General features: G+C 36.0%; 4 protein-coding genes, 1 long non-coding RNA gene, 1 other non-coding gene and 2 pseudogenes across 18 annotated transcripts; 3 read left to right on the plus strand and 5 right to left on the minus strand.

Annotated features, from left to right (window-relative positions):
• Window positions 1–934: 934 nt before the first annotated feature.
• Armc1 (armadillo repeat containing 1) lies at window positions 935–27,425 on the minus strand. Of its 3 annotated transcripts, XM_078017096.1 has the most exons (8): window positions 27,212–27,425; window positions 26,625–26,675; window positions 24,331–24,551; window positions 18,177–18,268; window positions 8,138–8,327; window positions 4,022–4,138; window positions 3,862–3,936; window positions 935–3,134 (listed from the first exon to the last, which is right to left on the minus strand). In XM_078017096.1, the coding sequence occupies exons 3-8, from the start codon at window positions 24,511–24,513 to the stop codon at window positions 2,943–2,945; spliced, it is 849 nt and encodes a 282-aa protein (XP_077873222.1). In that variant the 5' UTR covers window positions 24,514–24,551; window positions 26,625–26,675; window positions 27,212–27,425; the 3' UTR covers window positions 935–2,942. The 3 variants fall into 3 exon arrangements, with proteins under 3 accessions (XP_077873222.1, XP_005323018.1, XP_013213007.1); XM_005322961.5 differs by lacking the exon at window positions 26,625–26,675 and having other exon boundaries at window positions 27,212–27,424; XM_013357553.4 differs by lacking the exons at window positions 8,138–8,327; window positions 26,625–26,675; window positions 27,212–27,425 and having other exon boundaries at window positions 24,331–24,532.
• A 6,439-nt stretch (window positions 27,426–33,864) lies between these two features.
• On the minus strand, window positions 33,865–39,396 carry LOC110597888 (uncharacterized). Its single transcript, XM_040268102.2, has 4 exons — window positions 39,334–39,396; window positions 37,505–38,282; window positions 35,657–35,713; window positions 33,865–35,064 (listed from the first exon to the last, which is right to left on the minus strand). The coding sequence occupies exons 1-4, from the start codon at window positions 39,394–39,396 to the stop codon at window positions 34,835–34,837; spliced, it is 1,128 nt and encodes a 375-aa protein (XP_040124036.2). The 3' UTR covers window positions 33,865–34,834.
• Window positions 37,672–90,123, plus strand: Mtfr1 (mitochondrial fission regulator 1). Of its 3 annotated transcripts, none has more exons than XM_021724909.3 (8): window positions 37,672–37,828; window positions 54,840–54,983; window positions 60,904–61,002; window positions 78,335–78,450; window positions 83,792–84,027; window positions 85,949–86,231; window positions 86,880–87,048; window positions 87,976–90,123. In XM_021724909.3, exons 2-8 carry the CDS (start codon window positions 54,918–54,920, stop codon window positions 88,042–88,044), a joined length of 1,038 nt encoding a protein of 345 aa, XP_021580584.2. In that variant the 5' UTR covers window positions 37,672–37,828; window positions 54,840–54,917; the 3' UTR covers window positions 88,045–90,123. The 3 variants fall into 3 exon arrangements, with proteins under 3 accessions (XP_021580584.2, XP_077873220.1, XP_077873221.1); XM_078017094.1 differs by having other exon boundaries at window positions 37,673–37,828; window positions 85,985–86,231; XM_078017095.1 differs by lacking the exons at window positions 37,672–37,828; window positions 54,840–54,983; window positions 60,904–61,002 and adding exons at window positions 67,450–67,645; window positions 68,282–68,306.
• On the minus strand, window positions 73,338–78,115 carry LOC101978669 (nuclear RNA export factor 2 pseudogene; annotated as a pseudogene).
• Window positions 90,124–93,653: 3,530 nt separating the features above from the next.
• Window positions 93,654–197,834, minus strand: Pde7a (phosphodiesterase 7A). Of its 7 annotated transcripts, none has more exons than XR_002483689.3 (14): window positions 197,697–197,834; window positions 140,246–140,306; window positions 137,270–137,353; window positions 115,595–115,746; window positions 113,104–113,167; window positions 108,413–108,508; window positions 107,825–107,925; window positions 105,477–105,608; window positions 105,190–105,281; window positions 103,099–103,243; window positions 102,073–102,169; window positions 101,221–101,301; window positions 97,770–98,039; window positions 93,654–95,183 (listed from the first exon to the last, which is right to left on the minus strand). XR_002483689.3 is itself a non-coding variant. In XM_078017093.1 (13 exons), exons 1-13 carry the CDS (start codon window positions 197,832–197,834, stop codon window positions 95,170–95,172), a joined length of 1,257 nt encoding a protein of 418 aa, XP_077873219.1. In that variant the 3' UTR covers window positions 93,654–95,169. The 7 variants fall into 7 exon arrangements, 5 of the variants coding, with proteins under 5 accessions (XP_077873219.1, XP_077873218.1, XP_021580580.2 ...); XR_002483688.3 differs by having other exon boundaries at window positions 96,844–98,039; XM_078017093.1 differs by lacking the exon at window positions 97,770–98,039.
• LOC120883783 (U6 spliceosomal RNA) lies at window positions 114,155–114,262 on the minus strand. The gene has a single exon (XR_005725982.1). It is a non-coding gene; the product is annotated as a U6 spliceosomal RNA (small nuclear RNA).
• A 462-nt stretch (window positions 197,835–198,296) lies between the features above and the next one.
• LOC120892982 (uncharacterized) lies at window positions 198,297–216,907 on the plus strand. 3 transcript variants are annotated; one of them, XR_013423985.1, is made up of 4 exons: window positions 198,297–199,212; window positions 202,986–203,181; window positions 208,209–208,838; window positions 215,120–216,907. It is a non-coding gene; the product is annotated as an uncharacterized LOC120892982 (long non-coding RNA). The 3 variants fall into 3 exon arrangements; XR_013423983.1 differs by lacking the exon at window positions 215,120–216,907 and having other exon boundaries at window positions 208,209–209,209; XR_013423984.1 differs by lacking the exon at window positions 215,120–216,907 and having other exon boundaries at window positions 198,297–198,943; window positions 208,209–209,209.
• Window positions 216,908–220,414: 3,507 nt separating this feature from the next.
• LOC120892733 (M-phase phosphoprotein 6 pseudogene) lies at window positions 220,415–223,551 on the plus strand (annotated as a pseudogene).
• Window positions 223,552–288,358: the final 64,807 nt, after the last annotated feature.

Genomic DNA, 288,358 nt, shown 5'->3' on the forward strand with positions numbered 1-288,358 from the left:
ATCTGTAAAATGATGACTTAATAATACAATTACCTATCCTTGGTTAAGGGCCGAATGAGTAAATATGTGGAAACCATTTACTGTAGTGCCTGGTACAAAATTAGCTTTTGTTAAATTTATTGCATGCTTACGATAAGCTTGGTTTTAGTAGGAATAAAAATTCAGACTTTACACTTGATAGGTACAACAAAATAAAAGAGAGCTGTCAAAGGTGACAGTAGAGATATACAAGTTATCTACACAAAGGTAATTAAAACCGTGTCAACAGATGAATTCTTCAAGGGAGAAATTTTAGATAAAAAAAAAAAAAATCAAAGAGTAGAGGACTAAGCTTCAAAAAAAAAAATAAATAAATAAACAAAACAAAACAAAACCTGCAAATGGATGTAGAAAGCTGAGTCAGACAAAGTGTGATTAGAAAGTGTAAGGAATAAGGACAAGAAGAAACTGTGTCAAACAACTACTAGCAATACTTCTATTGTACACTGGTAAAATTTTTAGTTTTCAAAGCATGATCTTACTGGATCCTAATAATGATCCAATGTAGTAGAATTATTATCTTCATTTTACTAATGAAGAAAAGTTCTGAAATTACTGTATAAGATCGTACACACAGACAGACAGACAGACAGACACACACACACACACTTTTATTCTCTCGTAACAATTCTGTAAGAATTAGGATGCATTAAACTTAACTTCATTCAGTGGAGCAAGTATTAAGCCCCCTTCCCACATTTTTTTTTTTAATAAAAACGAAATAAAAAAATAAATGAAGGAATCTGCTAAATAGTAGTAAACAAATCACAAATTAAATTAACTGTAGGGGTAGCTCAGTAATAGAGCCCCTATGCAGCACTCATGAGTTCCTGGGGTCTGTCACCAGCACCACACAAAGAGTAATCAATAATGCATATACCATAGGAAGGCAATATACAGTTTTAATTATGTTACCTTTTATTATTTTACAATATACTTCAAAAATGCCATTACAGTTGCCTTAACTGCTCTATAAGACCTGGAATTAAAGAACACTTATAATTAGAACACACAAACATTAAGCTGAAATATCTACTTGTACTGAACCATTAATACCAAAGGGTTGTAGTTTTTTAAATAAGCAGATGTGTGGCAATGAATAATAAAATAAAAACTTGTTAAAACAGAAAGTAAACTTTGCTTTAATGGCTACAGAAAGGAGGTGGTTTTTTGTTTCCTTTTTCAACACATCTGGTTCTGGCAGCAAGTAGTAGTATGCATTTAAAGCAATGTGCCCTGAAAGCTTATATCTTCTGTTTGTGCGTATCACTTTAATCAGACACCAGAAACATGAAAAAAATATTGTTCTTGATACCCTCAATATCTCTCCTTCCCTAAGGTCACAATACTAGTGAACTCAAAACTCACTGGCGATGACACTTTACAATTATTTTTCTCCAGTAATACTGGATGCTTTTAATTTTCTCTAAAAGACAAGTGCTGAAAACACCAAGAAATCCTCCAGGGTCGAATTGTCGCTTCACATTCTCTAAGTAGTAAAATAGCAGCTCTACATGGTGATGAAAATGAATTTCCATTTCTTTGTATTAGTTTTTAATCATGTTAACATTTAAACATATCTGAATATCGATGGATTTCCAAAAAGAAAATCTTAGTTGACAAATATTTTAGAGCTTTAATAAAGCATCACATACATGTAATTAGCTATTACTTACCAAAACAAAACAAAACAAATTAAAAAGCCACCATATGTATGTATATATATTTACTTATCTTACCTTCACTGAAGTTTTTTTCTGGCTGGACATGAGAAACAAGATTAAGTGCCAATGCTGGCTTTATTTTTTTATAAACAATAATTTGGGTCTTTTTCATTCAATGTGACTGCAGCATTTTCATAATAAACTCACAAAGGCAATACAAAGAAATACCTACTGAACAGGTTTCTGCCAGGCAATTCATGTTTTAAAGTTAAGACTCTACCAAAGTGGCACTACGGCATTATAGGCATTCAATTTTTGTTTTCTTTTTTCAAGTTTGTCAGTTCTTCACTATTATTATTTTTTCCCCTAGCAGGAGATAATGTGTAATCAGAAAGTAAGGTTGAGAGACCATTTACAGTTTCTTGCAGTCTCATGGTGGATTTATCTGAAGAGCTGATATAAGCCAAAGTGAACACTAGTCAACTAGAACCACATTTGGTCACATTCAAACAGTTCCAAAAGCACTTTGCTACTATATATGTTTCCTTCTTAACTGATTCCATGTTAATTTTATTAAAATTATAACAAATAAAATTGCAAAGTTTTTGTAGAATTGTATTTTTAGGGACCTACTATATTCAAATTAAAATATTTCAATTTGTAAAATGTCATTAGTAATATCGTTTCTAAAAACATGGTTGGCAAAATAAAAAGGCACAAAAGGGGATAAGAAGAAATATTTTCAACTTTCAGTGAAGAGTACCAAAGCATGTATCTTTCATGAAGAAAAGTAGAGAAAAATGTTCAGTAATTCATGCACAACTTGAGCTATGAAAAAACTTCTCTTCTGATAGATCCTGAGGCTTGAGGAGAAAACAAGTTTTCCTAATCACATGCTTCATGTAAAATAAAATGTAAAGCTGCACATACATACACGTTTGGTTTTAACAGTGGACCCATTTTGTTGTTTTTTTTTTTTTAAAAAAGTGAGGCAATTAAACAAAGAAAAGCAAAACCAAAATACCTTCATAAACAAATTTCAACTGTAGCCTCTGTCCTTTTTACCACTCAGTAGGGTAAAATGTCCAATAAAATGTAAAATGCAGCATACACAATCATGTAATCTAAAAACTTTTCATGATAACTTATTGCAAATTGCACTTGACAGTTCACCACAACAATGGAAAACTGGCCCCTTGTTGGTTTGCACAGTCCTTGAGCCCCAAATTGAAGTTGAAGTCACCAATAAAATGATCTGGATAAAAAGTTTGCAGCTGTGCTCAACCAGCTAGCTCCACCCTCTGGGTGTGAGCCCACCCGGGAAACTGCTTTGTCCTGCTCTTTAGTGGGACTCTCATCCTCAGGCAAGTAGTCAGGCAATTCTGTGTTCTCTTCTACTTCCACAGGAGTATCTTGGAATGGGACCAGCATCTGACAGAGAATGTGTTAAGAGCTAATTACAAAATCAAATTCATATACATATACATGTCCTAAGTTAAAGGTCAACTTTATTCCTCATTCTAAGTACCATATTTATTCTCCAAGGCTCTATTTCTTCTAAAATTTCCTCTTACATGATAGAAGGCTCAAATGCTGACCACTGCATCAACGCAGAAAGGAATAACTACAAATAAGAATTCAGATGTTTATCTGCTGAGGCCGTAGGAATAAATAAGCAACCTTTGTCTATATAAAGACAACTAAAGCAAGTATCTGGCTACTCTGGATTCCTAGAGACTCACTGAATCCAAATGAGCTCAAGGCATTAGAGGTTCATTTTCTTTATCACAAAAATTATTAGAAGGGGTAGCAATGGACAAGAATTTTCATCACACACTAGCCCAATGACTGCACTTTTATTTTCAGCATTGGCAAGACCAGTGAAGGTTAGGAAGAAAGTATTTTTAATAATCAATACATGAAAACCATGTATCTTCCATATAAAATCAACAAGATATCTGCACTGAGATTTTTTTTTAAAAAAGCTTTCTTTATAAGTACAGACTATAAAATATACAAAAGATCTCTCTGTATTTCTAAAAAAAATTATTAACCAAGAAACACCATATTCTTATATTTGTTAACTATTTATCTAGGAATACAGTAGTCATCAAAAATAATTGAGAGTCTGAGTCAGGTATAAAAATAAAACTGTTACCTCTTCCCCACTTTCACTTTTCACAACTTGCTGAGCTTTCATAACCTTGGTTGATGCTATTGCTGATGCCAAAGCCTGGGTCAGGACAAAAAGGAACAATTTTGAACACTGATTTGTTTATCTATAACCTCAAGCATATTTAGTTACTGAAAATACTAACCTCTGCTTTCAAATCTGAACGAATTCGTACCACACATCTTTGAACAGCCATTTGAAAAGTGAAGCTAATAACGCCTTTAATTTTTAACAAAGCCTCTTCACATAGATTTCTTCGAGACTGAAAAAATAAAAGCAAACTGTTGTTAAAACAGGTAAAATATTAAAAGGGAATAAATCAACTTAAGCAACACTAAAGTAGTCATTAGAGTCATATGTCACTTAACAAAAGGATATGTTCTAAAAAAATCATTGTTAGGAGATTTTGTTATATGAACATCTTAGAGCATATTTAAACAATTAGATGCACAGCCTACTACAGACCCAGGCTATGTATAGCCTATACTCCTTACTGGACTGAGTATTGTAGGCAACTGTACACAATAAGTACTCCTGTATCTAAATGTATCTAACATAGAAAAAATAAAGTAAAAATATTAGGTGATAGGAATTTTTCAGCTCCATTAAATCTTATGGGACCATGATTCAATATGTTGTTCACTGTTGACTGAACATGATCATGTAGTACATGAGTATGTTTTGAAAGGAAGGGAAGAAAATATATCTATTTTACTTCTACTGTTTCACACTTCAGGGCAGAGAGTGGGGTGCTAAGTCAAGTTAATTAAATTTTATAAGATGAACAGAATAATAATTTCTGCTAGATTTTTAAATATTCAATATTAATATATAGTTTTAATAATTTTTATCAAAAAGAAGGTAGCCTTGGGGCTGGGGTTATGGCTCAGCGGTAGAGTGCTTGCCTCGCATGTGCAAGGCCCTGGGTTCGATCCTCAGCACCACATAAAAATAAATAAAAAGTTATTGTGTACAACTATTAAAAAATTAATATTTTTAAAAAAGAAGGTAGCCAATTTAATTTGCATCTTAAGTCAAAAAAGCAAATGAATAATATGTGAAAATGTGCTCTAAAGCAGAGAATCAGAGGCCAAAGGTATTTATTCTCTGGTCCTATTAAAAAAAAAAAAAAAAAAAAAAAGCCAACAACAACAACAAAAACTTACTAGTCTCTGCTCTAGCTTAAAAATCTCCAGGATAAATTTTAAGACTGAAGTTAGAATTAGCAGGCACTGGGCATTTGAGTCACTATTACTTAAACATTGTTCCGTGGTTATTTGTAAATATTACTATATCTTACAATTATGGCATTCTCTATGGCTACTGTTTTGGTCTCAATGACCATCAAAAACCTTTGTGGTGGAGCTGGGGTTGTGGCTCAGTGATAGAGCACTTGTCTTACATGTGATCCTCAGCACCACAGAAAAATAAATAAATAAAGATATTGTGTCCATCTACAACTAAATATTTATATTTATACTTATATTACCTTTGTAGTTCTCATTTCCCTCCAATGGTATACATAGCATAATATACCACAGCTTTCAAGCAAGATCTTGCACTTATGCCACTGATTATTCCAACTCTGTCTCATCTTACTTCCAAGGTCTAGTGCCTATAATTAAGTAACTTATTTTGTCTTTTGATCCTCAAAATTTTTAACTGTCTATTCTTATCACTTCACCATCACTAACTCCAATAGGACTTTTTAATTTTTATTTTTCTATCAGACATATCTACTTGGATATCAAGTCATCACCTCAAACGATGATCCAAAGTAGAAATGAATTAAAAAGTAGCTGAATTATATCTCCAGTCCACACACAAAATCACTACCTTAAAAATTCTCTTGTATCTGCAGTGAGCCCAAATTCTGACCCAAAATTTCAAAGGGCATGAGTCTGCACTTGACCAAGATCTAGACCACACCCAGTTTTCAAACTCTTTTCTACCTCCTTTTAAACAACTCATGGTTACTGCTTATTCCTTTCTTCAGCATTTTAACACTACTCAGGGAGACATCTGGGTTACAAGTCTGTGGCAGAGTGCAGGCCCACAGTGAGCTCACCTGGTGCACAGTCTATTGAATCTATTCTGCCAAGACCTGACTTCTGTGAAGCCCTTTTAGGGGTGTGGTACAGAACAGGGCATGTTTCTCTCTTTCATGGATTTAATACCAGGTAAACTTAAAAAACTATGCACAGGACATATATCATGAGATTTAAGATTTTATAAATATAATTCTTTATTTTAAATGTGAGGAAAGTGAAAAACAGAAAAGTATCCTTCCTATTATACATATTCTAAAACCAAATTCCAACCACATGAGACAGAGAGAAACAAGATTCATAAAGTCATCTCATTTTTAACTGTCTGTCTCCCCTAATGAAATTACACCAATTTTGGTTATTGCTATCTCCCTGGTACCCAAAATGATGCCTAACACTAGGTGTTCCTTTCTAGTACAAAAGTTAGTACAGGATGACTATTTCTAATTTAAAGAAGTATTAACAATATATTGTCGGATTCATATGACAAGCAGAAGTAAAAGATATGAAAAAAGTGTAAGTATACTGTAAAAGTATCTTATACTATACATGAAATTATACAATATTAGTTGAAGCTAGACTGTAAGTCAAAGATTAGAAAATAAATCATAAACCGAGGAATGAATGAGTAAAAGAAAGAACTATTGCTAATTAGTTAATAAAGGCATAAAATAGAATCTCAAAAGTAATCCACCTAGTTCAAAAGAAGGCAGAGGAAAAAAGGAAACAAAGAACCAGCAGGACAAATAGAAAGGAATCAGCATTAAAAAAAAAAAAAAAAAAAAGAAAAAATCAACTGTTCAAAAAGTTCTATTAAAAAGGCAGAAAAGTTTAGACTGGATAAAAAAGCAAGACCTAAATACATGATACCTGGGAGAAATTCACTTGAAATACGCCCAACTTGTTGAGAGCAAACCCAAAAAACTAATACTAAAAGCAGACAAAGTAGAATGAGTTCAGAAGGATCCACATGTTATAGAGAACTACAATTGTATTTCTATAATACTGCAGAAGAATTTGTATAATTAATATTATTTCTACCTTAAATGTTACCAATGAGGCATCTAGGCCTGAAGTTTTCTTTAAGGGAAGGTTTTTAACTACAAATTCAACTTAATAGATATAGAGCTAATTAAGTTATCTATGCCCTCTTGAATGAGATTAATCAGTGTCAAGTCATTTAAGTATTTACATATTATGCTTTCAATGTCTACAGGATGTATGTTTGTGTCCTCTTTTATTTCTGATATTGATAATTTGTGACTTCTCTTTTTTCTTAATCAGTTTGGCTATGGGTTTATCAATTTTATTGATCAAGTCAACAAATTTGATTTCACTGATTTTTCTCTATTGTTTTCATTTACTAATTTCTACTATTTCTTCTCTTCTATTTACTTTGGCTTTAATTTGTTCTTCACTTTCCATTTTCTTTAGCTTTAATTTGTTCTTCACGTTTTATTTTCTTAAGGTAGAAGCCTAAGTCAACAACCTGATGTCTTTTATCTTTTGTATATAAATATTTAGGCATGTGCTAATGAATTTCTATTCTAGACACTATTTTGGCTGCTTTCAACAAATTTTGATATTATACTTTCATTTCTATGAAATTTAAAATGTTTTCTAGTTTTTATTAATTTATTCATTGACCCATAGTTTATTTTAGAAATGTGTCGGTTTCTCAAATTTTGGAGGGATTTTCTAAATACCTTTATGTTACTAATTTCTAATTTGCTTTCTTTGTGTTAAGAGGACATAGACTCGTCTTATAAACCAAAATATAATCTCTTAGTAAGTGTTTCCTGGGCACACAAAAGAATGAATATATTCTATAGCTGGGTATGGTAAAATAATAGTAAATATTAGGTTAAGGTGATCAATAGTAATATTTTTTTGAGTCTTCTGTAGCATCACTGGTTTTACTGTAGTCTTATTCTACTAATTGAGAAAGTGTCATCGAAATCTCTAGCTCTAACTATGAATTTTGTCTGTTTCTCCTTGCATATCTTTCAGTTTTTGCTTCATATATTTTGATGATCTATTACTAGGTGCATAAAAGCCATTATGTCTTCTAGCACATAATATCCCTTTTCACAGACATAAAATACTGATATTGAGACTTCCTCTTACGACTATTAACAAATAACATGAAACAGTTTTAGTTAACATGATTTCTTCTTCCTCTTTTATGAACCACATGTTGAAAAAACACTTACCGTATCATCAAGACCATCTATGTGCAAAACCACTGTTTTGGCACGTTTGTTTGTAGTCCCCAGAAAAAACTGCGCTTTCCTTCGACGTGAATTCACTTCATTAAAACTATCACCATCTGCCATATTGGAGGACTGAAGAATGTCATAGATTTCAGAGGCCAGAAGCTTTGTTTCTCCTGGAGTTGTAGTCCTTGTAAAGACACATTTAAATTAATATACAGTTACTTCTACTGATTCTGCAATTTTATTTCTCAACTTTCAAGAGCCTTGTTTCCTTCATCCTGATGCCTTGCTCAATTCAAATGCCATAATGTAGAAAGCATTTTAAATTTAAAAACAATAATGCAAAAAATCCAATCAATATAGTGGTACAAAACCACATTGAAATTATTAAATAGAAAACCAACTAATAAGATCAGGTTATACAACATATTCCTGGATCATCACTAACACTTAATTCTTAATTTGAAAGTAAATGAACTTCAAAAAAGTATAATGTTAAAAAAAAACACAAAAGGAGGAAATAAACCATGCTGTTATTCATATTATCAGATAATTCTAGGATGAGATCTTAGAACATTCAAATTAATTCTATTTTTTTTAATTTATAATTTTGCATTTCTTTTACAAACCATGTATGTATCATAAAACCACAACTTAAAAGTTTTCATTCTTAAAACTTTAAAAAATCCTCATTATACCTACAAATGAGCTCAATTAAATTTAAACCTTTCAACACACATTGGAGGTCTTAAAGTCTGTCCCCATTCAGCTATCTAAATCAGCTCCTTTTATCCTTTTATAATTCTTCAGGTTAGTCCATTATGATACTAGAAGATATCTTCTAGAAAGACCTTGCATTTTCACACATTCCTCTTTGCTGTTCTTTGTCCTGTAATGCTTTCCGTATTTTCTTCAGCCAGAAGTTCTTTACCCAGACCACAGGTTTTCTAACCTAACTTCCACCCTTAAAGTCTGTTTCATCACTGCCTTCAATGAACACCCCATAAGAGTCCATTTCTCACACCAGAAAGTACTGTTTGTATTGACCTTAATTTTCTACTTCTTTTACAAGTATATAAAAGCCTTACTAGGATGTGTGTTCTCTTTATACCTTCCAGAGAGCCTAAAAAAAATCTGTATATCAAGTAATACTTCAATTTATAATATTCATATCTAGCCTAGACATGTCAGATTTTCTATTACCCCTGGAACTAAAGCTCCATATAGCTAGAAATGTACAGTGCCAGGCACTCAATCACATGAGGTGATTTTCTTGGCCAGTTAACTACAAAGATAAGTTACTTTAGCTCTGGGTTGCAGGAAATTATCAAAAAACCTATTTTGGGGGTTGGGATGTAGCTCTCAGTGATACAGCACTCACCTAGGATATGTGAGGACCTGGGATTGATTCCCAATATAGCAAAAACAAAATAAAACAAAACCTTTAAAGCCTATTTTTCATTTTTAAGGAGATGTCTCAGCATGTTTCACAATAGTTGTTTAACAGATTATTAAAAAGGTGACTGTAGTTCTTAGATATTTTAATTATTAGCCAAATATAAGCTATAGAGTGTGAAGATACAATGGTTAGAAGTACCCAGAAATTTAAGAGGAAAAAGAAAAAGCTGGTATGTTTGTTACAGCTTTCCACCTTCAGTAATCTTCAGGTGTTTGTATCAAAAAAAAAAAAAGAATTATCTTGCTGGGCAAGGTGGTAAGGCTTGTAATCCCAGTTACTCAGGAAGCTGAGGCAGAAGGATCCCAAGTTTAAGGCCAGCCTGGGCAACTTAGCAAGACCCTGTCTCAAAATAAAAAGAGTTGGGGGTGTAGCCGGGTGAAAGTGAGTTTGTCTAGCATGCGCAAAAGCCCTGAGTTCAATCTCCAGTACAAAATAAATAAATAAAAACTAATGACCTTCATATATAATTATTTTTAAAACACACTATTCCAAAACCTTTTGAGAGAGAGAGAGAGAGAGAGAGAGAGAGAGAGAGAGAGAGAGAGAGAGAGAGAGAGAAAGAGAGAGATAGATATGTGCTGAGGATCGAACCCAGCGCCCGCACATGCCAGGCGAGTGCACTACCATTTGAACTTTTTATATATTTTATATATTTTATTAAAACTTTTTATATATTTTATAATGACCCAATAGTTATTTGAGAACCTGATATAAATTTAGAGACCATTTAATAGGGAAAGTGAAAGTAAATTTTTTTCCTAAATCAATTTTGCTCAGTCTGGCTTTGAACTTGCTATCTTCGTATCTCAGCCTCCTGAGCTGATGGAACTACAGGCGTGCACCACCACACCAGGTTTTCTAAATCAATTTTAATGATATTATGTCCCCACCTAAACCCATCTACTTTCTGTTCTATCAACTTTTAAGACAGATGGTTTAAATTGATTTGACATTGATTTTGAATTAGAGCCTCAAAGTAGGGATACTAGCCAATGTTTGAAAAAGTTCATAAGATGGAAATTACTGATACATATTACTAATACCACTTAAAATTTTTTAATAGTGATAAAGACACAAAGATATATACATCTTTGAGTAATTCTTCCAGTTATAATCGTTAAGAAAACATCCCATGATATAAAACTAATATAAAATAGCCCTATATGCAGTTAGGTAAACAAGTTTGAGAACTTCTCCTGTCCATCAGAACTTTCTGATGATAAAAATACTTTCTTTAGCCAGATGACCACTGAATACTTCATTTTTGCATAGGTGGAGATTGACTCAGGGCCTCCAGCATGTTAGCCAAGTATTCTACCTGAGCTACACCCCTAGTCTCCTAGAAATTTATTTTTAAATTTAATTTTAATTAATTAAAACAATTGCTAATGGCTACTATATGGGAACAGTTTTAGGAAAAATGAAGGTCACTAATAATAATAATAATAATAATAATAATAATACAAGGTTCTTTTGTTATCAGTTTCCTTAAACCAGCCTTTCTTTTCTTGGTTAATTATTGTTCTCATGCCTCTGACTAACCATTTCTCTAGCACCCTTACTGAACTGTGGTTCTACAAAAGAATTTAGCTCCACAAAAACAAAACAAAACAAAACAAAAAACCCCAAAACCCAACAACTCTCTATTTTCTCAATTCTCCTAAGGAGAACTGTGCTAGAATCAAGCCATATATATCAGAGAAAAGATAATCCATTTCCATCTAAACAGTTCCTTAAAGCTTCAGGGTTTAATTCTTTCATAAACCTATTCTACTAGTCCCCACATTAGCAGCCAACAGAGCAAGGGAGGAAATGGCCATTTATTCATACAAACAATTTGCAGAAGTGTACATGTACAGTTAAGACAGTGTATCATAGCTTCAGGAGGTTGCTCACACTACTTTTATTAGAAAGTTACAAAACTTCATAGTCACATGTATGTACTTAGATTAGCAAGAATAGTCATATGAAATATTAACTACTCCCACCAGAATCATTATAAATTTCTATTCCATAGTTTAACACGCTTACCACTTTCTAAAAGACCTTTTTCCCCCCCTTTTTGGTGAAAAGCATGAAAGATTCTTAATGTCATTAATACTCCTTTTCTCCTTGTAGTGCTAGATATTGAACCCAGGGCTTCATATATGCTAGGTAAGCACTCTACCACTGAGCTACAGAACCAGCCCCAATTTCTCCTTAAAATGGAAAAATTTTGAAAGGATATCAAATCAATATGATGGTCTCACTGTTGGTGTACCTCACACGACTCATTTTATTGCTAACTTTTTTTTTTTTAGTTGTGGATGGACACAATATCTTTACTTTTATTCACTTATTTTTATGTTGTTCTGAGGATTGAACCCAGGGCCTCATGCATGCGAGGCAAGCACTCTACCACTAAGCTACAACCCCAGCCTCCTAGTGCTAACTTTTGAAGGTGTTTACCAATATCAACAACCACTTCTCCAATTCTCTATACACCAGCTGGGTATTCTACAATTCAACTTTAACACTGACTATTTAGAGTTGGTGTAAGTTTTTACAGGTTTAAGGTCTCACTTCTAGAAACTTTCCCTCATTTCAGATGCCAGTCACAAATACTGGGGCCCAAGGTTAACTATATTTCTGTCCAACTTGATTATAAATATGGTGAAGGTTCCCACAAATTCCCTTTGCAGGTTCTTAACTTTGCTGAACTCAGGAAGGCAATATACTTATGTTTACTTGCCTATTATATAAGGATATAACTCAGGAACTGCCAGATGAAAGAGACAATATAAGGTAAAACAAAGGGTAGGTGGCGGGGTACAAGGAGCTCTCATGCTACACCTGGCATGCCACATTTCCAACACCTTGAATGCTGACCAACCCAGAAACTTTCCAAATCTCTTGCATTTTAAAGAGCTTACTCTTTAGACCTCTCCATCTTCCTAGAGGGCTAAAAGTTACAACCTTCTAGCCACTCAGTTTTCTGGTGACTATGTCTGTCCTGAAGCTATTTAGGGCCCTACACTAAGTCATTAGTATACTCTCATGTGTGACTCAAAAAGGGTTCAACATGAATTTAAAAAAAGACACTGGCTGGGGTTTGTAGCTCAATGACGATGCTCTTGCTTCTCATGTGTGAAGCACCCGGTTCAATACTCAGCACCACATAAAAATAAAGATACTGCGTCCATCTACAACTAAAAAAAAAAGACTGTCATTACTCAGAAAATTCTAAGAGTTATAGAAGCTCTGTTGGGAATCAGGAACAAAGATCAAATACATTTTTGTATTATATCATACTTTGGAAATACCACTAATTAGCTGTCTATATTGAAGTTTCAAAATGTTATTTTTTAAAATTTGTGCTAATTAGTTATACATGACAGCAGAATGCATTTTGATACACTGTACACAAATAGAGCACAACTTCTCATTCTCCTGGCTATACATGGTGCAGAAAACACCAGTTTTGCAATCATACATGTACATACGATAATAATGTCCCTCTCATTTCACCATCCTTCCTGCCCCCACACTTGCCTCTGCCCAATCCAAAGTTCCTCCATTCCACCATTCTTCCTGCCCCAACATCCTCCACCCCTCCCCCTCATTATGGATCAGCATCCACTAATCAGAGAAAACATTCAGCCTTTGGTTTTTTGGGTTTGGCTTATTTTACTTAGCATACTCTCCAGTTCCATCCATTTACCTGTAAATGCCATAATTTCATTCTTCTTTAAGGATGAGTAATATTCCATTGTGTACATATATAATTTCTTTATCCATTCATCTGTTGAAGGGCATTCTAAGTTGGTTCCATAGTTTAGTTACTGTGAATTGAGCTGCTATAAACATTGATGTGGCTGTGTCACTGTAGTACACTGATTCAAATGTTACTTTTTAAATACAACTGAAAAGTGAACTCTGACTTTTATTATGTATCAAAAATTATTTTCAGCCAGGTGCAGTGGCTCCCCAGTTCCTAGGGAGGCTGAGGCTGGAGGATCACTTGAGCCCAGGAGTTCAAGACCAGCCTAAGGCACAAAGTAAGACCCCCATCTCAGATAATAATAATAACAATAATAATTTTTATTGGTGTTTGTTGTGTGTGGTCCTGGGGATTGAACCCAAGCAAGTACTCTATCACTGGGCTACACTTCAGCCTCTAATTCTTAATCCTGCAACACAAAAACCACCTTAACTTTAAAATGGTTCTAAGAAGAAAGGCAACTGCTCTTGTTTTAGTAAGAATGAAGTCAGAAGTAAGTACTTTCTGCCCCTTGGGTCAAAACCTGTTTGCTTATCCTATTGCCTGTGCCTGTTTTCACCCACAAGGGCAGAGCTGAGTAGTTAAAATAGAGATCACATTTCACAAAACCTAAAATAGTTATAATTTGAGTTTGTACAGAAAAAAAAATCCAATGAACCGTTTTAAGCAATCACAAAAAAAGACACGTTGAAATATTGCAGGGGGGGGAACAAAGGATGTACACTATAACTGTAGCCATTAAGAATGACATGACAGGAGGATGGATCTACAGAAGAATGCTCCTTATGTGTTGTTAAACTACTACTACTATACTATCTTTATCTGTTGTAAGACAAAATAGCACCAGAGTTCTTGAAGACATCATATAAATCAAAGCAAAATGGGGCAACAATTTCAAGAATCTCAAGAAAACAAAAGGTGAACCAAGGATCCAGTCTACTTGTCCTTCAAGTCTCAAGGTAACAGAAAGTTTTAAACATAAAAGAAGTTAAATAGTTGAGTTTTTCTTGAGCAATCTATTAGAGATTGAGCTTCAACAAATCAAGACCTTACTGGGAAAACTTCAGCAAAAGGACTAATAATGAGCAGTTTATGCATTTAACTGCAGTGTAAAACTAAAATAAAGGCGGGAAAGAGAATGGAAGAATATATAAATGCTCTGATAAGGGAGAAATAACTTAAATGAGAGAGGGGGGGAGGGAGAAAGAGAAAGGGAGGGGAGGAAGGGAAGGAGGGAGGGAGAAGGAAAGTAGAAAAAGTTAAAAGACCTAATAGGTGGAAATCAAAAGAAACCATTAACTAACAAGTGGCAGTAAATGCCTGTAATCCTAGTTATTAAACACTGTCTCAAAATAAAAAGGGCTAGGGATGTAGCTCTGTGGTAGAGCGCCCTGGGTTCAATCCCATTACCACACATGACAGACCACCATTTATCATGGCACTATTTCAAAATTGACAATTCTGGTAAGTTCCCCAGATGAAATTAGACATTTTAAAGTTAGGATGCCACATTTTATTAAAGTGGCTTTTCTCTATAGTTCACATCATGTTAGACAGCCATAATGCTCCAGAAAATACATCGTCTATCAGAAGTATTACTCTTAAAATACTAGTTAACAAGTGCTTTAAATTGAATTTAGACGTTCTTCCAAATTGACATTTTAAATATTCTCCTTGCAAAGGAATTCAGGCCTAAAATTACAATATAAAAGATTCAAATCTCAAATAAAAAGTTTTTATTTATAGAACAGATTAAAATTAGAATATAATGTTAGATTCATTCTGAGTGACAGAAACTGAAAATTCTTTCAATTAAAGAATCAGAAGTGACAGTGACTTTGAAATCTATCTAATTGTCAATCTTGTAAATGTCAATATGACCTCAACCTAAACTTTGTTGCTGAATACATGTTAACAATCTCAGCAACATTCTCCAGCAAAGCATAATACAGAGACTAAAGTATACAGATTCTGTATACTGTATACAGAATACAGTAAAGTATTCTGTATACAGTACACAGAATTTTCCCTATTTTATAAATATTCTTCTCTGCTTCCCAAGTGAAGAATAATCTCCATTCTCTCTCCCTAGTTCCTTTTTTTATTTTTATTTTTTCTGGTTTCCCTTGATAACTGCCAGCTATGTTTCTCGATAGCTCTTTAGTTAGTAAGAAAATACCCCTTCACGACAAATTTTCTGGGTCGTTCTGGAGTACAGGAATATTACTCCTCTGGTACCTTCTTAGGTACATAGTTCATAACAGCATGATGAACTCTTTCCCTAACTCAGTACTCCCAAACAGAGAGATGCTAATCTAAAAGTGTGCTTCTAATCCCGTACTGATCAGCTTGTTTTTATGGAACAATCATATCAAAGAAAGCAACTTCAGTATACAATATAGATCCACTGTATTCTACAGTTTTCAAGGTGATTACATAAAAATAGAATGCCAATTAGTTTATACCAGTTAAAAATAATGATACATCAGTCATCTGTATCTAGTAACACAGATGTCAAAATGCAAAATAAGTTAGGCAAGGTGCTGCATGCCTATAATCCCATCTACGCAGGTGGCTGAGGTAGGAGGAGTGCAGGTTTGCTCCAGCCTGAACAACTTGGCAAAACTTTGTCTCAAAATAAAAAATAAAAAAGGGCTAAGGATGTAGTTCAGTGGTAGAGTGCCCCTGGGTTCAATGTCCAGAATCAGAAAAACAAGAAAAAGGAAAAGAAAATGCAAAATAATATTTAAAGAATAGACATTTACAGTGTCACTACTATTATACAAATACATACAGAAGTATCCAAAACAAGCCAAGTAGCTAGGCAGAGTAGCACAGGCCCGTAATCCCAGTGGTCTAGAAAGATGAGGTAATAGCAACTTAATGAGACCCTGTCTAAAAATAAAAAATAAAAAGGGCTGGGAATCTAGCTTAATGGTAGAGTGCCTCAATCTCCAGTACTACATAAGAGAAAGAAGAAAAGAGGAATTATAATAAAAATACCAGAGCAATTTAATTTATTTAAAAATAGAATATCATGCCAAGTCATGAGGAAGTTCACAATACAATATTAAATATGCTGAATCAAAACTTGATTCTAACACTTCATAATTTTGATATTTACAAGCTACAACAGTTCATTAACCTTCTGATAACCACACTAACATAGAATCCAAATACATTAATAAACTTCTAAGATGGTAATACTGGTAAACAAAGATAACTTTTAAAAATCTTTAAAGTCAACCTTCAAATCTGGGATATCCAACAGCCAAATGAACTGCAAAATGTATATTAAAATTATTACAGGGCTGGGGATGTGGCTCAAGCGGTAAGGCGCTCGCCTGGCATGCTTGGGGCCTGGGTTCAATCCTCAGCACCACATACAAAGATGTTGTGTCTGCCAAAAACTAAAAAATAAATATTAAAATTCTCTCTCTCCCCACCCCTTTAAAAAAATTATTACATTATATCCCCACTTTTAAAAGGGCTATAAAACCAAATTATAATGAAGTATTAATGAATATGTATCTCTTACTATCAGAGGAGTAAACAATGCTCACATTTTGCTCTAAAAATATATAGTTCACATATGAATTTAAAAAATAAGCCACTTGCAGAAGCCATGTAGATACACTGGATAGATCTCCCTTCAAGAAATTCTTTGCTCTTCTGCTACAGTCACAGAATAACCAACAATAGCGGCTTTCAGATCCATTACAAACCCAAGGAGATGTTCTTCCCAAATATTCTCCAGCCAATGACTGACTAATGAGGGTACAAAAATCTGGCTATTTCTGCTCAACGTAGGACTCCTCTAAAGGGCAATCTTTGCTTAGAACTGCCCACTGAATTGGCTGTCAGACCTGTATTGTAATATGCAAGTCTCCTTGTCCAATTCAGCTTCCTTTCTTCTTTCAAAGATGTCAAATTTGCATTGTGGTCTAGAGACTTTCTCTGCCTAATTTTGCTTCATCTCTCTTTAACTTTATACTTTATCCCACAATACAACTCATTTATTCCTACTTCCATTTTAGTATGATGACTGCCAAGATAAAGACTTGTACTGACACCATTTCTCTTACATACATAAAAGCACTTTCCCTACTATTTTACTAACATTTTTCTCATTTTTCATACATACAACCACATCATTGAGTCAACCAAGGTAAGGAAGTTTTATTGGCTAATCAATGGCATCTCTAAATTTACTCTAAATTTGTGAAGTTTAAATATAAAGTATATATTAATATTTCAACATTATTTTTAACCTAAGTTTCCACATCTATTTATTTGTACCACATATTTCCAATATCAGTAACTATACCTGTTAAAGATATACACAAACTACTCATTCAAAACCAAGTCTCTAAGTCTCCAAGAAATCTCTCAATGAGGTTCATGAAAATTTCACCCAAAGTACTTTTATTACTATGATCCTAATGAAAGTTCTTTTGAGTAAAACCAAGATGAAGTAACAAAGAATACTGTACCATACTACATATCATCAAATGTTGCTTTCCTGGCAAATCAATTTATATATACCTAATATAGGATTTTTTTCTTCTTAAAAAATTCATAAGTAGGGTTGTCACATTTTAAATAAAATCAAACATTTTCATATGGATTATTGTTACTATCAATGTTTATCAAAACCATAAAATTAACCATCAAAATATGTTTGGACATAGGACCTAAAAAAATACACCTTTTAAAATTTCAAATAAAATAAATGAATAAAAATAGAAAATAATGTCAGTGAATTATAACAAGACCCACTTTTCTACTACATGAGGGACACTATATATTGTACTTACTTCTGTATAACATTTTGCAAGCTTAACATCATACCCAATTCTCCTTTCATCTTTTCTCTGTTGGCACGACATTCCGCCAAGTATCGAAGAGCCTAAAGCAGCAACAGGAATAGGTTATTCACATGTCCAGGATGTTTAAAATTAAAATCTCTATACTAATTGCAAGAAAAAAGAGAAAATAAGATTTCAATTTTTAGAATCAATTGGTTTTGGAGTGTTTCGAAATCTTAAATGTATGATACAGTCTCTGAAATGATCCTCTGATCTGTAGAGGCTAAATCTGTTCTTTGGAATAAAACTTCCTAGCTTATCTGCAAGGTCAAAATCAAGTTGTTCTGGTTTTACTTCATCTTGACAAGGACACAAGAAAATATATTCTACTTATCAGCCTCAAGTAGTAGTCCCAATAGCCATTAACTTTCTAGATGCTTTTTACATAGAAATTAAAACAAATTGCTGAGGGGGACAAAACATACAACCTTCTTTATATGAACGGATTCTAGTTTTATAACAATTCACATTTAAAGTGAAAAACAGAACATGAACTAAAGCTCACAAATTTTCTATTTTGTGAGTTCAATTAATTTTTCAAGGGTGTTTTTATTCTTAATATTTAAAGTACATTTTTACAAAAGTACTTCCTTCACATACTGCTTCTTTAAGCATCTCATTTAGGCTCTCTCCTTTATATATAAATATCGCTGTCATCTATAGGCTTTCTAATCACTCATCATTCACTGAAGACTCTGGTACCTAATTCTTTATGACTATGCTATCCAAAATTCTGCCATCTCTGCTCATTGACCTTTCACATTTACAATGGTCCTTTGCTTTCCATTTCCAAAGGGTTTGGTCTATAACAAAAAAATGTACCACCATCTATGAAATTAAAAACTTAACAACCTCTTTCCCTTCTGTAAAAACTCCTACTGTGACTTCAAACTCATCCCCAAAAAGTTTGATTGCAATGGGAACTGCCCTCTCTCCATTAAAAAAACAGGACCATTGTGTTCAGACACTGTTCAAGTCTGTAATCCCTAATAAAAGAGAAATAATGAGGTAGGTCCTACAATTGCTCCATTTTCCTGCTTTGGTGATAGTTTCTAGACTATAAAGAGGGGAAATCCAAATGGAGCCTAGTGGTCTTTCTAAGTTTGGAAGACAGAGATCCAACTTGAAGAGGTTGGAATAGCTAGAATTTCCAGAGCAGAATAACAGGTAGGAAGGATAAGGATCTGTACTCCAAGAAGAGTTATAGATATCTACAGGGGTGCCCAAGAATCTTCAATTTGATACTGATCTGCAAGTGCTTGGGATAAAAGGACACTTGGCCACCAGGAAGTAAGGAAAACAATTCTTGATCACAACTGGCTGGGAACAGTCTGGAATATTACTTATCTATGAAGTACAGAGACTTCACCATAGTCTGAGACATCAAGGAGAACCCTCAGAAGAGCTTCACCTAAGCAATGCAGTTACCACAGAATAAAGCTTACTTTACTCTAACAAAGCTCAAGGCAAATATTAAAAGAATCAAATAGTCCCAAGTAATTAAATGGCAACCCAGGACAATGTTAGAGAATATTTATAGGAATATCAAGAGAATCCAAAAATCCCAAACCATAAAATTTTTAATATCTAGCATTTGATTAGAAATTACCAGGCATGAAAAAATGGAGGAAAATATGACTCATAACCAGAGAGGAGAGAAAAAAAGGAATCAACAGAAACAAAACAAGATATAATAGAAATGCTGTGATTAGGAGATAAAGACATCAGAATAGTTGTTATCAATATGCTCTATATGTTCAAGGATGAGTAGAAAAACATGAACATGGTTAGGAGAGAGATAGAAGATATCAAGAGGATTCACATGAAACTTCTATAAGACAAAAACATTAAATATGAAAAGAATTTATGGGAAAGAAAAAAAATCAGTGAACTTTAAAATGTGGTAATAAAAGTACTCAAAATGAAGCACAGAGAGAAAGAAAGAAAAAAAAATACACATACATCCATACATATACATACATAATCATACATACTGTTGGAGTTTAAACATGTGTAAAGTCAAACGTGTAACAAAACCAGCATGAAGGATGGAAGAAAGACATGGAAATATATTGTCTTGTGATTCTACACTATACATAAAACGTGCTTTATTTAAAGGTAGACTGAGTCAGGCAAGGCAGCACACAGACTAGGGATGCTGAGGCAGAAGAATTGCAAGTTTGAGGTCAGTCTGGGCAACTCAGCAGATCCTGAGTCAAAACATGAAGGAGGACTGGGGACATAGCTCATTGGTAAAGGGAACCTGGGTTCAATCCTCAATACAACAAATATAAAATAAATAAAAACACATACTGTAAAACCTACAGTAACCTTTAAATAAACTAAAATAAAAACAAAAGGGTATAACAAAAATAAGCTGACTACTAGAATAAGAGAATTATGAAAACACCCCATCTATCTGTCAATGTAATTGGGAACTCTTGCCTACCAATCCCTGTTCTTTCTCCTTAGCTCTATCCCTGTACGACTTTACTTTCTAGCACCCAGTCTATCATTTCAACCACTCTGGTGCCAAGATTCTAAATTTCCTTGTATAGTCGTTTTGCTCAACTTACCCAGCCAAATCATGGACCAACTATTTGGTTCTTACTGCCTTTACCAGACCTGAAGCCATATAGAAAGAAGTTTTATAACCAAATCTTAAGCTTTATATCAATCCAATGCTACCAAACTAATCAGTACCAACACTGCTGAGCAATCTTACCATTGCTCTTTAGCAACCTTTCAAATTTTCTATAATTAGGAAATCCTTCTTCTCAAAATTTTCCTGCTCTAGCAGCCCCTGGCTTCTGAATTTAGATATATTCAAGGCTAGTCTAGTAAAACAAAGCAAAACAGTTGGACACAGTAGTGCACCCCTGCAATTCCACCAATTTGGAAGAATGATTGGAGAACTATAAATAAGTTCAAGGCCAGCCTGGGCAACTTGGTGAGACTAAGTCTCAAAATTAAAAATTAAAACAAACAAACAAAAAACTTCCTTCCTTCAGTCCCAAGTCCCTATCTAGAGACCACCACCCTCTCTCTTCTCATTCTTATTGTATTTCTTACTAAAATTGGACTCAAACTAGGAGCCATGGAATTTTTCTTATTTGTAACTACTGTTGATTTCTTATATTAATGTCAGTTTTGCCCATAAAATTTCATTCTGTGAAGGCAAATAGGAAACTCATATTATACAGTTTGATTTTCTAAAAGGAAAAGCATATTTTCTGGTACAATCTTGTGAAATTATATTAAATATGAACTTTACAATGGATCTTTAAGTAAAGAATGGTAAGCAAAATTTTTATTAATTTGCTTTTAAACATTTATGATAAACATTTTAGAGAACACAAAAGCAGAGAAAAGATAGGGTGGGAAAACCATGTCCAGCTTCAACAATTATCAACCATTTGACAATCTTATTTCATTTGTCTTCCCTGCTCATAATCATAATGGTGTATTTTATAACAAAAGGATAACACATCATCTCATTTGTAAAGATTTCAGTAGATCACTAAGAAATTTTTTTCAAAATTAACTTAATAATTTTAATGCCCTGCTGAGGTAATAATTTTTAACATCATGTGCTATTTGATCCCTATTCATTTCCAGCTATTTAAAACTTGTTTATGGTTGACTTTTTCAAAGTAGGATCCAAATCACATCCACATATTACACTTGGTTAACAAGTCTCTTTCGTGTTGTTTAATCTATAATTGTTACTAACATCCCTCTAGTGGCCTTTCTAATGCCAGTTACTGTTCAAGGAACTAGATGATCTGCCTTCAAGAAATTATCACATTCTGGGTATATACACACAATGGAATATTACTCAGCATAGCATTTGCAAGTAAAAGGATGGAGTTGGAGAATATCATGCTAAGCGAAATAAGCCAATCCCCAAACACCAAAGGCCAAATGTTCATTCTGATAACTGGATGCTGATCCATAATGGGAGGGCATGGAAAAATGAAGAAACTTTGATGGGGCAAAGGGAGGGGAGGGGAGGGGAGAGAGTATATGGGGGCAGGAAAGATGGTGGAATGCGATGGACATTATTACCCTAGGTATATGTATGACTGCACATATGGTGCGATGCTACATCATGTACAGAGAAATGAAAAGTTGTTTCGCAGTTGTGCACAATGAATCAAAATGCATTCTGCTGTCATATATATCTAATTAAAACAAATAGATAAATTTATTAAAAAAATAAATGATTACCATCAGATTTGTCTGACTGCATTGTCTTTTAAATGTTTTTCTAACCCCCATATTTTTCTTAAAATATGATGTTTTTTGCATTGTTGACTATGATCCTACATAATTTTCTCTTTTCTTTACCTTTCCTTCTCATATCAAAATAACAAGTGCCATGTCCATCAACTTATGAATGGATAAACAAAATATGACAAATTCATACAATGGACAAAGAGAAAGTACATTAGAGGTTTCCAAGGGATAACTCACCTCTCTGAGGTGAAAAAACACTTTAAAACTGACTGTGGTAATGGCTGCACAACTAGGTGAACATGCTAAAAGTCACTGAATTGTAGACTTTAAAAATGCAAACTGTATGATGGAATATGATTTATAGTCTATAAAGACATAAAATAAAAACAAAAGAGTAAATTCTTTCTTGGGCTTGTGGGTGATCTTGGTAAAGTATGTGATTAGCATGCCTAAGGCCCTGAATTCAATCCGTAGCACACTCCCCTCCTCAAAAAGTGATATTTTATTTTGAGCATCTACTTACAATAATATGATACAATTCTCAAGATTTCTTATTAACTAAATAAATTGCAAATACAGCTTAGTGGTACAGCACTTGCTTAGTATACACTGGGTTTGATACCCAACACTGCAAATAAGGAAACTGGTAATTGGCTCAACACAGTGGCACATGCCTAGAGTCTCAAATATTCTGGAGACAGAGGCAGGGGGGAAATCACTTGAACTCAGGAATTCCAGCCAGCCTCTGCTGAGAGCCATTGCCAAGTAGGAATGACGCATCGAAACTTCCTTGCTAGCGTACCCCATGTTGCTTAGAGGAAGGACCCCTGGAAATGGACTTGCCTTGGACATTTGCTATGACACTGCATGTATATTTGAGAAAGGTGACCCTGCTCAAGGACCAGGGTGGATCCGGGTTTAGGGAGGATCCTACTGGATTAGGGCGGATCAGGTTTTAGGGAGTATCCGGCTCCTTGAGTTTAGGGCGGTTCCAGGTTTAAGGTGTACCTTGCAGGGAATAGGGCGTATCCTGCTGATTAGAGCCTGGTGGAGGTGTGAATTTTGCAGCAGAATTTGGATTTCCCCAGAACGTGTTTGTAGAGGGCCGGTGTGAGTTCGGGAATAAAGAGTTGCTATTTGAATCCACAAAGCTGTGAGTGGCTCCTGATTCTGTGCCCAGCCAGACTGCGGCTGGGCCTCAGTAACACAGAGAGAGACCTATCTCAAAAACAAAAGAAAACAAGCCTGCTACTCTGCTACTCAGCAGGCTGAGGCAGGATGATCCCAAGTTCGAGGTCAGCCTCAAAAACACAGCTGAGTCTATCTTTAAAAAAAAAAAAAAAAAGAGGGCTGGGGCTGGGTACAGTGGCACATGCCTGTAATCCTAGTGGCTTAAAAGGCTGAGGAAGGAGGATCACAGGTTCAAAGCCAGCCTCAACAATTTAGCAAGATCCTGTCTCAAAAATCAAAAAATTAAAAAGGACTGTGGATGTGGCTCAGTGGTTAAGTGCCTGGGTTCTTTCCCTGGTACCAAAAAAAAAAAAAGGGCTGAAGACAGCTCAGTGGTTAAGCAGGGTTCAATCTCCAGTCTCATACACATACACACACACACACACACACACACACACACACACACACACACACACACAAAGACATCTTGTTAACTGAAAAATAGGAAGTTGTAGAACATTTCACATATGTAGTGCTGCCACTCGTGTTAAAAAAAATAAAAAATAAAAACCAACGTACCATTTGTGGAAAAGGGACTATTATTTGTCTTAGTTTCTTTTAATTTTTTACCATGTTCATCTGATACATTTTCAAATTCTCCTTATTTCCAAAATGAATACTAATGGCAACTTACAAGCAAAGCTGAGTGGACAACAGAGGGGTTTGGGTGGTCCATAAATAAAATAAGGCCAGGCAAACATCCCTGATCTTGAACAATGGCTCTTCTATTCAGTGGATCTGCTGCCAAATCTCGTAGCTGGTTAACTACTGATAGAGCATCAGGTTCTTCATTCATGGTGGAGGAGGAAGAATTCATCTTCTATGTCATATACATGAATAAAATCTTCATAAATTCTGTAGAAAAGGTTTGCAAAATTAATTCTAGGATGCTGAGGTATATTATCAAACTTATTAAATAACCAGGATAACAACATCTTTATAAAGAAACAGATGAATCTAAATCGCAAAAACATTAAATTAGCAATTCCAGTTTGAGAAAAATAAAATGAATATAAGGTGCAAAACGAAAGCATGTTAGTCACATGTACACAATATTTAAAGAACATATGTCACCCTCCATAGTCTAATAAATTCCTTTTTAGTAATACATACTTTAACTCTAAAGTTACAATAGACAATATACTTCAAGCTTGTAACCTTTGCTATACTTTCTTAAACTGTAACACTGCCAGTGCTTTTTTCCCCTTAGAGCATTTCTGAGCCTGAAACAAGTGCCTCAAGGAAAAGTGACCAGCGGATAGCTTTTATTTTTGTCCCCCCCCCCCATCTAAAACAAAAACCCTTCAGGTCTACAAAAGACAAGCTCCTCTGGGGAAAAAGAAAGGCTCAAAGAAGGCTGTAAATCAAGAAGCCCCAAAACCATCTTGCCTGTGCCCCAAGCCAGCAGAAATACTTGTCTTTAAAGGTTAGGGGAAAAACTTCAAAATAACTTTTAAATAACCTGACATGCTTATCTGAACAACATTATAGCAGCCAACGAACCATAAAACAAAAACTTTCCCTACCTTCTTCTACAATGAGTATTAGGCTCAAGAGCAAGTAAGTTTGTTTTCTATAGTTTTTTTTTTTAATCAAAAACACTAATGCCAAGAAGTGTGGACCTGAATGGCTTACATCAAAATATACTGAGATTATTGTTAATATGCAAATTCCTAGGCCCTACCCCAGACGTAAGTAGGAATCTATGGAGGTAGAACACAAAACACTTTTTTTTTTTGGTCTTCTTTTTATGTTTTTATTGGTGCATGTTAATTATACAAAATGGTGGGTTTCCTTGTGGCATATATAAAAATATAATTTGATCCATTTCACTTCCCAATCCAAGATTTATTTTAATAAACACACCAGTTGATTTCTGGCACAAACTTTACATTGGTCTATAAATGAATTTTTTTAAATGACGGCTATGAACATCTGAATAAAACCCTGACCATTAAAATCCTACAAGAGCCTTTCTTTAATTATTGATCAATATAAGATTATCAATAAGATTATTTGAGACTAGATATCAATTTTATCAGATAACTAAATGAATAAACTGGAAAAAAAAACAAGCAGAAGTAAATTTACCCCTTTCTTCCAAAGAAACTAATTGAAAGTTCTTAATACATCAAACACAATTTGAAGTGGGAGAGGGCAGATTATGGTGAGGAGCTAGACTGTGCACAGATTGTATGTGGATAAACAGAAGGTTCTTGAAATTTTAATTGTCAGAAGTAGTATTTAACATTTCTTATGTCTTAGTTTGCTTTTTACTTTTTAAAACCAGCACCTGATGTCTTACAGGATAGTTCTGAATCACAGTTTAAATATTCATGTCTATTTTAAGAGTTTTGGCTGCCAAGCTAAAATTGAGAATTCAGACATATTTTTAAAAATCATAGACTCATTACGAAATGATAAAAGTGTGAAAAAACTTTTTCCTTGTCTTTTTTACATTCCAGTTTTATCCACAAGAGACTATACTGTATTTCCTTTCTTTCTTTTTTTTCTTAGTTCAATTTGGACGAACCATTAGGGGACAATGAATGTTACCTAAACTTAAAATAGCACTCTGATCACCTAAGGGATCCTGTTTAAAAGCAAATTCCGATTCAGTAGGTGGAGCAGGACCTGAGATTCAGCATTTCCAGCATGCTTCCAGATGAGGCTCGGGCTACTTGTCAGGAGCCACACTTCCAGAAGCAAGGAGCAGGATACAATGTGAAACACCTGTAAACCAGCAGTGGCCTGCAATATTTTCTTTCCTTTCAGCCAAGATTCACTATTCAACTCAGAGAAATACTTCTCTCTCACATGCTGCAGAGGACACACAAACTAATTCCTTATTGAATTGAGCGGGATTAAGAAAATATATAACAAGCATTAAGATCAGATCTGGCTTTCTCCTTTCTAGCAAGGAGTTACCTTATTTGAGTTTCAACTTCCTCATATAACAATCTTGAATGGTACCAGGATCTAAGAAAATAAGAATGGCGATATGGTAAAATAGAATGCTAGCAATCACCAAACACGCACAACATTTGGTGCGGTGGCCCGTGAGCGTCGGGATAGATCACGAAAGGAGTTGCCAAGAGCACAAACAACCCCAAAGAACAGTTTTTAAAAATACACAGATGTGAATACTGGTCTCTCTTTAATTAGGTCAAACCCAAGCATGTCCTTCCGCTCTTTGGAGACATGCGGGTGCACAAACTCAGAGAAAAGTCACCTAAGAACAAATTGAAGAGATAAAGACGCGAGAAGACACCCATTACTAACAATGCTAGGATTGGTAAAAGTTGGATGTAGGGAGGACGGAAAGAAAGCTAATATCTTCATAAAGTACACGCGAGCACGGCATTTCAAGGCGCCTTCTTGGGACAACTACTGAATCCTGACTGGAAAGCAGGCTGACGCGCCCGCCAGGGTCGATTCCCCGCCTAAGGGCAGGGGCCGCTTTTCGCGGCCTTCCCACTCCAGGGCTTTGTCTGCCGCCCCTGGACCCTACATACCGCTCCAGAGCTTTAGGAAACCACAGCCTGCCGCACCATCAGGATCACAGCTACAGATGAGGTAGAGGTATCCAGGCAGAGCTGAGCGAAACTCTCGGTTCGCTGCCGAGACTTCAGTAATCGCAGTCAACCGGAACAACTCCAGGTGCCCAAGAGCGAAGGCGCTAGCGGGGAAGGCTCTGCAGACTCTCCCTCAGTGACCCTGTCACCTCCGCCGGCTCTGCCCTTCTATTGGCTGGTAATGAGTTCAACGCGAGGAAAAGTATCCAATCAGCGAAGGCCGTCTTACAGCTAATCGTTCATTGGCATATTAGGGAAATGCACTAAGTATTCAATAGACAGGTCCAATGAGGACACAGAACACTGAATTGGACCTAACGATTCTCCGTCCATTGAGCACTAACCCAAGAAATTTGATTCGGTCGAAAAGCCTTCTTACTATACCGACTACAACTCCCAGCGTTCCGGTGGTGGAAAGGCTTCTTTGCTTCTGTGGTCCGGGCCTCATTTTTTGGTATTTTATTTAGAGACAGGGTTTCGCTGTGTTGCTTAGCACCTCGCTGTTGCTGAGGCTGGCTTTGAACTCGGGAGCTTCCAGTCTCAGCCTCCCCAGCCACTGGGATTACAGCCTCTGCCAATGCGCCCTGCTGCTTCTGTGATTTTAATTCACAATCGTTAAATTTGTTTTTACTATGGACTTAAGCGTTCCTTGGACTCTTCGTTCATTTCATCTAGGTGTCCAGTGTTCCTGGCAAAGCCAAGGCTGCAAAGTACAGTTCTGTTTGTTTGAAATAGTGATTGCTTTTTGAAATGACTTTTTTTTTCCATTCTAAGAGACTCGTTCGAATTTTCTCTTTTGTCACGCAGTTCTTTTTTTAAAAATCATTATTTCCTTATATTTATCAAAGTAAAAGTTTATGTACTTGTTTTATTGATAGCAGTCACTAAAGATCTGGTTTTGTCAAGATATGGATTTTATTTTATTTTTTAAGTATTTCTCGAGGTAATCTAAATCCCACAGGCCAGTCATTGACAATAATGCGTCTATTGCACTCAAAAAACCACTGTGACACAGGAAAGTAGGGACCTGAAACTCCAAACCTCGGTTCTTGTGTTCTAAGGAAAGATTTAAAATCAGACATCAAGTCATACAAGAAAACTTTATTAGAAGTGAATGTGAGGCTTAGCAAGAAGCACTCTCAAGGGGGAAAGTGGGTCATCTCCAAGTAGAGGACTACAAATAAGACATTGTTGGCCCCAATTTCATTTATTACTCTTTGCTGTTTACCAAGAGAATTTGGGACCACCTTTTCTACTCTCTGCTAACCAAGTGTTCAACTCCTCCTTCATGTTGCAGTGCAGTTTTTGACCTTAGGTATTCCTCTTTGAAACTGTCATGGGGTCATCCTATTTGGGGAGGGGGGGGTTTGTAGGCTTCATCTACAAGTCAAACCCAAGTTAATGGGGGCACTGGGATCAGGTGCTGGTCAGGCCATTACCTTAGTGTAACTGCACTACTAAAGGAAACTTCCTTCCCAGACAATTGGAGACACTTCTGGCCATAATTCCTAGCTTTACATCAACATCAATGGACCCTGACAAGAGTTAGTCCAATTAATCCTTTCCTTGACACAATTTTCAACTAGTTCCCTTGCTTCTGTTTATTTTCTACAAATTAACTACCACCCTTTGCTTTCTTGTCTATTTTGGAAGTAATTTAAAGTAGGACCCTAAGATAATTTAAAGTATACTAGAGACCTTGCCTGTATTTCACTGCTTGTTGCTAGCTACTACCTAACAACAGGATATTGGATTCCCTCTTTTACAATTGATTCTGCTATGTAGCTCATATTTGAGAGGCCTCTTACGGGCTAATAATATCTTCTGTACTTTGTAAGGAAATTTAAAAACCAAATGGTTACTTGTGCCATGTGTTCCTTGTTTTTGATTATCCTCTTGTAATAAACGAAAGAAGAAAATAGGAGCAAAATAAAGCCATACTATTCTTTTTTCACAACATTTGACCTATAGCAAAACAAGCCTGGCCAGCCATGGTAGCGCTCTCCTGTAATCCCAGCCACTCTGGACGCTGAGGCAGGAGGATGGCAGTTCAAAGGCAGTCTCAGCAACTTAGTGAGACTCTGTCTCAAAAACTAAAAAAAAAAATCTGGGAATGTGATAAGCTGTTAAGCATCTCTGGATCACTGCCTACATGAAGGGGCGGTGGGGTAGGTGTCCGGCTTGGTTTCTTTTCCCCAAAGCCACAAGGGAGTTGGAGTGGTGGTGGGGAAGCACTGAGTCTAAATTATAAAGAAAAAAAGAGATGATGCAGAATGTCCAATGGTAGGAGTACTGGTTGTAACAATCAACTGCTAGAATTTATAAAAAAGAAATGGGGTGGGGTGTAAGTGCAGAAAATTGCAAAAAAAAAAAAAAAAAAGCAGCAGCAAATAATACTAAGTCCAAAGAGCATAGCCAGGTTAAACATAACCCATCTGGTTGAGTAAATGAAGTTTTGTACAGTATTGTTATAAAAATAACTCAATAATCTAGGAAATTAAACTTGCTATTTATAATAAGGTTAATTTTTGTATTAGGAAGGGAAAAGCCATATAGCATTTTCCCAACTATAATTAATGGCAGGAATTTTTTGACACTGTCCAGAATATATGTTCTACAGTCTTTGTCATTTGGTAGTTCCTACAGTCTAAAATATAATCATTCTTCTGCCATTAAGACCAATTCTTCCTGCAAACTGTCATGACAAAGAAATGATGACTAGCATTAAAAAGCACAAGATGCATCCACAAAAAGATAATTACCACTTTCCTAAGCACCTATGGATTACAAGCCTCAGGGAAATCTTTCAAGGTTTTAAGAACTCACATCCCATACTAAAAGTGTCTGAACTTGACACCAAGGAAGTTATATTACTTACCATTATAAATCTCACTTTTTCTTCACCTTGGGTATCTTACCACAGGACACAGCTGGAATGTCAGGTTTCCTAATAGCTGTGTTGCTTAAAATATATGATTCAGATAGTGGCTATTTTATTCACTCAATCATTTGACAGTCATTTTTTGAACATGTATATTGTGTTAGAAATAGTCTTAGCTATGGATTTAAAGATATGGAAGAACATAATCCTTGCCCTCTAAAAAGTTCAGAGTCTAAGGAGCCCAGGGAGTAATGTTTTCTGAAACTTTTTGATAAACAACCCTTCTCAGTTTAAAAACAACAAAAATAACAAATTTTTGAACACACACTTCTGACGTATATTTATTCATGAATTTTATACATGAACTATCAAATGTACATTTTAAAACATGATAAAGATAAAATTTAAAATAATAAATAATTATGAATGGAATCTTTTGCTATCCATCTGTATGAAAATGAAATTGGGCCTATATATTTCATCACTTACCAAAAGATTAATTCCAGATGTATTAAAACCTCAAATCTTAGAGACTACATATATAACCTAGATATACGGAGAAACTTAAACAAGACCAGAAACTAAGAAGTTAATAAAATAAAATATTTGACTTGTTTTGAAAAGCAATTTTGGAATCCAGGGATACAGCTCAGTGATAAAGTGCTTGCCTAGCAAGCTCAAGGCCCCAGGGTTCAAACCCTAACACTACCAAAGAAAAAGCAATTTTTAGTAGGATAAAAAATATAAAGTGATATTAATACACAATAAGTTTGGGGGTAAATGTGCAACCTAGTGAGCAGACAGAGGTTAATGAATAGCAGGGAATAAGCAATTCTATAGAAACTGGGCAAAGAACATAAATAGGCATTTAATAAAGAGAAAATCCATGTGGTCAATAAACTGAAAAAAAAACATGTAAACTCACTTGTAATAAGAGAATGCAGATTAACATAACAATGTGAATAATCGCTTAAACCTCATCAGGCTGGCAAAAATCAAAATGATACAATGTTACTGGTAGAAAATTCTTCATATATTTCTACAAAATGTAAATTATTCCAGCACTTTAGAGAACAACAAAACAAAACCTATTCTTATAAATAACCTTTTAACCCAATAATTGTGACCACAAGAATCTAAAGCAGTGTGGTGGAGTACACCTGTAATCCCAGCAATTTGGGAGACTGAGGTAGGGGGATTCCAAGTGCACGGCCAGCCTGGGCAACTTAGTGAGATCTGTCTCAAAATAAAATATAAAAAGGGCTGGGGATATGTTTCAGGGGTTCAGCACCTCTGGGTTTCAATCTCTAGTACCAAAACAAAAACAAAAAACAAAACAAAACTATGAGTTAGGTTATAAGGCAGAAGAGTGTTTAACAGTTCCATTGCAAGTCTCTTCCCCCTCCTCCTCCTTTTTTTTTTTTGTGGGGGGTGGGGGGGTAGGGGGAGGTGGGGTGTGTGTGTGGGGGGGGTGGGGGGGGCATGAGTCGTGGGGACAGAACCCAGGGGTACTTTACCAGTGGGCTACATCTCCAGCATTTTTCTTTATTTTGAGACAGGATCTTGGTAAGTTGTTTAAGGCCTCACTAAATTGCTGAGACTAGCCTTGAACTTGTAATCCTCCTACCTCAGTCTAACTGGTTGCTGGGATTACAGGCTTGTGCCACTGAGCCTGGCAGGTGTTTCTAAATAAACAAGCAGGAAGGAGAAACTGTAGATTGAAATAGATTCAAGAGACATACCCGCAAAAGTAACATGTGGCTCTTTTTGGATGTGGATTCAAATAAACCATCTAGATAAACTGTAAAAAACAAAAAAAGACATGAAGGTAAATTTGAACACTTATTTAATATCAGGAACTAATTAATGTTTTAGATGTAACAATGGTATTATAGTTATATTCTTAAAAAACTATTTATCATTTAGTGATATACAGTGAAATATTTATGAATGGAATGACCTGAGATGAGTTTCAAAAGAATAAGAGGAGCAACTAGGAGTGGTGGCACTCACTTGTAATTCCAGTGACTCAGGACGCTGAAGCCAGAAGATCACAAAGTTTGAGGCCAGCCTTGGCAATTTAATAAGAACCTTGTCTCAAAAAATAAAAAGGGTTGGATATGTAGGTTGGTGGTACTTTGTCTCTGTGTTCCATCCCAGAAAAAGGGAGGAAGGAAAGGAAAAATCAGAGGAGGGGAAAGCTTGTAGTTATATAAGATGTAGCTGTACACTAGCTGATGAATACAAGAGGATTCCTAGTACTATATTTTTGTGTATATGTGATATTTTCCATAACCACAAATTTCAAAACAAAACATAAAAAAGAGCCTTGTAAGTCAAATCAATCCCAAGGGCTGGATTTATTCATTCATGCACTTATTTATTTATTTATGGATACTGAGGATTGAACACAGGGGCACTTAATCACTGAGCCATATCCACAGTCTTTTTTTATTTTGAGACAGGATCTCACTAAGTTATTTAGGGCCTCCTAACTTGCTGAGGCTGGCCTCAAACTTCTGATCCTCCTGTCTCAGCCTCTCCAGTCTCTGGAATTACAGGCATGTGCTGCTGTGCCCAGATCAAGGGCTAGATTTATAACAAGGAATATCACAATTTCTGAAAGGTTGTGGTCTCTTGACACATTTGAATACGGAACTTTTCTGTCACTTCATATGACAATGAAGAGAAGAATATTCATTTTAGAATAACCAAAATTATATGACAAAATTAAAATTGCTTAACAACTTGTCACTAGGCACAGTAAAAATATTCTTTTAACTGAGCTTTACAAGACTAAAGAAGATTAAAATCTTATCACCTATCAAAAATTTCTGCCTATTATTGTGATTAAAGGAGCTTTGTAGTCAATGGGCACTGTCTATATCCCTGACTCTAATCTCCAGTGAGATAATGTTGGTTTTCACAATTGGCCTAGACTGGACTGGACAGTAGTTCAACCTCTCCCACACACATCCAACCTCAACTTGTCTTAAAACCTCTGTGGGCGTGTCATTACTTTACACAATGATATTTTGCTATCAAGGTTTTCCTGAATTCTAATGTAGGTACTCGAGCCCCATTTCAGTGCGTTATATTTTTACATAGAGGTATTCAAAGCTGGCGGGGGGGGGGGGTGAGGAATTAATCCAACCTCTTTTCATCAAATGAGGTTGCCATTAAACCCATTATGAAAAACAGTCTGTTGTGGACCTTTGACTGTTCCCTACTTTACTAACCAGTGGATCATAACTGGATGAATTGATTATATGTCCTCCATTGTGATTATAGTGACAAGCCTGGAATTATCTTTGGCATTTGACAAATGTTACACAAAAGGTTTTCAAGAATACTCTGAGAATGTTCACTGTGCAGGTTAGGAAAAGGAGACCCAGGGAGGCTGTCTTGGCCAAGGATACACACAGCTGATCAGTGGCATGGACATATTTTGAAATCGGTCTGACTCCAAAGTCCACATTCTTTCCACAACAAAATATAACATCTGTCTACCAATATGGATTAGAGGGATTAAATCTCTACATGGAAGGAAGCTCAGAGTTTGGTCACTTTCTATTGCATAATATACCTAAAAATGAATAAATCTCTTTCCCTAAAAATGGTATTACAATCTTATTTTTCTGGGAATCTGAAGATATAGAGAAATCAAGGAACTTTTTCAAGGCCACACAGTTAAGTTAGAGAGCTCTGGCACTTTTTCCTCTTATTCATTAATATTTATTTTTTTTAGTTTTTGGCGGACACAACATCTTTGTTGGTATGTGGTGCTGAGGATCGAACCCGGGCCGCACGCATGCCAGGCGAACGCGCTACCGCTTGAGCCACATCACCAGCCCTCCTCTTATTCATTAAATACTCCAAAGCAGATAAAGTTTTTGTTTTCTTGATTCTGTCGAGAAAGCTGAGTCATTAATCTGGGTCAAAAACTCCAGGATTAAATCCATTAAAAAGAAAACAAAAGTCCATTTTTTCTAATATTCTCAAATGGATTGCCCTGTATCTATCTGTATTTGTCTTCAAACTTAGCTATGCAGAACAATCACCTAAGATTCTAAGTAGAGACTTGGGCATATATATTTTAAATAGCTCCACTGATCTTGTGGAAGAGACCAAAATTGTATAGTTATCTATTGCTTCCTAACAAATTGCCACGCAACTTATCAGCTCAACACAATTTTCAATTATTTTCTCTCAGTTTCTGTGCATCAGAAGTTGATGTGCAGCTTAGCTGAATGTCTGCCTCTCTCACAAGGCTGCAATCAAGTTGCCAGCTCGGTTCCAGTCAATTCAAGACTCCAGAGAGAGAAGATCTCCTTCCAAGTTCAAGTTCCATGGCTTTTAGCAGGATTTAGTTTCCCACAAGCTGATGACTGGAGGTTCATTACTGGCCGTTGCCCACAGTCCTCCCTCAGTTTTTTGCCATGTGGGCCTCTCCTTAGTGAAGCTCATATATGTCATTGGTTTCCCTCAGAGGAAGAAAAGAAGAACCAAAAGCAAGCAAGCAAGATGGAAGCCACAGTCATTTTGTAACTTAATAAATGACTTCCTCTCATTCTTGCTATATTCAAGTCATTAGAAGCAAGTCAGTAGGTCCACTCTATGCTCAAAAGGAGGAAAACACACAAAAGTTTGACTACCAAGAGGTAAGGCTTAATGGGGACACCTTATAGGCTGCCTATCACAGAGTTGTAAATGAAGAATTTAAAGAAAAAAACATGGTGGTAACAATATTTACCAGCTCTAACAAAGGCTAGATTCAAAGATTCTCCAGTAGCAATAAGCATACTCAGTACGGAGATCTTAGTTTTAAAGACCATTCTAGGGCTCCTTGGAAAAATGGCTGATTCTAGGATGGGGACAGAAATACAGTATGAGCCTGGAGCATCCTGTAGATCTAGAAAAAAGGAGGTAATCAAAAGACAAAAAGGACACACAAGACAACCTAAAAGAGTTTCCAGTAGCCAAATCTGGAACAATTTGAGCAACAAATAAAAATCATAGTATAAATATAAAATGACATATAAATAAATGTATAAGAAGCTATAGTAAATGACTGAGTATAAATAAATGGGAAGAAGAGACAAATCTTCCTTATAGAGGAATTCCAAATAATGTATAGATATTGCCCTTCAGGAGTCGAAGCTTAATCCTATACTTCCTTGAAAGTGGGCAGGATTTAGTGACTTGCTGTCAAGGGCAAGAATATGGAAAGGGGAAAAAACGCAACTTTATAGTGGAGAAACTAGCAAACACGATGCTGATCAGATGATAAAAGTTAACATCATTATTAAATTATGCTGATATTATATGATGAAACAAGCATCTCACTATATTTTCCTCAAACCCTATAATCACAGTCCAATTATGTGCAAGTATCAGGCAACTCAAACCGTGGGACATTTTACAAAATACCTGAACAGATACCCAAACCTGTCATGGCTATATCAAGGTCATGAAAAACAAAAAAGTAAGAAATTTTCACAAACCAGAGGAGACTAAGGACACATGATGACTAAATGCAATGTGACATCTCGGATACGATCCTGAAAGAGAAAAAGGACATTAGTAGAATCTAAATAAAGTGTGCAGTCTAGTCCATAATAATGTACCAATGCTGGTTGTTTCATTTTATAAATGTATTCCAGTAATATAAGATGCTAACATTAAAGAAAATAGATGAGGGGTACAAAGGAATTTCATCCACTCTTTTTGCGATTTTTCTTCGAATCTAAAATAAGTTTACTAAAAACAAAAGGCAAAGTATCCTGTTTGTAACTTTAAGTGTGATGACTGGAAGATTTCCCCATACATTAGCTTCTAGCACAACACATTTCAAACCCTCTTTTTTCCTTCACTAGCCACATACTTCCAGTGTCAAACAACTATGACAGTCCATTTGTATCCCAGCATTGAGTGAGATGGTATACAGCTAGACTAGGAGAATTCCTAAAAGTCATTCCATTATTGGGAGAGACAGCAATAACTTATGGCGAAGTTGCCCAGATTCCAAAAATGTTCAGGGCCACTCCAAGGACACTTAAGACAAAGGGAAGCGTGAAAGAAGGGAAGCTGGAAAGGAAAAACAGGTGTTAACTGGACTTTATTTGGACACATTCTTTTTAAAGTACAAGACAAGCTGGTCATGGTGGTACATGCCTATAATCCCAGATTCAGGAGGCTGAGGTAGAAGAATCACAAATTTGAGGCCAGCCTCAGCAATTTAGCAAGGCCCTAAGCAGCTCTGTGAGACTCTGTCTCAAACAACAACAAAAAAGGACTGACGATGTGGCTCAGTGGTTAAGCGCCTCTGGGTTCAGTCCCCAGTACCAAAAAAAAAAAAGTAAAGACAACATATGATCATGTGAACTCGGTACCAAGGTCCTCCTTTGGGCCATGGAAAGAGCAAATGAAAGTCAGGGCCCTGAAGCACATGCATTAACTTAGCAGTAAATCCACCTTAGAAGTATCTCAGAAGAAACAAGTGTCCTTTGCCAGAAACCCGACTGTCTATTACACCCCCCCCCCCCTGTTCATTCAGCTCAGTTCTTGCTTTTTCAGTAAGCCTCAAATCAAGCACCCACTACTTCCCGAAATGTTCCTTAGCCACCAGTAGAGTCTCCTAGGACCCTTTGTACTTCCATCATAACAAGTGATCACATTTCTTAAATTTGTGTTTTTATCTCCAAATTACCCTGTAGCCTCACTCTAGGCGTGGTTCAAGGATTTTTGTTTTTTAAATATATTTGTACTGTCATAATAGACTCCCAATAAGCCCTTGTTGAGTAAATGTTTTAAAGTTCTTGCTGAAGGAGGGAATTCCTTGGGTAGGAAGACTTGAATCACTTAGGGCAAGAACTTCTGAGCTCAAGCACCTACCCAGTAACCTCCTGGATCAACTGCAATGGGAGGGTAAGAGAGACAGCCAATCAGCAACAGCCTCTTGAAAAGCCAAAAAGAAATACAGATAGTCGTCTTCTACATGTTAATGTTTTATCACTCCTAAACACATTTCCTTGCTGAATTTGGCTAATTATACATGCAAGGATCATATTATCAGGACAAGATTAGGTATCTAAGAAGCATGTACCCCAATGAGTCAGACTACAAAGACACTGGACCTGAAGGCAGTACTGTAAAAATCTTCATCCACTTTGAGCAAACCCCCTCTCCTACTCCTCCCAAACAGAAAGGCACCCCGGACGTGAGGTCCGCAGTATAAAGATCTGCTGGGTGAAACCAAGTCCCCACAGCATGAGACGAAAAGTGTTAGGATTAAGACTCACAGCATAATACACACTTGCGGTTGCCTTCAGAATGTGGGTCTTCCTACACACCTAGAGCATGACGTTTACAAACAAAAGTACTTCCCAGGACGGAGCAGTGAAGACACAAAGCCAAGGCCTGGCGAAAGCACACGCCCATCACGGACTCCCGCGCGTGCGCACACCGACGGGGAAAGGTGGCTGCCGGCGCTGGAGGTGGTAGCCACACCTTCCGCCCGCGGCTCCCTGAGCCCGCCTCCGAGCCGGAACAAACAGTTAATTGGTCAGCCTGATCCCGGCTCGGGGCGGGGATTGGCTGATTGACAGCAACGTCCCGGGACAGCCAATCTGGAAGCCCGAGTAGCAGGAGAAGGTGCTGGCTGCCGCGCGGCCGAGGTAAGTGAGTCTGGGGACTCGGAAAAACGGTTGGCAGGGGGGAAATGAGGCGGCCCAGGGATTGACGGCGGTGGGACGCCGCGGTAACAGGGCGGGAGCTGAAGTAACCCGGGTCTGGGAGGCCGGCGGGCTTCATAGGCCGGCCGGGCGTCTGCTCCAGGATCGAAAGGAGGCAGTGATGTGCTAGACAGCGGGCGGTTCCGAGAGCCTTGGTGGGCCGGGTGCTTCGGTGGGGCTGAGAGAAGTCGCCTCGCCCACCGCACTGGGACTCGCTCACCCACCCACCTATCCTACGTCTCCTGCCCCTCCCCCGTCTCCTGACGGTCTTGGGAACCCCAGTTTCCGTGCTGGCCGCCAGGCGGCGTTTCCCCTCGGTGTTGTGCCCTCTCCCGGGCCTCGTGGAGCCAGCCTCACGGACTCCAGGGGAGGAGCATACCCATACCCGGGGTTGTGCCTGGGAGGTTTAACCGGCTACACCTGGATTGCATTGCGCTGTCACTGTTTGTCTCCCAGGACTTCCCAATATGTATTTCCCTGACCATGCCCAGAATTTGCATGAAGCCCTAGAGAAGTAGGCCTTTGAGCGTTTTAAGAAATTATGAAAATCTTCAGACTATAAAGTTAAGCAAATAATATGAAGAACTCAATGTATGCCTCACCCATTTTCAGTAATTATTAATTTATGGCCACTCTTGTTCCCTCTCCGGGTTGTTTTGAAGTATGTATATGCCATATATCATTTCATCTCTTTTATGTATTCGCTTTTTTTCATGATCAATAGTTAAACTTTACCTCTAACCATTTGCTTTTTAGAGAAGTTGAGTAAAATAAGGCACACATTAAAAAGTATGAACACCGCTAATTTAGTTGTACTACAAGAATGTACTACAGGTTTCACAACCCTGTGTTCAGATTCTCAAAATCACCAGAAACAAAGGTACCAAATAATGTAGGCATTAATGTTACGCTTTGAGCAGTAATAATTATATTGCTAATTTCTGTTTATGGAACTCTTACTATGTATGAAGCCCTGTGCAATTGTTTCCACTAATTCGTATAATTTTTACAACAGTCTTATGAAGTAGGAGTTATCCTCATTTTACAGTTGAGGAGAAAAAGTTAATTTGCCTAAAAATTATGCTACTGAAAGGGGAGGGCTGGAATTCAGGAGGGCTACTCTTGGGCTTTCTCCTTGCAAAAATTTTGCTCTTTAACCTTAACCCAATATCCTAAGAGTTGAATAGGAAACTGATGTGTAAAATTATTTCTTCTGAGCTACAAATCTGTAATGGGGGGTGGGACAGTAACCTGGAAGTGTGAGTACAAAACAATATTGAGAGGTATTTTTGTTTTTTTTAAACAGTAAATGATTAATACAATTAACTTTGAGGTTATTAATAAAGTTCATAAACATAGTTTAACAAATACAAGTATTAAAATATTTTTATTCTTGCCATTAAAGGGGAAAGAAATAGGGGAAATGTACATAAATGCATAATCTCTACCATTTCTTTAGCACATGGCAAATACTGGATACTCATAGTGGTTATTTCATCTGTATCCCTCATCTTCCCAATATTACATTAGTTGAACATGGCTATAATGGAAGTAAATAGTATAAGAGGAATAAAGAACTACAAGAGACAGGTGGCTTATTCAGAGCACAGTAGAATAATCCTGTTAAATTGAAGTTTAGGCTGGGTGCATTGGTACTTGCTTATAATCCCACCAATTTGGGAGGCTGAAACAGGAAGAGTGCCAAGTTTGAGGCCCACTTCACCAACTTAGGGAGAACCTGTCTCAAAATAAAAAAAATAGAAAGGTCAGAGGAAATAGTGTGATCAGTGGTAAATAACTACTGGGGTTCAGTTCCCAGTGCAAAAATAAATAAAGTAATTAATTGAAGTTTAGGATTCCTACCATAAGAGAGTGATTCAGAATTCTCAGAGTAAGGTCAGATTGCTTGTGAAGGAAATTGAGTCCATGTCTAAGGAGTTTAACTTAATGAACATGGAAGTGTTCAAGGTTATTTCATTGGAAGCTATTGAGCTGGCACTGTCAAACATAACTTTACCTGAGATGTGAAAGAATTATTGGGCTGACGTGATTGATGAATATAAAAGAAGTAGATGTGGGTAACTGGTGAATTTATGAACATAAGGAAAGAAATGAACAAAGCAAATAGCCTGAAAAAGTGGGGCGGGGGGAGATAGCATAGTACAGTAGATACTGAAGTACTGATAAACTTCAGTTTCTACAGTTTGTTTTCTTGGGCAGTCTTGCTGTATCACTGCTGTTCAACATGTTGATTTCTATTCAGCACTCAGATATTTGATTTTTTATTTTGTTCTATTGATAGAAATCACAAAATTAAGAAAAGTAATTAAAAAAAATGACACTGTAATCCCATCTTCAAAAGATATCCATTGATGATGCTTTACTGTATATTCTAGACATGGGGTTGACTGCCCATAGCTTGAGGCCTAAAGTGGTCTGAGACCCATTTTGTATGAACTAGAGCCATGAGCATTTTTTTTTTCATTTGTAAGTGATTGAAAAAAAAATTCCTTTAAAGACTATTTTGTGACACATAGTAATTGTGTGAAATTCAAATTTTAGTGTTTTATCAGAATTGGTTACTCATGTTTATTTACATATTATCTATGGCTGCTTTCCCATTATAAGGATAATGGAGCAAGTTTGACAGACCATATCACCCACAAACCTAAAAGATTTATTTACTGATCTGTCACATAAAAAGATTTGTCAGCCTCTCTTCTTGACTGTGTGTGTGTGTGTGTGTGTGTGTGTGTGTGTGTGAGAGAGAGAGTGAGTTTGTTGGTTGCTGGAGATTGAACCTGGGGCTTCACACATGCTAGGCAAATGCTCAATCACTGAGCTATATTGCTATCCCTTGACCTAAATTAATATGTCTAAACACATTTATTTAGAAAAATGAGATTATATTCAGTGTTTTATGATACAGCTTACATATGGAGCATCTTTCATTTTCAAAACTAAAACTATCATTTATTTATTTTGCAGTACTGGGGATTGAACCCATGACCTCATGTATGCTAGGCAAATTCTCTATCACTGAACTATATTCCCAGCCCTATTTGTTTATATTTTATTTATTATTAGTATTTATTTTTTGTGGTGTGGGGATGGAACCTTGGCCTTGTGCATGCTAGGCCAGCATTCTGCCACTGCTGCAGTCTGGCTGGGCACAAAATAACCAAGCTACCACACAGCCTTGTAGGTTCAAACAGCAACCTTTATTCCCGAACTCTCACCGGTACAGGATCCACCCTAATCCCAGCAGGATCTGTCCTAATCCCAGCAGTATCTGCCCTAATCCCAGCAGGATCCGCCCTAATCCCAGAGCAGGGTCACCATTCAACCATTCCCTCTGGCAAAAATGCCAGGCATCATTCTGACTAAACTGTGGCTTTCAACATGCCACCATGCTATGCCTCAGCCCCTACATTATCTTTTTAATGTCTTTCAGGTATGGATGAGTTACTGTTGTGTATTTAACCAACCTTTTGTTAGATATTTTCTTTTCTACCAAACTACTCATATTCTCAAGAGAATAACTTTTTCAGTTCAGATTCAGAGTCGGATTATTTCTTTAGGATGACTTTGTAGACATGAAATTGCTGAGTATAAATGTGAAAGCACTGTTATGTGTACATACTGCTAGGGCATCCACCAGAAAGGTTATACTTTGCTCATGTTATTACCAATACTGAGGTGTCCCCATTTTCATCTTTGCTAGGTATCAAACCCAGGGTCTGTCTCATGCAAAGCACAGTCACATAACAGCCTCATCTTTGCCAATTTCACAAGGAAAAAGTTATAACAGTTTAACATTTATTTGATTATTAGTGATATCCTTAAACATTTTTTTACATTTTATTTTCCATTTGTGTTTCTACACATTTCCAGTTGTATTCTATGCCTACTGATGTCCTATGCCTTTTTTCCCATTGGGCTTCTAATATTTCACTTATTGATTTGCAAGCACGTGTTCATCAGTGATATTCATCATTTGTTATATTAAGTTGCACATATATGGCTCTGCCTCTGAAAAGCAGCATAATGGATAGTAAAATTGCTATATGAAGAGCTGTTTTAGGGACGAGTACATGCCACCTCTAGATCATTTCTTTCATTTATTCTTTTGAAGGTGTCAGGCAGTCAGGCTACAAGCCATTATTACCAAATAAATTGTATAAACATTTGATACTATTTAACAGATTAGCTTATGCATCTGGATTTGACTAGCATGAGTTGGTTGTGGTTACAATATAAAAACTCAGACAAATAGGAAAACTCTGAAAAAACACATACATGATATTGTATTTTAAATATATAAGTATTTTTATAAAGCAGTATAACTTTTTTAACCTTTAAGAAATTTTCTTTTTGAAATGAATTTTTTGTATACTCGTAAATACTGATTTGATATGTAATATGTACTGGCAGTAGAGTAGACTGGTTTCCTAAGAGATGATTTTAGATATAATAGGAATCAATTTTATATTCATTTTAGTCATGCTATCTCATTTAATCCCAGTCTATTTGGATTCAGGTTGGGAGTGCAAAATATAGTTAAGTACATACAGAACAGTGGTCTCATACAATTATAAATGCAGCTAGAAAGTTCTTATCTCTGGTGACATCGGATTCATCATGTCATATGGCAATGCATTATGTGTTTGTGGTTACACCAGTATAAACAAACCTGTGCTGACAGTTGTATAAGAGTACAGCGCACAAAATTATTGATGGTAGAGGATATTTAATAATGATGATAAATACTACTGGTTTATATACTTACTTTTCTATACTTCCTATCATTATTTTAAGGAGTACTACTTATTAAGAAAGAAGAGTTTATTGTAAAACAATATGCTATGTTGCTGTTGCAGCAGCTTGTACCTTACATCCTGTGTTTACTTTGTCTCTTGATTGCATCAAGGGGCCACATTGAGCGTTTAACCTTTACTATCTAGGTTTGTGTGAGTACATTCTCTGATGTTAGCATAATGATCTCAGAATGTATTTCCATCTTAAGCGATGCATGACTACATTTTAAAATGTATTTGGAAAAATACTTTGAACTATAAGCTTTGATTGCATAAATATTATTGCTTAGGATGAGGCTAAATTTATATAATTTTTTTAAAAGTGAGTTGATTTAGACTGAACTATTAAGAGTATTTGAATATGGCAAAAATCATAAAGGATGAATGTCTGAAATAGGAAAATAGGAATTTATAGCCTATGTGGTTTCCCCAAGTCTGTATATTGTTAATGTTTATTGTTTACTTATATAGTCCAAAGTTTGAATAATTTTTATGTCTTTACTTCTTAGATTTATTCACTTACTTAATCTTAAAAATGCTACTGGTCTTCAAAAAAATTACAAAAGTAGTGTATTCTGTTGAAAAAAAAAAACAGTAACAGAAGGGCAAGTGCAAAAAGGAAAAAATAAATGGCTGATCCTATTGACAAGCCTCAGATATAGTCAATGTTATGGTAGCTTTTCAAATCTTTTTTTCTTTGTGTTTAGACAAGATACCTATTGCACCACTATTTCTACTGTGTTTTAGGTGTTTGTGTGTTTGTTTGTTTTGTGGTACTAGGGATCTAACTCAAATCCAGAGCTTCACACATGCTAAGTGCTTATACTACCAAGAAGCTACATACCTAGCCCCTATTTTTTTAAAAATGAAATAATATATACTTGTTTGTTTGGAACTTTTTTTATTTAATATTTTATTATGCAAATATTTTCATGCATAGCTTTTTGAAAACCAGAATATTGAAGTTGTTTTCCTTAAAGATTTGTCATTTTTTTGTTTTCTTTTTTTAAAATGTCCACAAATTTACATTAGGTATGTTGAATTTAACTGTCTCCTTATTGATATGTGTTTACACTGCCTCTAGATTTTTTTTTCTTTTACAACTAATGCTTCAGTGAATAACTTTAAGATTTCAAAAACTAAACTACTTTATTTAAAAAGATATAGTTTGCTGAGTTTTCACAGTAGAGCAGTACATGTAACATGCAAGGGACTAATTATTATACAACTTGTCGGAATCACTTCTACAGTGAATTTTCATCATGTCTGTCCTTGGGCCAAGGGCAGCATTTTCAGTCAGAAAGTATTGTTGATTTCCAAGTAGTTTATTTGTACTTACTGATCACTGAAAGTATTTGAACTGTCTTTTCAAAGCACTGTTTTAAAATTAATGCCAAGCTATTTAATTCATTTGCCTGGGACTGCTTAAAATTACAAAAGTACTTCAAGAAGAAAATACTTGTCACTCAATGTGTGGTTATAGTCCAGAGATCCTCAAATGACAGATCGTTAAGTGGAAACAGAACCTCTCTTGCTGACTTTTTGTTTTTATGTATATATTTATTTATTTTTGTGATACTGGGGATTGAACCCAGGAGTACTCTACCACTGAGCCCCACCCCAGCCTCTCTTTTTAAAAAACTTTTGAGACAGCAGGGTTGAAGTTGCCCAAGCTGGCCTTGAACTTGCAAGCTTCTTGCCTCAGACTCCTGAGTAACTGGGGTTAGAGGCCTTGGTGCCTGGCTCTTATTGACATTTATCCTACAGAGAGACAAATAACTTTAAATATGTTCTTCAGAAGTTTAAATTCACCTTGAAGACCATTAACTTGAAAAAAACATTTTTTTGTCAAGTTTTAATTAGCTTGTGTTCATAGATATTCAGCCAATTTTACTTTTTTGTTGAGAGATGTAATACAGGGCTTAAGATTTATTCATTATGGATTGAGCAAAATGATACTATGTCAGATTCTATACTAGGTAGTGGGAAAATATATATGTGTGTATATATAAAAAATATATATATTAAATATATATATATTTCTACTTAGTTTTGCATGAGCATGTGGAATATTATTTTTAATTACTGCTAGTACATGGTACCCAGAGGTTAAATACTTTATCATTGTTTTATAGTTATGGTAAAGTATTCTGACATAAAGTCTAGACTAGCCTGATGTGAGGTATAGTAGTAGACACTGGACTTTAATTTCAAAGTTTAATTTCAAAAAAATAGTGTAAATACTGGGGAATGAAATTGACCAAATTATGTTTTGAGCTCATAGAATGTATCACAGTGAATAAAAAAATAATGCACAAATAAAAAAATAAAATCCTGACAAGTTCAAGTTGTTATAAGTGAGAACATTTTAAAAAATAAATATTTAGCCTGGCATGGTGGCACATGCCTGCAATCATAGCAACTCAGGAGGCTAAGGTAGGAGGACTGCAATTTCAAGGCAACTTAGGAACACCCTATCTCAGAATTTTTATAAAGTGCTAGGGGTATAGCTCAGTGACAGAGCACCTTTGAGTTCAATCCCAACTATTGAAAATTGAAAATCAAATAAAATTTATCTGTTCTTCTTGTACCCTAAAAGAATACAGGGACAAAATGAAGGAAGGACATATTCTCAAAGAACAGAAACTTTAAATTGAATAAAGTTGTTTGAACTTTTTACTTCATGGTTCTTATTTTTCTTTTGTATCATTGTCCCCTGCCAAACATTCCTACCTACAAAAAAGTATCTTATATAAACTGTCATTTGGGATACACTGATATGATTATCTAATTTTTTCATATTCTGAGAATATTTAAATAACATTTTTCTAATGATCTAGCCAACCAAATTATTAAGAAATGTTCTATTAATCTTTTTAGGCATTTTCTATAAAATGGGTCATCTCTCTAATTTGAAGATAATTGGCTGTTTCCTTGAGTGATTGTCATAGACCTTATAAAATTAAACCCCACCATATTTAAATTATAACTTAAAAATTTTAGACACTTAAAATTTAATGACAACCTTATCTTTATGACTAACAAGCTATGAAACTCCTGTAACTTTTGTTGTAGCAGTCTTAAAAACAGACATTGCATCAGTTCAAGTGGTGTTTTCTTGTCTTTGATTGGACTGCTATAAATTTTAGTATAGCTATATATCATTATATGTTTTCACCAAGTTTGGAAGGAAAAATAAAGTGCTTTTCAAGTTGTGTTTATTTCTTCATTTACTCTTCTATTACCCTGCCAAACAGTCCTCCCCATAAAAAAATAGTTTATATTTCTTATTGTCAGTATTACACTAGATTAGACTATAAGCCTGTAGTATCTTCATAAAATTTCTAAGGGTTTAATTGTATGTATTTATTAAACATAGAAAGTAATCTGAAGCCCGATTCTTAAACTATCTTTTTTAAAACCTTTTTTAAAAAAATGATTCTTTAACCATAAATTTGATTCATGTTTATAAATCTGCAGTGAATAAAAATGCATGCCAAATGTGCAGCTCTGAGTTCCTCAAGATATTAAAGAATTGAATGATGAACATTCAAGATTTTGCCTTAGGTTTAGGAACTTAATGTTTTAAAGAATTGTGCCTTATCATTTGTTATCTGAGCAACTGGCAATCAGAATTTTATATAAAAGTAACCAAATGAACAAGAATACCAGAAAATTTTTATCAACATTTCGCTTAGACAGACTACTCTAAGATTTCATCTTACTCCAGTCAGAATGGCAGTTATCAAGAATAAAAGCAACAATAAAAGTTGGTGAGGATGTGGGGGAAAAGATACACTCATACATTGCTGATGGGACTGCAAATTAGTACAGCCATTATGGAAAGTGGTGTGGAGATCCCTCAGAAAACTTGGAATGGAACCACCGTTTGACCCAGCTATCCCACTCCTTGGTTTATATCCAAAGGACTTAAAATCAACATACTACAGTGACACAGTCACATCAATGTTTATGGCAACTCTATAGTAGCTAAACCTATGTGTCCTTCAACAGATGAATGGATAAAGAAAATGTGGTATATATACACAATGGAATTTAATCATCCTTAAAGAAGAATGAAATTATAGCATTTGCCAGTAAATGGATGGAGCTGGAGAATATTATGCTAAGCAAAATAAGCCAATCCCCCAAACACAAAGGCTGAATATTTTCTCTGATATGTGGGTGCTAATTCACAATAAGGAGGTGGAGCTAGGGAAGAATGGAGTTCATTTGAATTAGGTAGTGGAGAGTTCAGGGAGGGGAAGCATTATGGGGGGATAGGAAGGATAGTAGGAATGAATCAGACATTGTTACCCTATGTACGTATATGGCAACATGACCAGTGTGATCTACATCATGTAAAACCAGAAGAATGAGAAATTATACCTATTTATGTATGATATGTCAAAAGTGCATTCTACTGTCATGTATAACTAATTAGAATAAAGTTTTAAAAAAAGGGTGATGGAGACTAAAAAAAAAGTAGAATAAAAAATCTTAGATGCGTGTAGTAATGCTGAAGTGGGAGGTCTCTTGAATATAGTTCACAAAGTTGCAAACTGAATTAAAACAAATGCTAAGAAACATTTTCGAACTTTGTAAATGATTTGTGTAAAGAAAGGTACTTCTGGTTTCAAGGTGCTTGATAACTAGAATTTACTTTTAAATTGAACTTGAATATATAGAAGAAGGTATTACTAACTTAACAGGACTGATTTAGATAAGACAATATGAAGAGTACATTGATTTGAGGCAGGTTTTTAAAAAAGAATTAAGATACATTAATTCCTATTTATAAAAGCCACCATTGTGGCTATAATTCCTATTGATAACAGCCACCCTTGTGATCATAGCAAAAATTTTAAGTTCCAATTATGTCTTTACATTTTTAAAATTAGGAATTATAACAGAAAAATGCACAAAAGATAAGTGTACAGCTTAATAAATTGTCACAAAGCAAACATCCATATAATAGCCCCCCAAGTTAAGAAATATTTGTTTACATTTTAAAAAAAACAACCCTTTGATGAATGCTTTCCAACTATTACCCAGTCCCATCCAAAGGTAATCACTACTGTGACTTCTTATACTGTGCCATGTTTTGGTTTTATAATTTTCTGAATGATTGTGGGATCTATAGTGATGTCCTGTTTTTTATTTTCATTTCTAATCTTGTTAGAGGTCTGTATCTTTATTAGTTTTTTCAAAGAATCATCTCTTAACTGCCTTGCTTACATTTCTGTGCCTTGTTAGTTCTCTGATGCTTTCAATAGTTGATTTATGTATTTTGTCCAGCTACTTTATTTGTCCTCATTGGGAGGAAGGTTTTTGTGAAATTACCTACCTTGCCTATAATAGAATCAAAACTCATTTCAGTAAATATCTGTTTACAGTTAAGAAGGCATGGAAAGGCACTGGCTTATGGCTTACATTCCATTCATTTGGTACTCAAGTATGAATTGCACAATTATTATATCCTATACCTGTGCTAAGTGCTGAGGCACTGTGATAAATAAGATAGTTTCTTCCCTTAAGTTGATGAAAGGCCAGTGGAGGAGGAAGTGGTTTATAGGTACATTTTTGTGCTACTATATGGGGGAATACACACAGGAGGGTTCTAATCCTAATTCTGAGAGAAATACTTTTTAGAAGAGGCATAGTTAAGCTAAATCAAAGATTAGTAGGAACCAGCTTAGTGTAGACATACAGTAGGGAGGTGGAATGATGAGTAGAGGAAAAGTCCAGAGATGAGAGCATGTTTAATTTCTGGAATTCCCTGTATGACTGGAACAAAACATAGTAAAGACAATGTTAAGGTTTGGATTTGTAATGTCCTTCAAAGTCTTCTGTATTCAGAGGTGGGGCTATTAAGAAATGATTGGATCATGAGGGCTTTGACCTTATCAGTGGATTAATCCTTTGATAATTGAATGGTGGCCTACTGGGAAGTGGGAGCTAGTTGGAGGAAATAGGTCATTGAAGGCCTGCCCAGAGAGTTTCTCTTCTCCCTGGCCCCTTCTCCCATTCTATCTTTCTGCTTCTTGGCTGCCATGAGCTGAGCCTCTCTCCTTCATCAAGACCTTCCACCATATTTTTCTGCCTCACCTCAAGTGTGGAGCCAGCCAGCCATGGACTGAAACATTAAAAATGTGAGGCAAAATAAATATTTACTCCTGTAAGTTGTTTGTCTCAGGTATTTATCATGGCAATGAAAAGCTGACCAGCACAGAGGATAATAAATAATAGAGACCAAATCATAAAGAATCTACTTTGATTTTCCATTCAGATGGAAAGGGGAGGGCAAGTGTGGGTCATAAATTAGTGGATTTTTACAATAACGAAGCCATAGAATAGCAGTAAGGACATTGGAGATGGGATCTGATATTTTTAGGAGGGAAAATAGAACTTGATTGATTATAGAATATGAAAGAGAAGGAATAACTGGCAATATGACTGCTATTTTCCTCAGAGAACACATGAACAACAGATTTGGGAGAAGTTGAATTTTGGATTAAATTCAGTTGGGAAAAACTAGGAAGGGCAAGTGTATTTGAAATTAATAAAGTAAAAGAGAGAATTGATGCAATGTAGGACATTTCTGATGTAAGACCTGTGAAGTGAGAGGATGGAATCCTGGGCATTTGTTTGGAAGGAGAGACTGGGGGAATAGATACAGGTGCAGATAAATGTGTGGCATGTGGAATGACAAGACACTGAGGGTTTTTTTCTCAGCTGACTTCTCTATTATCAAATGGTATGCTTGATTATCTGTTGGGAAATGATGAAGAAAGAGTTGAGTAAATTTGGTTAATGTCTTAGTCCATTTTCTTTCTTTTTTTATGGGGAAGATTCTGGGGATTAAGCTCAGGTGCTGTACCAATGAGCTACATCCCCAGCCCTTTTTTAATTTCTTGTTTTGATACAGGATCTCGCTAAATTCCTAAAGCTGACCTCAAACTTATTCACCTGCCTTAGTTTCCCAAGTCACTGGGATTACAGGTGTATACACAATGGCTGGCTCTTAGTCCATTTTCTGCTACTATACAATGAAATAACTGAGATTGGATAATTTATAAAGAACAGAAATTTATGTGTCTCATGTTTGTGGAGACTGGAAAGTTCAAGACCATGGCACCAGCATCTAGCAAAGGCCTTCATGCTGCATCTGTTGAAAGGTGAAGGAGCAAGATAGCACATAAGGGAAGAGAGCTCAAGAGGGGGCTTAATTTGTCCTTTATGTCAGAAACCCACTACGGCAATCCCATATTATTGACGTTAGTCCATTTACATGGGCAGAACCTTCATGACCTAATCACTTCTAAAGGCCACATCTCCCAACATTATTGCTTTGGGATTAGGTTTCAAACACAGGAACTTTGGGGATGACACATTAAGCCACAGCAGGTTACCTGGAGATAACCTGAAATAATTCCTCTAGAAAATACAAAAAGGGGAAAAGTAAGAAAATAAAACTTTCCTAGAATGCTGGGCAGCAATGAAGGCCCATGGTAAGATGCCCTGGGTTCCATCTCCAGCACCACCTACAATACATAAAAGGTTGAAGATTTTTGTTTTGTAAAAATGAAATTACATTTTTCATGTTACTCTTAAATATCAGGGATATACTTTCATATCAGTACTTAGACTATAATTTTCTTTAAATAGTTGCATAATATTTTATAATATACCATAATTTAGTTAACATTATTTTATTGATATGCATTTAAATTCCAATTTCATGAATATAAAACACTGCAGAAATTATATGTATGTATTTAGGTATTAATATTTTTATTTCTATGAGAAATTTATCAAAGTTATATAACTTAGCCAAAGGCTTTTTTGTGATTTTAAAATTTTTATTTGAAACATAACTTAGAGTCATGAAAAATATGTAAATGTGTATCTTGGTAAAAGTTTTCACAAAGTCAACATATTTGAGCATCTCTAACAAGAAACAGAACATTGGGCTCAGGATATAGCTCAGTTGGTAGGGTACTTGCTTTGGATGCAGAAGGCCCTGGGTTCAATTCCCAGCATCATCAAAAAATAAATAAATAAAAGAACATTGCCAGCATCCCAGAAGTTCCTTTCATGCCTTTTGTCAGTCAAAACTCCTGTCTCCAAATATAATAAAACATAAAGACAGCAACCTTAATCTATGATTAGCTTAGTTTTAGCTTTGACTGTTTTATAGCTTTCTAAAAATGGGCTTTTATACTACTCTGCTTGATATATCAGCTGTATGAATACCAAAATCACCCAGCACTGACAAGAATATAAGATATATTTATTGATTTACTAGTGCTAATCAAGTCAAAGTGCAGAATTCCTTTTAGGGAAGGACTTGGAGTGAAGGTTCAACAAAAATCTTAGCTGAATGATAATGAAAGACAAAGCACTCTTAAGTAACATCCACAATGAAGGGAACTTGGTATTAAAGCATCATCTCAAAGGAAAATTTTGTTTTTTTCCCCCATGGAGGTATAAATTGCATACAACAAAATTCACTGGTTTTGATGAACATTTCTATGATGAACACAGCCATGTAGTTACTATCCCACTCAAAGTAAAGACAAGACTGGCTTCATTTCTGAAAATGCCCATATGCTTCGTTTATCAAACTATCCCTCCACTGGCAGCCATGAGTGACTAACCATGGACCTGTTTTCTCTCTCTTTAATTTCTCTCCCTTAAATTTAATCCCTGCCTTTGAGGAAGGGATTATTAAAAGATGGGAGGCAAATAATTGATGACAAATAATCTTGACATAAAGTTTAAGGGAATACAAGCAGAAACCCTTTTGAGAAGGCTGTAGCTTAGGAGAGGCAGTATTCCAAAGGCAAGCCAAGTTTCAGTTAAAGGAAGTGGGCCAGGAGTGCTCAGTGGTGAGTGAATATGTTGATGATGTGGAGTTGGGGGGGGAGGTGTTTACCTCCAAATTGGGTTCCAGAGAGCACAGTGGAGAGGGTGGAAAGGGTGGCAATAAGAGTCCACCAAAATGACTTCCCTTCTGTGTTTAACAAGATCATTAACTTTCTTGAATTTCTTTTTTTTTCTTTTAGTGACAGTACAACTCTAATTTTTCTACTGATTCTTTTTCTCAGTGCTTTTTATTTTTTCTGTTTGTTCTACAGTATTTCCTAAGATTTCTACTGGCTTCTCTGTCCTTGTGAATTAATTCCTTTCATCTTATTTTTCTAAACAAGTGATCCCTAACCTTAATCTCTAGCCTAGATTTTAGGTATTACATTTCTTTCTAGCAAATAATAATTTTTTAAAAAAGAACTATCTGTGAATAGTTCATTTTATGTGACAGCTAGCTTCAGCTAAGGTATGCAGAAATTGCTGGTAAAACATTATTTCTGGGTGTGTTTGTGAGCGTGTTCTGGAAAAGATTTGTATTTGAATCTATTTACTAAGGGGTGTCATAAAATCCCTTGAGGGCTTTAATAGAACAAAAAGGCAAAGGAGGAGCAGATTTGCTCATTGCTTTAGTGGGAACATCCATCTCTTGCCTTAAAGAAGTCCCTTGTAGATCTGTAGAGGAAAAGGACCAGCCTTAGTTGCTGAGGCGCCATGTATTGTGTGCATGTATGAATATGTAACAGCAAATTCCATCAATATGCACAGCTATAGTGCACCAATAAAATGTAGGAAAAATTGTTAGGATATGATATAGGGGGAAGAAAAGATCCTTGTAAAGGCCTTCAGATTCAGAGTGGGATAATACCATGAGCAGACTTGTCCCTCAAACTTGCACATGGCATATTATGGGATTTCCCAGCTTCCATAATTGAGTGATCCAATCTCAAAATAAATCTCTTTGTAGGTATCAATATATGTTCTGTTGGTACTGGGATTGTGGCTCAGTGGTAGAGCGCTTGCCTAGCATGTGTGAGGCACTGGGTTCGATCCCCAGAGCCACATAAACAAATTAAACAAAATATAAAGGTATTGTGTCCGTCTACAACTTTTAAAAACTTAAAAAAATGTATATATGCTGTTGTTTCTGATTCTCTAAAGAACCCTAATGCAGTACTCATTTAATAAAACAAGCAAAATTTGTACATAGATATTTATAGCATTTTTATTTATAATTGTCAAAAACTCAGAAGCAAACAAGATGCCTATTGGCAGATGAATGAATAAACTGTGGTATATCCAGATAATGAAGTACTATTCAACAGTAAAAGGAAGTGAACTATGAAAACACAAAAAGACACGCAGGGACCTTCAAATACACCTTACTCAGTAAAAGAAACCAATCTGAAAAGGCTATATACTATTGAGATTCCAACTATATGACATTCTGGTAAAAGTAAAACTATGGAGACAACAAAATAGGAGGGTTTCACCCTCACTTAAAATCATTCTTTGACCTTGCCTAGTTTTTGGCCAACCATTTCTATTTTTTATGTCATTTTTGACTCTTTCCTCTTTTCATTTCATTCATTTTCATTGACTCTCAAGAGATGTGATTCATTTATTCAGTAATAGATCTTGGTGACATTAAAATGTCTCTTACTAATTCTGTCAGTGTGAAGGTAATTATTTTCTTCATAGTCACCAATTGGTAGGTGATATAAGGGTATATGCTCTAGAGTATAGGCTCTAGCTCAAAGCCTTAACACTTCACACATTTTTTTTTTTTTTTTGGTATTGGGAAATGAACCCAAGGGTGCTCTACCACTGAGCTACACTCCCAGTTCTTTTTATTCGTTACTCTGGGACAGGGTCTCACTAAGTTGCTGAGACTGGCCTTAAACTTGTGATCCTCTGGCCTCAGCCTGCCATATCAGTGGGATTATAGGCATGTGCCACTGAACCTTTTAATACTTAACTATTTTATATCATTACTTTAAGTATATAAACATATTGAAAGTTGAGTAGGATCATGTATGACAACATCGAAACAGAAAACACTCAAAATTTCAAATAATTTCCTCAAACTATTTTTCCCTGTAGGGAATAGTATGGTGTAGTAGATAAAAATCTAAATTTTGATCTAAATTTCTAGTTTGACTCCTACCTTTGCCCCTCTATAAATGATAATTTGGTACCTTCCAGTTAAATGTTTGTACTATTTCTTTTTATGGTTTTTCAAAGAATCAAGTTTAATTTAAATTTTGCCATATTTAACAAACTTTTTAAACTTACATATTGAGTCAAACTCTACTTTGTAGTTTCAAGATTTATTTAATCTGATCTTTGTTTCTTTTTCCTTTTTCTCCAGTATAGGCTCTTAGCTCAAGTTCTCATATAAACATGCATCCTGTACTCATTCTTGTTTTCCTGCCTTCCCCATTGCTGTTCATTTTTGCCCATAGTGCTCATTTTCTTTTCCACTCTTCTGTCATTTAGGGTATGGCTCCTCTTTTCAGTTAATTTGCATCCATTGCTGGCATATTTGTGGCACTTTACTTTTTTCTCCCATTCTCTGTAATTATAAAGTTCTCAAAGTATAGACCACAAACTGCTGTTGGTCCATGATGAGATAAGGAGCATTTACATTAAAATGTAAATTAACTATCTCAAAAACACATTGCTCTGTTCAGTTTTGTTTTTCTGGTTTTTGTTTTTGTTTTAATGCAACATTTTTTTTAATGAGGCAGCACTGCATTGATTTATATTCTGTTTAAACGCCATCTCATTTGTAAACTAATATTTTGAAATTACATGATGCAAGTTAATATTTGAGATCTCTGTAGTGTATAATAGGGCATAGGGGTGGTGAGTTGAAGGTGCTAGTGAGTATAAAAGGACTTTTGTCATTTTTGACCATGTTGCATTGGAATCCTGTTCCTGGAATTCCTTTCTTCCTAATTTTTTGGTGGCAAGAAAAACCTGTTTGTTATTGCAGGTACTTGCTTTTCTAGCCTCCTTTTTGTTAGGATACATGAGCTTTAGACTTGGCTAAGCAGATGCCACAGTATCTGGTGACACAGAAAAGGAGGAACTATATTGACTATTCTGTCAGTGGTGGCAGTAACAGGTGTAGTATGTTTTCCTAGAACTAATTTTGCTGCTACAAGTTTTAAAATGTCTTAGGCTTACTTTGTAAGACAAGTTGTACACAGTAGAGATTCTGAATAATAACAATTCATTTCAGTATCTGCGTTTAAAATTTTCAGTGTGCTTTAATGGACAATGTACTGCAATGTATGCCTGAAGTACTTGAAATGCAAATTTGGGACAACTTTACCATCTAAATGCTTGGCTGGATTAAGCGCCTGATGAGGATGGTTTTTCAACAAGTTGGAGTAAGCATGCAATCGGTGAGTGCTCAAAATTCATTTTTAAAATCTAGACATTTCGATCTTTTAAGAGTTTTTCTGAGAAAATTAGATAAGTTCTATATGTGATCAATATTTGAATTTAAATAATGTTTAATTTGCTCACTATTTATATAATAGAAAATCTCTTCCCAGCATCCTGAGTAAGAGAATAACTTTCTGGGGTAAGTGGAAAACTTAAATTACTGTATCATGTGACCATTAAAAGCAACGCATCTGTTACTAGTGAGGGAAGTCTTAAATATACAGAAAAATCATGTAATAAAATGTTTGACTCACAGTTGATAACTTAGTGTTGTAAAATTATTAATATTGAATTATGTTATAATGTCATTCATCAAAGTTAAAGGTAAGTCATGCCTCCTAAATATAAACTTTAACGAGGAAGAAAAAATTTAGTATATTATGATCATTCTATTCTACAGATGTTAGTTCTGTTCTTGACATTTTTTATAGGTATTTTATACGATACATAAATTTTATTCAGATCCTCTGTGAAGTTATGAGAGCAACTGTGCCCAGCACATTTTGTAGAATACTTGTTTCTCATTTTAAAATTCAGTGTCTTAGTGTCTGTGATATGGTATTCAGTTTTATTAAATATATAGTTAGATTACATCATTTGAATATGAGTATTCTAGTGTACTTCTCAGTTTGTAGTTTTTCCTTTGTGTCTGAACTTTGAATCTAATTCCCCAAGGCTACATCTATTTGGAGATATAAAAAGCAGAGGACCAATTAAAATTACATTTATTTATTTATTTATTTGTTTGTTTGTTTATCTATCTATTTATGTAGCTGCATGGTTTTGAAATTATTAGCTTGAAGATAAATAATAGGAAAATAAATTACTGATATTTTCATCTTTTTCAGATACATGTTCATATGTTTGGAACATCCTTTTATCACTTATATACCACCATTTGGCTACATATAGTAGATTAACATTTTAGTATTTATACCAAAAGAGTTTCTTTTCCTCTTGCTTCCAGAAAGAAGGAAAGCTTCTTTTATTTCAAATTCCCCAAAAAGTGAAGCATTTTTATTTCTATTTATTTGTTGTTTTAATGAGAAATACAGTTTAGTGGTAAGATTGTTGGCCCTGGATTTAAATAAACCTGGATCTGAAATTTGCCTCTGCTGGTTATTCTTTTAATCTTCAAAATAGGAATAAGAAGAATTGTGTGTAGCACAAGACCTTGTATATAGTGTAGTTGCATTCAATAGTAAAAAGCTTCCTGGTTTGGCTTTGTCCCCCACTTCCCCCACCTCATCAGGCTAATATGACTTGGGCTAATTTAGGCCACCAGGACACTTACAGAATTCTCTTAGGCACAAGTGACATTTTGTTTAGCTTTGTTTATTTTAAGTTGTAAAATGGATGTCTTTTGTCAGAGAATGGACTAATTCAAAATATTGTAATTAAAACAAAGGGCCCTTCCTATTAATAGAAGATGAGCAGGATTTTTTTTTTAATATGTTGAGACTAATACATAATTATCAGCTTTAATCAGTTTGCTGAAAATCTGTATAAACTCAACTTTTCTTCTGAAATAAAGCATTTTGATCTTTTGGAGATTTTTAATTTCTAAGATTTTTGGAGGGTAATGGCCTCCTGTTAAATAATCAAAATACAAAAATATAGCCTTTACTGTTGGACATCTGAAGAGAAACTTTCTTAGCTCCACTTTTGTCTGTCTGTTCCCCACCCCCTCCCGCAGCCCCACATTCATATACGTGTGTGTGTGTGTGTGTGTGTGTGTGTGTGTGTGTGTATCATGTGAACCCAGTCTGGTTCCAGATTCCTTCCTCTTTTTAGACTACTTTGCAACCTCTTACAATAGAAGGGTTGAAGAAGACTGTGAATGTTTATTAAAGACATTATAAATATGTTAACTCACTTAATACTCATGGACTCATGAAGCAGATATTGTTCCCATTTTATAGTTGAGAAAATGGAAAATCAATACAGTGATCAGCTTATATAGGCAGTAAATTAGTAGAGCCTGCCTTTAATGCCAGGTCTTTGTGCTGCCATGGCTTAGAATTCCTCTTCACTGTCTTCCATTTTGCCTCAACATTTGTTTGAATGCATCCAAACTTTTTTCTCAATTTATTATATTTATATGCCTAAACAAAAACATTATTAAACTAAAGAAGAAAGAATAGTATGAAGCTAATGTGATTCCTATTAACCTTAGTATTTTATGATAAAAAAAGATACTATGGCAAATATCTACTTTGTATTAGAAAAATAATAATATGTGAGAATTATACCTTTTTCTTTTGTTCTTTGGAGGACCAATATAAATGTGATTAGGAATTTAGAGCAGGAAAGAAGAGAACTGATAGAAGTTTAATCTTCAGTTAGGAATTTTGAAATTATCAAAAAGAATTTCTTTGCTCCATTCTTCTTCCCTCTCCCCAGTATACACTTTTTATATTTCCCTGGGTCCCTTGGAATGTAACAGTTTATACTTTGTTGGATAACAGACTCCTTAAAAATTTTATTGATGGCATAAACAGTTTTCCTAGAAAGATGTTACATACACATAGAAATTTTGTATATGTATACATGAATCAAATTATATCAGTTTATCTAAAAATCTGTATTTACTTAGAATTTATAGTTTCTTCTGTTAAATATTTTCTCTTGAGTAATAATATAAATTAGACTCGTTTATAACAAATGAATTGCCACATAAAACTTGATTGCAGTTATCACAGATGAGACAGATGATGCTTCAGATTCTAGCCTCACACATCAACACTTCTACAATAGCATTTCACAATGTTAAAAAGAACAAATTGCTTTCCTGTTGTCATCCTCCTCCTTTCTGTCATCACTTTCCAATACTGTTGCTAAATGTTATGGACTGTCATTACTAGATGCAGACATGCACACATACACACATACACAGACTCATTAGATTATTTATAAGCTGTTTTTATAGATAAAGCATAGTTTTTCTGTTTAGTGAGTTCTTAAGGGAATTGAATTCTTATTTCTCAGTGAGATCAAATTATCTAGCAATGACAGTTTTCTCCCTGACTTCTCTCTTAAATCTGAAGAAATATTAATGACAGTTTATCTTTAGAAGGAGCATACCCTTTTCCAAACCAGTATATTGACAAGACACAGTTTAGCCACAAGGTAAGGTAGGAGATGCACTTGGGTCATGCAGCCTCCTGGTGCACAGATGGTGACTTTTCAGTGCCATCTGTTCACTGTTTCTTCACAGCCATTTATAATTTCTCTCCTTCCATGAGTACTGAATAGAAAAAAAAAAATATTAAGACCTACTTTGGAGTTCTTGGAAGTCTTTTCCCTTAGTTTTTGTCTCCTCACTTTAGTCTGGTGGCTGTTCTTTCTATATATCTATTAACTTACATAGAGTCTTGCTTCATATTTCCCTGCGCTAAGTACTATGCATTTCACAAGTAACAAAAGAACATTGTTTTACTACTATGTATGCTTGAAAAAAATAATCACATAAAGCAATCTGTTCTTTTTCCTTCCTTTAATCTTTGTAGATGAAATAGTCTACATATTCCTTACAATTAATAGTTGAATCATTGGCTACTTTTCTAGAAGGCACCTGGTATTCTTTACTTCTGATATTAAACAGATGGAAAGATGATAATTGAAACTTAGCCCTGCAGCATGTATAATGATGACTGCTAAAAGCTGTCAGAAACAATCCTTCCTGACCTTGGCAAATCCTTTCAAAAAAATTTCTTTGTGAGCTTTTTGTCCTCTTCATCTCCAGGCAAGATCTTTTTTTCCTGGAGAGGAGGAAGATTCACTCTAGACTATGTAATTATTACATTGTGATGCATAAATAGCATTCCAATTCTCTTACATCATAAAAGAATTTTGACTTGTGACTAAATACAAGATTCAAAAAAAAAAAAAAAAAGAAATCACCAAATGGTGGTGTTACCATTGCTCTATGGATTTATTTTTAAAAGACCAAGAGCTATTGAAATGTATAAGGTAAAATGCTTGCTTAAATACTGTGTATTTTAGAATGACTTGCCCGTGTTCTGTTTTGGGGATAGCGGCTTTTATGTTGATTTTGTAGAACGGTGAGGCTTCCCATTTCCCTCTAGTCAGGTATTTTTCCATCTCTTAGTCATATCATCATCATCACTATTATTTTTTTTTTATACTGAGGATTGAACCCAGGGATGCTTAATTGCTGAGCAGTCTTTAAAATTATTCTTTATTTTGAGCTAGTGTCTCACTAAGTTGTGTAGGACCCCACTAAGTTGCTGAGGCTGACTTTGAACTTGTGATCCTCCTGTCTCAACCTGCTGAACTGCTGAGAAAACAGGCATGTCCCACAATGCCTGGCAGTCCTCACGTTATTAAAACTATTTATATAACAATCCTCTGTATAATTATTGTGAGTGATATTTTGCTCTAGACTTCAGAGTAACTTTACCTCTTAAATTCTTTGTAGTCATATTTTAATATCAGTATCTTCCTTTCTACTTACTAATTCTGATACATATCATCCTTTTTATTTATACTTCCAAAGAAAGAATCACAGTTTTTGTTGGTTATCATAGCCAGTAGATTCTAGTGTTTTCTGGAACTCTCCTGGGTAAGTTCATGAAACCTTGAATATATAAGATAAAAAATATATAATAGCTAAGGCAAATGCCAGGAGTATTATATGTACCCTCAAGACTCTCACTTTGACTCATATTAAATTGGATTTGGCTGCTAAAATTTAAGAAATCAGATTGCCTCTGTGCATATTTGGTAAGTTGTTCATGATGCTTTTATAATGGGCTGAGGTACAGTTTGGGTTGGGTGTTTTAGCCATCAGAGTTTTCCATGATCCGTTGCGTGGTCATACTGTTTATATTGGAGTAATTCCATTCTTTAACCTACTATAGTCATGGAATGATCTTAAAAGGGGGATGATGTTCATTATCCCCTTTATATCTAATTGTTCCTGTATTATTTATTCAGTCTTTAGAGTACAATTGTTAAGGTTTGAGAAATAAGTATAATAGTCATGTTATTCCCATTCTTTTCTTTTATGATTGCTTTTAATAGCATACTACCTTTCTTTACCTCTTCTATCCAGGCTTTCAGGTGTAGCACTCAAAACGGATAGTTTTTCTCTTTAAGGAAAGATCATATACTGGGGGAGAAGTTTTCAAGGTACAATTTGTAATGATTTAATATACTGTCTGTGTGTTATTTGTTTGCTTTTTGCTTTAGGGGTTTGTTTTTGGTTTTGCTTTAAGCATAGCATAATGTCCTAGGTACACTTTTTTTTTTTTTCCTTCAGAGAAATTCTGCTCATTATGGGTACCACTAGCTCATTTAGCACCTTTGTGCAAATTAAAGACAAGGACATGCTTAGGGAGTATTGTGACTACTCTTGGCAGCAAGTAACATGCATGGCATCCATTGACATTCTAAGCTTTGTACTAATTTGGATTTGTTTTGAAGAGTTCATCACAAGAAAAGTAACTCTCATATATTTTTTAAAATTTATTTACTAAAATTCTAAAAATAAAAATATAGCAGAAGAGGTAAAATAGTGTTTCTTTTGCAGAAAATTGAGTCTTTAATTCAAATATAGTATTATTTAAAAGTTAGTAGTCTGTATTTTTATATAATGCCTTGCATTAAACTTTATTGCCTTTAATAATAGCAAGATATATATATACACACACACACACACACATATATCTATGCACAAATATATATTTATATATTTTATTTATTTTGAATTGAGAAGTATGAGCTTATTTCCCATAACACTTAGAGCTTTCTGATGCCGTAAGTAATGTGTTAGCATGTCATGCATTTACAACTCCAGTATTAACAGTTGTAAAAATCTTATAATTAAACTTTTGGTTTTTCCTACTTCTACAGGTACTTTGGTCTGGAAAACCATATGGTTCATCTCGAAGTATCGTAAGGAAAATTGGTACTAACTTATCTCTGATTCAGTGTCCAAGAGTTCAATTTCAGGTACTATGTTTTACATATTTCATGTTTTACAAACTTTATATTACCCATTTACATATTTCATGTATTTCTAATTTGTACATTAGAAGTATAAATAGGTAAGATGGTTAAAAGTACTTTGTTGTGTTTGAACCTTTTCCCTATTGATATCAGTATTCTTAAAATAAGAGGATTAACAATCAAAGTAGTCTTTCTAATTTTAGTTCCTCTGTGAAATGATTATTCAAGATCTTTAAGACATTTATCCTTCTTAAAAATACTTGTGTGGGTTGGGTGCGGTGGCGCATGCCTGTAATCCCAGCAGCTCAGGAGGCTGAAGCAGGAGGATCTCAAGTGCAAAGCCAGCCTTAGCAACTTAGCAAGGCCCTAAGCAACTAAGTGAGACCCTGTCTCAAAATCTTCAGAAAAAGTGGGGCAGGGTTGGGGATGTAGTTCCATGGTTAAGTGCCCCTGGGTTCAGTCCCTGGTACCAAAAAACAGACAAACATATGTGAAGATTTAGAAGACTATGATAAGCTATCATTATATATTATTATTATATATTATCCTTAATCTATTATAGACTAATGATAAGCAATTGCCAGTTCCTAGGTGACTTAATATATAGGCATTCAGTTGCTTAAGTTACCATTATTATTTTCTTTATTGTTAATCTTTTTTCTTTAAACAGGGCAATCATTTAGTTTGTTTTTAGATGTCTCTGTGGATACCTTATAAGTTGCTTTCTTCATCATAGATTTCAAACTCAGCATTAAATATAGGATCCATTACCTTGGCAATGGCAGTATCAAAACAAAGAGATAACTATAGTTTTCTAAATGGAGTAGTAGGTCAAACCCTGAATTAGAAGTGCTCTTTCTTTTGTATTTGTAGTGACCAGGATTGAACCTGCTAGACCAGTGCTCTACCTCTGAGCTACATCCCCAGTCCTTTAGGAGTACTTTGAATGTTCAAATATTAGTATTTTCTTATAGTGCTAAATCAGGAACAACTCTACTCTTACTTGGAGATTTTACTGTTTCTTTCTGATAAGCATTTGTTCTTCATTGTTATTATTGTCAGATCAGGCTGGGCAGGCAGCAACCAAAGGAGGCAGATTTAAAAGGGCCGCTGAACAGGCTTTATTGAGATATCACTCCCAGGCGGAGATCGATCAGACCCACAGAGGGGACAGAGGAAGGGTCTGAGGAGAAACTGCTGGAAGCTCCACCGGACTAGACTTTTATGGGGCTTACAGGAAGGGAAGGGCTTGGGACAGGAAAAGGTGTCTCTAGCGTCCCTTGCCCCCTTGGAGTTGGTCAGGGGAATTGGCTGAACTCCAGGATTGGCCAGGGGGTCCTGCTGATTGACAGGCGTTTCAGCTGGCATCTGATTGATGTTCTTTTCCGTGAGGGCTGCTTTGTTCTAAGTTGCCACTAAGTCACCACCAAGTCACTGCCACCGACCTAACAATTATAGTGTTAGGCTTACATAGCTTAGCTTTGTTTGTATTTTTCAGTAATTCTGTATGACAGTAATATGACAAAGCATTTCAGTTCAACATATAATAACATGAAGTTTAACATCTCTAAAGCAGAAACATGTGGACATTTGAAAGATATTTAACTCATCATTCAAAAACCTTAAAATGCCCCCTTTATATATTCCTAAGTCAGTACTCGTGGTAGATGGAGGTGTGAATTTGTTTCTAAGTGGTAGCATTTAGTTTTTATTCAGATTGAATACAAGGTGGTTCAGTCCTTACAAATTGACTGGCTAAACATTTGTGTATCAGTCCCAAAACTGATGGATTGGAATTTAAAAGTATTTTTTATCAAACTCTAGACTTTTTAAAAAAATAATCAAAATGAAGAAATCTGTGGAATTAAATATCCCAGGTAATTTCTTAGAGTTCTGTACATTTAGACCCAAAAGTTCGCCTTATTTGCCAATTTCTTCAAGTAACTATTGTAATAACTAAAGCTTGTTAACTTTTTTCTGATTGCTCAATTCCATTAAAATTTTCTTTATGGATCCATTGGTATAACTTAGTGGTAAAATGCTTATCTAACATACTGTGTGATACTGGATTCCAAACCAGCACCACCAAGAAAAAAAAATCTGCCTGTTTATGTAAACAAATGCTTTTATGGAAAGCGCAGTCCTTGTCCCCAATGCCAGTCCAATAATGAGGATACAGTTTTGACAAAAAGGAAAAAAGAAGGTTTATTGATTTGCTAGCAAAGGAAAAACACAGGAGACTCCTGTCCCAAAGCCTGTGGTTCTGCCCATCAGCAGGAACAGGGGGTCTTTAAAGAGGTGATTCAAAGGCTATAAGCCATGCAGGAAAAACACAGGAGACTCCTGTCCCAAAGCCTGTGGTTCTGCCCATCAGCAGGAACAGGGGGGTCTTTAAAGAGGTGATTCAAAGGCTATAAGCCATGCGTTCTCTGTTGGAGTTGTAATTCACTTGTTAATTTGGTAGATAGTCATTTCTGAGATCTTCAGGTACAATCCTTAAAGTCTGGATTACCTTGTTCCTGTGGTGGGTTTGTACTCTAGGACAGATAAATCTGCCTAATTAGGTGAGAAAGGTAATCCTGTTTCCCCTGAAATTAGGTAAGGGGAGAGATTAGGGAGGAGCAGGAAGACAGGAAGAGAAAGAAGCATGTCCATTTTAAAAATAAGTTGCATTTCTAGTGTCTGATGTATTCTGCTGTCAGTTCTATTCTCTACTATCCCCCCTCCCCTCCCCTTCCCTCCCCTTTTCTCTCTCTACCCCTTCTACTGTAAATCATTTCTTCTATTTGTATTATCTTGTCTTACCCCTCCTTTCCTCTTATATATCATTTTGTAAACCCTGAGGATCGCCTTCCATTTCCATGCGATTTCCCTTCTCACTCCCTTTCCCTCCCACCTCTCATCCCTGTTTAATGTAAATCTTCTTCTCAAGCTCTTCGTCCCTACCCTGTCCTTGTTTACTCCCCTTATATCAAAGGGGTCATTTGGTATTTGTTTTTTAAAGATTGACTAGCTTCACTTAGCATAATCTGCTCTAATGCCATCCATTTCCCTCCAAATTCTATGATTTTGTCATTTTTTAATGCAGAGTAATACTCCATTGTGTATAAATGCCACATACATCAGACACTAGAAAGGCAATATGTCAATCAATGGAAGGGTAACTGATGTGATACAGCAATCTGTATACGGGGTAAAGTTGGGAGTTCATAACCCGCTTGAATCAAACTGTGAAATATGATGTATTAAGAACTATGTAATGTTTTGAACGACCAACAATAAAAATAAATAAATAAAAAATAAAAATAAAAATAAGTTGCAGTGGCAGAGCAGCAAGGACTACATTCAAAGCATTAAGTGGACCACTGTTACATAACCACCTAGTTGCAGAACTTGCTTTAGCATTTGTGTTCATGTAGCTGGAGACATATTAAAGGACTTGAGACATCAAATATTTTCTGTTGCAATTCAAATCTGCCTTGACAGTTAACCAAAGAGCTATAACCAGGTACTTGTATTGGGAGGATTCTTTTTCCCAGTATTATTATCAGTCACTTAAGAAGGCTATGGTTAGGAAAAAAAAAAGCTAGATTTAATTCAGGAATTCCATTTGAAAAGAGAGTAAATTAACATGAGAAGACTGAGTAAGGTAAGAGAAGCATCATTAGTGTCCTATTTTAAAATGTAGTGGAAGATACAAGTTATTTGTTTAATATCAATATTTAAAGTTTTTTTTAACCTGCTACTTCAATGTGTTAAGTCTGCTATTGTTCCTTTGTATCTGTTTTATCTTATGACTATCAAAATTCAAAAAAACATAGTTTTTTAAAATACAGATCAATTTAGAGTAATAAAATTGGCAATGCATTTTTGCTATTTCTCTGACTCATTAGGTGCTAATTGATAGGAATATATCTGGGTTATCTAGGAGTCTAACATGGGTAAATAGTAATATAGAAAGTCTGGAACTGAGGAACATAGTGATGGGATCCACAAGAGTACACTGCATTATAATAAAGCCATACTCAGGAGACAAAGTTGAATTAAACTGAGACTAGGACATTCACGTGGTCAGTTCAGAGACAGGAATTCGATTTTCAAAACCAGTCTGCGTATAATCCTGGGTGATTTTATTGTCTTTTGGAGGATCCATCTAAACTTATTTTTTTCCCACTCCTGCTGACTTTTATTTCCATTCCTTTCATAGTTTACCCACATTATCAGTAATAGCTCAACTCCATTATTCTCAAAAGAGTTTAACCTCTGAAATCTTAAACTTCAGTATAGTTCTTCTAGACCATAACATTCACTGTACCAGTTGATCCAGGTAAGACTCCTATATAAATATTAGGCAAGACAGGCATGTTAACTTTGTGTTGTTGTATTAGAGGATATAATACAGGAAAGCCATGCATTTAATAACTTGTAGATAGAGAGTGCTCAATAAAATTGCTGCTGGTGGTGATTTTGTTGGCATTATTATTATTGCCACTTTACAGTTACCTGATTTTACAGATTGGATTCTGCAAATTTATAGGTGACAAATCAGAACACAGACCAACAGATTTAGTTATATGTTCATCCAATTAATAAGTAAAGTGACTGTTGTGCTGGAAATAAAATGAGATAATAAATGTGAAAAGCATATAACTGGCATTCAATAAATGTTCTCTGCTGTTATTGGAAGACCTACAATCTTATAGGTTTAATTCACTTCTGTACTTCATTTAGTGAGTACTAGGAATTAGTTGACTATATTACACTCCAAAACCTGATCTCCAGACTCTTTGCATTTGCTTTAGTTTAGAAAAAATAATTTCCTTTATTCCTTGTATACTTTTCACATATGTGCATTTCAACTTTGGCTTGCAACTATTTACTTCTGCAATAAGCCTTTTATACATATTGTGGTATAGTGGTCCCTTGGAGGTAGAAACTCAGATAAAGACAAAATTAGAACAGGCCCTTCTTTGACTCTTTATTCTAGATTAATGACACCAAAAGAAACTTCAGATGTGGAGGGACCTGCAAAAGCAGTAAACTCTGGAGGAGGGCATGAATGGGGTGCAGAGGTTTTGATTTATAGTGAACTGGATGCATTAATTATCAAAAGCTTTAAAAAATAAATATCTATGCTTAGGCCTCAAATTCTAATGTGGTTCTACGTGCCCTTTCTACCTCCTTGCAGAAATTTTTAGGAAGCTCTTAAAACACATTGAAGGCTTACTAAATCTAAATTTCATACATGAATTTAAAAAAAAAAAAAACTATTCGGGAGTTTCTTAAACAGATAAGATTAAGGACCTGAGGCACATACCTTGCTAAAGAAAGGTTGTGTTTTGTTTGTTTTCAAAGTGCTGAGGATTGAACCCAGGGCTTTATCAATGTTGGTCATGCTACACTCCCAGCCCCTAAAGTTTTCTTTAAAGCAGTAACATAGTCCCTTTTGGTAGTTGTGAAAATCAGTCACTAAAGCCTTTTTGGCATGTTTTATGATTTTTAAAATGTATGAGTTAAAAAAAAACATGGAACGTAAATATAGTTTATTAGGGTTTTAAATACTGTACTAAAGAAAACAATTTAAAGCACACACAAAAAGTGACTGTGGGTACTAACAGAGATGTACTTTAGAATAACCTGAATGGAGATTTGTCAATGTGGTATAAGTAGGTTGAATCCCAACTCTGGAAGACCTCTGGGTAATTTAACTTCCGGACTACTTTTTCTTTAGTAGTCCTGCCCCAACCTATTGTATTTTGAGAAGTCATCGTTTGAATTGGTGGTGGAGGAGAATGTTCTGTAACCAAACAAATAATGAATGAAATTCCAGATTTCCAGTAAAGTCCCTATACCACAACTAAATCTGGAAGTTAAAATTATGGTAAGTGTACTGGAACAAATTTTATTTTTTAAACAAAAAGGGTTATGACTAGTCTGATCTTCATGAACCAGCACCTTGGGAAGTCATTATTCAGGTTTTTATTTTACTTTGTTTTTTTGTGGTACTCTCACATGCTAGGCAAGTGCTCTACCACTAAGCCATACTCTTAACCCCCAGGTTTTAATCTTATGATTTCTCTTACTTGTAACAGAACAACTCATCAAATACCATCTCTGCTAGGAGCATCTACAGAGTGTGGGGACCTTTCTACTGAAGGATCTGTATATAACCTGTTTACTATTAGACCATTTTTGCAGAAAATCCTAGTCTCTAGTACCAGTGTATTTATTTTAGAAAAAGTCATATAATGACAAAGTTATCTCTTCTAATATTTTTATACTAAGAATTTCATCTCTTGTACATTTTATTTTTTTTTTTACAAGTGATGTCATTTTAATTGTTACATTTACCACTGGAACTAGTAGAGGGAAGGGGAGGGGGTAGGGGCAGGGGCAGAGTGTGGGTTCTGGCTTCATGGGCCTAAGAATGCCAAGTCCTGCAGGTACAGCCTCAGGAGCAGCCATAAGAGGTGGCACCAGGCCAGGCTGCAGAGGCCACTCCAGATGTCAGGCTAGGATTGGGCCCTCCCTGGGAACCCCGCTTCCTCAGTTCAGTGTCCCCAGGCTCTGGGATGGTGTCCATCCGTGGAGGTGCAGTTCAGCAGGCCCAGCCTGGGGACTGGGTCCAGACCAACCAATTCTGCAGGTTAGCACGCAATTCCTTCCCATGCTGGTCAGATCACCACACAAAAATTCTGGGTAATCTGCCGCCAGATTACCATTTGTACAGTGAGCTATTGCTAACTATAATGGGTTCTGCATCAACCATAGGATGATCAAAGATATTTTTAAAAATTTCATCTGTACAGAACATGTACCTTTTTTTCTTAGTTTATACTGCATTATGTAGAAAATATTTATATAGCGTTTACATTGTATTAAATTACATAAGTAATCCAGAGATGATTTAAAGTATACGGGGAGGGGATGTTCTAGGTTATATGCAAATACTATATACCATTTTATACAAGGGACTCAAGCATTGTAGATTTTAGTATGGGTGGAGGGGAAAGTGTCCAGGAAACCAATCCCCCATGGATACTGAGGGATGATTTTATTTTGTTCTAAACATTCTATTAAATTAATTTATTTTCTTCATACATTATCAGAATATTTTAAATTAACTAAAGTTACCATAGTAAGATTCCTAAAATAGAATTGGATTTTGAATAATGAGTTTTTTCAAATGTTAAGGTGAAATTCTTAAAACCAGTAAAAATATAATGCTACTCTAAATTTTTCTTCACTTTTTCTTTCTTTTCTACTACCATGGCTATAATAGGACAGGACCTTGCTGGGAACCATCAGTAAGTTCTTTTCTTTTTCTGACTTCTCGGCAGTCATTCATGCATGTCAGTAATGGTATCTAACTTCCAAGAAATTTTTGCCTTCGTTCCTCCTTGCCAGTCCTCACTATCTTGTCTTGTACTTTACAAGTGGATTATCCTGAAAGTTGTCCTTTTCATTTCATTCTTATGTCACCAAAATGGCCTTTAAAAATTTTGGGTGCAGACAGTTTTGTCTTTTGAATGAGGCTGACTTAAATGACAAAACTATTTTGATGAAGGAAGGATGTCAAGTAGAAACGGTACAGACAGATCTTGACAGTATCATTACCCATTTTCATTTCATTGAGTGCATGTTATATATATGGTTTTATTTCTAAGCATGCTTAATGTTTAAATAAGACTGGAAAGTAAGTCCTTGGAATAGTTATTTTTTTCCAAGTTTATGCAAAAAATAATAGTTCTTGGTTAATGTATGGAGTACAGATATAAAGTTAAGAAGTAAATTTGATCTTTAATTATCATTTGAGATCATGAAAATGGGTTAACATATATCTTTGAATATGTATTCTTAAAGTATAAATTTAAAAAATTTATAACTATTTTGGAAGAAAGCAATTTAATACTTTACTGGGAAAGTAAGAAGTATACCAGGGCTGGGGTTGTAGCTCAATGGTAGAGTGCCTGTCTCGAAAAAGTGAAGCACTGGGCTCAATTCTCAGCACCCCATAAAGATAAATAAATAAAAATAAAGATACTGTGTCCAATTACAACTGAAGAAAAAAATTAAAAAAGAAAAGTCTCGGGCTGGGGATGTGGCTCAAGCGGTAGCGTGCTCGCCTGGCATGTGTGTGGCCCGGGTTCGATCCTCAGAACCACATACAAAAAAAGATGTTGGGTCTGCTGAAAACTAAAAAATAAATATTAAAAAAAAAGAAAGAAAAGTCTCCCAGTCAAAATGTCTTATCTTTCTACCATCTGGCAAGTATACTGAACAAATTTTATTTTCTAAACAAAACAAAGGATAATGATCAGTCTGATGTTCATGAACTCTAGCACCTTAGGAAGGCACCAAAAGATTTTAAAACTTTGTTTTAGTGCTGGAGTTCATACCTAGGTCCTCTCACAAGTGCTCTACCACTGAGCCACATCCCTAAGCCCCAAGTTTTAATCTTATAACTTTCTTCATTTGTATTAAAACAGTCTGTTAAATGCAGTCTTTTCTAGGATCTTCTGCAGAGTATGGGGACCTTCCTACTGAAGGATCTGCATATAACCCATTTGACACCCTTTTGTTTTAGGTAATAAAGAGTGGAACAGCTTGAATTGTGATGCACAGTTATGTTACTTAAGTTGTATAAGAAATTCTTATGCTGAATATCTGTTTAGTTATTAACTTGTTTGGATAAATTTCTGGAATACATGGGGAAAAGTATAAAAATCTTTTGGTCTCTGCTGATAAACCTTAAGAAATGTACTTACTGAATTTGATACTTTTTTCTTCTTTTGACAACAATTTATTGCCATTAATTGCAAGATATTAGTATTTTGAAACTTTTTCATCTTTATTCCATTTTTAACTGTTTTTGTTTTGTTTTATTTTTTTTTTGTGGCCAAGGTTAGATTCTTAATCTCAACTCTTAATATATAATATTATATATCTTCTTTCCTTTCGTCTACCTTTCTTCCCCAAAGACTGTAATTTAAAGCATTTTAGATGCTTGATGTTCTCAGTACATTACTGTTAAAATGCCAATTTTTAACAATATTAAGTTGATAATGTTAGGTAATAATGATATCAGAATAAATTCACATACCAACAGCTACTGTTTTCAAAAAATTTTATTCACAGTGGGGCATGGTGGCACATTTGTGGAATCTCAACTACTTGGGAGACTGAGATGGAGGATCACATGTTCAAGGCCAGCTTCTGCAACTTATCCCTACTCTAAAGAAAAAAAAAATAACAAAGGGCTAGGGATGTAGCTCAGTGTAATACATCCCTGGGATGTTCATTCCCCAGCACCCACTCCCCAAACAAGTTTATTCACAATTTAAAGACTTATTTTTGGTGTGTATGTGTGCCTGCACGTTTGTTTGGTACTGGGGATTGAACCCAAGGGCACTTAACTACATCCCCAGCCCTTTTTATTTTTTATTTTGAGACAAGGTCTCTATGAATGGCTTTGAACTTGGAGTTCTCCTGCTTCAGCCTCCCAGTCACTGGGATTACAGGTGTATGCCATTTTTCCTTTTAAACTTTTAATTACATTAATAGTAACTGTTTATATGGTATATTTGTATTTAAGGAAGAGGCATTAACTAATTATAACTTTCAGAAGTCTGATTTGGCAGTGATAACATTAGAAGGTCTTCAGTAGGGCTGAGAGTATATCCTGTGCTTATTTAGCATACACCCCGGTTTTTTAAAAACGTTTGAATAAAGCATGGATCCCAGTATAACCTTTCTGATAAATGTTAATTAGTAAATCTAGTAAACGTCTTTATATTTTTTTTTCTTGAGTTAAAAGTATAATGTTTATCCTGTAGGATGAAACATTCCTGTAAGTCTCAGCTAGAAGGCTGAGGCAAGAGGTCCTCAAGTCTGTTGGAGGCTAGCTTGTACAACTTTATGAGACCATATATCAAAATTAAATAAATAAATAAACAAAATAAATTAATAAATAAAATAAAGGGCTGAAGATGTAGCTTAATGGCCTACCATGCTTCTTCTTTCTTCTTTCTTTCTTTCTTTCTTTTGTTTTTTTTTTTTTATTACATAGCAGGGATTGAACCCAGGAACATTTAACCACTGAGCCACATCCCAGCCCTTTTTAATATTTTTAAAAAATATTTATTTTTTTCATTTTTTTTTTAGGTAGACACAATATCTTTATTTTACATTTATGTGGTGCTGAGAATCTAACCCAGTGCCTCACGCATGCTAGGCGAGCGCACTACCACTTGAACCACATTCCCAGCCGCCCCCCTTTTTAATGTTTTATTTAGAGAAAGGATCTTGCTGAGTTGCTTAGTGCCTTGCTGGCTTTGAACTTGAGATCCTCCTACCTCAGCTCCTGAGCCACTATGATTACAGGCTTGTGCCACTATTCTTGGCTTAAGTAAATTATCTTTATTAAATTAAATAAATTATCTTTTCATTTATTTTTCAAGATAAATTTCAGGATATGCATGCTTTTTAATATATTTGTTTCAAAATATTCTTTTCCTCATCCATATATTTTTGCTCTTTAATCCCAAGTTAAAAATCAAGAAATTTAAGGAGATGTAGGCTTGATGTGGCTCAAGCGGTAGTGCGCTCGCCTGGCACGTGTGCAGCCTGGGTTCTATCCTCAACACCACATACAAACAAAGATGTTGTGACCACCCAAAACTAATAAATATTAAAATTCTCTCTCTCTCTCTCTCTCTCTCTCTCTCTCTCTTAAAAAAAAAAAAAAAAAGAAATTTAAGGAGTTGTAACAGGGGTCCACTTCATTCTTTGAACATGACCCTACGTGCTCTTCCACTACAGTTTATTTTAAAACTTTCATGGATTTTTGTGGAGTTTTGTTGTTGTTGTTGTTGTTTTATTTTTGTTTTCCCTTTCTCTTCTCCCTCTTCCTTCCTAATCTTGAGGGAAGCAGGGTTATCCTTCTTCCCATTCTAGGCAGAATTATCTGTCCTTAAGCATATACACCACAGGAATGAATTTAGACTTCAGGACTGATGCCAGAAGACTTAAGAAAAAAGTATCTCTTAAGGCTACAAATGAGGGCTGGGGATGTGGCTCGAGCGGTAACGTGCTCGCTCACCTGGCATGCGTGCGGCCTGGGTTCGATTCTCAGCACCAGATACCAACAAAGATGTTGTGTCCGCCAAGAACTAAAAAAAATTAAATATTAAAAATTCTCTCTCTCTCTCTCTCTCTCTCTCTCTCTCTCTAAAAAAAAAAAAAAAGGCTACAAATGAATTGTTCCTGACAGGACACAACTGGAATGTAGCCTTTGAATCACCTCTTTAAATGCCCTCTGTTTCCCCTAACAGCCCCTCACTGCCTCTGGGAAGAGTTTCCTCTTTGTTCTTTGCTTGAAAAGCAATAAAACTTTTTCTTTTTCTCTAAACCTTGTCCTCATTATTGGATTGACATTGAGAACAGAATTGAGCTTTCAGTAACAGTTTTTTTTTTTAATTTTTTATTTGTTTTAATTAGCTGTACATGACAGTAGAATGTATTTACATACTTTGACATATCATACGTAGATGGGATATGATTTCTTATTTTTCTGAGTGTACATTTTGCAGAATCATATTGGTCATGTAGTCACATACATACATACAGTAATAATGTCTGTTTCAGCTATCTTTCTTATCCCCATTTCCCCTCCCATCTCTTCCCTCTATCTAATCTAAGGTAACATTATTCTTCCCTAGTGCCCCCCACCTTGCCTTATTGTGAATTAGCATCTGCATATTAGAGAAAACATTCAGCCTTTGATTTTGTAGGATTGACTTATTTTGCTTAGCATGATATTCTCCAACTCCAACCATTTACTGGCAAATGCCATAATTTTACTCTTTTTTAAAGCTGAGTAATATTCCATTGAGTATATATACCACATTTTCTTAATCCATTCATCTATTGGTTGGTTCCATAGTCTAGCTATTGTGAATTGAGCTGGTTTGGGGCATAAATATTTATAATTGTTATGTCCTGCTTATATATACTTCTCTTAAGGAGTATGAAATGCCCTTCTTTGTCTCTTTTGATTAACTTTGGTTTGAAATCTGCTTTATCTGAAATGAGAATGGAAACCCCTGCTTGTTTACATAATCCATAAGAGTGATAAGTTTTTCCCCATCCTTTCACCTTCAGCCTGTGGACATCTTTGCCCAGGTGAGTCTCTTAAAGACAGCATATTATTGGGTCTTGCTTTTTAATCAATCTGCCAGTCTATGTCTTTTTTTTTTTTTTTGCAACATGCAATTTCACTCTTTATTATGATAATAAACAGCCATCTTCAGTGGTGAAAAATAATCATAACAACTGGCTTTTTGGATAGTTGTATTACCCGACCTACAAGTTAACTTTGGCTTCTTGAACAGCAAGACTGTCAACCTCAGACATGGGCATGGTCATAAGTTAGTAAGAGAGACACAATAATGTGGATTAAAAGGAAAATGACATTCAAGGGTTCCTTTTAGGGCATCTGTTTGAGGCCTCCTGTGGATTCTTGACCTGGAACACAGTGAAGACCTGACCAACTCTGGTTAGTTCTCCTCCTTGTCTTCAAGGCACTTCTGAGAGCGCTCAAGGCTCTGCATGTCAGACTTGGTGGAGAAAGGCTGTGCTATTCCCTGCTGCTCCTGGTAGAGGTCAGGCACATAGTTGGAGGAGGGTGTAAGCATGGGGATGGAGAAGGCGCTCTCGGTTCTCTTTGGGGCTGGCATTCCTCACAATCATCTCATCATTCACGATGCACAGACTGGAATTGCTGCCAGAAGTTAAGATGAAGGTCCAGGTGAAGGCACAAACAGAACCCTGAGACTTTCCTTCCACTTCCTTGAACAATCCATTGACAGAAAAACAGAGCATCATTTCTGTCTGGACACATAGGTCTATCACATACGAGTTAAAATCATGCTGAGTTTTGGGCAATACACTGAGGCAGTTCACAATGTCACATTTTGTGTGCTTTAGCAGCTGCATCCGCAAAAAGGGGTCCTTGTGCTTCTTTATATTTCTATTATCCTTGAAATACTCTTCCAAGCTATTCGGGTCTGGGTCCTCAGGGTTGAAGGGAATGGTCAGGGAGAAGCAGGCCTCATCATGGTAAGCATCAATGAGACCCTGTCGATCTCCATAGTCATAAATGAGGTAATACTGAAGCAGGAATTGCAATACTAGACTCTTCAGATTATCATATCCTTTATAGCTTTCCTTACAAGGTTTTATTATTTCAGGTGTTTCATTGTCAATTCCAATTGATTCTGGTAACTCCTGGCCATCCAGGCGTAACAAATTGAGGAAACAATCCTGGATAGCACTTACATAAGCAGACTGCTCTGGGAAGTCACTGCACAAGGGGTTTCCTTCTAGCCATAGCTCTTCCAGCTTCATCCCTTTCAGCTTGACCAACTCCTTGGAGGTCCTCAGCTCATTTTTGGAGAGGTTCAGGATCTTGACTTGGGGGGCTTTCTCTACAATGTCAGATAGGCCATCCAGCCAGTATAGTTTGTTGTTACACAAGTTCAAGGACAACAGCTCAGGGAAATTCCTTTCAATGATCTGAAGGGTAGCAAACATACACTGTCTTCGGTTTAGGATCATGTCAATGTCATGCTCCATCAAGTCTGGGTCAAAGCGGAGCTTCTGGAGATCAAGGGCTTGCTGTGAGACATCATATCGTTTGTTCATCACTAGCATTAGCTTCTCCATTTTTTCTGGAGTGAATTTATTCTGCAAGGTATTCGGTTCAATACAGGGATTGACAAAGATCGATATCTTTTGATTTTCCTCATCACAAATTTGCAGTTGACATCTTTCAATGCAGAGGCAGTACTAGCATCCTGGACAAAAAATTGGGCCCGATTTTTGATATAGTGGAAATCAATTGGTGTAAAGGGGACACAGCAATGGCTCAGGATTGAATTCATTAGCCAAGTCTTATTATACTTCATCCCATAAGGAATTGTGATCTTGAACCTTCTCCCCACAGCTTCATCCTGTGTGCTCTTTTTCATTTCTTTTTCTGAAGGAATTTTATCTTGGCATTCCTTATTCCATTTTATATTCCCATTGTTGACTTGGAAGGTAGAGGAGTCATGTCTTACTTCAGGGTCCTCATGGACATCCACCATCTGGTTGTTTCCATCATCCTTCTGGAGGTTTGATGGTGGAAGCTCATTTTTATCATCTTCATAATGTACGTTTTCCTTGTCAGAATTCCCTTGGAAAGAATTCTCACCTTTATCTTTTTCTTGCAGAGAGCTTTCATCATTTTTTTGTGGGCCTGGGACGCAGGCTTCCAGGGACCGCGGCATTTCTTGCTGGCTGGTTGCAAGGCTAAGATCCAGTCTATGTCTTTTGATAAGTTTAGGCTGTTAACATTCAGGGTTATTTTTGAGATTTGATTTATATTCCCTGTCATTTTGGTTTATTGCTGGCTTTTGATTTGTCTTAATTTCTCATTTGGTTGAATGTCCCTTTAGTGTATATCCTCCCTTTGCTGGCTTTCACTTTTTTTTTTTTTTTAACTTCATCCTTATGGAATATTTTGCTGAGAATGCTTGGTAGTGTAGGCTTTCTAGTTGTGAATTCTTTTAAATTTTTTTTTTATCATGGAAGGTTTTAATTTCATCTTTAAATCTGAAACTTAATTTTTCTGGATATTAAATTCTCTTGGTTGGCATCCGTTTTCTTTCAGAGCTTGAAATATATTATTCTAGGACTTCCTAGCTTTGAGGGTCTGGACTGAGAAATCAGTTGAGATCCGAATTTGTTTCCCCTATACGTAATTTTATGTTTTTTTTCCTCACAGCCTTTAAGATTTCATCTTTATTCTCTGTGTTAGTCATTCTCATTATAATGTGTTTTGGTGTGAGTCTGCTATAATTTTGTACATTTGGGGTCCTGTAAGCCTCTTGTATTTGATTTTCCATCCCATTCTTTAGGTTTGGGAAATTTTCTTCTATTATATCATTGAAAAGATTGTGCATTCTTTTGGTTTGTATCTCTGCTCCTTCCTCTATTTCAGTAACTCTTAAATTTTGTCTTTTCTTGTTATCCCATAATTCTTGGATATTCTGTTCATGGTTTTTTTAGCATCTTCTCCCCATGTTCAATTCTACTTTCAAGGTTATATATGTTGTCTTCATTGTCTGAAGTTCTGTCTTCCAAGTGGTCTAAACTGTTGATGATGCTTTCTATTGAATTTATAATTTGGTTTACTGATTCCTTTATTTCCAGGATTTCTGCTTGTTGGTTTTTTTCCACTATCTCTAACTCTTTATTGAAATAATAGTCTTTAACTTCCTGTATTTTTTCTTTGATTTCACTCCTTATACTATCCTTTACTTCACATATCAGTTTAACTATATACAATCTGAACTCCTTGGGACATTTCTTCTACTGTGTTATCAGTGGCTTCTGTTGTTGAAACATCTTGGTTTGTTTGGGGTGCTTTATTCCCTTGTTTTTTCATGTGTTAGTGTTTTCCCATGTAAAAGTATGGATCTAAGGCAGGATAAATTCTACCCTGTAGACCTATAGTGTCCCTGAAGGTTTCCAGTGCTTCACCTTTACTGGTAAGACTAATATCAACAGCACCCAATGAACACCTAATAGCTCCCTCTAAGGCTTTCTCATATTAAATCAAAATGATGAGTTCAATAGCTATCTACAGTACAAAAAGAATATTTGTTAAAAAGATTTACAATTTCAGAGGTAGTATAGTATGCAATATTTACAAGGAAGGAAGAGAGAAGCTAGAAGTAAAAAATCACAGGAAGAGTTGGAGAGGAGCCAATGAGAGATTGGCTGTTGGTTGGAGAAAAGTTGGAAAGAAAATCCAAGAAAATAGACAAAGAGGAGAAAAAAATCAGACATAAGAATACAACAAAAATGCAAAACACCAATCATATATCATTGACTTCCACACTCTGATGCTAGAGATGATTAGTGAATCAAAAAATAAAATAAAATAACTTGCTGGAAAGTCAAACTGTCTCTGTCAGTGTTCAACAGTTTCTCAGCTCTGTCTCTGACATCTCTTGGGATCACCAAACCCAGATCAGCCCTCGAAAACCCAGTCTCTATCCCACCGATCTGGGCTTCAGATACCTCAGGATTGGCCATGGTGCAGTCTCAAGATCTCAGTGCAGCTCCTACTTGCAGAGAGACCACCAGGGATACACTCATGCAAAGGAGCAACCCTGAGATGCAGCAGCAAGACAATGGCCACCAGCACTCTCAGCAGGAAGACCCCAGACTCCTCCAAACCTGCAGGCACCCCCACACTGGGACCCCTGCAGGTCCCAGCTGGAGTCCCCAGACAGAGGCTCTTATTGTGATAAATTTGCTGGCACCCAGGCCCCGGGCCTTGGCTGGTGTCCCAAAAAGGGTACAAGCATGTGCAACCAAACCTGGGGACTCCCCTGAAGCAGTTCTCTAGGCAGCAGTGGTTGTTGGCAGTTGGCAGTGAGTTAGCAGTAGCAGTAGCTACAACTGCAGCTTGTGGAGGCAGAATCTCCAGGCGATCTCCAAGGGTCAGCATCCATATAGACTTCAGTTGCATCTAGGGCAGTGGTTTCTTCTGTAGCAGCAGCACCCAAAATAACACCTCTAGGGGATCTCAGGCTGGCAGCAGCAATGGCAGCAGCAGTGCAGGCTGCTGATGGACAGGAGACCTCCAGTTCAGGGGCATGACCACAGAGGAAGCGACGAAATTCTTGTCTGAGGTAAAGGAGGCCATGCCTAGAGAAGAGACCTCCAAGAACAGCAGTGGCTTCTGCAGCAGCCCACAAAGGTGACTTCAGGCTGACTGCAGCGGAATCAGAGGCAGCAATGTCGGTAGTAGTGCAGGCATCCAGTAACTGAGCTTTTAAAAATATATTTTCAACACTATCACATTAACAAAATACAGACAATATAGCATTATGACAGCACTGCTGTATGACAGTCATTTAAAAACATTCCTGCATTTAGCACAAATTGGTCACTTGTTTTTTTCTTAACTGTGTTCCCCTTCACTAAATTTCTTCAGAAGATAAGTGGTTTCTAATGCTTAGAATCTAAAAATGTTTTTTAACATGTTAGGATGAATCAAATTTTAAAAATTAAACTGTAAAATAAAAATTGGATGAAGTTAAATAGTTTGTCATACAGTGATGTAACTGTGATCCTTTTCATGAAGACCTGTAGTGGAAATGTTAGATATCACCCATGTGTTTTTAACACCAAAGGTGATTTTTTTTTTTTTTAAGGTAAGGAAAATAGTTTGATAACATTTTGTGTCTGGTGAAGGACTTTCTCTGTTTATAATTTACAGCTTACCAGCCATGCAACAGAATGGAGTCCCAACCACCTGGGAGAGGATGCAGTGGTATCTTTCGCTGATGTTGGATGGGTAGCCACAGAAGAAGGAGAGTGTTCAACAAGACTAAGGTTAGTTTGGAAGGCTGTCAGAGCTGAGATACAATGTCTGTTATTTAAAATAATATCCTTTAAAGATGATACATTTGAATACTGTCTTTTAGTCGCCCCATTTGATCTCTAGTAACTAACTCTACTCTTTTTCTTGAGCAGTCTTCATTTTTGTTCAGTTTTAATACTCATCTAGTATAAATTCTCAGAGACATATAATTGTATCCTAAATTCTTGTGAATCCCTGCATTTTAGAAGTTTATATTCTTGTATGAGAGGCCAGAAAGAACTATCATAAATTTGTTTACATAAGTACAGTAATTATAATGGTCTTATTGAGGCAGAGGGATCAGTATGGGCCATAGTAGAGAATTTGTATACTAAGAGAATGTTTCCTAAAAATTGTGAGTCAAGAAGAGTTGTGATTCAAAGGAAACAGTATATAAGAGTTAGAGAAGTGTGTGTTTATTTGAAAGAGCCTGAATTAAATATTGACTGTTTTTGGTGATGGGGATTTAACCCAGGGGCACTTTACCACTGAGCTACATCCTCAGCCCTTTTTATTTTTTAAATAGGATCTTGCTTAGCTGCTTGGGCCTCATTAAATTGCTGAGGCTGGCCTCAAACTTGTGATCCTCCTGCTTTCAGCCTCTCAAGTCACTGGGATTATACCCATGCACCATTCCATCTGGCCACATGCTCTTCACTTTTATTAGGCAGGCATCAGAAATAAGTCCTTGCATTCAAGGAATATTTGGTATGTTAGAGGAGATTAAGAAAAGAGTTCAATAATACTAATACTATAAAATGTACTAAGCAGTTACGGAAGGCAGCTGGACTGTAGGATGAGAGAGGTTTGGCAAGGCTTCTCAGAAGGGGATGCTAGAGACTAATGAGGAATTAGCAGGAGCCTTCCCAGTTGATTGATTTTATAAGTAACATTGACATTTTTTGGAAGAAACATTATGATTAATAATCTTGCCTAAGATAATTAATTTGTTCTGTATGATAGTATCTTAAGGAAAATGTGTAGTCTTTGGTTATATACACAATATAACATTTTTGAACTGAAAATAATAAAAAATTAAAGATTATAATCTGTGAGTCCTCAAGTAGAAATATTGTCATCAAGTATTTGATTGCTTTTGGAGTAGAACATTAAGAAATACTGAAATATTTCAAGTTTACTTCAGTTTGCTCATTCTGTAATAATAATTTATAATTATGTCTAATTCTTCAAACCCAATATTAAGTAATTTTTTTTTCTTGTAGTGCTGGGTATGAGCCCAAGGCCTTGTGTGCTAGGCATGTGTTCTACCACTGAGCTACACCCCCAACCAAAATGAAATTTTTTAAGATTCATAATGCTTAAAAGTATTGCAAGTAACTCTTCCTTACACCAGGATGCTTGTAATCTAATGAGGAAGATGAGCATATAGTTGGCCCTTGCCCTTCAGTATTCTAGGGCTATTCCTCTGCATTTCCAAAATCTATGGGTGTGTAATCCTTTGTGTAACATGGCATAGTATTTGCATATAACCTGTGCACATCCTCCTGATTATTTTAAATCTACATTACTTATAACACCTAATACAATGTAAATGCTATTTAGTACAGACATAATTAAAAGTGTACATATTTTTCATTTGTGTTTGCTGAATCCATAAATGTGGGACCTATGGATACAGAGGGCTAACTTATTTATAAAAATCTATAGTATAAAGATAGTGAATAATGTGAGACTGCAGACTTTACTAAAGCTCTTCAGTTTAATTTTTCAAATTTGAATAATAGCTGCAAATGAAATGTGCTATTTTTAAGAGAGTATCAGAAAAGACCCCAGCCTGATCCCAACTTCATAGAAGATGGCAAGGATTTAAAAGACTCTAAAGGAAGTGACCTGGGAAGCAGGCAGGCTGGCTCACTTTAGCTCTTAGGTGGAGAATAGACCAGGGCACTCAATGGATCAGAGTAAGACAATTTCCTACTCATAGCACATCAAGCAGCAGGTGTTACTTGTTTCCTTTCTAATCCTAATTATTTGATCTGAGACATTAACTGATAATTTATAGGCATAAGTGGAAGGAAAAAATCTGCATTTAGTGGCAAAATGTTATTCCCAATAAATACACTTTTCAGAAGATTTAACTTTTAAAATTAAAAAAAAAAAAAAACAACAGAAGGCTTGTGTTGAACAGAGCCTAGAGCAGCTAAATGTGGAAATTACCACTCATCTTCTGGTCTATAGCCTCTCAACACTCTGTCTCTACCCCTCTACTGTCCATCCTCTTGTGGATTACCTCCTGCTGTCAACTTGGCTAGTTGTCTTAATCCAGCCACTTGCCCACTTGAAAAGATTAGTCATTTTCTACCCAAGGAGAAGGAACTAAATTATTAATCAGCTTTTTTTTTTTCTCCCTGGATTCTAACACAATAATATATTTTTATACATTTCTTGATTGCTTTCTAACCTAAAAGATGAAGAAAGATCATTAAAAAACATTTTGGGAATACCACCTATTTAGGACACTGAGAAAATTTAAGACTATCTCTTATTTTGAATTTCCATCATTGTGAGATAAGGGAAAGGACCTATTAGGTTTAACCTAGACTTTTCTTTGCAATAATCAATGGAGTTAAAAAGACCTTTGTATTTATGTAAATTGTGCTCAAAAAGTGGCTTCTTTAGATACTAACATTGAAAAAACTAAGAGAATTCCGGTGCAGTGTAACTCTAAATAGAAGCCTGTGCTCTTCTACCTTTGAGCATTTTGGGAACCAAAATCAATTAAGCAAAAAAGATGGAAATCTCATCAGCAGAAGTTGGTATGGTGAAAATTGTTTAAAGAAACAAAAGAAACATCACCCTGGCTGATTATTTATTGCTGTGGAGACACCCACACTTGATGTCCCTTTTTGTTGTTTTTACATTTGTTTTTTGTTTCTTAAAATTTCAATAGACGGGAAAAACAAAACCATTAAATTTACTTGTAGTATTCATGGGGAGATGTAGAAACTTAACCCTTTTTTAAATATTGTAGTTTCTGCTCAGTATTTATTATCTTTTATAATTTATTTCTTCTAGAAGATAATTTAAAGAAAGTTAGCTCAAATATAACTTGCAGTTGATATCTTAATCCAGTATATCATATTATCTTGTTCTAATTCTAGATATTGAGAAATAAATCTTTGCAGAATTTGAAGTTTGGCTTACTTGAATGATACTATTTTAAAACGTGAGGATTTAATACTTTTGAATTTCTTAATTTCTAGGAGAATATTAGGTGGGGATATAATCTGCCAAAGTGACTATTAGTTTTTAGAATAAACAGTAAAATCATGTTTAGTTTACTAGTATTAAAGGTTCCAAAATTTATTTTCTGTATATAGGCTGTAGGAAATCTCTGCACTCTGTACTTGTTCATAATACAAAAACAAACCATCATCCTCTTTTCCATTCACAGACATAGGTATGAATATATTCATTCTTTCAGATAGGTTTTGGCAAACAAAGCAACCACTTTTGTGGAAATGGGAAGACAGTAGAGATAGAAATACATCTTTGTCCATGAGTTTTTTTCCTCTCTTCTTGGTTGCATTTCCTTCTGTTGTCCCTACCAGATGCTCCTCATGCCTTTTTGTCTTGAGGACACTGCTTCCAAACGCTTTCTCTAAAATCACTTTCAGTTTCTGGTGCCGTTTCCTTCCCTTCTTCCTCCACTACAGTTTTGAACAAGTGGGCTACTTTAATTCTTTGTTTATTTGAGATCTATAGTTTTTCAAGATCTTTTCATGAGGCTAGAATTCTTTTACTCCCACTTTTCTACCTACCAGCAATTTTCCCTAGTTCTTTGAAAAAAGTAATTTAAAAAATCATTATTGTTTTATTAAAAACAAAACATTATATGTTCTTAGTATAAAAAACTAAGTTTTTAATACGTAGGGCTGAATTAACACTTCAGTGTCTTTAATAGAAGAATAGCAATGTTGTTAGCCTGAGAATCTTCATAAACCTCAGCTCCAGTATTGATTCTTGATGCACTAGCTGAGTGATACTGATTCTTGTGTCCTTATCAAGCCTGTCTCAAGAAGCGCCTCCACCATAGCTCTAAAATAATATCTGATCCATGGACTTTAGATTAAATGTAGTGATAGAGAGGGAAGCTCTAGCCCTGTGTCTGATAGCAAAGGTTTCATTCAGTGTTAGTTTCCTCTGTCTCCCAATAACTTTCAAGCACAGGAAACTTTCCCCAGATGATACTGCACTAGGGCCTTGGCTTACTACTCTTTTGAGGTACCTGTGAACTATGATTACTATGTTCATATGAAGAATTTTGGCATTACAGAATTTCCAGAATGTCAAAAGATAGGATGCAGTTTTTTGAGCTGATAGGTTTTGCTGGGTGGATATAAACAAGAAGTTAGAGAAGGACTGTTTTTTGTTTTGTTTTGTTTTTTGTTGTTTGTTTGTTTGGGTTTGTTTTGGCTTGGTTTGGTTTTTTTAGTTATACATAGATATAATGTATTTTATTTTTATGGTGTGTTGAGGACACACCATAAAACTCAGTGCCTCACACATGTGAGGTGAGTGCTTTACCACTAAGCTAAAACCCCATCCCCTAGAACTATTTTCTTAAAGAGAAGGAATTTAAGACAGAAAAGGCCTTAAAGGGGAAATATATGTCAGGTATACCTAATTGTAGAAAACAGGAAGAAATGGATACTTTTGTATACTTTGACATTTGAGAAACCCCAAAAGACTTCCATTTGGAACTATTAGATTGAGTGCATTAAAATATTTTACACCCAAATGAAAATGAGACCATCCATATAGGTGATTCATAGATTCAATTATGATTCTTTTCTCTCCTTTTCAGTTTCTGTTTGCCATATTTCATCTATACTTTCACTGTATGTCTTGCAATTTGATGTGTTCATCCTACATAGGAAACACTAATATTGATATGAAGAAGCCAATACCCTGGGAAAAGGCTAATGGATTACTGATTTGATTTTGCAGTTAAATATAATAATTTTCCATTTTGAAGAACATTGAAACATCTCTTAGTTTAAGTAAAAACAAAACATGAATTAGTAAAACTTTGGTGGAATCCAATGCCTCTTGATAGTGTTAGTTTGTACATATTCTATAGAGATTAAGAAGAATGAATAAGAAATCTAGGCATGGCTATGTAAGATTGACAAGTGCTTTGCTGTTTTTAACACTTATGGAGGGGATTTATGTAAGATCAGTTTGAAGAGTTGTTTATCAGTGTTATGTCCTGATACTTTTGCTAATGGGTGGCAGTGGTTTTTCTTCCTCTTGAAAAGCCTGAGACAACCACTCCTATCTTGCTTGCAGGACAGAAGTCAGGTCAAATCCACCCCTTCAAGATGACCTTCCTTTCTTCGAGAAGCCCCCAAGCAGGCATATTTCCTTACCAAGCCTGTCTCAAGAAGCGCCTCCACCAAAGAATGCAGTTCTGGCCAATGAGGAAGCCCTGCAGAAGATCTGTGCACTTGAAAATGAACTTGCTACTCTCAGAGCTCAGATTGCCAAAATCGTGACCCTGCAAGAGCAACAGAATCTCACTGCAGGTCTGTAAGTCCTACATTTGTTTGTTTTACCTGGCAAATTGGAAATTTTGAATGCCACTAAATTTATGATTAGTATGTTTGAAAATCAAGTGTCAGTCCCCTGCCTTGCTTATTGCAGAACCAGGTTAAGTTTAGGTAGTTTTTTTTGTGTGTGTTTTGAACAATCTTGATGCTATCAGGGAGGATGACTAGGAAACCTATTTGGAAAACATTGAAATCCACGCAGTTGAATTACTACTGTTTGAATCCTTCCCTTATGGGAAACTTAGCTGTCTGTAATAGTAACACCACCTCTGTTGGACATGAGGTCATTCTGTGGATTTCTGTCCAGTGAAAGGAGCCTGGGTTTCTCTGCAGGACCTGGGTAGTCTAGGACTACTTTCACCTCCCTTTCATGCTTTAACATCAGCATAATAGTACCTATATTATTGAGTTACAATATTGTTCAAGCAAATACAGAAAAGATGAAATGTCTTCACCACATAGCAGCTGCAAAGAATAGAATCTGACCTTGGGTCTTCTAACTCCTTGTCTAATACTGTTGGTTTAATTAGTGCGATGTTACTGCTTCTTTGGGGAAGAAACCATAGCCTTGAAATCCTAGCCTACTAACCTGTTGGCATATAGTGGTGGTTTTTCCCATGGTTGTTCCCAAGTCATGATCCAGGATTAATCAGCTCTGTTGAAAGAATAGGATAGTCAGATATCTTGCCTCTGAGCCTCTGTGCCTGTGCCATCTTGGAAATCTTATCCAACCTGGACATGATAGCATGAAGGAGCTCTGGGCACCAAGTGTTGGAGGGATAATGGGTGTTCCTCCAGTAAATTTTGCATAAGCATGTAACTTTTTAAAATCCTAAAGTTCTGCCTTTTAATTCTGTTAATTTTAAATTGTTTTCTTTTGCTTTACCTCCCTCTTCTGGCAAACTAGGAAAACTACTGTAAATTGTAGATAATTTTAGAGTTTAGATGTTCTACTTATAATCTGAATCTTTTGAGTAATTCTTTCCATCAGTGCTATTTCCTCGACCAGTAAACAACTCTTTATGTTCCAATTATGCAGATGAATTTTAGGTCCTTATTTTATAACTCTATAGTTCTTATTTTGAAATTTAAATATGACACTTTTTTTTTCTTCTGCTTGTTCAACAGTAATTTGTTCAACAGTAATTCTAAAACATTTCTTCTGTACCTATTCTAGTCAATGCCATTTTTTGGTTTGTTTTTTGTTTTGTTTTTCTGGTACTGGGGATTGAACCCAGGGGTGCTTACCCACTAAGCCATATCCCCAGCCCTTTTTATTATTTTTATATTTTGAGACAGGGTCTAGCTAAATTGGTTAGGACCTCTTGCTAAGTTGCTAAGGCTGGCTTTGAACTTGCAATCCTTCTGCCTCAGCCTCCCAAGACACTAGGATTACAGTTATGCACCACTGAGCCCAGCCATATAATGCAAGCTTTTAGCTCAAAGTGTCTTATATGAAAGTATACTTTAAATGAACCACAAATTTATCAAATTGTTTTCCAGTAGTTATAATAGTACTAAATTACCAAACTGTACATATTAAAAATAGAGGTTATTATGTGATACAGACTGCATTATATTTCTACTAAAAGTGATTATACATTGTGCTACAAACTTGAGCATTTTGATGTCACAGAAACATCCGTTAAGTTAAATGGAACTTTTCCATCTGGAGAGTTTGAATTGAATGAGATAGTAGATCAGATTCAAGCATTTCTCAGGAAGTAACTGAAACTGCTTTTCTCCTTACACACTGAGATTCTTTTTAAAGATATTGTTTGTAGGAATACAAAAGTCCCTAACATACATTTGCTTTTAAAAACTATTATTTTCTTTATTACCAGCAGGATTAAGTTGTGTGGGTGTGTATGTGCATATTTTCCTCTTATTTCTTCAGTAGGTGACTTGGTTTCTGCCACATCTGTTTCCACAGCCCCACCTCCTCCCTCCACGCCGCCACCACCACCACCACCACCACCACCACCGTTGCCTCCTCCTCCACCACCTCCACCAGGACTCCACCAAAGTAAATCTGCTATTGACCTGATTAAAGAACGAAGAGAGCAAAAAGCCAATGCTGGAAAGACTTTGGCTAAAAACAATCCAAAGAAATCTGACATGCCAAATATGCTAGAGATCCTTAAAGATATGAATAGTGTAAAACTTCGGTCAGTTAAGAGGTGAGAATACATGTACTTTTTTATTGATTTCCCATTTGTTAATATCATGTAAAACCAACACCACACTTCCTGAGGAATTTTGTTTGACTACCATGAATAGTTTTTAGTTAAAAAAAAAAAAATGGGTCCCAGTGACTCCTCCTATACCAGTAGCAAAATCGACTAATATTTCCAGGTGATTTTTTTAGTTTTCCCATTTAATGTCACCCTTTTGTGTAATGTCTCTATTGTGACTATGTAGTCATTCATTCAGAAAAGGTGTGTTGGGCTGGGAGTATAGTTCAGTTGGTAGAGTTCTTGCCTTGCATGCACACAGCCCCTGGGTTCAATCCCCAGTACCAAAAAACAAGGATGTATTATGTTCTTATACAGGTGGTTACTGTATACACATGGAAGATGGAACCCTAGTTTCTGAAGGAGAACACAGTATTCTGAAGATACCGAGTGACTCTTTATGGGACTCTCGTGTACTTTTGTTCAGCCTTAATCTAGGTTTCCATATCACTGCTAGCAAAGTTTGTCAGTGCCATTATGGAGTAACTGTGATGCTAGAGAAGAACTATTGGTCAGACAAGGGCTGACACAGTACTTCCCGGAGGAATGACAGTGTATGAGCCTGTCCCCTTGGTTTCTGTTCACTTCTCTAAGGTCAGAGCAAGATGTAAAGCCCAAGCCAGTAGATGCTACTGATCCAGCTGCCCTCATAGCAGAAGCTCTGAAAAAGAAATTTGCTTATCGATATCGAAGCAATAGCCAAGGAGAAATTGAAAAAGGAGTTCCAAAGTCTGAATCAGAGGCCACCTCAGAGAAGGCGTTGGTGAGTAGTAGCCCATATTCTTTCTTATTACGTGGCAGTTCACACCATGACTGAGTCCCTGCCATTGCCAGTCATTCATCTGAGTCCTCTGCAAGATTCAATAGAATGTGACACAGGATTCTGTCCTTATCTACAAATAGATTGAAAGTAATTGGAAAAATGGTAATATATTTGTTTAGCATTTATATTTTTAATATTTTTACTATAAAAATGATAGTTGTTTATTTCGAAATATAAAATTTGTATAAGAGCATAAAGAAGAAAGCAAAAGTTAATCCTGTATCTCATGCTTAGCTATTTCTAATGTTAAATTTCCAATACAGGGTTATATTATTAAGCATAATGAAGTGAAATTCACTGTAATAAAATTTTTATGTTAGGGCAGTGCACATGTTGTGATACAGAAACTCAAAGCCAGATCATTTTTCTTAGTGAGCCCTGTCACGTCTTTTGAATAGGGTGATACCTGAGGTGTGGACCCAGTTGTATATGGGATAGGTGGAGATGGAGCAGGTTTCATAGAAGCTCTTCGGTATTAATTTCTACATTCCCTTTATTTGTAATTGTCATGGGAATAAGAACTCATTATTCCAGAGAGGCAGATATCAAATTATGGTATCCTTAAAACTCTGTCGTTTAGACATTGCAAGGGAAAATTTGTGCTTGTTATTTTACTCAGAAGTAAACTTGCACTGAAGTAGGGTGTTGCTAATTATAGTTTTCCTTTCTATTGGCTAATTCTTTGTCTTTCATCCTGTTGCTGTGTCCTGTGACAATGTTTAATTCATAAACGTTTTAACATTACTAGTATCTGCTTGGTTTTTCATGCAGAACATACCCAGTGCTGTGATCCATGATGGGGGTGGGATATATTATTACTGTTATAAGAACTGATGTCTATCTTTATTCTTTTTCTTTCTTTTCCAGTTTGGGCCACATATGTTGAAATCTACAGGAAAAATGAAGGCTTTAATTGAAAATGTTTCAAACTCCTAATGGACAATGAGCTGAAAAAAACTCCTGGTTCAGCTGGTTTGGGAGGGCTGAATTTGGCTAGTAGAAATCAACACTATTTAGTAAATACCTGGCTTTAGTATTCAGTGGTGTACTTTTTAACCTAGAGGATTAAGCAATAATGGAAGCACCATAACTTTGTTTTGCTTTTATGAGATGGTCAGTTCTGGAGCGTCCTATAACATACTGAATTCTGACATGTTTTTCACATTTAGCCAGGATGTTGAAGCCTCCAATCTTAAAAACATTTGAAAGATTTCAGAACATAGAAAGGACATTTGTGGATTTTACTGTACATTTTAAAATTCTTAACACTAATTTATCTGTACAAATGTTTTATATACATATATTTGGATATAAAACAGTTTAAAAATTATCAGTGAATGACAATGAGGGTATTATTATCTTCATTTGTTTTCAGTGAGCATTTACTATTCAATATGGGTCAGCTGGTATAATGTAAGTTGTTGGAATAAAATATTTGAGATTAGAATCTTCTTGCCTCTAATAGAACTTTTATCTTAGATTCTCTCTCACATTTTTGGAGTGGAGCTTTGAATAGGAACCAGTTGATGTTCACTGCTGCAATTCCATATGCTTTCCATTAGAGGGAAGTTGAGAACCAGGATGGCTGCTTGTACCTCATTGCATCCAATGCTGAGGAAACAAATGTACTTTTCAAGTGGTGACAGATTGAATTATTGAATTAAATCACTTAAATATAAACCAGATATGCCATCTTTCTTTATTTTCAGTTTAATAAATGGCATCATAAAAATGACTCATTGCTAAGTTGATAATACTTCTGGAAATGTCAGCATAATGGAGTTTAAAATTTTTTAATATTGGTCAGAATATTTATAATGAAATATTATTAAGTAGGACTATGACTTTCCTATATATTATTTATCATTGGTCAGAAGGTTGTTCTGATGAATTAATATTATGCAATGTAATCTTTAGGTGTTATTAGAAAGTGGAGAACTGCCTTTCTCATCCAGGGTTTATAAGGACTTGCTATAAGTGGTCATTTGTAAGTGCTAAATAAACTTTCATGATTTTCTATTTGTGATGAATTCAGCTAATAGTTAATGTCAGAATTTCTTACCATGAGTAAATATTTGAATTTTTAAAAATTTAAATCTAGTGAAGAAAAGTTATACTTCCTGGAAGGATTAGGAGATAAGTAGAAATACACTTTAAGTTATTAAAAATGTTTGTTGTTCTCCTAAAGATTAACAAAAATTATTTGAGATAATTTACATAGTTTGGTTATTTGGCTTAGGTTTAAACTGTGGCATGCTGTTGATAGATATTGTTTCTAATTGTTTGATATGGTTTAAAAATTCTGCCTTTTAAGAAATTCAGAAAATCCACCTGACACATATTTTGGGCTCCTAAGAAATTTATATTTGCATCAGTATTGAATTTTGGCTAGTGCTCCAATGTAAGGAAGTTACTATTTTAAAATAAAGCAAACTATTATTTCCCTTGGACAACAGTGCTTATATGTTTTTCTTTCATCTTTTTTTTTCTTTCATCTATAAAATAAGGTTATTTTATAATGCACATGGTGCTTCTCTGTAGTAATTGCCTTTCTACATTTTTCAAGTGGAAATATACTCCTCAAAATGAACTGTATCACTTCTCATTCACTTTTTTTTAAAAAAGAGATGTTATGGTTTAGATACAAGGTTAACCCCTAAAAGCTCATGTGTGAGAAAATGCAACAAAGTTTAGAGGTGAAATGATTGGGTTATGAGAGTCTTAACAATCAGTGGACTAATCCATTGATATGGATCAACTGAGTGGTAAATGTAGGCTGGAGGAGAGTGTCACAGAGGGCATGCTGTTAGGATTTATATTTTATGCCTGATAAGCAATGTTTTGTTTTGTTCTCTTTCTCTGTCTCCGCATTTTGTTTGCCATGTCCTTAGCTTCTTCTCCACACCTTTCCACCATGATGTTCTGCATCACCTCAGGCCCAGAGCAATGGAGTCGGCCATCTGTGCAGTGAGACATCTGAAACTGTGAACCCCAAATAAAGTTTTCCTCCTAAAATTGTTCTTCTCAGATCTTTGGTTGCAGCAGCAAAAAAAAAGCTGACTAAAATAGAAAGCTTATTAGCATTGACACTGGAAGGCACTCCCTGGAGGCACCCATGTTTCAAGGCTCTCAAACCCATAAACCCAGTATAGGATTAGTGAGATCTGTTTTCCTATCTTTTTGCCACACCCACTTTATTCAAGTTGCAATGCTCCCACCCAACATAATACCTTGAAGTCAGAACTTAATAATAGTTAAACTCTCTACATTTTATAGCTGAAGCTTACAAAGGTAAGTAACCTGGTATAATGTTTTAACTAGTCCAGTGAACCTCATTTTATAGTCAAAAATTATGAGTCATCACTGGACTTGGAGCCTCATGTGATCCTGGCCATATCACACCCTCTTAAAAAAAATGGGAATTGTACTCACTAGCTCAAAAAAATTGAGGATTATGAGCTGAGGCTGGGGCTCAGTGGTAAAAGCACTTGTCTAGCATGTGTGAGGCACTTGGTTCGATCCTCAGCACCACATAAATAAATAAAGTTATTGTGTCCATCTACAACTAAACTGTGTACAAATATATATATATATAAAATGGAATAATGATTTGGGGCACATTCTATGAATAGTAAAGGGCTAAATGAGTTATTACCACCATAGATGATGATTTCTCCTAGGACTAGGGGCTGTCGCCTGTAATAGGTGTCATTGTATGCATCTACTTGCACAGATTGGGATGGAAGAGGTAGGACTATAATATTCCATCGTCTTGCCATGTCAAGAATTCCTATGAGTCTTTTTGTCTCAAGAGTGAAGAGGAAGGCATGAAGTAATAAATTACCAGAGACGAACACTTTGGAAAAAATATTGTTCTGATAACTTCTCCAAAAATAGTTCTCTGGGAAATAGAACATGGCACAAGAAATTCTTTCAGGGTTCATCCAACAGAAGCAGCCCTGAGACTGCCAGGCTGAATGACAGTCGGTTTCATAATAAGACTGTTGCAATACTGCTCACAAACGCTCATTACAAGGACCTCTTTTCTTGTTTTATAGGTTCATCCTACTTCTGAGCGAATGTCTTGAATCTCTTAAGATTCTTCTTAGACTTCTCTTGGAAACCTTGTAAGCTAGCTCTTCCTTGACCTTAATACTCTTTCTTGAAGACAAGATAATAAAAATAGCGTAACCAAGTAAGCACCCAGAAATCTTGCAGAGGTCCCTCTGGGGACTGTAGTCCTTAGTTCACTTCGTAAAGGCTAGAAGACTTAATGTTCCTACAGCTGGAACTTCTCACATTTTTCTCTTTGGCAGCTTCTCCAGCCTCTTGAAAAGGTGAGATTACTCCTGTAAGATTAGCGTAGAACATGAGTGTCATTTAGATATTCTCAAGAGAGCAGTTGTTAAGATAACCCAAATAATGCTTCCTATTCCATACCAAATGCATGTCACATAGACATCCTTCTTTCTTCACAACTGGAAAAGCCTTAATTTGGAAAGAAATCAAGGGTTTTTTACCAAAGGCACAAGGAACCACTATCATTGTTGCCTAATGGCCATCCCTCCTCATTGGTCAGACATGCTTTTTATCAAAAGATGAAAGAAGATGAAACCAGAAAGTTTTTCTGGTATCATCTTAAAGGTGAAAAGCATGAGAACTTGAGTTTTGTCAGAAAGTCATTTTCAAATACTGGTGTTAGCAAGTGGGGTAGAGTAGCACAGGGGAGCTAATGGGGGAGGGATTCAAATTGATGGTCCTTGTCCTTCCCCTTTTGCAGGGCAGAATACCTGATAACGCATACACTGTGCCCAGGGACACAGCCTCAGTAGGTATTCTAATTAGATTCTTCCCCAGGAAGCTGAATAAGAAACTTAAGAGAGCAAGGTAGGTAGTACCAGGAGCGTAAATAAGGATACTAATGAGGTACAGCTATACCTATAACGAATTTTATGCAACGATTTTGAGGAAATGACTTAGGAAGCATATTCATAGTAGCATTGATTCAGCACTCTAAAAGTGTCAACACATGATTTTACTTTTAAACAAGACATTTTACAGGGTAGGAAATCAAAAGATATGGTAACTTACCAAAGGACTCAAACCCAAGTCTTATAAGCTACAGAAATAATGCTTTTTAAAAATCATGTTATACTGCTACCTTAAACAGAGACTGCAAAAGAGAGAGCTGGAAGAGAAACGGTAGCCAAGAGTATGAGAGAAAGCAGCTCTGTCTCAGAATGATCACATCTCAGGTTCTGTTTCCTAATGCATGGTCTTAGGAGTGATCTCCATTATTTTCATCCACATAAATCCTCATGATTAGAGCTCTCAGTTTCCTCCCGTTTAATCTGTGTCCCTGTGCCCTGTAATAGAAAAACCTAACCCTCATCTTGTGATGATTCTTAGGGGAAATCCCAGTTGTTTTCTAAAATAGTTCACCTAGTAATTTTTATAGTGTGTGTGATGCAGGAGATTGATCATAGGGCCTTGCACATGCTAAGCAAGTGCCCTATCACTGAGACATACCCCCAAGCTCTACACCTAGGAACTTTAAGGTTAGTTATTAAGTGCACGTGTAGAATTCCTCCCCTCATCCCTGTATTGAAACCCTAACCTTTAAATAGGATGGTATTAGGAGTGGAACCTTTGGAGGTAATTAGGTCCCAGGGCAAAGATCTCAAGATGGAATTGGTGGTGGTCTTTAGAAGAGGGAGCTAGCCCTCTCTTGGCCATCTGAGGATGTAACCAGGAAGAAGGCCTTCACCAGAACCCAACCATTCTGGCACCCTGATTTTAGACTTCCACCCTCCAAAGCCATGAAAAATGAATACCAGTTGTTTTTAAGTCACCCAGTTTAGGTTCTTTTTGATAGCAACCTGAGCAAATTAAAACAAGTGCACTTCTTTACGGCATTTCCTTCAAAATTTATGTTGTGTGTGTATAAACAAATATGTAATTTTCATAAAATTCAGCTAAGGCAAAGGGACTTGTGATATCATTTGTTTCCTGATTTTTTTTTGAGAATATAGCCCAATAAATGAAGAAATACAAATTTTATGTTTAAAAAAACTTAGATGCAGAGCTTAAAGATAAATACAAGATGGAATTCTTTTAATAGAGACTGGGATCAGTGGATAGCTACAATAGACTAAGTCACTTTGTTTCAGTCTTAAATAATAGCCAGCAAGAAATCAAATACTAAAAACAGGGTTGTTTTTCTTCCTCTGCCAACCCACCAGACTAAGATTGGTTTCAGGACAACTTAAAAGTGTCAGTATAGATTTTAAGATGTAATTGATAAAAAAGAATTTTACTAAAAGTACATTGGATATTTAAAACTGTTTTAGAACCAAATGTGGAAGCCAAATGATTCAGATATTAACAGCTATACATAGGATTTACTAGAAATGATGTCATTTTCACCATTAGTCATCCATTCTCAACACTCCAACACTTTGCTCATTTTGAATGATATAGATAAACATGATAAACACTTCATACATTATTTTGTCACCCAAACACTTCGAGAACAGAGACCATGGTTTTCAATTTTAAAACCCCTTTTATTACATTCAGTGCCATGCTCTGTACACAACAGGAACTCAGATATTGCTTACCACATGACTTCAGCACAAACAGACTAGTTTCAGTATATTTCTCTTAGTGATAATCTGATAGGTAAAAAGGGAACATTAATTCAACATTAATTTGTTCAACAAATATTTACTGATAGTCCAATTTATACCAGCCCTATGCTAAGCAGAGGAACCAGGAAGATAGAGACCCATTATGTGCCCTTTGTCAATTCGCCCCCTACCTTTAGACCATGGACCCTTCAGGGTTTTTGAAATGACAGGTCATCTTTAGGACCTTGACAGGAAGTGGCTGCACATGTCTATTCTACTATATTTTAAATGTATGTTGATGCTGTAGGGACTAGTATGCATATTTCCTTAAAAGCAATATTAATTCATATTAGTTATTTTTGGAAATTGTGTCTTTTCTCAATCAGCAGGTATTGATAGGGAATTTAAACAAAGTTTATACATTAAAATATTTATAGATGTTTGGAGACACTGGAAACTTCTGATGTGAAAATTTTAAAGTTTTAAGAAAATAGAAAGCTTAATAAAAGCCAAGAAAGCATTGTGAAAAAAGAGACCCTTTTTGGAATCTTAAAGGAGTTACTAGCACCTCTAACCTGTACACCAGGTACAAGGATATTTCCCATGTTTGCAAAGGACAGAAAATGTAATTGTTACTATTTATACAAAGAGGATCATTACAAACCATCACATTTACAGTGAGTACAAATATTGATCAGAAACCAATTTTTGTCATTAAGCTGGAACTTGTCAAGATTTGCTTTCCAAGGACCTTAATCCATAAAGAATAGATTCCCTCACCAGAGAAGTATTAGGCCAAGAGCCTGAAAGGGCTGTTACATGCTTAACAATTCTTTAAAGTCTCCTATTTTATCTTAAAAATTCATGTGGACTTTACATTGTTCCATATTTGCTTATTTTTAAAAAATGTGATCTTAATATTTGTATCCTCAAAATTTTCTACAAAATTCAATGTTCAAGGAACATTGCTCCATTTAAAAAGCAGGGCTATAAAAGGTGTTTCCCACATATACATAACAAAACATGACTTTTGAATGGATTTATTACACTGATAGGAAAATGGAAGCAACACCAAGGTGTCCCCCTGAGAATATGGAAACTGTAAGCTAATCTTTTGAGTATTAAACTATAAGACAAACAATTGATCAGAGCAGAAGTAAGCACACACAGGTAGAACGGAGCCTAGGTAAGCTCAACTGAAATAATGTTGAAGGCAATGACATCTAATGGAGTTGCCAATCAGAAGCTAATGTGGAGAAGTAACTACTGGCAGAGAATCTCTAGCATCTTCCAGGGGAAGAGGGTACCCTGGTCCACAAACATGAATATCAGCAGAACTATCTCCATAAGGAGATGGAGGCATGAGGCAACTTGCTTCCCTTGCTCAGAATCCATGCTCACCAAGTGAACCGGCTGTTCATAATTTGGCTTCTCAAGAAGATTTGCCTAAAGGGAGAGAATGATTGATAGTTACATTTCTCATTTTGAATTAAAATATTGATAGTTTTAAAAAATATCAGTTACTGTGAGCTTGGTTAATGTGATTTTCCCATGAAATAGTTCTATTCTCCATGTGCAGACAAATGTCTGTAAGCTTCTACTCTGGACCTTTCAGACCCTGGACATACCAAATTTGCTAAGGTGATGCCACTAATAAGAGTGGCCATTTGGCCTTCCCCTGGTAAAAATTCTGCTATCCTCAAAGGTCTGTGCTCATGCTGTTCAATATGTTAGCCACTAGCCACATGTGGGGATTGGGTACTCAAAATGTGACTAATTTGAATTTAGATGTGCTAGTAAGTATAAAATACACACTAGATTTTTAAAGTGTAAAAAGATCATTGTTTTTAAAATTGACTATAGGTTGAAATAAAATATTTTGGATATAATGGAGTAAAATGTTATTAATTCCATCTATTTTTTTTTTCCAAATGTGGCTGCTAGAAAATTGAAAATTACTGAAGTGGCTTCCATTATATTTCCACTGGACAAATCACTCTTTAATACAAATGCCAAATATGTTTGACTTTAAAGTTTGCATCATGTCCCTTATAACAAAGGAACATAGAACTGGGAAGATGTAGGAAAGGCCCAGTGGTATCATTCTTATATTAATATGAGTGGCTATTTCTTACTACCTTCCTTTAAAAAGGCCAAGAGGTAATGTCTTATGCAGTTCCTAACTATGGGTACAAAAGGCTGTGGAGTCAAGAGCCGGATCAAAGCTGACCTCTACCATGTTACTAGTCAAGACTGAGCAAACTATGTAACCAGGCCTCAGCATGCACACTAGTAATGTGCAGATAATAGTAGATAACCCCATAGGATGGTGCTGGCACATAGCTCTGACTGAATTAACATCTGATGAATGAACCCAAGAGCCAAACAGCTAACCCTGGCTTCCTAGTAATTTAGCATTGTGATTTCCAAAGGATTGAGTTATAAGGTAAATCTCAAAGATAAAAATGTGAAAAGATAGGTTTTTATTCATCAAAAGTTAACAGCAACAGGCACGTATTAAAATGAGTATGGCAAAGCCTTTAACAAATGGCTTTACACTCAAGCTTTCTCCCAAGAAAATGGCTGTTGCAACAAACTGTAAACATAATTAATAAACAGTCTTTTACAGTAACAAGGGAAATACAAATGAACTAAAAGAAAGCACCGGTTTCTCTTAAAACTAGATTACAGTTGTGCTTACTATACATAAAACAATTTTAAAACAAATTACAAAAGTGGAATGTTTTAAGTTTAAAATTAGTCCTTAAATTTTGTCCTAGAAAACATCTGTTCACATCAAAAGGCCCATCAAAGGGTAACGTTTCATCAAAGGGAGGGACAAGAAAACAATGCACTTTTTTCAAATCAAAACGAGAAGTTTGGTCACTTAGCTTTGTGCATAGTTTAAGGCAACTGGAGCAATCTGTTACAGCTTACCTACATCCCCCTCCCCCAAGTGTGGCTGCTCATTATGTCACATTCTAAAATAATAAATAAAAGCTTACATTTCCAATCCTTTCCCACATGGATGAACATAACACATGCACGGTCACACATGCACAAACATGCACGCAAACATACATCCACACATTCACACACAACATACCTCTCACTCACTGCAGCGAAAGGGACTTTAGTACCCTGGATCTGAAGGACACACTTCCCCATCCCACTTTATTTCAGATTGGCAAATACCCTGAGCTGATTATGGTGTTTTAAACATTCCACCTTTTTCTTGCATGTGCAGGTCAAGTGTACAGTAGTGAAAACAACATGCAATGTCTTCACTGCAGAATCATAACACAGCTAGGACATTGGCGTTCCTCCCCTCCCACCCCAAATTAAAAACTAACAGTTAAAAAAAACTGCATTGCCAAACAGCACTGGAGTAGAAGCTTGGCAGTACTCTATGATAAATGCACTGGAATAAATGCTCAGCTTCCAGTGCACGAAATAAAATACAGCAAACAGGAGGCTTTGGTGGCATCCAAAGAAGAAAAAAGGCAAACAGGGGGAAGAGCTGCAGTCTAAAGTTTGATCTTTAAATTTTTTTTTTTTTTTTTTTTTTAGTGGTTCCTTCACAATCATGCTCCAAAGCAATTTAGAACCAATATTTTCAGAGTTGATTTGTAAACACTGAGTCTTGCCAGAGGCAGCAGAGGCTGGGCACTTCACATTTCCTTTTTCTCAGAGAGAACTTAGTGGAAGGTACAGATACACAATGTTGCATCAGACTGGTTGAATTCCAAGAGATTGCTGCTGAAAGATTCAGTTCAAGTTTCATGTTTGAAGAATAAATGCTTTGAAAAATGCGTGGCACACTGAGAAACTTCTTTTTTTACTCTTTTCGGGTTCTCCTGCTGGGCTTTGCATATTCAAGGTTTCACACAAAAGCCAAAAGCATATTGCTGTATGTTCAGGTCTTATAATTAAAAAGTGGGTTCAAATGATCCAACTTAGGAAATCTTGGAAATAAATAATGCTGGCATCATTCACTTGGAAACCTTGGCAGTCAAGAGTAAGTTCTCTCACCTCAAGACCCCGTTTCACATTACTAAAAACCTCCATGAGGCAGTCTGTCCCACTGGTTCAGGGGTTATGATAACCGGTTTTCCTGAGGTAATAACTTTGAGTTCAACTCAAATGCGGCATCGGCATCCTCGCTGCTAGACTGCTCTCTCTGCAGCCCCTTCCAGCTGGCCTTATTCAGTCCCACATGTCCAAGCATTGTCTGGGATAGCCTTGTGTCTGAAAACCTGGCCCATTCTGTAAATAACGGTTCCACTAGGTAAGTCATAAAACCTTGAAAAATAAGAGAAAACGGCTATTAACGAATTCTCGAAATTTAGAGATCTAGACGACATTAACCTTCTTAAGTCCTATTCCAATACTACCTAAATCTTTTCAAAAATTCTAAATATGTGTGTTCATGTATAATTTACACATCTTTTCTGAAGAATCTATTCCTTAAAAAACTCAATGGAACTTTACCTAAAGGTAAACTGGTAAACATTATTAAGTCTTTCCTGATTATGTCTCTCAGTTGAACAACCACATCTTAATACTTATGCAAACATGCACTGGCCACATGGACTCTGAGGATACTAGGACAACACAACTCAAAGTTTAGTTTCAATGAGACAACTGGAGGCCAAGATGGGGTGTCTCCTCCAGGAGGTGGGTGCCGAGGCCAGAACTGGAACTAGGGAACTCACTGCTTTACCCCTCAGGGACAGAAACCTCTCTTAATAATAATTGGACAATTTGTCTAATTAACTTTAGAACTAAAACTCAGAAGAAGAATTAATCAGCTTAAAGATAACAGGGGAGATTAACTTTTAAAAATTATTGCAGTGAACACCAAAAGTGCACCAGGATCCTATTTTATAAATAACTCGTATAATTGATGGAGCTCAATTCATAGAAAAGGAGAACAAGTCATTTCAGAATTGTTTGTATCTGTAGGTTATACAATACTCTACTGCACATCATATCTGATTTCATACTAAGTACTATCTCACTTAGTCCAAAGAAGCCTCCTAGGAAATAGTTTATCAATCAAATCAAAACATACACGTTATCTTCCTAAAATTCTGACCTGTTAATAAAGTGAGAAATAAACAGAGCACACTAGTACACAGTATTTCTGAGTCTTCACATTTAAGAGTTTTCTTGAAGTAAAATATGTGGACCACAGATGGATCTCACTGAAATTAAAGAAATTATCCCAAACTATTTTTAATTAGGAAAATCCTATATGGTCTTATGGTTGATATTTTTTTAAGTGTACATAATTATGGTAACTGAACAATTATGATGATCTGCAATAAACTTTCTTTTATTGATTCATTCCCTCCACATAATATTAACTTGAGATTCTACTGTTCCATCCAGGGTGGCTGGGGATACAGAACACAACATCACTACCCTCAAGGAGCTTATGTTCTGGTGAGGAGAAAGAGATAGCAGAGAAGAATGTCATTAATACAGCCCAAGAACAGAGCAGCTTTTGGCAGCTTTCCTCTGGCCACCATGTCCTGCTGAGTCAGGCCTTTACGGTTAAATCACCAACAGTTGAGGGCTTGTACCCAAATGTAGAACCTTATTATCGTAGGTGTTACACGACCCATTTTATGTGATTCTTGCCATTGTTACAACAGGTTGAGATAAAAATACCCAGGCCAGGGCTGTGGGCACAGGCATGCAGCTGCCTCTTGGAGGTACACTCTGTCAACGGGGACCCTTCAAGCACAGCTGCCTCTATCTGCACAGATTTCACAAATCTCACCTCACTCTTACCCAGGAACTACTCAGCAAAACTAACATCAAAGAAAATTATATTTGTTACACATGACTCACACTTACAAATCCTAAGCAGGCTCCAGGTAATCACTATTAAGATTTGACATCACAAAGACCCATTTGAAGCCCTACACCTACAGCTGGTTAACTATTGGTGGGCAAACTATCTGAAAATGGCGGACTTGCAGTATTCAACTCCTAGGGTGGCTGCGAGGAGTCAGCAGATGTCCACTCTCCTCATCACATCATTTATCTTATCCCTGGTCCTCTGACGACCCATTCTAGAAGTGCCCAACACTGACCAGACCTGCACTTCGAGATGAACAATTTGAGGAGTCTAGCTTCTGCACTCTTAGAAAAATCATGAATTTCTTAACCTCACTTGCAAGTTCTATTAACCGATTAAGACCCAAGTTTTTAATTCTGTGAGTATTTCAATGAAATTGACCCAGGTGCATTAAGATAGGTTGGAGCTCATAATCTACAACTTATATATTATATTAATAATAAAAATTACATAGTCATATAATTATATACTATACTTAAGATTTTTATACATTTTTCTACATCTAGAACAATGGGAAAATGAGTTAAAATAGAGAGTCATTTCCTCAGGCAAAAAGACATTTATTTAGAAGAGCTAGAGTAAGTTTACTACTCATTCACTCATCTTCAATTCCCTTTTGCCCATATTTCATCCATGGTTTTGCATTTGAAAATTATCCTATTTGACAATCAAGACAGAGCAGATCTATTTCTTAACTATATTATCCATCTGCTAACTTCCGCACTCCAGGCCAGTCTGGGCTTTCCCAGAGGTTCCGCATCCCTATGCACTCCTACAGGTCTGACCACTCTCTGTCACAGCTTCTCTACCTGTCCCTCTGCAGTCAAGCCATTCACTACCCATTTTCTTCCACATGGGAATCCTTTACAATTACAACATAATAATTACATTTTCTAATTTCTGATTCTACAGCATGATCCTCCTTTAGCAGTATTATGCCACAGAATTGTTCTACCTTCTCAATTTCTAGAAACCTTATTTTTTTTTGAAGTTCAACCTAAAGCTCAAAAGGCCCTACTCAATGAATACTATCTACCAAAATTACATTCTTACCTCAAAACCTTCTTGAGCAACTTGTCTCCACCATTCCCTACTTTACAACCAAACCCCAAAACACTCAATGCCAGGCTATCATTCCTCTGCTCTTCTACAAGCCACAATGCTTTAATCACAGAATATTTCACTGTGTTCTACTACAGTTAGTAGTTCATTCAACGAACAGTTCTCCACAGCCTCCTGTGTGTAGGTACAGTGCAAGGCTTTAGGAATACTCTAGGCAAGGCAAGGTGTGAGCAATAGTGTAAGCACTTGGTGCCTGGAAGAGGACCACCTAACACTGCCTGCAGAGTGAAAAGCACATGCTGGAGGAGGCATCATGTGAGATGGGTCTTCAAGAAAAAGCAGTCATGGGATGCAGACAACAAAGAATGGAAGGGCACAGAGGGTGAAAGAGTCCTAACAAGAGAAAACAAGAATAAGATTTCTTAAATTATTTTAAAAACTAGAAATGAGCACAATTTCAATATAGATTGTATATTTTGAATAATTTCTCTTCTTGACAAAATTAAAATGACATTTTTTTCAAACCAGCTATATTTAAATGTATATAGTTACCAATCTGGATGTTGGCAATAGATTCAGTCTGACGATCACAAAGTGGACTCACACTCAAATGATACTTTTTTTCTATATCTCCTAAAAATTAAAAAAGGAATTATTAAGATGGAACACATCTATTGGCTAAATATATAATTAAGGTCTGCATCATTCCTATAAGTACCTTAGAAAAATATATTTAACCCTCATGAGGACAACTTCTCAATTAGTTTCCTTTTCTTTTTTTTCTTTTCTTTTAGACAGAGGTTTATTTAGGAAAGAAAAGGCACATTAAAGGGATAATGCAGGCCATCTCCAGCGGGGAGACAGCTTGATTATGTTTTAAACTTTAAGTTATTCATACATAGAAAAGATTGCTGGGTTGATGTTTAAATGAAAGAAGTAGAAAACCTTTACTAATGTACCCTCAAGACTATAATTCTGTCAGCATTTTAGTTTAAAACTTAGTTTTTAAAAGGGTACAGCATAAAATGGAGACCCCTGGGCTCTGACTTTGAATCACATTCAACAACAAAAAAAGTCTTACATGTTTACACGGACATGTCTTCCACATACAATAAGGGATGAAGCAAATTCAGAGAAATCTTTCTGTACAATAAAATTTCCAGCCTACACTATGTATATTCATAAATGCATAAGTATATGTATATATGATAATTCCAAAAGAAGACTACTAATTTTCAAAACAGATGCTCAATTTGCACTATGTGCACATTATACTGGCTGTATGCACATCTATGAATTATTGTTAAAAATATCAAGAGGCTCTTATAAATGCTGAGTTCTTATTTTATTCATGCAATGCTAAAACATGAACTGAATAATTTATTAGTCAATACTATAACTTGCCTTGGTGGAAGAATTCTTCTGTTACTTTTTCACTCCATTGTTTGCTTAATTCCCAGGTCCGACAAGGGTTACAGATATCAGCACATTTCAAAGCCATCTAGCAAACAAAATGTTAATTTTGTGGTGAGAAAAAAAAAATAAGATCTCAATTGTACTAAGTTTAAACATACCCTAACAATGGGAAAAAGAACACTTAAAAAAGAAAAAGAGGCCAGGTTCGGTGACATGTGCCTGGAATCCCAATGATTTGGAAGGCTGAGGCAGGAGGATTACAAATTCAAGGCCAGCCTTAGAAACTTAGCGAGACCCTCTCTCAAAATAAAATATAAAAGGAGCTGGCAATGTAGCTCAGTAGTAAAATTGCCCTGGGTCCAATCCCAAGTAGCAAAAAAAAAGAAAAGAAGAGAAGAGAAAAAGAAAAAGAGCTAGAGTATAGCTCAATTGTACAACACGTTAAAGTTTAACATGCATCAGATGTTGGGTTCAATCCCCAGAACAAACTAAAAAAAAAAAGAAAAGAAAAAATATATATATATTTTGTTGTTGTTGTTGGTTTTGTTGTTATTTTTCAATGGCACATTATAATTATACATATTAGCAGAATTAATTATGCCATATTTGTACATGTCCACAACATAATTTGATCATGGTATTCTGATCTTGCAGACATTTTCTTCTCATCAGAATTCTTGAGTATAAAAATACCAGGCTCAGGGGCCATGGATGTGGCTCCGTGGTAGAGCACTTGCCTAACATGCATAAAGCACTAGGTTCGATCCCCAGTGCTACACAAAAATATAAACAAATAAAATAAAGGTATTGTGTCCATCTACAACTAAAAAAAAAAAAAAACACCAGGCAGCAGATCTGCCAATGCTTTCCTGGAAAGTGGATCCTGACTAAGGAAACACCTTAGCTGTCTCTCCAGATTAACTACCCTGAAAAAACATTCTAGAATATTTTATTTTTATTGTAATAGTAACATAATTTACCCTAGAAATACAACCTTTCCAACCCTCATTTTACCTGTAAAACCAAATGCCTATGTCTGGCATCTTCTAGGCACAAGTCACCTCTATCCAAATGGGACCTAAACAATGACAGGTACTCGTTCTGACGACTGATATCTGTGGCCAGTATCAAAGCACCTATCTGAGTCTCCATTTGCTGCCTGTAATTAAATAAATATAAGAAGAAAGTATAAGACTTTTAGTTAAATAATTATTCTTGATTTTTCCCCTTAAGCAAAGCTTTACAGAGCCCTAAGATATTCAAACTGCCATCCAACTTAAAAATTTTATCTAAAAAAAAAAATGTATTTTAAAAAATTCATTTAAAGACTATTAAAACAATCAAAACTAAAACCAAGGGAGTTTGTAAGAAAATGCCAACATATAAACAGTCCAAAAAAGTGCCTTTGTTTTTGCTAACCAAGGTAGAATTATTTGCTTTAAAAAAATGAATATAGCATTGGTATGGTATTTGAGAAAATCCTTTTCTAGGGTTTCTTTGCTGGAAAATTCTTGTGCTGAGGATAAACAACTTTGGTTTCTCTTTGATGCCTGAGATTTGAAAGGCAGAAGGAAGATTCAAATGGAGAGAATACTAGACCATTGAACAAATGACCACCTTAGGCATTTTGACAAATATGCCTAAGGAAATTCTAATGATACCACTAAAAAATTAATTAAGTTTAAATTTGACTATATATTCAAAGTCAAATTCAAGAATTAATCAAATATTTGTATATGAATATTCAAATTTCTAGAAGAAAAAGGTGACATGCTAATAGAAATAGCAAATATAAAATATTAATATCACCTCATGTCAAGTAACTAGAGTAATACACTGAAAAATCCCTTCCCTTTGTTCTAATGCAAGTATATCTTTAATGGTCAGCAAACAGCTGACAAACACATTAAAACACTCACAAAATTGATTAAAGTAAAATAAACCCTAAATGAACAAAATGTAAAAGGATACTATTAACAGTTTTCCTCATTTTCAGTTTATTTTTATTAAACCTAAAGAAATCAACAAAGTTAATCATCAAATGCAAAACAGGATAAAAAGTAAACAATGAGGCAAATATGTTAATCTGTCTTAATAAAAACATCCCCAAAGTTAGATAAATAAATACTGTACAGTTTAAGCAATTTTTATATTTGTGCTACAGCAAGAAACAGTTTACTTACCAGAAGTATTGTCATACTCCAAATGGTAACCATGAATAGATTTAAAAAAATAAAAAATAAAGTCCAGCTTTTTCCTTATAGTCATTACATAAAACAGTTTTTTAAGAAAACAGTTTTAAATTATAAAAGGAAAAAGGTAAATGAGTGTAAATTTTAATACTCAAGCATACACCCTGACACCTCACCACTTTTCTTGATGGATGGTACATGGTTTTCTGAAGTGCATCTTCTCTATGTGTAGCATCAGTAAAACCTTTTTATTTTCACTACTTTCATGTTTATTTGTGAACTATACCATGGCAGTTCACCACCACCATGTTGAACTTATTTACATTGATACTTTTAATAGTCCTTTTAAACATTAAATTATGTTTCTAAAATATTATTTTCTTTTCATCATATATTTTAATAGCTCTAAAAGTGACTTTAGAACTATGCTCTTGAGGACACAGTTTCATTCTTTCCTTCTCAGCAATTTTGAAAACTTCCTGAGACAGACTGTAATGAATCTACTTGTTATATAGAAAAATTACTTTCTACACAATTTGCCTTTACACCTAGACCTTAAGGTTTTATTCAGCTGAGCATACAGTGGAAATATGTAAGACCTATTTAAGTAGTAACCTATGACTGAGCCCTTTTGTATCTGGAGTAAATGTTCTAGTACTCAAATTCATAGAATGGTCTTTCATAAAAATAAATAGCCACTAAAATATTACTGACTGGATATATAGTACAGGATTAAACATTTGAAATTTTGATAAATATATTTTTAAATAAGATAATTTATCCATTTAGTTTAACAAAAACTGAAAACTATAGAACACCTGGACATAATAACATTAATTTCAAAACTTAGATTTATTTGCCAACTTAATTTCCATAGTTAATAACAAATTAAATTTGTCTTAATCCAACATACCTTCTTTCTAATGGCAAATGTGAGAATAAACCGGATTCTCTCAATAAGCCCACTGCAGATCTCCAGTGGTGATTTTCCAGTACTGAGGTATTCTACAAAAAGTATGTTTCTTAGTTACTTAATAGTAAGTCTCTTCCTAAACAAAGAATTAATTGTCAGTAATATTAATCTGATCAAAATTCTAGCATTCATTGAGAATTTATTTTTGCTACTTTTATTTCTTCAAAATATGAAACATTTATTCTAAAATGCAAAAAATCAGACTTTGATGATAAAACTGCACTAACCTTGTATAAAGTTGCCAAGTAATGGTTAGTTTTAATAAGGAAAGGTTGATTAACACCTGGATGATCCAGATCATGAGTGGCAGCTGCAATTAAGCTCAGCAAGATATCCCAAGGAGTTACAGAATTGGCAAGCTAAAGTGTGACAAAAGAATAATTAATCATATATTTGAAGTAAACTCTACACCACTAGAGTAGTTTTGAATTAGCAGCCAGTGGTAGTGTTGACAATCTTCCCCCACTTCATGTCATTTATTTCAGGCAGACTATTCATGAATGCCACCAACACCTGCCAGGTACTACCTTATCAGGACACTGTGGCAGGTGTGATATAACAGTGTCCTATGGAGTTTACAGAGCTTATCTTTATACTGCTTCATTTTTAACACACTTACCTAAAATGATAGCTGAAGTATAAACCATTTATTTTTTAAATGGTTTTTGAAACCTGACAAACACAGGTGTGTGTATTTTCATTATTGGAGCTATTACAAAGTAGAAGACCTATAATTTCCAGAGTCTTTATCTATCAATAAATTGATCACTGAATTTCAATAATGTAATTTAAATGCAAGGTTATTCCTGTAGTCTTAATATTTAAGGAAGCTACTGAGGAATCATGCAGGCAGAAGTTTAGGTGAAGTGTGTAATAAAATTCTCTCCCAATGGATGTATACATTCAGAACAAGGTACACACAAAGTCAAGTCACACAAGAGGGAAATCTGTAAACTGGCACTTATAGTTTTATCTTCAATAATCATTACCAAACTTATTTGATACAATAAAACAATCTACAACAAAAAAGTCTAATATTAGCTGACTGAAATTCAACAATTAAATTAGTCACATTGAGTCTAGCATCTGCTCTCATGAACTCCCTCTTTTTCTGGCAAAATTCTACTTATCCTTATCCTATAAGGCCCAACTCCACGGATCCACCCTCCAGCTACTTCCTAAGCAAAGGACTGGTTTGTGCTCCTGTAGCACTTCACAGGGCTGACCATCCTTGTGGTTTTCATGTTAGGTTCTGACATGTTCCACAACTAAAACTTCAAAGGTCAAAATTCATTTCTTATATACATTCTTTGTCATCAGCTATGTAGTCTGTACTCAGTGCAAGAATAATGTGCATATGATACATTCCACTTTGTGTTTGTGGAATTGCATGTATTTGTATGACACCAAAAAGATAGGACTCTTATCTCTAGTAGACATCAAGTATAGAATAGAAATCAAAGTTGAGAGAGAGATTTAGGAATCATCACCTGCAGATGTAACTGAGAGCCATGTGAGCCCATGAACGACATCTATCCCAGAATCTGCCTAGTAGTGCCCCCAGCATTACTTCAAAACAGTTCTCTCCCCTTATTCTGGCTAGATGTGAGGAGGAAAACAACTAAACCAGTTTGTGCCAGTTGAACTGAGAACACAGCCAGTCATCTGATCTTTCATGTCCCATTTTTTTTACTATATGTATCATGACTTTTTAAATATCATCTTTATTATGGTATAACTTCCATGCAGTAATAAAATATATACATTTTATGCATACAGTTTTGACACATGTATACTCTCAACTATCCCAATCTTTAAATTAAAAATTTTAAAAGGCCAACCTGAAACCTTTCTTTGAGAACTTTGTGGGAGAAATTGATAAAGAACCTCCGTGCAAGTCTGGAAAATGAAATAATGGAGACAAATTCTCTGAAGCACAGAGGAGGGCTGACCTAAATAGAGAGGGCTCCTCCTACTACCCATCTTCCACTGGCCACACCTAACTACAGCCAGGAGCTAGGAAATCTAAGAGATGGCAGGTAAGCAGGCTGGGGAGGCTTGTGGATAAATGAAGACAAATGTGATTTTAAACACTTTTCATCATTAACAAACTCAATGAACTCTATCTATAAAAGCCAAAGCTTTGATTAAGGACATAGAATCACTGAGCCCTCAATGCAGCAACTGCCTTCTCCCTTACTACAGTACACACTGAAAAACATACATATATCATTTCTCCCTTTAGTATTTACATTTTGTCTTCAAGACTGAACTTACATGGACTATAAAGAATTTTGTTCCAATTGAGCCTGATATCCTTGAATTACTGACAATGTTAATAATCATGGTTGTCACTGAGGAAGCTGTGATTTCTGCCTCTGTTTTCTATTTTATGTTTAGACTCACTCTTACATATGAGTTTAAATCAATTACTATATTAATTTAGCAATATCTGTGAAAGATTGGTTCTTGGCTGCCAGTGCAGCCAAGTCACAAACTTAGGAAAAAGTCTCTGAAAGTAAATTCAAAGCAAATTTCTTATAATTTACACCTAAAGTCAAGGTCGACCTCTTACCTTAGGTTCCTTTAAGTAACAGTGCATGGCCTGAGTAACATCTGCAGCATGGACTGCATTATGATAAGGATTTTGACTGTGGTAATCTTCTTGAATCATAACTGCATCAAAGAAAAAAAGATCCCAATTGTACTGTAAATGGGTGACATGTAAAGGTACAAAAATTGTGATAATCGTCAGTTATCCACTCATATTTTCCATGGAGCTATCAGCTAAAATTGTCCAGATTTGAAGAGATGATAATCAACTCACAATTCACATTTACTGTCTTTCATCTGAATATGTCTGACTAGATACATTCTGAGAAGTATGACATTAGGCAATTTCATTGCTGTGGGAACATCATCGAATGTACTTGCACAACTTTAGTGGCTACAATTCATTTGGGTATATGATCTCCTGGGACCACTGTCATACATATAGTCTGTCACTGACAAAAAGCTGTCACGTGGTACACAATGGCAAATGTGTTTTAACTAAAAAATTTTGAGTGGTTTGTTACAGAGCAATAGATAACTGATGAATCTGATAAAAAAATTAAACAAGTTCTCATACAAATCTTATTATTGTTAAATGGGTTAGACTCACCTAAAAATCTACGAAGTTTCATCATATCTAAATGGAAGTACTCAATTAATCCATGAAGACTAAATAAATGAAAGGTTAAACTTACTAGACTATTTCCTAAAAAGAAAGAAGAGATATTGCATTAGTAGAAGACATATAAAGTAACATAATTAACACTGCACTTTCCAATTTGGATTTTGAATACAAAACTCAGAAAGTAAGTATCCTCACTCCTACTTTTGGTCTACCTAATTCTTTTTAATTTTACCTGTTATGAACTTCAAATGTAACAATTTTGTTCTACTCTAAGGGGGGGAAAACTTTTATTGTTTCAGTTTTCTACAACCAAAAAACTAAAAAATAAACCTTTCAGATAGATTATTTTTTTTAAAGTCACCAAAATAATTAGAAAACTTTGATAACTGCCACACACTGATTAAGCCAATTCAACTTCCCAAAGCACCTAAAACATGGTTGCTTTTAACCCCTTCTTCTAATATGCCCTCTATCACCTAGATTTAACTAAAACTGGCTTTCCCTGAGGAAAGGTCTTGGCTGCAACCTTGTTGGGTGAAGGCTATTTATTCTTAGGTACTCAGGGCAAGGCAGATCAGTGACCTCTTCAAAAGCCCCAGGATCAAAACTATACACTCAATCACTTGCCTTTTCCATATTTGCAGCAGAAAATCTAAGAGTTCTTTGCAGGGGGATATTGGAAAATTATGTCCCTAAAGATTCATGGTCAACAATGCCCAGCAATCTTACTGTTTTTCCAGTGAACTAGGAAATGCTTATTTTCAAGACTTTTCTACTCTTCTCAAACTTTCAGCATACTCACCGCCCATCTACTACTCCTCATTCTTCACAGCCTCCTACTTCACAGAAAAACCACAAGCCCTCAAGTTTCCCTTTCAGTCAAAAGCAAATCCATCCACACCTCCTCAAGGAAGGTCCCTTTCTAGTTCATCAGAGACACCTACTATCATGCAAATCAATCAGTGTCTTTCTCCTGTATTGTTCCAATAGGCATCAGCATTCAAACCTTCTCTAAATTCCCATTTCTTTCAAACAACAAAGAATCTGGGCTTCTCTCAGCTCCTCTATCCCCTACACAGCCAAGTCTTTTCATCCTCAACTTCCACTCCTTTATCTATCACTGAATGACAAGAGTCATATCAAGTACAGAAATCACATTTGGAAAACGTACTATCTGTATCATGATTAGTTTTCCCTTCCATGCTATAGCTCTCCATTTTTTATCTTATATTAGATTTATCAAAGTTTTAGAGACTTCTTCTAAAGGACACATACAGATATTAAATAGACTATGTTTTAAAGGGGTATGATGTCAGAAATTACTGCCAACTGCTAATCTTCAGATAACAACATATACAGTATTCTAATATTCTTTGAAGAAGTTTATGATTCTTACTAAGATGTAAAAAAGATTAACTAGTTCCAAATTGAAATTTTACAGTATTAATATTTAAGAAGGATAATAAAGGACTAGTTAACTGAATTTGTAATCCAAAACAGACTAAATACAATTGTCAATAGAAATCATAGCTGAGAAAAAAACGTAAATTAACTGGAGCAATATTTGCCATGAGCAACATTAGAAAGGATGTGGTGAGCCAGAGATTCCTTTTCACGAGTACCTGGCAAATCACCTTCACATGGAAAGAGGAAAAAAAAAATTAAACCTTTTACTTTTAGAATGGATTCAAGTCCTAATAACACCCTACTGGAACAAACATAAATCCACATGATTTGGAACCATTTTTTAAAAAATGAGTTTTATTCCCACAGTTACTGCTGGAATAACCAAGTTTTCTTCAGTTGTGTACATAGATATTTTAGAATGGTATATTCATTCTGTGTATTCAGGTTATCATACAGTTCTCCCAAATCATTGTCCAAATCTTACAAAACAAATCACCAATTTCTAGGGTCTAGAATAAGTTTTACAAAAGCTAGGACCTAAAGGAGAAATATCTTCTTCTGGAATTCAGGCAAACAATGGTAAGAACTTTATCCTCCACTAAGAACTTTCCGGGAATCTGTCAAGAACTAATCAATTCAAGTATACTTCCCATATCAAACTGAAAAACTTACTTCTTCCCTTTTTCAGTTCAAAAAACACTGAGTATTTTAATACAGTGAATGAGAGTACAAGTCAATAAAACATTTCAAAACAAGACATGCTTAGTTGTATTAAACAAACAAACAAAAACAACACAGGAAAACTTTTTTTAAAAAATGGAAAGGAAAATAAACACTTTCTTGAAAAAGAAAATGTAATTATAGAAAAGCTATCTCATAAAAATATACCAAAAGATGGAACTGCCTAAGGTTTAGTGGCCCTCAATGGTTTTTAGAAAGTGATCCTCCAGAGACAGTGCCACAACACAGGCTGGCACATAGTGTCCTTAGGAACCAGGAAACTCTCTGGGGCAACATGCTATATCTTGCTCCCACAGCATCACTTCACTCTCATCCCTGCAAAAGGAGCATCAAGTATATCTAGCAGACAGTAACTATTTTCCTCCTTGGAGCAGACAGCTGGGGACCATTTATCTTGGCATGAATCACCGAGTTTTGCCTCCCTGTCCTCTTCCTAGTATCATCTGGGGAATTACCAGAGTAAGAAATACAAGAAAACACTGGATCAATAAGCAAGAAGGGGAAAGTATACACTTGGATACCAAGAACACATATCTGGAATTAGTTTCAGGGTAAATAGTGTTTAAAGGAAATCCATTATGATTGCATAATGCAAGTTGATGAAATTCCTTCTGACCATTTGTTCAATAACATCTCTTTAAGTAGAGAATTTCTATAACTTTTAGGTAGCTGTAATTGACCGTGTGCATCACCTCCTATAAAACAAAGGTGGCTAACCATGGGCAGATTATACTAACCCCTCATGATCTGGAATCAGCACTAACAAGCAGCCATTCAACCACTTTCTCCACAATTACAGATGAAGAAGTTAGGTAATCAAAGGGAAGGTAAAGTGCTAAGTTAACTAATATAGATTGGAGGCTATCACTTTTGACCACCCTACACAATACCAAGCTTATTTCTACTTGCATCCCTGAGTCCCTGTTGAGGACTTCTAAAAATAAAATTTAGAGGTGAACAATCAACGATTTCAATGAATGACAGGCATCTCAGCAGCCTAATAATAGACTATGAGCTGACAGGTTATATAAGGCTAAACCTTAAAGGTGTTTCATTTGTATTTATTTGATATAATAACTTGACATAATAACTAAAGTAATATTTGTATTGAGTTGTGAAAGAAAAACATTCCAGATCTAGAAGGAGATAGTCACCTGATATCTCACTACCTGTGTTTTCAAGAAAGCCCAGGGGAAGACCAACTGTTAGTGACATTCGAGCCTTTCTAGCACTGACTGCCAAGGTGAGGGCAGGGAGAGCAATAGGACACCTAATCACCAAAGGGCAAAGGAGAGGTGGAAGAAAAACAGACAGGGAAGAAAAATAAAAAGGGAAGTGGAAGGTGACTTTGCTGATAAAGGCAAACCTCACTGTCTTGACCATTTTGCCAAGCATAAGTCCACTCTATTTCCTGGCTACAATGTGTAAACAAAGCAGAAGGTGTGCAGAGAGGTACTTTCTGTACCCATGGCATACAGCCTAGAGGAAATAATGGGGTGATATTATAAGGCCCACATTGATGTTCAAGATAAAGCTGTGTTTATTTGTCCACTTTTTAAATATTGGCTTCTTATGAAAGAGCTCGCACCCCAAAGTGAAATAAGCAAAAGCAAGTGATTTCAAAGGACAGCAGCAAAGCCACATATTTATTTTGTCACTACAAATAGTCAGAACTGACTTCCTCTCCATGTACTTTCTGCTTTGCTTCATTTTATTAAAAAGCTATTTAGGAAAAAAAGGGGGAAAAGCTAGAGGAACTGCATATACCACGATGAATTACACGAAAATATTTATCCTAAATAAAAGATATTCCCAAAGGGAATCCAGTTTGGGTTCCCAAAGAAAATAGTGAACCATGGCATCTCCAACCCAAACAAAACTAAACCAAACTCTGGAGTGGGTGGGGCAGATCAGATCACCTGTGAGCATCTTATTCAAACCACTTTTACTCCATAGAGATTCCAATACATTCTCCTAAGCTACAAACTCTTCCTATCCCATCGTGAGAGGCAGTGCCAGAGGGAACCATTGCTGCTGACTGTAACATGACATGTCTGTGTCTCAAGAACACAGAGAAAGCAAGCCTGGGAACCACGGCACTTCAGGAAAGGATGCATCTCAAGTGGCAGCCAAGCCACCAATCACCTGGGATACACTGGGATACAGCACCAGAAGAGGTCACTATAAATAGCCACAATCTAAAAGAAACCAAAAAGGAAAAATTGAGGCCATAATGAGATAATAAGGCTTACTCTGTGTTATTAAAAATAGCTGCAATAACTGCCAACTGGCTGCATCATCATGATGATGAGTTTTGATTACTGCGTAGGGTAATAATAAAAGCACAAAATTTTGAGATTGTCAACATTTAGAAAAGTCACTATAAAAAAGACACAAAATGATGCTCCCTCTGCCAGCAGAGGGCTCATAACCTGAGTCAATGAAAACAACAGCCCACCAAGGGCTGCACCATTAATGCAGTAATCTAGAGGCTACATTAACTTGAGTAAGTCAAATTCTTCACTTACCATTTGTTAGTCTATCAAATAGAAAGATATCAAAATTCCAATTTCCAACTTTTTCCAGCATACACTGAAATGAAAACCAAACATTCCTACTGTAATTTAATTTTAATAACATTCTCTGTCTTTTGTAGATAGTCCATAGAGAAGTTAATGAAAATGGAAAGTGACTGATTTACTTCAAGAAATACCAAGTATCATTCTTCTTTTGGCTCCAAAAAATGCTCAAAGATATAAACTCAATTTGAAAAATAAAATCATTATTTTGTTTTTCAATTAATGAATGTACAGGTCTTAGTCTTTCACCTTATTCCTATAGTCCCACAAATTTTCACGAATTCTAAGATAATTTAAACATCACAGAAGTGTGATTTATACGTTGCATGGACTAAAAACTAGATTTTTAAAAATCTAGTAAAACTGAATTAAAATGGCTACCTTAACACTGACACCCACTACTAAGCAAGCATTATTTTCCATCCTCAGTCTATAGATGGGAAAACAGGTAAAACTTAGCGCTAATATGCTCAGCTAGAAAGTGAAAGAGATGGGATCTTAGTCTGGTTCTGGAACTCAGGCACCTGACATTAATACTATACCATACATAAATTATCTATTATTCATGTTTTTAAAAACATTCCCAACTTAAGGGATATTTATTATCTTTAAAAAACATTTTAGAGCTATTAATATAACTTACTACATGAACTTTTATGATGATGTGTACTTTAGCCAACCAAGTAAATCTCATAAAGATCCTTTAAAAAACAAATATTTTAATACCATAAATTCTTGGGCACTCTTTTTTATTGGTATTGCCTAGTATAAAACTCAAGGCTTTGCATATCTTTTGTTCTCAGCCCACATCACATATTCTTTTTTTTTTTTTTAAGAGACAGAAATGGTACCTTGATTTGATCATTACACAACATATACAGGTATGTTATACTGTACCTCATAAACATGTACAAATGTGTGTCAATTAAAAACAAGTATTCAATTTAAAAAATTCTATCTGACAACATTTTGAGTCTCTGCCAGTAATGTGGCAATAGTAAAAAAATATCGAACATTCACAAACTTGTGTGTCATCCTTGCCCAGGGTCTGTGATAATCTTCTCTGCATCATTCCAGTTTTAGGTATATGTGCTGCCGCAAGGAGCACTACACCACATACTCTCAACCTGAACATCTTGTGGACTTTTTCAAGAACAAGATTTTATTCTATTTCCAGAAATTAAATGTCATATACATTGTGTATAAACTGACAGAAGCAATACTAAGATGGTACTAATAGAGTTTGTTAAAATTATGATGTACTGATATAAGCAATAACACACAGATCACATTCTCACTTTATAAAGCCAAGCTTGTAAACTTCAAAATTTAAAAAAAGTATAAGCAGTTTCCACTGATTTCTTTCATCAAAAAGCAAATGTTTTTCACATTAATGTGATTGTTATGAAGGTACCCCCAAAATTTACAAAATCTAAAAAAAATAGTTTATAAAATTTGGCCTATAAAACTAAGTCAAACAATAATTTAAAATTATTTAAAATCCTCATGTGGTCAAGAATAAGTTCATTTAACTTCAATCTGAATTATGACATCAGCTCTAAATACATAAAGATGAAGCAAATAAAGCTCACATTCATTGGGTTTAGCTAAGAAATGTCTAACTCCTCAAAATCTCTCTCTTTTGGGTACTGGGAATTGAACCCAGAGGTGCTTAATTATTGAGTTACATCTCCAGCCCCTTCTATTTTTTTTTTTTATTCTGAGACAAAGTTCTCTCTAAATTGCTGAGGTTGGCATCAAACATATGATCTTCCTGCCTTAACCTCCTGTGCCACTGAGATTACAGGTGTGTGCCACAACACCCAGCCAAAAATCTGTTGGCTGAAAGATACTATGCAAAACACATTTGAAAATCATGAAATCTAATTTCTTGTGCTAGGTTACCCCTACCCAGCTGGGTGAATTCAGACAACTCCTTTATGCTCTCTATGATTTTCCTTATCAATAATCTCAAATATTCAGGTAATCTCTAATTGAATTATTATACTGTACTTCAGAAACATGTACAAGTGTGTCAATTAAAAACAAGTATTCAATTTAAAAAATTCTATCTGACAAAGTTTTTGGTCTCTGCCAGTAAAGTGGGAATAATAAAAAACAATGAACATTCACAAACTTGAATGTTCTTCCCCGAATTAAGATTTGGTACAATCTTATAGTTTAATGTTCTATTGACCTACTTATTACTTAATGTTGTGATAAATGGAAATATTTTCACTCTTTTAGTTACTTCAGAAATTTCCCTTGCTCTGTCATCCCTAATTTCAGAACAGAAAGTTGATCTGAAGAAAAAAAAAATCTGAAAAATTGGCTCAATTGCTTTTTGCAGACAGAAATAGGGATCTACAAATCAGTACTATATGGGGAAAAAAAGGCCTCAGTAGACATGTCAAACAATTATTGAGAAAGCTGTACACACCTTGGCTTGTCCATTATAATCATCATCTAAAATGTTTAGAGAACTGGAAGCAGTAGTACCACGGAAAAAGCGTGAGGATCTGAGATACCGCTGGAAACTTAGTAACCGCCTAATATTCCTTGCAGAGACAGACACTTCAAATTCAGATTGAGCTGAAATAAAAGGAGTAAAAGGTAAGAAGAGCAACTCATATTTGTACATATGCTACATTTACAACACTCCTAGTTACACACAAATATTTTTAAAAATTTATTAATCATTATGCCACATTTCTAGGAGAGAAGAGGTATTTTATTTCTATTTTCAATTGAAAAACTAAGAATGAAAAAGTAAATGGTCAATTCTGGCAGGACTTAGTAAAGAGGATGACAAATCAGGTTTCTTCTAATTCACTGGCTCCCCGTCATCTTATTATGAACTCCATCTCCTTACCCTAGAAAAGAAGGCTGCATGTTCCAGGTTTTGGCTCTCTCCGGACTCAACTTGGGTGTCACCTTCTCTGGGAAGCACACCTGAATGCACTCTCCTGCATCTCAAAGAGGTAGGAGGGCCCTCCTTTGGGTCCAAAAGCAACCCCCACATTCATGCATTACAGTACTTCTGACAATACATTATAATTGCTTATGTGTCTGTCTCATCAACAAATGATGAGTTTCAGTACAGGCAAAACATACCTTTTTTCATCTCTGTTTTCCCAAGTCTAACAAGAACGTCACATATATAGTAGGTAATTATAAAACACATTGTATAAAGGTATATTGTTTTTGAAATATCTGAGAGGTTCTCACACACCCAAATAAACCAGAAGTAAAATAATGCACACTCTTATTTGATCTACTTCTCCCATTTTTCATTCTACTGAGTCTAAACTACAAAGTATGTGAAACAACTGTGGAGTTAACTTTCTGATCTTTATCAGTATAATGGACATAAAACATAATAGACTCAAAATGGTAAAATATTAAATGATTATGTTTAAATTAAAATTAGTCTGAGGAAATGAGGGTAGATTAAATTCTGTTAACACAACGTTCCAAGTGCTTTGTAAAAAGTATCTTACTCAAAAAAAGGGGGGATTAAATATTATCCCTATCCCCCTGTATACCTGAGAACACTTATTAAGTCTGCTAAAACACATTTACCTATCTTCTATATTTCAATTATTTTTAACTATTACTAATTCCTTTCACTATTTATTTTGCTTGCTCTTCTCATTTCTTTCTCCATACCCACTCTTTCTAGTATAGACTATTTTGTTCTCCTTCCCCATGTCTTCATTTCTGTGATGTATTTGAAATTTTGTCCTTACCATTTCCTGATTCTGAATACATGTTTCAACTCCTTCCTTGAGTTCATGAATTAGTGCTCTATTGGTAAATTTTTTGTTTCATTTATATTTTAAGTGAGTGGTAGAGAGTTTAGTCCCAATTTTCATCTGTTCTATAGCAATGTTTTCCTATCAAGTGTTCTACAACCACTGAGTTCTGCTGCTCTCTTCTACTGTTTTATTTCATTAAATTACCTGATATGCCAGTGTTTGTTTGTTTGTTTTTTTAAGATTCATTACTGAAAGGGATGAGTTTTCCTAGACCTACTCTTTGCCCAAGTTCTCTGAGGGCATGAAGGGCAGGTGCTGGGAGAGGACAAAAGAGCCCTCTAAGCTTCACTACCAAATGGTGCTCTCCTTCCCTGCCAAAGAAACAGAATGCTTCTTGCAAGTACACCAGTGCCGTTTCTCTAAACCAAATCTGGCCCAAGGGAACTACACTTACCCCTACTCATTCCACATTCTGGATTAGACTTAGCAAATAAAATATTTAGCTTTGTATTTTAGGGTGAGCTCTGTGCCCCACCCCACATGTGCTTTATAAAAACATTATTCAGACTTCTTTATAGTTTAATATATGGTCTAGTCTTGAGAATGGCCCATGTGCACCTGAGAAGAATGTGTGCTCTGCTATAACTCCAAATGGATTATAGTGTTGCTAAAGTCTGCTATTTCTTTACTAATCTTTGGTCTAGTTCTATCCGTTCTAGAAAATGTGGCAGTAAAGTTTCCATTATTGTAGAATTGTCTCTTTCTTTAATTCTTGTATTTTGGAGATCTGTGGTTATATGTGTATGTAACTGTCATATTTTCTTGTTGGATTGAAAATTTTAGCAATATAAAATATCCTTTGTCTCCCACAGCCTTTTTTCTTAAAGATTGTTTTGTCTGACAATAATAGAACCACTCCCAATCTCCTCATTATGATTTATATGGTATATCCTTTCACATTCTTATTATTTCAACCTCTTTGTGTTCTTTCTCTTAAAATGAGTCTTTTCTACTCAACAGCTAGAATTTGTCTTATTCCTTTTGTATGTCAAATACCTGAGTCTGGGTAATAAAAAAAAAAAATAAAAAAAAAATAACCAAAAAACAGAGGTTCATCTCCTGTAGTTCTGTAGGCTGGGAAGTCCAAGACTGAGGGGCTGGATCTGTAAGAACCTCCTTGCTGCACCGTCCCACAGCAGAAGGAAGAGGGAAAAGAGCATGCGCAAGCAAGAGAACAAGACAGACCTTGTCCTCTTACAGGACCTCACTCCCAGGATAACTAATCCAATCTCATGGTAACAACATTATCCAAAAAGGCAGAGCCCTCAGGGCCTAGTCACCTCTTAAAGGTCCTATCTCTCAACACTGCGGCACTGAAGATTTAAGTTTCCAACGCAAGAACTTTAGGGGACATATTCAAATTATATCAAGCTGTGTTTTTTAAAGCCAACCTGTTGATCTCTGCCTTTAAAGAGAAAAAAATACTTAATTTACATTTCAGTACTATTACTAAGAAAGGATTTACTTTTGCCATTTGCCATGTTTTCTGTTTCTTCTGTTTTTTGTTCCTTAATTTCTCCATTATCTACTGCCTTTAAAAAATTTTGTGGATGTTTTTCTAGTGTTCCAGTTTGATTCCTTCTTCTTTCCTCTTCTGTATAATTTTTAATCATTTTCCCAATGATCACCTTGGGGATTACAATTAACCTTTGAACTTTACAATAAGCTAGTTTGCCTACCAACTTAGTTTCAATGGTAAAACACTCTGCTCCTTTATATTTCCATTCTCTCCCTTTATATTGTTATTGCCATAGATTACATATTTAAACACTGTATGCCTATTAAGATAGACAAAATAACGGTTATATGTATTTGCCTTTTAAATCACATAGGGGAAAAAGGAGTTACAAATCCAAAGTACAGTAATACTGGCTTTTGTATTTACCTACGTATTTGCCTTTATTTGTTCTTATGGCTTTGGATAACTGCTAGCATTCTTTCATTTCCGCCTAAAGGACTCCCCCCTTTAGCATTGCCAGTAGAATAAGTCTATTGGTAACGAAATCCCTTGTCTTCTATCTTTCTGACTATGTGTTAATCGGAGTCTCCTTTATTCTTGAAAGATAGTTTTTACTAGATATAGAATTATTGGTTAATAGTTTTGTTTTGTTTTTTTTTTAATTCCCTATCATCCCACTGCCTTTGGGCCTCTAAGTTTTTGGATGAGAAATTAGCTGTTAATTTTATTCAAGATTCCTTTAGTGAGGCAAGTTGCTTCTCTCTTGCTGCTTTCAGAATTCTCTTACAATGACAATGTGTCTCAGTTGGATCTCTTTGAGTTTATCCTCATTGGAGTTCTTTGAGCCTCTTAAATGTATATATTCATGTCTTAACCAGAATTAGGAAGTTTTTGTTTTCAAATATTTTTTCAGCCCCTCTCCTCCTGGGATTGCTTATCATTGAATTCCTGATAAGAAGATGAGTTCTGCCCCTTTCCCTTGCTTGTGCTTGTTCCTCTTACTTCTGCTGTATTAAATGTAGCAAGAAGGTCCTCACTATATATAGCTCCTTGATCTTGAATTTCCCAGCCTCAAAAACTACAGGAGATGGATGAACTTCTGATATTTATAAATTACCCAGTCTTAGGTATTCTGTTATAACAGCAAAAAAAAAAAAAAAAAAAAAAAAAGGACTAACACACAGTCCATTTTCTCTGTAGAAAAGATGTACTTTAGATATAAGACTCACTTTGATGGTGCCCCATCCATCTCTCAGGTTTTGTTCTTTTTCCTTCTTTCTACTCCTCAGAATGAATAATTTCAATTGTCTCATTTCTTTCTTCTCTCTTCTCAAATTTGCTGTTGAACCCCTCCTCTAGTGAATTCTTCATTTTCAGTAATTGTAATTTTCAGCTCCAGAATTTGTTTGGTTCCTTATTTTATCTATATATCTATTTATTTATTTATTTTTGCTTGACACTTACCAAAGACCAGTATTTATTCAGATTGTCTTTTACTGTCAAATTTTAATGCTTATAATCTTTTCTTTTTCTGTACCAGGGATTGAACTCTGGGTACTCAACCACTGAGCCACATCCCCAGCCCTATTTTGTATTTTATTTAGAGACAGGATTTCACTGAGTTGCTTAGTGCCTCACTTTTGCTGAGGCTGGCTTTGAACTCAGGATCCTCCTGCCTCAACCTCCTGAGGAGCCACTGGATTACAGGTGTATGCTACTGCACCCGGCTCAATTTCTTTTTATAATTATTGAGATGCTCATTTTGTTTGCACCTTGTTTTCCTAATTTTAGTTCTTTGTCCATGATTTCATTTAGCTTCATTAAAGATAAATTTAAATATTTAACTAATAATTCTAATGCATAGGCTTTCTCTGGGATGGTTTCTATCAAGTTCTTTTTTGTTTTTCCTGTTTGTATGTTTTGTAGTTTCATTGACGGTGCCTTACTGACACCTAGTCATTCTAAGTTTTTATACTGAGGCAGCTCCGAAATCAATTCTTTCACTTTTCTAAGATTGTTTATTTTTTGCTTCTTGCAAACTAAAGTCATACATTTTATGACTTCAAATTGCTTTTGCCTTTGCTTTTCCATTTGCTTTTGTCTACTGCTTATGCTTGGTAACTAAAGTTTCCATTCAATTATTTCTACACAAATTTTCTTAAATGTCAGGCTCCAAAAAGAAGGTAGGTAAGTAGGGAGGTAGGGATATAGATGTTACTAAGGAAGCTGCTGCACCAAATGGAGCTTAAAACAAGGAAAACATCTGTACCTGTCCCCTAGGGATTCACCAGGCTGACTAAAACATGCATATACAAATTTATGAAAACAATGTCTCCACTGCTGTACCTGGCTTCAGCTATGAGACACTCCAGGTATATGGGCACAGAGCAAGAATGAAGGGTTGTTACTGGTTTTCACTATGTGTCCTCTTGCCAAAGAACATCAGCCTCACCCTTTACCAAGCACTTTGCTGATGATTATGTGTCCAATTGGAGTACAGAACTTTGAAATAGTTTATTCTGGTCAGTTTTTCTTTTTCAGCTTAGTGTTTATTTCAGAAAGACTACCCTCTTGAGCTTGTTACCCTGTAATTTTGAGTGACAGCTATACCCTTCCTTTAAACAGTATGTTTTTCTGTTCTTTTCTGAGATTAGCCACCCACCCCAAGTCTTCTCTTCTGCTTAGCCAGGTTTGAAAATGGGGAAAGTTGCCAAGGAGGCCAGAAAACAACTATTGTTAATACTCTGGCACTCTAGATATTTTTCTATTAATTTCTCTCTCTCTCTCTCATATGTGTGTGTGTGTGTGTGTGTGTGTGTGTGTGTGTGTGTGACTTTTTTTATCCAAGAAAATTCACAGTATTTTTTTTAAAACTTAATGGGCATCCTTTCATGTAGATGGTTATAGGTATATGTGACTTAATATTTACTAGGCTATATTATTCTGAAGTAAGAAATTAGCCTTTTTGTAAGTAAGTAATTAGCCTTTTTGCTGATAAACTGTCTCTTATCTGCCTTACAAACAATTCTGTAGTAAACATCCTTATAACTAAATCCTTAGATACAGCCTAATTAATCTTCTTAGGATAGCTCCTCAGAAGTAAAACAAGTAAAGACAGAATATTTCAATGGTGTCTTAAATGCATGCCAAATTGGAAAGTAAGTTTTCTAAAACAAAGTTAGAGAAGTTTCCAGAATTATCCTAGAACAGCTTCCAACATATGATCTAAGAAAGGGACATGAACTATAAATCAGAATAAGACACGATGATATCATCTTAGGATTGCTGGAAATTTTTAGTTTCTTCATGTTGGCTCCTCTGCCCCAGCCCCCCATCCTACTCCACTCACCACACACATATACTATGATTTCCCTATAGTGGTTAGAAGTAAAACTGTTATGGTAAAAAAACTTACAAACATACCTTCTGGGGCAATAAAGAAGGGTAAGGTTAGGAAGGCTGCACCCAGCTTTTCTGTCAACTTGGTTAGAGGGGAACATGAGTGAAATAAGCAAATAAGACCACCACAGAGTGAAAGAACATCCATGAACACTATAATTTAGGAATATATAGAAAAGGACTCATGAGGAAAAGATAAAAGAGTGACCATGAAAATGTAGTGCCCTTTCACTCAGGTAACTATTAAAAAGCTCACCCTCTGGCAGAATAATAACAAAAATCTGACCCTATTACCAATATTCTCATGAGCTCATCCTGTGACATGAGACAAGTCATTATTTATTTCACAGCATAATATACAGTAGATTAAACCAGTCTTTTTATTAAAGCTCGGCTTCCATCAAGTTCAGACTATTTAAATGCCAAGGCTTGTTCTAGTTTACATGGTTACCTACATTCCAATCCAGCTTACAAAGCCAAGAGAGCTCAGTGAATTAATCAAGTTACTATTAACGAGCCGTTGGCTTTGCTGGTTCTCTTCTAAAATATCGTATTACCTCACTATGTGACCATGAACAAACTAATCACCCTCCACCAGACCAAATGAACACTGTTACTTAGTGATCATGGATATTATGTCCAGGCATCCATCCTTGGCTTCACTAGGCCAAAAAATAAAATATAGGATAGCAGGTGAAATTAAAAGGTATTTTTCTTCTCTTGGGTTTCCTTCCTCTTATTAGAAAGTAGAGAAGAAATACTAGCCCTATGGTAAGGAAACAAAAAGGGCTAGAGAAATAACACATCCCCTAAACACTCCCACAGATTCTTCTATGTCATTCAAATCGCAGGTCAAAAGATGTCACAGATATTCAGTGATTAAACAGGAGATTTTTTAACAGAAAAAAGTCTATGGATCTTGAGACCTCTTCTTTTAATGGTCCACAAGAGGGAGCCCTGCAGTCACTATATCTGCCACTATAAAGCTATAAAAACCAGTTAAGATATTAAAAAATCCCATATTTTCCCTTGAATCTATATATATTCCTTGTTTTACCTCAAAGGCATCTTTCTTGAGATTGCCCCCATTATCCCCTAAATATATATCTACTTTTATAAATAAACCTCTGTCTATGCCTTTGGGGGGGGGGAATCATCGATTACAGTTGAAAGACATACATTGCTTAAATTTTTTCATTTTTAAAAAAGTCAGAACTAGGTTTTACTCTGTCTAGGGCAAGGTCATGCTGAATAAATAAAAGATCTGAACAGAATAATGGAACAAAAGACCTGAAGTTATTCTACATTCTAACTTTCCCTTTCTCTTAGTTTCCCTTAAAAAGAATAGGTGCTAGTATCTGGGAGCCTACTGTAAATATGGAGTAATTACATTTATCCTATGTTTTGGGGAAAGTTTTCTCAGATGAATTTTCACACTTAGTAGCATGGACAGATGGGGGGAAAGTGAGATAGGTGCCTGGAGCAATGGTCTTAAATAGAAAAGAGAAGCCTGTACTGATACAGAGAAGCATGACAGCAGAGTGGGCAAAGTGGACTTAGGAAGTAGACACATTCAAGTTTGAATCCCAGCTGTCACTAATTTTGTGACATTAAGCAAGCTATGATCCTCACTTTCTTCATCTGTAAAACAGGCCTCACAGGACTTGTTGTAGAGATTAAATGAGACAATACATGCAATGTCTGCACATTTTTTAGCAAGAAAACAAGCAATTAAAATTATAGAATAATTATTATTGTATATATCAAATATTTTATACACATGACATCATACTATTTAACCAGATTTTTCACAACTGTATAATTTCATCCTGAAAATCCACTGATTACATAAGAACTAAATTGCACACATTTAAAAGATTTCAAAATATGCATACAGTCTCATTACCTTAAAATGAATATATAGTAAATTTCATTATAAATAAAAAACAAGTTGCTAATAATCTAAAATTATATCAACACTAATGAGACTAAAATGCATATCCAATATTTTTCCTTCAAGCAATTCTTAAAATCTTAGTTTGCAGAATTCAATATCCACTTTGATAATATTTAATAAGAGATAGAAAACTCTCTAAAAAGATTACTCTTGTATTAGAGATCCATATCCCTCTTATACTGTATCCCTCTTATGCTCATAACTTTAGCTTTTTACTCATTAAATGTTTAATTCCCTTATTGTGAACTGTGAAAGAAAGGACACAGGTCTTAATACAGCATTTCCTTCAAAACCTAAGAGACGAAATAAAGCCTGAAGTTGAATTTCCAATTTCACCAATTCTCCAAAATACAAGTAGAATTAAACAAGTATTAAACTGTATTAAGATTGGTCCAACCCAGATCAGTTCCTGATTTCTGCTATGAGGTTAAAGAAGATATTTAGAAGAAAGAACATTCTGTTCTTCCAAATTTGGGACAATAATGAAACAAAAATCCATGGTTTTCCAATGTAGACATTCCAGAACCACCTGGAAACTAGATGAGTTCTAAAAGATCTGCATCTATAGTGCAGAATGTCTCATGATGCAAGTCAATAGGATAGTGTTGATCTTCACAAGCACCATTTTGGCAAGGGGATTGTCAAAGACAGGAGGTAGGAACGTGGCTCATTGAAAAGATGGGGGAAAGGACATGAGACAATTGTTTCCAGCAATATCTCCATGAACTTAATTATGGAAATGTTGTTTTTGAAACAACCAGATATGATTCAAATAAATGATTGGGAACAAATTAATTTAACAGAAATTCCAGACAAAATATGACCTTAGACTACACAGCTCTAAGTGTAGGTTGGCATGCTCAGGTTTGAATGAGAAACTAAAATTATGAATGACAGACGGCCACATTAGCAGACCAAACAAATAATGGTTGGAAAAAAGTATGCTTGTGAATTGGAAAGGAATGACCAAGCAGCACAGTACAAAAGCTAACAAAAAAATAAAATAACTTAATAAAAAATGCATGAATGAGGGAAATGCCAAGCCAACAACTTTTATGCCTGAAGTGAAGAAAAGAAGCACTAAAAGCTTCCAAATATAATGGAAGCTGCCCCTCCTTGCATGGGAGTTACTACACATAGCAAAAACTTAGATAATCTAAGTCAGTAAAACCAGCTTTAAAGTTCAAGATACACAGAAAGAGATGTCCTTTCAGAGCATACAACTAACTCTGTAACAATAAAGTTCAACACAGCCCTCTTAGGAAGATAGGAAGTAAATCAAAATCAAATGCACATGAGGAAGTGCAGGAAAATTTAGGGCAAATTTTGTGTTTTCATAATAGTTCACTGTAAGAGAGACAGTGAACTATTATGAAAGTGCCTTTCCCCTAAGACACTTGACTTAGGGGAAAGGCAGCTGGTTAGCCTGAACTTGTTTAACAGTTAATACAGATTATATTTAAAGAACTATAAACAGGACCTTATAAAATCTAACTGGTAGATGATATACAACTTTAGTCAATTCAAGGCAATAAAAACACATTCAGTCTCTATTATGAGCCAGAAGCCACCAGAGACCTGGACTAAAAAGATAAATAAAACTAAAAGCCAAAACTTAAAAGCTTTTAGACTACGATGTAAATATCCTGAATGGTTCCCCTGCTACCCTAGCATGGGGTGGAGTACAGTGCAAAAATGAATAAAGAGCTCAAGATAATGGGCAAAACACATTTATGTGGACTGGAACATTACTGTGTGCCAATAAAAAAGAAATGGAAAAAACTACATTTGTGTGGATGTGAAGAAATTGTAAAGAAACATATTCCTTGTATTACATCTTGTCAGACTTTGGCAGACACTGTGCCCTCTGGTCTGGATGACGTCAATGAGCTTTGGCAAATTCCACGCAGAGAACTGTCAAGCTGACAACTTCCATTACTATTTAATAAGCATGCCAGAATCTCTTTCTAAGTGGGCATGTGGAATGGGATTATAATAATTCTTTTATATTTAAAGATATTAGGGTTTGTTATTCTATAAGCTCAAGATAAAGTGTAACTATAAGAATTACTAAATTTAGAGCAAACAAGAAATAAATTTTTGACAAAAAATCAACATGAAATTCACTTCGTTATGTTAAATTAATTTAAGATTCAAAATACTTTAAAGAGAACAGCCAACCGAACAGAGAGAAATCTTTGTAGGACTATTTGGAACTTTTACTTTAGGCCACTCAACGTAAGTCATTTATGCAAAAGAAAAAAATGGAAATGAGTGAATCTCTTGGTTTACTTTATCCTATTAAATGTAAGTCACTTATTCTAAAGAAAAAAAAAAAAACAGAAATGGGTGAATCCCTTGGTTCTCTCCTGAGTTGTGTGAAAGTGGAAACTTGAAAACCCAGTGAGGTAAGGCGGCCACAGTATGGAACCACAATGAGGAGCAAAGGAGCCCACCGTGGGGAGCTACAAGTTCCAGACCACTTTTGTGGTAAACCTCTGTGCTGTCAGCCCAGCACTCTGTCTGTTGCTCTCTCCCATTGATCAACTTCCTTTTTTCTCCCTCCTTTATCTGTCCCCTCATCCACCTTTTCCTACCAATTTATTAGTTTACATATTGCTCATCATTAGTAGGTGCCTCAAACTTGAACAGAATTTCCCCAAATTATGGTTGAGATTAAATAGTTTAAAATTAAGGGCCATCATAAATAAAATAAAGTTATAGAAAAAAAGAATGTTTATTCAGGGGAACAAAACTGATCAAATTATATTGTTATAGTGTGTGCATGTACAAATATGTAACAATGAATTCTACTATTCTGTGTAATTATAACACCAGTTTTTAAATAGGGGTGGGGAAGAATATATTTATTAAATGCAGAGGACAAGAAATCTGCACCTTATTGGTGAGAATACCCTGAGACAGGGCTGGTCTGAAGGGTAGGGATCTTTGAAAAATGAGATAGGAGTTAAAAAGTTTCTCTTTGGGTCTTGCAAAGTATTAATGCCAACATTTTCAGTTTAAATATTTGTCAGAAACTAATCAAGCTTCTCATAGCTAAAAAAATAAACCAGTAAGTCCAACCAACACTTGTTTTTATTAGGGCATAGAAAATCATCATACACTTTGAAGAGCTAGAGATACTTTATTTGCTGCTCATCCTGTAGCACTCATTGAATTTGGGAATTTCATTAAAGGATTCTATGCACAGCTTTGGGGAACAGACAAGAGAAAAAGAGGTTAAATGTAAAGCATCAACTCAGCTTTTTGTTTCCTAAACAAATCCTTACAGACTAGCACAGTACAAATACTTATGGACTACTTGTGACACTTTTCCTACTGCATCAGAGCCTGTCCTTTCTGTTCTGTCCTTCTAGAAGGTCCAATAAAATTTTTTGACTAATGTGAGCATCTAAAAATTTTAACAGTATCTTTATAAGCTAAGAGCTTCCAAATGCTTTAACATAAATTACTCATATTATTCCCACTGATAAGTGTGTTCTGATTAAATCATAAAGCAGAACACTCCAAAAAGAAAATATTACTTTGAGACAATACTCCAAGGAATGTTTCTGGCTATTCTAAAATAATGAGATCAATGACTTTCTTATGTGAAAAATCCCTTTTTCAAACTCATAAACTGTGTAAATATGTATGATAAATATTATCTTTTGGGCTATAATAGAAAAGATGTAATTCATAAAAATACAAACAGGTCAAAGAATACTTCAAACCCTCTTGAGTTGGGGAAATTTTTATTTATTTAAAATTTTATTTTAGAATGAAGAGAATACTTAGAGTATCTCTCTTTCTCTCTATCACACACACACACAAAGCTAGTTAAAAATAAGAGCTTTCTATGACAGATCCAATCTCAGAAAATACTTGACTTAAAAATTATAGAATGTATTAATTAAAGCAGAATCATTATGACAAAGCTGCCAAACTAACTCTGACTGCAGATTTATACCAGATCCTTGAGAAACATGTCTTGACAAAGAGAATTCATGATCATTAAAATCCCTCCACCCTCTACAACCATGAATACAAACAAGTTTAAAAATGTCTTCCCAAAGTCTGAACTCAGTTTTTTGTAAACAACCAGAGGACTGGTTTAATATCAATCAACAAATATGTAATTTCAATATAAACTATGATTTTTATGGGTTCTAATTTGATAATGCACTTTTAAACTTTTTAGAGAAAATTTCAAAATACAAAAAGTTAAACAAATAGAAACAAACAATTCAAAGAGGACTCTTTACTGAGATTTTCCATTAATAATATCTGCTATATCATTACCTGTGTGTGTAGACCTAATTCTTTTTTCTAAACATTAAGGGTGGGTTATAAACATTCTGGTCCTTTATTTCTATAAACTTCAGTGAATAACACCATTTTAATTAATTTAACACATTTTCCTATTATAAATAAGGCCAATTTGAATGGCTTTGCATGTAGCTTAACATTTATAAAGGATTATTTCTTTTGCATGTATTTCTAATGGTAAAACCAAAGAGGAGGAACGATGTTTAAATCACTTAGTACATACTGCCAAATTGCCCTCTCCAGAGTCTCTAAGTGAACTCCTACCACCTGCACCTCAGTTGATTCTTTGTTTAACTTACTGTGATACTAATTCATTTGTTTAATAGTTAAGTTGATTGCTTTTTGCAGTTTAGTGTGCTTCTATGTTCACCTGATTTTCTTCTACATTTTTTGCCCCATTTTAGAAAGACACTTCAGTCAAAACTTGCTGAATAATAAGGCCTATGGCAAATCCTATTGTGAAGATAAATGTACACTACTTTAGAGAATAAGAGCTATGGCAAAAACTCATGGCATCACAAACTGTAATCTACTTGATAAAATTATTGTTCTGCTTCCAGTTAACAGTGGGGCCTGTTATTGTTCCCTGACAAGTTGTCTTATTCTAGCTGGTTCTTTAGAGAATGCATCTTCATTATATCACCCAAACATTGCTAATGTATATATAAAAATCTTCAAAGAAAAGCTCAATATTGCAGTGTGGATGTCTAATTTCTTTAGATGTATATGCTGTTAGTATATTTTAATAAACATACTAACAGCATATACACATTTCCCCCCATATTTAAGTTTTCCCTCCCTTGAGAAAGACCTGACCCTGGGTGCAGAGTAGAGGATGAAGCAAGGAACAGAAATTCTGAAAGTAAGGACAAGGGTTAGGTGTTCACCAGAATGATCCCAGACAGTGGTGATAAAGGTCTAGATCAAGGAGGATATGAGATAAGGAGGTCAGAGAGCAGATAAACATGGCAGCTATTTTAGAATGCAAAAATACATTGGATTTAATGACAAACTGGGTTTAAGCAATGAAAAAAACAGACACAAGATTTTTACAACAGAGAAATTAATAGTGTAATAAATAGTAAATTTAGGTAAAAGTGAAAAGGTAGACAGGCATGGTGGTATACACCCATAATCCCACTGGCTCCAGAGGCTAAGACAGAGGATTCCGAGTTCAAGCCAATCTTAGCAATTCAGTGAGAACCTGTCTCTAAATAAAGTCTATAAAAGGGATGGGGATGTGGCTCAATGGTTAAGTGCCTCTGGGTTCAATCCCCAATACAAAAAAAAAAAAAAGTGAAAAGGAGAGTTGAGACATTGTAAGCAGAGAAAATTCTAGTTTCAATGAATTTAATACACATATCCAGAATTTTAAGATCAGAATATTAACTATTTGGGAAGGAGGACAGATATTGGGGATTCTATCCTGCAGGCATTTTACATCTGAGCTACATCCCCCATCCTTTTTTCAACGTTTTGAGACAGGGTCTCATTAGGTTGCCAAGGATGGCATTGAACTTGTGATCCTCTGGTTTCAGCCTCCCAAACTGCTGGGATTACAGCTTGTGCCACTGTACCTGGCCTTCATCTAGAAACTATTTTTATTTCAGCATGTATGTAAAGTTCTTGTGTCACTGTGAAAAATAGTATTATTTTAAATTATATGTAAATAAGGAAAAGGGCTTATTATAGACATTTAATTCTTCAGTACCTCCACAGATTTTGATGCTTTAGTACCTCTGAAGGTTTAAACCCATCCTACAGAGTTGCTTAAGCCAAGGGAACTCTACCAAGTCTGAAATTATAGAAGATGAATGAGTATATGACTTCAATCATAGGAATCCTCATCCCAGGACACTTCACAGGAAAGTAGAGATACAAAACAACCTTGCCACCACAAAAATATCTTCAACTAGTGTGAGGGGAAATGATATACTCCACAGGGAAAAAACTTTGAGGTTCACAACTGGAAAGAAAAGAGTGACTATTGGTCATGAAGTCTGAGACAGCTCAGACTTGCAGAAATTCAAGCCTAGGGTTAAATTAAGGAGAAGCTTTAGAAGTTAATTCCTGCAGAGAACAAGTTCAGACAAAACTAAACAAAGAAGTCAGTAGAAGAGGAGAAAGGTAACAGGTTTTAGTCATAGCAGGAGCATGTGCTCAATCCCTGATTAGATCACATTTCACACACACAAAAAAACACTGGGTTAAATATTTTAAGGAATTCTGAGCTGTGTGATAAGCAGATCCTACTAAACCAGTAGAAAAGAAAAATTCCTGTTTTTCTCCTCTCCAAATTATATTTTAAATAAAGACAGATAGCCTTGTTTTGTTGTAACTAAGAAACTCATTCTACAAGGATAATTTCCAACTATAACCTAAAGTCTTAGATATTCATCACCTTTGATAAATAGCACAATGAGATCCAAAAGGCAGCGAGCAAGCTGCTCTCTTCTAAGATACTATACTGCAAAGTTCTCATATCAGTAGATCACGATTACCAAACCCTGGTAGTCAAGCCTCATACTGCAGTGTATTATTTTGGACCACTGTTTGTCATGGACTTACATTTATTATCTGGGAATCTTTATCTCCTAAAAAGAATATCTAACCTGTTTGCCTTTGTTATCACCATCAATATATTTAGTCTTATGTCTCTTATCTTGTCCTTCAGACTCATATTATGTGATCCTGATTTCCTACTGATTTAGAAGGTACACATACTATTTTTGTTCCATTAGATACTTTTCAATAATTTGATCATTTCTAACATTCTACCCCACCAAAATATCTCATATATTCCCCATTTAAAACTCCCAACACTTTATAAACAATTACATTTCCCAAATCCTCTATTTTACTAAATTTAGTGAAAATCAGGGGACATTAGAAACCTCAAATACAACTGTACTTTTATTCATACTGATACCAATGTTTAGACTTCACTCTCTTACTGGTTTCCTAGTCTATCCTTGTTTAGCAAATATTTTAATCTAAACTTTCCAAGGCATAACACATTTATATGAATCAAAATTCGAAAGGTACACAACAAAAAGTTTCTTTTCCCTTCCATGTTGTAAAGCCACCCAGTTTCCCTCTCAGAAGCAACCAATTTTTTGTCGCCAGTTTCCACTATATTGTTATAGGGGGAAAAAAACTATATATTGATTCATTCTTGCTTCCCGCACTAAGAAGAAAGCATTATTCTTTTATTCTTTTTGATAATAGTTGTAGAATGTTTTTTTACTGACATTTACAGTGAAAATATTGTACTTGCTTCTAAAAAAGCTACATTTGCTTTATAAAATAAATTTGAATGGTTTCTTTTCTGTAATCTGAAAGAATTTTAAAATCTCTGAAAAAAATCTGGAAGAATCTGCTGCATCTCCAGCCCTCAGGCTTTGAGACAGAACACTTAATGTGACTTTCTCTAACATGTTGTTTTTGAGGATTCCTTTATACTCTTGTGTTTATCATCTACTCCAAATAACTTTAGTTTTTGTGAGTATGGTAATTGATATTTATCATGATAAAAATTAAAAATTTTAAGTTTACTATATAAGTATCTAATATTTAAAATTTTAAATACAGAAATTTTATTTAAAAATATGTAAATGTATACATGTTTGTTATTTAATTAAAAATAAATTTGCAAATGTGTAAATATTTATTACTTATTTATTTTTATTTTTTGTGACACCAAGGACCCAACCCAGGGCTCCTCGTGCGTGCTACGCAAGTACCACATCTCCAGCACAAATGTCTGTTCTTTTTGACATGGAGTAATTACTATGAAGATTTTAAGGGCAATTTATAAGTATTGCTTATAATTACAAATTATAATTTGTTCTCCCAACTGAAACTTCACTTTCCACTAGTACTAATTATGTATGAGAGAAAATTTATTTTACCCAAGCCAGTTTTAGGAGTTATTAAGTAAACATGTGAGCTAGTGCTGAATCAGTAGTTATCAAACAAATGCAAATTAGAACAAGAATGAGACTTATAAAAATATTACTTCTGTTTATTTACTATAAATTTGAAGCCAATCTTTTATTTAATTTCTATTATTTTTTTCAGATATGTTTTTATTTTGATGGAAATGAATATAGGATTAATTAAAAATTGAAACATCTTATTACTTCATTTAAAAATAACAATAAGCCCATAACATGTTAATATAAACAAAATAATTTTTAATTTAAAAAAAACTGTCTTTCAAAATAAAGAAAAAGTTAATGAAAGTCAGGCACAATGGCACATGCCTGTTATTGTTACAGTTCCAACTCCTCCAGGAACTAAGGCAGGAGGATCCACGAAGCTGAGTTTCTAGGCAAGCCAGTCTGGGCAACAGAGCAAGAGCTCATCAAAATAAATAAGTAAAAGTGAGGGAGGGAAGAAAGACACTATTTTACATTTCTGTAAATCTCTTCAATATATGGCTATTTCTCATATCTGCTACTATACCGAATGTGAGATATCACACATTTTGTAGCCTCAGAAAATTCCACTAGACCTGTGTGAGAGAATAAGAGTATGAAAGGCAAATTAACATCTTAGCATTATTATGAAGACAGTTTTAACCTCACAGGTGCCCCACAAATCTTGACAATTGTTGATATCATGTAGCTGAATTATCTTCATTCAGTTCTGATAAGATAAACTACAACTTTCAAGAAAATTTTCTGGATCATACAGCTATTTAAGTGTATTTTTAGAGTTATGCTAAATAGACTATTTTGATTTCTTAATTTTCTTTATATCTGTTGGGCCTTTCCCTATAATTCTTGGATATGCATCTTAACTTCATTAAATCCTTTCTTAAGTTAATTACCAATTTATTATAAACTCAATAAATAGTAGCTCTATTTTTATTTTAGTTTTCTAATTCATCAAATTCTGTTTATTATTTTTACTAGTTGCTTTCTTCACCTATTCTTAGGTATCCTTTGTTATTCTTTTTCTTACTACTTGATTGGACTACTTAGTTGACTTAGTTCATACTTTCTCATAAACATAAATATTTCAAAGTTACAAATTGTCCTGTAAGCTAAACAGCCTTCAATTGTGTTCTAACTTTGCTATTAATTTCAAGCTTCAGTGATTCTACTTCCCTCGTCATCACTCTCTTTCTTTCCCCTTTGCAATGTAAGTCTCTAAAAAAAAGTTGTCTGTCCTTGCTATCTCTAATTCCTATCTTTCTATTCTCTCATAATTATATCCACTCCTATCTCAGGCCTACCTACCACCATCTTCCCATAGCTATATCAATTCTTATTCCTCATCTTATCTGACTTATCAGCATAATTTGGCAAACTTAAAGCATCAAAATTTGATTTTTTTATGTCTGGTACGAATTCAGATTCATTATTCTCCATAATGACATCCATCTGATAGCACTGTTCACCTTCTATCATCACCTTCTATCTACATTACCACATTTGTCATAAATACCATAGACGTGTGGATGTGTTTCTGGACTCCAAAAAGTGCCATTATTCCCATTTTTCAATCCTTTAACTAATATCATCCTAATTTAGTTATTATATGTTATAATAAATTTTGATATCCAGGAGATGCAAATCCTATAACAGCTCTTTTTCCGGATTGTCTGAGTTATTCTTGACTTTTTCAATCTTATATATAAGTTTTAGAATCAGCTTGTTGATTCCATTAGGAAAAAAATAGTGAGTTTTATTATTATTTCACTAAACCTATACACAGGTCAATTTGAGAAAAACTGACATTTCTATTTAGTCTTCTGAATCATGAACAATGGTATATGTCTCTATTTTGGTCAACTTAATTTTCCTCTATAATGTCTTACAGTTTCCTATAAAGTTGTACCAAATTACACTGACTTTTCAATATTAAACCAACCTTATAATCCTAGAAAACACAAATTGGGTCAAAATATGTTAGTCTTCTAATATACTACAGATTTAATTCAACTATGTTATGCATATCCATGAGTGATTTGGCTGTAATTTTCTGTTCTTGTTGTATCCACATCAGTTAGTTAATATAAAGACCTTGCTGGCCTTACATAATAATTATGAAGTATGTGCTTTTCTTTCTACTCTGTAGAAGTTTGTGGATAAAATTTTAGTTTGACAATTATTTAGTTTTTCTAGCACAGCAGAGCTATCTTTCCTTTGTCTTTTAGCATTTCAGTTCTTTTGTAAATTAACTACCTTGCCTCAGTCCTGCCCCACCAACACAGCTGTGTAGCCACCACCACCACCTAGGATGCAGAGGATGAAGTTACCTCTGAAATCAATACACCCTATACACTGTGGCTCAAGTTAGAGGACCCCAAGAAAAAAAGAAAATGAAACAATCTGCTTCTGACAATCTCATAACCACTCTTTTGAAGGTGACTTTTTTCTCTCTCACAACTTTAATATTTTCTTTTTTACTTCAGTATTTACAGTTATACTATGTAAGAGTATACAATATGTAATGTGGGTTTCTTTTAATGTTTCTCTTTTTGAGATTTATAGTGCTTCTTAAATCTATGCCTTAATGTCTTGTTGTTGTTGTTGTTTTGGTACCAGGGATTGAACCCAGGGGCACTAAACCACTGAGCCACATTTCCAGCCCTTTTTATATTTTATTTTGAGACTGGGTCTTGCTAAATTGCTTAGGGCCTTACTAAGTTGATGAGGCTGGCTTTGAATTTATGATCCCCCCATCTCAGCCTCCTGAACCAATGGGTTTACAGGCATGCGCCACCGCAGTCTGTAAGTTTATGCCTTACTGTCTTTTATCACTTTGTAAAGACTTCTTAGCCATTGTCTCCTCAAAGACTGTTTCTGTGAGACTACCTCTTCTCCTTATAGAACCTAAGTTACTTTATCAACAAATTTTGTGCCAGATTAAAGAAGGAAGATTTAAAAACTTTCAACTGTATTCCCTTTGGTAACTGTGGCCTACATCCTCTCTCCATTAGTCTGAGCAAGCTGTGTGACATGGCTGATCAAGAAAATACAGAAACATAATGCTTTGCAGGGTCCAGGCCCAGACCTTCAGAAACAAATTTCCTACACTTCCTTTCTCTTGAAATACTTTCTCTGGGAAAAGGCAGCTCCCATGTAAGAAGTCTAATTATAGTTAAGCATGGTGTTGCAAGCCTTTAATCCCAGCTACTTGGAAGGCTCAGACAGGAGCTCACCAGTTCAAAGCCAGCCTGGCCAACTTGGTGAGACCTTGTCTCAAAATAAAATTTAAACAAGGACTGGGGCTGCAGCTCACTGGTAGAGCACTTGCCTATTGTATGTGAGGCCCTGGGTTCCCCTAGTACCGGGCAAAAAGAAGTCCAACTACCCTGAGATTGCCATTTATGGAAAGAGAAATGCTGGTCAGCCCCAGCAATTCCAGCCTTCCTAGTGCTGACACCAGACCTAAGAGTGCAGAAACCATGCTGAAGGTTCCAGCCCCAGGATATGACATGAAGAGAACCATGGCCCCAGGCATATGGACCTAGTATAGGCATTCCAGCCATTCCCAATTAAAGAGCAAGAAGTCATCCAGCAAAGGTAAGTCAAATATGATAGATTTGAGTGAATTCCTGATTCTTGGAGTCATATGCATAAAAAAAGGTGATTGTTTTATGACAATAAGTTTTGGAGGCATTTATTACTAGTGGAAGAGGTAATCCTTCACCAAGGTTCCAAGTGTCCATGCACATTCTTAAGAGATGTGCCAAGAATACAAAGTCCTAATGAATATTTAGCCTGGGCCATTTCTCACGATTGTGTTTGAGGCTAGCAACCTTGAGGGACAAGTAAGTTTCTTTCCCTCATTAAGCAGAAAGTATTAGTCATGGATCAACTATAATCTGACTGAGATAGTTCAAAGCTGGCATTTATTTCTAGCGTGTGGGTAGCACTTTGGGGTTCCAACCTAAGCATGAAGGGTTTACCAGTACCTAACCACCCCATAACCTTGGTGGACTTTATATACTTGTTTTTGCTTCCCTAGCCTTAAGTGTCCATCGAAAGCTCTGTTGTGCTTCTTATCAACCTTTCTCAGAATCAGCACATGCTACTCAAGGAAAGAGTGGTCTGAAAAGCCAGACTCATCTTTCTGCCTTATTATTAATATTTAGACACATTGAATACATGTCTTTCATATTTTATCCAGTTTTTCTCATTTTTTCAGTTAGGGTGTTAATCCAAATTACTTAACCCAATATGACCAAAAGTGGAACTCCTCCAGAAACAGATTTAATGTACTTAATATTGAAGGGGTTTAGAAGTTCTGTTTTTTCACTTTTCCTACATTATGGGATAGACCCACACAGAATTTCTACTTCTAAAATATGCATTTTATCAAGATGTTTGAAGGTGATGTGCATTTTCACATAAAATGGTAACACCTTGTTAAACTACTGAAATACCTTTATAAAATATCATTCATATAGCAACATTGTTTAGAGTAGTAGAGACAAATCAGTTGTAATAAAAATGACTTCTTAAAAAACATTTGAAAAGAAATGAATATCCTAAAGTAATTTCACAGTTAAATTATAAAAGAGAAACTAAAACAAAAGTGTCTATATTTTAATATATATATTTAATATTTAAAATATAGACACTTTTGTTTATTTATATATATATATATATATATATATATATATATATATATATTGAGTGTGTGTGTGTGTGTGTGTGTGTGTGTGTGTGTGTGGTGCTAGGGATTGAACCCAGGGCCTTGTGCATGTGAGGCAAGCACTCTACCACTTGAGCTATAATCCCCAGCCCTAAAACAGTGTTAATATTTTAATACCCCCTTTTCTTTTTTTTTTAATATTTTACTTTTTAATTGTAGTTGGACACAATACCTTTATTTTATTTATTTTTATGTGGTACAGAGGATCAAACCCAGGATCTCGCACATGCTAGGCGAGCACTATATCACTGAGCTACAACCCCAGCCCCTAATACCCCCTTTTCCAATTAGCAAATGTTAAGCATTTGTTAACATCCAGAAATATAGTGTCACTTATGACCTAAATGCTTTTAAAAAATTCCAAACACAAAATAATTTTTGGTTTTTGTATTATTTCCACTTGGAAAACCACATAATATTATGAAAACCTAAATTAGTTTTGAAAGTTTAAAAGAAACATTTGTGATTGCCAACACTTACAGTGAAAAATACGAAAATCAATATATGGATGAGAACCTCTTCTTTCTGATTCAAATCCTGCTCGGCTCCTTACTCGTACATCTCCTGGATAGAATTAAGAGCAGAAGTAAGTTTAGAAGGCTGTCATTTGTGAAGAAGCTCCCACATGCAAAAAGAGGCCCATATGGCATCACATCCATAAGAAGTATCCCATTAATGATTCATATGGAGCAAGAAGTTAAGAGCTGATTTATTTGAAGGAGTTCACAAATTTTCAGCACCAAGTTTTAAGTCTGGATAAGGAAAATTTTTTTTAGAGTACCCCTACACTAATAATAGTTCTTATAATCTATATTTTAAAGTTAGTTTTCTGAAAGATGACTCAGGTGCATTATAATCCAATCTAATACATTGCTACTCATGTGAAGTTTACAAAAAAAAAAAAAAAAGCCACTGGGAAACCAAATCTATTTTACAGGAGACAGAAAATCTTCAGAACAAACTTTTAAAAGTCACTCTATGTCTCACACCATATCATGGGCTATAAGGGATATGAAAAATAGAAAATACATTACCTATTCTCAAGCAATTTCCAATTTCACAAATGTGCAATAAATTATAATGTTACTATACTTTCCTCTATGTATTTGATTTGATCAATCTTCTTTCTCTCTTCTCATAATCAGTTTCAACCCAAGGTCTTTAGCTAGTTCTTAAATTTTGGTGTTTACAAGCTCAGCGTTGTTCCTACATGTACTCATGTGATTTTTGGACAGACCCATTTCTCTATACAGAAACATTTATATCCCAACCATATACAAGGCACTCTTTTTGTCTTACAGACATTGCTTTATTTAGTTCCCTAGTCAAAGAGCCAAAGGAATCTTCATCCACATTTTATAGATGCAGAAACTGGACTTTGAGAAGTTAAATAGCAATGTTCACTGCCACAAAGTTAATGTAAACAGTGAGTAAAGATTTAAACCTAGCTCTGTGGGTTCCAAAGACAGCAGTCTTCCCATTACATTTTTACAACCTTCAATCTCCTAACCCCAAGTCTTCAGTCCCATCTCCTGTGCTCTTGCAATTTTACCCTTTGTTTCTCTATGTAAGAACATCACTTAACTTACTTCCATCTACCGATAACTCCAACTCATAAGATCTAATCACCTCTTTCCTGTGTGACCAAAAAAGTGCTCCTCACATCTGGCACTCCACATATATTAGTAAGCAAAATACAGAAATTCCCTGTCCTCATGAACTTTATCTTATGGGATAAAACAAATAATAAAGCAAATACACAATTTCATTCTATGGAAGACTTTACATGGAGAACACTAAAGAGAAATGGTGGGGAGGGCAGTGATTCAAACATGTGAAGGGAAGTCCCCATTGAAAACAAGCAGGGACGTGAGGGAAGTAAGACAGTGCATCACAAGACTATCAGAAGTGAGAGGTTTCAGAGCATAAGGAAAAGTAAGTATAAACACTCTAGGAAAGCAGCATGCTTGGCATGTTCCAAGACAAGCAGAGACCAGCATGTCAGGAGAGAGGTAAGTGAGGGAACTCATGGGAGGTGAGGTCAGAGAGGCAGTAGGACCAGATCACACTGGGCCTTTGTGGTCATTGTAATAGCTGTGGCTGGTTCTCTCAGAAAACCATTGGAGGATCCTGAACAGAAAAGTAAGATGACTTAGCTTTGTCTGAAAAGGTTTTCTGGCTGCAGACTAGAATATAGTGGAGGCACACAAGTGAATGTAGGAAGGCCAGTCAAGGAACAAGTTCAAGAGATGAGGCAACAACCATGGTTTAGATTGGGCTGGTAACAATACTGGGGTGGTGAGATCTGCATGTATTTTGTGTCTGACCAGAGGATTTGCTCATAAATTAGATGTGGAGTATGTAAGAAAGAGAAATAAAAAATGACTCTTAAGTTTTTGACTTGACAATGGGGAGAATGGGGTTTTATTTACTGAGATGGCAAAAGACCACCAAACAGACCTGTGGAATACAGAATCAATTTGCAGATGCGTTAAGCATGAGGTATTCATAACATACCCATGTGGACATGGTCCATAAAATTAAAGAAAATGTGAGTCTGAAACTCTGCTTTAAGGATAGGAGAATCCTAAACATGTTTCTAGAAGTGGAGATAGTAAAGAGGAAAAAGCTGAACATTCATGAGGAAAAAAGTATATTCTAAAGGAGAACAGAATTTGTTTTGGTGGTGTGGGGATTGAACCCAGGACCTTGCTCATGCTAGACAAATGCTCTCCTACAGAGCTATATACCCTAGCCTTTAGAACCGAATTGAGGCAGGTGAGATGCACAAGATAAATTAAAGAGGAGAAAAAAGGAATAAGAGGTCCTTGGGGAATATTTGGTCTGAAGAGTATGAAAAGCAATTTGTAAAGGAAGCAAAGAACAAACAGGTAGCTAAAAAATAAGGATGGCTCAGTGCTCAGTATCTTAAAGTTAGGGAGGAATTCTGAGGTGAGAAGAGGCACAGGAAGATTCCTCTAACAAAAAATGAGAAAATTTGCCTATTGGGACCTGAATATACATATTCGATAGTATGAATTAAAAAGAAGGGATTGTGGAGTGTATGAATGAAGCGAAGTAATTTACCTATAAAATTGAGTAATACATCAAAAATTTAAGCACTAGGACTAAAAGAAGACAAATGGTTTTTCTTGCCAGACAACTGAAAACAAAACACTTCCAGCAACAGGACTATATGATCAGGTATTTCATGGCCTCGTCTTCATCCATGTTGGCAATCATCTCTTAGTATGAAGCAACCCTATAATACTACTTTTTATGAAGAATGCTTTCTTTTATTCATATCACATTCAATATTGGCTTCCAGATTCTAAACTTCAGTGAAATTAATAATTTCTGCTATAACAGTGATGAAAGCTACCTAATGAAAGATACCTCTACCTCAAATAACATGATAATTTAACTAACATTGATACAAAATAAATTAGTGCTTACCTAGCATACGAATGTACAGTGCAGTCTGATCAGAACTGTCATAAGAAATAGCTCCACGCCGCTAGGGGGGAAAAAAAAGCATATATTTTAATACACAACAATGAAATGTAATCTAAAATACAATTAAGAAAACATGCATTTATTATTTGTGAAACACTGTGCAAGAGAAGTTGATAATACAAAAGGAAATTAGATATGGAATCTGCTCTGGAATTCTCTAGTTAGGGGAAAGACAAACACAATACAATATAACTAAGAACTACCATAAAAGTAGGTACAAAGTGAAAAATATTTGGGACTAACATGCAGGAAATATGAAATGGAAAAGGAAGGAGAAAAGCAATCTGCTGCTTTTCCAGCTCCTTCTCTTGGCCCCCAGTCTTCTCTTCACATAGAATCAAGAGGGAACATTTCAGCTCCTGCTCAGTAACCTCCAATGGCTCCCCATCACACTTAGAGTAAGTTCTAAACTCTAGGTTCTGATTTCCAGAGCCTTTAGTATTCTGCACACGTCTCTGTCCTCTTGTTAGCCCCCTCCCTCACCACTGTGATGTGGCCATGCTGGCCTTCCTGGCTCTTCTCAACTTTTCTCAAATGTCTCACTTTGCACTTGACCTGTTCCTCTATCCTGGTGCATTGCAATCACTGTCCCTGTGTCTCTCGTGGCTTAGATGAATGTCATCTCTTCAGATGGGCATACCCTGACTACCAAATCTAAAGCTCCCTGAGAGCCAGCCTGTTCCACAGCTCCTTTCCTCAGTCCTCTGTGTGGCACTTAGCTTATGTTATCCTGGCTGCTTGTTACTAAAAGAGAAGCTCCACAAAAGCAAGAGCCTTCTCTGTCTTACTCCCCAAGAATACCTTTTACCCTAAAGCAGAACCTATCATTTAGTAAACTCTAAATAAATACATGATACATAAATTAATAATATGTTTTTTGTAAATAAATGAATAATTTATAAATAAATTGATGAATAAATTAACAATAGGATCAATATAAATGCATATATTTTAAAAGTCTGGAAGATACATTGGACCAAATTTCCTATTAAAAATCTAAGCTCTGTGGAGGCAAGAACTTTGTTCATTTCTGTATCCAGATACAGAACAAATCCCAATATTCAGCACAGTGCCTAGCACACCAAAAGTAATCCATAAATTAACAGATCTAAAAATTCTTAAAAAGCAGCAATAAATGAAACCAGCACTATGCAATATTAATATAAAAAGTGGTATGACACTGCAAAGAAATGGGGGAAATAGTCAATAGAAAAAACATAAACAAATTGTATTGTGATTTTGTATATTTTAAATATAAGACTTAGGGGCTAGGGTTGTGGCTCAGTGGTACAGCACTTGCCTCACACATGTGAGCCCTGGGTTCAATCCTCAGCACCACATAAAAATAAATAAAGGTATTGTGTCCATCTGCAACTAACATTATTAATAAGTAAATAAATAAATACAAGATTTAAAATATGTGAAGAAAATACTAAACATTTAATAAATAACAAACCATTAAACCAAAAGAAAAGATGTTCAACCTTATTAACAAAAGAAATACACATTAAAGCCATAAGATCACATTTTGATTTATAAGGTGAATGATATTCTTCCCTCAGAAAAAAACTCCAGCACAGTCAGGGGCAGTGATGCACACCTGTGATCCCAGCAGCTGGGGAGGCTAAGGCAGAAGGATCGCAAGTTGGAAGCCAGCCTCAGGAGCTTAGCGAGACTCTGTCTCAAAATGAAAAATTAAAAAGGGCTGGGCATGTGGCTCAGTGGTTGAGCCTCCTAGGTTCAATACCTGGTACCAAAAAAAAGAAAAAAAAGAAACAAACTCCAGCATGCAATTTACTAACTGTATGTCTACAAATGTCAAAGGGGGAAAAAAAAATCAAGTTTTCTCTATTTGAAGTTCTCACTTAAATCTAGTATGCAAAACAACTCCCCAAAACTTTAAGTTATATCCTTGAAACAGAACATTTCAATTAAACCTTTACATGGTTTCATGGAAAAGAAAAACAGTGCATGAAATGTAAGAGAAACAAACATTTCAAACAAAAATAAAATTCCAACAACCAAAACCAATATTCTCCAAGGATACTAAGGGATAGAGAGGTAAGAGGAAGACTTTCTAATGTATATATCTTTGTACCTTTTGAATTTTGTAGCACACACAGTTCTTACATATTCACAAAACAGATGAATTTTAAAGTTAAAATCACCTACAAGAAAAAAGCATGACCTCAAATCCCAAGGGACTAAGTCATTCAGAATATACCCCTGACATCATGCTTGACACATCTCCCAACAAGGGACTAGCTAAGGAAGACACTGCACTATTTCATGGGAAACTGTATATTCCAGAGTGTACAGCCACTAACATCACTTGATGCTAAAAGGAGCCACTCCTGACTGCTGTTCCAATCCCCTTCATGAGATATTTAGTTCATTACATTATGGGCCTCCCCTAAATACTGTTATAATAGGGGGTAAGTCTAACATCCTGAACAGGGCATATATGGAAATAAATATTTCTATCAATTCAAACATATTATGGAAACTACAGATATCATTATATAATAGTTTGTCATGATCAGTACCTATCAATCATGTAATGTCCAGTGACAATGTAGTTCAATAGCCTGTGAAAACAAATTTTAGGCTGTTATCTCTAATAGTCTTCTTAATATAGGAAGGGTATTTCCTAAAATAACCACTAATTAGGAAGGCAAACGCTCATTTATTACTTCACATATTGAGAACAATGAAAAAAACTGACACCATTTCTCTATAAAATAGAACAGCATTCTACCAAAAACCAACTAATGAACATAAATAATCTAAATTATCATTTATCTGTGGCATACTAAATTTATTTTAAGGTAAATGATTTTAGACTCATATAATCACTAATTTAGATATTAAGATGCTAAGACCTATATTAATCTTAGCAAAAGCTTGGCAATGAAAGTAGAATTTAACTTTTAGTATATATTAACAAATTTCTTAGGGATGTGCAAATATTCAAGTTATTCAGTTAATGATAAAATACTAACTTAAGACAGGTCAACAAATACTTAGCTTAAAAGGTATACTGAGGTACATAACAGTTTTTACTAAATGAATCCAAATGAGACTAAAAAAAATGTTTTTAAAAGAACAGACTTTGAAAATAGGTATGTAAGGGCCAAGGATGCAGCTCAGTTGTAGAACACATGCTTAGCATCCGCAAGGCCACTGTGTTCAATCCCCAGCACTGTGTGTGCACACGTATAAACACACACACACACACACACACACACACACACACCCCTATCAACAAATACAACCTGAGTGATAAATCATGCATTAATGTTCTTTTTCAAGCAAGATTTTAATCCCTGGTGTGTAAGATTCACATTTAAGCACAACACTTTGAGCATGCTTGCTTCGTACATCCAAGCATCCTCTTTTGTTAATGAATATGACTGAGAAGTTAAGATGAATATTATTAAGTTATCTTGCTAAGTGATCTAAAATAATCCATTTTGGAAAAATATACTATAAATTATGAAATGGAACAATAAAATTTTACTTCCATGTTAGAATCATATTGCTTTAAAAAATTATATGTGTTCTATACACCAAGACTGTTGTACAAACTTAACATACATTTCTTTAAAGATGGTCATTGATCCATAACACGGAGAGGGGAGGCATGGGAAAAATGGAGAAACTTTGATTGGGCAAAGGGGAACAAGGATAGGGAGGGTGCATGGGGACACGAAAGATGGTAGAATGAGATGAACATCATTACCCTCGGTACATGTATGACTGCACATATGGTGTGACGCTCCATCATGTACAACCATAGAAATGTAAAGTTGTGTTGTAATTGTGTACAAGGAATCAAAATGCATTCTGTTGTCATTAAAAAAAATCAGTAGGATGGTCTTGCTCTGAAGCCTTAAATTGGTTAAATCTTTTTAATTGAAATGAAATGAACAAAAAGCTGTGAGAAATGCTGATAATATGTGGTCAAATACTGTGTTTAAAAGGCAAAATACAATTGTTAATACCAAAAAAATGTATACTAGCAAACTTTTACTCTTAATAAAAATAGTAAAACAAATTTCATCAAAATCCTATGTCACACATCAGTCACAAAGCACTCTGGGCTACCATCCACATTCCCACCTCACCTCACCAGTGAATGGAAATAACTGAGGCTTCTACTCGTGACTCTTCTAATTTAGCCATTCTGGGAACAGCTTGTAAAGCAAACTAGTACAGGTCAAAGCATGGGCGAGGCTGAGCTAATCAGAAACTGACAGCCACAGCATAAACAAGTTAAACGTTAAGGTTCCGAAGGGTTCACTGCCATGTTCGTAGGCGTTCTGTGGGCTCTGGTAAGACACTCGATCACCTGTTTCAACAGGGTGAACCATTCTTTCATAAAGATTTGATTTGAAGGTAAATGAGAAAAGGAGTTAAAATTGTTCCTAGTATTCATTAATACATAACTTTTACAGATAGATGTTTTAAAACCCAGCAAAGACATTTAAAGTGACATTGTATTTACTTTGTTCAGTTTTCCACTATATGATCTAGCTCACAAAAGCAAGTGTATTTTCTTACATGGTAAAAGTAACAACAGAAAATGATGCTGGTGCTTTCATACAATATCACATTTAATTCTCACAGGAACTCTATAAGGTGGGCTTTATTAGTCCCATTTTGCATATTAGTAAACTAATGGCTACAAGGCTTAAACACAGTAGCACTAAATAAAATGTTTGCTAACAACACCAAAAGACAGTATCACACAAGCAATAGATGAAGCACAGCCAAAATTCTAAAACCAGTTTTCTCTGATAAGGCAAAATGAGCATTTTCAGAATATACTAATCTTCCATGTACTAGAAAAACACATTGTAGTTTGAATGCCCAAAGAATTCAAATATTGCATTGATCTACTTCCTATTCTTTTTTTAAAAAAAATAAAATATTAGCATTCTTCTACATTTTTGGTGATGCATTAAAAAGTACAGACTCCAAAAACATCCATAATTCACCTAATGCATTATTAACATGAAATTGACCTTCCTTGTATAACCTGGCAAGCTAATCCTTTAAAAACAAGTAAATAACTGTCAATGCAATAAAATTCATGTTTAACTTTTAATACACCAGAATTTTTAATTTGAGTATACTATGCTTCAATCATATTCACTAAGAAAAGAAGACCACTCCAAGTAAGAAACACACTTAAAATATTTTTGCTTAGATGTGAATATTACACAGCAGGGATTAAAGTCTTGCTTGAAAAAGAAAATTAACTTTATAAAAGCTCTATGTTGCTCAGCAAAGTGTTACTCAGCAAATAGTGATAGCTTTTTAAATTTTATGTTAATACTTTTCAATTTCTTAATACAGAAAGAAAAAAGTGTCATAATGGATGAAAGATATAATCTTTTTAGAAGTAAAGTAAAAATAATTTCAAATAGTATAATCTTAAATATTTTCTTATTTTTTATTCTTGTCTAAATAATAACAAGCTAGCTAACATTTCATCAAGAATTTCTGCAACCTGATGTTCAGAATTCAACTTCAAAAACAGTTACTCTTCTGTCAATATATTATAGCTAAGGCATATGTTTTAACAGCAGAAAGACCTTTAAGAGAATATGACAGAGGGTGAGTTCAGTTTCTAAAATGCTTATTTTTGTTTAGAAATCCTCAATAATTATATGTTGAATAGTCAAACATCAGTAACAAGTCTCCAAAAAAATGTTTAAAATATGTATAGACAAAAGCCTAAATTATTCTATTTTATAAACTTAAAGTTGAACTTCTTTTATCATAAAAACTTCTTTAAGGGAATGAAACTGAAGAAAGCTACTTTGATACTCAGGAATAATATAGTTTAAAAAAAACTTGAAGAGGAATAAAGTGAGGTAAGAATAAAATTTGCAAACAGTAATTTTAAGCCTTTTGCAGAAAAAACTCTGGCTCTCTTAATCACAGAAATAGAAACTGAGGCAAAAGGAGAAGAAATTACCTGTTTTATTCCTATCAAATATGCACATTAATGGTTGATATCACAATCCTAAGAGTGAAGATGGCCTACCTTAGAAGTGATCCACTTTATAAGAACCAAGGCCAGACACCAGATCAATGTAATTCCCATTGAATCAATCAAAAGCCCGCTGCATAATCTCTCTCTCTCCTTTACCAGTGAGCAATGAGCAAGGAAGACTTCTCAGGAGTCTGATAAACAACCAGCTGTCCCGAGGCAGAAGAGAGGGACACTAACTGCCTTGAACCTCAAGCAGCTGCCTTCCAACAGTAAGCACCTGACTTTTGAGAATGCACTGCCCAGCCAGGCTTCTTATCCATGGCATGCTTAATGCCACAACCCCAGTGCAAGAGTAGAACAGCTTAAGTAATGCTGGAAGAGGGGGGAAAACCCTAGCTGACCTAACAATCTCCCAAAATATAGACAGAAGGGATCTCAGGCTAGCACCAAACACTCCTACAATCTTAATACTAAGAGAATGTCTTGAAACAATTTTCAAAAAATACTTTACAGGACTAAAAATTTCCTCATTCTTTCCACATAGGCCAGTTTCACAGACATAATCATTGCATTTGAAGATATTAATGTATTTTACTCTTTCCAACTTCTAACATTGAATTTCTTCAACTTTTTATTTCCTTTGGAGCTAGAATCACTTCATGAACGTTAGAGACTGTCATAAATATTCTCTGTGCTACTTAACATTATAATTCACTTGTTCAGGATTTACTGACAAAGATCAGTGCGTTTTCAAATAACTAAAATTATTCTCAAAACCACTTGGCAATCTCATTAATATCTTAACATTTTTGGTATAAGTGTTACTCTCATGACTGAGTGAGCCATCTAATCACAGACTATGCCTCTACTCACCCATCTTCATGACCATCCATAGTAGTAGGCGGCTACTAACTATTCAGTCTCTTTTTAATATTTTAGAATCATCATTTGTGTACTGTGGATACGCAGATGGCTTTGTCCCCTAACAAGCCTGCAGTTCATTACACAGTCTTGGGTAGTATTGATGAGAAAAAGCTTTTTATGAACTTTCATTCAAGGGTTTAGCATATTTACTAAGCTGTTACTATGTGCCAGGCTGTGTACCCAATGGCAAAGATGAAATCATTGAAAAAAAGCACTAAGTAAAAAGCTCCTTCCCTTGTTTAGTTAGAATTTACAGTAATCAAATTAAACAAACTGGAAATTACAATTTTAACAAGAGCTATGAGGTTCACAGAAACTGCCAACAAAGTCTGGGTCTGACCTAGTTAAGAGGTGAGGAACTTATTTTCAGAGTGTCAGAATGGTCTTGCAGACCAAAGAAGAGCCTGGGCCCAGGAGACAAAACCAAGGAAGGCAAGTAGAAAAGACAGAAGACCAGGGCAACCTGAGCACAGGAGGCCAGGGCCAGACAAGCCTGGAGCAGTGGGGAACCCAGGCGAGACCTCTGGGAATCACCAGAGGCCTCCTCATGAAGGTGTACTGTCTTCATCCTACTGAAGTAGTTGAGCAGACTTGATTTTAGAAAGACTACTTCAGTCAGTAAATGCAGGTGTTTTAGGGCAATTCAGCTTCCATTGCAGAGGTCTAGGAGAGAGATGAGAGCAGCTTAAACTTACACACATGGGACTGAGAGACTTGTGTCATGGACAGCAGTCCATCAGGAGATAAAAACCATTTGCATATCCACAGTAAACAAATGATAATTCTAAAATATTTGAATAGAGCCTGAGTATTTCAAATACTCATGCTAATTTCATTATCCAATCCTCAGTACAAAGATAATAAAAGAATTCTACACCTGTCAACCTGAAGCATAAAAAAATTTACATATCTAAATCAAAATTTTCCTCAATTGAAAACTTTTCACTTCTTGCTACAGGACTAACAAACTTTAATATGCTAATCCTTACATCAATCAATGTTTTCATTTTGTCATGAGACCAGGTTGACATGTCAGTGTTGGGGTCTTTGAGTATTCTCCCTAGCCCACTATGGTTTCAGCAGTCAAACTCCAAAGATGCCTGGGAACAGGACAAAGCAGCAGAGTGTGTCTTAGCCCAATACTCATTTGTAGGAGGTTGTGCAGCCAGAGCCAGTGGATAATAAGGGCTTCAGGGTCATTCTCTGCCACTTGGGCCTGTGTTGCACACTCTAAATCAGCCCACTCCTATCATGCTTAGCTTCCCTTCTCTTCATGCTTCCTTTCCAATCAGTTGCTCAAATACTGTCACAAATACAATTGCTGTTTTTTTGTACACTTAAGATATTTTTATAAATGTCTTTTTGGCTAAGAGTAAGCATAAGAATCTGAATTTTAGTCTAAAAGAGAAGGACTGAAAGGGAGAGAAGGAAGAAATTAAAACTGAGATCCAGAGAAGAAATAAAAGAGTAAGAAAGGCAGTTCCCAAAGTTCTGGTGAGATTTATTTTGTGGTACTGGGGATTGAACCCAGGGCTTCGTACTTCCTAGGCAAGTGCTCTTACACTGAGCTACACTCCATTTCTGTTGAGATTATTTTTGCCATCTCAGAACTCTAGTGGGCTTGAAGATGAGTGTGTAGGTCTATTTCTTCGTTGCAATGAGCTCAGTGACCCTGAGCAAATCACCATCTCTCTGTGTCTTCTTTTCCTCCCCTTCATAGAGGTTAAACATATCTGTGAAGGAATAGGTAGCTCAGAGTGGGCTTTCCTTAAATTTTAGCAAATTTTAAAAATATCTAAGATCTAAAAATGATAATGCCCTAACCACTCTAGCTTTACCTCGACTCCAAGCCTAACTGTAATCACATCAGTCCATGAGGGGAGCTTGCACTATGCAAGTTAAATGCCTGGGAAACCTTCCCTGACCCCTAGCAGGACTAGGCTCTTAGTTTTCATTTTCCATACCAGCTAACAGGCTGGCTCCCTAAGATGGTTCCCCAGCATCTAGTTCTCAAATTTCTACTATATGTCTGACACTGTAATACAGAAATAATCAAAACAAAATGCTCTCAGATCAGAAATTTTTCTATATAAATTAAAAGAGTTCACACTAAAATCACAAAGTTTCCATTGCTAATGACACATTTACATTACTCAAATATTACAAAAATCTCAGATGACACAATTTTTCTTAAAGTAGTATGCTTAACTTTTTGAATGTCATGAACCTAATGGCTTTAAAACCATTTCTTATTTTGAGACATACTTAGTACTAACTTATCTTCATAAGTTATAGGGCTCCTTAATTTTCAGTAAGATAAAAAAAAAAAAAACCCCGAAGGCTGTTGCCAAATAGTTGCTTCTTTTACACTAATAAACTTTTTTTGTATTAATTAATGTCTCAAATCCTTAGTGAAATACAGCAAGATAATAAGTAGTTGATTATCCTAGCAAAATTACTGCATAGGTTACAGTTAAACTTTACAAAACAAAGTTGTACTACAAGAACAAAGTATAAAACTTTATTATCTTTCTGGGGTTTATAAGGCTAATATCTGAAAAACTAAGTTAAAAACCAACCTATTTTAGGTTTGATCAATAGAAAAAAGGTATGACTTTGATCATTGTTTCTTAAGAGAAGTAATCCAAGAGCAAATTTATCCCTGGGACTCTGCCACCCACAGTACACCTGTCAATCTTGGCAATGGCCTTTAACTACCTATATAGAGACTCATGTCCCTCTCTTGACCAAATTAGGCGAACCTCATCTGCATTGACATCAGTGTCTATAATTTTGGAATCCAATGGACAGAAATAGCCTATCACAGAGTTCTTTATACAAATATAGTGTCTGTAGAAAATTATAACTAAATTTATGATAAAAAATGTGAACACTATAGTAAAAACCCCCAACTATACTTTTATCACTTTGATTCTAGGCCATTTGAATAATAAATAAATCACAGTAAAAGTCTGTGTTTGTTTCTTTTATTAAAAAACCAGGGTTTGTAATTTTTCAAACAGTATGAATTTCAAGAACTATAAAACTGAGGAAAAAGCAAAGCTTCTTTATCCAAAAAATCAAACAAAAAAACAATTTAAAGATATGGTAACCAGAGCTGTGAATTAAGATTTCTGGTATATAATACAGTATCACAATACTTGAGGGAAACAGGTATGCGATTCCTCCTGGGAAGCAATAAAACACCTAGACATTTCACAAGTATTCAAGTCTTTTGATCCAGAAAAACATCAACCTATGATATCAAGGAACTTACAAGATCTGCTTGTTAAACCTCTGCTCATAATATCTTAAAAACTATAAAAAATTGTTATAAAACACACTGGAAAATATTGACACTATTTCCAAAAGGAAAAATACAATAGTGTAAAGCCCATAACTGCAGAGGTTGAACATAGAAAAGGAGCACACAATGGTGTACTCTAAGTCACAGGCTTGGATACCTTAACGGCAACAAGGCTACAAAGTCTCTGGTATCATGCTTAAGAACAAAAAAAGAGCAATGTGAGCCCCAACCAATACCAAGAGATAAGTACCTAATGTCCAACTAGTAGAACAATCTAGAGTTAACTAACAGAATTTTTCTTTTGATCTGTCCTGATCCACAGTTTATTCACCAACATGGAGCTTAGACAAAAGTATATCAAATATGCATACAAAATATAAAGGATAAATCAGTATGCTGAATTAAAAAATTAACTAAAAAGCTTTTGTCTACATTTTGACATAAATAAATTGTGTATACATAGAAAAATAGAAATGGGTTTTAAAATTTGAAGTTTTTGTTGTTTATTTGGATTTTTAAAAAATTTTTAGTTGTAGATGGACACAATTTTTGTTTATTTTTATGTGGTGCTGAGGATTGAACCCAGGATAGACAAGCGCTCTACCACTAAGCTACAACCCCAACCCCTCTTTGCTTGTTTTTTAAGAGACAGGGTTTGTAATGCCCAGCTAGCTCAATTCAAAGGCCTTAAGACTCTTAAGAGGCACAGTTTTGCTATGTTGCCCTGGCTGGCTTTGAAGTCCTGAGCTCAGGGGATCTTCCTATAGTAGCTGGGACTATAGGCACACATTACCACACCTGGCTAAATTGTTAAGGTTTTTTTAATTTCTTTAAAAAAAAAAAAAAGGCCAGCATGTTTAAATTCTAGGTCAATAAGAGACAATTGGTGAAGGTAATCTTAGAAGGCACTGAAAGTCAGTTAAATATTCAAGCCAAGGATGCACTACTGTCCTTAATACCTGCCACATTTACAACACTGAATTCAGTTCTGAACAGTACTATTGAAGATGCATATATACTGAACATTTTAAAATGCAGATAGGAATACTATCTATGAGATTTACAACTGAGATGCTTCAGGCAAAGAATAAGAAGAGACAAAATAGGTATTAAACTGCTATAAGGCAAAATAAAAAGCAGCAGCTTAATTCTTTGAAATTATAGAAGACAGAGCTGTAAGACTAATGTTCAATTGTTTATGGAAAATAGAATTTGACCCAACATTACCACTGTAAGAACTTACTACAGTTTCTAGTAACTTTCTACAATTAGAACCATGAAAACTGAAAAGAACTGCCTCAAACTAGTCTCCATCAAGGAGCTTATGGGGCAAGTTAGAACAAATGACTCCCAAGATCTCTGCTAGTTCTAAGATTCTACAGTACTATAAGGACAGCTCATAATTTCATGTGTGCCGACAATTTCAATTTTAAACTTAAAGCAAAATTGAACCAAATTCACAACAAATCTTTCTATTAGGAATATTAAAATAAAATGCAATTACTCAAAACCTCTATGAAATGGAAACTAAAAACATTCTTTTCTGATAAGTAAAAGATATAAGATTATCACAACATAAATATATTTTCTTCAATTCAATAATCAAATAAGTCTTTATAAGAAAACTATTAATATTAAAGGCTCTTCAATGAGACAGTGCATATACCTCCACATACCACATAAGACCTCACCATATTGGTTTATTCAAAGCTACTATGACAAGTAGTTAGAGGTTTTTATTTTAATCCTTTTTTTTTTTTTTTTTTTTGTACCAGGGATTGAACTCAGGGGCACTTGACCACTGAGCCACATTCCCTTTTATTTAGAGGCAAGGTCTCACTGAGTTGTTTAGCACTTCGCTTTTGCTGAGGTTGGCTTTGAACTCCTGATCCTCCCACCTCAGCCTCCTGAGCTGCTGGGATTACAGGCGTGCACCACTGCACCCAGCTGAGAAATACTTTTTAATGAGACCTATTTGTAGATTGGGGGAAAAAACTTCCCTTTTAAAATTATGATGAACAGACCACTATTTGTAGGTAAGTATACACAAAAATATTTATGACAGACATTAGAGAACAAAAATAGTAATCTCTGAAGAAATATGCAAATTTAAAAAGAAAACTTCTGAATAAGAATGGCATTGGCCAATAGTTGCCACCCTCTCCAAAGTAATCAAATAAGAAGCACAAAAACGTTTACTTAAAGCACTTCAGTACATTTCATCTCCACATCTACGACTGCATGGAGAAAGGGTGAGAGATTGATTTTGAGATCCTCATTGTGTTAGGCCCTGGGGATACAATATACAACAAGTAATTACAATTACAAGCAAATGTTCAGGGTTATGAGTATGGCAAGTATGGCATCTAACCTAGATTTGGTAGCATGAAGGAAAACTACTAGGAAAAAAATGACAGAATCTGACTCTGACATGATGAGTGTTTATCAGGTACAAAAGGTAGGAAAAAGAGCTCAAGGCAGAAAAAGCAATATGTTCAAATTATCAAAGGTAAGCTAAATCTTGGCCACTAAAATATAAACAAAGTTCCGTAAATTATACGGTAACTGGTATTGGCCTAGTTTTCCCATCATAAACAATTACACAGCTATGCTTTTAATATGAAACACTGTTTTTAGATGTTAAACCACAACAGGGCTTGGTTCCCAGAGAGAAGGGGAGAAAAACCAAGGTGAGGCCCGTGACTGTCCAGGTTTCCCCTGTAAGCAGTCACCACACCTAGAAATAAAGCAGAGAATCCTTCAAAGCACAGCAGTCCCACAAAGTGAGGAGATAAGAAAAGAATGGAGTTCAGTTAGGTTGAGGCCTCTGAAATCTGCAGATGTGTACAACAATATCACCTTTAATGTAATTTGCAGGGCTGAATACCAGAGAGGAGAGAGCTGTGAAGACAAGGAGCTCTAGAAGTTTAAAGGTGAGTCCCTTGAGTCTATGGCTGAATACAAACTGGGCATGTGTAGAATAAGACTCCATGAGGACAGGAAAAGGATAAGAATCACTACAATAGGGATGGGAAATAATGTGATTCCCAACCACCCATAGTAAGGAGATCTCACAGAATACCCGAGACATTCCAAGGAGATTGCAGAAATGTCATACCTTAATGAGAAGAAGGCAAAACTAGCCTGTCAGTGCAGTTCTATCAGACAGCACTTTTGTAGAACTACACTAACAAAGCTTATAAAAAGCCAAGACAATCAAATACATCTGCAAGCAACTATACTGCCTACCAGATCAAAATTCAAGATGCTGTTTTAAAGGAAAAAAATCAAAATTTACAATTAAATAAAGACTAAACTAGAAAACATGACCTCAAATTGGAAGAGAAAAAAAATCAGCCAATCAAAACAAACTAATCACCAGGCATGGTAACACACACCTATAATCCCAGAGGCTTGGGAGGCTGAAGCAGGAGGATAACAAGTTTTTCAAAGCCAGCCTCAGCAATTTACAAGGCTCTAAGCAACTTAACGAGATCCTGTCTCAAAATTTAAAAAGGACTGGAGATGCGGCTCAGTGGTTAAATGCCTCTGGGTTCAATCCTCAGCACACACACACAAAAAAAACCTCTGATCAAGATAATGGAATTGTAGACAAGGATTTGAAAATATTATTAGTATATCCATAGATTTAAAGGAAAATATGCACACATCAAAAAAATTGAAACTTAAAAATAATAATTATCTATAGCTGAAAAATATAATATCTAAAAATAAAAAATTCAAAGTTGGGCTTAACCATAACCGTTAAGACATTACAAAAGAAACGATCATTAGAAATTATCCAAACTGCTGCATAGAAAGAAGGGCAAGGGGAATCTAAACCTGTGGGGTAATATCAAGTAGTTTCATACAGTTATTAAGGCTCCCAAGAGGAAAAGGTAGTAAGCACCATGGAAGCAATAATGGCCCCAAAATTTCATATGTGATGACAACTATCAATCTACAATTCAAAGCAGTTCAATGAACTCCATACAGGAAGAATAATGAAAACTACACCAAGATCAACTGAAAATCAACTGATACCAAAACCAAATAATGACATTTAAAAAAAAAAAAAGGAAACCACAGACTAAATAATATCCCTTATAAACACAGACACAAAATTCTTAAAAATTATTACTAAATAAAATCCAATAATATATAAGAAGGAAATATATTATCAAAAGTAGAGATTATTCTGGGAATCCAAAATTGATTTAACATTCAAAAGAATAATAAATGTGATTCAACATTAAAAGAATAAAAATTAAAATGATACTCTGAGCTCAACTGATTTTTTAAAAAATCATTTGACAAAATTCAATACTCATTTATAATAAACACTTTTACTGAACTAGGAATAGAAGAAAAGTTCCCTCCCTGAGAAAGGACATCTGCAGAAAATTACAGCTATCATCATGCTTAACAATAAAAGGTTAAATGCTTTTGCCCTAAAATTGTGAACAAGGTAAGAATGTCTGCTCTACCAGTCAACACAATATTAAAAGTCAAAGCCAACACATTAAAGCAAGAAAAAAAAACACAAGACATAAAAATTGGAAAGGAGGAAGAAAAGTAGCTTTATTTGCAGACAACATAACTGTGTGGAAAATCCTAGACTCTATTAAAAAGCTACTAGAACTAATAAAATTTATCGAGGTCAAGAGACACAAGGTCAATATAAAAATGTCAACTGTATTTTTATATACCATAAATAAGATTGAAAAATGAAATTTTAAAAATACAATTTGGAAAAACATCCACAAATATAAAATACATACAGATAAACTTAAGAGAATAATATGTGCAAGATCTGTATATTGAAAACTTTAAAATATTTTAGAGATTAATTAAAGATCTAAATAAATGGAGAAACACATCAAGTTGCTGTGGGGTTGTGTTTCCCCAAAAGATACTGTCAAAATTCTAATCCTGAGACTGGGGATGTAGCTCGGTAGTGGAGCATTTGCTAACTTATGTGAGGCACTGGGTTCCATCTCCCACACTGCAAAAACAAAAACAAAAACAAACAAACAAACAAACAAAAACAATCTGACCCTGAAGTACCTTTGAATATGATTTTATTTGGAAAAAGGGTCTTTGCAAATGTAAATGAGAACATGGTAGATTAGGATGGGCTCTAAATCTAGTATGACTAGTGTTCTGTAAGGAAGCAGGAAATCTAGACAAAGACACTGAAACACAGAGGAAAGGCCATGTGAAAATAAAAGCAGGGACTGAAGGGGTGCTTCTTCAAAGTAAGGAAAGCCAAGGATTGCTGTCAGCCACCCTGAACTGAAAGAGCAAAGGAGGTTTCCTCCTACAGCCTTTGGAGAGCACCACCCTGAGAGATGCCTTGATTTCAAGACTTTTGGCCAGTAAATTTTTGAGAAACAAATTTCTGTTGTTTTGAACTATCTAGTTTTTGATACATTCTTTTGGCAGTCCTAGGGAACTAATACATATTATGGACTGGAAAACAGTGTTGTCAAATGTCAATTTTGCTCAAAATAATCCATAAATTCCAAACTACTAAAGTATGTTGTAGATAAATCTCAAATGCATTGTGCTAAGTCAAGCCAGAAAATGAGTACATTTAGTATGATTCTCTTATATGAAGTTCTAGAAAAGGCACAACTCTTACACAGTGATAGAAATCAGCTCAGTGGCTACCTGAGGCAGGAGCTGGAGGGACTGACTGCAAAAGGACCCAAGAAACCTTTCTGGGTGACTGAAGAGTACATATCTTGACTGGGATATTAACTGCAAGGGTGTACATACTTGTTAAAATTCATCAAATTGTGTGTACATTATACCACAATAAAAGTGAATTTCAAAGAAAGTTTAATACAGTTAGAGTGTAAAATGGGAAGTGGTGAGGGGGTTGAGACTAGAGAAGTAATAAAGATTTTTGTCAATCTTATTAAGGAAACTGAATTGTATTCAAAGAAAAAGGGGATCCCGAGGGACTTTATCTAGTATAAAATGCAACACATTGCATTTTGTGAAAAGTACTTTATGTCCTGCTGTATGGAAAGGTGTAGCACAGTGGAATACTTAAGTCTTGAGGGAGATCTGTAAAAAGGTTGTTGCCTTAATCCAGAAGAGATTAAGGTCCAGATCAGGACAATGGCCATAAGGAAAAGAAAAGTAATGAGAACTCAGAGGTTGCTTTGCTTTCGTGTCTCATGAGAGGGATTAAGTGTCTGGGACAAATAAGTGGAAATGTCCATTCAGCAGTTAGGCATATGGGTCTCAAGGCTTGGAAAGAGAGCTGAGCTAGAGGGGGCAATCTGGGAATAATCTCCGCTCAAGATGGTATGCTAAAATAACCCAGAGAGAAGAAAAGATGGCTTAACCCAAAACCTTCGGGCTCACAAACAGAAGAGGACTTGGAGGTTTGAAAGCCAAAACTCACAAATGGTAATTGTTCAAACTACACAGCAATGCTCCCCATCTGTTTTCTTTTTCTCACACATACAATAAATATAGATACAGATAATGTTCCTTGCTCTCTGGACACCTCAGTAATGTCAAGGTCAGAAAAAGTGTCTTTGAATTAAAAAAAAAAAAAAAAGTGACAAGAAAGCTCAATGAATGCCCTTTGGGACTAGAACAGTGAATATTTTGGTTCAAATCCAGCCTACCCACAACCATGGCTCCTTCAGTACCATCAGAAGATGAAGGCAAGCTATAGCAGTTGGTATTCAAAATTCTTCCAACCAGTTCTGAAATGGACACTGATTTAGAAGAAGGAAACAAGAATACATGGTGGCTAGCCAAGGGAAAACTCATGTTCCTATTACTGTTGTTATTATTTACTAGGCAGGGTAAGTGAATTTGTTTAGAAAATGTCTAAGGATACTTCCAACAGTGAGAGAACTGACCCTGTCACTGAAAATGCTATAACATGTTGACGATATCTTCTGAAATGACTCCATGAGCTAGTAAGAAAATAAGGAATACTCAGGAAAAACTAAGTAAAGGCAGGAATGCAACAAGATAAGGGAGCATTGAAACACTTTCATCCCAAGGTCACAGTAAAATAGGTGAACCTGGGTGTTAGGTTTTTCACAAGCTCAAGGATAAATGGAACAACAACATAACAAAGGCAAATCCCAGGATGTAGCCAAAGCACAGAACTCCCAGTAACTAGTACTAATAGAATATGAACAATAATTACATTCTATTCTCCTTTAAAAAGCTTGACTTAAATCATGTGCAATTTGACAACTATCAGCCAGGAGAACATGATACAAATTTATGCAGGTTGGCAAAAACATAATCATCTCTTGGATATGCTACCATTTTGAGGAATTTAATTGCAAAGGCAATTTTGGCTGACTATAATGCAACTTAGGACCTCTAACTAGAACACACCATATAAAAAGCTGTTTGGTAAGGCTCAAAAAAAAAAAAAAAAAAAAAAAGAACTTCTCTTAACACCATTTGTTTACATTTAATAAAACAAAAAAAAGGAAATCTTCTGTATTTAACATATATAATTATAATGCTTTATTTAAAATAGAATAGACAAAGAAGGCAAAAATAATTTTTATTTTGCATTGAAGTACTTGGTATTTCTTGTTCATAAGAAATTCAGTTATAATTAATACTGTACAAAGAAAGTACAAGTTAATCTAGATCATCTAACATCAACAAAACTTTCTAATTAAAAAATATTTTCTTTCCAGGGACAGAAAGTAAAACAGGGGTTACCAAAAGCTGTGGAGAGGGAAAAATATCAAGTTATTGTTAAGGGGTACAGTTCTTTTGGAATGATGAAAAAGTTCAGGAAATGAATAGTGGTGGTGGTCATATACCACTGTTAATATAGTGCCACCAAATTTTACTTTTAAAAATGGTTAAAGTGGTAAATTCCACAGTAGTATAGCTTTACCATAATAAAACTGCAGAGGAAAAATTTCCCCAGGATTCTTCAAAGTTTGGAATTCTTGATCAGTCTGAAATGCATACAAACAAATATCCTCTTAAAATTGAAGCAGGGGAACATTGCCATTGGGTTATTTGACCACTGAATGAAATCCAAGGTACACTCATCCTAGTTGGATAATCTTGATGCAAGTTACATTCTAAGCCTCAGTTCTCTCCATCAGGAAAATGGGAAAGCCAGGGGACACAGAGTGTTGTAAGGAATAAGACAACTCTAAAGATAATTCAGAAATTCTCTGGCATGGTCCAAATGAAGTCATTAACTAAATCTGCAAACCTTTAAAAATTATCTATCTACAGGAGGCTAAGACAGAATGATTGTGAGTTCAAGGCCAGCCTCAGCAACTCAGAGAGGACCTGTCTCAAAATTTAAAATAAAAAGGGCTAGGAATGTAGCTCAGTGGTAAAGTGCCTTTGGGTTCAATCCCCAGTATTAAAAAATGAAAACGAAAAAAAAAAACCTATCTAACTCCCTTTACCTAGTGCTTTAGTAATATATTCAAGAGTATCAAAGACTTGATTTGAATTCTTAAAATTGACTTTCCTTACTGAGCAAACATTATTCAACCTGGTTTCAGTTTAAATTGTTACCTTCTCTAAATTACAGCAGGAGGCAGACTTAAAGTTTAAAAAACTATAGTCCTTATTGAGTAAAAGTTTGACCATAATGTTCCCCTTTTCAAATTTTTAGCCAGTTTTCATGGTATCCAACAGTAATGGTTAATTTTCTGTTATTTGCATGAATAATTAGGTATGCATTTTACAATGTTAAACCAGTCAGAAATTTGTCCAACTGTTTCAAGAGTCTAAATCACAATTTTATTCTTTTAGGAGACAAGACATGGTTAGTATAGGTGATGCTTATTTTTCTGATGTATGACAAACCCTCTTTAACCCTGAAATAATTTCAATACCCCCACATAATAGACCTTGTTCTGGTATCCACTGAGAAAACACAAAATAGCATAAATTATTGTGAACTAGGTAGTTACGTTTAAATTAATTTTATTTATCTATGGTAATTACATCTGAAAAACACTAATACACATCTCTATCAGATTTATTTAAGTTAACTGTTTGAAATAAATGTGAATTCAGGAATCCCATGCCAATTTCCACAGTCTCCTGGAATTTGCCACTATCAGCTGGGAACCACTGGTCAGAGTACGATAAGGCTCCTGGCACTGAAAAAACAAACCAGCAGAGGCAAGGGTGTATGTGTGCTCACCTCCCTCCAAACATCCCTAGGGGAGATCCTTCAGTACACTAACATATCTCTAAAAAACCCGATATAATTTAAACTGATATGATAAGAAAAACCTATATAATCAAGGTTAAAAAAGGACATGCCAAAGAGAACAAAATACTAACCCTTTCCTCAAATTGCAATACAGTCCTTCCCTAACCTCCAGGATATTTTCTACCACAAAGAAATATAGAACGCCACTTTTAAATTGTCTCTGGTGACACAAATTTAATCCTACTATCTCCTTTTCACTCTATACTTATCACAATTCCAGCCAAATAATTACAATTGCCAGAACACATTCTGGGCATTACCACTGCCACATTTTTACCCAATTCATTTCCTCAATTTAGAGTAAATTCCCTCCTTCCTCAAAAAGTGTTAACAGTGGGTATAAAGGGAAAAGTAAAATTCAGAAGTTTTTAGAAACTAAAATAAGTAACTTGATGAAGCCCGAAGGTTTGATTCATTCTATGAACAACTATGAACCAGTTGCATATATAATATAAGCAGTTTACAACTAATGTACAATATATTTTTAAAAGAGTCCTTTGTTTAGGACTTGGGATACAAGTTGGTAGCACAGTAGCTTTACCTATTTCGGGTATTATTTCAAGTACATTTGATTTTAAAATTAGCACTTACATTCACTGCAAAGTTTCTAAACTACTGAGCAGAAAGCACTTCTCAAAATTAGTTAAGTAAACCAGGTGTGATGGCACACACCTGTAATCCCAGCAGCTCGGGAATTTGGGGCAGGAGGATTGCAAGTTCAAAACCAGCCTCAGCAAAAGCAAGGCTAAGCAATGCAATGAGACCCCGTATCTCAATAAAATACAAAATATTTGTATTTTGTATTTTATTGTAGATATTATCTCAATAAAATACAAAATAGGGCTGGAGATGTGGCTCAGTGGTCAAGTGCCCTTGAGTTCAACTCCTGTTACTCAATCCCCCAAAAATTAGTTAAGTAAACATTCAGTTGGAAAGCAGATACTATCTTATATGAAAAATATTAAATTTAGTTATTTACTGCATTATAATTTAAAATGTATGAGCCTTTGTTACATTACTTATTTGAGTGAAAATCAGTGTAAATGTTCTGAAATACAATCTGACAATATTTATTCAAAGAAATTAATACTATATCTAATTTTTCCCCCAGTACTGGGGATTAAACCCAAGGTGTTTTACCACTGAGCTACATTCCCAGTCCTTTTAATTTTGAGAAAGGATCTAAGTTGCTGAGGCTGGCCTCAAACTTGAAGTCCTCTTCCTCAGCCTCCAAAGTCTCTGGGATTACAGGCATGTGCCACTACCCCTGGCAAAACTGTACCTAATATTTTAACTAGGCATACAAATTCTAGGAATTAATGTTAAATAAATAAGCATGGAGGAGGAACCTGAAGATTTAGCAACAAAGATTTTCATTACAACATTAATAGTGAAAAATTTTAAACATCTTAAATATCCAACAAGGAATGATTAGTAAAATTTTTTAAGAAACATGAACTATCTAAAATCCCTTAAAGTTGAATACTGTAAAATATAAATGCTCAAATTGTTTCCCAACTGATTACAACTTAATTCTTGGATATTTTTAACTATTTTAAACTTGTATGTTAAAAAATACACATATTTGACATGTAAATAAACAAAAAGTAGATTACTAGTTGCCAGGAGATGGGTGTAGGATAAGTGGGAAATGACTGCTAATGAGTACAGAGTTTCTTTCTGAAATGATAAAAATATTCTAAATAATAAAAATTGCACAACATTACGAGTATACTAAAAACTTCAAACTGTACATTTTAAAATTGTGAATCTTATGGTATGCAAATTATTTCTAAAATGCACATAATCAAACATTTTAGAATTTTAATTCTTTGAGGACTCCTACCAAAATATTCACTCATGTTGTCAAGTGGATGTGTTTAAACAAATATTAAATTAGGCTGTCTCTTGACATCTTTGTGCATATATCTAAAGGCTTTTTACATGTGTTGGTGATTTGCAAAGTTCTGGCTCTGAACGGACCTTCATTCCAATTGCAGCATATTCAGAAATGTATTCCTTTTACATGTGGCTATCCAGTTATTTTAGCACAATTTGTTCAATAGGCTATTCTTTTCCCCACTGAATGGCCTTGTTACTCTTGTTAAAATCAATTGACCATATGTAGATATATATGGACTCCCCACTACATTCCACTGATCTATGCCTATGCTTATGACAGTATCACACTGTCTAGATTACTGCCTAGACTGCAGAAAGTTTTGAAATCAGGTGACTCTTTTTATTTCATCCTCCTTTTTTCAAGATTGTGTTTGCTCTTTTGGATCCCTTGCAATTCTGCATACCTTTTCAATTATTTGAAATTTCTACAGAGAAGTCAACTTCTATAGAAGTCAGCTGGGATTCTCTATCCCAAGGATTATCTCACAGCAATCTGTGGAGGACTGCTATCTTAACAATATTGTCTTTTGATCCATGAACATTGGCTGTTTTTCATTTATTTAATCTTCAATTTCAGAAGTGTTTCACAGTTTTCAGAGAATGTTTTGTACTCCTTTCATTAAATTTATTCCTAAATTATTTTGTTCTTTTTGATGCTATTATAAATGAAATTGTTTCAATTTCATGTCAGATAGCTCATTTCAAGTGTACAGAAATATAATTCATTTTCTTTGTATCCTGAAACTCTGTTAAATGCATTTATTGGTTCTATAATTCTTTAGTAGATTCCTTTAGCATTTTCTATATAGATGATCCTGTTATTTATGACGTGTTGATTTTTCTTTCCAATCTGGATGTCTTTTTTTTCTTGCCTAATTGATCTAGCTAGAACCCCTAGCTAGCACCAAGCTGAATAGAAGTAGCACAAGCAGACATCCTTATCTTGTTCCTTATCTAATGGGAAAACATTCACTGTTTCATGATTAAGTACAATTTTAGTTGCCAGATTTTTGTAGATGCCCTTTATCAGGCTGAGAAAGTTCCCTTATATTTCTAGATTTCTGGGTATTTTTATCATGAAAGGATGCTGGGTTTTGTCAAATGTTTCTTCTGCATCTATTGAGATGATCATGTGGCCTTTTTTATTCTATTGACATGGTGTATTACATTAATTGATTTAGGACATTAAGTCAATCTTCCATTTCTGGGATAATCCTACTTGGTCATGGTATAAAATTCTACATTGCTGGATTTGGTTTGCTACTATTTTGCTTCAGAGTTCTGTTCAGTCTATTAAGTCTCATATTCATAAGAACTACCAGTCTGGAGTCTCCTTTTCTTGTGAGGTGTCTATTAGGTTTTGGTAACAGGATAATAATGGTCTCAAAGAATGACTGTGAAAAAAATACTGTTAGCATTTGCATTTTTTTCTAGATGAATAAAAAATTTTAACACAAAATTAAAATAAATTATTAAAGCAGGAAATCTGATTGGAAGTATCCTTTGCAATTCTTGTACAGCAGATACTGTTGGTATATGATCCTTTTTAAAAGAAGTAAACTTATGTTCAGGTGTCTGGAGCAGTCATATATTTCAGGAAGTGTAGCTGCAGCCTCAGCCCTGAAGAGTACACTCTGACTGATCCAAGCCAACCATAAAGGTTTCATCTATCCTGCCAAAGACTGGTTTAGAAATAATAAAGTGCAACAATCAAGTGTGCCAGGAAGCCTGTTGGGGAACCTCTTGAACAGGTTTATTTGCACTTAAAATCATATAAAACAAAGATACATACTTTCTCCCCTCTGGAAGTTGTCATGTTTGGACACATGAAATTATTAAAGCCACTGCTAGCATAGTGGAGCTAGAGTGAAGACAACTCCAACATGCTGAAAAGAGCAAAACAGAAAGGAAGAACTATTTGGGAAGTGGTTGCAATGGTTCACTCCTGTAATTCCAGTGACTCCTGGGAAGCTGAGACAGGAGGATCACAAGTTTAAGGTCAGCCTCAGCAGCTTAGTAACGGCCCTAAGCAACTTAATGAAACCCAGTCTCAAAATAAAAAGGTGTGGAGATAAGGCTCAATGGTTAAGTGCCCCTGGGTTTAATCCCCAGTACCCCAGCTCATCTGTCAATCTCCAGGATTACAAAAAAGTTAAAAAAAAGAACGAACCACTGGCTCAGTGGTAGAGTGCTTGCCTGGCATGTGTGAGGCACTGGGTTCAATTTTCAGTACTGCATATAAATAAATGAATAAAAATAAAGGTCCAACAACAACAACAACAAAAAATATATATAAAGTTTAGGGGGAAAAAAGGAACCAACCCACATGGGTATCAGTGATGATAATATTGAGTTATAGAATTAATGAAACCCAAGAGCCATTCAACCTTGAGTCTTCTTGGTAAACTTTATTGTTTGAATAAAGAGTAAATTTTTAGCTACTTGCAACTAACAAAAAACTTACATCAATACAACCAGTAGTGTGCTGCAGGCTGTGTGTCACACTAGCTCAGGAGAACCAATTCTACACCTGTTTTCCCAGAGCCCCATTTGGTGACAGTATATTCATAGCTTCAAATCAGCCACACTATATGTAAGAGTATGTACACTACAGAAACTGGCAAACACCACAAATTAGGACTACTTTTCTTTCAGAGACAAAATTGCTAAACAATTACTAATAGCCCTCTAGATAGATATAAGCCTATTTCATTTTTTTCCTTTCATCAAATTTACCTTTCTCTTCCAATAAAGGTATTTTTAAAAATTAAAATTTAACCAATAAAATACTGTATATATTTGGATTTTTAAGACTTTAGAAAATATTTTGTAAATGTGGAAAATTATATTTTTCTTAAAAACTGATTATAAAATATTACACATAGGAAGAGAAAGAATATATTTAGATGGATTGATATCAGGATTGTTGAGCTAAACATCAACTAAACTTACAGTGTTATCTCTGGATGGCAAGACTACAAATGATTCTTGTATTTTTATCTGCTCTTTCCCTTAATTTTTCAGTATTAATATGTGTTAACATAGAAATAAGTAAAACTCCAGTACATTTTAAGAAAACCCAGTACATTTTGTCCACAAGTACAAGATGACAGTATTTTTTTTTCTTACATTTGTACCAAGGAAGAGCCTATCCAGTCCTTTCAAGTAGGAAGGTAGTTTCAGTTTTTATACTGGGTGATTCTGTATTGCAATTTGTAGCACCAATTGTAAACCTGTTCTGTGACTACTTTGAGACAATGTAAGCATGAATTCTATCTATCTATCTATCTATCTATCTATCTATCTATCTATCTATTGGCGGTTGGGAACTGAACCCAGCATCTCATGCACTGAACCATATCCCCCTCCAGTCTTGGTTGTTTTGTTTTGCTTTTTTGTGACACAGTCTCACTGAGTTGCCAAGGCTGACTTCAAATTTATAATCCTTGTGCTTCAGCCTCCAGAGCAGCTGGGATTACCACGTACAACCATCAATTGAATTGATATATATTATAAGAAAACTGCTGCATTCTTTCCACACAATTGCATGAAAATATAATCTGAGCCAAGTTATCTTCTATTTTGAAACATGCATGTGATCTGATTCATGAAACTGCATTCACTCTATTCCTAAAGATAATGTAATAAAGTAAAGGAGCACTGGGTCACAGGTTTCTGTAGTTCTAGGGCTAATTCTTGTCCATGTTACCTCTGGCAAGCAGCATTCCTCTAACCCTAACTTTTCTCATTTGTTACACAGTACTAATAATATCTACCCATCCTTCTTCAAGGGAGGCGATAAAGTACATCAAAGAATTATCACATAAAAGATGGTATTATATGTCATTACTTCATTACATACATATTTTAGGTCTTGTAAAAATTGTACTTTGTTCCACTTTGATACAAAAGGCAGTTTTATAATCAGCAATGTATGATGCCAGTTTCCCTGGTAACAAGTTAACTTACTTTCTGTTTTGAAGATTTTTTTCTATCCAAAAAGGAAAAAAAGAGAGATGGGAAGACAGAAGTTCAAAATCTCTTTCATTTACTGCTTTATTGTTGATAATTTACCTTAAAAGCGGGGAGTGCGGGGACTGGGGCTGTAGCTCAGTGGAGCACTTGTCTCACAGGTATGGCACTGGATTTGATTCTCAGTACCACATTAAAAACAACAACAACAACAAAAAACCAACGATGTCAACAAATTAATATTACCAAAACATGACATTGAGTGGAAAGACAAAGCTACAGATCAACTTCAATGCTATGAAAGTCCTAAATAAAATATTAGCAAGTAGAATCATTAAAAAAAATGTATCTGAACCAAGTAAGAATCAACCTAGTAATAAAGAGCAAATTATTGATATCTATTAATATATTTACTATATTTAGTTAGTAAATCAAAAGTGAAAAGTGGTAAACATCAATAAATTCCCAAACAAAATAAACAACCATTCCCAAATAAATACTTCTGAATAAAGGGAAAAAAAGGCAAAGTTATCATTAGTTGGAGGTGACACAATATTTTCAGATAATTACAAGTTAAACAAGAAAAGGTACTGAAAAACTACTAGAAACAATAAATCAGTACATAACTGACTTGCAAATTTTACATACAAAATCAATAATTTTGCCTAAATACAATTAGAGAACATAACAAAAAGATTCCATTTAAAATTGCAACTAAATAAAAATAAATTTGAGTATAAACAATCAAAATTGTAAAGGACTCTATGAAGAAAATTTTAATCTCACTAAAAGATCTCAAAGAAGATCAGAACAAGAAGATTATAGATTTTTAGCAGTAGTGATCAGGAGGAGGAAAGGAAGATGAGAGTAGCTCTACCAGTCAGGCTCCAGCAAGAAACTCTCTCAGTGGGGTAACAGAAGAGAAATTCATGAAGGTACTATTTACTAAGGTTTGAGCAGGGTAAAGCACTCAGAAGTAGCAATAATTGGAAGCTTTGACTACTGAACCCCAATGAGGATTCTCACTATGACAGTGGACCTACCTGACAAGAAGCATGGCCCTACATAGACCAACAGGCCTATAAGGAGAGAGGCTGGAAAGTATTTCCTAATCTCTTTTTCCTCCCCACAGCTCATCTTCTTCTATTGGCCACACCCTTCCAGAAGCAGGAGGGCAAGAGACTCCATTGATGTATATTCCATGAAGGTCAGCCCCATTCCAGGCAGGGAACAGGAGAAAGAGGGTAAAGGATGTACAAAAGGAACAAGAATATACAGCACAGCTAGTCTCTCTTGACTGTTTGCTGTGTTCCAGCACTTCTCTAAGCACTTTACTTGAATTTACCTTTTTAATTTTCAAATACTCATAATCCCCATTTACCCTAAACTACCAAATCAAACAATTCCAGAAAAAAAAAATGCCAATAGGATCTCTTGTGGATAGTGAAAAGGAATGGGGCAGTCACGAGTAAGTTTTTGTCAAAATACTAAAATAATAGCATGCATGTTAAGATCAAGTAGGGAAAAAAGATTAGTCCTATCAATGATTAAAATAAATTATTAGGATACAGTACTTAAAACAATTTGATTCAGGCACATAAACAAATCAATGAAACAAAATACAAAGTCCAGAAGTGACCAAAAATACATGCAAAAATTTCATATGTGAGAGTTGTTATTTCAAATAAATGAGGAAAAGATACATTGTTTAATGAATAATTTAGGGGAAAGTGAATAGTAAGTAGAGGGGGAAAAGACTAGATCCCTGTGTTACTCCTTAAATCACATTAAATTCCAGATGAACAAAGATAGAAACATGAGGAACAAATGTGGAAGTAGAATCATAAAGAGTAATGTAAAAGAACCGTAGAATACCAGAAGGAATATATTTACTATCTTGAAACAAAGAAGGTAATACTCAGCATGAATACAACTGGAGGACTTAAAAAGGAAAGACACATTTGACTAGACAAAAGTGCTATGCATGAATAAAATACCAGAAAAAGTCAAAAGATAGGAGATTATATAAAATATTAGTAATGTTGTAACAAAATCTTATTAATTTGTAATATTATTCTTATAATATTATTCTAAGAAGTACAAATTTTTTAAAGATACAACTACCAATAGCATAAAAAATGTAAAGCATCATTTATAATTAAGTGGAAGCAAAACAAATGTAATGAGATGCCTTTTTATTTTTACCTATACCTAAGCACCAATGGGGGTGTGGAAATAATGTAAGAAACAGATGAGTTATTCAAACTCCTACTGGCCAATTCGGGTGCCAAACAGAATAGGATATATTTTCAAATGAACCTCTCATTATCTGATCTGTTCCTACCCTTGCTACTCAAATCCTAGGAACTAAACAGATTTAGATATCAGCACATTCCCCCCTAACTGAACTCCCTGTATTGATTTAAGAAAAGATAAGTTTTGAACAAGGGAGGCTTTGTGAAAGTATACATAGAATTTTATAGTGGGAATATAATTTGATAGGTAAATGCACACAGCATTTGATTAAATTTCTTCAACATCTAGAAATGTATACCACTCATATACTCACATGGAAATGTAAACATATATGTACAAGATTTGCAGCACTGTTTTACGTGCCACCACATAGACTAGACTATCTTAATAGACTATCTTAATCAGTAGGAACCTAATTATATTACATTACATTACATTCATATAATGGAAGTCATGAGTTCCTAGTTTTCCAAAGATGATTAGTGGTTTTAGGTGGTTTTACAAAGATGATGCTGGGAAAAGACCACTTCAGTGAGTTCTATTAGATCAGGGACCAAAATATAATTATAAATACTAAATAGTTGATTTTCAAGATCATGACTTGAAAAATCCTCAAAAGTTCAATTATTTTATATTCAACAAAATTTATAATTTCAACTATGTACAAATTCTTAGAATAAAAGAATGAATAAAACTGTTTATTCGGGGTATAATTTTTTCAAGAAATGGCATAATAGCACAATTCTTCATGTTTTTCTCTTATGAGATCATCACTTAAAAAAAAAAAAAACAGTTTTGAATAAATTTTGAAGGCTTCATCCATTTTTCCTAAAGGTCTTCTCTAAACATTTGGTAGTCAAGTCAGACTCCCTTAAAACATCCAGTAAACTATCATCCTTGATAACTTTTTCTTCAACTGTCAAACTGTGAATAGCTTAGACTGCCCCGGGGCTTAGATTGCCCAGGGAAATCTCATTAAAAAAAAAAAAAATCTATGTACTCTGCAAGGCATGAAATTTCAGTTTGCAATTGATTTTATTGTTCTGTTGTCTTTTATTACAAATGTTAAAGGATTAAGAGCAATATCTGAGTGGGAACCAATCTTAAAAGCAGTGCTTTCAGCGGGGCACAGTAGTGCACGCTTGTAATCCCAGCAGCCAGGGAGGCTGAGACAGGATGATCAGGAGTTCAAAGCCAGCCTCAGCAAAACGGAGGTGCTAAGCAACTCATCAAGACCCTGTCTCTAAATAAAATACAAAATAGGGCTGGGGATGTGGCTCAGTGCTCAAGTGCAACCTGTGAGTTCAATCCCTGGTACCAAAAAAATAAAAAATAAATAGCAGTGCTTTCATTAATAAAAAAGGTTCTTTTCATGAACTTTATAATCAACCTAGTAACACAGACACTAAGCTGTCATTAAATAAGAATCACATGTCTGTTTTCAGGGTAATCCTGGCCTTATAAAATGAGTTAAGATGTATTCCTGGAGATCCAACATGGCGGCGGACGCGGAGAGATCAAGTCTCTGACCTCTTCAGCTGCACGGGCATAGGGAGTCGTAAACTGTCTAAATGCTATTTGCTCAGGATCACTAGGTAATGCTGAGCTGACGTGGATCTGGTGCGAACAGTTTGGGCCTCTCAGAACACACACGGAGCCAGGATAGGCTGCATTCAAACTCCAGTTCGCCTACTTCTCGTGACTCAGCACTAATGATCCCGCTAAAATAACTGGTCGGCCCTTCTGAACTTACAGAGGTAAAAGCCAACCGAGCCTTCATAGGCAGTGGCCACAGGATTGAAACGGGGCTTGGGAGAGACTGTCAGGACCCACCCGTTGCATTGGTCAACCGGCAGAGGGAACAAACGGTCACCATTTGCATGGGATACCATCATGGTAGAGAACTGATGTCACGGGCGGAGGAGATAACTTCATTGAAACCAGCGGCGACATGGCTGGCAGTACAAACCATATATCAATAGTAACTCTAAACGTTAATGGCTTAAACTCTCCAATAAAGCGACATAGGCTGGTAACATGGATTAAAAAAAACAAATCCAACAATATGTTGCCTCCAGGAGACACATATGATTGGAAAAGACATACACAGGCTGAAGGTGAAAGGTTGGGAAAAAATATACTACGCACACGGTCCTCGTAAGCAAGCAGGGATGGCCATCCTCATATGGAATAAAATCGACTTCAAGACTAAGTTAATCAAAAGGGATAAAGAAGGACATTATATACTGTTAAAAGGAACCATTCACCAACAAGACATAACAATTATCAATATTTATGCACCAAATAATGGCGCTGCGACGTTCATAAAACAAATTCTCCTCAAGTTCAAGAATCAAATAGACCACAACACAATAATTATGGGTGACTTCAACATACCTCTCTCACCATTGCAGATCCTCCAAACAAAAGTTGAATAAAAAAACTATAGAACTCAATATCACAATCAATAACCTAGACTTAACTGACATATATAGAATATATCAACCATCATCAAGTGGATATACTTTTTTCTCAGCAGCACATGGATCCCTCTCAAAAATGGACCATATATTATGCCATAGGGCAACCCTCAGTAAATATAAAGGGGTGGAGATAATACCATGCATTTTATCTGATCATAATGGAATGAAACTGGAAATCAATGATAAAAGAAGGAAGGAAAAATCCTACATCACATGGAAAATGAACATTATGTTACTGAATGATCAATGGGTTACAGAAGACATAAAGGAGGAAATAAAAAAATTCTTAGAGATAAATGAAAATACAGCCACAACATATAGGAACCTATGGGACACAATGAAAGCAGTTTTAAGAGGGAAATTCATCGCCTGGAGGTCATTCCACAAAAAAAGGAAAAACCAAATAAATAAATGAGCTCACATTTCATCTCAAAGCCCTAGAAAAGGAAGAGCAAAACAACAGCAAATGTAGCAGAAGGCAAGAAATAATTAAAATCAGAGCGGAAATCAATGAAATTGAAACAAAAGAAACTATTGAAAAAATTAACAAAACTAAAAGTTGGTTCTTCAAAAAAAATAAATAAGATCGACAGACCCTTAGCCATGCCAACGAAGAGAAGAAGAGAGAGAACTCAAATTACTAACATACGGGATGAAAAGGGCAATATCACAACAGATGCTACAGAAATACAGAAGACAATTAGAAATTATTTAGAAAACCTATATTCCAATAAAATAGAAGATAGTGAAGACATCGATAAATTTCTTAAGTCATATGATTTGCCCAGACTGAGTCAGGAGGATACACACAATTTAAACAGACCAATATCAATGGATGAAATAGAAGAAGCCATCAAAAGACTACCAACCAAGAAAAGCCCAGGACCGGATGGGTATACAGCGGAGTTTTACAAAACCTTTAAAGAAGAATTAATACCAATACTTTTCAAGTTATTTCAGGAAATAGAAAAAGACGGAGCTCTTCCAAATTCATTCTATGAGGCCAACATCACCCTGATTCCAAAACCAGACAAAGACACCTCAAAGAAAGAAAACTACAGACCAATATCTCTGATGAACCTAGATGCAAAAATCCTCAATAAAATTCTGGCGAATCAGATACAAAGGCACATCAAAAAAATTGTGCACCTTGATCAAGTAGGATTCATCCCTGGGATGCAAGGATGGTTCAATATACGGAAATCAATAAATGTTATTCACCACATCAATAGATAAAGATAAGAACCATATGATCATCTCGATAGACGCAGAAAAAGCATTCGACAAAGTACAGCATCCCTTTATATTCAAAACATTAGAAAAACTAGGGATAACAGGAACTTTCCTCGACATTGTAAAAGCCTCAGGCTAGCATCATTCTGAATGGAGAAAAATTGAAGGCATTCCGTCTAAAATCTGGAACAAGACAGGAATGCTCTCTATCACCACTTCTATTCAATATAGTTCTTGAAACACTGGCCAGAGCAATTAGACGAAAGAAATTAAAGGCATAAAAATAGGAAAAGAAGAACTTAAATTATCACTATTTGCGGCTGACATGATTCTATACCTAGAAGACCCAAAAGAGTCTACAAAAAAACTACTAGAACTAATAAATGAATTCAGCAAAGTGGCAGGATATAAAATCAACACGCATAAATCAAAAGCATTTCTGTATATCAGTGACAAAACTTCTGAAACAGAAATGAGGAAAAACACTCCATTCAAAATATCCTCAAAAAAAAAAAAATACTTGGGAATCAATCTAACAAAAGAGGTGAAAGATTTATACAATGAAAACTACAGAACCCTAAAAAGAGAAGTAGAAGAAGATCTTAGAAGATGGAAAAATATACCCTGTTCATGGATAGGCAGAACTAACATCATCAAAATGGCGATATTACCAAAAGCTCTCTTTAGGTTTAATGCAATGCCAATCAAAATCCCAATGGCATTTCTTATAGAAATAGATAAAGCAATCATGAAATTCATATGGAAAAATAAAAGACCCAGAATAGCAAAAACAAGTCAAAGAAGGAAGTGTGAATCAGGCGGTATAGCGATACCAGATTTCAAACTATATTACAGAGCAATAGTAACAAAAACAGCATGGTACTGGTACCAAAACAGGCGGGTGGACCAATGGTACAGAATAGAGGACACAGAGACTAATCCACAAAGCTACATCTATCTTATATTTGATAAAGGAGCTAAAAGCATGCAATGGAGGAAGGATAGCATCTTCATCAAATGGTGCTGGGAAAACTGGAAATCCATATGCAACAAAATGAAACTGAATCCCCTCCTCTTGCCATGCACAAAAGGTAACTCAAAGTGGATCAAGGAGCAAGATATCAAATCAGAGACTCTGCGTCTGATAGAAGAAAAAGTTGGCTCTGATCTACATATTGCGGGGTCGGGCTCCAAATTCCTTAATAGGACACCCATAGCACAAGAGTTAATAACTAGAATCAACAAATGGGACTTACTTAAACTGAAAAGATTTTTCTCAGCAAGAGAAACAATAAGAGAGGTAAATAGGGAGCCTACATCATGGGAACAAATTTTTATTCCTCATACTTCAGATAGAGCCCTAATATCCAGAGTATACAAAGAACTCAAAAAATTAGACAATAAGACAACAAATAACCCAATCAACAAATGGGCCAAGGACCTGAACAGACACTTCTCAGAGGAGGACATACAATCAATCAACAAGTACATGAAAAAATGCTCACCATCTCTAGCAGTCAGAGAAATGCAAATCAAAACCACCCTAAGATACCATCTCACTCCAGTAAGATTGGCAGCCATTCTGAAGTCAAACAACAAGTGCTGGCAAGGATGTGGGGAAAAGGGTACACTTGTACATTGCTGGTGGGACTGCAAACTGGTGCGGCCAATTTGGAAAGCAGTATGGAGATTACTGGGAAAGCTGGGAATGGAACCACCATTTGACTCAGCTATTGCCCTTCTCGGACTATTCCCTGAAGACCTTAAAAGAGCATACTACAGAGATACTGCCACATCGATGTTCATAGCAGCACAATTCACAATTGCTAGACTGTGGAACCAACCCAGATGCCCTTCAATAGATGAATGGATAAAAAAATGTGGCATTTATACACCATGGAGTATTACGCAGCACTAAAAAATGACAAAATCATGGAATCTGCAGGGAAATGGATGGCACTAGAGCAGATTATCCTTAGTGAAGCTAGCCAATCCCTAAAAAACAAATACCAAATGTCTTCTTTGATATAATGAGAGCAACTAAGGACAGAGCAGGGAGGAAGAGCAGGAAGAAAAGATTAACATTAAACAGAGACATGAAGTGGGAGGGAAAGGGAGAGAAAAGGGAAACTTCATGAAAATGGAGGGAGACCCTTATTGTTATACAAAATTACATATAAGAGGTTGTGAGGGGAATGGGATAATAAACAAGGAGGGAAATGAATTACAGTAGATGGAGTAGAGAGAGAAGATGAGAGGGGAGGGGAGGGAGGATAGTAGAGGATAGGAAAGGTAGCAGAATACAACAGTTACTAATAGGGCATTATGTAAAAATGTGGATGTGTAACCGATGTGATTCTGCAATCTGTATTTGGGGTAAAAATGGGAGTTCATAACCCACTTGAATCTAATGTATGAAATATGATATGTCAAGAGCTTTGTAATGTTTTGAACAAGCAATAAAAAAAGAAAAAAAAAGAATCATATGTCTATTACACTGATATAAAAATGTTCAAGATTTACATATTTACAGAACAATATGTAAGCATGATTCCATTTGCTTAAAATACTTTCACACATACATATGATTATATATACATATACATATATATATATATATATGCACACACACACATATATATAAAATACAAATATGTATTTCCTGAACAAATTTTCAAGAAAAGCATTCAAGAAACTATAATCATTGCTTAATTCTGGATTAATTAATTAATTCTGGGGAATTGGTAAGCAGCTTCTTTTAACTGCTTTTTATTTCTTCTGAATTATATAATTTATCAAAAGGAGGCAATACTATATTTATAAAAATGTGTACAACAGCATTTACTATAATGATGGTGATTTCATAATTAGTTTTTAAATTAAGTGTATAGTAACCATAGATAACCTATAATTGCAGCTTCCAATTAAACTAAACCATAATTTATATAACATTAAATTTAGACACCTTAAATACAAATTAATTATAAGCTATTTCAAAAACATTCTTATTCAATACTCAATTGTTTTCTTTTTTCAAATCTACTTCGTATAAAAAACTGTTATATATCTCATTATCCCTTAGAAATAAACAGTATCTGAGATTTGATTACTGAAGTGCAAAGTAAAATTTAAGATTTAAGAAATAGGCAAAAATTGGCAAAAGTAACTCTCAATTATAACACAAACAATACCTGTATTCACTGAAAAAAAACTTTGTGTTCTAAAATCTTTTCATTTTAAAAGGGATATGTTCATTTCAAATTAGAGTTCCAATAAAAAATGAAAATGAAAACACAGTTCCACAATTCTGAGTATGCTATTGTCACCCAACTACCCTTTCACTGGATCCAAGAGATCAAATTATACATTGTTAAAAGATTCATGGTTTTAATGCAATAAAGTATAAAAATTCATTGACATGGTTTCAGATTTCACATTGCAACTAACTTTTACAAAACCACCACCTGAGTTTCAGTTACAAAGAAACGTTTCTAACATAGACCTCCCTTTTCCAGCTACCCAGACTGGGGCCAGATTTTTCTTCACATACTTGAGTCAAAGCAACATATTCTAACAAGTTCAGTGCAGAAGCCTATAGGATAATGTAGCTGTCTTCTATGAAGGCAGACAGGAATAAAATATGAAAATGTAAAATAATGTCTTTCTCCTCACTATTTTGTTTTGGAAAATACAGGGGTTTTTTAATCAAACAAAAAATAAAACCCTATGGTATTTATGTTAACATGAAATCAGTGTTATTTTTAAATGAATATTATTAATTTTCCCCTCAGTTTTAATTTCTTTTTTTTAATCTTTTTTTTATTGGTTGTTCACAACATTACAAAGCACTTGACATATCATATTTCATACATTAGATTCAAGTGGGTTATGAACTCAATTTTTACCCCAATTGCAGATTACAGAATCACGTCGGTTACACATCCACAATTTTACATAATGCCCTATTAGTAACTGTTATATTCTGACACCTTTCCTATCCTCTACTATGCCCCCTCCCCTCAGTTTTAATTTCTAATAAAATAAATATCAATATATAAAACCCACATAGAGCAAAAGTTCTTCGGAGTATTCAATAAAGAGTGGAAAGGTGTCCCAAAGCCCGAAATTTTCAGAACCATGATCACAGTCCCATGCAATTGACCAAGAGGTAAACAGGTGAAAGCAATTTATGATATGATGATCAAACACGGGAAGGAGGTGGAATGTTACAGGTACTAAATTTGTTTATAGATAGAAGTCAATGCTTTTTAAAGAAATGAGAAAAAAGTATTTCTAGTCTTTTATATTAATCTTCATATTGATGTTTCCAGTGCACCTCATTTCTTCCTGTGTATTACCATCTGGTGTCATTCCCAAAACTAAAGCACTTCTTTTAGTATTTCTTGTAGGGCAGATCTACTGACTTCTGCCAGCCTTTGTGTAGGAATATATTTATTTCCCTCATTTTTAGAGGATATTTTTGCTAAATATAGAATTCTCCACAGACTGTTTTTCTTTCAGCACTTTCGATGTCATCCCACAGCCTTTTGGCCTCCATTGATTCTGATAAAAAATTAATCATTAATCATACTGTGTACCCTCTTTGAAATGGGCTGTTTTTCTCTTATTGTGTTCTTTCTATAGTTTGACTATGCTATCTCTGGGGGAAGGTCTCTTTGCATTAATCCCAGCAAGGGCCAACATGCTTCTAGATATGGAGTTTGATGGTTTTTATCAAATTTGGAAAGTTTCCAGAGGCCATTTGTCTGGAAATTTCTCCTTTTGTGACTCCTACTACGTGCATGTTTTACAGTGGATGTTTTCCAGAGATCTCTGAGGCTCTGCTTATTTTTCTTCCATCACTTTTTTCTGGTTTTCAGACTAAATAATTCCTATTGTTCTGCCTTCAAGTAAACTGATTATTTTCACTGTCGTCTCAAATCTGCTGTTGAGCCCATTTAGTCAATTTTTCATTTCAGGTATTGTATTCTTCAATTCTAGAATTTCCATTTGAATTTTTTTAACTTTCTACTTTGGAATGTATTTAGATTATTTATAGAAAAATTGCAAAGGTAATACAGAGCTCCTATATATACCTCCCTAATGCTAGTATTTTCCCCTAAAGTTAATATTTTATGTAAATATGTTATACTTACATAACATACATATATACATATATACAAAATACATGTGTACATATACTTATGTATACGTTATGTATTTACATGCATAATGTAAATATCTTGCACAACTATGATGCATATATCAAGTAAGAAATTATGTTCAGTGCAACACCATAAACTAAAAATTTTTATCAGTTTTTCCACTAATGTCCTCCTTCTGTTTCAGGATCCAATACAAGATATCACATTGTATTTAATCATTAGGTCTCTTCAGTGTCCTCTTGTCTATAATAATTTCTCTATTTTCCTTGTTTTTCATGATCTTAACAGTTTTGAAGAATACCTATTCAGGTACCTTTGTAAAATGATCCTGAGTTTGGCTTATGTTACAGGTTTTAGGGAAAGTGAAATGTTATCATATCACATCGAGGAGTGGTTTGCTGTAGTTATTTTTAAAATAATTTCAATTTAGTTATTAAGAATCTCCATTTGTTGGCTTGTTATGCTTTGATTTTGTTGTACTTTAATTATTTAATATGGCTTCCTTTAGTTCTTTTAATGTATTCTTAACAGTTAAAGACTTTATTAAATCCAATATTTAGGGTCAATTTCTATTATTTACTTTTTTGTCTTTTAATTTTGTTGTTAAACCTTGGGATTTTAGATAACACAATTCTGGATTTGAGTTCTGGCCCCATTAAAGGTGCTGCTATTGTTTTCTTTCACCTTTGTTTAGTATCATGCCCAGGATAAATGGGTAAAATCTGTCTCCGCTGAGGTATACCATAACAGATACCTCTGCTCAGTTGTTTTCTTAACATCCTCTTGTTTTTACTTTAAGCCTGTCTTCCTAAGGGCCACCTTTTTACATAACTTAGTCACTCTGAGATTGGAAGAGTCTGCTCAAACACCTCAAGACAATAAGACTTCCATCTTTGCCGATGGATATTAGAAGCACATTCAAAGTTCAAGTATATCCTGGGTTCATAAAGTCCTTTCAAGTCTCCTAGACGCATGCATACAACTTAAGAGCCAGCGCAATATATGTGACTATAGTGGGCCTTTTAAAGGTTTTCTTGTGCTTATTTATAGCCTCATCCAGGAAAATGCTTGCTCCAAACACTAGGAAAAGTTCAGGCTGAGCTGAGCCACTGGCCCCCCTCACACCTCTGAAAATCGACATCCACAAACGATGCAAGTAACTGGCATCATTCACCAATCTAAAGCTAAGTAAGTCCCTTCAAGGTGATGTCTTTGTGGCCTGTTTATCACTGACAGAACTCAGATGCCAACCAAGCTAGGGCAGTGGAGTGGTATGTGAGTAGTCTCAGGTTAGAATGTTACCTATTCCCACTGTTGTACTCTGAGCTCAAGAGTATAATATTTTTTAAAGTTTTATACAATTGGTCATCAGTCATTCCCTACAGGACTGCAATGGTTGCTTTGTAAAAGTAATATAGAAATAAAAATGTATAAAAATGTTCATATTGTTTGGTCTAATAATACTATTTCTACAAAAATAAAAATCCTTAGAGAAATAACCCAAAGTATGGAGGAAACTGTGTGCTTAGCATGTTCTTATAAACAGTACAGTAAAATAGTTAAAACAATGTTAAGTATAACAAAGCTGGGTGTTAGACTAATGTACATACATATGATAAATAACATAATCCTTAAAAATTAAAAATCACAGGAATTCTCCCAGAAGCCACCACTCTTCCTCTTTCTGTAAGTGGCCTGAGATAACCTGAGAAAATGGTTTGCTGCTCTCTTGACTCAGAAAAACCCACAAAATCATATAAGTCAAGAGGTTTGAATTTTCATGTTTACTTTGTGAAACTGCTCAGAAGGATATACATTTCTAAAAAGCTATCAAGTACCTGAAAGATGTCACTTTATAGAAACAATGAAGTATCTGAAAGATGTCACATTAAAGAAGCAAATTGTGCCATTCCGGCATTACAACAGTGGAGATGGGAGATTTGCCCAGGCCAACCAGTGGGATGGACACAGAGTTAATGGCCCAGAAAGAGGTCTGAATTTTGGCTGCACATTCTTAAAAATGCAGAGAGTAATGCTGAACTTAAGGATTTAGTTGTAGATTCTCTGGTCATTGAATATATCCATGTGAATACAGCACCTAAAGTGCACCATAATGCTTATAGAGCTCATGATCGGATTAACACATATATGAGATCCCCTACCACATTGAGATGAGCCTCACTGAAAAGGAACAAACTGTTCCTAAACCAGAAGAGGAGGTAGCGCAGAAGAAAATAATAATAAAAAGAAAAAAGATATCCCAGAAGAAACTGAACAAACAAAAACTATGGCACAGGAATAAATTTGTGCACAATTTATGGCACAGGAATAAATTCAGCATAAAATACAAATGAAGGGGAAAAAAGTTAAAATCACAAAAATTGTTCCTCTGTAAACTGCTTTATAATCCTTCTTGATTAGAGGTTGCTAAGACTAATCTATACAAGTTCTGGTAGACTACTAGTTGTCCTTCAAAATCTATTCTCAGATCCTTCCTGAGGATATAACCAGGCACTTGGGTTCCATTTCCCAGTCTCTTTACAGGTGTGGCATGTGACTGAGTTCTCACTACTAGAATGTGAACAAAAGAGATGGCACAACTGCCCTGAATTTTATATCCTTCCCCTTCCCATAGGCTCAAGAATGATTTGAAAGCAGGTCACAGACAACCATGACAAATGGATCTTGTATCACTTTACAGAGCAGAAGTACTTCATCAGCCTACACATCCTTCCAAGTTATCATATGGTGACAACATAAAATACTTGTGATAAAGGCTAACATCACATATCTATATTTTAAAAAGTATTACATTCCAAAAAGCTACAAAATTAAAATATCCAATGATCACAACTACCTTAAGATATGTATATAAATACATTAAATGTTATGATTGAAGATAATTAATAGTTATTCTCTTCCAAATCTTCAGTAATATTGATTCAATTACGTAGACAATTTTTAAAATTGAGGTTATTGATTTAAACATCTGAGGCTCCAATTTTAAAAATAAAGAAAAAGTTTCAAACAGATTTAAGGAATTTTTATCCTAACTGCTTTCATGAGCATGGATCTTCTGGCTGATGTTCCAATGCAAGGTGCTTAGTCTGTAATTTAGCTCCCTAACATTCTTTAAGAAATGAAGAACCATCTACTCATGTTCCTCAGGGCACTAGCTTTCATCCTTAACCACATAATTAAGTGAACCCTTTCTACTTTTTTTATATTGGGTATTTGTATTTTTTTTTTTCAGAAAACAAGTTTCAATGCAAGGAGGTATATTAAAACCTGACTCCCCCACAACAAAAGAAAAAAAGTTTTATGCCTTTTCTCACCCAACAGCCTCCCTCAATCTAAAAATCTGTTTGAAGGATGAGTGCTAGCTCCTCTGTGACAAGCATAGCTTCTCATAAAATAGCAATTTAAGGTTTAAAGTTTCTTTCTCCCAAAACCAAGAAACTAAAACAGTTCAACTCAAAGAATGTAAAATAAAGCTAAAATATCATTATCTTTTCATATTTGAAGCTACATAATCTCTATAAAAATAAAGTGTATTTATTCAAAACCTTGATATCTCTAAGCCTAATAATTAATGTTTGAAAAGGTGGTAATATGCATAACCCCATATTATAAAACTACACAACAAATATAATTACAGAAAAGAGTTTTCCCTGACCCCCTACAAATATGTACCATAAAATGTCGTTATTTCTAGAGCTGTGCTGTCTAATGAGATTCACTAGCCCCTTTGCAATAGTGTACTTTACAATGGTGTTAGTCAGAATTGAGATGTGCTCCAAGGGTGAAATACACACTGAAATTGGAAGACTTAGTATCCAAAACTGTGAAACAAAACATAACATTAATATCTTCATAATACTGATCACATGTTAAATTAATAATGCTCTGGATATAATTAAACAAAGTACATTAAATTTAATTTCACTGTAAAATGTGGCTACAAGAAAATTTAAAGCTACTTACATGTTTCCCACTGTGTTTCTATAGGAAATCTATGGTTTTATACCTAAATGAGCCGATTCAGTTTCCAAAAAGCAAAATTCTGTAGCCACTACCTTTTGGTTCTAGTTCCATACTTATGCTGAAAGCTTAGGGGGTGTGTTGACCAGGGTTATATCCCACACATTGTTGAAGATAAAGGTTACCTAACAGAGGCATCAGGAAGAACCCAGAGATCTTTTAGAATGTCTTAGGCTTAGAAACTTGCCCATCATTCTGCTGACATCATTTACCAGCTTTGTATAAGGAAATGCAAAAGCTAACACCCCTTCAAGATGCTCTCCAGAAATACTCTAACAATTAGTAGTGGCTGTCTTGAAATGGCACAGGATACTTCAAAACAGAAAAGATGGGATGCCATTGTAGGGGATGGGAAGGCATTTTGGGAAGTTGGAAAAAGGAGGGTACATGAGTACAGCAGAAAGCTGTGCTCTCAGTAGGACTGCATCACCCACAGGATTGATAAGCTTGATGCCCTGTTTGCTGAAAATCTACTTAGTATGAGCACTATGCTGAACAGAGCAACAGTGTCCACTCTTCAGGAGCTCATAGTCTAACCAAACACACTGAACTCAGAATGCTCAATGGACAAGGACAGCTGTGCAAAGTGCAAACTTAAAGAATAAAACCAGAATTAGTTAAGAAAGTCAAGTAAATTCACAGACAAAAGCTGATGGTAACTGGACTCACGACAGGGAAGGTTTTGGATAAATGAGAATACAGTTATTCTAGGGGTATAATGAGTAGATTCCAAGAACCCTTTGAAATGTTGTACTCATTTTTGCATGGGCTTCATGCAACCCTGCCCCACCTGCTTTGGAAGGAGAGATGAAAAATTCATAGCAATAAAGACATTTTGAGGCAGCATTCTCCACACTTTTAATGCATTTATTTATAAACTATATACACATACTTTTATGTGATCTATGCAACAAAATCAGGATCTAAAATTTTTTTAAATAAATAAAAATACAATTCTAAAAGTTTAATTTTATGTTCTTGCACAGCATACTTGATTCCTGGTCTAACACATCACAATTTGAAAATAAGACACTTGAAAACACTGCTGAAAGAGAAAAGAGGGTGGAAAACCTCTGCAACATTATTAAAACTACACCTCAAATGGAATTATCTGAAGCCAACCACAAAATCCTCAAAGTCACTTCCAGAAAGTTTTTCTCTAAAAATCAAGTTGGAATATTTTCAATGTGATACAAAGAAAAAATAAAACTCAAAATGTTGTTTCTACACATTTCAGATAACTTATGTCTGCCTTTATCTTTGATTATCTTGTTCTATTTTAATATTATAAGGCACTAAAAAAATCTTTTATAATGTAAGATATAAATTCTCTTCAAAAAGTTAAAGATCTTAAAAAAGCTGTTTAAAATAGGTCCTATTTTTTCATTTTTCTTACTCTAAAATTGGAGGTATCACATAATTAAAAAGATTTCTTGCCAAGAACTATGTGTGCCAGTTGCCTTAAAGTGACAGTGCTTCAGCAGTACATTTGTAAATTCTCAGGTCCCTCGTTTTCAGTATACTTTCCCAAGCATAAAATTTTTTCCTCCAATTTCACATTCTTCGTTATAGGAAACATATTATACTGTCATCTTCCTTTTTCATTGAAAATACAGAAAGAAAGCCAGGCAATAATTTGTTGCAACCATTAAAATGAAAAAGATCATTATTGAATCCGTAAATAAAAACAAATTTACAAGTGGAAGATTTTAAAATACTAAAAACTTTTATTAATAATAAATTTCTCCCATTATATCATTAAAGAGACTTAAGACTTATTAAAGGTTTATCAGTATAAATAGAATACCCTTTAATTAAAGGAAAAGAACTGGATGTTTGGCATAAATATGACAAAATGGTCATTTTTAATATAACTCAAAAGTTGACTGATAAGCTAAGTTGCCAATAAAAACAGCCAATAGATCTTAACAAGTCATAGAAGATACAGGTAATTAACAGTAAACATATATTACAAATTTAATATCAACAAAAGTCCAAGAAAAGGAAAATAAAAATATCACATAAAAAGGCATTCAAGTACTGCTCATGGAAACATAAATTGGCATCACCCAAATTTTGACAATCTGTTTTGATCTAGAAATTATATTAGGAAATGATTTCAAAATTCAAGATTTATGTGTAAAGATGATCATCATAATGTTTCATTACTGCACAGAAAAAATACTGGATTAAAATATTCTAAAATGTTAACAGTGGTTATCTCTGGGTGGTAGGACTATGGATGATGTTTCTTCTTTTTTTTGTATATTCCATGTATTTTATAACAAGCATATATTAATTCTAGTCTAAAAAAATTCAAGTTACTTTTTAAAGTTCCTTTTAACAAATTATCACCCAGTTCTTCTTATAGATACAAATAATAAGTGTTTGCTATTTCTATTCCAAAAGGATAGGGCTCCTATTCTAATTCTGGATTTATACCTCCCACTCACCAAAAGGATCGTCCTCCACACCAGCTCAGCACATGAGCAGCTCTAGTTAGAAAAATATCTAAGTTCAAATCCTAGAAACACCACTTTCAGCTGTGTTGCTGTGGGCAATGTACTGTTCTAAATCTCAGTGCATTCTTAAGTGAGATTTACATAAACTTACAAATTACGAGAGCTTCAGTGTCACAGAAGCTAAGTCAGAAAGGGGATAGAGATGAAGGTGGGATTATAAAATGAAATTTTATAATCGTTTAAAATATTTGGTATACAATTTGGTACTCGTCCAAAGAAAAATTATCATGACATGTTCTGAAATGATAAGCATGAAATTAAAAGAGTAAGGTTTTTTTCATTCTTCTGTATAGAACCCTTTCTCTGTGTATGTTGCACACCAGGGTCACTGCAATAAAAAGTGAAAACAAGATCCCTGTTTCCTGACCACACATTCTCCCATATATCCTATGGCGGCAGAAGTGGCAGGTGAGGTGGGGGTGGAGATCAAAAGTCAAGTTAGTGATGTGTGACACACATAAAACAAGATGATAAGACTGGGGGAAGGGGTGTGCTATTTGAATGGCGGGGCAGGGCAAGGAAGTTTCCTTTGCAAAGATTGAATGTCAAGGAGACACTGGAGGATCCTGTGTCCAAAAGAAGAGCCAGAACAAAATCAGAGATAGGAACAAAGCTGGTATATTGACAATAAAAAAACACCACTGTGAAAAGAAATGAAACTGAAAAAGCAGCAGGGGCCAGATTATGTGGGGCCATGCCATAAAAAGGAGTTTGGATATAATTTTGAGTGGGAGAAGAAACCAACCACTTATGTTTTCAGAGGAATGACATAATCTGCATTTTAAAAAATTACTTCAAGCTGGACTAGGTGGCACACACCTGTAATCCCAGGGGCTCTGGAGGCTGAAGCAGGGAAATTGTGAGTTCAAAACTAGTCTCAACAACTGCAAGGCACTCAGCAACTCAGTCTTTAAATAAAACACAAAAAAAAAACAGGACTGGGGATGTGGCTCAGTGGTTGAATGCCCCTGAGTTCAAACCCTGGTGCCCCCCCCCCACACACACACACAAAAAAAATTACTTCAAGCCACCTGGGGAGACAGAATTCTAGAGGCAGGAGACTACTGCAGCAGGTCAAATGTGACCTAAACAAGGCAGGACTAACAGCACAAGAGGTGGTAGGATAAAGCAGAGTTACCATGGAAGTTGATTCCATTATCTGTCTGTCTGTCTTTCCTCCCTCCTCTCCCACCCTTCCCCTCTCTCTAATGTTAATGGGGATTTAACCTAGGGGCACTCTGCCACTAAGCTACACCCCAGGCCCTTTCCTATTTTTATTTGAGATAGGATATCACTAAATTGCCCAGGCAGGCCTTTAACTTGTGATATTCCCCAAATCCCTGGAATTGTGGACCACCATGCCCAGTCTAAGTGGGTCTTTGAAATCAAGTACAATGATCTCACTTTGTAAAACCTCTCACAATTTCTCAATTCTGAGTGCCATTACTTAACTTCGTACACTGTCCTAATGAGAAAATGTTATTGAAACATATTGTAATTATGTATTTGCACTGTTGTTTTTCCTACTGGACCAAGCACCAAAAATAACAGCAGGAACATGTCTTACTTATAACCCCCAGCAGAGCACAAGTACATAAACACTGTTCAGTAAGTGTCCACAGATTCAAAGTATGAACACAAAAATTTAAACAATCAAAGCCATTTGTAGGCGGCTAGGGATGTGGCTCAAGTGGTAGTGCGCTTGCCTGGCATGCGTGAGGTCCGAGTTCGGTCCTCAGCACCACATACAAAAAAATAAAATAAAATAAAGATGCTGTGTCCGCCAAAAACTAAAAAATAAATATTAAAAAATTCTCTCTCTCTCTCTCTCTCTCAAAAAAAAAAAAAGCCATTTGTATTTGTTTCCCAGGACTACTATTATATAGTACTGCAAGCTGGGTAGCTTAAAATAACAGAAATTATTGTCTCACAGTTCTCAAAGCTGGAGGTTAAAAATCAAGGTGTTCACAGGGCCATGCTCCTTTTGAATGCTTTAGAGGAGAATGTTCCTCATTTTTTCCCAGTGTCTGTGTCTTCCAGCAATCCTTGCTGTTCTTGGTTTATAGCTGTATCACTCCAATCTCACTCCACATTCACATGGGCTGCTTCTTCGTGTGTGTCTGAGTTTCTGAGAGTCCACAGATACCAGTCGTTGAATTCAGATCCTGTCCTAATCCAACACAACCTCATCTAACTTTATTACATCTGCAAAGATGCTTATCCCAAGTAAGGTCACATTCTGAAGTTCTTGCTGGACATGAATTTTTGGTAAATACTATTCAACCCACCAATGGACTACCTTATAAAGTGGTCATCCATTTCAAAAATGTTCAGGTTACATTGAAAAGTCAAAACCAGACCTGTTCAACAGAATGGATTTCTGTAATGTCTTTAATCTCTATTCATCTGTATGTTGAGGAGATTAACCTCCATGGTCTCTCCTAATATTAATATTCTAAGATTCTATCTCATAAATATTCTTGAGGGCTTTGAAGTAGACAAAATTTGTTTGTTAACTAGCCATCACATACTTACTTTTTCTTCATTTTTCATTAAGAATGCAGTGTATTTCTCCATACATTAAAACACTGTTTTTATTTTAATACAACAAAAATTTAAAAGAATAGAAATTTATTTACACCTTTGAACACATACTACGTGCCAGGTAACAGAAATACAATGGTGAGTAACTCACTTTCACATATTGTACTGATTAAATTATTGACTAATTAGACCCCAGTCTCTTTAATAATTTTAAAATTCTACTTAAATGATATTCTAACAAATATAAGCTATTTTTAAATGGGAAGATTTCAAAAACCTGCTGTTGATTTCTGATTACTCTATATATATTCTCATTGTTTAACAAAAATTATAAGCTGGGTGCAGTGGCACACACCTATAATCCCAGCAGTTCGGGAGGCTGAGATAAGAGGATCACAAGTTCAAAGCCAGCCTCAGCCATTGCAAGGTGCTAAGCAAATCAGTGAGACCCTGCTTCTAAATAAAATACAAAATAGGTCTGGGAATGTTGCTCAGTGGTCAGTGCCCCTGAATTTAATCCCCAGTACTACCCCTGCAAAAATTATAAAAGTACAAATTAGTAAGAATTACCAAAAATCGCACTACCCAAAGAGAGCCCCTTTTAACAGTATACTGAACAAACTCACTGACTTGGATATATTCATATATTTGTATACAAAATTCTCTCTATGAAAATCTACAAATATATGTTATACAGAAAGTTGCATTAGTAAGCTAATGCAACATGTCACTCTGTAATGAGTTTTCTCCCCCACTCAAGTTGTTATGTACATTTTTCTGTGACAAATTTGGCTATATGGCATTATTTTACTGGATACAGTTTTCAGAATTAAAGACTATTAATTTAACCAATCCCCCAAACCAATTGGAGGTGATTGATCCCCTCAACATACAGATGAATAGAGGTTAAAGACTGTACAGAATATGTCAAGATCAATGTAATATTTTGAGCAACTAATAAATTTCTGATGTTTAAAAAAAAAAAGACTGTACAGAAATCCCTTCTATTGAACACTGACATAAATCCACATATTTATCATTACCAACATTATAAATTGTTACCAAAAATTTATGCACACACATTATCTTAGCAAATTTTTACAACTTCTCCTTTGGACAAATTCCAGAGCTGCAGAAAGGTTAGTATTCCCACTTAAAATTTTCATTTGTACAATATAAACTTACTGCCATCTCAACTGGTTGAATCAAATGATGCTCCAACTCTATATGTAAGAAAATCCATTTTCTTACACTCCTACTAACAGTAGGTTTTGTTTGTCTTTGCCAATGTGAAAGTATTCCCCTACCCTCCCCAGTTTTATTTGCACTTTCTTGGTTATTAGAGATGTTATGCATGATTTCCACATTTGTTTCTTCTTAGAAATGCTTGCATCTTCTGCCAATTATCTAGTGCATAGTCTATTTTCATAAGAATTTGTACTGCTCGTTAAAAGTAACAATCTTTTTATTATTTTTAAGGATAAATCCATTGCTTTTCTTAAAACAATGTTTGCTCTGAAGAATTCATGCAAAAAACAAAATGAAAAAAATTTTTTTAAAAAAATTCCACTACTCATCACTTCACACATAGTAAACACAAAATGCTGCAGTTAGTTCTTTGTATATCAGGAATATTGTCTCTCTTATTCCCCAAGTTGAAAAAGGCTTCATTCATCAGTTAATTTTAAATTGCAGGTGAGATATATCTTTCATAAAAGTTTTTCCTATTACATTGTACAGAAATCACATTTCAATAAATCAAATGCTATCTTTCCAACTGGCCCATTACGCTTTCAAGAACAGTTTTACTTTATCTCTGATTACATTTCAATTAGAAGTAACTCAAACAATTTCAGAATTGAGTGTTTCAAATAACTACTTTTTCAAATAACTACTCATCTATAAACAGATGCTTTCAATGTATTAAAAAAGACATGCCACTCACAGGAATAATGTTCCTGTGAAAAAGATCACCACTTAAATCCTACAGATCAATCCTTTTACAAGGAAGCAGGGATATAGTGAGAAAAGCAACAGATTAAAAGTTGGCAGAGCTAAATTTACAGTCCTAAGCTTCTCCACTTTCTAATTGTGTGACCTTAGGCAAATCACATAATCTGCTGATCCTAAGCTACTAAATCTTTAAAATGTTGGGAATGGAATTATTTATGTGGTCACTTGCAAGCTCTGACATCCTGATTTCATTCTCAAAGAAGAACAAGAGAGATGAAGTATAGAGATCCAGTACTAGGAGTAATCAAAAACCAGAGAAAATTTTGACAGATGTATCAGATGTTATTTCTGTGTAGTTATAAAGAATGGCAAAATACAGAAACGAAGTGGAATACAGAAAACCAGTAGACTGTTTTATGCAACTCCTAGAAGACATGAGCATGGAATGTTTCAGAGTTATTGACTACTAGGTCCTCAATTTCCAAATGCACAATTTTCTAGAACCACTGCTGATGCAGCATGCTGATTTTCCTCTACCTCTGCCTCCTGTCCCCCTTCACCTCTTCCTCATTTCTGCCACTTCTTAAAAATGAAACCTTAATTCTCACACTTTCTTAAAAAAATTATGGTGAAGAACTGTCTTAGGGTCTAACACCACCTACGGATCCAAAACAACAGTTCAAAATGTTGAGCCAGATACAGATACACACCTGTAATCCCAGCTAATCAGAGACCAAGGCAAGAGGATCACAAGTTTGAGGCCAAACTGGGCAACTAGGAAAGTTCCTATCTCAAAATTTAAAAAAAAAAAAAAAAAATTGTTAAAAGGCTAAGATTTAGCTCAGCTGATAAAACATTTGCAAAGCAAGCACAAAGCCTTGGGTTTAATCCCAGTATGAAAAATATATGTATACATATTCATATGTTGAAAGAATTATTTACTCTAAATACTGGGTATCAAATCATTTTTCAAGTGGAGGTGTCACTAATTCCATGAAAATGGAAGGAAATCAAATCTTGATGCTACCTGACAAAGCATTAAGATAATTTTGATTATTGATCACTTTGTTGTTTTATGCAAATAATTCTGAAAAAAAAACACAGGTGATACGACTAAAATAAAGCATTTATATTACCATCTACTAAAGTTGTAAATGAGGTTTCTCCATATTCTTGCTATAGTTGAGTATGGTGTTCCCCAGAGGTCTGCATGGTAAAAGGCTTAGTCCTCAACAAAGCATTACTATTGGTAGAAAATTCAAGAGATGGGGCCTCATGGTTTAAACAATACATCAGAAATTATATCACTTACAAATATTGAAATTTAGATGAGTTGGGAACGCTTACGCATGCCTATAATCCCCGGGGCTCGGGAGGCTGAGGCAGGAGGATTGCAAGTTCAAACCAGCCTCAGCAACTTAGTGAGGCCCTAAGCAACTTAGCAAAATCCTGTCTCTAAATAAAGTATAAAAAGGGTTAAGGATACGGATCAGTGGTAAAGCACCCCTGGGTTCAATCCCTAGTACCAAAAAAATAAAAAAATAAATTTAGATGAAAAAGTCAAGATGTGTGAGAAGGTACAGTTTTTGTTGTTGTTATTTAAGCTCTTTGAAGAAATATATGAACAAAATGTTTCAAAACCCTTGTGTTAGAATCCAACATCAGACCTAACCTTCCTCTTAAGATACTGCCTAATGGACTCCCTACTCAAATGTTCCCCAGACACCTGAACTCAACATGCTCAAGTAAACACTTATCCATCTCCTGCTACATACACACACAGAAGCAAAGACGGTAAGAGAAAAGGAAAGACAAGGAAAACCTGTCTGCTTCTTCCTCCTCTCTTTTTATTGCTTGTTTCATGATCTATCTGAACTCCCAAACCAAAAAAGCAGTAATATTTTTTACCTTCCAAGGGAAATGAGTTCCTAGGACTAACTCCTGACTTCTTATTTCCCTTCCTTCCACCACTGTCCATGGACAAAACCTCTTCACCAGCTCTTCTTTAAAACAATAATCATACCATTTTACTTCCCAACATCTCCCAAGGAGGGTGACACAACTTGATAATTCTTGGAGCTATACCTTATACCTGTCATATATATATGAGTTTCCCAAAAACTTAGAGATTAGTGAAGTTGAAAGGAACCAGTTGGATAGAACCACAAGAGTCAAATCCCTTGACAATATTCTTATCCAAGTATCTTTCAAGCTGTTATCTCCACTGTCTCTGAGAATTTATAATCATGAGAGCTCCCACTCTGTTGGAGACCTTGGTCCAAATACAACTGGCTTGACTTATATTCCTAAGTTATTTTGGTTAAAAAACAGATTCTTGGCTGGGCACAGTGCTACACGCCTATAATCCCAGTGGCTCAGGAGGCTAAGGCAGGAAGATCAGGAGTTCAAAGTCAGCCTCAGCAAAAACAATGATAATAATAAGCAAGGCGCTAAGCAACTCAGTGAGACCCTGTTTCTAAATAAAATACAAAATAGGGCTGAGGATGTGGCTCAGTGGTCAAGTGCCCCTGAGTTCAATCCCTGGTACCCTCACCAAAAAAAAAAATAATAATAATAATAAAAGAAATCAATAAAATTATGAAGAAAAGGTTTAAAATGACTTAAAATTTCACCATCCAGAGAAAATTTCAGTTAGCATTTTGGAATACATCTAGCTTTTTTTTTTTTCCTTTTTGCAAGCATGTATAATACGCATATGTATGCATATCATGTGACAAAACTTCGATATCTGTAGATATCTTGGGGTTTTTTCTTAATTATGCTATAAGCATTTCACCATGTGATTAAATAGTCTTCAAATTCTTCAAAGCATTTTAGTGGCTATATGATATGAGAATAATAAAAACTATTAAAATTAATTTAGCTATTTGCAAATTTAATATCCATTGAATCCTTCAAAGCATTTAAATGGTTATCCAATACAGAAATAATACAAATATCATATTCCATAAGACTACCCAACCATTTACAAATTATTTGTTGTTTCCAATTCTTCACAACAAAAAGTAATAATGGGCTGAGCATCCTTGAAGATTAATCTTTTAATTTAAGATTTGCTCAAGATAAATTTCTAAAAGTAAATTACCAAGCAAAACATTAATCCTCTAAGTATTCATTTTTTAAAATTTTCAGTTGCCAAACTGCTCTTCATAAAACTTAAAAAAAAACAATGTACAATTTTATAAGTATAACACAAAGTATAACCTTCAAGCTATACATTTTTTTCTTTCTTTCTTCTTTTTTGTACCAGGGATTGAACCCAGGGATGCTTAACCACTGAGCCACATCCCAGGCCAATTTTTGTTTTTGTTTTTTAATTATGGGGCAGGGTTTCACTAAGTTGTTTAGAGTACCGCTAAATTGTTGAAGCTGGCCTCAAACTTGTCATCCTCCTGCTTCAGCCTCCCAAGCTGCTGGAATTATAGGCATGAGCCAGCTTATACACTCACTTTTAAAAAATTTATCAATCGAAAGCAAAAAAGACCAGATTAAAAATGAGGGAGTTAGCCCATTTCAAAGTTCATATGATGCCTTGAACAAGGTGCCTGACGCCTTAAAACTTTCAGCACCACATAAAAATAAATAAATAAAGATATTGTGTTTGACTACAACAAAAAATAAATATTAAAAAAAACTCAGTTTATTCCTTGGTAAAAACGGGAGTAATATCAACAGAATTTTTATAAAGATGAAAAACACCGATTAAATTATTTGACAAACTATAATACTTTCTTGAAGTGTTCATTCGACTACTGGTATGGTCAAACACAAACTTTTATTCCTAGCTATTGGTTCTTTTTCTATGCTCTGAAGTAGCATCCTTTTCAGATGTGATAAAAGGAAGCAGAAGAGAACCCATGGACTTTAGGGTCAGAGTGACCCATTCCCACTACCTTGTTGTGTTTCCTTGAACAAATCATAACTTGAAGCTTGTATCTTCTCTAAATTAGGAACAAGGTGAAGCAATTGAGAGCCTACAACCACTGTCCCACTCCTTTTCTCCTTTCTTTCATTCATGTGACAGTTCTTCAAATTTTGGTCATCTCTCACCAACAACTCCCCACCTCCATTCCCACCCTGGATGGCTGAAATCTGAGTCTTTTTACCTCTAAACTAAATGTCTCTAATTACTTCAGTCACTCATCAAACTAAGTAGTTAGTTTCAAGTCACCTTACCACTCTGGTCATTACTTTCAGATAATGACTTAGCTTAGTTGCATATTCCTAAAACATGGCATCTAGAACAAAATACCCCATATATGGACTGAAAAGGCCAGAGTGAAGGTTATGGCTTCAAATAATCATGCCAAACAGTCCATCAAATTTTCTTTTCCAATCCACATCCATAAGCCAACAAAATCCACAATCCATGAACCTACAATTCTAAGTATATTCCACTCACCTTTACTGTTCAGGTAGACCAGATTAAAAGAGGGAGGTGGACCTTGATAAGCCTTTCTCAAAGATCACATAATACTTCAGACAAGTTACTCAATACCTCAAAGCTCAGTTTACTCTTGGTAAAAATGAAAGTAACACCATTGTGATTTATCTGAGAGAGGTTTTATAAAGATTTAAAACACCATTTAAGGTATCTGATATGTAGAAATTACTCCAAAAATAGAATAATAATTATTACTGAAGGAAGATTACTGCAACTTTATAAAGCACCTCTTGCCACATACTTTATATGATCTTGAGCTGAAGTTTGGTCTATCCAAAACTCCAAGTAGTGTAGCCTTTGCTGAAATACAGTTATTCGACTGACAACATATTTTTCTTCCCCATATTCTGCTCTGCCCTGACTTGCCATCTTGTCTTCTCCCTCCAACCATCATATTCTGAAAATAAAGAGCCCTCTCTACCAGCAGGTGGAGGTATGGAGCAACAATCCAAAAGTCCTGCTAAAGAAAAATATAAGCAAGAGACACTTTTAATCAGTCACAAAAATCAGTGGCACAGGTCCCTTGCAAAGAGAATCATCAACTGCACACACTATCCCGTTATAAGCTTCTGTATGCAGGCTTATAAAAATGCAACTATAATGGTAACAGTAATTTGGAATAATGCACATTTACAAAGAGATGGTGGATATATAAGTGCCCTCGTTAATAAAGTACAGGACATACAAATAAGATTTCACAAAAGAATAAATGCAAAAAAAAGGAAGAATAAGTACAAATAGTACAAACAACATTCCTGAAACCACATATTCTTGCTTACTATAATTTATAAGAAACTCAGGGTACCATAGTACATCTACTACAGTAAAAGTATAATATAATATATGACTGGACATGAAAGGGATATGATCCTCCTGCCTCAGCCTCCCAAGCTGCTGGGATTACAGGCATGCACCACCATACCCGGCCCAACCCAGTGATTCTATAGACCTTATCAAACAAATGTAAAGTTATTAAGTTTTTTGTACAACAACAAATTTATGTTCAACATTTGGTTGATGTGTTGCTGACAGATCAACCTGACATACCTCTAAAGATCATTAAGTAATGATCTATACATCTGCTCTGCCAATATAGTAGCTACTAGCTATATGTAGCTATTTAAATAAATAAAACTAAACTGAAAATTAACTTCCTTAGCATACTAGCCAAATTTCAAGTGGCCTCTACCTACATATAGCAGTGACTTTCATACTGGATAGTGCAGAGAACATGCCCATCATCACAGAGGTTCTATTCAATTGTGCTAATCTACATATAAATTACATACCCATGCGGGTGATCCTTTCTTCTATTCCCCCTTGCATTGGACCAATTTTGTCTAGAAACATCTGCTTAACCTGTGGTCCTTAGCAGAAGTCTCAACTACTACATGAAGCTACATCTAATTTATCCCAGATATTTTGGTGTACCTTCCTTGAAGTTTCATCATACCTTGGTAACACCAATACACTAGTTATACCACATATAATCCTACCTTTCCCCCTCATAATCCTGTAAGCTTCTTGAAGAAGGAACCAATTCTTATCCAAGGGACTTTGGGTCCAAGGGGAACATTCATAATTTATCCTATACTACAAACACTGCTAAAGCCAGGAGAGAACAAACACAATGACTACAATGGGAAGTTTGTATGTATAAGGAAGGTAAGGCATACAAAGGAAAACCTGACTAGGAATGGCAGGGTCACAAGGAATTTTTTTCCTTAAACCACCAATTCTTTACATTTTTTTTCACACTTAATAAAAGGCGTCTCATAGATGTTCTGTGAATAAATATTTGTGATATAGTTTCTTTTAAAAAAGACAAATGTTAAATTAGAATTCAAATTTGGCTTATTATGGTATTAAAAACACATCTTTTCATGTTAAGTTCCAATATTTTGTTCAATAATACTTGTTGTTATGATATAGTTTAAAAATTAAGCCTCAAAAGTCCAACCTAAATAATATTTGTTTCCAGTATGTAGAAAATTAGACTGAAATAATTCTCCAAGTGCAGTGCTCTGACATCCCCATCAATACATAGCTCAACCACCACATTTCTTTAGCATCTATCTATGTAAAGCATCAGTGATGAACAAGACACAATTTCTGTCTTATCAAGTTTTTTCCCCCTAAGAACAAACTTGGTTCTGAAGGATAAATGTGTCTGAAATGAATTCAGCTATCAACAATAGATATCCCAAAATTGCAAAGAACAGAGTTCATTTATTATCTTTACTCATCAAATAATTTTAAAAACTCACATTAACCACCTGAAAAGGTAGTATACAACCTGACTAGAAACAAAAAGTTAATGCCTCATTTACCTGGAATCCTTGGAAGAGTTAGTGTTCCACATAAATGAATTTTCCAGATAATTTCCAAGTATATCCATTTAAGCACCAATACTTAAAACTGTTTGGTATGAAAATCTTTTTTTTTTAGTACAAATCTTTCAACTTTTAAAAACAGACTTTACTCGGCAGTATTTTGACTAATAACTATTATTCAAATAATTGTTATGTCAATGCCTAGTAGCCAACACTCAAGTCCTAAACTAAAGGTCTCCAGGGTATCTTTTTAAAACTTTGCAGGCTTGGAAGAGTATTACTTACCATCCCTAGTTTTTGGTATGTCTGCTGTCAACCTCTGCTAGTATCAGTGCAAATGGCCATAGCTGCCTCTCATCCCACTACTAAGAAAAATTTGTCTAAATCTAAGAAACTTTGAGTGGATCTCCAATTCTATTTTGGTTCCTCGGAGTCTTTTTCTGCTTATTTCCTGGATCTATCAGTCTCTAATAACAAGTTCTAAACCAAATTTTGGATAAACAAGTAACTACTTTATTTTGATGTCCTTACATTTTTTTTTCAAATTTAAAACTGATGATCAAAGGTAACAAAATTATTTATTCACTCATTCAACAAATATTAATTACCCGCTATGAACTGAGATCCAAAACGATGGCAAAAATAAAGAACTAAAAAGGATGCTAGTTTTGAACCAATTTTAATATAGAAAAAATAAAATTAAAATAACTTCTACTCAATGTATTAAAAATAATTTTAAGTCTCTTAAATAAAATTATAAAACTGCCTAAATACTTTATAATTTCTATACTGTGGTTTTAGGAATTAAAGACTCCAGGGTAAAGAAATACTTATTTTATAGAGCTCTAAATAAGACTCCAAGCTTTTCTACTTCCTTTTTTCTATTACAAATTCCTTTCCATCCCCAAAAAAGTCAATATCAACATAAACTTTATTATTAAATAATATGCAAGGCCAGCCTGGGGTCATAGCTCAGTGGTAGAGCTCTTGCCTAGCATACATAAGGCACTGCCTTTGATTCTCGGCACCACTTAAAATAAAAAAAAAAAAGTCCATTGACAACTAAAAAAATATTTTAAAAAAATATGCAAAGCCTTGATAATGATAAACATACATCTAGCATCCTGAAGTCTAGTATCAGTGTTAATTTGTGAAATTTTCTGTCCAATGTTTGAGAAGCTCCTTTATATTTTTTTTAGGATTTGGAAACTTTTTTAAACATTTTCATTAACAAAATGTGATGTGTAACCCTACAATATTTGTTTTATCTGCCACAGTTATATTTTTCTAATTCTGTTACCCATTTAAATCCAAATCCAGAAAATAAATCAACAAAAAGTGTAGCTTAAACTTGGTCTCTGTGGATTAATTAAGGCATCAGGTAACATCCCTGGCATCAGCCTCATTTTAAATCCCTTGGAATCTTCCCTCTCATTCATTTTCTCCTCAGGGAACTCAAAAATGTTATACGTATTTTATACTTTTATAAATGATCAGTGATTGCCTTTATTATTTAGTCATAATGGAAATGGGTCTTAGTCATGTGCCTGCTAATCTGAGGAAGTAAAATAATATTTAGAAGTGCCTGCTAATCTGAGGAAGTAAAATAATAGTTAGATTTGAAAAAAAGTTGCCACCATTAAAAACCTTTAATTATTACTGTTAAAACTCTTTTCAACAATGCATTAATACCTCTTCAACATTAATTCTGGAAGCTGAAAATGCTTTAAGCAGTATTAAAAACACAGGTCTCAGATCTAACCTTCAAAATTAGTAATAATGTAATATTATTTGAAATGCCACTTCATATTTTAGTCATTCTTACAAGTCTACACTGATCTCATTAGCATACTACCTTGTGCTGTGAAAGAAGTCTGCTTTAAATTAAAAAAAAACTGCAAAAGGATACTCAATATAGGCTCTTGCTCTTTCTAAAATTTAGGCAAAAATATAAATGATAACTATTTAGTGGACACTTATTATAGGCAAAATTTACAAAAGGTGCTGTCCACATTAGCTGTAAAAAAAAAAAAAATGCAGACCTTGTTCAAGATACTTTGAATATAACTGGAGTTAGAAAATAGACCCCCATAGAAGATAACATTAAGCAATAATATTTGGAAAATAAAAATATTTAAAAAGTGATCATAAACACAGAACTAACTGCAGCAGGCAGTGAGGGCATTCAGTTCACATGCAAATAAAAAAAAAATTCTTTTTGCCTGCCTACTTTAAATTTGGCAATCAAAATTAGCCAGGACTAAGGAGTTGGGCCAAGAGCATTACCAAAGAAAAAACACAAATTCTCAGGAGCAACTGGTATTGGACCATTCAAACAAAATCTTCCTGTGAGTGCTCATCAATGGCTTCTCTCCTAAAATCTTTTTACCAAATTAAAAACAAAACTGATTAGTGGCTATCAACTTTGCAGACTTGCTTCCCCTGTTGACACTTTTAAGGCCCATTTGCAGAAACGAAGGAGCAGGGGAGAAGAAGGCAACAACGGGGGTACCTAGGCCTATTGTTCAGAGAGAACTGCAGGACTATCAGAGCACCGCGGGGCGCGCCTGAGCTGCGGCGGGAGAGAGTAGAACCCGGCACAGGTGTGTGTGCGCGGGGCGGGGGGAGTGTTACGGGGGGACAGGTGTGTCAGAGGTGAACAGGTGTACTTGGGGTGGGGGCCGCAGCTAAGAAAAGGGGGCCACATTACCAGACCAAGACGTCGAGTTAGGAGGACAAAGTCATTCCTGAGGCTTTAACCTCTGGGCACTGAGAGTGACTGGCCTGCGGAGGGTCAAAGTGTTCCCCCCCGGGTTTGAGGAGGCCGGAGAACAGAGGGTGGACAGTCGCAAGGAAGGAAAGATAAGGCTCTCGAATCGAGGGGCCAGCCTAGAAATCCCCAAACAATGAACAAAGCTCGGGCTGAGTGTGCAGGCAAGGGCTAAGGGTGTCAAGAGGGTGAAGCCGGTGGGCGGAGGGAAACAAAAGACAGAAGCCCCCAAGTGTGGGCCCGCGGCGCAGCGGCGGTGATTACCTGTGAGAGCTGCCGGGGATTGGGACAGCCGAAGAGCGCGGAGCTGGAGCTGAAGCTGATGGCTCCTCGGCGGCTGAGGACGTGCTGGGGGACCGGCCTGTCCAGGGGCAGCACCGGCAGCTGGTAACATACTTCCATTGAATACGCCCGCCCTGCCTCCGCGCGGCGCCCGCCCTGCCGCGGCCGCCGGCCCCTGAGCTGCGAGGGGGCCGCGGCTCAGGGCGCCGGGCCGAGGCGGGGGCAGGGCGGGCGCGCGCCGACCCCGGACCGAGAAGCCGCGCTCACGCCTCCCTCAGCCCAGCCCTCCGTCCGGGTGGCCGGCGGGAAGGAGCTGCGGCGACCGCGGCACCGGTTACCAGGACCCGCGCGCGCGGGGCTGCGGGCTAGGGGGACTGGGTGCAAGCCGGGGCAACACCGGCAAAGTCGGAAGGGGAACGTCGCCGCCTCAGGGCTCCTCGGGCCAAGAGGTGCGTGTCCTGGACAGGCGGTGCAAGGATGGAGCTGAGCGGCGCAAAGAAGACGGCTGTAGCCAGCGGCCAGACCCAGAGCGCGCGGGCTCGGGACCAGCGACCAGCTCGGGCCGCAGCAGCCGCCGGAGCCCTGCCCCTCCCCTCCCCCGGAGCCCTGCCCCTCCCCTCCCCCGGAGCCCTGCCCCTCCCCTCCCCCGGAGCCTGACTTCACATTCACACTTTGCAGCCGCGGACCCTGCGCCAACCACGGCCGCCGCCACCGTGACGTCACGACGCCGCGCCGCAGGCCCAGCGCCCCGCGCCGCCGTCAAAGCGCCCAGAAAGACCGGCTAGCGGCCGAGGGCGAGAGCAGCCTTCCTCCCGTGCCGCACCCAGCGCTCGGTCCTGGACCCCCTCCCGCCGCACATCTCCCTCCTCCCCCATCCGTCTTATCCAGTCTCCCCGCAACCCAAGGCGCGTGCGCATAAGCCCCTGTGGTTTGGGGGCATCCCCATCAGCTTTAAACTCTTGCGTTGGCGCGCGCTGAGGGTGTGGGGTGGGCTCAGCCCGCTGGAGAGGTGCCATTTCGGTGTAGCGACACCACAAACCCAAAGCACGTGGTGCACTCAGCCCTGACCGCGGGGACACCGCCGGCTTTCTCTCCTTGAAAATTCCCGTTCTTGGGCTTCGTTCGGGACCGCTGCGGCAGTGACGTCCACGGACCTCGCGGGCCCCATCCTCCCTACTACGTCACTGCCAGTCCCTTGGCGGGGCCAAGCTCCTGCGCTCCCTTGACAGGTGAGGCCCCGGGACCATCCCGGGCCTGCGGGGCGGAGAGGGGAAACCAAGAACTCAAGAATGAGAAGGGGGTGAGGGAGGTCTCAGAACGGGTGGAAAAAATCCGAGACTAAAAGAAATAAGAGTATGCAATGAAAAAAAAAAAGATGATGATATTGAGAAGACAAAGGGAAAAAGGAGACTGCATGGCCTTCTAATCAAAACTGGCTTTTGTTAGCTTTTCATATTTTTAGAAAACGAGAGAAGGTAAAGAACTCTTCACCAGTTTGGTAAGCTGGATATGTCATTTGCATGTTCATATTGTCACATTTCTCCCCAAGCTGTCACAACTTTTCAGCAGGAACTGTTTCTAATGCTTTTCATCCTATGATACTTCAGACTGAACAAGCTCTTCCCTGCTGGAAAAGTTGTTGATGTGGCTAACTTCTTAGTTGCAATGACTGACCATGAGCGAGGTGGCAAGCATTGGAAAGTACTAGATACTCTCCAACTGATGATGAGATCCGGTACCACATGCGTGTGATTGGATAAATGGATGAAAGTCAATGAGACCTTTTATCATCTTCCCGTGGCATCTCTTTCTTTTATATTTAAACTTTATGTCTCCTTTGTATTCTTCTTCTTTGCTCTTCATTGTTAAAAGAAATATAACCCCCACTGTGATCTTGTGGATTTTGTCTTCACTAGATGATGAAGCAATAAGCTCCTCTTTAGTACAGCAACTGATCCAGCCCATTTTTGAAACTCTAATTATTCCCATAACATCTAGAAAATACGTTAAACATCTGTATGGTTGGGATTATGCTGAGCACTTTCACCTAACCATATTTATGTCTAACAACAAACTCATGTGGTGGTGATTAGTATCTAAATTGAAAGTAGGTTCGTGGGAACAAACTTGCCCTACACCTAACAGGTAAGTAGCAAGAACTAACCTCAAGTAATAATTGAATTCTGGGTATATATAATCGCCCAGAAGATAATATTTTTGTGTGATATTAGTATGTGCCAAATAAAAAACCTATGTCACATTTAATAGCATCTGAAACTCAGGATGATTAAATTATTTTATAAGACTCAGAGCACCAAGTGGGTATATCTCCTTTCATCATAGTAGATTACTCTGCACCTAGTATGAACAAAGAACACAACAGTATTCTACATACAATGTTAATACAATAGCCACATAAGTTGGGTAATTTTATACCAGTTCTACAGATGAGGAATTAGGTTCTAAGACTGTAAGTTAATTAATTGCCCTAGTGAACTCTGGGTTTCAGAGCCAGGCATTAAGAAGTGTATTAGTTACAGTTCTTCCAAGAAACAAAACCCATAGTGTGTATGTGTATAGAGAGAGATTTTAAGGAATTGGCTCATGATCATGGGGTTTCGCAAGTCTGAAATCTATAGGGTGGGCCATCAGGTCTGGAAATTCAAGTAATATTTGATGTTACAGATAATATTGGTGTGAATCTGAAACCTTCAGGGCAAACCAACAAGCTGAAAACTAGGGCAGAGTTTCTATGTTGGAGTCTTGAGGAAGAATTTCTGCTTCTCTGGAAACCTGAGTCTTTGGTCTCTTAAGGCTTCAACTGAGTGTTGAGGTCTACCCTCTTTAATGAGGGTAATCTGCTTAAAATCAACAGATGATCCATGTTAATCACACCCACAAAATACCTTCAAAGCAACATCTTGACAAGTGTTTAACCAAACTGGACATTATACCCTTGTCAAAGTAATATATGAAATTATCAATCACAGAGAGCAAACTTTAAACCTAAATAATAGAAGAAATCCCATTACCTAAAGCAACAAAAGGACAAGGACCTAAGAATAAACTTAACAAAATATGCAAGATTTATATAAATGAAAGTTCTATATGGGAAAAATATAAAAGTAGACTTGAATGTTTAAAAAGAATGTTCTTCTTGGAATAGAAAGACTTAACCTACTAAAATAATCAATTCACCCTAAGTTAATCTACACATTTAACATGACCTCAGTACATAGAAAAAAAAATTATCCAGGAAAATTATGGGGAACCAAAAAAAAAAATAGGGTCAGCCAGCAGTTCTAATTTCAACCAGAACTATAAAGGAAAGAGAGTTCTGGGAAACGTAGTTCCAATGTAGCAAAAATTGATAGTATAAAACCACTCAGAACTTCTCTTGTCACCTTGACCTCATATTATTATCCATAATTAATATTTAAATAAAGCCTTCATCAGAATCCTACTTTAGCCCTTACGATGCAGCTTTCTCTCATACAACCAAAATCAGCTCACTCCTATCCTAAGAGAGGATAAAGAGTCTTCTTTGAGCAATGTCCAGTCCTCCTCTTAGTGGGTCACAATATCCCTTTGACATTCCAAAACATACATAATAAGTTGTAAGGTTATCTACTATTAACAGGCCAGGGATTAAACCCAAGGTCTTGTACATATTAAGCAAGCATCCTACCACTGAGCTATGTACCCAGTCAGAAAAAAAAAAAAGTTGGTTAATATATACAAATGTATCAAAATGAAGGAAAATGCCCATAAATATTACAGTACTTATATCTACAACTAGTAAAATTGTCATGGCTACTATTTTTATAACTATCTTCCTTCTCTTCAGTTACCTGTTTAATATTCCCTTCACCTTCAGTAAATATCTCAGCTGTTAGTAGTTCCTTGCCTTTTGAATACACCTAAACCTGCATTTCTGAAGGATCTGAGCTATTAGAGTTTCTACTTCTGTTGGATTATGGTAGTTTTCCATTACATCACATCACAGAGCCTGGTAATTCTAAGTACCATGTAACATCTCCAAAGAATCTCCTGCATTCCATTTGTATTCCTTCCTTCTCCCATTGTGTAGCAGCTTGATGTGTGCAATCATTCTGCTTGGAAGGGATCAATCACTTCAGGTAGTTCAATGATCCCTTCTTGGTATGTTGGCTAAATAGCAGAAAGCTCAAAATAGTCAAGTGACTGTCTCATCTTTTAATTTAATTGAACTGTTGCTGGTATGCCCTAGTGGGAGCATTGTTCTTTAGGAGAAGCAGAAAATTACAGAAATGGAAAGCAAAAATTTTGCATGTGCTTCACTAGGAGTAAAAGTGGGGATCCACTCCCAAGCCTACCCCTTGAATCCTGGACCATGGCTGTATATTTGTCACTGTTTTCGTGAGCTGTTATGTCGCTGTGACCAAAAGACCTGACAAGAACAATTTAGAGGAAAAAAGTTTATTTTGCTCACAGTTTCAGAGGTTCAATTCATGGTTGGCAGACTCCATAACTGTGAGTCTAAGTTGACCTCAGAACATCATGGCAGAAGGGCATAGCAGAAGAAAGCAGTTCAGAACATGACAGGAAGCAGGGCAAACTCAGCACCCCTGAGACAAAATATAAACCCCAAAGGCATTGACCTACTTCCTTCTGTCACAACCTACTTGCCTGCAGTTACCACCTGGTTAATCCATATCGGTGGATTAATCCTTCTCATAATCTGGTCATTTAAACATTCTCCAATTGTCTCACAAGAGTTTTTGTGAGACACTTAATATCTCAAACATAACATTGTATCCCTAGCTCCCAAAAGCTCATACTTATCTCACAATGCAAAATACATTTAGTCCATTTTGAAGAGTCCCCATAGTCTTAACAGCTCCAGCATTGCCCAAAAAGTCCAAGTCCAAAATCTCATCTGAGACTCAAGGCAAACTATTAACTGTGAGAATAAAAATAAAAAGCAAGTTAACCTATGTCTAATACATAATGACACAGAGGAAGCATTCCCATTCCAAAAGGGAGAAATAGGGATGCAGAAAGATGGGATGGGACCAAAACAAGACTGAAATGCAGCTTGGAAAACAAATTCTGTAGCTCCATGTCCAGGCACATGGCATTGTGATGTTCTCTCCAAAGGGCTTATGTATTTCCTCCCTTGTGGTCTTTTGCTGGTTGCAGCTCACATTGCTTCTTTCTTGGCTATCTTTGCTTGATTCCTACAGCTTTACTAGTCATACATTTCATGTTACTGGTATCTCTTAATTTCAGAGGTCTCTACTACACCTTCACCTTCCTTCTCACATCTTCATGTGTCATCCTCTCAGAAGCAACCTACAAGGACTTCAGCCCTGCTACATTTTGCCTGCCTTCCCAGGTCTTTGAAATCTCAATGGAAGCATCCATGACTCCCTAACTCCATCATCCTGCATTCCTACAGAACTAGTACACTGTGGTTGATCTCAAGGTATGTTACCATTGAAGCCAGAATTAGGTAGATAGGCAAGGGTCAGATCCGGAGAATGGAGGGATTAAAATGTTAATTCCTTCAGAGCCTTTCCTCAACCCTTATCAAGAACCTGCTCCAGCTCCAACCTGTTGCTAAAGTAACCTGTCCCAGGAATTGTCCCTCCCTACAGGGAGTTGTAAAAGTTACTAATTAATTCACCCTGGGCCCCCTTCTTGCCCTCCCTAGGAGTGATCACCTGTTGCCCACCTTTGGCCATCCCACCCAGCATTTACTGGGCCTAGTCACATAAGCAGGAAGGCAAGGGAGCAGGAGAACAAGGGAAGTCTAGGACATATAAAAAGGCAGAACATCCTCACTTCTGGGGATACCAGAATACCAGTTATGGCCCCCTTTTTAAATAAACCCTGCTTTATATGCTTATATGCTTGCTTCAGCATACTTCTTAATGTTATACTTCAACATGTGAGGAAACAGGACTTATCACTGGTAACCAGCACCATCTGAAACAGTAGCTAAGTCTCCTAGGACCATGACTGTAGCAGCCTCTGCCTCTGTGGCTGAGCATAGCAAAACAACTTCCTAGGTTCCCTTGTACAAGCTGTGCACTCCAATGGTCTCATCTCAAAAAAAATTTTACTTTTACTCAGTTGAGCCTGAGATGGGTGTGGTCTTGCCAGTTCCTGAGATGCCATCTTTCCTAGTGTCTCTTTGGCAACTACTTAGCATATGTTTAGTGGCTGTAATCTCTTTAACAACCACACCTTTCTTGGCCCCAGTTTTATTTACACTTTTCTGGCTAACTTGCAAGTTTTTCAAATCTTTATACTCTGCTTTTTGTTCTTGTTTATTATTGCAAACTTGGCTAAAGGCCACTAGCAATATTCATGCCACTGCCTAAATGCTATGCTGCCCTGAAATTTCCTCTACCGGATTGATTAGTTCATCACCTTTAAATTTACTTTCTCACAGAAAGTCTCAAGACATGGGCAAAATATAAACAACTTATTTGCCAGAGAGTAGCATGAGAGGAGTCTAGATCAATTTTTAAGGCCCTCCTTCTCTGAAACCTCAAGCCCAGTCTACTAACCAAATCCTATTGGCACTGTGGTTTTCTGAGCTCCCAACAGAATCACCCATTAAGCTCTGCTTACAACATTCTGAAATTTTTACAGCATGCATCTCTAAACATTTCACAACTCCTTCCACAGATCAGCTACAAAGGTTTTGAACCATACATGCCATTCACAACAATGATCCCACTCCAGGTGTTAGCTTTTGGGTCACTGTGACCAAACGACCTGACAAGAACAACTCTGAGGAAGAAAAATTTATACTGGCTCAAGGTTTTAGAAGTTCAATCCATGGTTAACAGACTATATAGCTCTGGGCCCAAGGTGAGGCAGAACATCATGGCAGAAGGGCAGAGCAGAGGAAAGCAATTTGAAATATGACAGACAGGAAGCAGAAAGCAAGCTCAGCTCCCCAAGGACGAAATATAAACCCCAAAGGCATATACCTACATTGACCTACTTCCTCCAGTCACACCCTACCTGCCTACAGTTACCACCTGATTGATTCATATCAATGGATGAGTCCACTGGCCAGGTTACACTTCTCAAAATCTAATCATTTCACCTCTGAAAATTCTTGCATTGCCTCACACATGAACTTTTGGGAGATGCTTTGTATCTAAACTGTAATAGTCACTGATTTAGAACATATACCAAAACCTGGAAAACATTATCTAGCCTTACAAGGTGTTGCCAACAACCCAGATGGCATGATTATTGAGTCTTACAAACCCCATTTCAATGCTCCTTGAACACACATAAGGTTAAAAAAGAAAGGCACATTATATAATTTGATTTATAATGAAATATCCAGAACAGGCAAACTATAGAAATAGAAGGCCAATTATTGGCTGAGGGAAGAGAATGGGGGTAACTGCTTAATAGCCATAGGGCTTCATTTGGGATGATGAGAAAGTTCTGGAACCAGATAGTGGTGGTGGTTGTACAACATCGTTAATGTACTTAATGACACTAAATTGTATATTTCGTGGTTAAAATGGTAAACTTTATGTGATGTGTATTTTACCATAATAAAAAGGTTAATCTGAAGCCAGATGCGGACACCTATAATCCCAGTGGCTCAGGAGGCTGAGGCAGGAGGATCATGGGTTCAAAGCCAGCTTCAGCAAAAGCAAGGCACTAAACAACTCAGTGAGACCCTGTGTCTAAATAAAATACAAAATATGGAGATGTGGCTCAGAGGTCAAGTGCTCCTGAGTTCAATCCCCAGTACCAAAAAAAAGTTATTCTGTCACCACATCAGATGAGCTACTCCAGGGTAATAGGCAGCATAAGATTAGTGGATTCTTATTATGAGCATGAACCCATTGCTGCTTTATTTACAGTAAAAAAAAAAAACTATTTTCTGGGTTTAAATAAATACTGTGTACAATAGCATGATGGTGACTAAAGTGATTTATAACCATATGGTTTTCAGAGAAGCATTTTAGACAAGGAAGGAAATTGATTTCCAGAAGTGTCTATGAGAAAACTAGGGCTGGGTATGAGTGGCCAAATGTAATGTGCCTGATAACTGATGGATGCCTCCAGGGAATAGTGATTTATTTTTTGGTCTCTGCTGTTGGCAAGTTAGGCACTCAGTGATAGCTGTAGCCAGATTGACCTTTTTTGAGTGAAAATTCATCTACTGAGCTCATGTAAAAACCTTCATCCTGCCATTAAAGCCACTTTCTTTATGAATCCATTAGGCAAGAATAAGAATAGATGGGGAGAAGGCTGATCATTTCACCCACTTGATTTGAATGGTTGCCCTCTAATGAGTTCTTATTTAGTGAATATTCACATGAGACACACATATCTTCACAGTAGGTGTCCATTCAGTTAATCCCCAGACCTTGTCACCAATTCTCTAATTATATTCTTTTTTTTTTTAGTATTTATTTTTTAGTTGTATACAATACCTTTATTTTGTTAATTATTTTTATGTGGTGTTGAGGATTGAACTCAGGGCCTCACACATGGTAGGCGAGCACTCTACCACTGAGCCACAACCTCAGCCCTCTAATTACATTCTTTCCAAATTCCAGATCATTCATCCGAACAGGTACTTCTTATCAGTCCATATAGATTCATACATATATCTTTCTGTTCAAACAGAAAATGAGAAAAAACTGCTCCAAGTTCAGTCCACTGATACTATTTCCCTTTACTACCTTCAGGATCACTCTAGGAAAGGACCATAGTGCTATCCACTTTCTGCACCATATAATGCAGAACTATCTGCAATTAATCACAGATATTTTTCTCAACATGTCATAAAGATTGTTGCCTTAGATCTGAGTTGAGAGGTAGGAGTCAATGTAGTTCTAGAGAGGGTAGGTATCTAGGCCACTTGTTCACACAGTTTACTTGTGCCTTCAAAGACCAATTAGAGCTTAAATTCATATATATCACTTCCCTTTATGATAGAGTGCTCCTAGGCATGGCCAAACTTATGATTTTCTGGGTCATAATATGTCTAGTATATTATGGGCATCTCAGGTTGCAGGGTAATTTGATAGATTGTGGTCAAGCATTTGGTTTCTATTAGAGCCCAGAGTAAGATGGAACAATTCTCAACGGAGGGTAGTTGTATATCGAAGATAGCATAACTTTGCTCCCAAATCCTCCAAGCCTGAACAGATTCACTGAAAGGAGCTTATCAAAGTTTTAATCTAACATCCCTAAACTATTTTAGACATTTCAGCACCATATCTACTGAGTCATATAGCCCAGGTGACTGAGAAGCTTGCATGGCAGTATGAATTCTCCACATAGCCTTCGCATATTCTGAGCCCAACTCAGCCTTTAATTTTTTACTGTGACAAAAATATACATAACATAAAATTTACATTTTAACCATTTTTAATTGTAGTAGTCAGTGGCATTAAGTATATTTACAATGGACAGCTATAATCTCCAGAGCACTTCTCTTCTCATTTCCTTTTCCTATGTACTCTGTAGATATTTTCTTTATGTTTACCATGAGGATTGCATCTATCACCCTAAACTTTTAACCATCTATTTTAAATTGATACCAATCTAACTACAATCACATACAAAAACTCTTCTTTTTTACAGCTCTCCCAGCCTACTTTTTGCCACCAATGTCACAAATTAGGTATTGTGTGCCCATTAATACAGATTTAGAATTATTTTTATACATGTCTTTAAAATCCTATACTACTTGAAAAGCAGAGTGGCAAACAAAAATTATGCTGTTTTTTATATTTTCCATGTATTTATCTTTACCAAAACCCTTCATATATTCATATAGTGTCAAGTTAATATATAAAATCTTTAATTTCAACTTAAAGAACTCTGTTTACTGTTTCTTAGAGGACAAGCCTTGTGGTAATTAATTGTTCAAGCTTATATTTATCTGGGACTTTTTTTTTTTTTGTGTGTGTGTGTGTGTGTGTGTGTGTGGTGCTGGGGATTGAACTCAGGGCCTTGTACATGTGAAGCAAGCACTCTACCAACTGAGCTATATCCCATCCTCTGGGAATGTTTTAATATCCTCATTTTTGAAGGACATTGACAGATATAGAATTCTTGGTTGATAGCTTTTGTTTTTGTTCTTCTGTCAGCACATTATGTACAAAATCCTACTGCCTTCTGGTTTCAAACTTTCTTTTCAGAAATTGACTGATGATCTCATTGACAAACTCATATATATGATGAATTGCTTTTCTCTTGTTGCTTTCAAAATCCTTTGTCTTTTTCTATCAACATTTGATTATAATACCATGGTGTAGGTCTCTTTGTATTTATCATGCGTGGGATTGGTTGATATTGAATTTGTAGAGTTGTGATTTCTGCAAACTTAGGGAGTTCCCTGCTATTATTTGTTCAACTAATCTCTGTTTTCTCTCTCTCTCTCTCCCTCTCCCTCTCTCTCTCTCTTTCTCTCTCTCTCTCTCTCTATATATATATATATATATATATATTTAGTTGTTGATAGACCTTTATTTATTTATTTATTTTCGGTACTGAGAATTGAACCCACTGCCTCGCACATGCCATGCAAGTACGCTACTGCTGAGCCTGAGCCCCAGTACCTGTGTTTTTCTCCTGCACCGTAACTCCTATAATGCATCTATTGGTCTGCTTGTTAGTGCCATATAAGTCCTTTAGGTTCTTTTCACTTTATTCTTTTTTCTTCTTGTTCCTCGGCTTGATAATTTCAAATGTCCTATATTTGAGTTCCTTGATTTTTTTCTTCTGTCTATTCAAATCTGTTGAGAACCTGTGGATTTTTCAATTTGGTTGTTGTATTTTCAGTTCTAGAATTTTCATTTTGTTTATATGTTCTCCGGATTTCCTTTAGTTTTTGTCCATGTTTCCCTTTAGTTCTTTAAGCATATTTAAGATGGTTGTTTTGAAGTCTTTTTCTAGCAAGTCTGATGTCTGTGATTCTTCAGTTATATTTTCTGCCCCTTTATTTTCATTCTTTGAAAAGACCTTGTTTTCCTTTTTTTTTTTAATGGGTTCCCCCCTCCTCCCAATACCTCATAGGGTTTTCTGCTGAAAATTGGGAATTTGAGGAAACAATCACTTCACCTAGTCTTTGCAGATTGCCAGGTATGTTTTTCACTAATTAACAGGGTCTTTGTTCTAAATTTTAGAATCAGCCCAAGGAGAAAGGTCTTATGAGGGCTTTCCTAGACATGCATCTTGCCTCAGCATGTTTGTAACTCTTTTTTTATTTCCTGAGGATATGACTGCTTTTTAAGTGTCATTATTTCCAAGTAAGTTTCTCTTGAGGCCTTTGATGGTCTATTGTGTGTCCTTGCCCAAAATCTCTTACTCCAGCTAGCTGAGGGCCAGTCTCCCTGCAACCTCCTCAAGCAACACCTATTACTTCTACCTGCTTGAGATCCAATCTGGGAAAAAAGTCCTTCAGGCATCCCTTAGTGTTTTAGAACACTGAAAATAAAGTCTGCTTTACTCTCTCTGATGCAGTTGTTTTATTTTTATATTGTCTGGCTTTATTATAAGGGAAATATTTGCTTCATAAAATGAGTTGGGATGTTTTTCTTATAATTGTATTTGCTTAAAGAGTTTGTGTACAGGTGACATTATTTCTTCCATAAACATCTGACAGGACTATTTATTTATTTAGTTAGTTAGTTGTTGATAAACCTTATTTTATTTATTTATATGAGGTGCTGAATACTGAACCCAGTGCCTCACACATGCCAGGCAAGTGCACTACCACTAAGCCACAGCCCCAGCTCCATCTGACAGGATTTACTAGTGGAACTATCTGGACCAGGACTTTTCATTGTGGGAATATTTTAAATGACTAATTCACTAATTCATTTTCTTTACCTGATAAATCTTAAATGAAAAAAGCTCTGTATGTCCCAGAAAAATAGTCTCCAAAGTATATCTATAAAATGTTGAGGTGGTAGGATTGTAATTTTTTGGGGTTTTTTGTGTTGTCTTAATTCTACTTGCAAAAATTTAAAAGATAAACATATCATTTTATAATGATATGTTTATCTTTTAAATAACAAAAACAAATAACAAAGTTATTTTCTAAATGTAAATTGTGAGTAATGAACATTTACTGAAATTAAAAAGACAACTGAAGGGAAATTTATCCTGAGAGTTGGTTTTCCGAAAGTGTTTAGTAGCTCAATGCTAATCAACAAGCACCTCCATGGAGATATGTTAATGAATAATCCAAGGACTTCTATCCCAAAATAGCAGGTCATATACATATACATGTACTCATCTCTATTTCCTGTCCAAACTCTACTAACTGACATTGAAAGATGAAAATAAAACAAACCCTGAAGAACAAAGAGAAAGGAAGGAAAATTCCTTTCTTATTTGGGAAATTCCTAATAAAAAATTCATCTTTTGCAAACTGAAGGTGAATGAACAAATCATATGTGTGTTAACAAAACAGAAGCTAAAATTTAAGCTTAAAAGTAGAGAAGGCTACATTTAGCCAGAGACCCAGAAAAATCTCAGAAATATAGGCTCCACCAGTCTGGGAAAGTAAGGATACAAGTGATCTTAAAAAGTAGAAGTATCAGTTGAAGTTATTACCACACTCAAATCTCCTTCCTAACTCTGTGTAGACAGGTAACTTGCTCTTCTTCATATGAACTGAAGATTGGGTTCTCCAGGCATAACTGAGGGTGAAGTTAGAGCATCCTATGAAAAGAGGTGTCATAAGTGAGAGTCAGCATTCTTGCTGACAGCCAAGTTTATATGATTCAGGCAAGAGATTGGAAGTTTCTTTCAGAAAAGTGGACCTTTCCAAGACAGAAATTTTATAGGTGCTATCAGTTGGTAGTCTTCCATCCAAATGAGTGGGGCCACACATAATTCTAAGTAAACCCTACCCAGACACAGGGAGTTATAAATAACATATATGACATATGAAAGAACAATAAGCACTACCAGAATTTGAAAAAACAACTTTATAATATAAGAGATGATAGAAATGAACAGAGAGATCAAAAATTGCTAGGTTGGAAGCATCATGATAGCAGACATTAAATTATACTATATAATTAGAGTAACAAAATCAACATGATACTGGCACCAAAACAGATATTAAGACTAATGGAATAGAGCAGAAGACACAGAAACACAAACCCATGAAAATACAGTAATCTAATTGTTACAGTTTAGATGTTAGGTGTCCCCCAAACTTTCATGTGTATGCAAGGAGGTTTAGGGTTAAAATGGTTGGGTTATGAAAGTGGATTAATCCCCTGATAGAATTGACTGAGTGGTAATTGTAGACAGGTGTAGCTGGAGGAGGTAGGTCATTGGGGTTTGTGCCAAATATATTTTATATTTGTAGAGCAGAACTCTCCCCCCCACACACACTTCTGGCAGCATGTCCCAGTTTCTTTCCTGTACCACGCTGTTCTGCTATGATGTCCTGTCTCACCTTGAGCCTCAAGATGTGGGTCCAGTTGTCTAGGGACTGAGACCTCTGAAACCATGAGCCTCCAAAAAAACTTTTTCTCCTCTAAAATCATTCGTCAGGTATTTTGTTCACAGCAGTGGAAAGCTGACTAAAACACTGATACTAGACAAAGATGCCAAAAATATGCATTGGAGAAAAGATAGCCTTTTTGAAAAATGGTACCGGGAAAACTGGGATATTCATATGTAGAAGAATGAAACTGGTCCCCGAACTCTCAGCCTGCACAAAAATCAACTGAAAGTGGATGAAAGATCTGGGAATTAGACCAGAAACTCTGCAACTGTTAGAAGAAAATGTAGGCCCAACACTTCAACATGTTAACACAGGAACCAACTTCTTTAACAGGATCCTAACATTCAAGAAATTAAACCAAAAATCAATAAGTGGGTTGGTATCAAATTAAAAATCTTCTGCACAGCAAAGGAAACAAGGAGTATGAAGTGAGAGTCTACAGAATGAGAAAAAAATCATTGCCATCTGCTCCTCAGAATAAGGCTATAATATCCAGAAAAATAAAGAAACAAATACAAAAAAAATCCAATTAGTAAGTGGGCAAAGGAACTAAATAGACACATCTCAAAAGAAGAAATACAAACTACTAACAAATATATGAAAAATATTCAATATCTCCATCAATTAGTAAAACAAAAATCAAAAGCACATTGAGATTTCATCTCATTCCAATCTGCCAATTTTTAAGAATACAAATAATAATAAGTGTTGTCAAGTTTGTGGAGAAAAAGATACACTTGTACAACCACTCTAGAAAGCAGTGTGGAGATTCCTCAAAAAACTAGGAATGGAACCACCATATGACCCAGCTATCCCACTCCTCAATATATATCCAAAAGATCTAAAATCAACATACTATAGATATATAGCCACATCAGTGTTTATAACAGCACAATTCACAATAGCCAAGCTTTGGAAGCAACCTAGGTGTCCTTCAACAGATGAATGGATAAAGAAAATATGATATATATATATATATACACACATACACACACATACATACATATATACACACATGCACACACATACATACATAAAGAAGCATGAAATTATGTCATTTTTCAGTAAATGGATGGAACTATAGACTGTCATGCTAAGTGAAATAAGCCAGACCCAGAAAGTCAAAGGTCAAATGTTTTCTCTGTTATGTGGATACTAGTCTAAAATAAAGAAAAAAGAGAAAAGGAATTGGGGGGGTTTCCATCAAAATAGAAGAAAGATTGGTGCAATCAAGGAAAGGTATTGAGGGGGAGAAAGGAAGGACAGGATAAGGAAAAACAAGTGGAATGAATCCAACCTGACTTTCCTACGTACATAAATGAATATACCACAGTGAATCTCACCATCATGTACATCCACAAGACACTAATTAAAAAAAAAAAACTGTATATAAATAGCAGAAAGACCAGTACAGGGCAGAGGAATGGGAAAAGGAGGAGGGCGATGGGAAGTATTGTGAAATGAACTAGAGCAAATTATATTACATGCATTTATGTCAAAATGAATCCTAATGTTACAAATATGAACCAAAAAAATGGGGGGAAAAAGAAATGAACAGAGAAAAGAAATAATATAGAGAACTCCCTTCAAACAAACAAAAAAAAAAAACAGTGTCTTAGATGAAAAGTTGTGAGATATAAAAATGGGATGGTATTTTTTAAAAAGCAAAATTGTTCTTTAAAATTTTTAATAATAAAAATTAAACATTTAATAAATTGATTAGCAAATAAAATTATCTTCCCAAAAGTGAAATGAAAATTAAAGATACAAATAATGTGATAAAGAGACATTATAATTAGAACCCCAATCCAAGGGGTTCTATATTCAAATAAGAATGGTTTCAGAAAGAGAAAATTGGGAAAATCATGGGAAGGAAATAATTCAAGAAAATTTAGCAGGACTGTAGAGCACACATTTTGTAGATGGAGACAGTCAAGTTTGTGCCTAGAATAATGGACAGAGAAGAGATGTACATCAAGGTGATCATTGTAAAGCTTCAAAATAAAAGGACAAAAAAAATCTTCCAGACAGTAGAAATACAAACAGGTCACACACAGAGGATTGAAGATCAGAATGGCAAAGACCATCTCAACAGCAAACTAGGAGCTAGAGGACAATGAGATGAAGCTTTGGAAAGTCTGAAGGACTCTGGCTGCCCATTTAGGAATCTGTAAACCTGGCCAAACTATCAAGTGAGAGAGCAGAAGAAAGATACTTTTCAGACATTGAAGAACTCAAGTATTTGGCTCCCACTGTATCTTTTCTCAGAAAGTTATTAGAAGTTGTACTGTAGAAAGATGAGGGAATCTAGAAAGGGAAATATTAGAATCAAGCAAACAGAAACTTCCAGGCAGGACAAATGAAAAGGGAGTACCCAGAATGACAGTCCCTGATTCACAACTACAGAGAAGACCTGGATAACAGCAAAGCCACATATGAGCAGGATGATGGCTTTGAGAGGAAATGAAACTAAGAGATGACTTGAGGTGGCCAAACAGTGAAAGAAGCTCTGGCAGAGGAGGTCTGGCAGAGTTTGGGAATAAATTTATTATGCCTACATAGAAAATTAAGCCAAAAAATTTGATTACTGACACTGAGAAAAAAAAGTTAGAAAAGAAATGCAATCATCATACGTTATATGATCATTCTATAAAAGTCACATTTTCATAATAAAATAATCATGGGATATTGATTTAACAAAAATAGTGTTACAGCTTAACTTCCTTTTAAAGAGGAATAAGAATGAAAAGTGGATTTATTTGGGTGTTATTAGCTACATTTTCATCTTCCACAGTAGACTATTAACAGATAATATCAAAAAATTGAGATCTAATAATGTGGAGAGCTAAATACATTTAAGAAACAACTAAAAGCAGTGGACATTCTTGCCTTAGCAAAGCAAAAAAATGGTAGAGTATTATAATGGGACAGGAAGCTACTGGCTTTATTGCAACACCGAACTATTGAATTTTAAAAGCTGCATGTATGTTTCGTTACTTTCATTCAAAGAATGAAAACAATCATAGTGTGTTGCAATGAGTCTCTCCAAAGATAGGTTGAAGTCTAACTCTTAGTACCTGTGACCTTATGTAGAACCAGGATTTTTGCATATATAACCAATATAAGGTTACACAGGATCACAGTGGGCCCTACATCCCATGACTGGCATCCTTACAAGAGGAGGGAGATTTAGAGGTACACATATGGATGGACAAAGACCATATAAAGACAGAGACTTTAAATGTTACATTTACAAGCCAAGGAACACCAAGGACTGCCAGAAACTTGGAGAAGGGCATGAAATAGATTCTTTTTTTAGAGCATTCAAAGGGAGCTTGGCTATGCTGACACTTCAGTTTTGAACTTCTAGTCTCCAGAACTGTAAGATAATAAAATTACCATTGTTTCAAGCTACTCAGTTTATAGTCGTTTGTCCCAGCAGCCCTCCGAAACTAAGGCAATTGTGTTACTCAATTCTGTATCAAAGCAGAAGATATTTTAAGGAGGGTCAACTCTTCTATATTCATTTCTATACTTGAGGTTAAAAAGTAACATTTGGGCTGAGGTTGTGGCTCAGAGATAAAGTGCTCACCTACCAAGCGTGAGGCACTGGGTTCGATCCTCAGCACCACATAAAAATAAAATAAAGATATTGTGTCCACTTATAACTAAAAAATAAATATTAAAAAAAGTAACACTACAATAAAGACTGGTCAAGTTCAGTATATTTTAGGGCACAGTATAAAACCCATCTGTCCAATTAAGGGATGTGGGAGGACTGGCAAATGTGGAATCACAAGTTTTAGTTTCTGGTTATAAATATTGAAATGATTGCCTATCTGATGTTTACTTTCTGTTTTTGAAAACACTCTTCTCTCCTGCTATCTCTGAACAGGAACAATAAAGACCAAGAGGCTCTTTCCTTCATTGCCTGTGAATAACAATGTAAAATGTTGAATAGAATGAGTCTTATTTAGAACTACAAATGTTTTACAATGCACCTGAAAACCTATTACTAATTTTTTTCCTCACTAACAAATATCTCTGAACATGTTAAGTATCAATTTTATGCAAAATAGTAACATATTTAAATAAAGCATTTGTGTTATTTTCATTTCTTACAAGCTTGATTCCAGTGCCCTGTCTTAGGGCCAAATATATGCTTGACATATTTAAAATAATGAAATATGAAGTTCTAAAGGCAGTTGGTTATAGAGTGTTATGGATCCAATTGGGTCTGTCTACCTTCCATTCCCAAAAATATATATGTTGAATCCTAACCCTGAGTACCTCAAAATGAGACCTTATTTGGAAATAGAGTGATTGTGCATAAATTTAGTTAAACTGAGATATGGTCATACTGAGCTAGTATGGGCCCCCATACATTATGACAGATGTCTTTACAAGCAGATAGAGATGTGGTGGCAATGAGAGGGAGAACACCATGTGAAAATGGAAGCAGAAATTGTACTGATGCATCTTCAAGCCAAGTAACACCAAGTATGGTTAGCCATAATGAGAAGCCAAGAGTGAGAGATTGAACAGATTCTCTGTCAGAGCAAGGCACCAACCCTGTTTACACCTTTATTTTTTACTTCTGACCTCTAGAACTGTAGGAGAATAAATTTCCATTGTTTTAGGCACTCATTTTGTGGTCCTTTGTTACACAAGTCCTAAAAACCTAATATACAGAGTTTTACTTAAAATTATAATACCAAGCGAGGGGAGGAAGTCTTTAAATTTCTTTTTCAGTTTCAAGATTTTCCATTCATTTGTTTATTCACCAATTATATGCTTAGTAACTCTTCTGTTAGACACTTTACTAGTCACCAGGGATAAAAATAAGACAGAGAAAGGTCCCTAGTGCCCTAATGAAGTTACAATTCTAATGGAGGAAAGTGGAAATAAATAAATGTATAACATAATAACATAACAAACTAGTGTTGTCTTGGAGCTTTCAACCATGGCTGGTTGGCCCAAAAGCTAGTGGGAAAGCAGCAAGCACATCATGGTGGGAGTGTGTGGGCACGGAAGCTGCTTATCTTATGGTCTATGCTTACAAATGTCATCCACTTTTCAAGTTAAAATCATAACAATCATGGGGTTCGTCTGCATCCCCTGAACTTCTTTAGGTTAGAAAACCATAGAAATTTCTGAATGAACCAGTTAATACCTATCTGAACTTATTCTCAGTTCAAAACTAAAAACTTAAAATAACTCTAAAGTTGAGACTTCGATGCTAAGTGAAATAAGCCAATCCCAAAAAACCAAAGGTAGAATGTTTTTGCTGATATGTGGAAGCTAACCCACAATAAAGGGGCAGAGGGGGAATAAAAATTCAGTAGATTAGACAAAGGGGAATGAAGGGAAAGGAGGGGAGATAAACAAAGGAAAGATAGTGGAATGAATCTTACATAATTTTCCTGTGTACATATATGAATACATCACAGTGAATCTCACCATTGTGTACATACACAAGAATGGGGTCCTAACTAGAATAAGATATATTTCATGCCTGTATAATTATATCAAATGGATTCTACTGTTATGTATAACTAAAAAAAACCCAAGAGAGATAAATATGAAATTACTCTCAAAAAATATCATATTTTATAAACAACTCAATATAAAAATTTTACAAGATAAAGCAAATAAGTGATATATATCCAATTGATCTTTTAAATGCAACTAAAACAACTCTTCTACTTATAGTTTTTAGGAATATCTGCTTTGTCCAAGAATTAGTAAAGTTCACAATTATTTGAGTAGAAGATATCAGTATTCAAAGTTCAATTAAGTTTAAAGTGAAATTTTTTCACTTGGAAATAAGTAAATATGACTAATAGTAGTGACCATTGACTTTAGAAAATGGAATGATTAAAAAATGTCCAAGGTCAAAATTTTAAAAAATTTTCCCAGGATAGATAGTTCAAAAACAGGCAAAAGACCTGACTAGACATTTCTCCAAAGAAGATATTCTCATGATCAATAGGCATGAAAAGATGTCAAATGGCATTTTCCATTAGGACAATGCAAACCAAAACCACAATGAGCTATCACTTCATACCCATTGGATGAGTATTGCATATATCTTTATCTATCTATCTATCAATCCACATACACAACAGGAAATAATAGATGTTGGTAAGGACATAGAGATATCAGAAGCCTTGAACACTGCTGGTGAAAATGTGAAATGGTTCACTTGGTATGAAAGACAGTTTCAATTGGCAGTTTCTCAAACATATATAACCCAGTAATTCCACTCTGGTTATACTCCCCAAAGATCTGAAAGCAGAAATTCAAACAGATATTTGTATACCAATGTTCATATTAGCATTATGCACAATAATCAGAAGGTAGAAACTACCAAATATCCATCAGCAAATGAATGCATAATGAAATGTAGCCTGTACATACAGTAGAATATTATTCAACCTCAAAAAGGAAAGAAGTTTTATATCATCTAAGAACTATGACATTATGTAAGTATAATAAGCCAGAAACCAAAGGACAAATATAGTATGATTCCACTTATATGAGATATATAGAATAGTCAAATCCTTAGAATCAGAAAGGAGAATAGAGGTTATCAGGGGCTGAGGAAAAAGAGTATGTTTAGTACATTTTTCATAATACCTAAGGCTAGAAATTTTACAAAGAAAATATGTTTATTTAGCTCAGAGCTCTGGTCCAGGAGCAAGGCACCAGCAACTGCTCAGTTTTTGGTGGAGATATGATGCTGTGTCAAAACATGGCAGAGATGGGAAAGGAGAAGCAAGCATGTATAAAGAGGAGGTATGCAGGTGTGAGAGACAAAACAAGAGATGAGAGGAACTTGCTTTATGAAAACCTGCTCTCAAGTTAGCTAGTCCAGTCCTATGAGAGCAAAAACTCATTTCTAAGTAAAAGCATTAATCCCTCTTAAAAATCTAATAACCTCTTATAGGTCCTACTAGCTCTCAATACCATTACTTAATCATTTAAATTTTGACCTAAGTTTTGGCAGGGACAAAGTACATTCAAAACATAGTGGGGAGAAATGGGAAGTTAGCATTTAATGAGAATAAAGTTTCAGCTTGGCATGATGAAAAAATCTGAATATAGTGGTGATGGTTGCACACCAATGTGATTGTACTTAATGACACTGAGTTACATACTCTTAAGGGGTTGGAATGTTAAATTTTATATTGGACATTTTTTTAAACACAACAATGTCTTCCCAACCCCAACCAGGAGATGTAGGAAGGATAGAGACAATGTATATGATCTGAGAGTTCACCCTTTCAAAACCCTTATGGAGAATAGTCACCACACTTGTGGAAGCTACAGCCCCTTAATGCTATGGTGGCTGCATTTTCAAACATGACAATAGCTTCCCTTCTCTACAGGTACCAGAAGTTGTGATTTATCTTATCAAAGTTATGAATTTTTCCTCTACTATTTCCCCAGAAATCCTTGGGAAAAGCTTTTCAGAAAGTCGGTAACACTTACTTTCTCTTTGCATTTCAAATATTCTAAGTTGACCAAGAAAGATGAAGTTGTTTACCGAGTTGAAGTTTGTACACTTATGATTTTCCTTGGCCTTTCTATATGTTGGTTCTTTAATTTGGATTGGGCCCATGGTAGGTGACATAAATGTTATCAATACTGCCTACACATTTTGTTGGCCTTGACAACTCAGCTCTTGTACCTATTTCCTTGGTTCAAGCAATTTCAAGCAATCCCAGCAGGTAAAATGTTATAATTGCTTTGTACCTGCTGGCAATTAAGATAAACCAGACAGATTGCAAGTCATCAGCACAAGCAGAACCATGGTATGCACATGAGGGTGCAGGTGACAAAGGAACAGAGAAGCCATAAAACAAACAAAAATATTAATAAAAGATTTAAGTGAAAAGAAATCTGTCTAAGCAGAGTCTTATTTTGTAAAAACACAAAACAGTCAATATCTTTTAAAAACTCTCTGGAATAAGCTACAAGAAACAATTTGCTTTTACTTTAGGCAAATTTCAATCACATAAAGAGATAACTGGAAGAAATACTTTTCATAATCTGTGGAGATTTGCATCTGCCAAAGAATCCTCAGATGACCCTCCCTCACTTCATCATGTTTAAGTGGAATCCCAAACACTGTTCAGACCTGTAATAAATGTAGCAGTGATGAAATTTCCCAAAGAAATAAGAACAAAATGTTCACACATGCATGAATAAAATTTACCGATTAAAAAAACACCAATCCTTCAAGAAAACAAGGGAGCAGAAGTGGAGTGAGGAAGGCAGAAGGCTCTAGCTTTGGAACAATTTCCCTAACTCATCTTTGAAGTTACTTATATTCTCAAAGCCTTAAATCTAGCATCCTAGACTTCCTAGTCTCACGAATGCCTTGCCCTTTTGTCTCCTTGTCATTGCTCATGCCATTTCTTCTAAATTGAACACGCACTCCTTTCCACCCATCCTCAAGGCTCCCCAGATGCAAACCCTATGTCATGTGACCCAGTATAAATGCTACATCTCAGTGAAGGCTTCCCTGAGCTCCTTACATGAAGATGATCTCTGTTTTGTGAAGGCGAGCTGTATTCCTCTAAAGGGACTTATAAATGATAGTATATTTCTTCAAATACACATATACGTGATGGAGACTCACAGAATGATGGAAGGCTAAAAGTTGGGCGGGGTAATCTGTCAACTGTACAGAAGCATAGACCAAAGATGATACCACTTTTAATAATGCCATATCCCTATGCTTACATTGGGTCTAGAAACCAATGCAATCTCTTCTCCCAATTCTTTATCTTTCATCACTTGTTCAAGATTCATAGTCTTGGTGGACACAAACATTTGTCTCATCCTAGATTATGTGCCCACAGTCAAAATGGTAGAGTTCTGACTCCTCGACTTTCATAGCAGGTGGCAAGACTCTGCCTCCCTGAAAGACTCACATAACAGCAGAATTCTGGTATTTACCAGAGGATTCATATATTGAACAGCTAAAATAAGCAACAAAAATGTGCTACTCTTCAGTAGCCATGACTTGGCTCTTCTGGAAAACTCTAAATTTCATGAAGTCAGAATTTATGTCTGACTCATTTTTGTACCCACTGAAGTCCTTAAAAAGTATTTTGCTATCTTATTTTAATGTTTCTAGCATAAAATACTCCATGACACTTTAAATTGCTCAGATTTTAAAATTTCTGATGTTATCTATAGATGTTTGATAACTATTTATCAACTAAGAGAATGATGCTTTTTTGAAACAAAGAAGCCCTAGTGTTTTACATATTAGGCAATTTTCTGTTACTATGACAGAATACCTGAGATAATCAACTTATAAAGAGAAAAATATTGTTTGGGTTCACAAGTTTTGTTTTGTTTTTGGTACCAGGGATTGAACCTAGGGGCACTTAACCACTGAGCAACATCCCCAGCACCCCCCCCCTTTTTTTTATTAGTTGCTCAAAACATTACAATGATATTGACATATTATATATCATACATTTGATTCAAATGGGGTATGAATTCTTATTTTTCCCACATGTACAGATTGCAGGACCCAGCCCCTTTTTATATTTTATTTAGAGACAAGTTCTCACTGAGCTGCTTAGGGCCTTGCTAAATTGTTAAGGCTAGCTTTGAACTTCCAATCCTCCTGGCTCAGCCTCCCAATCCACTGGAATTATAGGCATATGCCACTGCACCTGGTGGCTCACAGTTTTGAGGGTCCCAGTACGTGATTGTTTGGCCCCATTGCACTGGGTCTGTGGCAGGGCAGCACATGACAGTAGGAGCTCATGACAGAACAAAATTCTTCACTCACCTCATGGGACAAGAAGCAAAAACAGGTAAGAAGACAGAGTAGAATCATACCGTCTTCTTCAAGGGCATGTTACCAGTAAAGAAGCTCCACTTATCAAAGCTTTCACCAGCTCCCATTAGCACTGTGATGGGGACCAGGTCTTTAAACACATGGGCCTATGAGGGACATTCAAGTCCAAACTAATGCATTCCACTCCTGACTCCCAAAGGTCTTATTCATTTGCAAGATGTAAAATGCATTCATTCCATCACCAAACCCCCCCAAAGTCTTAACTCTTCTAGTGTTGCTCAAAAGTCTAAGTCTGAAGTTTCCTCGAAGACTCAAGGTAAGGGGCTGGTAGATGAGGCTCGTGGCAGGCAAGGCCAGCATAGCGGCTGAACACAAGACCAAGTTGTCCAAGAACCTGCTGCTCAGGAAGTTCATACAAAGGGGATTGAACTCAGAAACCAAGAAACAACTAGGAGAGGAAGAAAAGAAGGTCATCAGTGAAGAGCCCTGGTACTTGGATTTGCCAGAGCATAAAGAGAAAGAGAGCAGAGTTTCTTGTTATGTGAAGATCTTCTCTATGTAAGAATGTCATTCAGAGGATTTAATCCCAAAGTTGAGAAACTGATGTTTCAAATGAATGCTAAAAACAAAAGAAGATGAATATGAAGTGCCAGAGCTTGATGTGTCAGATGAGGCAATGGCTAGAAGATGGGAGACCTTGGTGGGGACGACTGGAAAACAGTTGGCCAAGAAGAGAGATCCTGCCAGTTACCAAGAAGATGAAAACGGAGACAGAAAACCAGTTAAAGCAAAGAAGATGTTCTTAAAGTTCCAAGATGAAAAATGATGCCTTAAAATATGTCTCTGTGAAAACAGCAGACTTTGGAGCTTATCCCAATGGCATCTTTTAGCTGTTAATACTTGATGTTTATTTCTAAAGAGATGTGTAACTTTAGAGACAGGCTGGGTTTGAAACAGATGTGTGACGGGCGTTATACGTCCTTTCCCGAATCAGATTCATCAAGAGCAGAAGTCAAGCCTGGATCTTCAGACGTACCTAGGCACAGGGTTTCTTCCTAAAGATTTTACCTCAATTTATTTTTTTTAATATAACTCTCCAGTCACTGACCTCGAATTGACTCCTGCAGCATAATACCAGTTTTTTAAATTGCATTTAAGTTTATATTTTACTTTAAATTATTAATTATATAATCATGTCAGGCCAATTCATAGATTCATTTTAGAGTCAAATGTCATAGGAATTTATTATATGTACCTTCATTAAAAGCAAACATACCTCTCCAGCCTGTAGTATTTGCATGCTACCAGGTCATTATCACTTTATGGTATTATGTTTTTTTTTTAAGTCATTTAATTAAAAAAATGTTCTGTAATAAACATCTATTTGCACATGGGCAAAAAAAAAAGATTCAAGGCAAATTCAACCAAGAGGTCCTGTAACTATCAAATTGAATGAGTTCATACTTCTGAGATACAATGGTAAACATTCCTATTCCAAATAATAATAATAATAATAATAATAATAATAGACCAACAGAAAGACTGAAACCTAAAAGGTAAACATGTCCTCATGTCTAGCATCCAGGTGTACAGTGTGGGGAAGCAGCCTGCCAAGGACTAGAAAAACCACTCCTATAGACTTACTGGTTACAGCCCACCTAGCCTTTCTCTGGGGAAGGCTTTTCATGCTGCTTGCAGCTTCCCTCTGCATGTGTTGCATGTTGCTGGAACATCTTACCTTCTTGGGGTCCCCACTGAAACTTCAACTTCACTCCTGTAGCTTCCTCACTGAGAGCTGTTTGTAGAGACTTTAGCTCTTCCATACACTTCCTGACCTCCATCCAGGCTTTTCTTTGAAATCTTAGTGGAAGCATCTATAACTCCATAAGTCTGACACTGTACATGCCCACTAAACCAGACTCATGGAGATGCGAAGGCCTCCAACCAGAGTAAGCAGTACCTGGACCTGCTTGAACCACGGCTGCAACAGTCCATGAATACTTTGCCAGTTGAACAGGAGGAAACAAATCCTGGGGAATGATTACCTCGGTAGTTCTGCATGGGCAGGAGGGAACCCAGAGGTTTTCTTCTGAAATGTGTTTGCCCCAGAAAGTCTTTAATCTTTGAAACAAATTTGTATTTCTGTATAAGGCATCTTTCCTATTGTCCCTACGCAAAGCACTTTGATTTTATTATTGGCACTAGCAATGCACTCTCCTTGGCCACATCTTTATACATATTCTGTTTCTGGCCAAGCTGCAAATTTTTCTGTTCTGCTCCTCTTTGCTCCTGATTATTCAGCTAAAAGCATCCAAGGAAACCTGTGCCACTGCATGAATGTTTTGCTACTTGGAAATTTCCTCCACCAAGTGAACTTGTCCATCACCTTTAAACTCAATCTCATACAAAGTCTCAGGAAATGGACAAAAAGCAGACAGCTTCTTTGCCAGACTGTTAACATGAGCAGCCTCGAATCTAATTCCCAATACAGCCCTCCTGTCAGTATTTTTTTTTTTTAAAGAGAGAGTGAGAGAGGGGGAGAGAGAGAGAGAGAGAATTTTTAATATTTATTTTTTAGTTCTCGGCGGACACAACATCTTTGTTGGTATGTGGTGCTGAGGATCGAACCCGGGCCGCACGCATGCCAGGCGAGCGCGCTACCGCTTGAGCCACATCGCCAGCCCTCCTGTCAGTATTCTGATCTTCTGAGCCCTTGCCAGGATTACCCTTTTAAGGTCTATTAACACAAGTCTAGACTTTCTCCAGCCTGCTCCTCTAAATGTTTCCAAACATCTCTAATAAACTAATTCTTCCACATTGTCTTAGGTATAGCTATAATCAACAGCCCAACTTCTTAGTACCATATTTTTTGTTAGCCTGCTTTCTGTTAGTATAACAAAATACCCAAGATGATCAACTTATAAAGAGAAAAGATTTATTTGGGCTCACAATGTTAAAGTTTCCAGTTCATGTTCAGTTGGCCCCATTGCTCTGGGCTTTATGGAAAGGCAGGTGTAAAACTGCTCATCTCACGGCAAGAAAGTAAAAGAGGGAAGAGAAAGAGACCAGGATCCCACAATCCCCTTCAAGGGTATACCTCCTCCAATAACCTAAAGTTCTCTCATTAGTTCCTGCCTCTTAAAGGTTCTACTACCTCTCAAGAGTGCCATCTTGTAGACCACACCTTTAACAGTTGCCCTTTGGGTGACATTCAAGATGCAAATTATAGCAATGCATATTATCTCACTCAGTTTTTAATCAGATTGTTATCTGCTTTCTGCTATAGTTTTAATATAATTATAAAAGCATTTAAAATTAGCAAAACATTCAAATTCTGTTCTTGAAAGAAAAGTCTTTAATTCTCCACTTAACCATAAATCTCTATTATTTGCTCAGTTCCAGAGTCTAAGCAACTCCTCTTTGTAATTTTTCTTTGTCAGATTTCCATTTAGTGCATAAAATAGCCAACAATAAAAACATCAATCTATTTCTTCATTTAAAAGTGTTTATAATTCGTAAACATCATAAATATAACATGCTTCATTTAATTTTCCACTTCTCCTTGTTGATAGCTTTCCTTTATAATTACTTCATTGTATCCACCTTGTTTTAAAGTGTTTTTTAGATTAAGAATACACCAAATATCTTAAAATTTTCAGATTTATCAAGTTTCTGATGTCCTCTTTAAAAGTTCTATCTTCTCAGCGCCTTCTAGGCTCCTTATGAGAAGTATCCATTTCCTGTGCTCATCCAATACTCAGCATACACAAAATATTTATTGAACAAATTAATAATGAGCAGTAATACACCTTATGGAATTACAGGTATGCCTGAATCAAGTATGTAAATGACAGGTATTAGATCTATGCTATCATTATTAATATAATGTGGTTGAGGTTCTCAACGTGTGGTTCATGGTCTCCCTTTCAGGATCAAAATCATTTTCATGAGATAACAGAGACATTTGCTTTGTTTACTGTGTTGACATTTGCAATAATGGCATGAAATAAATGGTTGATCAAACCCCGGGAACCAAGCCCACTGTTATACCAGTCATTGCGTTCTTCACTACTCTGTGCACACATTTCAAAAATGACAGTTTTAGCTTGTTCATGTCTTTGAAGTAAAAATTACTAATTTTATTATATATCAACTCTAGAGTCCACTTCTTAATGCACTGTGTGATGAAATGGGAAATGTGTATAAAGTCCTTGTATTTGTCTCAAGGAAAACACTTGGACCATTGTTTGTGCTGGGAACTGAAGCAGCTGCTTTCTTCATGAAAATCCATTTTACTTGAAAGAATGACTGGCAGACAACTATGGTTATTAGGACTTGGATAGTTGACAGGCATTTTCTCTAAAATGAAATGAGCAAGCCTGTCACTTCAAGGTAAATACCTTATAATATTTGTTGTCCATAACTAATCCAAAATTCCAAGTAAATATTAGAATTTTGAAATATGTGATCCACCATCATGTGCTTAATACTTTGTTTTCTGATGAGATCAGTAGTGATATTAATGGATGTAATTTTTATTGTATAATAAAAATGGACCAGCATTTGAAAAATTTGCATAATAAAATGAATAAATATTTCTCAAACAACTAATGCCTGATTTGCAAATCATTTGCATGCCATGGTGAAAATACCCATTCAGAGTCCAAAGAAACCCAGTGAATTTTAATGGAACAGAGTATGAAGCGAGTTCAGATATCACATTGCACTAGCCTTTAAGAAACTTTCACTTGTTGAATTTGAGTGTTGTATCAAAGAAAAATATCCACAACTATATGCAAAGGCTACCCTTTCCCCAAATGCCTACATATATGAAGTTAGACTTTCTTCACATATTTCAACAAAAACAACGTAATACAACAGTCTGAACACAAAAAAAGATATGAAAATCTAGCTGTCTTCATTAAGCCAGATATTAAAAAGATTTGCAAACACTGCCAGACTTCACTATTTTTTAATTTTGGAAAATATAGTTCTGGTTCACAAAAATGTTATTTGCATTACCATGTAATAGACTTTTATTAGTTATTTTCAAAAAATATTTCTAACATGGTAAATATTGTTAGATATAATTCACACAAACAAAAACCTTAAGAGTCCACAGTGATTATAATTCATAAACATCATAAATGTATCATGATTATAACAAATTATAATTTGTTATTGACTATAACATTCTTTTTTAAAAACTAAAAGATTTTATTTTTTGACAATTTTTTATGTACAGAAAAATTGAGGAAAAAATACAAAATTCCTATAAATTTTCTTATCATTCCCTATGTGCACATGCATGTATACACTCATGCATACAGTGTATCATATGTGTGTTTCATATGTGTATACATGTATTACTGAAGTACACTTGTTACAATTGATGAACCAATATTTATACAATATTATTAACCAAACTTCATAGTTTACATTATATTTCACTCTTTGTCATGTCCATCTTATGGGTTTGATAAATATATAATGACATGTCACCATGAAAGAATTATACAGAGTAGTTATATTAGTGCTCCACTAATGTATTCTTTACTCCCTCCCCTTAAACTTCTCATTCACTGATTGAAGAACATCTTGGTTGTTTGCAAGTTTGGCAGATGTGAATAAAGCATCTATAAACATTCTCAGGCAGGTATTTGTGTGGACATAAGTTTTTAATGTGTTTGGGGAAATACCAAAAAGCATCATTACTGGATTGCAAGGTAAAGTGTGTTTAGTTTTGTAAGACACTGCCAAATTGTCTACCATAGTGGCTGTAGCATTTTGCACTTCCGTTTGCAATAAGCGAGAGTTCTTGTTGCTTTACATTTTCACAAGTATTTGGTGGTATCAGTATTTTAGAGTATATGTTCTGATAGGAGTATAGTGATACGTTATTGTTGTTTGAATTTGTGATTCCCTAGCATATGATGCAGAATATATTTTCATATGCTTATTTGCTATCTATCTATCCATCTCTTATTTGCTGAGGTGTCTATTTAGATCTTTTGTCAATTTTTAATTGAGTTATTAATTTTTGTTATTGGGTTGAGTTTTAAGAGTTCTTCATATTTTTTTGGATGCCAATATATTATCAGCTATGTGTTTTGTAAAGATTTTTCTTCTGGTATGTGGTTTTCTTTTCATTGTCTTATCCATTATATTTCACAGAGCAGTTTCAATTTTAATGAAGTCCAGCTTACGTATTTTTCCTTCATGAATCATGCATTTGGCATTGTATCTAAAAAGTCATTGCCAAACACAAGGTCACTTAGATTTTCCCTTTTGTTATCTTCTAGGAGTTTTATAATTTCACATTTACATTAGGTCTATGATCTGTTTTGAGTCAATTTTTGTGAAGGGTTTAAGGTCTGCATCTAGATTCACTTGTTTTGCATGGGAATGTCTAGTTCTAGCACATTTGTTGAAAAGACTGTTTTTTTTCCCCATTGTATTACTTTTGCTCTTTTGTCAAAGAATCAGTTGATGATATTTGTATGAATCTACTTCTGGGTTCTCTATTCTGTTCCATTGATCTGTCACATTCTTTTACCAGTACCACACTGTTGTAATTACTTTAGCTTTATAGTAGGTTTTGAAGTCAGGTAGTATCAGTTCTTCAACTTTGTGCTTCAGCACCATATTGGCTATTTTGCATCTTTTGCCTTTTGATACCAACTTAGAATCAGTTGTTTATTTCTACAAAATAATATTTTTTGAGTGGGATTGCACTAAGGTTATAGACCAAGTTGGGAGGAATTGATGATTTAAGTCTTCCTATTCATGTGTATGGAGTATCTCTCCTTTTTTCTTTTTGGTAGTGCTGGGGATTGAACCCAGGGTCTTGTATAGGCAAGGCAAGCACTCTACCAACTGAGCTATGTCCCTAACCCATAGTATGTCTCCATTTTATTTGGGTCTTCTTGCATCTCTTATCAAATTTTTGCATTGCTCCTCATATAAACCTTGTACATTTTTTATTCCAAACTAGTTCATTGTTTCTGTGTTAATATAAATGGTATTGTGTTTTCAATTTCAAATTCCAATTTTTCATTTCCAGTATTAAATATGATCTTTTAGGGGTTGGGATTATGGCTCAGCAGTAGAATGCTCTCCTAGCATGTGTGAGGACTTGGGATCCTCAGATTCACATACAAGTAAATAAATAAAATAAAAGTATTGTGTTCAACTACAACTAAAAAAAAAATATTAGAAGAAAATATGATCTTTTAGTTTGGCTTTTCATTTTCATTCTCTAGGTTTTTTTCCCCTTCAGTAATTTTTAAATATGTAAAGGAGTCCTGAGATTACAGTGTTTAAGGACTATCAGTATTTTGTAATGAGCATGGTCTTTTGAGTCTTGTGGAACTAGGTTTCAGGTTTAACTCTAGCACTTCCTTTCTCCATCATTATAGGTAAATTGTTTAACTTAGTCTCAGTCTGCCTACAGGTAGCATAGGATAAAATTAATAAATACGTCAAAGGATTATCTTTAGGATAACAGTGGTAATATCTGGAGAGCCTAATACACACAGAAATAACACAATAGTACCTATTGTTATTCATATTGTTTTGACCTAGAAAATCTGCATTGCAGAATAGAGTTCAAGGAAATAACTCCAAAGGTGGCCTTGGTGTGGAGGATATTTAAACAAAATACTAAACATAGTAGAAAGCAGGAAACAACAAACGACAAGGTAAATACATTAATTGCACTCTAACAACATGATGGACTAATCATTAAAATTAACAAGTATACATATTGGGTTCACTCATGAAAATCAACATATAAAAAAAGTTTAAAGGAAAAATAATATTAAATAGTGTATAAACACATTATAACTACATGTTGATTTTGTATATTGACAAATATTAGAAGTTAATTTCAAGCACTAAAAAGAGAATTGACGATTTATTAGCTCTTTTTCTGTAAAGTTGCTTACATTCATATTTTTAAAATTATAACAAATTCCTATTGCTTAGTATTTTGGAGGTGCTTTTGGAAGTTATCTTCAAGTGTTTGGTGTATTAAATACTTTCTGAAGTTTACATGATTTATGCTCATGCACTAAGATCATTGTAATGTTATTCCTTAAGTCCATTATATATGTCAAGTGTACATTTCTTATAAATATGTTATTAGTATCATACCTCTTTGGAAATATTTTTACTATGCTCTTGACTTTCCATTAACATAAGAAAACACTAAAAAGATGAACTCAGACTGAGGGTGATGGTCAGTGGTAGAATGTGTGTCAAGCATGTGTAAGGCCCTAGATTCTATCTCCAGTAACATCACACACACACACACACACACACACAAACACACACACACACACACACACACACACACACATCAGAACAAAAGAAATGCACAAGGGTTCCTTACCTGAACTCTTCCTACCCTCCAGTCATCTGCTTCCCTTTCTTGTGCCTTGCTGTTGAGAGGGGGCAAAATTGCCACGTATGCAGTCGAGGGGAGAAATAAAGAATGTCCACGCGCTTCTGCCCCTTTCAATGATTTATTCACTCAAATTACTCAATACAATTTCACTCTATAGGTTCTTAATCAAGAAAATGACAAACCTTAATGCTCGGCACTGCAAGAGGCATAATCAATTCACAGCAAACTATTCTAGATTAATTAATTTACAGCAAACAATTCTAGGTTAATTCTAAGCACTGCAAAACACACTTAATCATGATAGGCTAATGACAGACACTCCCTCTGCATGCTAAGTTCAAAAGTTTTAAGCCTTAGGCTTTATGTCCAGCAGATGCACACTCACTCAGACAGGTGGTGATCAGGTCCAGAACCAAGGCAGGATTTTCCTGGCGTGGAGTGGATGACCCACTGAGGAGAGGGTAGTAGGGAGAAGTTGCGGCTCTCACCAAGGTCCAGATGAGTTTGAGAATGGTGAGGATCATGCAGAGGTTGGGGAAATGATGACAAGTGATGGGATGTCAGATCCTCATCAGGCTCTCCAGCATTTTAGCTTCAGCTGGCTGAATCCCTATTCATTTGCTGTATTATTTATACTAAATTTGTTTTTTTTTTTTACCCCCCCTTTTCAATCCTTATCAGCTACCGCCAGATTTCTCAGTGACATCATTTACCCTGGGGTCAGAAACATCTGGTCTGGTGGTCTCCACCCTGATGGTCATGCCTTTCCCTCTTATCAGGTGAGGACAGCCTGCCAGGGGCTTCACTCTCTTTATCAGAGTGAGGGGAAATAACTTGTTTGAGGCCATACTAGAGGTCTCTGTGGGTGTGCCTAGTGAGACTGCAAGTTTCAAACTGGAGTTTTTAAAATGGAGTTGCTTAGGCTCAGGCCTAAGGCCATCCTAACACTTTCTTATAGCAAAAATTCCAATGGACATTTCTAAGCCTCTCACTAAGACTTGTGTATGTCTAGGTTACACAGGGTGTCAAGTCATGGAAATAAAAAAGCACTGGAGTAGAAGTCAGCAGTTGAGGACTATAGTCACTAATCACATAGTTTTTAGAAGTTTTTCATCAGCCCTCAGTTTCTTCATGTGTGAAATGAGATTGCATAAATTATCTCTTTCAGCTTCCTTCCAGCTTTAAAAATTGCCTGAAATCTTTAGTAAAAATACAGAGTTATGAACTCTGAAAATATTCATTACGATTTTTCCTTTCCATATTTTTCTTGCTCCTGCATAAGTACTGCTGCTTCTACTATGCTACTCTAGACAGATCTTTCATGGTCACAGCAACACCCCAGCTCTACTCTCCAGGATTCTCTCCTTGATGTAGAGCAGGCATCTGCCCAAAAGCTATCCTCAGGGAATAGGAACAATCTCCATGAGGCAGGGGTAAGTTAGATCTGATTATTCACATACTTTTGTTGCCACTCACTGAAACCATTTCTATTGCTAGGCCCTTTGTTAAATGCTTCATAATAATTATTTCATTTATTTTAAACAACTACTCAATCAGGTAGGTATTTTAATTCATGTTTTATAGTTGAGAAAACAAGTCTCAGAGGTTGAGGAAATTGCTCAAGACCACACAGGACTATTTTCTCCAACATTATTTAAATTGGACATAAAAACTCAGAATGCTGGCTATCTTTCCAAGTTATGCTTTCTAAGCAGCACATGTCTGGATACCATATTTTGACATTTCAGAATCCAATTATGACCATAAGAAATCCCAAAGGCCTGCTTTACAAATCTAACTGGTTTCCTTTCTGCTTCAGGGAAAGCATTGCAGTATTGCTGATGATAGTCATTAAGATGATAACAGCAGATCAGGGGATGTGTTTTCATCAGACTGCCTTTAACCTTAAATTCTAGTAGAACTATGAAGAATAGTATACTTTAGGCACTGTCATTCAAAATGGAACTTTCTAGAAATCATACAGCAGAATTCTATGAGTATCTCCTCTCTGTTCTTGAGAATTCATTTCAATTGCTGATTTTTCCAGATCTATGCTTTAGTGGACTTCAGTTCTTTCAAAGAAGGTTTTGTTTTGGTTTGTTTTGGGAAAGTGTTACTGTTTTCTGTTCTCTACTTCTAAAACATACTTTGTTTATATTTTTTGAGTTTTACTTTCCTGACTTCTTTTACATTTTGTCCATTTAAGATTTATCTGGCAAAAGTCCCCTTTAAAAAAAAGTTATTAATTAGCAGTGGCATTTGAATAATTTGGGCTTTTTGGTTTTGAAACAGAGTTCAATGCCATAAAATTAATATTTTTAGTGGAAAATAAAAAGCTATTGACATTATTTCTTTTATTAACCAACCTTAAGTTATCCCAAAGAAAAGCAAATTTTCATTTATTTACTGTGTTGCAACACAGTAACTATAAGTAAGAGAATCTGTTGACTAAGATATTGCTTTTTGAGGATCATGTCACAAATGACTTTTTCCTAGTACTTTCCCTATGGAGTCTGCCCTCAATTTTTTTTGTCATCATCTCCTTATTTCTTTTTTTCAGCAACTTTCCTCTTTTTTTTTTTTTTTTTGCCCCATGAATCATTTATTTTCTTACCTAATTTTTTGCTTTTTCTAAGGACTTTTCCAATATTCCCTCCTAAGATTTCTTCAAAACTTTATCAATTTCAAAAATCTCTTGCCCTTTGGTGAACTAGTTGAATTCTTCTTTTTTTTTTTTTTTTTTTGGTGGGGGTTGCCAGGGACTGAACTCAGGGGCATTTGACCTTCGAGCCACTCTCCAGCCCTATTTTGTATTTTATTTAGAGACAGGGTCTCACTGAGTTGCTTTGCACCTCGCTTTTGCTGAGGCTGGCTTTGAACTCGTGATCCTCTTGTCTCAGCCTCCTAAGCCTCTGGGATTACTGGTTTGTACCACCACACCCATCTTGATCTCCCTTTTTAAAAATTTTTATTTATTTATTTTGATTAGGTATATATGACAGCAGAATGCATTTTGATTCATTGTACACAATTGCAGCACAACTTTACATTTCTATGGTTGTACACAATGTAGCATCACACCATATGTGCAGTCATACATGTACTAGGGTAATGATGTCCATTTCATTCCACCATCTTTCCTGCCTTTATCTAGTCAAAGTTCCTCCGTTTCTCCCATGCCTCCCCTCTCCCCACTATGGTTCAGTACCCACTTATAAGAGAGAACATTCGGCCTTTGTTTTTTGGGGCGATTGGCTAACCTCACTTAGCAAGATATTCTCCAACTCCATCCACTTACCTGCAAATGCACCATTTGACCCAGCTATCATCCCACTCCTTGGTCTATACCCAAAGGATTTAAAATCAGCATACTATAGTAATGCAGTCACATCAATGTTCATAGCAGCTCAATTCACAATAGCTAAACTGTGGAAGCAACCTAGATACCCTTCAGTAGATAAATGGATAAATAAACTGTGGTATATATACATAATGAACTAGGTGATCTCTTTAATACAAAAATTAGAGAGTATAGAATAATGAGACACAGTGTTCAAAGTTTGCATAATAAGTCTTTGGTTTCTTTAGCATTTTCTTTTATTACTGAAATAAAGAAAGGAATACTGAATATCAGAGATGTGAAAATAAATTCCTGTCTTTTATTTATGTGATACTTTTCTCACATGGAACTCATATTTATTTTATGCATTGGCCTTTCTATATGGTTTTGTGAAGGAGTTCTACCCTAGCATCCCCCCTTAACCAGAGTCAATACAGAGTGACATCAGATCTGAGAAGCCTCAGCTTTAGTTATAGTTTCAACCTATCATAGACCTTGAACACTGACAAAGCCATATTAGGAACCCAATTTTTTTTTCTGGTCCCTCAGGGAAGTGATTAACTTGGGGGAAATGATCATAGCCAGATAAACAGGCAGATAATAGATAAATAAATAGAAAGGAAGGACAAGAAGGAAGAAAAACCAGAGGACAGAAAGAGAAAGGCAAGTCAGAAAGAATAAGAGAAAGAAAGTGAAAACACTCAAAGGTGTTGCTGCCTTATGTAGATCACCTTAACAGGAGATAAAATCAACAGAAGTGTTCCAAATCAGACAAGACTTTGGAGGCAAACCACAAACATAGTTTTGACTTTTTAGGCCTGTCAAATTTGTTAATTCATGAGGTATGTTTTTAACTCAGGTATGTTTTTTATCATCCCCTTGTCCCAAGTTTCTACTCTTGATTAATACAATTATTTAGATGAAACAGCGCTGTTGTTTTCTTAAGTTCAGAATTAGACACATAGTTTAGTAAGGCGGTACAATACCAAATTTGCTTCTTCATGCTGCTCTCTTTTCTAGCCTTTAAATAACATAATTCATCACTTATTATTTTACCAAAGATTTGCAAAGTCTCTGGGTTTATAGATGGCTTTGTAGAACTGGGCATTAAGGCCAGTTGGAGGTGACTGTACATAGTAACAGACTCAGTCTCCTTCAGAGCCAAAAGTAAAAGAAATCTCTGGAGCAGTTAGGGAGAGAGGACTCAGCTGCTTATTTTTCTAGCCCTCTGTCTTGAGAGATAATAAGTATGAAATTATTTCTGTTACTACTTCCCTCTGAGTGAGCTACAGAAATTCCCAGGTTTAATCGTACCTTTGAGGTCATAGCCACTACCTTGTGGGTTTCCCAAGAAGCTTGACCTCCTGAGAAGTTAGAGTCAGGGAGCATCTCTACCACCAGTCAGACCACTTGCCTCTCCTTTTCTAACCAGATGGTGCACCCATTTTCAAATCCTTGCTACTGAGATGCTGGGAGAACAGGAAGATTAAAAGGATTTTTAAAATACTCTATCATTCTCTCACCAAAGAAACACTCTGGTTCTTTTCATTTTTGCACATTACTTCCTAGTTCTGTCAATAGGTAAATATATTTTTACACAGTTGTAGTTTCAGATCCTCTTTCTTAAAATAATGACATTATTTGAAAGCTGTTTCTTTCCAAAGCAACTGTTGCTGTTTACCTCTGCAGGTGACTTTTAACCAAGTCTGTATTCATGCAGTTTGAAGGGCTTGTAAGGGAAAGCACATCATTACATAACCTTGGCACCATTTCCAAAATCTCTAGCCTGCTATCTTGCCTTACAAGACTCATCTAAATTTCCATTTTGTGTTCATGCTTTAAAATGTCATTCTCTGGGATAGTGATATAGCTCAGGGGTAGAGTGCTTCCTTAGCATATCCGAGGCTCTGGATTTGATCTCTACCTCTACAAAAGAAAACAAAGAAAAAAATTTTAAAAAGATATTTCCCTCAATATTGCATTTTATTTTGTGTGAAATTCAATAGATATGGTATCTGAAATTTTAAGGATCCATAAAATAGTTTTCTTAAAAAATGAAAGGCAACCAAGAATTGCTTGAGCTTATTTACAAAAGACTGGCTAAGTGTTGCCATGGAAGATGTGACGTCACTGGGACAATGAATGTGAGAACCTTGTCTAGAGAGTCACATTCACAAAGGCGAATTAAAAGGAATGGGAGACATTGTCTGCCAGAAGATTTAAACAGCCTCAGAAAAGAAAGTATTGTGTACAATTGAAGTTCTACAATTTTTCTCACTTAGTGTTCTAAGGATCATTAAAGTTGTAATTTTTATCTAGAGATGGATTAAAAGTTTTGGTCTTTTTTTAGCTTCATTGCCTGCTACTTGCAAAATTCTGTTTTATTTCTATTCACGTGGAAATTACTCAAGAAAAACTTATTAGGAATAGGAAATATTGGAGAATAATATTTTGGTGATTCTTCTGTTTTTTGTTTTTGTTTTTTTCCCCCAAAGGCACATTTAAAATTTGTACAGCTTCTTTTCTGTTTCCTTAAATGGGAAAACATTTTATATATTACAGGGTTTTAAATGGCCTATATGATTTCTGAAGAGTGTTAAAAGAATTGTCCTTAAGTCTACATTTGTCTATGTCTGGAATATGTTTTCATCCTTCTCTTTTATCATAGACTGGTAATTAATGCCTTAAGAAGTCACCTCATCACTCCTCTGCCTTTAGGTACAAATATGTCTTAATCTAATCTGGACAAATTTTGTCTCAAGAGCTCAAACACTTTTCTAACATTGCCTGTTTTATTTCTAGTTGTATAAATCCAATTTGCTGGTGGGACCTCAGATTCTCCACTTAGATTTATTTTAGGACACCCAGCAAGTTCTGTCCTGGGTATTAACCATCAAGATAGCACACTTGATCTTTGGTGTTTTCCATTTCCCCATTTGAGACCTCTTCCTCTGGGCTCCACTTGCCACACACTGGTGACAGCAGCTCTGGGTGAACACTCTGGACCAGCTGGCTAGTGAACTTGCAGATCATTCCTGCCATCAGATTGAGCCTGACTTTCATTTCCATGGCATTTGTTCCCTTATCTCTCAAGTAAGTAATTTCCCTTAATGTCCCTAGGCTGTTTTATTGAGGATTCCTGGAGACTCAGGAATATAACTCTAATTGTGAAGTTTATTTGCTATAACAAAAAGTAAAAGTGTGTGCATATATATGTGTAGCAGCCTGAATTCCTTTCAAGATCCCATGACTTATGTTTGTGTGGAGACATAAGTGCCTGTTGATGTACACACACACACACACACACACACACACACTCGCCCCCAAGTGAGATCAGGGCAGAAAAATTGAAGCTGGTGATGTGGAAAATTCAAGTTTCTTTTTCTGCCCAGATCTTACCATGACTTGTGGAGAGACTTTAGTGTTGTGTTCTAGTGTCATGTGTTTTTGTAAAGTGTGCTAAGGAAAGATGCTAAGGCCACTGTCAGCTAACAATGATCTCTTATCCCTTTGACTTGCCCTCTCTAGTACTTGCCTTTATGTTTGGTGATGGTGGAGAGCATATAAGTGTTTTAGGTTCTAGATAAGGGGAAATTAAGTTGGTAATACATTTAATTTAGGTATCATGGAATAAATAGTTGTCCCTTAGTATCTGTGATTCACATCTAATCCAGGACCCCCAAGGACACCCAAATCTGCAGATGATTAAGTCCCATAAATAAAATGATGTACTACTGGCATCATCTATGTACATATTCCTGTATACTTTAAATCACCTGTAGATAACTTATATCTAAGACACTGTAAATGCTATGTAAGTCATTGTTATACTAAATTGTTTAGACATTAACGATAAGAAAAAGAGCCTGTACATGTTCAAAATAGATACAATTAAAAAATATTTTCCATTCTTGATTGAATCAGTAGAGGTAGAATTTGCAGATGTAGAAGGCTGACTTATTTGTGTGGTTTGCAGTCATTTCTATGATTAATAAAGTTATAGATAGATGTCCGGGTGAAGGAATAGCTTCCAGGAATACCAAGAATACTACCCACTATGCTGAGCCACCTAGTGTCACTGCAGTAGGTGCACAACTAATGTGTATCCATCATGAGTGTGTCCTGTTGCATCTCTTACCAAAAATGTGTAGGTGTGGAGAAGTGTGTATGAAATGTCTTAAGCTAGACTGTGGAAAGTTCTCCCAATCATCAGATGTAGACACATGTGAACAGAAGTTTTAATTTGCACTGAAGCCATAACTATAGCTTTCTAGTCAGAGTGTATAGAATGATGCAGCATCTACAGTCATCAACACACCCCTATAATTTTTTTTTTAAATTGCGATGCAGATTGTGTGAAATAGAATTGATCCGAATCTTTTGATAAGGCATAAACCTATAAGAGTACTAAAAGCAGCAATTATGTCTGAGTATGAGGTTGAAATGACTTATAGATCTCAAATGTCAGTATGTTAAACAAATTTTAATCAGCTATACTTCAAGAAAGACTGAAGTGTTTTGTTCTAGTCTCATTATAGATACTATTACAAAATAGCTGTTGTATAAAGAAGCTACCAAAGAGCACTCTACTAAAAAATGTAGATGAAAAGTATTATAAGGACATACTAGGCATTTAGTTAATAAAAATATTATGTAATATTCCCAGAGTTTGCAACATTTATGGAATTTACCAATATTTACTTTTTTCTAACATATTTGGATTTCCATATCATTCTAATTTTTTTTACATAAACTTTGCATTTGTAATTTGTGTTTTTTTTCTTTAAAGAAGTCTCCCAATTTGTGTAAGCTTCTGTGTCTGAAAAACCTGAATCTGCTTCTGAATGAGATGAGCTAAGTCAAGCTTGCCCTTGGCATCTAACATAAAGAAGTAGTCAATAAGAAATTAAGTTACTAAGAAAAACTATATGTAATCAAAGTACTATAAGTGAGGCAATGAGAAAAATGTGTGTTTGTTTTAAAAAGAAACAACACACTTTACAATGATGGATATGATTGGGATAGGTGAGATTACTTAGGAGAAGTAAGTGAATTTGTAGTACATTTGAATTTTTGCTGTGTTTATTTGGTTCTGCCTCATCTCTGCCCTTCTGAAATATACTATTAGTTGCTTAACAATGGAGGAATATAAAGCTAAGCATGTTTTCTAAATTCTGGGTATGGTGGGTTTATTTTTCCACCTTGATTTAAAAAGTAGCTTCTACCATTTACATTAGAATAGTACCCTCTAAATTATGAGACCCTAAAACATATATAGTAAGATTCAATTGATTACTGAATCAAATTGTCTTCCCTACTTACTTTTCTGGGACTCGGTCCAAAGGAGCATACTTTTTCATCTTAAGTATGTTTACAAATTCAGTTCCTTAGAAAGCATAACTAGTGTTGAGGACATGCCAAGCTATAGATCATTACAGTGTCTTAGAACTAGTTTTTTAAGGGGCGGGGGAGGGCATGGTTGCTGCCTGTATACATTTTTGCTATGATGATTGGTTAATTCTTATCCTTCATTCCAAAGGTCTGAAGTTCTTGGGCATGCAAAGGCATATTGCTGATTGTAGATTCTTGTCTCTGAAATTTGCTTTTGTTGTTATCCTTTTGAGATCTGATCCTAGCTATCCCAAATACATAGTCAAAGTCCTTATAAAGTAGTACTCATTTTTGTTGGTTTCCTATGGACTACCTCTCACAATGAAGAGTAGTGGTGTTACAGGAAAACGGTGGAGAAATTATCTTATACTTACACAACTGGTTGAATTTTTGCCTTACGTCTTGAGTTTGATCTTTTCTGCCATATTTATTATCAAGCTTTCAGTCCCCAATATAACTCTCACAAAGTGATGATAGGTGATTAGTTGTAATAACTATGTTGAGAAACTTTAAAGACCCAGTCCTATCTGTTACACGCTCCCCACCTCCTTACTTCAGCTCTGCTAAAACTACTGAACAATTTTGTTCAAACTGTAAAGGAATATACATAGTCCCTAGAAAATGAAATTATGAAAAGTGAATTGTGTCTGCCATGCTTTCTATATAAGTTCACAAAATTTATCCACTTTAAGGCCTATCCACATGTGGGCATTGCCATTAAATATTTGAACTTACATGAACTTATTTTATTCTTTGTGTTGGAAGAATGACTTAGTAGAGGTTTGTGAATTACTAAACAAGTATAAATGATCTTCCATAGATTGTTGCACCAGATCAGAAAAATAGCCCCTAGCATACCAGCATGCCAGCAAATCTGCCAAATGGCACAACACAGTGTTTATCAAGTCATAAGTCTATTTATTAAACCATGTTCAAAAATGATAAGGAGGGCATGACCAACTGTAGCTTAATTGCTTTTTAAATTTTTTTCCTATTGTGCTGGAGATTAGAACCCAAGGATCACTCTACCAACTAAGCTATATCCCCAGCCCCTTGATTGCATTTATTTTTATTTATTTTATTTTATTTTTATTGTTGTAGATGGATGCAATACCTTTGTTTTATTTATTTATGTGGTGCTGAGGGTCGAACCCAGTGCCCCACGAATGCAAGGCAAGTGTTCTACCACTGAGCCACAACCCAGCCCCACTGATTGCATTTTAATCACACATAAAAAAGAACTTCTTCCATGCAACTGATTCATACTCTGATTTTATTCAAACTTTCCAGCAAATCTTAGCCAGTGTTACACAGAACACCCAGATTTTATTTGGTCAAGCTTCATCTTACTAGTATTTTAAATATTTTACAGATATATATATTATTTTAAATGTAGTATACAATCCAGCTATTATATAATACATTTATGTTTCTTTATATTTGTATAATATAATCCTTTTGCACAAAAAGACTTTCACCCAAACTCCCAAAGGGTTAACAAATGAACTGGTCTTATTTTGCCTTTTGATATTTTTGTTTTGATATTATTTTATTAAACTAATACATGTATAGACAATGCTCATTTTAACAATAGGTGAATATAAAAGAAAAACGTTAGTAGTATTTTCCCCATTTCCTTCCTTAACTCCATACCTTCCCAGTGACCAGGAGTAACAGTTGTTATCCTTCCATCTCTGTCTCTAAAACAACATAACTCTGCAGTTCAGATTTTACTCACGACTAACTGGGACATAGGGTATGAGTTTCCTAAATAAGGAAGATCCAAACCTATAGTAAAAATTTTACTTTACAACTACTAGGGCAGCTAAAATAAAAGAGACAATAACAAATGTTAGTGAAGCTATGATTGGAACCTTCATGTGTTGCTGGTAGGAATGCAAAATGATGCAGCCACTTTGGAAAGAGTTTGGCAGTTCCTCAAAATGTTAAACATCAAGTTACCATATGAGCCAACAGTTCTATTCCTAGATATATATCCAAGAGAAATGAAAACATATGTCCATGATGAAACAAATGTTCATAGCAGCATTATCCATTGCCAAGAAGCAGGAACAACCCAAATGCCCACCAGCTGATTAATAGGTAAACAAAATGTGGCATATCCACACAATGAGGTATTATGTATCCATAAAAAGTAATGACATGTGCTACAACATGGATGAGCCTTGAGGACATGCTAAGTTTAAGAACCCAGCAACAAAAGATGCTGCATGACTCTGTATATGAAATGTTCAAACAGAAAAATCTGTAGATACATAACATAGAGTAGTGGATTCAGGAGCAAATGGTTGTTAATGATTGCTAATGGTTATCTCTTTGGGGTAAGTAAAATTATCTGTACTTAAATTCTTGTGATGGTTGCTCAATTCTGTAAATATACTAAAAACCACTAAACTGAACATTTTAAATGAATGAATTTTACGGATATGTGAAATGTATCTCAGTAAAGCTATTAAAAAGAAAAATGAGGATGTTTAATTTAGATGTCCTCCAAAATCTCTTTTAGAGTTTTCCCTCTCTAAAACACTATTTGAAGACATTTTTTTTGTTCTTTTCTTTTGTTGGCAAATTCATTTCAATATCAAATTCTTAACCTCCTCATTAAATCCACTGCATTTTTTCCATTTTTTTAAAAATGATTTTTTATTGTTATGGTTTGGAATGTCCCCCAAAGACTCATGTTATAGGCTTGGTCCTCAATGCAGCAATGTCCAGAGGTGGGGTTTTGGGAAGTGACTAGGTCATGAAGACTCTGACCTCATCAGTGGATCGATTCATTAATGATTCAGAATTTGATGGAAGCATTATTGGAAGGCAATGGAAACTGTAGGAAGAGGAGCCTAGTTGGAGGTAGTATATCAGTGGGGGCATGTCATCCATGAGTATATCTTGTTTTCAGCCCCTACCCCCGACTGTTTTCCAACTGCCATAACCTGAGCAATTTTCCTCCCCCATGCCCTTCTACCATGGTGTCTGTCATACCTCAGGCCCAGAGCAATGGAACTTGCCGACCATAGACTGAAATCTTTGAAACCTTGGGTTAAAATAAATCTTTCCTCCTCTGTGTTGTTTTTCTCAGTTATTTGTACCAGCAATGAAAAGCCGACTAACACATTTATCTTTATGCCAAATTTCAATATGTATTCTATAACATGAATGTCAATTTTTAATCTGGACAATATACAGAATATCATAGTAAAGAAAAAAAATGAGTTAATAGTTGTCATAACTAGTGTCTTTTGGGCTTCATATTACACAGTAGAGTCTGTTATTTATCCTAATAATTGATAAAAGAGTCAACAAGGCAAGATGTTGGACAATCCTATATGTATGGAACATCATTTTAGTTTATAATATTTGAGTATGATTGCCATATTTTATAGCCTCAAAAACATATATTCAAATAAAGAAACCTAAATTGGTTGTCATTTGGGCTATGGCAGATATCCAACAAACGTACCATTCCTGTATGGGTTTAGTAACTGCTCCAGGATAACCTAGAAGGTGGGGGGTTTATAGACTTTAGCCCTTCCAGGAGGTGGAGGAGACTACATTTTCATAAGCTTGAAAAAACTTCCAGTGTCCATTTATATTCAGGTGCTTTAAAGAAAGTTGGATCCAGTTAACTAGTGTGGGCCAAGGGGGACAGGGGGCCAGCTAACTCTTCCTTACCACTCTCAAGAGCAGGCACTGGCTGAAATTTTCTTTTCTTCTTTTTTTTTTTAAATTACTTTTTGTAGTTGTAGTTGAACATAATACTTTTATTTATTTATTTATTTATTTATATGTGGTGCCCTGGATCTAACCCAGGGCCTTGCACATGCTAGGAGAGTGCTCTCCCGCTGAGCCACAACCCCAGCCTGAGATTTTCTTAATACCAAAATCATTTCCTCCTTGCCTGTACTTCTTATATAGAAAACTGTTCTATTCATATGCAGAAAAAGCAAACTTGACTCACATATTGTGGCCAACTGGACCAGAGGTAAGCCTTTGATTCAAAATGAGTTTATAAGACTCTTTCTTCTTAGAATTCTCACTTCTTAAAACTGGAGCAAGAGATTGAGTCAGTGAGGATATAAATAAAATTAATCTCCATTTATTCTATATTTTATCTCAGCAACACATTTCTAACACCAGGTGAGTGGGTTTTCCCCCCACCCAACAAGCAAGCAATATTGTGGCAGTGCACATCAATTTGTCACTCTCTAATCCAATTCAGTTCTGATGCCATGCACCTGGAGATTGCATCAATCCTGCAGGTTGAGGGCTTAGTTTCCAAGACTCACCACCTTTCCAATGCCATTTGCAAGCTCTGATTATTTTCCCCATGCTTCTGACAAGTAGTCATGAACCCAATCCTACAACATCTGAAAAACCAGCCTCTACCTCAGAGCAAAGCCTGTCCAAAGAAGGGACATGACCTTAGTCCTTGGAAAAACCCACAGAGCACTCCTAAGCACATTCCCACCCTGCTAAGTTGTTTATCTACAAATAACAGGAGAGTTCTGCTGAGCCAGGTGTCCCTGGACTCAGTCAGGCTAGGTGGGGATCCATAGCAGCCCCCTAGCAGCCACCAATCAGCATGAGACAGGGAAATACCTGGGATGCCAGATGACCCTCCCAGTGGTTTATGGTGGTTGATAACATGTTGGGAAACCATGTAGTTCAGCACATACACCCCTCTTGGCTCAAACCAATCAGTTCAAACGAATAACCCCTTTTGTACTGACCAATCACCCCTACCCAACTTGTTCCCGCCAGTGAATGTGCTAATCATGTTTTAGTGTTATTATTTGATTTTCCCACGGTGTGTGATGATTTGCTAAAAGAGGCTATGATGTATGTGAAGTCCCTGCCCTCTCCAAAGAATGTATAAAAATGCTGCAAACCCTGGGCTCAGGGCCTCTCAGCGTCACCAGTTGCTGTGTGTGCATGCAGAGGACCGAGCTAGTTCGAAATAAACACCTCTTTGCTGCTTGCATCGATCTTGGGTCTCTGGTGGTCTTTGGGGGTCCGGAATTCGAGCATAACACATCCACTCAGCTTCAACCAGTTTGCTAATGTAACACAGAGAAGAGAACTCAGGGAAATATCTTTATAGGTTTATTATAAATAATATTATAAAGAATGCAGATGAAGAGATTCATAGAGTGAGGTGTGGGGGAAGTTGTATGGAGTTTCCATGCCTTCTCTGAGCGTTCCCACCCTCTAGGAACCTCCGTATGTTGAACTATCTGGAAGGTCTCTGAACCCTGTCCTTACGGAGGTTTCATTACATAGTGATGGTTGATTAAATCATTGGCCCATTGGTTATAAGTTTAACCATTAGTCCCTCTCTCTTCCTTGGAGCTTGAGACAGGGAACTTAAAGTCTCAACCCTCTAATCCAGTCTAAATATTTCCGATGACCAGCCATCATCCTGATGACCTAGGGGCTGCCAACCCTCAGTCAACTCATTACCATATAAAAAGATACTTATCATTTTGGATATTCCAAGTATTTCAGGAATTATATGCCAAATGTAGAGGAAGACCAAATATATACTTCACCATATCACGATCAGATTGTAGAAAATTCAACATGCTGAATTAAGGAGTTCAGATTATACTTTTTAAATTTATTTTAAATTTTATTTTTGAGTTGTAGTTGGACACAATACCTTTATTTTATTTTTATGTGGTGCTGAGGATCGAACCCAGGGCCTCACACATGCTAGGCAAGCACTCTGCCACTGAGTCATAACCCCAGCCCCAAGATTGTACTTTTGAGGTAAAAGGAATTCACTGTTATTTAAGTAGAAGAATGACAAAAATAACGTAATGGTGCACAGGAAAAAATTGAAGAGGGATAACAACTGGAGATGAGCCCGAGCAGGACCTCTAGTAGTCTGTTAAAGGATGGAGTAGAGAAAGAAGAAGGGATTTCAGAGGAGCTGAGATGAAAAAATAGCAGTTGGTGGTGGTTGGGCAGATATGGGAGGAGTCAAATGGGACAAAGGATTAGAATATCTGAAGGTGATGCCAAATCTTGGGACCAATAGATCGCCGCTCCCATAACATGAATAGGAAATCTGGAGAGGGAAGGAGTTTAGGGACTAAATTAATTGTTTCAATCATTGATATCAATGATTGCCAGTCAGTTAATGTGAAATGTCCAGCAGACAATTGAAGCTAGATTATTGTAACCATGGATAGGTCCTACTTACACTTTAGGTCTTCATAGTATGGCAGCTGATTCTGGAAACAGCATGATTTCTGAGAGAGGGAGTGCTAATTAACTGTCATTGCTTTGACAAATACCTGAGAAAAACAAAGAGGAAGAGGAAAGATTGATTTTGGCTCATGGTTTCAGAAGTTTCAATCCATGGTCACTAGGCTCTACTGATGGTGGACTGGTCGTAAGGCAGAACATTATGGCCAGAAGGGTGCAAAGGAGGCCAGGAAGCAAAGAGATGGGGGCGGGGAGGCTGGAGACAAGATATACCCAGCCAGGGCATGCCCTTAGTGACACACTTCCTCCAACTAGGTCCCACCTCTTATAGTTTCTGTCACCTTCCACGAATGCCATCAAATTATGAATCCATCAATGGAGTAATCCACTGATGAGTCAGATTCTCATGAACTAATCATTTCCCCAAAGCTGCACATCTGGACATTGCTGCACTGAGGACTAAGCCTTCAATACACAAGCCTTTAAGGGAACATTCCAGATACAGGAGAGGAATAAATAATTGAAAATTTATGCTGGGGAACTACTCCTGTCACAGAACAGGAGTCGTCAGGGGAGCAACTGCCACAGGAGGAGGTGAACCAGAATCTCAACAATTTCTTTTCTTTTCTTGTAGTACTGGGGATTGAACCCAGGGTCTCTCTACCATGGAGCAATCTATCAATAAGTTACATTCCCAGCCCTCTTAATTAATGAGTTGTTGTTTTGAGGTAGGGTTTTGTAAAGATGCTGAGGCTAGCCTCTAACTTTTGCTCCTCTTGCCTCAGCCTCCTAATTAGCTGGGATTATAGGCATGTGCCAACATGTCCCACCATGTCCGGCTTCAACATTTTTCTGAAAGCTAGGGGAGATAATGTTTCAGAGAAGAAAGGGGAAAATACACTCTGCCAAATATTGAATTACTAAGAAAGTGAGAAGGTGACTTCTAATACATACTTGTCATGGAGACTTGGTACCAGAAATCAGATAATAAGAGACTAAAAGTAGAGTGGTGGAAAGAAAAAAGAAACAGAGGGTAGAGTCCCTTCTTCAGCAATGAAAGAATCTAAAAAAATTATAGATTATCTTGGAGATACAGACAGGTTAACAGAAGAGTTGCCTTTTCCACCTTCCCTTCTATTAGAGAAGATACCTCCATGTGTCAAGATGGCTAGAGAGTAGCCAGACATGGTGGCACACACCTGTAATTCCAGTGGCTTGGGAGGCAGAGGCAGGAGGATTGCTAATTAAAAGCCAGCCTCAGCAATTTAGCAAGGCTCTAAGCAACTCAATGAGAACTTGACTCTAAATAAAGTACAAAAAAAAAGGACTGGGGATGTGACTCAGTGGTTATGTGTCCCTGAGTTCAATCCCCAGTACCAAAAAACAATGGCTAAAGAGTAAAGATGTTGAAATTATTTAAAAAGAAAAAAAAATGAAAAGGAAGCAAGGTTGACATATGTCAGCTTCTGTTAGCCACAGAGCTGTCTTTCCAAACCAATCTTATAGGGAAACCAAATATGTAAAATGAATAGAAGTGGAGTTCTCTGTGTGTGCATGTGTGTGCACATGTGTGTGCCAGTGACTGCGAGATGTTGCCCTAGGAGTTCTCTGTTTCCTATATGAAAACCAATGGCAGGCATTATCTCATATCAGTGGAGAAAGCATTGTACTGTTCCTAGTTGACACTTGAGGAAACTGATTTAGAGTGTAGTAAACTTCTTCCCAGTCACACACAGTTGGGACTAGAACCAGAATTTTATGACCACCAAATTCCACGTTATTCTACTCAAAAACATCTTGTTCGTTCTGTTATAGCACACTAAAATTTCCTTTCTAAAGGACAGGAAGAGACCATGAACAACAAAAAGAAAAGTTTGGGGAAAATATGAAGCACTCAAAAACAACTCAGACCAAATCATTTATCTGGTCAGAAGTCCCCAGGTGTAATCTATCCCTTAAGGGAGCTGCAGCCCAACAGGAACTTTAAAAAATTGAAAAATATCATTTTTCTTCTTCGAAGATGAGGAGGGTATTGTTGGTAAGAATATAAATGGTGTCCATGGGAAACATATTGGTGGTTTCTCAAAAAAAATCAAACCTGTAACTACCATTTGGTGCAGCCGTTTTCATTCTGGGTTCCTGAAAGCAGAGACTCAAGCAGGTATTTGTACACCCATGTTCACAATATGGTGAAAATATCCAAATATACTTTAACATATGAATGGATCAAAAATATGTAGAATATGCATAGAAGGGAATATTATTTCTCTTTAAAAAGAAATGAAGGGCTGAGGATGTGGCTCAAGCGGTAGCGCGCTCGACTGGCATGCGCGCGGCCCGGGTTCGATCCTCAGCACCACATACAAACAAAGATGTTGTGTCTGCCGAAAACTAAAAAAAAATAAATAAATATTAAAAATTCTTTCTCTCTCCTCTCTCTCTCTCTCTCTCTCTAAAAAAAAATCAATAAAATTTATTTTAAAAAAAAAAGAAATGAAATTCTGATATTGGCTACAATGTGGAGGAACATGGAAAACATACTAAATGAGATAAGCCAAACACAGAGACAAATGTTGTTTGATACCACTTACATGTGAAAGCTAGAAAAAGCAATTCCTAGAGTAAGAAAGTAGAAGAGCAATCGGCAGGGACTGGAGGGAGAGGGGCAATGAAAAAATATTGTTCAATGGATACAGACAGTTTCAAATGGAGTAATGAAGAGGTTCTGGAGATGTATAGAGGTGCTGGTTGGACGACAATGTGACTGAACTTAATACCCCTGAATTGCACACATAAAAATGGTTAAAATAGTATGTGGTAGGTTGTGTGTATTTACCCACAATTTTGAAAAAAAGAAGAAAAACATGGGAGATTTTGTTCTTGTTGCCTTCTATGATGCATTCTGGGTGATTTCTAACTTCTGTGATCACTGTTCTAGTGGAAAGGCAAGAGAATCTTTGCTTTTTCCTTGCAACTGGTATGTTTTGTTATCATTCATCTTTAGTGTTTCTTGGCATTCCTAAGAGATTCCTGAAAGAGTGATTATCAAACCTCCAGATCAAGAATAATTCTTACTAGATTTTTCTACAGTAGAAGTATGCTCCTTATTTCTGGGTCAAGAAATGTAAATGAAACCAAACGATAAGTCTTGGACTTTATATCCTTCTTCCAGGAAGCAGGGAGTCTCATTAAGATCTATCATAACATAGCTGACTCTCATTCTGATGTGGACACAGATTGACAACATTAATAAACTAGCCAGATCATCTGGACCCTTGTTACTTGAAGTGAGGTCTATGGCCAGCTATGACAGCCTCCTCCAGGAACTTACGAGAAATACTTAATCTTGGGCAAAATCCCAGACCTACTGAATCAGAGTCTGCATTTTAACAAATGCAGGTGTTTCCTATGTGTTTCCAGGTGTTTCCTATGCACACCGGAATCTGTGAGGCACTGATCTACATTACTTTATTACATGCAACATTTTCAACTTGAAGAAAGAAAGATGAAAGTAGGGATCAAGCATTGGCTGCTGATCTACTATGTAATGGATACTAGAGTATGAGTTTCACCAATGATATTTCATGTAGTACTTAAAGTAAAAATAGAAGTATAAATTATAGTCCCCATTTAACATATGTAGAAACTGAGGTTCAGTTATGCCATTACCATCCAGTCCTAAGGGCCAGAACTGGCATTTGACTTCAAGTGTTTCCAACTCCAAAGTTTTTCTGTCATACTAACGTACCCTCTATGCGTGTAAAAGAAGACATTCTGAAGCCTTTTGGAATGAAAAATTACTTAGGAATTTCCCTAAGAAAAACATAACATGACTCAGGATCATAAAACTATCAACACTGAGCATTTATTTTTATTATTGCAATGTGCTTTCCTACATTAATCCTCACAATAACCAGGTGAGACAAAAATTATCTGATCTGTAAATAAAAAAGCTGAAGTTCAGAGTAGCTAAAGGTTTGCTCACAGTCATAAAGCAGTGAGTCAGAATTGGAGTTAAGGTGAGAAGCTTAACTGTTAACTGCCAACACTCTCAAAGTCTGCTCTCTGAAGTCATTTAGATACTCAGAGAACCAAGGTAACTCTTTTTACAGATGTTGGAACCAGCTGGGTTGATCTTTGAGGCTTTGACCTTTCCATAATGTGACTAAGTGAAACCATAGGTCTCCCACCCACTGTAATATGTAATATGGCTGGCTACATCTGAGACTATTGACAAATTCTAATATATGAGGTCCTGTGATGGAATTTGTAGAAGAGTACAGTCTAGAAGACTTCAGATGATGTGAGCCGTGATCTCCCTGCCTGCTCTCTCTCATCTTATGTGACTTGCCTGTTGATTTTGGATGCCCGGCCATCTAGGATTATAGTCTGTTTTAGGAAGGAGCTAGAGTCTCATACCATCTTTTAAAGCAATGACTCCTCATTGCAAAACAAAGTTTTTCTTGTTTTAAAGAGTAGTATGAATGTAAAATGGTGTAGCTGATACAAAAATAGTGTGGTGATTCTTCAAAAGAATTAAACATATATTTACCTTGTGATTCAGAAATTCCAGGAGATTTAAAGCCTCGTATTCTTAAAATCAGTTGTGACCCTTCCCACTCAGGACCTTTACACAGGATATTTCCTTGATCTCAAATGCTCACTCTGCTCTTGGCTTGTTTAACATTTCCTCATTCATTCTTCAGGTCTCAAGCTTAATCTCAATTCTTCCGGGAAGCTTTTCCAGATCTACTCGAAGTAAGGGCTCTCCTGTTCGACACTCATAATCCCCTGTACTTCTCTGTATTAGTCATCTTTGCATAACTCTAACAAAATACCTGAGATAAATACCTTAAAAAGAGGAAAGGTTTATTTTGCCTTATAGTTTTGGAGACTTCAGTCCATGGTCAGTTGACCATATTGCTTTTGGATCTCAGCTGAGGGAGAACATCTTGGTGAAAGAAGCACATTGTGGAAGAAACTTCTAACCTGAAGGCACTTGAAAGCAAATAGAAAAAGGAAGAGGATGAGCCAAAGTCCCAGTATCCCCATCACACTTCCAATGACCTAATCTCCTCCCACTAGGCCCCACCTCTTAAAGGTTCTACCAACCCCCAGTAGCAACATGGGCAAGGAAACAATCCTTTGATACATAGGCCTTTAGGGAGCATTCAAGATCCAAAGTGTAATGATTTGTATCTAAAAATGTCCCATGTAGAACTCATATGTTAGGCAATGTAGCAAAATTCAGTGGATTAATCCATCTGATGTGTTAATAATTTGAATGGACTACTGGGTAGTAACTATAGGCAGGTGGGGCCATAGCTACCAGAAGTGAGTCACTGGAGGCATGACGTTCTTCTGTGCTTCTCTCTGTTTCCTGCTGATATGAACAGAGTAGCTTTCTTTCTCCATACCCTTTCACCATGAAGTTCTGCTTCACTTCAAACCCAAAGAAAAGGAATCAGCTGACCACGGACTAAACTTCTGAAACCATGAGACCTCAAAAACAGACTTTCTTCCTCTAAGTTTTTCTTGTACAATATTTTGGTCACAGCAATAAAAAACTGACTAGTACAAAAGTTATAATATTCTCTATCATGGCCCTTATCACAGGTATAATTGACTAATTATATCTCCATGAAACAATATTTCCCAGAAAATTCTAGGTTTTGAGAAGGCAAGAACCATATCCTAGTTTATACTGCCCTCTTCTAGCACATGTACTTAGCACGCCATCAATGTCCAATAAGTATTTGTTGAATAAGTCAATGAATTTCAATAATGTCTGTGAAATTAGTTTTATAAACTGTGAAGTTTTATATAAATGGTATGGCTATTATTTATTTGTTCTCTATTTACTGGAAATTTATTTTGGATTTTAAAAATATCTATTTTAAAAATAATAATATTTGTATGTGTTAAATTAATTGTAATATGTTTTGTTTTATTTTAGTATCTGAGCCTAACTTTGGTCCACCTTATAATTTTATATGACCTGCATAGAAAGGACCTGAACTGCATGGGTACAAGTCAGAAGAGTTTCACTGGGCTGTGACAGGAACCCTAACTAGGTGGGAAAGTTCTAAATTGCTCACCTGACTTACTTTCCTGTAAGAAGTATGAGTCAGTTCTAAGAGTCGCACATTCAAACCAGAAGAGTTTTGGCAATCTTTCTGGTTCTACTTGTTCCCAGGAGAGAGTATGTTTGCAGACAAGTGTGTTTGCTTTAAAATTTTTTTTTGTCAGAAAACACAGATTATGTTATGCAAGATGCTTCCAATTTCTGCCACAATTGCCAAAATACTGCAATAATTTTAGTGTCCAACTTTAACTCCTTGAAACCTATTTGTCTACTTTTCTACAGTTGTTTCTGTTCTGTTTTATTTCTAATCTCCTGTTTTATGTGATATTAAGCCATCTCAAATCCTTTTGGGCAGTAAGCATGATATATATACATGTATATATTTTATATATGTGTGCATATTATATATAAATATAATATATAATATATAATATATAATGTGTATATATACATTTTATACATATATAATATTTAGTATATTAATATATACACATTTAATGTATATACATTTAAAAAAATATTGCATATCTTTGGCCTGAATTATCATTAGTTCATGAAGTAATTGTGTTGTAAATGAGGGGCTGGCTAAAACAAAATAATTGTCTTCATTACATTAATGGAGTTCAGACACGGTGGCATTTGGGTTAGAGAAATATATTATGCACTTAGTTTTCTTTGAATTAAAATCATAAATAACTCCCCTTTTGACTACAAGACCATCTTCACTACAGAATCTCTAAGATTATCCACTAATTTTTAGTTCATTTTAAAAACTCAATAGTGTGGGGGAAGACACTTGATAAACATGTTAAAGTACCTAGTAAATGTTCTTTACAAGGATAATTGCTAAGGCTATAATTATCCTTACTCTAATTACATAAAAGAGTTTTAGATTCTAAGTATATTGAATCTTGAATCTGTGAATTTTTAGTAGCTTAAGTAATTGTGCACATCTTAAGTCTGTGTTTCAAGTTTAAGTAATTTATGCATATAGGTACTGAGTTAACTGGGCAAAACTGGGGTCTTTCATTAGTCTGTATAGAAAGAAGACTGGTTTATTATTCTCTTTTTCAACAAGTATTCATTGAACATATACTATGTCCAAGCGATGAAGCTTTGGGAAAATTTCTAGTGGTGTACCAAACAGATTTAGTTCCTGCCCTCAGGACCTTACATTTTAGCAAAATAATAATAACAAGAACAATAGTTATTCCTCTCTCCCTTCTTAATTTATTGAGAGCTTATTGTATACTGGGCATTGTGGTAAGAACCTTATGCAAATTGTTTCCTATAATTCTCATAACCTTATGAGTAGGCTCTATTAATTTTTTTGCCTTCATCTTAAGATGAGAAGAAGAGAGGTTAGATAACTTATTCAAAGCCAAGCTTATTAGATATAAACTAAAATGATGGTCAAAGTCTTCCACAGCAGGTATAACAAGAACACCCAACAGCAAGAATAGACATGACCATAGCCCTACTGCATGCATGGTCCAGAAGGCCAGTAAATACTTGTTAGTGCCTGGATTATGGGCAGGTCCAGAAATTGTGTGAGTGTAGGTGGGGGGTGTGTGTGTCAAACAGACTGAGAAATCAGCCTATTAGCTGAATATTAGCTCTAAACATAAAATATTTGCAAGAGCTTGGTAAATACAAAGAATATTAGGCTAAGAGTTCAGTTCAGTAGATGCCTATTCTGTGCCAGATGCATGCAAACCCCTCAGGGAAAATAGAAATGAGGAAGGTGTGATTTCTCTTCTTAAGAAGCTCAGAATTGGGAAACCTGAGATTTGGTCTTGGTTCTAATTTTAAGAGCTGGTTGACCCTGAAAGTATCACCAGCTTCTTGAAACTTCTTGGAAAACTGATTTTCTAATCAGTAGATTTCAGGGAGGCAGCACAGTGGCTAATTTTGAAGAAGTCTTAAATCAATATTAACCTCTATTAAAGATGGGCAATTTCCTTCGCATACATGCTATATCCCATTTATCTGATATTGTTTTATTTGAGGTGTCACTGTGATATCCTAAAATTTGAAACTCCACAAGGCAATAAAATTGGTTTGAACTGTTAAATAATTTAGACCAAACAAATCATGGACACAAATATGTAATTAGGTGAATTGCTATTATTGATGTTAAAATGTAGCTGTTCACCCAAAGAAAGCTAAAAGTGTTCCTAATAGAATCTTTTAAATTCATGCTGATATTTGTACAGCTAAGATACCATAATTATGTTCAAATGAATTCTTGGTGCTTCAGGGAACATATGGCTATAGAAAATAATACTGTTGTAATTATTTTCAGTGTTTATTTAATGTTACAATGGTTTATGCAATGCTAATGTTTAAATGTAATGTGATTATTGAAAATAGTAAACAATGCTATAAAAAATCTGTTAATGGGCAATTCACTTTTTGTTGCACCCTGCTAAAATAATATCTATTCACAAGTTAGATGGTTAGTATCATGTTTTGCTTTGCATCATGCTTTGACACATGGTTCATTACCTACATAAATACTCTGGGATATGATTTTCAAAAGCTTATTCTGAGTGAGTCCTTAGAATGTTCTCATTCTCCTCTTTATCCATCCTCCTACATAACACATATTTTTTAATATTCTCAGCAATTGACATTCTGGCAAGTGGAACAACAGGAACTAGGGAAGTAGGTAAATAGATGCAGAAGATTGACATGATAGCTCAGCTTCTGCTTGGTTTCTTTACTCTTGTAGTATTGAGAGAGAACTACTCTACACACTTGGTTTTTTGGATTATTCTAAAGCCTGAGCCCATTATCTTTAATGGAAGCTTCCATGAAAGGACTTCAGCTGTTTAAAACTACTGAACAAAACTGCTTTGTCCAAGTCACCAAGGCACCGATCTTGAGCATTTGCACCTTCAGAATGAAGTCCTCATTTGATTGTGTGCAGTTTTGCTTGTCACAGAACAATTTTATGGCATGACGCTGCAGTGTGGCTAAATTGAAAGTGTCACAATCCAAAGTCAGGTGGGCATTAGTTTGAATCATGGCTCTGGAACTTATTATTGTGACTGTGGTAAAAATTCTTACTTATTCAAGTCTCAGGTTTTTAAAAGACAGTTAGTTCCTCATTGACAGTACTATTGTCATTTTGGATCAGACCCTTCTTTGCTCTTGTGCATTATGGGATGTTTAGCATCCCTATGCACTAAATGCTGGTAGCACTTTCTCCCTGTTGTAACAATCAAAAAATGTTCCTAGATATTGCACATTTTGCAAGGATGAATCACCCCTATTTGAGAAATGAGTTAGGTGCTGAATTATGGATAACAGAACCCACTTCACAGTTATGGTAGGCAGAATAACAGTCCATGTGTTAGTCAGCTTTCCATCACTGTGACAAATACCTGAGATAAATCAGCTTCGATTTTGGCTCACAATTTTGGAAGTTTCAGTCCACGGTCAGTTGACCCAGTGCTTTTGGGCCTTGTGGGGAAAGAGGCCATGAATCAAGGAATTCCACAAGATGAGGAATATGAGCAGCCTCTAGAAGCTGGAAAAGGTAAGGAAACAAATCCTATCAAGAACATACAGGAGAGAACATGCTGACACCTTGATTTTGGCTCAATGATAGACTTCTAAACTAAACAACTGTAAGATAACTAATTTGTGGTATTACATCAGCAACAGTTTCCAATAGGACTATGAAACAATGGCCTGGAAATAGTAAGTGCTCAATAAGTGGTAATGATTTTTTTAAAAAATTATGATTATTTTTTGTAAAGTTTGGATTGTAAGACAGTCTGTGAATTTAATGGTGTTGTAGACCTCTTTAAATAACTTTGTGGATTTTATGCAACATTCTATCTGGACATGCCATTTGTTCAACTGTAACAAGAAGTCCCTTGGTATTTCTTGCCTTGGTATTCATGCTCCTGCTTGTGATTTTCCACAATTCTGTGCTCTGTCTTCCTCTCTCTGAGAACTTGACATTATTTTATTAGGCCTTTCTTCCTAAGGTTACTGATCTAAATGTGAATGTTTGGCTCAGGCCCTTGGAGCTCTCTCTTGAGTGTTTTATTTTTCTTGTCTTCTGATAAGGAGAGCAGCTATGATAAGACACGTAAGCCTTTGTCCAAAACCTATTATATCCACACAAGTTGTTCTAGGCCACCAACCAGCCCCCTTCCTGGGATGGGACTGATATAAGTAGGGTAGATTTGTTCCATGTATTTTGGTGCTCTATTGTTTGATGCCATTATGTTTAGGATCATTGTGTCTATCTGGTAAGTCAATCTTATTTTTATTAAATGTTTCTTTTTTGTCTCTAGTAGTTTTCTCTGAAGACTCTCTGATACTGATGTAGGCATTTATTCCTTTTTAAAATTAATATTTGAATTGTGTATTTTTCCAACCTTTATCATCAACCTACCAATATCATTGAATTAGAATTATTTTTTTTGTACCAGAGATTAATCCTAGGGGAGCTTAACCTAGGGAGCCAGATCCCCAGCCTTTAAATTTTTTTTTTTTTAATTTTGATACAGGGTTTTTCTAAGTTCCTTAGGGCATTGCTAAGTTGCTGATGCTGACTTTGAACTTGTGATTTCCCTGCCTCAGCCTCCTGAGTCACTGGGATTATAAATGTGTGCCACTGCACCTGGCTGAATTAAGTTTCTTATAGGAAAAATACTATTGGATTGTGTTTTTTTAATCTACTCTGGAAGTCTCTGTATTTAACTGGTTTAATTAGATAACTTACATTTAAGGTAATTATTAATGTGTTAGGGTTTAAATCTTCCATTTTCTTTTTTTTTTCTTTGTTCTGTTTTTTATGTTTCCTGTTTCTCATTCCTTTGCTTATCTCTTCTTACACTCTTGTGAGTTGTTTAATTAGTTTTAGGATTCAATCTTGATTTACATATGATATTTTTTAGTATATTGCTTTCTATAGTTTTCTTAATTGTTGCCCTGATCATTATAATATTTATATGCAACTTATCAGAATCTATTGGTACCACTATTCAAATACTTTAAATAAAGTATAGGAAACTTACAAAATTTATGTCCATATACCCTCTCCACTTTTTAGATATAGTTGCCCTAAATGTTATAATATGTTCAGCACCACATCAGATTATTGTAATTTTATGTTGACCATAAAATATGATATAAGAAATGCATGATCATGCATTTAATTCCCAACATCACACACAAAAAAAACAATGTCTGAGGCATAAGAATAATAATTAGATCAGTGGAACAGAATTGAGAACCCACAAATAAACCCTGAAAATTATGATAGTTGATTTTCAACAGGGTGCCAAAACAATTCAATGGAGAAAATACCTTTTTCAATCAAAAATGGTGTTGTACATTTTTAAAAAATTTTTTTTAAATTTTTTATTAGTTGCTCAAAACATTACAATGATCTTGACATATCATACATTTGATTCAAATGGGAACGTAATCTTAATCTTATTTTTCCACGTGTACAGATTGCAGGATTACATTGGTTATACAGCCATGTTTATACATAGGGCCATACTAGTGTCTATTGTATTGTGCTGCCCTTCCTATACCTCCTCCCCTCCCCTGGAGTTGTACATTTATAGGTAAAAATAAAATTGAATCCTTACCTCACACTGTATTCAAAAATTAACATTTCCCCAAAGAAGACATACAAATTGCCAATAAGTATTATAAAATACACTCACACTATTAGTCACTGAGTCAGTGCAAATTAAAACCACATGAAATACCACTCCATACCCAGTAGGATGTCTATAATAAAGTCAGATAATAACAAGTGTTGGCAAGTATATGGAAATCTGTATACTGCTTGAGGGAAAGTAAAATAGGTAGCCTATTGGAAAATAATCTAGCAATTGATCAAATGACTAAACATTGAATTACCAATTAATTAGTTGTTTACTCAAGAGATTGAAAACATATGTTTATACAAAACCTTGTATATGAATGTTCACAGCAACATTTCTCATAAAAAATAAAAAGTGGAAGTGCTCAAGATCCAACAATGGACAAATGGATAAGATGGGGGCTGGACATGATATCTGGGGAGAAAGAAAGATAATGGGAGGGACCAGTAGAACAAGCCATAGTCCCTATTTCTTCAGCTATTCCTAAGACCATAACTGATTGTCTTCATTCTCTTCCTCCATTACCCTACTTTTAAATTTTCTTCACCCTTGGATAGTACTTTAATATTTCTGGATTCCTTTCTTGGTGAAATACCCAGACTTTCACCTCTGAGAGAACTGAGACCTTAATTGCCCTTGTGAGGCCATAGTTTGTTGGGAGCCAGCGACCGCACCCTGAATATGGCGCTGGTCTCTGCTTCCGCTTCGTTAGCGGTTAGAGTTGTTAGAAGTAAACAACTCCTTGTAAGGCTGTGGGGCTGGGCTCTGGCCTGCTTCTGCTGCGCTGTACCTATTAGACTTTTCCACGTGGTGCTAGTTCATTGGCGAGGCTGGGTACTTAAGCCAGGGCAGACCGACCGCTCGCTCTCTTGTTTCTGTTTTTCTCATCATGATTCAAAGGGCCTGAGTAAACTGCTGAAAGAAGAATCCTGTGTCGTGTTTCCCTTGCCAGCGAGGGGTCGCGACAATAGTTAACACATTCACCTGTTTACTACTAAGCTGCAGGTTCTTCCCTGACCCATAAAGTAGCAGCTATCTTGTCTCTTCATTATAAAGTCAGTTGCCCCTGTCAGTAGAGTAACTGTCTTCTTCACTGATCAATGAACACTAGAAGTCTAACATGACCAAGCATTTGTTGTAGTTCTGGGTTCAATTAACCATTTATTATGTCCCCATTGAAAGTATTCCCTCCTTCCTGAGAGAATCAGGATCTCTAATCCAGCAAAATTGCAGGTGGACAGCAGGAGTCCAATATCCATATGAATGTAAATCTTAACATAATCATATCATCTCAATGGCTAGCTGGCATCACCTTTCAATCAAAAATGCCATGCATCATATTATTTGGCTGTGGCTCTTAGCATTCAGAAGTAGGAACAGCTGGGTCAGCCAACCCTGCCACCATGGCTCCAATGAATGTTGCACATTGTGCAAGACCTTGGCCAGCTAAGAAAGATTATTCAGTCTATCTAGTTGTTGCATATCTTCTCTGCGATGACGGTTTTCTGGTGGGTATTAAAGGAAAACATAAAGATCCATATCTTTGAGTCCACTCTCCAAAGTCCCTCCACATGTACCTATCTGATTTTCCATTTTTGCTGCTTGCAGGCCCTGATTAAAGCCAGACCATTCACCACTTCCCATTCCTCTGATACAGTAAGAGACAACAATATAGAAAACATTTATAGAGATTTTCTATAAAGAAAGGGGATCAGGAACTTGAGACAATGGTTGGAAGGAGGAAAGGGGTCAAGATCATTTTTTTAAGATAAAAAATCAGAGTATGTCAGTATGGTAATGGAAGTAATCTAAATTAAATAGAAAATTTTGAAGTAGTTCACAGAGTATAGTATTACTGGAGATGATTCCAGTGCCTTGAAATACATTGTAATTAGAAATACATGATTTGAGTAGTTTTTTTTTTTTTTTTGTAATACTAGGAATTGAACCCAGGATCTTGTGCATGCTAGGTGAATTATCTACATTGAGCTGTATCCCCAGCCTGGAAATATATCATTTGAAGATAAATTATAATATATTTTAATCACTTCCATATACATTTAATGGAATTACACAAATTAATTATTCCATAAACACATGTTAAACACATATTAAGAGCTAATAAAGTGCTATTTCTAGAGATATAAAGATATGTAGTAAGGACTTAAAAAATTCAAAGTGAGAGAGAATTGTGGAAAGAGTTAATTGCAATATGAAAATGTTCTAAGAGAAGCATGGGCAGAATGATCTTAATTTTGATATCATATACCCCCAAAACTCCAATATATAGAAACTAACTGAATGAAAAAGATACATAACCAGTTCTTTCAGAATTTTAAAATGTCTTTTCTCTGCTGTTCTTGTACTTTTAGGGGAAAATCAGAGGATAAAATAATTCTTTTTAATTTGCCCTCTTTCTTTTTTATTGAAAAATGGATAGGGAGGTGACGTAAATGTAAATGGAGTTATAAAAAGTTACAATTATGAATAATTGGTACTGTCAGTTACAGATCCTAATAAATGGCTGGTATGTCAAATCATTAAGATAATTGGCAAAGGAATGTTATAAAATCAGATACTACTTCCTTAGGAAACTATTAGGGGAAAATAGCATTTGAATATTGAAAATTAAGCTGATTTTATTTGGGCTTTACTATCTCACTAAGCATGCCTGATGCATGAAATTGGATGGTGTGGATTTTTCTAAAAAGTTTCTTTGAAGGGGACAGGAGACTGCAGTTCTAGGAAGAAAAATTTAAGTCTAAAGCCAGAAAATACCCTCATATTTTAAAGAGCTGCTTTGTATCACTTATATCTGTATCACTGAGATATAATGTTTTCAGAGGAGACCATGGGTGAGGGCCAAATGGAGCTGACCTGGGGAGGAGACAGCCATGGCATTTGGAAGTAAGCTAAACTGCCCAGAGTTAAACCAAGATCCATCTCTTCCCTGCATTCAAACACCTTAAAGTGCTCCCATGTCCCACGTCAAATAAATAATTGCCTTAAAATTGAATTTTTTTATTTTTCCAGTTTTATTAGCATAAATTATTATTTTATCCTCACGATATAGATTGAATTATAATGGAGCTAAGTTAGAGCTGACCAGTTGACTATTATTTTTTGTAAACATTAGAAGTTTAAAAAATTTGAAGACAATATTATTTTGATTTCCATGTCTAAAACATCATAGTTATTGAAAAATGTCACAACCCCAGATACTTTGCCAATAATACCTGATGGGTATAATTTAGATGATATATGAATTCTGGTTTTTTTTCCTTGTTTGGGAAGGCTTCTCCCATTTATACTACATGTTCATCCAATTGATCTGAAATTCATTTGTATATACCATAGGGATCTGACTTTATTGATATTCTTGGTGTAAGCCAGTCAGCTTTGGAGGCCTTAGAGAGAGGTCAGGTAAGGGAAACGAGGTGACCGATAATATACAGTTAAAGGCTGGAGGAAAGGAACATCCTTTCCTTTTGTGGAAAAAAAATATATAGTTTTGAAATATCTTCATATAAGTTTATATTTATATTTTATAAAGTTCTGGTTATGACTAATGAACTTTTAAAAATTATTTTTAATCCACACACCAAATGTGTATACATTTGTGGGGTTCGATGGGATGCTTTGGTGTATATATACTATGTGAAATGATTAAATCAAGCTAATCAATGTATCTATCACCTTGTTTACCTAACTAATGAACATTTTTAAAGACACTCTGCTTGGTGGCAAAGGATCAAACAAATTCTGGGTAAGACAGCAAATCTGAATTCCAGAACTAATTAATGTTTAGTTTCAAGATATCAGTGATCTCGTCTCTGCAAAAAAACTGCATGTTACAAGCAAGTCTCAGATAGGAACTCTCCCAAAAGGAATCATATAATTTGAGGTTAGAGTGAGGACAAGCCAGCTGTTCCACTCACCCCTTAAAGTTTAGCCTCCATGGAGGACTTCAGCTGAGAACTCCCTTCTTCCTTATCATTTTTTTTTTTCCAGTGCTGGGAATGGAACCTCGGGCCTCACACAAGCTAGACCAATGCTCTACCACTAGCTACACCCCAGCTTAATGCTTTTAAAGATGTTTTACCTTCTGTCCACTACTTTCAAGTATTTTCAGTATTCTACTACCATCTTGCCAGAAATGGAAGTTCTCATCTCTTTTATGACAGATGAGGATATTTATCTCTCTTATATCCTTTCCCTAATATTTCATAACAAGAGGGATTTTTTTTATTGTTGTTTTTGTTTTGTTTTGTTTTGCCTGTTCTATATCAGTGTTCCCTGTTTTGACTGTTGTACTGGCCACAGCTCAGCTGTGCCAGATCAGAGGGATAGGTTGCCAAGAGAACAAAGAAGACAACTGGAGATGGGAGGTGAGACATAAAGTTTACTGCAAAATGCTTATGGGAAAGGTCCAGAGGCAATGAGCTGAATAAGTAGCACCTCTATTTCTCATGCTGCCTCTGGTGCTCCTCCAGAAAGCGCTGCTGCCATCCCTCATGATGCTTTGTCCAGTGGCAGCCAGCTGGATGAGTGAGCACCCAGTGCTCTGCTCTGCACCACTTTCCACAGAAAGGGGAGCTTTCTAGGTTAGATTACAGAAGCAGTGACATCATGAGCTCAGCTAGCTTTGCCATTGTATGACCAGCACCCCAAGGAAGGTGGCGTGAATGCAAGAAAGTAACTTTCTATAGATAACACTACCTTTCCCTACTTCCCAGTACATCTAAGAGAAAGTCAGCATCCTTCTAGATAATACATATCTGAACATTCTGGCCCAGACTCACTCTTGTTCCCTTAACTTGGTTAGGTTCTTGAGAATGGAGAGGGATACTTCAGGGACATGGTGATTTGTCCACCTTTTCTCTATGGATGACACAACTATGAATATATTATTTAACATTGAACAAAATGTGCTATGATTACTTTTTGTTTCCTATTTTTCCTCCTTTAATAGGGCTATTTTTCATTCTTTGTTTTCTTTGAATCTACAGCTAAAATTTACCACTTTATATTTAACATAAACTTTTGATTTATCATTTGACTGGGTTTAGAATTCTTGGATACAAATCATGTACATAAAGATTACTGAATGCACTGATCTATTGTCTTCTTGTTTCTATGGAAATGCTATGGAAATGTTTTATGTCATTCTGATTCCCAATCTGTTGTATACATTGTTTTTGTCTCATCAAAGATTTTAGGATCTTATTTTTTTCTTATACTCAGTGAAATGAAGTTAATATGGGTATTTGTTAAAAATATATTTTGTTAGGTATAATCACTAATATTTGGAAAGTCTTATTTTTCAGTTTTGGATAATTTTCTTAAATTATCTACTAATGTTTCTCCCTTAGTATTTCTCCTGGAAAATGTTTGAGTTATGGGCTGGGGATGTGGCTCAAGTGGTAGCGCGCTGGCCTGGCATGCGTGCGGCCCGGGTTTGGTCCTCAGCACCACATACAAACAAAGATGTTGTGTCTGCCAAAAACTGAAAAATAAATATTAAAAAATTCTCTAAAAAAAAAGAAAAGAAAATGTTTCAGTTAGATGTCAGTCTTCTAGGACTGATCCTCATGTTCTTATGTTTTTAGTTCAGTCTTCATCTTCTTGTTTTACTTTTTTTTGAGATATATATCCCTTTTTCTTCTAACCTTTCTGTCAAATTTTAAAAATTACTTAAAGGGAATTTTTATGTTCAAATATTCTTTCTTTGTCTCTGGTCCTATTATATAACATACTGTTTTGTTTCAATATGCAACATCTTTTCTTATTTCTCAGGGGATATTAATTATAATTTATTTTTGTCTTGGTCTCTTGTCTTCTCTGTTGAGATTATGCTCAAAGGACGGGTGATACACAATAAATCCAATTGGAGACTCTGGAGAGGAACTTAGAACTAATGAGCTTCCCTGTAGGGCCCTGGTTCTCACTTGGAGTGATTTTTTCCTGGAGACATTGTCATGGAGCTAAGTCTACTGTCTAATGAGCAGAGGCCAAGGATGCTGTTTTAAGGGGACAGCCCCCTTAAAACAGAGAATTATCTGATCCAAAATGCCAATAGTTCCCAGGTGAGAAACCCTGCGATGAGGTGGCCAGCCTGCTTGTGCATTGCAGACCCCATGTGTCAGTTGTGAAAGGACTTTTCTCTAGAGTGTAGAGTAAATTTCTTCAGGGAAGACTCTTCTAGTCCCTTGCTGAGAAGTATAAACCTGGCTTCTCAAGTTTTAAATTGGACAAAGGAGAGGAGGCTGGTAGGTGCTTGAGCTTTAGTATGTAGAATTTGTTTAAAATCCCATTTTCACTCTAACACATCACTCCATTAATCACATGCTCTTCATTAATATTCTGTCTGGTTCAAATGTTTCCAAAGGAGTTGTCACCAAGCTGAGAGAGGTGGGAATGAGGTTATTGTGAGCAAATTTCCCCTTTTATGATTTTTCAAATAACCTGATTATTAATATCCTTACTTTCCAGGGTGCTGGGTCTCCTCTTTCTGAGTCATTCTGTGGTCCTTTGGGTCAAGTTTATTTCTGGCTGGTGTAACATCTGCAGGCACTTAGATTTGACCCTGCTCAGTTCTGCCGAGTCATTTACAATTCCTCCATCTGATTTCCCTCCTGATATAGTGTGGCTTGGGGTTACAGATGTTTCCTAGATTCATCAGAGTTGCAATTAAGTTTCTGTTTCTTGGTCTACATGTGAGAAGAAGATGTTGGAAATGACTCTAAAAAAGAAGTAGCCAGGATTTTTATGCTGCATTGCAGAATATTCTCTTCATCTTTAGTTGCCTCAAGTTCACAACTTAACCATAGTTTGTGCTCCTTTACAATATGCTGAGAGAAGTTCTTTAAGCCTCTCTGAATCCTGTGCCTGCATCACAGCTGCAGTATAACTTTTCTTTCTATAATGCAAAAAGGACAGAGGGGATAAATAAATGCTTTGAAGGTCCAGAAGAGAAATGAGCAGCTATGGGAGAATTGAGTGGGGATTTCAAAGGAGTGAGATTTTGGTTGAAATGTAAAGGATAAGTAAGCATTTTGTTGTTAAAGAAGGTAAAAAGGAGAGAGGGAACAAAGTAGAGAGACTTCTAGACAGAGGACTACAAGTAAAAAAAAGAGACATGCAGATGTGAAATAACTGATAAGGTAAGTAACAATGGGCATCATTGGTATTTAGCTGGTAAACTCATCTAATTCTGTAAGGAAGACAGAGTGATTACTATCATATTCCTCGTGACATATATGAGGAAACTGAAGCATGGAAAGACTTAGCAACTTGCCTAAGGTTTATTGAATAGTAAGCGAGGGAGCAGGGCTGGAGACCCAGGCAGTGTAGCCCCAGGGAGAGTACTCATCATCACTACACTAAACAGAGTCTGCCTGCAAGTGGTGGGTGATGTCACTTACCAAGATGGGGGAATGCTAGAAGATAGGAGCCATGTTCCCTGTTTTTGTTTCATCTTCACCACCCCCCACTGCCAGGTGTAGTTCGATTGGTGGAAAGAATTCTATAAACTACCTCTCACCCCTCCCTTCTTAACTCTGGCTGAATTACACTAATACCCTCATTGCATGATTAAGTCTGCATTCTTTTTAGATCTTTCTCAGACTACAGCTCTCAAATCCTCTTAATATCATCCCTTGGATCAGAAATTCTTCTCAATCCTTCATGGGGTTCTATGACCACAAATCTGAAAGTCATACCAATCACAAAATGTTAGGTGAAATCATGAGTACACTTTAAATAGAAACTTTGAATACCTGAAGGCGGATTACTAGCACAGGAAAAAGCTAAAACCTGCTCCATTAACCAACTATGGGACCTCGGGCAGTGTGGTATAAGAGCACCAGCTTTCCTGATTTTTAGTAATATGAAAAAACAAAACATAACAACAAATAAGCAAAACAACTATCTGGAAGATGAAGACTTAGAATTATCTCCTTTGTGGGCCATCCCCGTTGGAGGTATGTACCCTCAGGGCCTGAGTCCCACCTTGAGTATCCGATTGATGAAGAACCGTCTTGTGAGAGCTGGGGCGGTGACGCATACCTGGAATCCCTGTGTGCCGGAGGCTGAGGCAGAAGGATAGCCAGTCAAAGTCAGCCTCAGGTGGATTATGAATCAAATGTATGAAATATGATATGTCAAGAGCTTTGTAATGTTTTGAACAACTAATAATAAAAAAATATATGAAAAGGAAAAAAGTCGATTTTTAAAAAATAAAAGAAATTAAAAAAAAACAAAAAACAAAGTCAGCCTCAGCAATTCGGCTTAGGCACTAAGCAACTCAGTGAGACCATGTCTCTAAATAAAATACAAAATAGGCCTGGGGATGTGGCCCAGTAGTTGAGTGCCCCTGAGTTCAATTCCCAGTACCAAAAAAATAAATAAAAAATAAAAAAGAACCATCATGGTCAATCAGCACAGTCAACTCAACTTGCCTGGGATGTGACAATTCCACTTCTGTACAGAAAAGTGCTTTTCCGAACTTATGGAGTTTTAGAATTAAATTTAGATGTAACAAAATCAACCAACCCACAAATAATAGTTCTGTGTAATATTCAGGCATAAGTAATCATGGGGATAATCTGTTATATTTGTTATATTTAAAGTATAATTCTTGAAAGGATCTGACACATTATCCTTGTGACATTGATTTTATCTGCATTATTGCTTCCAGACATATAGGCATAAGAATTTAGCTAGTATTATAAATATTTCCTATCTATGTCTATAAATCTATCCACCCAGTTTATTAGGTAATCAAACTGTTTGCTTCTAAGGACAGTTCAGTTTACCCTGAAAGCATTTGAAAACCGTAAAAGAGAACATAAAATATGTGAAATTTGCAAATGTGGTTAAAAAATTTGAGCAAGTGACTAAATGACTTGGGGAATTAACTAAGTTTGTAAATGGGAATGATTATTAAAAGGAATTTAGCCTATTCAGCTTGAGTTAACCAAATATTAATAAAATAACAAGCAAAAGTGATTCATATTTTATTAGAATTTAAATAGAACAGCATGACTTATTAATCGTACTTAAAATGTAAGGATGCTAGATTTTAATTTTTGCCATGTTAACAAGTAAATATTAATTTAAAACCAAAGTAACTGTAAATAGCTCTTCCTCTGCACAAAGGTCCCTTGGACTTTAAAGACTGCACATTGACACATTTTCATTCTGGATGAATAGAGGCTTTGTGCAGCCATTCACTGTTTACTCAGCCCATAGCACTTGTCTAGACAAGGACAATAAGCTGGTTAGTGCCAAATATGAAGGGAGCAGCAGGTTCCAAGAACTCGTGGTGTGCTGTGGTTGCTGGAAGCATTCTTTCTGTAAGGTCCCACCACGCTAGCCCTTGCATAACACTCTTACTTAAAACCGTGTTTTTTCTAACTAAAAAGTGAATTTTGCCCTTGGATTAGGGCAAACAAAGGATGTTCCAATCAGCAGGTTTGGTTACTCTGACAATGGAGCCAAGCTTGCTCTGCTCACAGGATTTCTAATGGCTGGGCAGCCTGTGGCCTGTGTTCTCCTGTTGAGAGGCTTCAAGACCCCCTTCTAGAAAAAGAGAGTTTTATATTCTCTGCAGGACAAATGATTTCAGCTTGTATTGACAACTCTCCTTGCCGAGTGGTACTTTATTTTCATGGCCCTGTTGAAATTGCTGGGTTGAGAGTTCACCTGCTGTGATATTGTTCTATTTCTCATCCATAATAAGGTCTCTCTCTCTCTCTCTCTCTCTCTCTCTCTCTCTCTCTCTCTCTCTCTCTCTCTCTCTCTCTCTCTCTCAACATGTCTGAAGGATCATCAGCAGAATAACGACCCATTTTTGTGTGTGTGTGAGAGAAGGGGAGGTTTTTTCGTTGTTGCTGACATGTCCCCAGACAGGCTTCTAGAGATGTTTACTCTTCATTAATGGGTATCTCTGCATCCAAGATCTGGCAGTAGATTCATTTTAGAGTAGCCAGCAGCAGCTCTTTGACAATGTGGTTCCTATTCTTTGGTGACAGTCTGCTTCTCAAGCAGTCAAGAGCCCTCTCCTGGGCTCTTTCCTAAAATCTTCATTATTTCAGGCACAGCTTCCTTGGTCAACTGGTTTTGTTTTAATTAAAAAATTTACCTGACATTTTCAAAAGTAATATCAGGCTGAAAGCCCCCCTTGCCATAGGGAGTGATGGAATTCATAACAAAACGACTCCCCTGATGGCCAGACAGACACACAGGAAACACTGGGCCCTCTGGCTTCCAGAGGAGATTTCTAACTAGAGTCCTCAGCTGCCGAGACTCAGGATTGCTTTCCAGCTGCACCCTGGAGGCAGGTCTCTGTCCCAGGGCTATGCTCCAAAGTCTTGCATGAAGCTTTCTTGGGTCCCCATCCCTGGGGTCTTGGGTCTGTCAAACTCTTGCCTCCTGAATCCAGCATCTGATCTCTCTGTCACCACTTCCTCTAGCTGGGGCGCCAGAGCTAAAGGTGGTGGAGAGTGTGGCTGAAGCCCTGCCAACATCCGGCCTTGGTACAATCCTGGAAAACAGTACTGCTGACACCTTAATGGACTTCAGGTCACTTAGGCATTTTATGAAAGTGCACATACTAAATGCACAGGGGTTGGGTGGGGTGGCCCAAGACCTGCATTTCTATCAAGCTTCTGGTGATGCTGTGCTGTAGTTCTTGGACCAAAATTGGAATAGTGAGAATTGAAAAGATATTTTAACTTCTTTATGTATCTCACTCATCATTTGCTCCTTCCTTTCCTCCTTCTTTCCTTCCCTTCCATCCTTCCTTTACTTGTTAGTAAGATTCCGATATTTTACATTAAGGCTTATGTGATTTCTATCTTTTCTCCAAACTTGAATGACACCTTATGAGTTTCCTTCCTTAAAAAAGGGAGGAAGAGAGGGAAAGGGGAAATACTGGATAATGAAATGGAGCAGATTACATTATGTGCATGTGTGAATATGCCACAATGAATCCCACTATTATGTAGAATTATAATGCACTAATAAAAACATAATCCCCCCCCATACACACTCATATAAGAATTTAGAGAAAATGACAAGTATTTGTAGTGGTAAGGTGAAAAACCCATTTTGTCATTCAATTGCTTTAAAATAACCTTCAGTTCAAAAACTTCTGCTTGGAGTCTCTATGGGTTGAACCCAGGCCCTCACATATGCTGGACAAATGTTTTTCCACTGCAACAACATACCTAGCCCAGATCATTTGATTATAAAGTGTTAAGTAAGATTTTAAAGATAATTCTCTTTATATCATTTTTATTTCCTTTTGATTAATAGGGTTCAAATTTTTAAAATTTGCTCTTTAGGAAAAAAAAATTACCGCTAAATTCTGGTGACATTGTTGCTATTGGATCCCAGAATCACAGTGGTTGTCATTTATAATAGAATTTATGTTCTGAATTGTTTGCTTATTATGCAAAACAGGGGAAAGTTGTTTTCTATAACTGATACAAATAACAAAATGAAAAGGATGTTCTTTCTAGTTTTTAATTTTGGAATTGAGAACACTGTGGCAATCATTTTTGTGTGGTGTGTGCTTTGTGTATTTATATCAGTGTTTCTATTTTCTGCTATTTTTTTCACTCTTAACTTCTGTAGCAACAGCTGGCCGGTACCCTTACCAGAGGCACTGGGCTTCCTCACTCTGTCGTCAGGTCAGATGTGGTTGATGATATCCTGTATCTGCAGGAACACATGCAACTTCCTTTGTGCTGCAGAAGCTACCTCTGAGAATTAATAGATTCCGTGCAGAAAAAAAAAATATGTGAGAAATCATTATAATAACTTAACAAGAGATCAAACCCTAATGGTTAAATACTGTTGATATCATTTCACTCTTACGTCCAACTTTCCAACCTTTGCCAAGAGATCTGCAAGGAGATCAAGAAGATCCTGATAATGTTACTGGGTTGGGTGACTCACTTTACCCTTGAGGAGCGTTGGCCCTCAGGTGCTATTTGGTCAAAGGGAGCACCTTAAATCGACGGGGCTGATTCATTGACTGCATGGACAGACAGGCAAGATGCTTGCTTAAGATTGGGTAGAGGCAGTGGGATGGGCCTGGGCCTTCATAAAACTGACACAGAAGTGAAATCCTAGGTGGAATCGGCAACTGCACCTTGCCACCCACTGACAGAATTCTATTCTAAAAGAGGATCTGCTAATCATGCAGCCACTTCCTAGCTCCATCAACACTAAAAGATCACTTCCCTGGCTGACCTGATGTCAGAGCATCTAAAATCATTCAAATATGAATACAACAGTGCCAAGAATTTACTATATGATAAGGGCAATTATTTAATTTCTTGAGTTATTCCTTGAAGAAATGATCATGTTCATGTTTCAAGTAAGAATTTAAGTAACTCGCCCAAAGTCCAGGAGAACACAGGCGGGAGGGGGGTATGTGGGCGTGGTCAGCCCCAAGTTCAGGTGGTAAGGAGGAAGATCATCTATGGAAAATTTATATATAAGAAAACTGACTAAAAGTCAGATTATCCCTTTTTTAGTATTTAAAAAAATTCTGGTAAAATTTGGTAAAGTTTACCACCTTAGCCATTGCTGAAGTGTGCAGGCCAGGGTCATCAAGTCCATTTACACTCTTACACAATCATCAATGCCGTCCATCCTCAGAACTCTCTCCATTACTCCAAACTGAAACCCTGTACCCATTACACAATAAGTCTCTATACCCCTAAAACCCACCATAGAGCATCCTGTAAGTGACATCATATAATATTTGTCCTTTAGTGTCTGACTTGTTTCACTAGACATAATATCCTGCAGGCCCATCCATATAACCACATGCCAGAATTAACTTTCTTTTTTAAGACTGAATAATATTCCACTCTATGATCACAACACATTTTACTTATGCATTCATCCATCAGTGAACATGTGGGCTGCTTTTACCTTTTGGATATTATGACTAATGCCTCTATGAACACAAGTGTGTGTGTGTGTGTGTGTGTGTATGTTTAAAATACAATGTATCAGCAATTCTAAATAATGCCAAGGATGAACACTCTTCCCCTCAAAAATCAAAAATATTTTTTGGGGGGCCCAAAGTTGCTAATTTTTAAGCAACTGTGGATTCTATTGAATTTCAATAATGGAGTCTGATCTGGTGACACACCCCTGTAAGACCAGCTGCTTGGGAGACTGAGGCAGGAGGATTGTGAGTTCAAAGCCAGCCTTAGCAAATTATAGAAACCCTAGGCAACTCATTGAGATCCTGTCTCTAAATACAAAAAAGGGTTTGGGATGTGGCTCAGTGGTTAAACACCTCTGGGTTTGTTATGCTGGAATTCGGGACCCCCAAAGACCACCAGAGACCCAAGATCGATGAAAGCAGCAAAGAGGTATTTATTGCGAGCTAGCTCGGTCCTCCGCGAGTGCGCGCACACACACAGCAACTGGCGACACTGAGAGGCCCCAAGCCCAGGGTTTGCAGAAGTTTTATACAATCTTTGGAGAAGGCAGGGACTTCACATATATCATAGCATCTCTTAGCAAATCATCACACACTGCGGGAAAATCAAATAACAACTCTAAAACATGATTAGCACATTCACTGGCGGGAACAAGTCTGGTAGGGGTGATTGGTTACTACAAGAGGGGGATTCGTTTGAACTGATTGGTTTAAGCCAAGAGGGGTGTACGTGCTGAACTACATGGTTTCCCAACTTGTTATCAACCACCATAAACTACTGGGAGGGTCATCTGGCATCCCAGGTATTTCCCTGTCTCATGCTGATTGGTGGCTGCTAGGGGGCTGCTATGGATCCCATCTAGCCTAACTGAGTCAGGGACGACACCTGGCTCAGCAGATCTCTCCTGTTATTTGTAGATAAACAACTTAGCAGGGTGGGAATGTGCCTAGGAGTGCTCTGTGGGTCTTTCCAAGGACAAAGGTGATGTCCCTTCCTTGGAGAGGCTTTGCTCTGAGATAGAGGCTGGTTTTTCAGGTTCAATCCCCAGTACAAAACAAACAAATAAATTAACAAATAAAGGAGTCTATGTGCCAAAATTGGCACATGTTAAAATTAATTTTCCTTAAATAAACATTTAATTCTGCATTGAAGTTAATCTGAGAACTCTTAGTTTAAAAGTCAGTTCTTACTCATTTAGAAAATGAATGAATGAATAAGTTTGTGACATTTTTTTCCTGTTTTATTTTTTATTGGTATTTTCAGTTATACATAACATTAAGTTTCATATCGACAAAATTATAAAAGGAATAAAATCTATTCTAATTCAGACTCCAGTATGTCCCTTTTCCCTTCCCTCCTCCCACCCCCTGTTCCCTTCCCTTTACTCTACTGATCTTTCTACTATTTACTTACAGCTTTTTGAAATTAGTGTCTTGTGGATGTACATGACGATGTGATATTCTGTGGTATATTCATATATGTACATAGAAATATTAGGTCAGATTCATACCGTTGTTTATTCTTTATCCCATCCTCCTCCCTCCCTTTTAATCCCCTTTATTTACTCCATTGATCTTCTTTTTTATTTATATATGACAGTAGAATGCATTACAATTCTTATTACATATAGAGAGCCAATTTTTTATATCTCTAGTTGTAAACATAGTATATTCACATCAATTCGTGTCTTCATACCTGTACTTTGGGTAATAATGATCATCAAATTCCACCATTATTAATTACCCCATTCCCCCTCCCGTAACTCCCATCCCTCTGCCCTATCTAGAGTTCATCTATACCTCTCATGCTCTCTCTCCCTATCTCACTATGAATCAGCCTCCTTATATCAAAGAAAACATTTGGCATTTGTTTTTTTGGGGATTGGCTAACTTCCCTTAGCATTCTCTTCTCTAATTCCATCCATTTACCTGCAAATTCCATTGTGTATATATGACACATTTTTTTTATATCCATTCATCTACTGAAGGGCATCTGGGTTGGTTCCACAATTTAGCTATTGTGAATTGTGCTGCTATAAACATTGATGTGGCTGTGTCCCTGTAGTATGCTGTTTTTAAGTCCTTGGGAATAGACAGAGGAGAAGGATAGCTGGGTCTAATGGTGGTCCCATTCCCAATTTTCCAAGAAATCCCCATACTGTTTTCCATATTGGCTGCACCAATTTGCAGTCCGACCAGCAGTGTATGAATGTACCTTTTTCCCTGCATCTTTGCCAACACTTATTGTTGTTTGTCTTCATAATAGCTCCCATTCTGACTGGAGTGAGATGAAATCTTAGAGTGGTTTTGATTTGCATTTCTGTAATTGCTAGTGATGATGAACATTTTTTCATGTATTTGTTGATAGATTGTATATCCTCTTCTGAGAAGTGTCTGTTCAGGTCCTTGGCCAATTTGTTGATTGGGTTATTTGTTTTTTGGTGTCTAGCTTTTTGAGTTCTTTATATGCCCTAGTGATTAGTGCTCCATCTGATGGATGAGGAGTAAAGATTTGCTCCCAAGATGTAGGCTCTGTATTCACCTCACAGATTGTTTCTTTAGCTGAGAAGAAACTTTTTAGTTTTCTTTCATCCCATTTATTGATTCTTGGTTTTAATTCTTGTGCCACAGGAGTCTTATTAAGGAAGTTGGGGCCTAATCCCACATGATGGAGATCTGGGCCTACTTTTTCTTCTATTAGATGCAGGGTCTCTGGTTATATTCTTAAGTCTTTGATCCATTTTGTGTTGAGTTTTGTGCATGGTGAGAGAGAGGGGTTTAATTTCATTTTGTTGCATATGGATTTCCAGTTTTCCCAGCACCATTTGTTGAAGAGGCTCTCTTTTCTCCAATGCATGTTCTTGGCACCTTTGTCTAATATAAGATAATTGTAGTTTTTTCGGTTAGTCTCTATTTACACTATTCTGTACCATTGATCTACCAGTCTGTTTTGGTGCCAATACCATGCTGTTTTTGTTACTATTGCTCTGTAGTATAGTTTAAGGCCTGGTATAGTGATGCCACCTGATTCACTCTTCCTGCCAGGGATTGCTTTAGCTATTCTGGGTCTCTTATTTTTCCAGATGAATTTCATCATTGCTTTTTCTATTTCTATGAGGAATGCCATTGGGATTTTGATCAGAATTGCATTAAATCTATATAGTGCTTTCGGAAGTATGGTCATTTTGATAATATTAATTCTGCCTATCCAAGAACAAGGTAGATCTTTTCATATTCCAAGGTCTTCTTTGATTTCTTTCTTTAGGGTTCTGTACTTTTCATTGTATAGATCTTTCACTTCTTTCTTTAAGTTGATTCCCAAGTATTTTATTTTATGTTTTTGAGGCTATTGAGAATTGTGGTAGTTTTCCTCATTTCCCTTCCTGAGGATTTGTCACTGATATACAGAAATACCTTTGATTTATGGGTGTTGATTTTATATCCTGCTACTTTGCTGAATTCATTTACTAGTTCTAGAAGTTTTGTGGTGGAACTTTTAGGGTATTCCAGGTATAGAATCATATCATCAGCAAATAGTGCCAGTTTGAGTTCTTCTTTTCCTATGTGTATCCCTTTAATTTCTTTTGTCTGTCTAATTGTTCTGGCCAGTGTTTCAAGAAGTAAAAAATAGAAGTGGTGAAAGAGAGAAGGCATCCCTGTCTTGTTCCAGTTTTTAAAGGGAATGCTTTCAACTTTTCTCCATTTAGAATGATGTTGGCCTGGGGCTTAGCATAGGTAGCCTTTGTGATGTTGAGATTTGTTCCCGTTATTCCTAGTTTTCCTAGTGTTTTGAACATAAAGGGGTGATGTATTTTATCAAATGCTTTTTCTGTGTCTATTGAGATGATCATATGATTCTTTAAGTCTATTGATGTGATGAATTACATTTATTGATTTGCATATGTTGAACCAACCTTGCATCCCTGGGATAAATCCCACTTGATCATGGTGCATGATCTTTTTGATGTGTTTTGTATTCAATTTGCTGCTGGGTTTCTGTTCTCGCTACTGAAAGGCTCAGGGGTCACTCCAGTTAAACTGGGCTAACTGGGATGCACAAAATAACCACACAAGAGACACAAATACCTTTTTCTTTGGGGTCCTTGTGACGGCTCTTCAGACCTTAAGAGAGAGAGAGAGAGAGAGCATGTGCTGACCCCTTTTATTGAGAAGCTAATCAAATGAGGCAAGGGGTCAGATTTCAGGGGGCTGAGTCTATCTTCATGATGTCCACTGTCAGCAGGTTGACTGACACCTGGGTAGGCCACACCCAAGGGCACAGTAAGAGAAGGGAACACACACAAGGCACTTCCATGGAAGATTCTATCCTAAACAAGGCAAGGGGTTATATTACAAAGGAACAGATGAGCATAGCTTCACCCATGGGGCTGTAGCAAGACACACCCATGCACGAGGCACCAACCCTCGAACCCAAGAAAGGTAGGGAAAGCTCTGCCACATTTCTGTGACTGAGCATCTCAGCACCCAGCTGGGGAGCGTGACTCAGTCACATGTAAGGTTGGTCTCCCACAGTTTGCCAGATTTTATTGAGAATATTTGCATCTATGTTCATTAGAGATATTGGTCTGAAGTTTTCTCTCTCTCTCTCTCTCTCTCTCTCTCTCTCTCTCTCTCTCTTTGATGAATCTTTGCTTGGTTTTGAAATCAGAGTGATATTGGCCTCATAGAATGAGTTTGGAAGTGTTGCCTCTTTTTCTATTTCCTGAAATAAATTGGAGAATATTGATATTAGTTCTTCTTTAAAGATCCTATGGAACTTGGCTGTGTATCTGTCCAGTCCTGGGCTTTTCTTGGTTGGTAGACTTTTGATGGCGTCTGCTATTTCATCATTTGAAATTAATCTGTTTAAATTGAGTATATCATCCTGATTCAATTTGGGCAAATTATATGACTCTAGAAATTTGCTGATGACTGTGATATTTTCTATTTTATTGGAGTACAGGTATTCAAAATAATTTCTAATTATCTTCTGTAGTGTCTGTTGTGATATTTCCTTTTTCATCATATATGTTAGTGATTTGAGTTTTCTCTCTCCTTCTTTTTGTCAGCATGGCTAAGGGTCTGTCAATGTTATTTATTTTTTCAAAGAACCAACTTTTTGTTCTGTCAATTTTTTCAATTGTTTGTTTCAATGTCATTGAATTCAGCTCTGATTTTAATTATTTCCTGTCTTCTGCTGCTTTTGATGTTGATTTGTCTTTCTTTTTCTAGGGCTTTGAGATGTAGTATTAAGTCATTTATTTGTTGACTTTTTCTTCTTCTAAGAAATGAACTCCATGCAATGAACTTTCCTCTTAGAACTGCTTTCGTAGTGTCCCAGAGATTTCAATATGTTGTATCTGTGTTCTCGTTCACCTCTAAAAACTTTTTAACTTCTCCTTGATGTCTTCTTTAACCCATTGTTCATTCAGTGGCATATTATTTAGGCTCCAGGTGTTGGAGTGGATTTTATTTTTTATTTTATCATTTATTTCTAATTCATTCTCTTATGATCTGATAGAATGCAGGGTATTATCTCTACTTTTTTATATTTGCTAAGAGTTGCTTTGTGGCATAGTATATGGTCTATTTTAGAGAAGGATCCATGTGCTGCTGAGAAGAAAGTGTATTCTCTTATTGAAGGTTGAAATACTCTATATGTCAGGTAAGTCTAAGTTAATTGATTGTATTATTGAGTTCTATAATTTCTTGTTCAGCTTTTGTTTGGAAGATTTATCTAGTGAAGAAAGAGATGTGTTAAAGTCACCCAAAATTATTGTGTTGTGATCTATTTGTCTCTTGAACTTGAGAAGAGTTTGTTTGATGAACATAGCTGCTCCATTGTTTGGGGAATATATATTTATAATTAATTGTTAAGTCTTGTTGGTGTATAGTTCCCTTGAGCAGTATGTAGTGTCATTCTTCATTGTTTTTGATTGACTTTAGTTTGAAATTTACTTTATTTGATATGAGGATGGAAACCCCTGCTTGTTTCCATAGTCCATGTGAATGATATGATTTCTTCCCAACCCTTCACTTTCAGTCTGTGAATGTCTTTTTCTAGGAGATGAGTCTCTTGGAGGCAATATTGTCAGGTCTTTTATTTAATCCAATCTGCTAATCTTTTGATTGGTGAATTTAGTCCATTAACATTCAGGGTTGTTATTGAGACATGATTTCTATTCCCAACCATTTTTAAAAAAATTTTTGGTACTTAATGTGACTTGGTTTCTCCTATGATTAGTTTTTTCTTTAGTGTAATCCCTCCCTCTTCTGACTTTCATCATTGTTTTTCATTTCCTTTTTGTGGAATATTTTGCTGAGGATGTTCTGTAGTGTAGGCTTTCTACTTGTAAATTCTTTTAACTTTTATTAATCATGGAAGGTTTTTATTTCATCATCAAATCTAAAATTTAGTTTTGCTGGATATAAGATTCTTGGTTGGCATCCATTTTCTTTCAGAGCTTAGTATATGTTGTTCCACAATCTCCTGGCTTTGAGGGTCTGGGTTGAAAAATCTGCTGAGATACGAATTGGTCTCCCCCTATATGTGATCTGATTCCTCTCTCTTGCGACTTTTAACATTCTATCCTTATTCTGTATGGTAGGCATTTTTATTATAATGTACCTTGGTGTAGATCTGTTGTAATTTTGTCCATTTGATGTCCTGTAATTGGTTTTCCAATTCATTCTTCATGCTTAGGAAATTTTCCCATATTATCTCATTGAAGAGATTGTGCATTTCTTTGGTTTGAAACTCTTTGTCTTCCTCTATCCCAATAACTCTTAGATCTGGTCTTTTGATGCCTTCCCATAATTCTTGAATTTTCTGTTCATGGTTTCTAACTTTCTTCACTGTGTGATCAACTTTATTTTCCATATTTTATACTTTGTCTTCATTACCTGATGTACTTTGTTCCAAGTGATCTAGTCTATTGATTATGCTTTATATTGAGTTTTTTATTTGATTTATTGTATCCTTCATTTCAAGGATTTCTGACTGATTTTTTTTCAGGGTCTCTATCTCTCTCTTGAAGCAATCTTTTGCTACCTGTATTTGCTCTTTTATCTCATTGTTGGAATGATCAATTTTTGCTTGTATTTGCTCATTTAGGTCATTCTTTAATTCACATATCATTTTAATTACGAACCTTCTGAACTCCTTCTCTGACATTTCATCAACTTCACTGTCCATAGGTTTTATTATTATAGTGTCCTGGTTTGTTTGGGGGCACTTTCCTCCCTTGTTTTTTCATGTTGTCTCTGTCTTCCTTTCTTGCAGTGTGGGTCTGAGATATTACAGTTTCTTTCCTATATTCTTGTAGTAACTGTGCAGATTCTCTGTACCTCACCTTGATGTTGAGCTTCAGACCCTGCTGGTGTCCCTCAATGGATACTACTGCATCCTGGATCTGGGACCTGCGTAAGTTGGAATGGGTGGATCTGGGTCACTGGGCTTGACCTCCTGGGGTAATCTGCTGGTCAGAAGGGGCAGTCCTGTGCCAGAGGCTAGGCTCTGTGGAGTGTCTGTCCCACCTGGGGAGGGATGGACTAGGCCAGCTGTGCTCCTGGGTCCAGCACAAGTGGGTGTGGGTGGATTTGGGCCCCTGAGCTTGACCTGCCCCTGCGGGAAGTCCTGCGCCAAAGGCTATGCTCTGACGGTGTCTGCCCCCCTGGGGGAGGGGTGAACCAGGCCTACTGATAGTCTGGAATCTGAGTGTGCTGGTGTGGGTCGTCTAGGCAAGCTCTTGGCTCCTGTGATAGTCCACTGGTCAGAAGGGGTGGTCTTGCACCAGAGGCTAGATTCTGGCGAGTCTCTGCCCCACTGGGAAAGGGGTGGACCAGGCATGTTGTGCACCTGGGCCCTTCAGAAGATGGTGTGGGTAGATCTGGGCCACTGGGCTTGACCTCCTGCTGTAGTCTGCTGGTAGAAAGCAAGTTTGTGACATTTTAAATGGTTTGAGTTTACTTTGAATGCAATTCATGTCTTGACCCCCTCTGTGGTACTAAATGTTCCTCTGTTTAAAACAGACAAAGTAAGAAATGATAGCACACAATCATAAAGATGAACAGAATTTGAGTCACTCTATTATTCAAGGTGAACAACTTGGAACTTTTTTTCTCTTTTAAAATTTAAAGCAGCAAAACAGCTGTCAACTCTCTTCAGTAAATACAAATTTTAGTTCATTCATGAAATATTTGACAACTAAAGTATCTTTGAAGTTGAAATATACTTTTAAAAATAGTCAATATTTTTTTGAAACTAAAGAATTCATCAAGGGGTGGTGAGGCTAGGGCTCAGTGGTAGTGCACTTGCCTGGCATGTATGAGGCACTGGGTTCAATTCTCAGTACCACATATAAATAAATAAATGAAAGATCCATCAACAACTAAAAAAATATTTTAAAAAAAGAATTCATCAGGGAAATAATGGTCATTTGCCCTTTATTACTTGAGTATACTGAAAATAATTTTGTTGAATAGAAGAGAAGATGTTAAAGACTTGATTTGCCTTGGTTGTCAAATATCTTACATAGGGCGGGGATATAGCTCAGTTGGTAGAGTGCTTGCCTCGCATGCACAAACCCTTGGGTTCAATACCCAGTACCACCAAAAAAAAAAAAAAAAAATTAGAGACCTCAGAGTCATAAGTTGCGGACACCCAGGTCCATGCTTTTTACCCTATTCTATGCTATTTCATCATTAGCAAGTTTGCCCATTTCTACTAGTGTGATAATTACAACTACTACTTTGTAGCAAGTACAATACCATGACGCACTTGAAGACTGTCTCTCCTTATGTGAATCTATGTTTACTGGGAAAGAAAATCAGCTAATCATTTGAGTAGTTTTAAAAACTCAACTGGTGTCTTGTTTTTGTATTGCTTTTGTTTTGTTGCTATGGTTCATGTCGGGGGGCATGGATGGGAGGTAGATGAGAAACAATGAAAATCAAGATCTTTTTCCATTTCCACATAGATAGAAAGACATAGAGTGCATATAAAAAACCCACTCACCTCACAATCCCCCTATCTCAGGAACTAGTAAACAGCTTTTCTGTCTTGAGACAACTTAAGAAGGGACATTCAGGTTTGACTCATTGCATGGGGTAGAGGATAAGTGGGGAAGACAGGTGTGCCCACTTGCGTGTGTGCATGGGGAGGCCTCCTTAGATGTCAAAGAAGGTAAAGAGTTTGTGGAGTGGCTGTATATGCTGGAGGGGTGTGTGTAAGGTGAGGTGAATCTCTGTCTTATTGGAAAGTCAATCCAGACTGGCCAATACATGCTGAAGCAATGAGGAGCTGCAAGGTTCCCTGGTCTGCTACCTGGTGGATTGGACTGCTGGGATGGGGAGGGGGGTCGATCCCTACATCCTCTATAGAGCCAGTACTCAGCAGGTCAGCATGCAACTTTAGCATACATTTTCTGTAGAGGAATGGTTTTCTGGTATTGCATGAATTCAGAATTCGTGGGTGATCTCATGGGGGTGTGGAGCAGGGAGGAAGCCCACAGATTAAATTCTTATGAGTCAAGAGGATGAGAGTGAGGAGCACATTTAGTTTTAATTTTAGAAATAATGGAATGTGACATTTTTTGCACCTGGGTAGTGAAGGGTAAAATTCCTGCTTGTTACACAAATAAACAAGCAATTGCAACAGAGAGTGATAAGCCATGTTGGAGGAAGCAGCAAGTTCACAGGGAGTGCTTAGGAGGGGCAGAGAAGGCCTCCTGGGAAGGGATGTCTGAGCCAGGAATGAAGAGCATTAGCCAGAAGAAGGGGTGTTGGGATGCACAGAGAAAGGGAAGGAGGGAGAATGCTTCAGGCAGAGGGAATAAAGGCACAAAGACCAGATGGTTGGAAGAGGAGTCCTTAGAAAAGTAGGACAACTAGACAAGAAGTTATAGGGTGGAGGGTCGGCATGAGGTGAGGGAAGCTGTTACAGATCAGGAAGATTGGAAAGTTGGGGATTTGTCCTGAAGGCAATGGTTGTGTTTATGCAAAGGAATGACAGGATGAAAGTTAGGTTTTAGAGAGATCACCCTGGTTTCCGAGGGAAGAACAGATTATAGGGTGGTGAGAAGAGGGGCTCTGTGCAATGACCTGCCAGCTAAAAAGGTGGCAGAGTTCAGGGTGTGGACTGGACCATGCTCTCTCTGTGTCTCTAGGAGACTACGTCCCTTGTCTTTCTCTAGCCTCCCGTATTGCTGGCAATCCCAGGTGTTCCTTTCTCATAGATTCAGCACTGCATTCTCTGCCTCTGTCATCACATGGTGCTCTCCTCGTGTGCCTCTGAGTTTTCACATCATTGTTTCTGTGTTTCTCTCTTCACCTCTTATTATGAGGATACCAAGGACCTACCATAAGTTAACTAATTATGAGGATACCAAGGACCTACTTTAACTTATCTAATCATACCTGTAAAGACCCTCTTCTCAAATAAAATCATATTGTGAGGTTTTGGGAAAGACAAGTTTTTGTTTTTTTTTTTTTTGAGGGGACACTCACTATTCCAATAAGTACATGTCTCTTGTAAGCATATCCAAGCTGATCAGTGCTGACACTGAATTCTGGGACACCGGGCCCTAGCTCACCAGTTATTTTCCTTTACTAAGTCAACCCCAAGCAAGGAGGGATGAACAAATTCTGAAAATGTGCTCCATTGGGTTGTTTATACATAGATTGTTGTATAGATTCACTTGATTTTATTTTTTCAGATTGGGAAAGACTATTACTGTGGTTCCAAGGAGTAGAAAGAATGCAATAAGCATCTGCCCTCTAAAGTACATGCTAAGCATTTCATTGAGATAATGTAAATTTTTGATTCAACATAACCTATAGGTCTCTATGGAAACAGAAACCAAATTTTTAAGACATAGGGCTACGCAAATATCGTGTCAATTTTATGAAATGCTAAAGAAGTTTGAATAATCAATGATTTTACAGAGGGGAAATACTTTTAATTTTGAGGTAAAATCTGATTATAATTTGGAAAGTAATCAAAGAATTAAAAGAGAAAGCTTATATTTTGTCATTAAAAGTTAGTGTGAGATATTTACCAAAATTGGAAAATGGGCACATCAAGAAACTTAGTGTCATTCTTATTATATGCATATTTAGTATAACATAGTCACTTGTGGTATGATTTGCAGTACTAATTCTCACTGTTCATAGACAGAACACATCTCTACATATAAAATTTGATGTGTAGCTTAAAGTTTCCCTGGCTTTTAGTCTGAAGTAGAACACACAATTTTATTATTTACACTGTGAATTCATACCATGCAGTCTACAATAATCATGGCTGTGTTGACAATCGCACATAGAAGAACATTCAAGGGGCCTAGACCTGTTTTTCTGCTATTCAGACTTAATTCTTTTCAGATCATGAGTGGATCATGACTTAACTTTTCTTTTGGGAAGTCATATTTTGTCAACTGTCATTATAGCTCTTTTTAAAAAAAAAAAAAGAGAGAGTGAGAGAGGAGAGAGAGAGAGAGAATTTTTAATGTTTTATTTTTTAGTTCTCGGTGGACACAACATCTTTGTTGGTATGTGATGCTGAGGATCGAACCCGGGCCGCACGCATGCCAGGCGAGCACGCTACCGCTTGAGCCACATCCCCAGCCCCATTATAGCTCTTTTTTAATTAATTTGTTTATAAAATTGTTAAACTAGAAGGGAAGAAAAATGACCTTATCCATTCCTTTTTAGGTTTACATCACCCTTTAGAAGAGCAATCTACCATATGAAGTTCCACCTATCTGTGATGGACTATTTTCTGCATGCCTAATGATTAGAGAGACTCTGTTGTGTGTCTTGCTAAATACACTAACATTTAGTTTACTTATCTCTTTTTATAAGACTTGCTAGTAACTAGATGTGAAGGTGACCAAGTCAAAAAATAATTGAGGTTCAGTATACAGCTGATTTGTTGATGAAACCACAATAGCTCCCACAAGGGAGATGTGGTCACCTCTTTTCTTTTTAGGCACTGGAAAAATATTATTTGACAACTGCCCAGGATTAACTCCAGCGATATATGCTCTATAGAGACAATAATAACCCCAATCATGACTATTTTGTGGAGTACATACTCCGTATGTGCCAGGCATTGTGTTAAGTGCTTTCCTCACGTGATCTCAGAGCGCCTGTAACCAGCCTAGGAGGCTCATTTTACTCTCAGTTGGAGGAGGGCAGTTATTTAGTTATTTTTCAGGATCCATGTGGCTTATAAATAGCAGAGGCAGTCCCAACCTACAGTCTGTCTGATTTATAAATCCAGATCATAGCTACAGCTCCAGTCACCCAGTGATAGCCTACACAAATCAACGTCATTGTGCTTTCCTAAGTTCATTGTATTATTTGTGAAGTGTCTCACCTCTCTAGAAACCATATCTTATTTCTCTTTTTATTCCCAGTACTTTGCACAGCATTTATTATGTAGAAGGTTTCTCAATTATTTTTTTCTTGAATAAATACACTAAAATGGCTATTGTTCATGATCTTCCTATGTATGAAAATTAGGAGACCGTTTTACCCACTCTCATCCAACAACAATTATAGATAGATGGTGGCTCCATTATGCCAGTGTTTCTGGCAGCTTCAGATTCTCATAATATTCTCTCTCATCAAAGGCTCAAGAAAAGCCTTCGATTAGGCTTTTGTAATCTGATGATACCTGGGCAGAGAACACAAGGCACAATGAATAATGAGTAGCCCTATTTTCTCTTTTACCCACTGACTTTTTAGCAACTGCCTGATATGATGAACTTGTGCTTTTTCTATTTTTCATCTTTGAATACAGATTACCCCTCTTATTGCCCCTGATCTTCTCCTTTATGAAATGATCATATTTAAATCAGTAACATATTGGGGTAATACACTTAGAATGGAGTGCTTCTTGATCAATAGTTTCATTTGTTTATTCATTTATAAAGCCACATTTAATTTTGATAATGTCAGATGGAGTATTGGGAGGAAAATAAGATAATAAGTTTTCCTTAACTCCTGAAAAATTTTGAATTATGTGTATATTCATGCAACCTCAAAAAAAACGGGGAAAAAGATTTTAGTTTTCAAAGTGGACAGACATTTTATTTGGGCTTTGGTTAAAATATATCAATTCTATTTTTTTAATACTCTACCTACAACATACACATATACCACTGCATTCCCAGCAAGTAAGGTTTAGGAGTTATCTCTTTCCAGCCAAGCATCCTACGTTTTGGTTAATAATTTGGAATGAGTTTGACATTTGAGTCTATGCGGTCCTTAACTTATTACTTCCCATGAAGGGAACAGGATGGTAGCTTGATCAAACAGATGGCCTTACTAAATGTCAGAAACTTCTTTTGGGTTCAGAAGAAGTCCTCTGTGAAATCCCCAGGTAGGAAGTAATAGGCTGCCACCTGTCCAAATCTGTCATCTAGAAGTTCTAGAGAAACCAGATCTGAAGCCAGATGTGAGTCTGGATTAAAGAGGATACCACTGCCTGTAAATGCAAAGAGATGATTTTAAATGGGGTCTTTCCACTTATTCATTAGAAGAGGGTGTCCATTTTTATCTCCTTTGTTTTTCTCAGGCTATATATCTCTTTAGGTGATAGTTAAATGTGTTCTGTTAAATTCTATTTACATAGATACTTGATTCATTTAGTTAATCCACCATTATGAAGCCATAGCTATGTTTTAGGGATGCAAAGAATGATTCCAGTCAGTATGTTTACAGCATAGCAAGAGAAGCAATCATGTTAAACAATACACCTGTTTTCTGTTATAATATAAAAAGAAGCAAATCTAAAGCTCTATATTTAAGTTATCATTAAAGATATACATTATTGTACAGTATGCATGCTTATCAAAATGTCTTTGGAAGTACCGTTAAGCATTATAGATACATGATGTGTGTGTCACAGGCCTTAATTTATAAGTAAAGTCTACTTTTTTACAACAAAAATATCACACTTTGGATAACGTTTTATTATGCATTAAGTCCTCATGCAGGAAATTACTGTTCTTCAATGCCACATTTGCTTGTTCTCCCTTGCCCACTTTGTACACACACGTGCATGCATGCACACAATTACTCTTAATTTTTTGGCTAAACCATTCAGGAAGAAGTTGTAAACAACTGACCTTTTTCTCCTAAATATATGGTCATACGTCCTAAATAACCTCTTTAAGATATGTGTTACATAGCTGCAGTTAAATGAAAAATGAAATTCAGGAAATTTAACAATAATATTCATTCCTATGATACAACGTCTACCACGCATTCTAATTTTACTGATCATCCCAGTAATTAAACATCCTGGATGGCATTTCTTTTGGATCCATGAGCCAGTCCCAGATCACACCCTTTGTTTGGTTGTCATTCCTTTTGTCTCTTTGTCTCTATAATAGCTCCTCTCTGTGCCTGTGATGAAATTAACATATTTGAAGAATACAGGCCAATTGTCTGTAGCTGTCCTTCAGCTGATTTTTTCTGCTTGTTTCCCTGGCTCTCCACCCCTCCCCTGAGCCCTACCACCACCACCACCCCCAGGTCTCATGTGTGATGTGGAACAGATCCCTCTGGTCCTTCTGTCTGCCTGTAGTCTCTATTCTCCAGGTGGCTGCCACTGATTTAGCATTTTCCTCACTTTAGAAGCTTATCTTCCCAGGATTATGGATACTAAGAACACTGATCCCTGTACTTGGTAACACACCCGTAAATAACTAGTCAGGTTTCTATGACTCAGCAAGTCCAATCCTCCTAGACCCCACTTACTGAAGTGAGGCTGTCCCATCTTAGGTAACACTGCAGGTGGGACAATAAGAATCCCACCTAGACGCACCACCCAGAGAAACAATTCCTTACAGCCTTTTCTCCAGCATGTGGTGAAGAGTAGAACAGCCCTTCACAGGAATCCTGTTACACTCAGATTTTCATTCCTGATCTCCTGTCAACAAGTACTTGGACAAGAACCTATAAACACATCTCTCAAGAACAATCAGCAATTTTCAGACATAATTTCTAAATCTAGATTGAAGGGAAAAATTATAATTCTGCAGGAGTACAATTGAGCTTAAGATGCACCCAATTTACATTACTAAATAGATGGCCCAAAGCATTTATATTTGAGTTACTTCATTGCATTTTGGCTTTCTTCAAGAAAAATACTGAGTTCTTGACCTCACACCTGCTCAATTAAAAGGCCCGAGGAAATGGTGTTTACAAATATGATTTAGCAGTTTGGCCCAGAGGGGTTTTTCAGCCTCAACTATTTTAAGGTAGCTTTCTCACACTGTATTTGGTTAGAAGCAGTATCCTTCAAATATCCCCTATCTAAAAGCTAAACTCCAAATTCCACTCTAATGCTCCTCCCAAACAAGAACACTTTGCTGATCTCTGTTCTCGTTTCCAAGTACTTGCCTTTTTTTGAACCTCCTATATTGAACACACCTTCCTCCTCAATCATCCCAACCTATCAAAATTATACTTAGTTTTTAAAGACAAAAATCTAATGTTATCTCACAATCTTCCCAGCTGGATGTGATTACTCTTTCCCCTTAAAATTCCAGATTATGGTTTGGATCCTAAATGTTTCCCAAAGCTCGTTTGTTAAAGGCTTGATCTCCAACTGATGGTGCTGTTGAGAAGTGATAGAACCTAAAGCAGGTGTGGCTAGTAGAGGGAAGCTAGGTCATTGGGGCTTGCTCTTAAAGGGAACATTGGGACCCCAGTCTCTCTCTCTCTCTCTCTCTCTCTCTCTCTCTCTCTCTCTCTCTCTCTGCTTCCCAGCCACTATGAAATGAACAGCTTTCCTTCACCATGTGCTTCTGTACGATGCACTGCCTCACCACAGATCCAAAAGCAAAGGATCCAAGTGACCATTGGCTGAAACCTCTGAAATCATGAGCCAAAATAAATCTTTCCTTCTTTAAGTTGTTGTCTTAAGTATCTTGTCATAGTGACAGAAAACCAACAGAAAAATCGGTACTGAGAAGCAGGGTCATTGCTATGACTATATCTGATGATGTGATTTAGAAGCCTTGGCAACTGGTTTGTGAGAGGACTTTGGAAAAGTTTAGTAAAGCAAGCTAGAGAAGGCCTAGAAAGTTGTCAGTAGAGCTTAATTGGTGTTTGTGGTGTGAGCTCAAAAGACCAGAATGCTTTATAGAAATGTAAAGTAAATGCTGTGCTAACGAAGTTTCATACAGAAATAAGGATTCTATTGGAAATTGGATTAGAGGTCACTTGTGTTACATTCTGGCAAAGAACTTGTTTACGTTTTGTCCATGCCCTGAGAATTTGTGTGGGGTTGAGTTTAAAAGTAATGGACTAGTTTACTTGGTGAAAGAAATTTCAAGTCAGGACAGCATTCGGGCATTCATGGGCATCATTGACTTCTTAGATTTACAGTGACAATCAGTAGAAAAGGAGAGAGCAGAAAGACTTGAAAAACTGCAATTTGGTCAGGAAGAAACATGTTTGAAGTTGCAGCCAAGAAAGCTGTGCTTACTACAGAAATTAGTGCCACTAAAAAGAAGTCAAGAACTTTTCACTGGGACAAGAGGAAAGATGACTTGAGGGTGTAATGGGAATCAGCAAGACTCCCACCTAGACTCAAAGGTGTAAAAAATATAAACTTTATTCAAAGGCTTTCCTTTGAGAAGAGAGACCCAGAGCATCCCACTTGCACAGGTTTGCCTGTGAAATTGTTTCCCTGGGATATATTTCTCCACGTTCAGCCATCAAGGCACTCAGAGGCTGCTGCAGCCATGTTTCAAGCTACTGCTCACATGAGTGACAGAACTTGGCCTTGTTCATGTGGTGCCTATTTTGGAGGCATGCAAAATGCAAGAGTTATGGGGTCATGGATGCCTTCACTAAGAATTCAAAAAATAAATCCTGAGAATCCAGGCAGGTATGGAGCCATGTGTGAAGCTACGAGATTAAAGCCAAAGCTACAATGGAGACTCCAGGAAGTAGAGATATCAGGAATGTGGAATGTCTGCTTTTGAAAGCTGCAGGTAACAAGAAAAGTCAGCTCAAGAGAGTGATCATGTGGACTACATCTGGGAAGGTCATAGGGGTGGGGGGTCCCCAAACCCTAGGAGACCTACATCTTACTACATTGTGCTTCAGATGCCAGACATGGAGCCACCAGATTAAATGTTTGCCTTCTGTGTTTTGTTCTGATTCCTCCTCATTATTTCCCTATTCCCCCTTTTGGTATGGAAATGTTTACCTTGGGCCATTGTATTTTGGAAGTAACTTGTCTTTGGATTTTTATAGGGACTTACAAATAAGGGTTTACCTTGAGTCTCAGAAGAGATTTTAGACTTGAACTTTTGAGCATTGCTGGAACAGTTAAGACTGGGAACTGCTGGAGGTGAACTAAATACATTTTGCAGTGTGAGATGGACCTGAACTTGGTGGGTCCAGAGGCATAATGTTATGGTTTGGTTCTAAAGAGTCCCACAAGAGACATGTGTTGAAAGTTTTGGCTGCTAGCCTGGCACTATTGAAAAGTGGAAGAAACTTTAGGATGTGGGACCTGGTGAAAGAAAATGGGTCATTGTAGCATGCCCTCAAAGAGGCTACCAGAACTCTTACCCCTTTTCTCTTTCCCTTTTTGCTTGCAGGCCACCACGAAGTGAATGGGTTTCCTCTGCCATGTGCCTCTCCCATAATGTACTGCCTTGCCATAAGCCCCAAAGCAATGTGACCATGAACTAAAACCTATGAAAATTCAAGCCAAAATAAACCTTTCATCTTTAAGTTGTTTATCTCAGGCATCTTGTCACAGTGATGGAGAACTGACTGACATATTCCATAACACATTAGCACACTTTCTTGTGGAATTCATGTTCTACCCTATGTTACAGTTATTTGGGTTCTTGTCTGCCCTTTGAGATTTCTTAAGGTCAGTGACATAACTATACTTATCTTGATATTTTTAGTATCTGTCATAATACCTTACAAATAGATCATATTCAAAATACTTATAGAGTATTACTTGTAGTAAAGTACTTTCCTACAAAATACTTGGAAAATTTAGTGACTACAAGATTTTACAGAAAAATTTAGCACTGACATAAATTACATCGCATGGTAAATCAGAAAATATTAGTTAAAAATGAGAGAAGAACTATATTAGCCAACTACAGTTTTGGCCAAACATTAATAAAGATGGGTATTGTAAATAAAGCATATTTTATGTCCAAACTTAACGAACATTTGATGGTATAGAGTAGAAAAAAATGGATATATGATTCCTGGACTGTAGAATCTGATATTTATGAAATAAGTACAATCTCAGTTAATTGAGAAAAAAAAACGATACAACCCTTTCTATTATTTGGTTAGCTATATTTAAAGGGAAACTAAAAATAGAAACAAGAATGTTATAAGCCAAACAAAGATCTTTAGCAATATATTTCTGGTGATGTTTTCATTATTATATCATAGTTATCAGAAATATAGTCACTGAAGACCTATTACAGAGGGCTACTAATAAATTAATTCTGTTACAATATAATGAGAAGGAAAAATATGGTATTACAAATGGTGCATGGGTTCCTTCTTAGGATAAAACCTCGATAAGCTTGTATACCTTATAGAGATTGTACATCTTGTTCCTATAAGGTGTACAAGCCAGGCGGTTTGAAGCCTACTGAGCAAGGAAGAGAGACAAAAGGAAGTTTATTTGAAACTAGGGCAGAGCTGAGAGAGAAGGAAGAGAGAAAAAGGAGAACAAGTAACATAAGCAAATGCCATGTGCAGTGGAATACTGTGAATTGTGCAAGGTGACTCCACCATGACCCCGTGCACATATAGAAAATTTTACAAAAATCTTGAAGTGATTGGACTTCTTGTGAAAATTAGCAAAATGGCCAAAAATCTGCATCAGGGGTTTTGTGGGAAATAAAATAGAGAAAGAAAGCCTTAGTAAAGGGGCCTGAGTCAGAGGGGATCAGGAGGCCTTAAGTGGGTGAGAATACCCATAAGTTCTGGGGACTTCCCCATGCATGGAAATTAGGGGCTTTGAAAAAATTTCCCCCAAAGCACAGAAACAGAGAGGGAGTTTGATAAAAATCACCATTACGACAAGTTTACTGGTCACAGTTTATCATCAAATATTCTAGGGACATTATCCCATTACTTATTTACCTAAACACTACCTCCATTATGAAGAAAAGAAGGAAGGAAGGAAGGAAGGAAGGAAGGAATGAAGGAAGGAAGGAAGAAAGGAAG

The sequence above is a fragment of the Ictidomys tridecemlineatus genome, chromosome 7, assembly GCF_052094955.1.
Source record: "Ictidomys tridecemlineatus isolate mIctTri1 chromosome 7, mIctTri1.hap1, whole genome shotgun sequence".
In the NCBI taxonomy this organism is placed as follows: domain Eukaryota; kingdom Metazoa; phylum Chordata; class Mammalia; order Rodentia; family Sciuridae; genus Ictidomys; species Ictidomys tridecemlineatus.

Excerpts from the sequence above, each read along its gene's own strand:
- Armc1 (XM_078017096.1), bottom strand. The coding sequence starts at position 24,513 with ATGAATTCTTCCTCCTCCACCATGAATGAAGAACCTGATGCTCTATCA. Across the intron at positions 18,269-24,330 it reads TTGTCCACTCAGCTTTGCTT|GCTCTTCGATACTTGGCGGA; the intron begins GTAAGTTGCCAT and ends TTGCTGCTTTAG. Across the intron at positions 3,135-3,861 it reads AAAGTGAAAGTGGGGAAGAG|ATGCTGGTCCCATTCCAAGA; the intron begins GTAACAGTTTTA and ends ATTCTCTGTCAG.
- LOC110597888 (XM_040268102.2), bottom strand. The coding sequence starts at position 39,396 with ATGAGGGATACAGATGAAATAACCACTATGAGTATCCAGTATTTGCCA. Across the intron at positions 35,714-37,504 it reads TTGTAAACGTCATGCTCTAG|GATCGTATCCGAGATGTCAC; the intron begins GTGTGTAGGAAG and ends TTTCTCTTTCAG. Across the intron at positions 35,065-35,656 it reads TGTGTCCTTAGTCTCCTCTG|ATCTACAGGATGCTCCAGGC; the intron begins GTTTGTGAAAAT and ends CCTTTTTTCTAG.
- Mtfr1 (XM_021724909.3), top strand. The coding sequence starts at position 54,918 with ATGCTTGGCTGGATTAAGCGCCTGATGAGGATGGTTTTTCAACAAGTT. Across the intron at positions 54,984-60,903 it reads TTGGAGTAAGCATGCAATCG|GTACTTTGGTCTGGAAAACC; the intron begins GTGAGTGCTCAA and ends CTACTTCTACAG. Across the intron at positions 84,028-85,948 it reads GCAACAGAATCTCACTGCAG|TAGGTGACTTGGTTTCTGCC; the intron begins GTCTGTAAGTCC and ends TTATTTCTTCAG.
- Pde7a (XM_021724905.3), bottom strand. The coding sequence starts at position 197,834 with ATGGAAGTATGTTACCAGCTGCCGGTGCTGCCCCTGGACAGGCCGGTC. Across the intron at positions 107,926-108,412 it reads GAAACTTCGTAGATTTTTAG|TTATGATTCAAGAAGATTAC; the intron begins GTGAGTCTAACC and ends TCTTTGATGCAG. Across the intron at positions 103,244-105,189 it reads CATTTGCCATTAGAAAGAAG|GCAGCAAATGGAGACTCAGA; the intron begins GTATGTTGGATT and ends ATTTAATTACAG.